This window comes from Pipistrellus hanaki (genome assembly GCF_964339955.1).
Source record: "Pipistrellus hanaki genome assembly, chromosome: 7".
NCBI classification, from domain to species: Eukaryota; Metazoa; Chordata; class Mammalia; order Chiroptera; family Vespertilionidae; genus Pipistrellus; species Pipistrellus hanaki.
This window is the reverse complement of record NC_140509.1, coordinates 22,104,634-22,357,902: the sequence shown is the minus strand read 5'-3', so window position 1 is coordinate 22,357,902 and position 253,269 is coordinate 22,104,634. Positions and strand designations below refer to the sequence as shown.

Here is a 253,269-nt window from a genome sequence, read left to right as displayed (position 1 = left end):
AGGTAGCATCAATCATTTTACTTAATGTTTTCAAACTACCTAGGAGGGATTGTTTTCTAAAATGTTGTCATCAGCAAGTAGAGTGAAAAATAAGAAGCATCCCTGTGCACCTAGCAGAAGCCCATAAAGAGGCAGAATTAAACAATGCGGGTAGAAGCAGGCCTGCCCACATGTGAACCGTGGGATATAGAGCCTTCTCTAAGTAAAGGAATTATCTACAGCATTTATTTATGTGACAAATGTGTTTGAACTAGACTTTAGACTCACTTGTTATGGGGGTGGTGAGTATCATAGTCTGCCCTTGAATCATGTCCTTCTGGTAGGTCGGGTGGAGAGGAAGGAGAGAATAGAGGGCAGTGTCTCTTCCTTGGTTGGTTCTATGTAGTCCTTGAGCTGCTGGTCCCTGTGTTTTATTTGGACTAACATTTACTAACCTGTGGTGAATCCTGTGTGGAAAAGCATCCAAATTCTAGTTCCCCATGAAGAACTTGCATATATTCTATTACATCTTCCAGCTCCGCACTTAGCTTCTGCCCTGAGCAGTCCACTCTGGAGTGTTTTGGAGACCTCATCAAGGGTTATAGGGCATCCACTTGACCCATGGCAAACTCACACATTCTTGATTTTTTTTCAAATAGTTTGTATACTGTTTCACTGCCGGCCAGTTTTAGCCCAGCTGTCTCACTCCAACTGTATTTTCCTCTCGTTCAAATAAGCTCTGTGAGCAAAATCCATAAGACCTCTGTGTAAGCAGATATCCAGTATGGAATGAGACGCCAGTCTCCCTTCACATAGGCATCTCCAATTCTCTGAGTGATTCTTTTATAGTCTCTCCCTCACTGTGTTGTGATAGATACCGATCCATCCCTGCGTGGAAAGAAGGGAAAAGACTTCACCAAGAACTACTGATGACTCCCGGGCAACAGGGAAGTCCCACTCAACATCCTATGTGATAGTGGTGGTGATAAAGCATAGAAATGGATAGATTAGAGATATTTAGGAGATCACATTTATAGGATGTGGTGAGTAGGTTGTTAGATTAGGTACAGGAAGGAATAAAGGAGAAAGAGATGAGAGATAACAGCAGAGTAGGATCAGGTTGAATCTTATACCACAGATTCAGTTTTTGATATGTTGAGTTCTAGATGATGGTGCAGACAGCCAGGCAGAAATGTCACATGGGCAATTAGTTACATGTACTCCAGGAGCCAGGTCTTGAAATATACAAATTTGTGAGTCATGTGAATGCGATATTCTAGGGAGACAGCTTGGGATGGAAAGATTAGGTGTCTAAGATTGGTCTTTGAGTAATTCTAACAGTAAGTGGTTGGGTGAATAGGAATAAGCATTCCAAGGAGACTGAGAAGAAGCAGCCATAGATGTAAAAGGAAAACCAGGAGATGGTTTCCAGGGTGGACAAGATGCGTAGGACAGAAGTGGTAGGATAAGAACTAAGTGGCAGAAGGGTGGTTTGAGATTATTCTGTTTGTATTGCTCCTGTCTATGATGAGGACATTAGCTAAATGGAAATGCAAATGGAAGCATAATGAAACTCTTGTGGATCTATTTGAGAGGTTCATTTTGTTAAATAAAAATGTATTTCAGCAATTTGCTTCCTATGTGTGTTGTAATCAATTCCAGAAAAGCTTCATCTATCATAAAGACACTGCTTTATGTATCACAAGGAAAACATTATAAACGAGGAGTCATCCCATAAAGGAATATAATTTCATTCTTTACAGGTTTTTTAAAGTATGTGTGTGTGTGAGAGAGAGAAAGAGAGTAATTCGTTTTCTAAAGCCAAAGTTGTCATTTGTTATTTCTTCTAAGATTTCTTGCACTATTGTTTATGCTGTGTGCTGGGTTAATGATCAAATATCAGGAAAATATTTAAATAACTGCCTGAATTGTATAAAGCTTATTATAAAGAGCATGTTCGGCAGCTGTTTTCTATTTCTCCTGATAAAAACAAGAATACAGCCTCATCGTAAGCCATAGAAACGTGGGTAACAACAAAAATAGAGTAGTTTCCTACAACAAAATGAACAATGGTGGGTTCCTGCAGTACAGAATAAAACGTGGCTTAAATGAATCATGATTTGGGTGTATTCTGGGGCATACTCTTCGCTTCCCTGGCTGGGGGCATTGCTACAAGTGAGACGTGCATTTGGAATGCACACAATTCTTCTCTCTAACTTAAGCAGCTTGTTCACCCTGAAGATGGCAAAGCTTCTACAAGTTGATGCCAATGTACTTTTTAAACCTTATCTCCCACCACTCCCCTGTTTCAATCCTTTGTTTCAGTAAAACTGCAACCTCCAAATACAGCCTTTGTTCCCCTCTGAATCTCCAGGATATCTGGCTCAGATGTGACTTCTGCTGAGGAACCTTTGAGACCAAATCCATAAAATGTATCACAAGGAAATCTTGCCTTCTTTCTGATTTTTAAAAAAATCTTTCTTGAAATATCAATTATTTATAATTTATTCATTCAATAAATACTTATTGGGTGTCTACTCTGTCAGATTTTATATTTGTGACAGGTGCTGGGGACAAAGTAGTTCTTAATTTTCTGAGGTTTGCGTTTTTGTGGCATTGTAATGGTTGAGACCATATGTTTGGGGGCCAGTTTTCCTTGGTTTGCATCCTGGCTATGTTTGTTTCTAGCTGTGTCATCTTGTTGACATTTTTATATTTCTGGGCGTGAGTGTCATCATCTGAAAACTGGAGATAAATCACAACTACCGAAAGAAATATTGTTGGTCTCAGTGTGCAGGCCACCCCAGATGCATGTCCTCACCTTGCTCTCTAGCTGGAGCTGTCCTGGTAACAGCTCGTCCTCTTCCCCTGGGCATTCCAGGCTGCTGCCACTACTGCAGACCCGGAGCCTGCAGTGGCTGCCCTGCCTTATTGTAGATGGGATGGACTTCTCAGAGACACAGTAGTTAGTCTCTCTCTCTCTCTCTCTCTCTCTCTCTCTCTCTCTCTCTCTCTCTCCTCTCTCTTTCTCTCCTTCTCTCTCTCTCTCTCTCTCTCTCTCTCTCTCTCTCTCTCTCTCTCTCTCTCTCTCTCTCTCTTCTCTCTCTCTCTCTCAATCCTTCTTGATTTCTTATGAGCACCCAGCTTGTCACAAAGCTATGGTCAGGGATATATCCCAGTCCCTAATATATGTTCTGCCTTTCCCTGCTTCATTGCCCTCTTCTTACCCTCCTGTCTCCCTGGATCACCCACTAATACAGGGCTAGCATATATGCTTTGGGTAAAGCTCAATTTTTTTTTTTTAAGGAAACTTGGGCTAAGATACCATTTAATTGGCCTATTGTGAGAATTAAATGGAAAGTGCTCAGAGAGTACCTGATGTAGAGTAGGTAACAAATGCTAGCTATCATTGCGGGAGAAAGTATATAGGAGAAGGATCTAGGTTGAACTAAGGAGGATTACTTAAAGATTCTCAAAAAAAAAAAAAATGCTGTCTGAGCCAAGACCTGAATGTTCAGTAGCCAAGCGTAGATTTGATAGTGGAGTACATTTGTGAGTATACCAAACAGAAGGATCATTACATTTGAAAGCCTGGGGATAAGAAAGAGCATAGATTTGAGGAATGGAGGCATTAATAGTTAAAACTCTTATCTGTTATATTTATTTGCAGCTACTCATATATATGCATTTAGCAGAAACAATAAAGTTTATCAAGTATTTCACTTTCTTTCCTCTACCTCCCAGTCCTCTTGTAATTCTGGATATTGAAATCAAGGAAGTGACATGTCACTGCTGGGTTGAGGACACTGTAAAGTCTATATTCTTCTTCTAGTGCAGTTACCAGAGACTACATGTTTCCGATGAATGGGATACAACATGGTAGAGCTGCTATCACTCAGTTCCCTAAGTGGAGCAGAGGCTCCAGCTAACCTGCCTGTACTGAGAGCAAGAAACACTCCTTTGTTGAGTTAAGCCCAGCAGAATTATAGGACTGCTTTGTTATTGAAGCTTGATTTAGCTCATCCTTACTAATACAATGATTAATCTTCCTGATTACAATATTAGCTTCTGGGTCAGGGTCATGTCTATGGGTGAGGCAAGCATGCAGGAGCTAGGGTGCAGAATTGAAGGAGGCACTCATTCTTAGGTTTGTGCAAATGAGTGATATTATGACCAAAGCAGAGTGAATGGGAGAAGAGTATTGGGAGATGAGATCAGAGAGGCTGAGGTTTCAAAGACCATCAGTGATCTTTGGAATTGTAGTGGAATTATAGTTAATTCCTGTTTTCTATAAAAAAGTGAAGGCAAGGACATTTCAAGAAAAAGAAAAAAAAGACAGAGGAATTTATTTATACACATAAAACTTGCTTTTACTATTTAGAGCAAATTTTACTCCAAAAAGGTTCTTCTTTGAGAAGAAAATTTCCTTCTACTTCTACTTTCTCAAAAATCCTCCTTGGAGTTTCCACATTGTCCGTAATAATATAGCACTGTCTCACAACTTCATGGAGGCTTCTTTGTGAGTGAAATTCATGGCTACGGAAGAACCCCTCTATCAGATTCAGAGTTATTTTTTGAGGGAAGAGAAACTAGAATTTAACTTAAGCCTAAATTCATGAGTAATAATTCTCCTGTTAAATCAGACTCATTATTCAGTTCCAACTCTCTTTCTCACTGTTGTTTAATTTGAAACCTGCTGAGTGTGTATGGTGGGATGGTAGTGGGTCAAATACAGATGTTAATATGAGAAAGTATGTATTTGCTCCTTGGTAATAAGACTTATTTGAAAATGACCAGAACAAATCCAGGATATCATGTTGTGGCTTGGAAATTGACAAATGCTGAACCGGCCATGTATTTCTTTGAGCTTTAGCTAAACGGGGTACATATTTGCAATCTGGAATTGGTTTTGTGACAGTAGCAGCAATATTCTAATTATGTACTTTCAGCCTAGCTATAGGAATTAGCTTTTGGGAGAAGTACAAGTTTTTCTAAGAAGCTATTAATTGAATTAAAGGTTAATGCATAACTCTCCCCGGTGGTGGGATATTTGAAAGATATTGCCAAAATAAAAACAATGAGATGCATTCAGAGAAGAGTATATTGGATGTACTAAATTCTTAGGAAAATAAATTTGGGATCATCTAATCTCACCACAGTTGGATGCATATGTTTTTATAGATACCATGTAATTTTAAAAAATGTCAGCTGTGTGTGTCTCATAATACTGAAAACATATGCTAATTTTTGGCAGCAGCCAAGGGAAGCTATGGTGATTTTAATGTGATTTTAATTTAAACACACAATTGCTGAGTGAACATTCAGCAATAATGGCCATGTACTAGAGTGAAAGCACCTGTGGCAGGGAGTCCATGAGACTGCTAGAAGAAAAAGCAGCAGGTGGCCGAAACCGATTTGGCTCAGTGGATAGAGTGTCGGCCTGAGGACTGAAAGGTCCCATGTTCGATTCCGGTCAAAGGCATGTACCTTGGTTGTGGGCACATCCCCAGTTGGGGGTGTACAGGAGGCAGCTGATCGATGATTCTCATAGATGTTTCTAACTCTCTGTCCCTCTCTCTTCCTCTCTGTAAAAAAATCAATAAAATATATTTTTTTAAAAAAAGCAGCAGGTGGAGAAGAAGGGAGCAGAAAGAACTCAGTTGTTAAGTAGAAATGCAAAGACAGTAATGATGAAGCATTACAGTGCATCCCAGGCCAGAAATGGTGTGATTCAGAGTCTGAGACCCTCATAGTTCAATGCAAAGCGATTCGAGGAACTCTAGAGTCTATTCTATCCAACTCAGCTATTTTTTTTTATTTTTTTATTTTATTTTTTTAAAATATATTTTATTGATTTTGTACAGAGAGGAAGGGAGAGAGATAGAAAGCTAGAAACATCGATGACTCCGATCAGCTGCCTCTTGCACACCCCCTACTGGGGATATGCCCGCAACCAAGGTACATGCCCTTGACTGGAATCGAACCCGGGTCCCTTCAGTCCCCAAGCCGACGCTCTATCCATTGAGCCAAACCGGTCTCGGCCCAACTCAGCTATTTTATTGGCCAGGCCAAGGTATTCCCAAGAGCCGTCCTTGGAAACACTGCCATCAGCTGTCTGCTGGATGTTTAAGTGTTTCTCTTCAAACAAAAGGCTGGAGGGAAGGGTGGAGAGGCAGAAAAATAAATTTAGAACACAATGACTTGCACACAGTTAAATTGGCATCTTTACTTTTGGACTTTGCAAAGCCTTTCATATGCTAATATGAATCTTGAGTCTCAAAAATGTATGCATTTTCGAATACAAGTACTATATGCTGCATCTCTCAAAATGATATGAACACAGATCTTGGTTCTCTCCTGCCCCCATGCAATATCTCATAGGGCAAGTGTTTGTGAAATATGCTTGGGAAATCCTGGCTTGGATGCTTGAAATGTAGTCATCAGCTAATTTTTCAATGGAGTTAAGATATTCAGATTCCAAACTTCCTGTTAAAATAAATATAAAGATATTTCTGAAGGTCTTACAGAGTCAGCCCACTATCCGGTATGTAACCCCAATAACAGGTGAGCTAGAGATGCTGGAATGTGAGCATCTGAGGTTAGATGGGTGCATCTGAGACACTCTGCTGGGTGCAGGTAGGGTGAAATAGTTGGAGGTGTTCCGATGCCAGCGTGGGGGAGTTAGGGCAGCACAAACTTGCCAAGTAGATAGAGAGAGGCTGAAGGGTGCACATGGCTGGGAGGGAAATGAAAAAGGAAGGAAGGCAGACTCTGACTTCGGTGCTAAGACCTAAGTTATTTAATTTTAAAAATAATATGCCCCTAAAAGTAAGTGAATTGTTATGTTTTAATAAAATGGTGTTGTTTAAAAGTTATTGCTAGAAAACAGTGTGCGCTTTGTCAAGAATTTCAGAAAGGCCAAAGTTTGAGTAATGTCTAAAGAATGAGAAAGAAATGAATCCTTTGAGCCAAAAAAAGTTCTCCTTGAAGTATCACTTTGAATCATAAAATAACATACGTATACCTTCTTGTTGAAAAGTCCAAAAGTATAAAAAAAAATAATAACCATATCATCTATAATTTCTCAACCTAGAAGTAACTACTATAAGTATTTTTGGCTTATTAGCTTCCAATCTCCCTCCTCTTCCTCTCCATCCTCTCTCTTTCCTCTCCCTCAGTTGTGTAATTTTGACTCATATTAAGTAATGAACATAAAAATTTATTAATGATGTTTGAATTTAAGCCAGGGGTTGTTAAATCTGGTATGTCACCTGTTTTTGTAAAACCCAGGACCTAAGAATGTTTTTTACATTTTTAAATTGTTGAAAGAATCAGAAGAATAACATTTCACAATATTTGAAAATTATATGCATTTACATTTCAGTCTCTTAATAAAGTTTTATTGGAACCTAGCCATGTTCACTGACTTACAGTTGTCTCTGCTGCTTTCCCACCACAATGACAGAGAAGTAGTTGTGTGTGAAGCCTAAAATATTTACTCTTCGAGCCTTTACAGAAAATGTGTGCTGACCTGTGAATTAACCAATCTGTCATTTGGGTCTCCTTTGGTTTTTATTCTTTTGCCTATTATATAAATGATGTTTCCTTGTAATTTTTGCACATACGTCTTTGCCTATTTTTCTGATTATTCTATTTGGGTAGTTTCCTAAAAATAGAATTACTATATCAAAAGATTTGGATATTTTAAGGCTCTTGATACGTAATATCAAATTTCTTTCCAGAAAGCTCTCAAACTAAATTCTACTCCCAATGAAACTGTTTGGGAGCTACAAAGATTTTCTTTTTTGCCAATATATTATCTATATCACCCTACCTTAATTACTTTAAAATTAATAACAAAACAGTGTTAATCAAGTCCTACCTTGATAGTAATGAGAATTTACTGAAGGAGTGCCACATGCTTTATAATTTTTCTCTTTCTTGTTAATGCAGCCCTGAATCTATGCAGCTTCTGCTCTCAACATATCCTGCTGTGAGACCTCATAGAACTTGCTTACTCCTAAGTCATTATAAATAGGAGTGTTTAATAAAGAAAAGTCTTGCTATATGATGGGGATATAAGGTTCATCAGAGTCTGCATCTGATTCTGTGTAATTCTGAGAGTGGGTGTCTTTTGCCTGTCCGCATGACTTTACTTGTATTTTGAATGATTGATGTTAGAGTGAACATTACACCTTCTAACTGAACCTGCCCACACTCATTACTCCTCCAGCTGAAGAATAGATTTGCCTCCTGAACAGAGAAGCAATGTTAGCTTCACTCCCACGTGGCACTAAAAGGATAGAGCTGTGCCCCTGAAAAGGACTGAGTAACACTTGTGTTAATGTTGGAGCAGTTGGAGCAGTGGGAGAATTGGTAGTTAGACTTCAAAATCTTGAGTCTAGATTTTACCCCTCCTTAATATGAAATCAATTTATATTATAAAGGATACAATTTGAATCTCTTTCTGTTTGATGCTTTACTTTTGACACTGCACAAAAATTATTCCTGATTCTGAATATTTGCTTGTCAGGTTTTCAAAAATCTAATTTGATACTGATTTTCATTTATTTAATTTTTTAAATTAAATTTATTGGGGTGATACTCATTAGTAAAGTTTTATAGATTTAAAGTGTACAATTCTGTGATACATCATTTGAATATTGCATTGTGTGTGCCCACTACCCAAATCAAATCAACTTTCATCTTCATATATTTGATCCCATTTACCATTGACTACCCTCTCACCCCCTTTCCTCTGGTAACCACCATATAATTGTCTGTGTCTGTGAGTTTTTACTTGTTTATTTTGCTTGTTTGTTCATTTGTTGCTTTCAGTTTTATATTCCACACATGAGTGAGATCATATGGTTTTTTACTTTTTCTGTCAGACTTATTTCACTTAGCATGGTATTCTCAAGGTCTATCCATGTTGTCACAAATGGCAGTATTTCATCTTTTCCTATGGCTGTGTAGTATTCCATTGTATGTGTGTACCATGTTTTCTTTATCCAATTATCTATCAAAGGACACTTTGGTTGTTCCCATGTCTTCACCACTGTGAATAATGCTGCAGTGAACATAGGAGTGCATATATCTTAATGAATGCATGTTTTCAAAAATTGCCATAGCCAATTTGTTCAGTGGGTAGAGAGTCAGCCCAAAGATTGAAGGGTGCCTGGTTCAATTCTGGTCAATGGCACATGCAGGAGGCAGCTGATCAGTGCTTCTCTCTCATCATGTTTCTATCCTCTCTCTCCCTCTCTGAAATCAATAAAAATATATTTAAAAAATTTTTTTTAAATAGGTACCCAGAAAGGGGTTGCTGGGTCATAAGGTAGCTCTATCATTAATTTTTTGAGGAACCACCATATCGTTTTTCCATAATCTGTACCAGTCTACATCCCCAGCAGCAGTGCACAAGGATTCCTTCTTCTCCATAACCTCTCCCAACACTTGTTATTACTTGTAAGTTGACACTAATTTAAAACTTTTCAATTTTTTTCTATTCATATGGAAAACACTTTTCAAGTAAAAAAGTTTTATTTTCTTTCTTTTTTTTCTTTACATAAAACAAATTTTTACTGAGAATAAAAATGCAGGAACACATTCTATTAGGATATGAAGGAAAATACAATGTTGTTTATGAGATGAGTACTCCCCATCTGTCCATATCCCTAATTCCACCAGAAATAAGGGGGCTGGATCTGAAGCCCTATAAGAGCATCATCATAGTAAAATTTCCCAGCTCCTGAAGAAGAATAGGATGAAGGTAACTAGGGCTAAACAGTGTAATGAGACTAACATTTGCCTTTAATTTTAGCCTGATCTCAGGCTAGTTGTCATTTAGAGAACCTCGTTCCTTTATTCCTATAAGGGTTAAAGTCTCTGCTAAAAATACTCTGGAGCTCCTTAGCTCTGTAGGGTAAAAAAAAAAAAATCTGAAATAGCCCAGCCAGCATAGCTCAGTGGTTGAGTGTTGACCTCTGAACCAGGGCACATGCCTGGGTTGTGGGCTTGATCCCCAGTGGGGGGTATACAGGAGGCAGCCAATCAAGATTATCTCTCATCACTGATGTTTCTATCCCCCTCTTCCTCTCTTTTCCTCTTTGAAGTCAATAAAAATATTTTTAAAAATCAGAAATATTCCAATGGAGACTCTAGAATTGTTTTCTTACCTCCACCTCCACAGAGGCTCCAGCAATGACTAGATGAGAACCTTTGGTGAAGTTCTTTCTTTCAGATGAGCCAAGCAGACCTCCTAGGCTTATCCAGTCCACATTTGGGAGAAACCAAGATAGTTTCTCCTGTACATTCTATGCCTCTCAGAGACCAGGTAGGATGACAGATCGGGCTGGGACCCCCCATTTTTTTTTTATCAGGTCCAATGTAGTGTTCTCAAACTCATGTTTGAAGGCATTATCAAACTCAGTCTCTCAAAGGGCTGAGGGAAAGCCACATCTCCTTGTACTGTACACATATCTAGCAGAGGACTCTGGCACAGGAGAGGGATGAATAACTTGGAACCTTGGAAAGTGTGCGTGCAGCCAGCCAAGGCGTTCATCCTGCCCACTGCTGCTCCAGGAGGCTTCCCAAGTAAGCTCTCAGCCAGGGAACAACTTTGGCAAAGCGGGAGGAGGAGGTGCTCTCCCTGTTTCCAACCACAGGACGTTATGCAGGCTCGTGGCATCATTTATGAAGGTATGTTTTGGAGATAGCATCTGATTTTTTTTTAAAAAAAGGTATGTATATTGTTAAGAAAAGATTAGCCTTACAGGGGTCTGTGCAGTTGGACTGTGGAAAAATCCATACAAACACTAAGTAGACATACACTCTCACTTTCAAGAATAATGATCAATTTAGAAGGTTAGGAAAGAAAGATTTTTTCTGCCCAGAATTGAAAAAGAAAGTGATGAATCTAAATTAGCTTGTTAAATTAACTTTGATTTATAGAACTTGGGAACTAGGATAAAAAGGAAGGTTGTAATGTATGATTGTAACTAAGATTTGACCATCCCCAAGAAGACCATGCACGTCAGAGCTGGAAAGGGACCATAGACATGATTTCATCCGTCATCTGGATTTTTTATATCTATGATGAAATATCTCTCAAATCTGGTCAAAATGACCTTTAAAAATATATTTGGAATTAAACAGAATTAAAATTTAAGGAAATGAGTGCTGAGTCATTTACCTGGCGGGGAATGTAGACTGGATAATAAAGGACTTATTATGACAGGGGGGAAAAATCTGGTGATTGCTAAAATGAATTGAGAACCCAAACAGCATAGGATTATTTTAAAGTAAGCAGCATACTTACTGAATGTCTTCTCCAAGAGGTCATCACTAATAATTGCCTGCATGAATTATTATTCTGAGACCTATGCAGAACTTGAAGACATCTCAGAAGAGCACTAAGATAATGATTGGAGGAAGAAAATAATGACTTTTAAGGCCAATTAAGAGAACTTAGTTTGTTACAATTTTTAGAAAGTATATATTAAGTAACTTTAAAACCTTAAAATATTTCTCATTTTTGCACACACCTATTTTGGATCTTGAAATAATTATTTTTATATATTGATATTTTAACTTCAAAGCCAATGGAATACTCTTTTTAAAAAAATCTACCCCAGCCTGTTACTAACCATTTCTATAAAGAATTCAGAGACTTGTAAAGTCCTTGTCAATAGGAAGCTATTTCCATTTTTTGTTTCTGGAGAAAATAATTCTTGCACATATGTGTATGCTATTCATTAAATGCTATCTATTATCATTAAGACACAATCATTAATTTCAGAGGTATTTCCTACTAAACAAACGCTATGGACTTTATGGCTAGATACACTAGTTTGGGGACTCCCTCTTTGAACAGACCAGAAAACCCACCCATACATTTATAACAGACATCTCCAATTTTCAACTGTAACTCAAAGGAAAGCCAGTCCTGAATATGTTGTTTCACTTTAGATGCAACATTTCAATAATAAGCAAATTCACCAACAAAGACTATATCTTTCTTTTACTTTTGAAGATGCCTGCACGTGAACGACTTCAACACTGAGGCCAACCACCTCTTGTCTTCCCTCTGCACTGGGCTAATCACAGTGAAGCATCTTTGAAGAGTTTCTGCAGGGAGACAGCCAACAAGAAATCATCTCTACAACTAATTAGAAAGAAGCAGTTTCTCATTGTTATGCTATGGTTTCACTGTAAGGGTGGTTGAATTTTCCATGAAGCCTTAAGATAAAAATATAAGAAACATGACCCAAAGCCTGGGGAATATTAATTCATTTAATGTTCTCTTGGCCAAAAAGACTTGGTATTCTGAAATTGAGGATGAAATAAACTATGAAATGGGAGAATTATCTTCAGACTCTCTCTGACTGCACTTTTGGGTATATTTGTATATCTATATATATTTTTGCATCTTTACCTGACAATTTGGGATGTCACATTTGGGTCTAAGAACATTCCCCCCCCCCCCAAAAAAAAAAAAAATATCTGAAGATCATCCAACCATATTAGTGTATGAGTCAAATTATCTTGGATTTTTGGACTCTAAAGAGGACTTATAAAAATGTTCATTATTGATGCCAAGCTCTGATATGAAGTATTGATATTTAGATTTAAAGCTATAAATTTAAGAAGAATTTGACACACAAAAGGATTTTATGTTGACATTTTTCTTAAGTCTTTTAGCGTTGGAATTGCTTTAGGGTGTTCAAGTTAGAGCTCTTCTTATTGAGAGCAATAGAAGTCCAATTCAAATTAGCTTTTTAAAAAAGTATCCATTGGCTCACAAAAGGGAAAAATCTAAAAATATGCTTAGTTTCAGCAATAGCTAGATGTATAGGGTGTTCCAAAAAAAAAAAAATGTATACACGCTATGTCTGTAGATTCTATTACCTTTTGAAAATGTGTTTTAATAAACACTGCCTTTATAATTATTCAAAGTGTGTATACATTTTTGGGATACCTGTAGATACTCAAAAGATGTCAGTTGATTGTTTTCTCATTCTGCAGTTCTGCTCTTGTCTGTATTGGCTTCATTCTCAGCCAGGGTCTCTCCTGGGAAGATCTAGGCTTACATAGTCCTTTCAGTTCAAAATTGAAGAAAAAAACAACCCAAAACCAACAAATAACCCTCTTTACCTACCTTCCAAAACCTCTAGCACATGTGTCATGTGTCATCCCTAAGCTAGTCTATGTGGATGATGTCCTCTGGGCTGTGACGTTTCTAGAAATACTAGCTCAAGGTCTTGTAGCTCAGTAGTGATAACCTGAGGTGTTTTCCAATTCAATTATTTTTAAGGTATGGCTATTATGTGATATCTCTTCTTGCATAGAATACAATTATTGTACATCAGGACATTTGGATTCATCCATCAAACTAGAGGTGTGTGTATGTAGGTGTTGGAAGCAGCAGGAGGTGGCTCCTATAGTTGGGTCTAAAAATGTCTTAAGGAAATGGGATAGCGTGTGTGTGTGTGTGTGTGGTTGTTCTGTTTTTGTTTTGCCCACCCAGAACTCATTTCTTCTTTTTATGGTACTAGCATCCTGATTTCCTTTGATAATTTCTTTCCCCCCCACTGCGGGCAATTTTAGCAGGCCACAGTTAGATGCCTTCCTCTGTTCATTATGTAGGCCAATGAAACTCACTATCCTTGAACACTGAGTAAATCAATATATGAATCGGTGGGGGGGGATAGATAATTTCTACCACTGATGGTATTCTTTTAAGATTGCTAAGTAATTCCTACTACCTCTGCAGCTTTACCTGGTTCCTCTTTGCCTAAGTGTGGCTTTCTAGCCCTTCTGTGAGCTACTCATAGATTTTCAAAGGATTCATTTTATGTGTAAATTAGAAACTATTTCTGTGCTTACAACCAAGGAGCCCTAATTGATAAAGAAATGAGAGCCATAGGTAGGATGCTTCAAGTCACAAAACCTAATGTGCAAAATTATCTCAGTGAGGGAGGCTGGAGGACAGAAAAGACATCTATCTGGGGCTGAGAAGTTGGCCATCATTATGATTCAATAGGGGAGAAGTTTGTTAAGCTCTAGCATGTAGTAACTCGGGGATTCAGATGATTGTAGTCTTTCAGACACAGAAAAAAAGTGACCCTGAATGCAATTCTAGAAAGAGCATTTGAGAACTGCCTGCCTTTGTGAATGGTACAGTATTTCAGGGTGGTGTGAGCTATTTATGAGGAAGAGCAGTGGGTTGTTTTATTCACAGCTATGCCCCAAAAGTCTAACCTGGTGCCTGGCATGTATCAGTGCATTTGATATCTATTCAGTGACATTATTCTCCCTTCATCTTGGCACATTAGGTTCATTCATTCATTCATTTAATAAATGTCTATTGTTCCCATCAGAATGTAATGGTGAGCAATACAAATATGGCACTTACTCTCACTGGTGCTGACTTCTGGTTGTAGCTGTTCATCCCAGTTGTGTTAGCTTGATTAAATATGCTTTAGTTGTTGAGAATTTGATACATAAAATGGGATACTATAGCAATAATATAGGCTTATTCTCCTAGAGAAGAGACAATTACTACCGTAAGCAGAAAAAGTAAACCCTGGAAAGCCAGAGCAGAAGGCATTGATAATGGAAAAATATGTCAATTACAGGCAATCTTGTTTAAAAATATGTTTTTATTGATTTTTAGAGAAAGAGTAAGGGAGAGGGAGAGAGAGATAGAAACATTAATGATGAGAGAAAATTATTGATTAGCTGCCTCCTGCACATCCCCTATTGGGGATTGAGCCTGCAACCCTGCCATGTGGCCTGACCAGGAATTGAACCATGACCTCTTGGTACAAGGGACGATTCTCAGTCCACTGAGTCACACCAGTGGGGCAGTTACAGGCAATCTTTTTGTAACAGCTGCTTCTGTATCAGCTGCATAGATTTGGATGGTGCCGAAATAAAACAAAGGGGACTGTAAAGGAAATGAGTATTTTTTTTGGTCTCTTCTGTACTAATATTTGAAGTCTATGACTTAGATCTCTGTTGCTGAGGAGGAAGAGGCAATATTTTGGATTTTGGTACAATTATGTTTTTCTAAGACAAAAATTGAGAAATTTTTCTTGCCAAGCATATATTTTTTCTAACTTTAAAAATTGAGGGTTTACATTGCAAGTCTTACTTAAATAAATAAAATTATATATTTCAGGTCTTTTATTGATTTATGTATTTTTATTACATTTATTGGGGTAACATTGATTCATAGAATCATATAGGTTTCAGGTGTAGATTTCTATGTTACAAGATCTGTAGATTGCACTGTGTGCTCACCACCAAAAGTCAAATCATCTTCCATCACCTTATATTAGAAGAGTTGGACTTAAGCTTACTGTGCTAATTTTTAATTGTTGTGTAACAAATTACTACAAACTCTGCAGTTTAAAACAACATAAATGGATTCTATAAGAAAATCTGGGGAAGAAGGGTCTGTGGCAGCAGAAGCTCAGTATGGATAGTGATTAGAGGACAAGGCGGTGAGGAGGTGGGGAGGAAGTGGCAGGTCCTGAGGGTGGAGAGATAAGCAAGGTAACAGCTGTGGAGAAAGGTTGAAGGGTTCAGAGCTTATTTTAGGAGTATTAGACAATCCTGTTGGTGCCTTGAGTCAGGACAGAGTTAGATTTGCTTTTGAGTGAGACTATAACAAAGTTCTGTCTTGAGCAATTGGATGAATGGTGGGTATTCGGCAAAGATAGGGAATGTAGAGAGGAGGAGCAGGTTGTTTTTCTGTTAGTTTGTGTTTATTTTGTATTGAGAGGAACAGAAAGATAAACTCAGTTCTGACCATATTTTATTTGAAGTGTATGTCATTCATATAAGTGAAGATGTCCAGCAAACAGTTAGGATACTGGCTGACATGTGGGGAAAGAAATCTGGTAGACATGCGAGTAGATGAAGGGCTCTTAACCTTTTTGCGGGTGGAATAGCAATAAGAAGGTCATGCTTTGATAGAAGAATCTGAAAAACATCTCCCCAGAAAAATTAACATATATGTATACAGAATACTGGATGAAAATTTTAGGGATCAACCAATTCCCTGATGGCTAACCATGGATCCCCTGTTAAGAACCCTCACTATCAAAGAAGCTATGGAAATGGGTAACATGGCTGAAGTAGAGTTCACTGGGAGAAGAGAAAGCTTAGGGCTGAGCACCTAGAGATAGAAGAAGAGGACCCCATAGCAGAGACAAATAAGCAGGTGAAAAGTTCATAAGGACAGGGAAAGAAAATATTTCAAGATGGATAGAATAGGGACCAACTAGGTCAAAAAACTACTGAGAGATTCAGAAAGGAAAGAACTGACAGGTAGTCTGTGCAACAGTCTTAACAAAAACTGTGACTGTAATAACATAGGGGGGAGCTTCTGTAAACTATAGATCGCTCGGCTCCATCATCATCCTTCTGAATCAGAATCTCATAAAGTACCACTGGCCCATTGAATATTGGAAATGGTTAGCAAACTTGGCTGGAGCAGTTTCAGGAAGTGGTAAGAAGACCAGTGTCTAATGAGTTGGGATAGGAGAGCCTGGAGTTCATTCAAATAAGGTATTTAAGAGGAAGAGTTTAAAGATATAAAAGATGATGGAACCACCAGTGGTGTGATTTCTAAGGAGCTGGAGGTGGGACAGAGAAAATGTGGGGGAGTCCTTTTCTATTTTAATAGATGCAAAACAGAAATAGTTGGGTGTAAATTTGGTTTTGGCAGGCTTTGGTTTCTCTGCCAAGCAGAAGAGGTCATTTGCTGAGAATTTGGAATGTATTCTCTTCATTAATAAAAGTATTGTTTGAAATTGTTATCCACATTTCACATCGGAAATTATTTTTATATGTTCATTGATATGACCCATGAGGGAACATATTTGCATAACAATGGGCTATAACAGGAATGTATAAATGAATGAAGAAATGTAGGAAATGATTATCATTCCTGTTGTTTATATCTGACCTTGAATTCAGTAGGATTGGATACTGAAGGAAGCCATTTCTTTATCAAGTGTCTCTCTTGGGGAGATAGTTATCCACTCATTCATTCCGCAGATATTTATTAAACACCTATTGGGTTCCAGATATTGCTTTAGATGCAGTGGATAAAGCTGGGTATAAAACCCATTCTCTGTTCTCATAGAGTTACTTTGAGATGGAATCAGAACAAAAGAGAAACAAAAAAATAATAAAATTTAGAAGAAGTGGGGTTAGGGGATGGGCATGATTGTGGGGGTTTCCATTTGAATGGGTTGTGCAAGAAGGACTCTCCGGAAGTGACACTTGAGACTTGAATGAGGAGAAGCAGGCATTCATGATACAGTCTGGAGCAGAGCTTGGGAAACAGAAGAAATAGCAGATGAGAGAACACACTGGTGTAGATAGGAAGGTCCACAGGCCATAGTGCAGGGAAGCGGACTGAGGAGTGGGGAGAGTGGCAGGTGAGGGCCAGAAAGCAATGGAGTGCTAGGCACAGGAATGTTTAGGAACTTCCTGACTGCTCTGTGAAGAATGGACTAAAAGGGGCAGAGCACAGAGCATCCTTTTATTGCCACAAGGATGCAGTGCCCTTGTTCCAGGACTTCCCTGCATCTCCTAAATCCTCGGAGGTAATTGCCTATCTGTCTGAGGGTGACTCCTCTCAGGTTTTCCGGCAGCTATTACCTTAGGTTAAAGGCAGGTACAGCAGTCCCTCTGCTGTTGGGCGGATTAGGGTGGTTCACAGAGGTGCCCTGGGGCCCTTCTCACAGGCCCAGGGAGGAAGGGCTACCCCCCCCCCCCCCATCCCCCAGCTTAGCGCGTGTCCTTTCAACTTCTCGGCTGCCTTATCTTTCCTGCTTCCCGCCCTGCCATCCTCCTGCTTCCTCCCAGGAGTACATTTTGTGGTCCCAGCAGGCTCTGAAGTCTGTTTCAATCAGGCTTCCACTAACAGCTCGCACTTGGAGATCCAGATCCAAAACCCACCCTCTGGCCTTCGCCCCGGAAAGGGGGCGGGTGGGGAGCCCGAACCTTATCTCCAGCGCTCCGCCTCCCCGGGGCTGAGAGCGAGCTCCCGAGCCGCGGGCTCTGCACTGGCGCCGCCGGGACACGGGCTCCGGCTCCGGACGGACCGAGGGCGGCAGACCCGCCGCAGCCCAGCTGTTCCCCGCGCTGGGGCTGCTCCCCGCCGGGACACCCTGTACCCCTGGTGCAGAGCGCAGCTGCCTGCGAGGGCAACCCCGGCTCCGGACAACGCGCCAGGTAAGGTGACCCCGCTTTCTCCTTTCTCCTGGCCGGAGTGACCCTTCGGGGGCCCCGGAGCTGGCCCCCCGGGGCTGCAGTGGGCATGCTGGGGGTGCTGAGGGTGCAGTGTTCTCCCGGCGCTGACCTGCCCGGTGAGCCGGGAGGTGGACTCCGCGCCCAGCTTGGAGGATGGTATGTCCGAGTTTGTCTTGCAAAGTGCCTTGGGTGTTCATGAATACAGAGATTCCCTGGGAGTCTATTTCTGCCTCCGTGTTTGGCCTCTGAGAATGAATAACATGCGGGGGTTTCCTTCCCTAAACTCACCTCTCTCTGCCTTTCTCTCCTTGGAAGGGGCTGTGGCATCCACACGCGGGGCCCCCCGGGGACGGGAAGCGGGGCGCGCAGGGCTGGGGGCTGCGTGGGGTGGGCCAGCAGTTCTTCATAGACTCGCCGGTTAATAAAATTCCGTGCTTGAGCAGCATCCCAGGCCAATGAAATCAGAATATCTGGGAGCCGGACTGTGGGCCTCCACATTTAGGAAACTGTTATCAGGTGATTCCCATGTGAAGTAGATTGGGAGCCAGTGAGTGGGAGCAGTGACTCTCAAGGTGTGGTCTCTGGCCCGCAGCTTCAGCTTCACCTGGGAACTCTTAGAAATGCAAAATCTTGGGCGGAGCTGACTCTGGGAGCAGGACCCAGCTCTCTGTGTCAGTGAGCCCTCCGGTGACGCTAGAGTTTGCGGGCTTGGAGAGCTTGGCTTGGATCTGAGCTAGGGTAAGGGCAAACACCTGCAAAGCCTGCGGGGTGTGGGAGGAAACAGACCATTTTTGGAAAATCTAAGTTACACTGTGGACTTTTGAGGATCCCACAAAGGACAGATGCTTGCCATCATCTGGAGCAACTTTTACATAGTATAATTAGCATATTTGCTTTAGAAGAGATTAGGAATTTTTTTTCCCAGAGTTGAAATGAAGCCAAAGAAGAAATGTATATGAGAGTCTTCTAGCTGTAATCACATGAATCTTTGGCCCCCCGATGACATGATCCCACATCAGTCCTGTCATCAGCACACATTACAGGACTCATATGCAGTCTCTTTTTAAAAAGCAATTGGAGGTTTCAGGGATTCGTGCCAATTCTCCAGAGTGAGAGGGAATTCAGCGTTACAGGTCTCTGGAATGTCTGAAGTGGCGCCCGCCCCCTCCTCCCCCTCCTTTTAATAGAGACCTGAGATTTAAAAATTTTGGCTAAAAAAAAAAAAAAAAAATTCAACTTTTTCTAAGTCATTAGGACAGAAATAAAAATGGCTTTGCAAATAAGCTTAAGTGGATTAGAAAATCTAACATTGGCTAAAGAAGCTAGAATAGGCATGACTCCAGTCCCAGCACGTGTGCTGGGGTGAACACAGTGCTAACTGTACCAAGACTTTCTGTGCAGAGAATGTTTACTTTCCAAGCTGCTGTCTGTGCCAAGTTATGATTGAGGTATATGAACGTGTTAAGGGACAGGCACTAAGCTTGTGTTGAGAAAACTGGGGAATGGAGGCAGTGGTTAGGAACAGGGGCCTTTGTCTGAGGCTCAAGCTGCAGGTCTGCTGCTCCATGCTCTTGGATGGTGGCATAAATTCACCAAGCCTCACTTTCCTCATCTGTAAAATGGGGACTGTAGTAGTATAATGCATACTTCAAAATTGTTGCCTGAGTTAAATGAAATAATTCTTCTAAAGTGTTTCACGGAGTAAATGAAATATTTGTTAGCTTAAAATATGCACATACCACACACAAACTGGAAGGAAAACAAAAACCTAATTCAAACACCATGATATAAAAAAGTATAGATACTGATAACATGGTCAGGTTTTGTATTTATTTACATGCCAACATCACCCTTTGAATTTAAAGTTTTTGCTTTTTACCTGAATGTGAACACATGGACATTCTCAATTTATCTTCAGAATTTTATTGAGTGTTTTATGTAGAACTTTCTAGAAAAAAATTTGAAGTAGCCTAGTTTCAAACAAACAGCCTTGTTTTTACCTACATTCTCTGTCTATAGTGAAAGATTTCAGCATGTGGTGGAGTTTATAATCTATTTACATTCACATTCAACTAGTCTTAAACTCATGCTATCCAGGATATTATTCTTTATAAAAGAAAATTTATATAGGAAGAGGGCATCATAAGTGGCATACCTTGGCCTCCAAGAGAACCAGTTGGGAAGTACTGTCTGATGTTTTTTAGGTTCTTGAGAGAATAAAATGAAACCTTTACCAGTTCCATTAAGGTTTGTTCAAGACAATAAAAGACAAAGCAAAATGAGGACACACTGCAAGGACAGCCCTAAATCGGCAAAAAGGGTAGTTGAGGTCATTTAATGGTCATTTTTCTTCTTAATTGCAGTAGTTTCAAAATGCATCAAATCATATATACTAAAAGCAATTTCTTACACATTATTTGATTGGACCTGATCCAAATGATTCTCTGAGGACCAAATGGTTCTACTGGGGGAAAAAAATTAATTCCAAAATGGATGCCAAATGATTCTGTACCTTGAAAGTAGTCTTGATTCTCTTTTAATTTCAATGATAAAATGACTATTAGATTTTTAGCTTGAGTACCTTTTTATGATTTATCTTGCATCTTTTTAAATTAAATTTATTGGGATGACACTGGTTAATAAAATTATATAGATTTCAAGTGTACAATTCTATAATGCATCATCTTTGTTGCATTGTGTGTGTTTTTTGTGTGTGTGTGTTTACCTCCCAAAGTCAAATCTCCTTCTGTCACCATATATTTCACCTCCTTTACCCTTTACTACCTCCCCCCTCTCCTTTTCTAATGGTAACCAGCATATTGCTGTCAGTATCTATGAAATTTTGTTCATCTAAAGTTTTATATCTTACATATGAGTGAAATCATATGATTCTTGACTTTTTCCATCTGACTTATTTCACTTAGCATGATATTTTGAAAATTCATCCATGTTGTCCTAAATGGCAGTATTTCATCTTTTCTTATGGCTGAGTAGTATGCTATTGTATGTATATACCGCATCTTTATCTAATCACCGATCAAAGGACACTTCTGTTGTTTCCATGACTTAACCACCATGGATAATGCTGCAGTGATCACAGTGGTACAGAGATCTTTTTGTGAATAAAGGCTTTCATATTTTTCAGGTAGACACCCAAAAAAAGGGTTGCCAGCTCATATGGTAACTTATTCTTAACTTTTTGAGGAACTGCCATACCGTTTTCCTTAGTGGCTGTACCAGTTTACATTCTCACCTGCAGTGAATGAGGTTTTCTGTTTATCCACAACCTCTCCAATACTTGTTATTACTTGTCTTGTTGATAATAGCTATTTTGACAGGTGTGAGGTGGTATCTCATTGTAGTTTTGATTTGCATTTCAAATGCAAAAGTTTATACCCTTCTTTCATGAAAGAAGTCAAACTTGCATGACTTCTAAAAGACTAAACATAATCCAAGTTCCAGTATATAAACATCGTAGTGACTCCTCCATTCAGAAAATCAGGATACTGTTGAAATTACAATTTAATGTTATTAAATTGAATAGAATTAGAATCTAATGTTATTAAATTAAATGTAATTACATTTTAATGAAAGTAGGGTTTTTTGTTTGGCTCACTGTGTATGAAATGAATAGCTGTGGGGATGAAAAGGGAAGATCAGAGGCACATCTCTTGATGGGAAAAATGAAGGCTTGTGGAAGCAAATTCAGATTCTCAGAACTCAAATTAGTGTTCTGGATAACTTAACTAAAGAGCTAAGAGAGTATGTGATGTTGCAATTCAGTGACAGGATGTGGCCAATTAGGAACGATCAATATTGCAATGCCCCGCAGTAGTTTTATAATTCTCCATAAGGCCTGGAGCAGAGATGATCATAAACATCTCTGTGTAATTGCACTTGATTTTCATAACCTGGCTCATTTAGAAAGGTTTTGATAAGAGTTACCTGGCATTCATTTGGGTTCATTTTGAGGACCTATTTGTTTTAAAGTGAATTGTTTTACTATTAAATCCAGTCTTGAAAGTCTTGTGAGTAAACACATCACAGAAAATGGGTACATGTTTTAATTTTGTCATTTATTATCTTTAGATTACACTGCTTAGCATGCAATAATAATTCTTTAGCTTGATTCATTATCATTCTTGTGAAAACAAAGTTGAAATGCTTATTTCTTGCAGGTGGTTTAATCTCACTCAAAGAGAACTAGCCATGGATGCTGAGTTTCTCAACTTTCTCCACCTCATGATTAAAGACATTCTTTTTCCTAGTTCTCTCTTTTTTTTTTAAATCTTTATTGTTGAAAGTATTACATATGTTCCCCATTTCACCCTAGCTAGTTTGGTTCAGTGAATAGAGTATTGGCTGTCAGACTGAAGGGTCCTGGCTTAGATTCCAGTCAAGGGCACATACATCAGTTGCAGGCTTTTCCCTGGGCCCTGGTTGGGGCCTGCACGGGAGGCAACCAATCAACATATCTCTCTCACATTGATGTTTCTCTCTCTTTGTCTCTCCCCATCCCTTTTACTCTCTCTAAAAATCAATGGAAAATATCCTTGGGTGAGGATTAACAACAAAAAAGACATACACTCTTCAGCCAGACTGCCTAGCCTTGCTCCTGACTCTGTCCTTTGAAATTGGACAAGTTACATACCGCCCCCCCGCCCCCCACACACACACCTTTTTTTTTTTTGCTTTGATTTCTAATTAGTAAAAATGGGGTCATAGTACCTACCTCAGAAGGATTGTTGTAAGGAGTTGACATATATGAGTTTTTCTTTAACAGTGTCTGGCTCATAGTAAATACTTGATAAGAATTTGCAATTCTTTTTTTTAATATATATTTTTTATTGATTTCGGAGAGGAATCAAGAGGGAGAGAGAAAAAAACATCATTGATGAGAGAGAATCATTGATCGGCTGCCTCCTGCATGTTCCCTACTGATCGAGCCCATAACCTGGGCATGTGGCCTTGATTGGAATTGAACTCTGGATCCTTCAGTCCGCAGGCCAACGTTCTATCCATCGAGTCAAACCAGCTAGGACAGAATTTGCAATTCTTTTACTGTGGACATTAATGAATAATTTAAGCCGTGGTTGGCAAACTGTGGCTCTTGAGCCACATACAGCTCTTTGGCCTCTTGAGTGTGGCTCTTTCACAAAATACCATGGTCTGGGCGAGTTTACTTTGAAGAACTGGTGTTAGAAGAAGTTTAAATTAAAAAAATTTGGCTTTCAAAAGAAATTTCAATTGTACTGTTGATATTTGGCTCCGTTGACTAATGAATTTGCCGACCACTGATTTAAGCTGAAGCTCTTCTTTTGTTTTTACCTAGGAAAACGACCCTAAAAAAGAAGTAGCCATTTACATGATCTTAATTTGATGGTTTTTTTTTTTTCTTCTGTTTTAGCTAGTGGGGGAATTTGTTTTCAGAATACATGAAGTACTTCAAGTTTCTCAGAAAATAATACAACATTTTGAACATCTGTAAAAATTCCCAGATATGAATGCTGCTGGCCAGAGACCACACGTTAAGAGTCACTGCTTTAAGTCAATGGTTCTCAAACTTGACTGCACTTTGGAATCACTTAAAAACAGCTGTTTAGAATGCTGATGCTCAACCTCATTAAAAATATTTTAATTTGTTTGGTTAATTTACTGTGGAAAGAAATAATGTAATTGTGTCCTTTATAAAGAGAGGTCTATTTGCTACATCCACGGGTTTCCCATGTACTCATAAACTTTTTATAACAGGGAGATTCGATTTTTGAATAATATAAATGAGGAAACAGGCTTGGAGGCATCATTCTTGGCTAAGGCTCATGATGGCCCTGAATAGCAGTTCAGGTTTCCTGTCTTCTTCTCAGCATTTTTTTTCATTCAATTACCTTCTGAAAAATCAGATCATGTAACAAGAGGCATATAATCTAGGAGAGGGTGTTTTTGGAACACTATAGGTCTTGTCCTATTTAACCCAGTTTGATTTCAGGGTTATTTATTCCAAAGATTTCCTTAATGAAAACCACTGAAAATAATATGTGTACAATGACAAGAAATCTGTAGGTATCTGTTGTGAAAAGGATAATCTTTTCCACTAGTTTATCTTTTCTAAGGATTTAATTTAGTCCTCCCACCCCCTTTTATTGTCTTTTTGACATTTTGGTTTTCACTAATGAAAAAACTCAGAAGATATGGTTGAAAATTTCAGGAAACATTGACAGTTTTCTCAAGTCCAAGTTTGGTGACCTTCTGGGAATGCTGCCAGGGGCTTGTGTTAGAGTCAGTGTTTAGTTTTTGTTTTGACTTGTCTTGTTTTGATCTAGGTCAATTTAGCCATGATTGCAGTGTTTCGTTACCCCTTAACTATTTGTTTTTACAGTGACTGGTGTTAAGAACAAAAGATTAAGGACCAAGAAAATTTCCTTTTTAAAATTTAAAGTAAAAAGACATTCTAGCTCTAACCTGTTTGGTTCAGTGGATAGATGTCTGCCTGAGGACTGAAAGGTCCCAGGTTTGATTCCATGTACCTTGGTTGTGGGCACATCCCCACTGGGAGGTGTGCAAGAGGCAGCTGATCAATGTTTCTGTCTCATTGATGTTTCTAACTATCCCTCTCCTTCCTCTCTGTAAAAAAGCAGTAAGATATATTAAAAAAAAAAAAAGACATTCTAATGAAGTTTGAACTCTATAGAAAGTTTGTTCCACTAAAATTATTCTTTGGAAATTGTTTCTTAATTTTTTAAAAATTGTGTAATGGGTAAATGAAAGCAAACTTTCAGAAAATATGTATTATATTTTTATGGTGACTTTTCAAATCCATAGGAGGTGCAATGATTGAAACAACTTATTGAAATATATACTTTTAAAAATTCTGAAACTTTTGTAGATGAATTTTGCTACTTTATTGGGAAGAGAGAGATTGATTCCACCTCATGGGATTTGAGTAGGCATGTGTTTTCCAGTTGTAACCTGAATAGATACAGCATTAAAGATAAAACAGGGAGAAATGTTCTTTGTAAGGACTCAACCATTCATCAGGTAGTGGTTAAGTGCCTACCAAATGCCTCGCTATCCTCAGAGGATTCAGAGAAGTTGCTAACTTCAGTTTAGTTAGTCTATTAATAGCCAATTGGAAATTTCTTTTAAATGGAAAATTCCCTTCAATTTATTATATAAAAATAACATTTTATAAATATCTTTAAGTGAAAAAACGTATAAGACAAAAAGTTTTCATTTAAATTTAGAAAAATCTATAAGCATAGCATGATGTATCACTTGGTTTCTCCTCAAACCATGTTTTTGTTTGTTAATCCTCACCTGAGGATATTTTTTCCATTGCTTTTCAGAGAGAGTAAACAGGAGGGAGGGGAGAGAGAGAGAGCGAGAGAGAGAGAGAGAGAGAGAGAGAGCGAGAGCGAGAGCGAGAGCGAGAGAGCGAGAGAGAGAGAGAGAATGATGTGAGAAAAACACAGGTTGCCTCCCACATATACCCTGACCAGAGGTGGAAAAGGAATCCGAACCCATGGGTAAGTGCCTTTGACTGGGAATCAAACCCTGGGCCCTTTGGTGCATAGGCTGTTGTTCTAATCACTGAGCACATCATCCAGGACTCAAACCATTTTTGATTTTCACTGGACCTAATGCCATGGGTCAATCTGTAGAAAGGGCTGGATGTGGTTTGAAGGTATATCTTAGCAAGAAGTGGAGAGGTTATCTCAATAGGCACCATTGAGAAGGTAAACATCCTAGGTCCTGAAAATGTAGAAACTCACCCTTCCCTTTCAGCAATCTGCCTTTTCATAATTTTACAGTGCCTTTACTTTTCACATTCTTATCAAATCATTAGTCACCTAGCACCTCTGGGTTAAGGTTTGATATGAGAGTGAAATAAAAGCTGTGGGGATCAGGGATAACATGGCAACTGTCTTAACCAGAAAGGTACTGGCAGAATCACCTTCATGGGTCTCTTTGGAATGAGGCGGGAGCAGGGATGAAAACAGCCGGTGGGATTCAGAGTTCTTGACGGCAAGGAAAGGCACATGGAGCCTATTATGAATTCCTGTCTATTTAGTGAAAGCAAACATGAGAGTGTGTAGTGAGTAATACAGTCCAAGTTACATGTCATTTCTCTGCCACCATTTAAATAACAGTACTAATATTTATAGGCTAACTACTAGATAAATAGATGCTCTCATTATTTCTAAGAAGGATCTGAATGAGAAAATGGAGAACCTGCTTTCTCATCCCAGCCTGCCACCAACTTATTGAAAAGTTAGTAGTTTAGAAAAGCCTATGGTAAGGGAGAGCTGGGTAGGTGTGACTGTAAAGTCTTCTTTCATTTTGCTGTTTGCATTTTTTTTTTCTTGGTCAAAAGCACCCTTTGAGAGTATCATGGACCATGTAAAGAATTGCAGCTTAGAGCATCCATACAGTTTAAGTCACTGTGGGGGGGGGGGGAGGGGTGTGCATCCGTTGGGAAGTCAATCTACTGAGAAATGGAGAATGCATTCCTAAAATGCCTTGTTAACATACTTCTTGAATGTGCACTGAAGATGGATGTTACTGTGCATGAGGAATAATGAAATAACAGATCTTTTTATTTCCAGAAAATTTTAATGATGGCTAAACAAATTTTTTCTTTGGCCTTCATTTGGGAATCCTATATAATAAAGATGTAATATGCAAATTGACCATCACTCCAACACACAAGATGGCCGCCCCTATGTGATCAAGGATGGCTGCCCCCATGTGGACACAAGATGGCCACCACAAGATAGCAGCAGGGGAGGGCAGTTGGGGGCAAACCAGGCCTGCCGGAGAGGGCAGTTGGGGGCGACCAAGCTGGCAAGGGAGGGAAGTCAGGGATGACCAGGACAGCATGGGAGGGCAGTTTGGGGTGACCAGGCCTTTAGGAGAGGGCAGTTAGGGGCAATTGGGCCATCAGGGGAGTAGTTAGACATCTATCAGACTGGCAGGAGAGTGGTTGGGGTAATCAGGTTGGTAGGCAGAAGTAGTTAGGGGCAGGCTGGTGAGCAGTTGGGAGCCAGCAGTCCTGTATTATGAGAAGGATGTCTGATTGGACCTAAATGGGCAGTTAGACATCCCCAAGGGGTCCCAGATTGGAAAGGTTGCAGGCTGGGATGAGGGACACCACTCTCCTTTTCCTCCGTGCATAAATTTCGTGCACCGGGCCTCTAGTCTATAATAACAAAAGCATAATATGCTAATTAGACCAGATGTCCTTCTGGACGTCCTTCCTCTGGACAAAGCTGCAGTGGGTGGGGGCCAGAGCCAAGGCCCTTGCATGAATTTCATGTATCAGGCCTCTATATATGAAAGGTTAATATGCTAAGTGTTCATCCGACTGGTCACTATGACACGCACTGACCACCATAAGGCAGACACTCAACACAGATGTGCACTGGCCATTTACAGAGAAAAATGCCTGTGGACCTGGCACCCACAGAGCAACACTCGGCTTCCCCCAAGTGGGACATAGGTCCTGCCACCACCCCAGAGCAACAGCCCACCAAATCACAGCCGACACTGCTGAGATCCCATGGTGCATAATGCAGCCCACAGCTCAGCACAGCCCAGCCTGGAAACCAGGGCTGTGGGCTCCAGGCAGCAACACCCAGCTTCATCTCCCTAACAACTGGCCTCCATGCAGTTTCTTTTTCTTTCTTTTTTTAAAAAAATATATATTTTGTTGATTTTTTTACATAGAGGAAGAGAGAGGGATAGAGTTAGAAACATCGATGTGGGAGAATCATCGATCAGCTGCCTCTTGCACACCTGCCACTGGGGATATGCCTGCAACCAAGGTACATGCCCTTGATCGGAATTGAACCTGGGACCCATCAGTCTGCAGGCTGACACTTTATCCACTGAGCCAAACTGGTTCTGGCTCCATGCAGTTTCTTCAGCATAGGAACAAAACTTGCTTTATAGCCAGGTGCGAATACTTTACACTTTAACCAAATGTTTGTGAAGCATTTTTCTGTGCCTTATCTCATTTGATTCTCGCAGAAGTCCTGGAGTAGGTAGATAGGAGACTAGTGGAATCCTATTTTCTTTTCATTAGCTGGAAAACAGAGATTTAGAAAGCTTAGAAATTTGACCCAACTGAAAATGGTGGACCTTGAAAATGATATCAGGTTTTCCACTGTGCAGAATATAGTCAAACACTGCTGCAGTTAAATATTTTACCCTTTGTTATCCCTGGATGATCTACAATAATAATCTGCTTTGTGTTGATATTTACTGCTATGTTGCTAACCATTATTTGAAAGAGAAGTTGGGGTGCTTCACTGGGCTGGAAGAAGTTTAGCTAAATCAGAAAGCAGGTCTAATTAAGCAAGTTTATTCTGTATCTATAAAAGGCTAAGTCAATTCTGTGTCCTAAAAATGAGCACGTTCATAAATTAAATGAAGAAATTTTGGATATACTCGATGGAGATTTTCACACCTATTTGAGTGATGGTTGATTCCATTGATTCAATGGATGATACTGAAAAGAAAATTTTTCCCATCAAATTTCTCAATAGTATTACTCCTTTAGGAATGCCATGTCAGAAATTAAAATTGAAAATAGGTGCAATCATCATGCTACTGAGAAATCTTAATAGTAAATGGTGTCATTGTAATGGTACTAGATTTATTATCACAAGATTGCAATCTAACATAATTGAGGCTGAAATATTAACCAGATCTGATTTGTCCCTGTCTGACACTGGCCTCCCATTTAAATGAATTTGAAGACAGTTTCCCAGGGTGACAGCATTTGCTATGACTATTAAATCACAAGGACAAACTCTAGACAGGGTAGGAATATTCCTACCTGAATCTGTTTTTGCACATGGTCAGTTATATGTTGCTTTCTCTCGAGTTTGAAGAGTGTGTGATGTTAAAGTTAAAGTTGTAAATACTTCATCACAAGGGAAATTAGTCAAGCACTCTGAAAGTGTTTAATGTGGTATACAGGGAAATATTAGAATAAGTTTAATCACTTTATCAGTCATTGTTTGAATCAATGTTGTTTTTATATCATGTTTTTGTTGCTTTCATATCATGTCTTTGCTGTTATATCATGTTATTGTTTATTTATTAATCAATTTATATATTATTTTCATGTACATTTTACTAATTTTCTTTCACCTCTGACACTTTTTTTTTTAATAGAGAAAGGGTGAATAGTGATATTAAAATATTCCTTCTAATTAATTTCTTTTCAATGTGCATGAATCTGTGCACTGGACCACTAGTTATATAAATAATGTTCATTGGCCTTTTCGACACTTGAAATTTTTTTTTTCTGATTCTGGATTATGGGCTTTGTGAAGGAAATCATGCTTATATGAATAATCAAATTATATTTTTAAGCTTTAAATTACATGTTTCTCAAAATGTTAACATTGTGTTTGGATGGCAGAATGATAAATATTTTCTACTTTCTTTTGTTTATTTTTGTTTGTTCTTAATCCTCACTCAAGGATATTTTTTCATTGATTTTTAGAGAAAGTCAAAGAGAGAAGGAAAAAGAGAAACATCGATGTGAGAAACACATTGGTTGGTTGCCTCCTGTACGTGACCTGATCAGGGCCCTGACTGGGGAGGAGCCTCCAACCAAGGTGCATGCCCTCAACTGGAATCAAACCCAGGACCCTTTGGTCTGTAGGCCAACGCTTTATCCACTGAGCCAAATGGTTAGGGTTATTTTTTTAATTTACATGTATTACTCCTTCAATGAAAATTTAGCATAACTACATGCTTTGTTGACAGAAACATTTGAAATTATAATTTTGAATTCCCATACAAATGAGAGATAATGATGTAACAATGTGATTAATTTATGTCCCTGTAACTTATAAAGCACATATTATGCCAGATGTGCTTTTTAAATATCAGACACACAGATAGTAACAATCTGGCTAAAATTACATGAGAAAAAAATTTTAAAAGCAGAATTGGTTTATTACCTCTTGTGAATGCCAAAAGAATATTATGTACTGTACTGTAAACATTGAGGCCATATAAGACAATAATTAAAATCATGGGTGTTGTGCAGTGGTGGCCCTGTCACTTAGGACCTATGTGACCTTGTGACCTTGTGCATGGCATCAAACCATTTAAAGCTTAATATCCCCATATGTTAACTGAGGAACATAGCACCTATTTCACAGTGTGGTCAGGAAAGTTAAATGAGATAATGCAAATAAACATGAGGAGCATAGAGCCTAGCCAAAAAAGTACTCAAATTAGCTTAAAATTGTTTTTTATTGTAAGTACAGTATTCTCTTTCTAAGTTTTCCCCATGGATGTCAGGGTTGGTTGTCATTCCACAACCCTATTCCATTGCTGCTTAGGGTAGAAGTTCTTGTGGTTGTTCCTATGTTAATTGTCTCATTACCTCTATTATTATTTGTGGCTGTGGTTAGATCTATGTTCTCCTAAGTTCAACATATATTATATATATCAGTAAGTTTTTACAAAGTATTTAGACTAAGCATGACTTCTACTCAGCCCAAAACAAAGCAAATCAAAAAGCCATGATGAAATGAATCTAACTGACAGATATCAGAACCCTGGAAAAAAAGCATGCATTTTAAAAAGTATGTTTTTATTGATTTCAGAGTGATGTAGAGGGAGAGAAACATCAATGATGAAAGAGAGTCATTGATTGGCTATACCCTGCATGCCCCATGTTGGGGATCGAGCCCACAACCTGGTCATGTGCCCTGACCAGGAATCACTGACCTCCTTGCTCAACCACTGAGCCATGACAGCTGGGCTGAATATTTTTTATCTCCAACTCCTTATAAATGATTTAATTAAATGAATGTTTGGACAGCTATCAATATAAGAGACTTAGGGTCATTTGTGCATTTGTGTTTTTATAACTGTGACTATAAGTATTTTTAATTTTTAGGTGGTAATTTCAGATTTGTCATTTTTGGCCAGACCTGTTACATTATTAAGTGCTAAGCCTGAGTCATGCAATGAGTTTGTGCATTTTAAGTGTTTCTACATCATCTTGGATATGGCTGTCCAGTTGAATTCCAAATTTTTCTTCTAGTAACTTGCCATGTGTTTTAGCTTTGGGCCTAAAGCAGCCTATGTAAGTCTAGAAAAGCAATTATAATTCCACATTTTCAAACTCGATTTGAATACTAATGACAAATTTAAAAATAAATGTGTGTATGTTTATTCCTTTTTCCAGTTTTATCCACAAAGATGAGTATTTATTATAAACTTAGCATAAAAAACAAATTTTCCTTTTCGTTTCTTTTATTGCCTTAGTAGTTTCAATCCTTAGGCAAGGCCACTCTATTTTATCTGAAGCTGTTTTCTTATCCAAAGCTATGTTTTCAAGGAACCCACTTATTCAGAGTTACAGTCTTGCCGAACTTCTTCAGAGTGTAAGACTTTGCTACTATTACTCTGTACTCTAGAGAATTTCAAATTGTGGCTTTAATTCCTTCAAAATCTTTCTGTTTTCTTAGGGTCGGCTATTGGTTCTAAGGTAAAGAGAATGGAAGAGGGCGTATTTTATTATCTGCAAAAGTTGTAAAAATGGGTTTCAGTTTCTCTAACCATTATTCTCATTAGAGAGTTTGGAAGTTTTAAGTGGAAAATTTCAGGAATTTTGATATATCAAGGGGGTAAAAGGGACACAGGAACTCCCAAGGAAGTCAATAATGTGTATTTCATCACTTTCACAGCAAGGATTTATTGGTGACTATAAAAACATTAAATAGGTGCTATATGCAAAAGACAAGAGATGTGATAAGCCAGAGTGTTTAATGTCAGTGGCTACCAGTGTGCCTAGTAGACTGAGGTTCCATGACTTCAGGTACTTGTCAGACAGATGGGAGGTGGACTATTTAAATATAATTTTGAGGAAGCAAAATAAGCCTCTGCAATTGATCTTCAAATGGTCGAATATTGGAGGTAGACGCTATGGAAGATATGGTCTGTTTCTTTCGTGATTTAATTCATAGAGGAGATGGGGCTTGAACCTGCTTGTTGGAGCATATTTCAGTTTGAACAAATGGTTCTGTTTAGATACACATTCTAGTCAACATACATCACTGGGCTGGAAATGATCCTACAAATAATTATTGTTCGCAATACAAATATTGTTTATACCACCAGTATTTGATGCCTTAACCTCTCTCTCTCTAGCATACCTAATGTGCAAATTCCCCAGTACCAGGAACATCCATTGATGGATGGGTCACTTTCAGTGTTAGGGACATCCCCATTTATTTAGAACTTCCCTCGAGTTAAACTGAAAACGTCCTCTCTGGAATTTCCAGGCATTGATCCTAATTCTGTACTCTGGGAGTGATGGGGACAAGTTAATTTCTTTTCCACATGGCAGTCTTGTGAATATCTGAAGACAAGTGAAACACCCTATTCTACAGCTGCTGCTCTTTTGCAGCAGTCTGGAGTTACATCTCCAATCTGGTCAGCCTTTCCGGGTCACACTGCATTTGATTCTCACTGACTATTGGTTGCTGAATAGAAAAGGTGCAGCCTGGTTCTTTTTCTCCCTCAGAGCCCAAGACCAAATGAATTGTTGGCAACCAGTTCGCACTAATGACTTCAGTTTACCACTGGCTAAGACCTTTCAGCCTACTCAGACCTCCTGCTAGTAAGCCAACTGATTCCTATTGGGCCTTCTACTAACCAGACTTTGGCTCCCAGGATTTTCCTGGGTTTCTTTTGAATTTTGTCTTCTTGCAGTTGGTCCATTATTTATCCAGGTGAGATCTTCTGAATCCAAAATCTTTCATTTAGTTTGAAATCTGTTTTAGCTTAGCTTTGAATGGAAATTGATTTGCAGCTCATCATTGCCCTTTCCCAAATTACAAATATCTAATTAAATGCCCAGGGACAATGGCAGAGTTCTAAAATATGTCAATAGATACTTCCTACTAGGTTGGCATAGGTATTACTCTTCATTGAGGAGCCATTTAATTAGTTTTATATTAAGCTTGCATTTATCTGTTTTCAGTGAGCGTGGTATTCTAATGTCAGCCTAGTATTCCATCAGAGAACTATAGGTCAATTCTATATGATTTATTCTTGGCCCTTAACAAGTGTTTTAGGTAGATTTCTTGTTTTAAGCAGCATATAGATGGATTTACACACACACACACACACACACACACAAATCTGAATTTCTGAATTCGAAGTAGCAAATTTAACCTGTTAAACTTGATTATAATTGCTAACATATTTGGACTCTTCTTTTTCATGCTACTGGGTTTTTATTTTTACCATGCTCTCTTGTTATTTATTACAATGATTGTTATTATTTTTTTAAAATTTTGTTTGGAATTAAGTTGGCTTCATTTTCTTCTCCTACCAGTCATCCCTGGAGGTTATATCCTTGTTTACCTAATAATGGTTACCATTATATTTCTACTAGAGGCCCGGTGCACAAAATTTGTGCACGGGGGATGGGAGGGAGTGTCTTTTAACCCAGCCTGGACCCTCTCCAATCTGGGACCCCCCAAGGGATGTTTGACTACCTGGGTGAGGGGCTGATGGCTGTTTGCAGGCTGGCCAAGCCCCCCAGTGGGGACTCTCATCCAATGGGGGTGTGGCCAGTCTGGGTGAAAGGCTAAGGGTTTTTTTCAGGCTGGCCACACCCCCCAGTGACCCCAGCTCCCAGCCCCTCCTTTTTTTCTTTCTTTTTTTTTTCAGTGCCTCCTTTAGCAGAGGCCAAGGGCTGGAAGCAGGTATCTGGGATTTATTTATCTTCTATAATTGAAACTTTGTAGCTTTGAGCAGAGGCCAGGGCTGGCCAAGGCTGGCCAGGTTGGGCGGGAAGTTTGGCTTCCTTCATCACCAGGGGCAACCCAAGCCTCCTGTTAGCTCCAATTCCATGGCTGCTGCCATCTTTATTGGGTTAATTTGCATACTTACTCCTGATTGGCTGGTGGGTGTAGTGGAGTGATCATTAATTTGCATGTTTCTTTTTTATTAGTGTAGATATCAGTTACAACTTGAGGTTTTCTAATAGCCAGTTAGAATTTTTCCACCACCTCTGAGATAATGTATTTACTCTCTTTACGTTATCTATTTCACCCTCACTGCCCTTTATCCCCCACTTCCTACCCTGCTCCCTGTTTGAAAACCTGTATTTTATTTCTAGAATGTTACTAATGTTTTAAAGTAACAATTTTAGACAGAAGTTTATTTTGGAGAAATGGTTAGAAGAGAGAGGCAAATTTTGTTCATTTAAAAATAATTCTCTACCTCACGAATAGCTTTGTTTGTTTATTGTCTGATAATTTACTGGAGAGAGTGAATAGATAGTCAATATTTGAGTTCTTTAATGTTCAGATGATCAAAATTTTCATAAATATTTCTTTGGTTAGGACAATATTTTCCTATAGAGCTTTGAAGATTTTGATCCATTCTGTTTAACCTCACTTCTGTGGTAATCTCTAGACAATCTGAATTTATTTCTCCCCATCCTCCTCCTCATTCCCCACAGAAACTTAGAATTTTTTTGCTTCCTCTTTTGAATTATGATTTTGCACCAATATGTATATAAAGAAGGTCTCTCCCCCCCTCCCCACATGTAATTAATTTGGTACTTATGAAACCATTTCAGTATGAAGATTCAAAAAAATTTTTTTTAATCCTCATCCAAAGACATGCTTAGAGAGAGGGATGGAGGGTGGGAGAGGTGGAGAGAGAGGGAGAGAGGGAATGATGGAGAGGGGGAGAGAGAAAAACATCTATGTGAGAAAGACACATTTATTCGCTGCATTTTGTACTTGCCTCAACCAAGGATGGAATCCACAACCCAGTATACCTGATCTGGAATCTAACTGGCAGCACTTCAGTGCATAGGATTATGCTTAACCAACTGAGCCCCTCTGGATGGAATGAAGATTCAAATATTTACTTAGCTCTGAAAGATTTTCATTATTTCTTTATATGTCCATTTTCCTTCTAAAATTCTTTTTTTTAATATTTTGGAAAATCTGTGTCCTTTTCCATTGTAATCTGGTAGAATTCTTCACCCCTCCCCCATCTAGCTACTTTTCAACTATTCTCACATACATCTCTGAATATATTAATTACATTTTAAGTTTTTCTTAACTCTTTCTCTGGATGTTCATTACATGTTTGTTGAGTTTATGGTCTTCCTGCATGATGCTGGTTTCCATTGAATATTTATGTTTGCAGTTTCATGTTTACTACTGTCTGGATTTTCTCCCTCTTTACTACAGTTTGCTCCTAAAGCTTGTGGAGTTGGACAGTGTCCTAGTTCATGTCTTGTTTTCTGGACGTGGTTGCTTCCAGTGTCTCTTGGGTTTTGCTAGTGAGAAGCCTCCCTGAGGCCTGCTTTCCCAAACTAGTCAAAGAGCCCATACTCACGGCTTCCCATGGGTACAATGGGGAAAAGTTGCATAATATCCAAGAGGCCGCTGTTCTTTCTCATTTGCACAAACTGCTTCCTGCTCAGCCCCAGAGGCATCTACCTCTGTCAGGATACTTTTCCTTCTCTGGTTCCTGAGAACCTCCTTTCTTCTATCGCTGAGTAATGCTGTTATGCCCTTGATCTTCCCAGCAGCATAGGTCATGGGGTTAATGAAGGGATTGCATTCAGTGTTAACCTGACAGCATTTTAAAGCACCTGTAATTGCAGAAAGGAATGGAAATCATTTTGCTGCCTGCTTGATTCTGCCATGAAGTGAACATTTGGGGCCAAGCAGTATGTAGTAGACCATCACAGTTGCTTCTTGATGGGCTGTTGGTACTGTGGTTCTAAGGGTCTTGTTTACAATTTCTTCTGAACACAATTGGATGATGTAGAAAAATAAGAGCAGCTCCATTTGCTTAAAGTCTGACATATTGTAATTCTGAGATGCACTTGGCACCTCTCCTAGAGAAATGTCAGTTTTCCAGCATGAATGAAACCAATCCAGTGCAGATGTTGCTGTTTGAGCTCATTAAATTTGAACATCTGTATAAGAGAATGCGACCAATAAACTTTGGAGTCAGCAGTGAAGCATAAGTTTCCCACCTCATGAGTTTTATACATTATAGATGTATTTGATGATAATAATAACACTAACTTGTTTGTATACCATAATCTCTTTTACGGCTACTTTCTGCAATAATTTAAAAAATATTATTATATAAATATTTAATGTCACGTTTGACAATTCATTCTTTTTATAATAATAGTCTCACATAGCGGGGATTTAACAATGTCTTTCTAAACATCCCACACTGTTCTCATTTGCTAAGGTGTAAACCAACATATATATAAACCAAGATGTTTTCTAGTTCTCTTGGGTTGGTTTTTCCCTCAGAAATCTTCATTATTTATTCAGCTTGAAGTACAGTGTTGTCAGTTTCCAGAATGCCAGGCAGAGCTTTATTCAAATGTAAGAATAAAACACATTCTAATGCCCAATTGTACACCCTCCCTCCACCATTTAAGAAAATCTCTATAAGATATCTCTCCTCGCCATTACAGATGATGGATAATCAGAACTTGATTGTGGTATTTATTTGCTAACTTTTGTGTGTGTGTTTTGAGGAGAACAATGTAAATAGTTTAAGCTCTCCATTTTAGAATTCAGAACCATATTGCAATCATTCAGCTGAATTTGTGTAGTAATTGTCATTTGTTTAAAAGGAAGAGCATTTTCAAGGAATTATTTTTTTGTCTGATACCTTAGTGATAAAAAATAAACACTGCTATCTTGTAATGATCAGAATAGTGTGCATGTCTTCGGAGCTCTTTGAATGAAACAGAAATGTTAATGATATGGTAATTTTGGTCACACAATGATAATTTGTAGAAAATTAATCATATATTAGATCTAGTAGATTCAATTTGAAATAATGGGAAGAAATTACCCTTTGTGTGTGGGGGGAGAGGGGTTGTTTTAAATGAATTAAATAGGTAAAATATTTCTGAGAATTGAATTGTAGTCAATTTGAAATAGAAGATATCCTACAACTCACTCATTCATCTCTTCACATCCTGGTTGTAAAGAGGAGATACTGAAGTCCAGCCAGGCTTGTTTTCTTGCCCAGATTCCTAGTGTCCCAGTGGCCTAGCTGGGTCTGGGACAGAGATGGACCAGCTGCCAGTTCAATCCTCTTTCCCCCACACCTACCTGAATAAGGCAAGGAAGGAACTGACTCTTGTGACTCATCACTTTTAAACAAGCTACTGTTACTGAACTGAATAGAATGCTTCCTTAATTAACAAATGCAGGATGTTCATTTTTCCATACCAGAGCTTCCTTTTAGATGGTAAAAAATTGCACACTAGTTTATTTTCGAGGATGTTCTTTTCATTTTCCATTCTTTTCAACAGTTAGTCATGTTTCATTTGGTTCCCTTGAATGTCAAGATGCTAGGTTATTTTCACAGTGATTCCTTTTCTCCTCAGAAAACCTCTCTGGCATACCTAGTGGAGCCATCTGGGAGCCAAAAGATGATTGTACCATTTTGAAGCATTTTGTTCTTTTCCTGGATGTTTAACTAGCATTTTCTGAGTAGGAACAAGAGGTTGGCTTTTGAACTGGCACTTCTCTGAAGGGTAGGTAGGGAAAACCATGGGGGAAGGATAGAAAACATGGAAATCGGTTGAAATGCTCACAGTTATGTAAGCACTTAAACATTTCACATAGATGATAGAAAGTAAGCATTAAGATGAATACATTTAAAAAATTGAAACTAAGTTGATAAATACTGTTTTCCCCCCATGAATAAGTATATAGAATGTGCATGTTTCAAATTTGTATTTTCTTAGTAGATGATAAAACAGAGAAAATTGAAAACTGGGAGTATTAAGTCTATATCAAGAAGTGAAGTTCAATAGGTATTTTGCAGTTTTGAAATATGCATTCTTCCCTTAAATATCAAAGAATCAAGTCAGAAATCATCCATGACAATGTATTTTATATATTAACAGAAATACAGAATAAAAAAAAAAATTAGCACTATTCATTTTGGTCAATGATGCTATTTAAGTTAATGTAAAAATTTGTGTATATTCCTAACCAATAAAATGAGGCTCTGTAGAATTGAGGAAAAGCTATTGAAGCTTAAATTTTTGTATGTATTTTAGATTAAATAAAAAATGAATTCAACTCAATACTTACAAGGTGCTAAAAATATGAATCACTTCATAATATTTCTTAATTGAGTTATTAAGAGAGCATTTCATTACATAAAGAGTAAAAATTGGACTCAGTCCTTAAAATTGATATCACCGAGGAAGCCCATATTTTCCTAAATGTTTTATGGTAGTTATAGGACACTGGAATAGAGGAGCCAATATCAACAGAAAATTATGTTTCTATATATCTGGCTTAGTTGGTGCTCTCTTAGAACAATTGCTTTCAAACCCCACAGGAAGACAGTTAACATTGTGACACCTCTGTATTTATTTGGTAATAGTGTCATGATCAATATCTACCTTTTCTGCATGATGTTCTGACATTTCCCGTTCCATGGAAAAACACTGGTCATGACTCACTAAATTGATTTTACAATCTACTGATGGGTCATGGTTTTGCGGTTTGAACAACACTGCCATAAAATTCCCTCCATAATTATTTTTGGAAGTAGTTATATGTGACTGTTGTTAGCTCTGTTTGCCAAGTATATTTCAGGTACATGATGGGCTTACATCTCCTAATTCCATAAGTTCAGTGAAAATTGACATAGGTCTGTTTCTGGACGGAGCATTTAATTTCTGTATGAGACCTTCTAAAGCTCTTTACCTCTGCCATGTGAGTGGCCATGCTCCTTGAAATGGGTCCCAAATAGAGGAATGTGGAGCAGAGCCCATAGACAGCCCATAGAAGACATAGAGTGTGAACACAAAATGAAACTTTGACTGGCTGGAGTGGCTTAGTGGTTGAGCATCAAACTATGAAGGGTTTGATTCCTGGTCAGGGCACATGCCCGGGTTGTGGGCTCGATCTCCAGTGTGGGGTGTGCAGGAGCCGATCGATGATTCTTTCATCATTGATGTTTCTATCTCTCTCTCCCTTCCTCTCTGAAATCAATAAAAATATATTTTAAATAAATTAAAAAGTAAAACCCTTCTTTTAAGGCACAATTTTAAAATTTGCTACTCTGCATACTCCAGTTTCTCCTGATTGGTAGAGAATTGTTCAATTATGTGTTCTGCTGGTGGTAGGAGAGAGAACCTTCTTTCGGAATATTAACTCTACCCAAAAATATGTACAAGTTTAAAAATAAGTTTGTTATTTCTGATTATTAAACAAGATATGCTCCTTATAGACACGTTTGGAAAATATGAGAACATATCATGAAAATAATTATATATTTGTAACACTGCTATTCAGAGGTAACAATTTTTGACATTCCTATGAAAACATATGTTTTAATCAATTATTTATAGTTTTGTGTTTTGCTTTATTTCTTACTGTTTTTTAATGTCATTGAATACCTTTGGAATACATGGATTTCATGCTCTGTGATGCTTCAGCATGTAGATGAACCAGCACTTACTTAGCTCTGCTTGTAATGTTAGATGTTTGTTTTGTTCAATACAATAGTTTTAATGGCCTGAAATCACAGCCCTTGGTGCTCAAAAGCAAATAATAAACCAGGGGAGGACCCCATCCTCTGACTCTGCTTAGCATCATCTGCATTTCCCCGTTGGCCCTTTCCTGGCAGAGAGGGCCAAGTAAACAATTCCATATGCACATATACCTCATGCAAAGCTTACACTCAATTTTCTAAAAACTAAGAAGCTTTGTATTTCCTCTTCTCATTCCCCAGCAAACAAAATTGGAATTCTTTCTCTTTTTTCCTTTCAGGAAAGGTCATTGCCATCTATTAGATGCACAAGCCAGAGGGAGGGCTGGGGTAATTCTCATTTCTCCCCTCCACACAGATATAATCAAACGTGGCTTCTCCTAACTCAGAAATCTCTCTCAACTCCATTCTCACTCCCACCTCGGGCTCTCACCATCCTTAGTATCTTCCCTGTGCATCATTCTCCAGACTTCTGCCATAGTGAGCTTTGCCATGAACCAGAATGCCATTCCCGGCTTCTGGTTCATATGTGGAGTCCTATATTGAGCTATAAAAAGAAAATCTATTCCTCTTCACTTGATTTAGAATGCCCTTCATGGTTTTTCTTTTTTTTCCTGACTACCCTCCCCATCACTGTCATTCTTTTACCTGACTGCCTGCTCTGGACTGAAATGTGTTAAAGTCCTATCCTATATAATCCTATATAATAAAGAGGTAATATTGAATTAACCCTCATGCTCTCACAAGATGGCTGCCTATGACCAGGCTGACAGGGGGGATAGTGAGGGATGACCAAATGATTGAACAGCAGGCTGCATGGGGCGACCAGGCTGGCAGGGGGGGATATTTGGGGGCAACCAGGCCAGCGGGGGGGGGGGGGGGAAGAGGGGCAGAAAGAGGCAACCAGGCCAGCGGGTGGGGAGGAGTTAGGGGTGAACAGGCCAGTGGGGAATGGTGCAATTGGGGGCGACCAGGCCAGCAGGGGAGCAGTTAGGGTCAACCAGGCCAGCGGAGGAGGGGTGCAGTTGGTAGCAACCGGGCTGGCAGGGAGTGCAATTAGGGTTTATCAGGCTGGCATGCAGAGGCAGTGAGGGTTGATCAGGCCAGTGGTGGGGGGCAGGGAGAGCAGTTAGGGGCGACCAAGCAGGCAGGCAGGTGAGCGATTAGGAGCCAGACATCCAGGATTGTGATCAGGCCTAAACTGCCAGTTGGACACCCCCAAGCATTCCCAGATTGGAGAGGATGCAGGCTGGGCTGAAGGGAGCACGAATTTTGTGCACTGGGCCTCTAGTCCAATATAATTCTATATAGTAAAGAGCTAATATGCAAATGGTTATCACACCCTCACGCTGTCATGCCCCATGGATCAGACACTCAACAATGGGGAGAGAGAAATGGGGACCAGTAAGACTGTAGCCCAGGAGAAGGACTAGCCACCCGCCCCACAGTCCCAGGTGCCAGCAGCTGCACCTGTGGCACAGGAGAGGGACAAGCCCCATGTCCCACAGTCCCAGGTGCCAGAGGCTGCACCTGCGCCTGCAGCCTGACTCCGGAGAGGGAAATGCTGCCTTCCCCATGGTCCCGGGTGCCTGCAGCTGTGGCCTGGGCAAAGCCACCCACTCATGGTCCCCTTTAGCTGTGGCTGGTCCAGGTAAAGCCAGCCTGGGTCCTGGGTGCCTGCGGCTGGCCAGAGGGAGAGAATCCTGGGTCCCAGGAATGGGGCGAGTCAGAGGTGATCAGGCCAGCAGGAGAGCAGTTAGGGGTGATCAGGCCAATAGGGGAGCAGTTAGGAGCTATCACACAGGCAGGCAGAGGTAGTTAGGTATGATCAAGCAGTCAGGCAGAGGGGTTTGGGGTGATCAGGCCAGTAGGTAAGCAAGTGGTTAGGAGCCAGTGGTCCTGGATTGGGAGAGTCAGTTAGACATCCCCCAAGGGGTCCCAGATTGGAGAGGGTGCAGGCCAAGCTGAGAGACTCCCTTCTCCACACACACTCCTGTGCACGAATTCTGTGCATTGGGCCTCTAGTGAGGAGATAATTAAGATTAAATGAGGATGGTGGGGCTTTGATACAGGATTAGGATTGGCTGTTCTTACAGGAATAGATACCAAGGAGCTTTCCCTCTCACCCCAGTGTGTGTCTGCACCTGCATGCACGTGTGCGCGTGCACACACACACACACACACACACACACACTTCTACACACACCCACAATTGGCATAGTGAGGACACAGCCAGCAAGATGGTGGCCTACCTGTAGAGAGATCAAAAACCATGCTGGCACCCTAATCTTGGACTACCAGCCCCCAGAACTGTGAGAAAATAAATGTCTGCTGTTTAAGCCCCCAGCCTATGATATTTTGTTATGGCATCCCTAGCTGAGACACTGCCCCTGACTCCCTACAGCTACTTCACTCCAGAAATCTTGACTTCAGAAATGCTGTTTCACTGAGAACATATTGCTCTTTAGTGTTTCCAGGCAAAAATCAGGTACCACATTATCTTCCTATCCTTAGGTCACCTACAAATCCCTGGTTTTTCTTCAAGTTACAGGTCAGACTTTGCGTTGTTTTGGAAAACTTTCCCATCTTCTCTCTGCCAGGTGGATTTAGGTATTCATCTCTCTGAGCATCGTGCAAAGTGCACTCACCTCCCTTAACATCGCCACTCTTCTGTGGTAAATGTGGATTGACATTTTCCACCAAACCCTGCATTTCTTAAGGTCATTACCTAGCTCTTTCATCTTGTATCCCCAATGCTTAGCACATGCACTGAAAAATAGTAGGTGGTCTTAAATGTTATTGAATGAATGAACAAGTAATAGTGGTAAAATAATTATTCGTGTATTAACTTTTATCTCTGAAAAATCTTTTTGTACTCTCTTACAATCCAAACAACCAAGTTTCATGTAGTCTTATCAAAACCAGCTGGGAGGACCGGATTTGAAATTAATTTACTCTGAAGTATAAATAACTGATAACTGTTTATGTCTCCCAAGGGCATTTCAATTTTAACAGGGATAGATTTCTTAATCTAAAGAAAGGAAGCTTTCTTGGAATTTCAGGCTTAATAATCATGTGGGATTGTTTTAATTGAGGGTAGTGGTAGGGCTTAAGTAGTTTTTTTTACTCTGCCTAAACATGAGAGCAGCACTCCAGTTACCTGCTGGCTCACAGAATGAACTGGTATGTCAAATTACACAGAAAATTCATTTTTGTTTCTATTGCACAGCATAGATCACATGAACTTCACATCTGGTAAACGTTTGGACATAAAATGTGCATCTGACAAAAATTGTGGTTTCCTGGGACATCCCAGTGACTCTGAGTCAAGGTCACAAAACCAGCATTGCAGAATTTTGGTAATCTGAAACTGTGCTCTACTTTTAGTTATTGAAAAAAATTACTCTTAGTTCCTTTGAAGACCCCCTGTATCATCATTGTAGGCTTGGAAAAGCAATTGATTCAACGTCCATTCAACTGTTGGTGGACTCCTTCTATGGAAGTCATCCAACAGGGATGAGAATCTTGTCATTCAAAAAAAAAAAATTCCATGCACAATGTTTCCCAATTTTTCTTAATGACCCCTTTCTATGTCTTATGGTCTCATCGAAAGTTTCATTCTCTTACTAACTTAAAATCCTGTCTAATTTAGTTTTGTCATTTTTATTCTACTCTTCATAGAGTGAGGAACATCTGATTTTCATATAAACTGCAATACTAAAGAAACCAAGCAGTAAATTGTCCCATAAAATCGAAGCAAATCAAAGAACACCATCACAAATACAATCCAAGTTAAATTAAGTTAGGAAAATGGTTTTTTCTGACCACAACGTGAACTCAAAGCAGACCTGCTAGTTAAGGGGGGTTAGAGGGAGGAGGCTGACAGTTTGGTATATTGTTTGTATTCCCAACATTTCCGATGAATTCTGCCCTGAAAACCCAGGTAACATTAATATAATGGATGAACTGGTTTATTCCATATTGTTTTAATTCAGAAAGCAGTTAAAATATCTCCTGGTAGCGATCTTTTTCTTTGAAAATTGTAAGGAGACTAGTTGGTCCAAAGGTTGTGGGTTATTGTTAAGCTGAAAATTGTAAGGAGAGAGACAGATACTTATCTCCTGAATTGTAGAATCATTTGGAAGATGGATCCATGTTAATTAAATGATGGAGGGACATTTGCTTTTAAAAAAAGTCACCTTTCTCTAGTTTCTGGAAAGGAATAATATGACATTCCTATCATTGAAGGTAAGGAAATCAAAGATTTTTAAATATATATATATATTTTATTGATTTTTTATGGAGAGTAAGGGAGAGGGATAGAGAGTTAGAAACATAGATGAGAGAAAAACCTCGGTCAGCTGCCTCCTTCACACTCCCTCACTGGGGATATGCCCACAGCCAAGGTACATGCCCTTGACCAGAATCGAACCTGGGACCTTTCAGTCCGCAGACCAATGCTCTATCCACTGAGCCAAACAGGTTTTGGCCAAAGAGTTTTATCTTGGAATAAAATTGACTGTAAAAGCCATTAGTTTGGAGGTTCATCTATGCCTGATAGTTTCAGTATTTTCCTATTAGTGAATGACTTAACCATTAGAAACATTTCTGATGTTGGGTTTAAAAAGTAGAATTTGATACATATGATTCTTTAAACAGTTTTGTTTAGTATTTGTTGATTCTTAGGAAGAGTATTTGAAATAAGGTGAAAAAAAGATTACAAAATAGAAGGCATAATACTAATTATAATTTAGTGATTTTCCAAATAAATGTTCTCTTATAGTTGGAGTCTTGCCTCTGAATTCTCTCGTAGCCAGAACTCAAGTAGTGAGGTTGCTGAACCCAGGTGCGGTCTAAGCACACTGGTCAGACACTTGGTGTCATTCCTACCACCTACAACATAACTACTATACAAATATACACCTAGGAAAGATAGGATACTCTCTTAAATAACTAATATATTTAAAAATTAAATGTCAGAAACATATTTAAAAATTTCAAAATTTTGCCCATGGTTCATGTCAGTGACACATCCCTGTGATTTGAAGTCTTTTTCTTTAAAATGCTGAAGTCCTCACTTGATATTTTTATGATGCAGATAATTTAATTTTCTTTTCACTGAGTATCTGAAAACAGCACCCCCACCGGATGGGACAAGCTGAAAACTCACACAAGTGGCAAACTTTAGGCAGCCCAATGCCAGGTCTTTGCTGTAGGTTTTGGTTGCTGACATTCTAGCAAGTACCGTCGATTCTCTCTGTACTTGAGCAAAAAACTTAGCTACTTAAAGCTCTTAAGCTTCGTTACTGATGAACCAGCAGTAAGCACTAAAAGTGAAATTCTGTAAAATGTTTCAGAAATTTTGAGTCATTTTATCAGAATTAGGTGTTCTGAATTGATGATCAGTTGATCAATTGCAACGATTTTCAATCTTTTTCATCTCATGGTGCACCTAAACTAATTACTAAAATCTTCTTCACACCAAAAAATATATTTTTTACCAATTTGAAAAAAATAGGTATAATTTTGATTCACTCACACCAGATGGCTATTGTTTGTTTTCACTGTTGTCATTTTTTAAATTTGACAACCTAAGGGAAAAGAGGTCAGTGCCCCTGACTAGAGTCAAGTATTGAATGTTTTAAAAATTCTTGGGGCACACTGGTTGAAATTTGCTGATCTAGTGGTTAGAAGTTTCTCAGTAGTTCAAGATCTCAAGATGATTTAATGAAATGACTATTTAGTACAGAGAACAATGTTTACTTTAAAAGAAGCCTTATTTTAACACATGATGTTAAAGAAAAATGGAATATTTTAAGGATTTTGTGGAGGAAAATTTAAATTGTGGCTTTGAAAGAGTCAATGGTGTTTAAACTAAGTTAGTGGTTAGAGTGATCACATTTTTTTTTTAATTTTAAAAAGAAAAAAACATTTTCTGTCTTTTTTTTTCTGGATTGGTTAGGATTTTTTTTTTTTTCTTTTCCTATATATTGATTGAAATATTTGCTTAATGTTGAAATTTATATTACATGATATCTTACTCAAAAGTCTTACTAGTCACCATTGTCAGTTGAAAAATCAATTAAAATAAAACAATTTAAATATAGCATATTAATTTAGTTCTTTTGAGTTGGAAACATTTTTGGTGATTGTCAAGAGGAGCCCTGGTGCATTTTGTTACTCTGACCATAGATAATGCTATCATATTCTTGAGCATCTTTGATTTAAAAGTAGTTTACTATAACTGCATTATGCAAGTATAGTTTTTCACTGTTTTTATATAGTTTTTGATAGTAATATGATTTTATTTTTACATGTGAAAAAACAATGTAATACTATACTTATCAGAAACCATATACTGGTGGCCTCCAAACATTTTTTTTAAATGGCATTGCTTGTTTAGTTTTTTTTCTTTTTTCCAGAAGATTTTAATGCATTTTGTTTGCCAACATATATAAAAAATGACATGAACCTCCTACCTAAATTCTTAGGAGAATTTTGTATATTTTTTATTTTAAAAATTGAATGATGTAGTTATTTGGGAAAGCAAATAAATTGGAATTTCTGCGAGGCATGTTGTGGAATGAAGAATATCACTTATCGCATCCAAATATAGCATGAATAAAAGATGAAGTAAGAAAGTACTGACCTTTTCCTTCAGATTGCCTCCATGCAGGACATTTTGACTCTTCAGTGGAAAGGGAGAGATAACATTAAGACAGTAAATAAATAAACAAAGGCTGTAGGGAAAACACACATTACTGTCCTCTCTACTTCTGATAGTGCTGTCAGTTGTTGACAGCCTTTCTTTAAATAAACACAACTCCTATATAGACTGATTTTCATGGAAGTAATATTAGTAGGATTACTGTTTACCTCAGAAGAAACTGGCACAAACATAGCTTTAGCCAGGGATCACAAAACATTTTTATTCTGAACAGACCACGGATATCCCTTCAAACCTATTTATCTTCTCAGAAACATTTAGTAAAAAAAATAAATATATGAATCACTTAGTACATGAGATATCTTATCTCTTGGTATGAGAACAAAGATGGAAAGGATGGAAAAAGTAATGGACATAGAATAGAATTAATCTACTCACTTTTGCCAAAATCATCATGTATTTAGGCTTAGTGTTTAGGAATCTGGGAGTTCTGATCTGTGTGAGCCACTTTGAAATTCTCCCTGAACATCCCCGGGAATGCTTCTTTTTGAAGAATATGTACTTAAATGGAATTAAACTATATCCAATTGACAATCACATGAAAATCCTCTAGGCTGAAAGCCAAAGAACATTTTGTACATGTTTATCCCCCCCTGAACTTTAAATGTAACTAGATGAAGTTTTTTAATACTATCCTACACAAGTGAATTAACTGAACAATTGTCTTTCAATGGGAAACCTGCATTTTGTCACAGAGATGGATGTCATACCTTAAAATTTACTCTGTAGAGAAGCTGTATCTTTTTTGTATTATATTCTTTCAGTGTATTAACACCCAGACTATATAACAATTTCATTATATGAATGAGATCTTAGAACTTTGTAGATGTGTGGATCAAGAAACATGGCACATATAACCACCATTATGTGAGTGAGTGAAGTATAATAAAAATCTTCATAGGCAACATTATTATAATATTTTACAATTAATTATCTGTGAAACCAGAATAAAATAGAAAGAAAACACTTTTATTTTTATTTTAAACACTTTCAATTTTAAAAGGACTCTGTTGTTCATGGCCAAAGAATAAAAAGCAAATGCAAGCCATGAAATTGAGTGTGGTAAGTTTTTTAAATTTGCTTTTAGATTATTTTTTAATGACTTGATCTATTTTAAGAACATTTGATTATGAAATAGAAGTAAAATCCTAGAAATACTAATAGTGGAAAAGTAGAGTTTATTTCAAGTCTTAAACAGAAAGGCTAACCAAACAAATTCAAGTCTGTTTAATATTTTAAACAAACTAATGCTTTTTATATTACTGCTTTATTTTTTGGGCAAAGGACTATGAACATGATGGTTGATTCCTACTATGAAATCTAAGACAAAGTTCAAGTGCAGTTTCACTCATTAAGGCCTTCTAATTGCCAATTCTTGCATAAGGCAACCTCTATTGATAATTCTGTGGTTTTCAATGGGGTTGATTTAACCCCCTGGCCATGACTGGGAACATTTTTATTCTCACGACTGGAAGGGTGTACTACTAGCATCTAGTGGGTGGAGGCCAGGGGTGCCACAAACATTCTAAAATTCACAGGACAGACCCCATGATAAATACTGGCCCCAAATGTCAATAGTTGAGAAAACTTGAACTAAATACACAATAGAGCATTTAATGCATAAAGAACTACAGAATATCAGTTAATGAAAAGTAGATTTTTGCCTCAAGATCAGCATTGAATTGTATGGTAGAAAGCAGGGCTCATATGACCTCAGAGTGACTTTGCTAAAATTTCTGACTCTGCTTTTGTGACAAATGTCTTTTAAATCTTTCAAACCTCACTCTGCTGTTGTCAAATAGAATTAGTAGCATAGTTGCTACTCAAAGCGCTTGTATGACTAAATGAAATAATGTATGTGATTCCTTAATCCATTGCCTGGTTCATATAGGATCTTAATAAAAGTTAACTATTATTCAGGGTATTATCAGGTAGAACCTTGTAGCAGTTAGAACAGTCTAAAGATTGATGATTTATTTGGGAGGTAATTAAATTTCCTGCTAATAAGTTGGAAGCAAAGTATGGACAACATCTTGTGTTCCTTCGAACTCTATTAATTGTTTAAATGGTATTCCATTTTTCTTAGTTATACAAAACCATTCCTAAATAAATCATAAAGTGGCTGATGGCTTTCCTCAAGTCTTTAGTAGCTACAAAATTTTAGGTTAGCTTGACATCAAATAAGCATAGATAACATTGATACATTCAGTACTATTAAGACATTAATACTAAGACATTGACTTTCACTTCTTTCATACACATTCCCTTAGTTCTCCCTGCTAAGCAGTGTTGGTTATTTGCTTGGATTCCCCCAGGCTGTTTTCTGAGTTTCTTTGTACATTTGTTACCGAAATCAAGGAGTGTTCTAGTTAGGAAGAGACATTATTGTTGTTATTAGGTAGTTTTACTTATTTGCAGCAAGTAAAGAAGACAGAGGATTCACATAGAAAGCTGTCTCCTGGAAGAGGGGCTTTGCCATTGCTCATATACACTGTTTGGTTAATTACATGTTGATTTCTTCTTTTCAGTTGGGTAAATATACCCAGCTGGATTTTGTTCAAGTTCATCTGGTTATAGCTGAGTCTGCAAAATATTGTGCTCCATTTTAGCATTTAGCAAGAGTTGCATTTAGAACGAATCACCCAGACCTTGAGACCGTGGTGTGCACATCCATTGTGTGCCCATTGCCTAGAACAGGTCATGGCTGGCTAGCTATGTATCATTCCATCTAACATGGCATTTATTGAGCAGTCCGTTATGCCAGGTACCCTCCAATGCACTGTACATATATTATATCTATTGATATATCATTTGCCAGACAGGCAATAAATGTTCATTGAATAAATAAATGAACAAATATGTTAACAGTAAAAGCAACATTAATTGAACTTCTATTATGTATTATGTGGTAATACTGTTATGGTTAAAAATAGAAATATATAAAATATATCTTCATCTTGCTCCTTAAAAGCTCTTAGTTTTGTTGGAGAAACATGATATATTTGGAATAAACTTCCTCTAAATAATGATTTAATTGGATTATACATCTTTATAATACTTCAATTTTTATCAGACAATAAATATCAGGTATTTAGTAAATAAAACACTCAATAAAAGTTTGTCCCTGCCCCCAATTGAACAAAATGCCATCCAGTGGATAGATCAGCAAACTTTTATTGCAAAAACAGTCAGCTGCTTGAAAAAAAATGCTATCTTAACTGTATAATAAAATGGAATTATTCTGCTGATCTCACAAAGGATAAATATGCTTCATTAAATAAATAGAAGCATATTTTTGCTAATTTTGCAATTTTTGCTAATTATTTTTTTATAAATTTATTTTGGAGCCCACAATTAAAGAATATGTATACCACTGAATATGATGTTTGCTTAATATAGGAAAATATTTGTAAGTTGCTTTGGAATATATAATTAGGACTCACCTTCTAAATATACAAACTTATTTTCTCTTGTACTTAATTTTCAGAGAGAAGTGACTATCTTATTTTTAAAATATGAAAGAGGTTCAGACAAAGCATCTGATAGTTTTTTTCATTGTTTAAAAATGAAAGCAGGTGTGGAAAAATCCAGCCTAGCCCTCATGTGTTAAGAAGTTTGGGCCTGAATAATAAGACACGAGTTAAGAAAATATAGTTGCTGAAACTGGTTTGGCTCAGCGGTAGAGCATCGGTCTGCAGACTGAAGGGTCCCAAGTTCGATTCCGGTCAGGGGCATGTACATTGGTTGCGGGCACATCCCCGGTAGGAGGTGTGCAAGAGGCAGCTGGTCGATGTTTCTCATAGGTTTCTAGCCCTCTATCTCTCTCCCTTCCTCTCTGTAAAAAATCAATAAAATATATATATTTTTAAAAAGTAAATATAGTTATCTGCAGGTGGTTAGGGGTGGGAATTGAACTGGAATCATCTTCTAATCAGAGACAGTGAATAATGCTGATTTAGCATCGGCTCCATGCACCATCGAGCCTCACATCTATGGGAGGTTGACCATAATCAGGAGGCTCCATTGATTCCAATGAGAAGGAGGCTCCATTGATGGTTCTGATGGGAATTGTTTGGATAACAGAGAACGGAGTAGGAGAAAGTATGGGATTCTCAGCACCTCTTTGAGTCATCCTAGTGTGGCTTGAGCTGTAAAAGACTTCTTTTGCCGGAAAGGGAATTCCTTGTTTGTGAACAGGAGATGGATATCCTTTTTCCTGTTTTTACATTTGGTTGTGCCACCTTTTGGCTCTACTTGGGTCAAAATTTCAAAGCTAAATTATGATACTTCTAAAAATAAGCTCTTCTCCAAAAATAATAATGTTGGTCTTCTGTGGAGTTGGATGGTACCTAGACTGGCTTGCTTGCTTGGTTGGAACATGACCACTAGTGTGGCAACGGGTCTCATGTGTCAGCTGACTTGACAGCGTTCCACAACCACATTCGTACGCTTTGTCCTAGCCGATCATTCCACTAATGTGTGCCTTCAAAAGAAGTCATCTCAGCCGAAGCCGGTTTGGCTCAGTGGTAGAGCGTCGGTCTGCGGACTGAAAGGTCCCAGGTTCGATTCCGGTCAGGGGCATGTACATTGGTTGCGGGCACATCCCCGGTAGGGGGTGTGCAAGAGGCAGCTGGTCGATGTTTCTCTCTCATCGATGTTTCTAGCTCTCTATCTCTCTCTCCCTTCCTCTCTGTAAAAAAATCAATAAAATATATTAAAAAAAAAAAAAGAAGTCATCTCAGAAAGTGTAGCCGGATTAGCAGAAGTCTACCACCATTGTTAAGACATAAAACTAAATATCTTACCTGTGGTGGGAGATTGCTTATAGCTTGTAAAGCATAGTGTGGCTTACAGAATTAGTGGTTTTGAATCCTGCCCTCCAGGAACTCACAGCAAGACAGGCAAGTAGGAGATATACTTCATGAGTGTATATTTGTTTACACTTATAGAAAAGTGATATTTGTTTAAAAATTTTAGATAATGCACTATGTGTATTCAGGAAAGTGATTCTTTTCAACTATAGTAATCACTTGTTTTTCCATATATATATATATATATATATATATATATTTTTTTTTTTTTTGCAAATTCTAGTGTTAAAAATTTAAAAAGGGAAGAAAAATATTATTTATTGAGTTTGTATAATGGGTGAGATACTTTATAAAGTGCTTTTATGCCATTTCAATTAGCATTCACAACAACCCTTCAAAATAGAGAGGATAGATTTATTTCTGATTGTAGAGAGGAGGACTGTAAGATTCAGGGAGATTAAGAAAAAACTGTGTTAAAGTCACACAATAAGTAGTAGATAAGAATTTAAATCTGTTTTAACTAAAAGCTTTTACTCTTTCAACTATGCCATGATTATGCGCAGGAAAATACAGAAGTGCCGAGATTTGGGCAAGTCTCCAAAAACGTTTCCATTTTGATCTGTAGGTAATTGTACTGCCAGATGAGGATGATGGACATTTCTGCAGATAGAGGGGGGACAAAAACTACACATGTAGTGTCAGTGGTAGCACCAGACTTTGAAAACTGGAAATCTAGAGCTACATAGGTGAGCATGAAGGAGGAGATAAAGTAGCCATCTAAACTCTCAGGGTTGGACATGTGTTTATGCCCAATAATTTACTGTAAAGAACCTCTGCTTAAGAACCTTAGAACCTTAAGCTGGTGGGAAACAAAGGGGACATTCAGCAAAGGGTGTGTGTGTGTGTGTGTGTGTGTGTGTGTGTGTGTTCATCCATCCCCCCATTTATTGAATTTCTCATAGATAAAAGCATTATGAAACACACAGGGGATATTCAAATCATATCCCTGTTCTCAAGAAACTCACATTTTGGTGTGTAAGGATGGATATGTATACAAACTATTATTATATCAGAGGTCCTTTGAGGTTTGATATGAGACTGAATCCTAATTCTCTGTGAGTGGGAAAGCTATCACCATGGAAAGTGCCACAAAGATCATGATGTTTAGCAGAGTGGACAGTGATGATTCTTGAATGGTAGGTGGGGACCACATCATGAAGGGCTTGTTTGAAAAAGAGCTAGAGCTGTGTTCTGAAGGCACTAGAAAGATTTTAAAGGATTTAAATTTAAAAAAATTAATTTGAGAATATTTTGAACACAAAATACTCATGAACTCATCACCCACATTTATTTGCTTCAGATAGTTCTTTCTATTTAAAGGTAATGAAGTTGGAGATAAACAGCTAAAGATCTCCTCCCATACCTTTCTTGATCTCTTCAATCCCAGAAATAAACCACTCATTGAAGGTTGCTATATATTATCCCAATGTGTACACTTGTACTTTACTGAATATGTATGTACTTTCATACAACATATATTGTTATTTTGTAAGTTTTAAAATTTATTTAGCCCTGACCAGTGTGGCTCAGTTGGTTGGGGAGTCATCTCATACACCAAAAGGTGATATAGGTTTGATTCCCCATCAGGGCACATACCCATGTTGCAGGTTCGATCCCAGGTCTGGGCATGTACAGGAGGCAACTGATCAATGTTTCTTTTTCTCTCCCTTCCTCTCTCTAAAAAGTAAAAAAAATTAAAATCAAAATTTATATAGATGATATCATACTGTCATTTCTTCCTGGAACTTACTGTTTGCACTTAACACTATATTGCTACACACAGCTCTAGAATATCTACTTTTACTGTTTGAAATAGCAAGGGTTTATTATTATTATTATTTTTTTATGGAGAATTAGGCTGTTTCTTTTTATTTTGGTTACACATACTGCTGCACTAATATATATATCTTCTTGATGTCTCCCCTGTACAAACGTATTTTTCAGAGTGTATTCCTTGAAATAGATTCATGAAATTGTAGCATATGCTTTTTATAGTCTTACTAAGCATTGTAAATTGCTCTTCAAAGTGGCTATACCAGTTTATTCTCTTTAGAAGTATGAATCTCTGTTTTTCTTTATCCTCTTTAACTTTTGTTGTTAACATTTTGGGGGTATGAATAGCATTTTACTTTAGTTTATATTTTCCTATTGTCAAGATTACTTATATTTTTATATTGAACATCTGGGATTTCTATAAATGTTTCTTGTTCAAAGTCTTTATCCATTGCCCTATAAGAATATTTATATTTTTTTCTAATAAAATATAGATAGGGTTTCTTTATATATTCAAGTCACCAATCTTTGGTAGAAATGTACATGGAAAATATTTTATTCCAGGTTAGTTTTATCTTTTAACTTTTTGATGTTCTTTGTTAGAGAAATATGAATATCTTCCTTCCAAATGTTAGAAAGATATTCTATATATCCTAATGGTTTTAACATTTTGCTTTATACATTTGGGACTTTGATCCATCTTTTGCATATGGTGTGAATAAGGGTACACTTTTATCTATATTTCCCCTTTCCTATATGATGAGCAATTACCACAGCACACACATTCAGTAGTTCAGTTCTGCAACTCATCTGTAATGTTGCCTCTCTTACAACCACTCCCATATATAGGTAGGTTTGTTTCTAGGATCTTTATACAAACTCACTGTTCTAGTCTAAACCTTTGTCAATACTAAATCTTTAAAATAAAGTTTTATATCTGGTAGTGTAAATCATTTCCTCCTACTTTTTCTTCTTCAAAATTGTCATGGCTAATTTCTTCCATTTGAAATTTTTGATCAACTTGACAAGTTACATTCTTATACTCAAAAATATAAAACAACTAGGCTTAGATGAGAATTGCATTTACTGCATACCTTATTTGAGAAGAAACCTTTTATCCTTATGATATTAAATTTTGCCATAAAACACATTTAATTTTCATAATTTATAACTTTTTTATACTTTAATTATAATGTGGTTTTATTCATCCTAGACATGCCCTTGTTTTTATTGCCATCTTGAATAGTATTTTCAAAAATACATTTAAAAACGTTTCTTCTAGAATAAGGGAATGTGATTTGATGTTTGAAACCTCTAGATAATTGCCACAAATAATTTATAATTTTATTACTTTCTCAAGCTTATGCCTCATTTGTGTTGTTTTATTTTCTTAGATAGAGGCATCTATTACAGTGCTAAATAGAAGTGGTGATTGCAGGCATTGTTGTATTATACTGGCTTTATTCAAAGAGAATTCTTCTAACATCTCATCACTAGTTATTATGTTTTCTAATTTTGGTTTTATTATTTTAAAGAACTTGCCTTTTTATTTTAAAATCATGAATGGCTGCTGCATATTTCAAAATAGTGAATGAGTGCTTAAGTGCTCAAATGTTCTTCTGCATCTATATCAGTAGTGTGGGTGGGTATCCTATCTAATAAAGAGGAAATATGTAAATTGACAGTCATGCTGTCAACAAAGATGGTGGCGCCCAGTCCTCTCAGCCTTCCCAGAGTCCCCCAGTCCCATGGCGGGTACCCGCTGAGAGCGGGCAGCATGAGCGGCCTGGTGAAATGCTTGCTTCGTTGCTGTGGTGATGAGGTAAGTGTTGCACCCTAGCCACAGAGGGCCTTGGGCAGTGGGCACGGAGTGGCTGGTAGGGGGGTGGGGACACTTGCATCACCCCCCTGGTGACAAGCCAAGTGTTCCATGTCTGGCTGAAGAAGGCCTCTGGCCAAGCTGGGCGCAAAATGCTTGCGTCATTGCAGGCTGGGCTGAGGGACCGTGTCCCTCCCCCATGCACAAATTTTATACACCAGGCCTCTCTTGGGATGAAAAAGTCTCAGCCTATGATAGCAGCAGTGGAGATAGAGCACATAGAACTTTGAGGATTTTGCTGTTAGTTGTGAGAAAAGACAGACAGAAAGTAGCTTTTGGAAGACAGAGTTCTGACTTAGGATAACAGTGTAAATGATAGAGTCATTACTTGAATACAGAATAAAAGAAAATAGCAATTTTTAGGAATAGATTTTTTGAGCTCACTTTTTAAGATTTGTTGAAACTGAGATGTATGTTGGTTGTTTAAATGTTGATGTTCAGCAAACTTTTAGATCTAATTATTTAAAAATGGACTCTGGAATGAAAAAGTTAAGTATGCTCTGGAGATAAAAATTTGCGGTTTGGTGGTTCCAAAGTGGATGCAGAGCAATGAAAGTTTGCAGAATAAGAAAAACAGAGACTCTGATTAAATCCCAGGAACCCGTATACATGAAGGACAGTAGGCGGGACTCTTAGGGAAGTCTGGAAATAAGTTACTCCAGGGGAGCGAGGTGTCAAGGAAGACTTAGGGGAAAAGTTTTCAGTTTTCAAAAGCCATCTATATGAACCCAGTTTGGGAAAGTTAAGAAAGATGGCCAGAAAGAGTTGACTTAATTTGGCAATTGGAAGACCCATGGTGCCTTTCACAGGAGCAGTTTCAGTGCTAAAGGCAGACGCTGGATTTCAGGGAGATGAAGCTTTAGCAGGAGGTGAGGAAATGGAGGAAGATAAGTGAAGGCCTCTCTCATGGAGCTTGGCCATGAAGGGAAAGAGCGAAAGGAAGTGCAAATAAAAGAGTCCAGGGAAGAATGATCCTTTACAAATTAGGTGTAAGTTTCTCACTTTGGGAATTGTCATATGGGTAAAGCATAGGAGGTTAAACTTTAGTTAAATGTGATGGTGAGATAGTTGCTGGATGTGTTGAAAAGCTAATCAAGCTTGTATGACTGGACAGTTTTAATTCAGAGTTGAATTTCAGATATATATTTGCCTGCCCTTTGGCTCTTCTTACTTGTGTCTGAAGGAACGAAGCCACACAAAAGAATTTCATATAAAGCAAATTTAAAGGCTGTTGCCAATCCCTGTATTATAGCAATGAGGTCCTTAATAAATATAAAACATGGCACAAAAATATTTTTAGATCATTAATAAAACAAAGATTTTTGTGTTTTATGTATGGCCTAACAACCATATGCCAATGATTAAATGGATCTCTAATGTGAAAAAAAACACACAAAATCCACAAAACTAAATTTAAAAAAAAGTAGCATTGCCTGTTTTGGAATAGGATGTTGAATCTATTTTAGTTATCATGATTCAGCAACAGCTATTAAACCCACAGGCTCTGTTGGTCTGTAACAGAGGAAGTTCTTATCCCTGTTCTTGCTCCAACATTAGAATCAGAGGACAACCATATTCTAGATTCTATTTATTTTGGCACAACTTAGTTCATTGGATTTGTTTCCAACTGAAATGATATCTTTGCCAGGTGAAGTTGGTAATGATTACAGAAATTTAAAAACATGTCTTTAATCCTGTGAGATGCTGTTCATGTATTTAGCTATCATTTGAAAATTACATCTGTGATAGAATGGGCAATTTTTTTAGGTTGCCAAATTAATTTTTATAATTGAAATTAGCCAAAATTGCCAACTTAAGTTGACCTGCAACAAACCAGTTCCGGGTTTCCATGGAAACATGATTTCATCCCATCTATGAAACCCCATTTTGTTTTTCCTTCTTTATCATGGAACTTGAACCTCTGCAATGTTTTTCCTGTGATTCTTGCTCCAAGAAAAAGAAAACAGGTTTCCAATTAGAAAAAAAATTCTCATTTTGCCCATTAAAGTTTAACTTCATGGGACATTTTCATTTAGAAAGATAAACCATGTTCACATTATAAAACCTTTCCTATTTAGGTATAACTATGCATTTTTTGTTATTTTTTCCTATGTATTTTTAAAATACTTTGGCCCCAATCTCCAGTCACAATTATTCCAAGTTATGTTAAAATTACTTCATACTTCTAATATTTTTATCACGTGGTGTTTAGCTAGTTTAGAAATCTTCAGCAAAAGAATTGTAAAGTTCTTCTTCATTTTTATTTTCTCACCATGCCTATCCCCAAGGCCTGACGCAAGTTGATTCTCAATAAATGTTTATTGAGTCAGTGATGCTACAAATATTTCAGTGCTTTCTGTGGGCTTAGCATCATTAAGGATTTGGTGGAATGCAAAAGGCATATTTTCTTGTTTGTAATTAGGGATCTGGGGAAGATAAAGAATGAAATGTAAGTGCTTGCTATTATTTCACCTCACATAAACAAGAGCTTTACTATCTCATTTAATCTTTAGATTAGTCCTGGAAGGGCTGTGGTATTATACTGATTTTTCAGATGAAGAAACTGGCTAGGCAAGGTTCCAGAACTTGCCCAGGCTAGTGATTGGTGGACCAGGGTTTGAATTCTAGACCTCCAAATACACTTACTAGATGGAGATACAATTCTTCTATACAGAAAACAGTTGGTGAAATAGCAAATGCTACTGATTGTGAGGAGTTCAGAAAAGGAAAGGTTATGTGGATGTGAGTACTCAAGGATGATGTAAATAAAAATGCCATTTACTAAGTGATGAACTCTACAGTATATCTAATCAGTACTATATATTTATATTTTATCCACTAGAATAAAATATCTTGATGCAGAGACTAGTTTCTTAAATGTCTATAAAATGGTATAATTATACTTTTGGATAAAACACATACAAAAGAATACATGTAAATTGATTTTACTGATTACCATAGATTCATAGAATGTCAGGCTGGCCAACCTTTCTATTTTTATAGAAAAGAAAACCAAGTCTCAGAGCATAGTCGCAGCTGATTTATTTTTTTTCTCTCTTGCTTACATTAATATGACAGCAGAGTCAGGCTTCCAACACCAAGTCTACTAATGTTCTTGAAGCCATATATAATGTTTTCACTTACTGATTTGTTGCAGATGGGTACACAACATTAACGGATAAAAATAATTCTATTAATTTTGAGTATCATTTATTTTCTTATGTCTCAATAAGCTATGATAAAATATCTTACTGTGGAAACCTTACATTTTACATCCTTGTACAAAATAGTCTTAGAAATTACTGAAATTTTTAATTACATCATTATATTCGATCATAATAATGTTTCGTGTCTGTCCTTTGCATATTTTTTGGTACCTTTTCCTTGGTGATGTTTTGTTTCTTTGACAATGTTTCCAAATGTCTTTCTCTAGGTATTCTCTTGTGTTCCATGTAAATGTAATGCATTTTTTATTTTCCATGATTAGCTGTTTTCCTTGAGAGGGAAAACTTATAATTTCAGAAAGAAAATCCTAATCATTTTTCTACTTAAATGCTAAGTTTTTATCTATGTGTCATTTTCCCAACAAACCTAAAATTTTCCCCATAAACCTAGAATACGCTAGTGTAGGAACCGTACTGCATGTTCTTTGAATCTCTTAATCTCATTTTGAATGATTGCACAGACATGCATATTCTTTTATTGCTTGAATATTTAGAAGCTGTTTTGGCCAGATAGGATTTTAAATCACTACACCAAACTATAGACAATCAAGTTATTGCATTTTAATTTGTTGACTTTAAAAAATGGTTTTAGAAAGAGGAAGGGAAAATGGAGAGGGGGAGGGAGAAAGAGAGAAGAGGTGAGAGACATCATTGATTGGCTGTCTCCCACATGTGTTCCTATTGGAGACCAAACCCGCAACCTGTGTATGTGCCCTGCCCAGGAACTAAATCCACACTGAACCCACCACCTTTTGGTGTACAGGACAACGCTCTAACCAACAATCAAGGTGGCATTAATTAATTACGTATTTTGACTGGCATGATTTGACCTATGAAATTTCAAAAGTTATAACTCCAGATCTTCTATTTTAATGATAACTAAACAAATCAAACTACGTATACATAGATGCATGAATTAATTCATAATTCTTTTACCAGTTTGCCAGAATTTTGCTCATCTCAATTCTATCTGTCCCAGTTGATGTTTCCCTCTACTAGTACTACTACCTTAATGCCAGAAACATAGACTATAATAGATGTGTGTGTGTGTGTGTGTGTGTGTGTGTGTGCGCGTGCGTGCGCATGTTCATAAAAACATGGAGATCAGAATTTCAGTTTTCCCACCTTTTCCTGTTTTACATTTGAGTTCAAAGACACAGGCTATAAATAAGCATGAGTGTTAGTGTCTCCTGAGAGGGCTATTTTGGTCTTCAATTATATTTGAAGGTTTTACAGTCAAGCAAACAACTAAATTTTGATAAATATCTTTCCTGAGAGTCCCTCATTTTGAAAACTTTTATTATGTTCTTGGTGCTCCTCCTCGAATTCCCATGCCTTTCTTGTTGACCCACTGGGAGATACATTAATTTCAAGGAGATGAGAAATTTGCTTTCATTTGTATGCACTGTTCTCAGAAATTTACTCACATGTACTTATTTTGATTTTAATAAAGTGCCAGAGAAAATAACAGTGGAATATGATAACCACATAAGGCAAGGAAATAGAAGAGATATGAAAATAAAAGGATAATAATGGATCAGTTTATCTCTCTTCCACTTCTCTGAGAATCGAATTCTTAAAGTTTATAGAGCTCTTTGATTTTGAAAACGGGACAGTCTACTTCATGTGAAAACCTGATGCACCCATGCTTAAAATCCTCCATTGAATTTAATTTTCATTTAGGGAAAACAAATCTAAATTTAATGTGCTACATGTGGTCCTTGCTCTCCTTTAGGCCCTCCCGTTCTTTCTCTCACTCCCACACTCATTCTTCCCTGATTTCCTTCTGTTTCTAGAACAAGTCAAATGTATTCTATCCCCGGGAGGGAAAGTTTGTCTTCGGTTCCTGGCCAACTTGGCTTTTTCATGTTACTGTGTTGTCAGCTCAAATAGTGCCTTTTCAAAGGCCTTCTCTGACCTCCAAATCCAAAGGAGGGAGCCCTTCCTTCCTCCTGGCCCCATGCAGTACGTTACTGTTTTCCTTTCTTCATATCACTTACCACTATCTGAAAATATCTCACTCAATTATTTAGTTTCTCAAACAAACTACAGGAAAGCAAATTCCTTATCCAGTTTGTTCACTTCCGAGTTCCCAGCATCTATGAGAGTGTCTGGCACAAAATAGGCACTTGGAAAATATTTGTTGTTGAGTGAATGTAGTGGAGGGAGTGCTGGAGGGAGGGTTTGTTTTAGGTCTGTTGTTTAGTAGAGGACACGTGACAGACAAGCCATATTACCCATTGGCCTGTTTGTCTCACACTTCTAAGATTAAAAGAGAGAATGTCGTCTCAAGCCAAAACTGGTTTGGCTCAGTGGATAGAGCGTCAGCCTGTGGACTGAAAGGTCCCAGGTTCGATTCCCATCAAGGGCATGTAACTTGGTTGTGGGCACATCCCCAGTAGGGGGTGTGCAAGAGACAGCTGATTGGTGATTCTCTCTCATTGATGTTTCTAACTCTATCCCTCTCTCTTCCTCTCTGTAAAAAAATCAATAAAATATATTTTAAAAAAAGAAAAAAGAATGTAATCACAAGCATTGTAAACTCTTAAAGTTTTCATTATTACACTAATCCTGTGAGGTTAGAGAATACAGATGCCTATTTCTTTGTTGAAGGTAAGATTACAGATCACACATTTCATCTCCTTTGTTTTTGAGCATTAGACCATATAAAAATGATATTGTTATAGTTAATGGAAGTGTTATATCTATGGTCAGGATTGCTTGTTGTATATTTAGTGTAGTACATGTCCCATAGTAACTGGTGTGCTCAGTTTAAATTTCTACGTAACTACATTCTGCTCTAAGTAATTTCATCTTTTTCCATTATCCCTTAAGATTTATTTTATGGCATTAAATGGTTAAATTTTCCTCCAAACAGCATTTTCAATGTTTAAAAGGAGCATATATTCTTACATTCTTTAGAGGCACCTTCACTAGCAGTGAGGCAGTGGTTATGGGCTTTTGCTGTATCAGTGCCACCTGGGAGCTTGTTAGGAATGAAAAATCTTGGGCTGTAAAAACACCTATGAATCAGAATCTGCATTTTAACAAGATCTCGAAATGTTTATATGCATGTTTGAGAAATGGGGATGCTTAAGGTCCCTGACTACTCTTTGAGTAGCATATCTTTAGAAGTTTTTGCTTGAAAAGATCCTTTGAGTTAACAGTGAGCCCCAGATGCACTATTTGGGGTTGCTAGCTTATTTATCTACCAGGGGAATAGGAACCATAGGCATCTTATCATTTTTGTATTGCCTCATAGCAGAATTTCTAGAACTTTGGTGTTCATTAGCATATGGGAAGTTTTTTTGTTTTTGTTTTTTTTTAGGTTTGGTCCCTTGCTCTATAATCTGAAGCTAGGACATTCATATGTTTAAAGAGCTCTCCAGATGATTGACGTACATGTTAAAACTTGATATGCCTCAGTTTATATCCATTATAAACACACACAATATATTTATATATAGCTATGAAACATATCAGTTACGTGTCAAGGGTTAAATAATGTGGCAATAACATGTGTTTCAAGCCCTTTTCATAGGATTACTTTATAGAATGTCAATCTAGAATACAATAAAATTAGATAATAAAGGTTAGCCCAAGAATTCTGAAGGATTTAGAAACTACTTAGAAATAAAGAAAATGTGCCCAGCCAGCTTGGCTCCATGGTTGAGTGTCCTCGACCTATGAACCAGGAGGTGACTGTTTGATTTCTGGTCAGGGCACAGGCCCTCGTTACTGGCTTGATCTCCAATAGGGGGCGTGCAGGAGGCAGCCAATCAATGATTTCCTCTCATCACTGATGCTTCTATCTCTCCTTTTTTCCTCTGTAAATTCAATAAAAATATATTTGAAAAAAGATAAACTTCAAAAGCTACAAAAAGGAATAAAGAGGATGTTTTTGGTAGAGGAGCAAAATAATTTTGAGGCCTTCGGGGAGGAAGGTAGTCAATACTCATCAGTACACATTGTTGACATAATACAGCACATCCTGGTGATGACTCACCACAAATGCCCTCGTTGACATTTTCCCACCTCTATAGCCCTTTGCCTGGAGGGGCCAGTCTAATTTGAAAAATGACGTTGGTAATATTGGATGGAATGCTTTGCATTAAGGTATAGCTTACACAACAAATGATATAGTTGTCAAGCCTTCATGTTAATAGTCTTAGACAAATTTATGTACCTGAATATCATCACTGCACATGTAGAATATGTCTGTCACCCAGCAAGTTTACCAGTGCCACTTCCCAGTTGACTCCCATCAAAGGCAAATTCTGTCTGATTTCTAACACCAGAGATTAGTTTTGTATTTTGGATCTTCATATAACTGGAATCATGCTCTCTCTCTATTTTTTTGTGTTTAGCTTATTTCATTAACTAGAACATATTTATAATCCATTATGTTGTTATATACAACATAACAGTAGTTTATTACCTTTTTTGTTACTATACATTATTCTATTATGTGAAGACACCTCATGACTTCTTGTTTATCTATTCTCCTGTTGGTTGCGTTTGACTTCTTTTTAGTTTGTATTATGAATGAAACTCCTGTCAACATCATTAAAGTCTTTTTCGTGGAGTCATAGTTTATGAGAAACTGAATCTAGCAGTTCTCTAACTTGATTATGAAACTGTTGTAATAATCTGGTTATTATTCAACAGGAAAGGAGTAAAGGGAAGACTAGGCAATATAGGCATGCCATTTACACAGTTTGCTAATTCAGTACTCTCCAAGCCTGTTCCCCGCTGATCAGTGGGGGAAGAGACTGAACAAAATGCACGTCCAGTGAGGTCTCAGTGACATGGGAAGGTGCCTACTTGTTTGCAGTCACGCCTGGGAGTGAGTCAGTGGCCAGGATAGGCATGGCCACTGCAAGGGCAAGAAACCTGAATATTTATATTTTTAGACAAAAGGTTAGAAGTTTGGCTCTTGGCTTTTGGCCCTTGGCCCTCGGCACTCGGCCCTCTGCCCTCTTTAGATTCCTGTTGCAAGGGGCACACTCCCCTGCATTTGCCATGGGCCATGCAGACTCCATACACCGGACTAATGGACTTTAACTAATGCTGAACTAGACCCGCTGCAACATGGAAAGAGCTCTGGACACTGGCCCTCCTTTTGGCTCTACTGGAACCCCAGCTGCACCTTTTTCAGGATGGGGTGAAGGGGCATGAGACTTTACAACCTGAGGAATGTAACTCCATGCAAATGAACCCTTTTACCACATCTCATTTCCCCATCAGGGCTTCTGAAAATGCTTATTTCAGCAGTACCCCATGAACCTCATGCCACTTGTGTCTGGGAAATCTGGCCCTCTGATTTCTCCAGTAACAGTTACCTCATTTTTTTTCTTCACATAGCCTCATAAACATTTGATATTGTCACTCTTTTAGTTTTAGCCTTTTAAGTGCGTGTGAAATGATATCATAGTGGATTTAACATACATTTTTCTGATGACTAATGATGAACACCATTTAATATGTTTATTGACATTTCTATATCTTATGTAATGTGCCTATTCAAGACTTATAGCCATTTTAAAAAATTGGATAGTCTTCCATTTTATTGTTGATTTGTAAAAAATACATTTCTATATATATTCTAGATATGAGTCTTAGTATTTTTATTCTGAATATTGGCTTGAACACTTAATAGTATCTTGAGGAACAGAAATGTTGATATCTAATTTATCCATATTTAAAATTGCTAGTTGTTTTAGTGTGTTGAGAAAATTTGCTTAATTCCAAGGTTGTGAAGAAATTCTCTTATGTGTTTTTCTAGAAGTTTTATAGTTTTAGCTCTTCCATTTATATCTGTGGTTCATCTAATTTTTGTACATGGAATGGGATGAGGTCAAGATTCATTTATTGAAAAGACTTTCCTTTTCTATTCAATTACTCTGTCACTGTTATTGAAGATTAATTAACCATTTGAGTGTGGGCTATTTCTGAACTCTATTGTATTCTATTCTATATGCTTATTCTTACACCAATAGCACACTTGATTAATGTACACTTATTGTAAGTCAAAATCATTTAGTGTCAATTATACAACATTGCTTTTTTTAGTCAAGATTGTTCTTTATTCAAGACTAGAGGCCCATGCACAAATTCATGCACCATTGGGGTCCCTTGGCCTGGCCTGAGAGATCAGGTCGAATCCGGCTCTTCGACATCTCCTGAAGGGTCCCGGATTGGTGATTGCCAGAGGGTGCAGGCCAGGCCCAGAGACTCCACCAGTGCATGATCAGGCCAGGGAGGGATGTGGGAGGTTGGTTATCCAGGGAGGGACTATGGGAGGGCTCCAGGGCTTGTCTGGCCCATCTCACTCAGTCCCGATAGCCTGGATCCCAAGCAGCAGATGGTCCTATTGGTCGAAGCATCTGCCCACTGGTGGTGAGTGTACGTCATAGTGATTGGTTGGCTGGTTGACTGTCTTCCCCCTGGTGGTCAGTGCATGCCATAGTGAGTGGTTGAGTGGCCTTAGCATATCATTAGCATATTATGCTTTGATTGGTTGAACAGACAATAAGACGACCGGACACTTAGCATATTACGCTTTTATTATATAGGATTGCTTTTTTTACTTAAATTTGTTTATCATAAAATTATTTGCATTTTATATAAATTTTATAATAAGTTTGTCAATTTCTTTAAAAATATGCTGGGGTTTTGTTGCGATTGTGTTGAATCTATAGGTCCATTAGAAGAGGATGGAAATAACCAATAGTGAGTCTTTTAATCCATGAATTAAGTCTCTCCATTTTTTTTTTCTTTCTTAATTGACCTCAATAATATACTGTATGTTCTAGTATAAAGATCTCTCACATTTTTTTTTCATTACTTTTTTTGCTAGGCTTACATATGATGCTTTTGATACTATTGAATATGATATTACATTTGCCCCCAATTTTGTTGCTAGTATATAGAGTCACTTAAAAAGAAAGTCATTAACCTCATGTCTTAAGACCTTGGTAAATTCTCTTATTTGTTCTAGTAGTGTTTTGGTAGATTTCCAAAAGTTTTCTATGTAGATACAGTCATGTTTTAGTTCTTCAAATTTTTTTTATTTTTCATTTTGCATATGACACTGGCTAGGACTCCCTGTACATTTTGAATATAACTGATGTGAGAGTATATCTTAACTTATTTTTTTATTTTTGAGGGAAAGCATTTAGTCTTTCATTATTCAATATTAACTGTAGATTTTCATAGCTAATTTAATTTTAAAAATAATTACTCATCAGTTTGAAATATTTTTAAAAATCTATGATTTTTATTAATGTATAGTTGACATATAATATTAATTTCAAGTATACAACATAGTTTTTAACATTTATACATTATGGTCACCACAAGAAGTTACCATACAAAGTTATAGCAATATTATTGGGTATATTCCCTATGCTGTACTAGTATATTACATCTGCATGACTTATTTATTTTATAATTGGAAATTTGTATCTATTATCCTTCATGTTTTCCATGTATCCTCCTCTCCATGCTCACTCCTATAAGCATCAGTTTGTTTTCTGCATCCATGAGTCAGTTTCTGGTTATTTATTTTATTTTTTTATATTCCACATATATGTGAAATCATATGTATTTTACCTTTCTTTGTCTGACCTGTTTTACTTAGCATAATATCCTCTAGGTCTATCCTTATCACAAATGGCAAGATTTTATACTTTTTTTATTGCTGAGTTATATTCCCTTGGGTATATACGTACACCAGATCTTCTTTATCCATTCATCTATTGATGAACATTTAGGTTGCTTCTATCTCTTGGCTATTGTAAGTATTGCTGCAATGAACACAGGAGTTCTTATATTTTTTAAAATTAATATTTTTATTTTCTCTGGATATATATCTAGAAGTGGAATGGCTAGGCTATGTGTGATAGTTCTACTTTTTATTTTTTGAGACATCTCCATACTATTTTTCATACTGTCTGCACTGATTTTCAATCCCAACAACAATACACAAGGGTTCCATTTTTGCACATCAATGCAAATGCTTGTCATTTGTTAATAATAGCCATTCTGACAAGTGTGAGGTGATATCTCATTGTGGTTGTGACTTGCATTTTCCTGGTGACTAGTGATGCTGAGCTTCTTTTCATATGTCTGTTGGCCATCTGTATATCTTCTTCGGAGAAATGCCTATTGAAGTTCTCTGCCCATTTTTTAATTAGATTGTTTGTTTTTTGATGTTGAGCTGTTTGAATTCTTTATATATTTTGAACATTAACCCCTTATTGGATATAACATTTGCAAATATAGTCTCCCATTCAGTAGGTTGTTCTTTTGTTATACTGATGGTTTCCTTCACTATAAAAAACACACAACTTTTTTAGTTTGATATAATCCCATTAGTTTATTTTTCCTTTCTTTGCCATTGCCTAGGGAGACATATTCAGAAAAATGATGCTAAGACCAATGTCAAAGAGTTTATTGCCTATGTTGTGTGTTTTTTTCTAGGAGTTTCATGATTTTAGGTCTTAAATTTAAGTCTTTAATCCATTTTGAGTTTATTTTTGTATCTGGCATAAGAATGTCATCCAGATTCACTTTTTTTGCATGTATCTGTCCAATTTTCCCAATGTCACTTAATAAAATATTCTGTCATTTTTAAAACTGTATACTCTTGCCTCCATTATGATAGACTAATTGGCCATATGTGTGGATTTATTTTTGGTCTTTCTATTTTGTTCCATGATTTGCGTCTGTTTTTGTGCCACTACCACACTGTTTTGATTACTAAAGACTCCACCAAAAAAACTATTAGAATGAATAAATGAATTCAGTAAAGTTGCAGAATAGAAAATTATTATACAGAAATCTGTTGCTCTTCTATATACTATTAAACTATCAGAAAGAGATATTAAGAAAATTCCATTTACAGTTACATCAAAAAAAAATAAAATACCTAGAAATAATTATTTTCAGAGTACAGGAAGTGTACGACCTGTACTCTGAAAATTATAAGACATTGATGAAAGAAATTGAAGATGACATAAATAAATGAAAGGATATACCATTGCCACAAAGTGGAAGGATTAATTTTGTTAAAATGTCCAAAGCACCCAAAACAATCTAAAGATTCAGTGTAATCGCTAATACTAATGGCATTTTTTACAAAACCAGAACAAATGATCCTAAAATTGAGATAGAACCACAAAAGAGCCTGACCAGCCAAAGCAATCTTAACAAAGAACAAAATGGGGGGTATATGCTCCCTGATTTCAAACTATATTTCAAAGCTTTTAATAATAGTTTTTTTCTTTTTAATTTTAATTCATGTATTATTTAGAAGTATATTACTAAATTTTCAAGTATTCTAAGATAATCTTCATTTTCTTTTCTAATTCAATATAATTTAGGCCAAACAACATAACTGTGTAATCTGAATTCTTTGGAATTTGAACTTTGTTTTTTACCCACCTTATGATCTATTTTGGTGACTATTTTATGTCCATTACAAAATAATGGATATTCTGCTGTTGTTAGGTGAAATGTTCTATATGTCAACTAGGTTAAAAGTGGCAGTTTTTCAAATATTTTCCATCATTACTAATTTTTTTCTAACTCAATAATTACTGTAAACTGATATCTCACATTGTGACTTGAGTTTGTCTTTTTCTTTTTTTAGCTTAATTTTTGTTTTGCTTCATGTATTTTGAAGCTTTATTATTAGACGTTTACACATTTAAGATTTTTTAGCTTTTTGATCTGTTGCCAATTTTATTACTGTGAAATTTCCATCCAAAATTCTGATTATTGTTCTCAATATGTAATGTGCCTTTTTTCCTCTGGTAGTTTTAAGGATTTTCTATTTTATTTCTATTTCCAACTGGTTATGATGTGCCTAAGTCTGACTTACTTTATATCTTGCTGGCATTTGTTGAACATCTTTGTTATGGTTGTTTGTAATGTTTGTCAATTTGGAAAATTCTGACCATTGTATTTTCAAGCATCTCTTCATTCACTTTCTCTTTTCCATCTCAAAAACAAATTACTTGAATGCTAAGCCAAGCTTTCTTGATATTTTCACATAGATTTCAGATGCTCTGTTCTTTTATCACTGGATCCCCACTCCTCCTTTGGGTTTCATTTGGGCTAATTTATATTATTGACTTATCCATAAGTTTACTGATATTTTCCTTATTTGTACACAATATATTTTTTATTGTAAGCATTGCAGCTTGTATATTTTTAATCCTCACCTGAGGATATTTTTCCATTGATTTTTAGGGAGAGTGGAAGTGAGTGGGAATGACAGAGAGAAACATTGGTGTGAGAGAAATATTGTACATCAATTGGTTGCCTCCTGCATGAGCCCCATTCAGGGCCTGGACTAGGGAGGAGCCTGTAACTTTGATCAGAATCGAACTCGGAACCCTTTGGTTCCACAGGCTGACGCTCTATCCACTGAACCAAACCAGCTAGGGCTCAGTTTGTATATTTAAAAAAATAATAATGTTTTTATTGATTTTCTTTTTTTAGAGAAAGAAAGGGAGAGAGGGAGGGAGGGAGGGAGGGAGGGAGGGAGGGAGGGAGGGAGAGAGAGAGAGAGAGAGAGAGAGAGAGAGAGAGAGAGGTGAGAAACATCAATTGATTGCCTTCCCCCAAGTACCCTGATCAGGAATGAAACCACAACCTTTTGGTGCATGGGATAACACCAAACCAACTGAGCCACTCCAGCCCGGACAGTTTGTATCTTTTTTAATAGTTTCTAGTGTTCTTCTAGTTTTTTTTCATATTTTTTCACAGTGTTGTTTATTTTATTTATTAGATATTATAAAAATTTATTATTGCTGTTGTATGACCCCTGTTTGACATATCTGATATTTAGATCATCTCTGGATCTGCTTATACAGAGTGTTTTTCTCCTGATCAGAAATCAAAAGATCCTCCGGAGATTTCTTTCAGCTTTTTAGTGTGGTTTACAGCTTTTTATTTCTGAGTTCTATTTTTTCTGTCCTTCCTTGGCTTCCTGCTATTTGAGATCTCTCTCTCACTGTAGTGAAGAACTAAGGTGCCTAGAGGGACTCACCTAAGCTATGCTGTGCCTCGCCCAGCCTTCAGTAGGCCAAGGATTTGTATTTGACATGTACCCTGGGTATCTAAACAGGGGAGGGTCTCTCTAGGCTGTTTCAACTGCTCTCATCTTTCTTTGTATTACTTGTGTCCTCCGTGTACTCATTTAAAACTCCTGGAGAAGAATTGCTGGATGGGGCATACTTGTTCTGTGGCTGGGCCCCCCAGGATGCTAATCTGTCTCACCAACTTTGACTGGTTTCTCCCATGCTGTGGCAGATTCCTATTCTTTTGTCCCTTTCTGCTAGGGACAAAACCAGCTCTGAATCTGTTGTTCCTCCTTAGAAAGGATTAATAAGTGTTGGAATTTGGTTAATTTAGGTTTCTTTAAATCCTGTCTTTTCTTCTGGGTTTAAAAATACTGTAGTGTTATAATTTATCTGGCATGTTCTCATTGTTGGGAGTGAAGGTCTTACAACTTTCCACATTCTAACCAGAAATGAAGTCTGTGGACTAACTTAAAAGATATATGAAAGTCAAATAACTGAGTGTTTATAAATCAAATAAAATATATATTTTATAATTACAGCCCACTTTTTAAAAATTAAACTTTATTACTTAGTTTTATCATATTAATATTTTACCACGTATCCTTTGAATATTTTTAAAACTCAAATCCACAATTAAAGAAGAATGTTTGCCACCATTGAGATAATAAAAAGAATGTGATAAGGCATTACAGGATATGCTCAAAGGAATTCTAGTAAATATTTTGGGCAAAGCCCAAAGTTTTAGAAAAGTTTATAATTTTTCAAGATAATTATGAATTAAAAGGTTTATCATGGCTCCTATTCATTGTGTGGCTATTTTAGACACACAAATTAATTTTAAGGACAGTAAAAACTAAATGTTCTCTGACTGGGTGTTACAATCTTAAATTAAACTTACAATGGCTGGGTATTTGTCTTTATTTTTAAAATATATTTAACTTTTCTTTTTTCTTTTTTTTTTTCTTAGGAATTTGAAAACAAAAATTTTAGAACAAAAACAGAAACATGGCTCTCCATATTGCATTTCTTTGGATAGTTTTGGTCCTGCAGCTTTGGAATTCTGTATTAGCTGAAGATGGAGAAATAAGATCAAGTAAGAATTAACCAGCATTGCCTCTTTTTGTTATCAACAAATTGTAGAAATCAAATAAAAGGAGCTCAAGCAATGGTTTTAAGGATCTTATTCCTAGTGTCTTTGGTGCTATAATTTCTTATAGTGAATGAATTGCTATGTTACACATTAACTGAGAGGAAAAGCTTCTAACAGACATAATTCTGGAAAAATGATATGGTAATTGTTTATTCTGTTAATGCCATAGGTTGAGAACTGCTAGCAGGGTCACCTAAGACCATTGGAAAACACAGATATTTACATAACGATTCATAACAGTAGCAAAATGACAGTGATGAAGTAGCAACGAAAATAATTTTATGGTTGGGGTCACCACATGAGGAACTGTATTAAAGGGATGCGGCATTAGAAAGGTTGAGAACCACTGTGTTAACCTATCCTAACAGACTTTGGAATACACAGTCTAGTGTAGAATTCATGAGCTTCTTGATATGAAGATAAAAAAATACCTACATATTAGGATGGTTATCAGGACCATCCTATGAGGTTAAATCATAATGAGGTAATCCATGTGAGATAATACATGTAAATGGCTTAGGACAGTGACATCTCAGTAAATGGAGACTATTCTGATGGCCTCTAGAAAAGCTTTCATTAGAGAAGAGAGCTCCATTAATGTAGTTCTGCTACCCAGGCCACCAGTACAGATACCATACTTCTTTTTAAGAGTTTGCTTTTTTTAATATCTTAAAACTTCTAAACATAAAGACCCTACTATAAATGAATTCTGGTTTCTCTAACAGTTAAATGAGGTGGTTTGACCAGTTCACTTATCTTAGCTTAAAATTTATTAAAATAACTAGAGGCCTGGTGCATGAAATTGGCACAATCAGGTCCCTAGGCCTGGCAGGCGAACAGGGCTGATCAGGGCCTTCTAGAATGGCTGAGGCCTCCCTTCCAGCATCCAGCTGCCAGCTGCTGGCCGGGGCCATCCTTCATTTCACTCTGTCCCCTGGTGGTCAGTCATGTCATAGCGAGTGATCGAACTCCCGGTCTCCTGGTCTAACTCATGAGAGGACAATTTGCATATTAGCCATATATATATATATATATATATATATATATATATATATATATATATATATATATATATATATATATATATATGTTTGCATAACAATTTTATAGTTTAATCCACTGAAGTACTCTACTTCGGTAGATACTCTTTTCTCTATTTTTTTTTTTAATCAGGAAAAGAGATTCACAAAATTTAAGAGGTTTACCTAGTATCACATAGCTTGCTAGAGCTGTAACTAGTACTTACATTATGCTTTTGATCTTCAGTCCATTCCTTTTCTATGACATCTTTGATTCATCTCCCTAAGGAGAAGGTGTCTTGGAGTGCTATTTTGTCTGGTGTTTATCAATGGTGATATTTTCTTTTTATACCCAGGGTCTTAGCTAACCTTACAGTTATGAAATATATACTTTATGGCTCTGGAAAGGGGTAAGGATTGCCAAGAATAACCCTGTTAAGCATTTATAACCACAGAATCAAGAGGCACACAAACACTGGCAGGTCCAGGCAGTAATGAATCTCATAGTATTTAGGAAGGGCAACATTGAAGAGCTCTACAAATACAACTTCCTGTCCTTCAAAACCTCAATAAAAGCATAACCTGAGACCCGTGTTCAAAAATAACAGAACAGAAGAGCTATTTCCCTTGGTTAGAAAAGTTGCCTCTGGACCAAGTTCCACTCTGCTGTCCCTTCCCTGAACTCTGGCAGCGGTCGCTGCGGCAGAGGTTGTTGAATGGTGTCGCTTGTACCCTTCTGCACTGCACCATCACCTTAGGAGTACCATCATAATCACACTTGTGTTTTTGAGACAAATCCATATTTTGGCAGATGTTTTTATTTTTAGTAATGTTTTGACTTTTATACATGTTCACCTGATCACAGTGTTTATTTAGATGGTTACCCTGATGAGTACATTGAGATAACTGTTAAACTGAGGACTCTTCATGTGAGCCTCCTCCTCATCATCTCAGATATGATATGTAAGTAGGAAAAGATAAGGAAAAGATTAAGAAAGGAGGGAGTGAGGAAGTGGAAGAGAGGAAGAGAGAGATTGACTGATAAAATACTCCAAACAAGATACAAAAATACTAATTGTCACTAAACAATTCTTAGCCAACACCGTTCTTTGCAATTATTTGAAAAGTATACAGAAAATAAATCATCCTTATTATAACTTTAAATTGGGCCTCTGATCACAATTTAAGAGAAACCATTAATATGAGTAAAAAGCACAAGACTTAAAATTTATTATCATGCTACCTTGGCTCATCCCATATTCTTCCAACTCATCAAATCCAGGGACATGGGATCCTTATCAGATGGGCCCTGAGCAGTAGTATTTTTGCTGCTTTGAATTCAGAAGTTAGAGAAGGAGAAGGCAAATATAGCAGTTCCATCCTGCGAATTCTGTTAGCCATTTCAAACTATTGGAGTTATCCACACAAACCTTGTCTTTTGGCTGTGTCTGCCTCTCATCTCTGGAACTTCACTCTTGCTGTTCCCTTTGATTAGAATGTCCTCCTCTTTACCTGGCCAAAACTCTCCTTTCAGATCTCAGGTTGCCTGCCGGCTTCCTGAACTTTCCACAATTAGGTTATACCCCTTTCCAAATGTTTTCATAACACTTTGTACTTTCCTTAAAGTACAACCAGTTATCTGTCTTACTGGACCGTGAGCTTTTTTTGAAATCTCTTATGTTATTTGAAGGCAGTACCTTGCATGATATCAGACACAGAGTAGGTGTTCAGTATACATAGACCAAATGAATGAGACAGGGTTAGAGGCATGTTGTGTGCTTTGGAAAAGAGAGTGAAGTTTTTTTTTTCTCGTTTTTTTTTTCTTTTTTCTACAAGTGCTTAGAACTTGTCCAGATATAAATTCCACCAGAGTTAGTTTTTTTCTCCAATAGAACTATAAGATGTGCAGATCACACGGTTTCCTGGTTTCTGGAAACAAGAATCTTTATGGAGAAAGAGCTTTATGACTTTGAATATAGATTCACTTGGCACAAGCCAATGTTTTGGCTACATTACTTGCTGAAGATGAGAGATGCTACCTTTACAAACTCATTTTGCGTGTAGTGCAAGAGTGATGGCTTTGGTGATCATGGTTCATTTTAACTTTTATGAACTATCAATATATTGAAGAAAACGGATCTTTTAGTGGTTGCTGAGTCCTAGAGTTGGAAGAAAGTTATTTTTTAATTTCTTTCTCCCTACTAATTGATATATATATATATATTTCAGGTAGCATTAAATGGAACATATTTCATTAATAAATTAAAACAATGTTGGTGTATAGCTGAAAAACAGGCATTTATTTATTTTCACTTATTCAATGGGGAAATAAAATAAAATGCTGCTTTATGATAGGTAACACTTGTACTACAAAGAAATATCTAGATATCATGTCCATATATAGCATGCATATTTTATTCCTTATTTTAAACCTGAATCATTAACTTTAAAAAGAAAATATCAACCAAAGCAATAGCCTTCGTTTACAAGGATTTTTCATGAGCTAAACAGTGTATGTTAATCTTCACAAAGCTGCTATAAATAATTACTATGATCTTTTAAAAAAATCAGCTTTATTTGGGTATAATTGGCATGTAACTTGTAAAATATTTAAAATATTCATTGTAGAGAATAGACATACACATAAATTGGGAAAGAATTCACTTTATCTGGTTAATTAAAAAATCATGCTTTTAAAACTTTCCACTTTTTGCTTTTTATATAAAAAATGCTAACTGCTCACTTTTTTTTAAAATTTATTTTATTTATTTATTTATTTATTTTACACTTAGGTTGTCGTACTGCTCCAACAGATTTAGTTTTCATCTTAGATGGTTCTTATAGTGTTGGCCCAGAAAACTTTGAAATAGTGAAAAAGTGGCTTGTCAACATCACAAAAAACTTTGACATAGGACCCAAGTTTATTCAGGTGGGAGTGGTCCAGTATAGTGACTACCCCGTTCTGGAGATTCCTCTTGGAAGACATGATTCTGGAGAGAATTTGGTGGCAGCAATGGAATCCATACATTACTTAGGAGGAAACACAAGGACTGGGAAGGCCATCCAGTTTGCACTTGATTACCTTTTTGCCAAGTCCTCACGATTTCTGACAAAGATCGCAGTAGTACTTACGGATGGTAAATCCCAAGATGAAGTCAAAGAAGCAGCAGAAGCAGCAAGAGACAATAAAATAACATTATTTGCCATCGGTGTTGGCTCAGAAACAGAAGATGCAGAACTTAGAGCCATTGCCAACAAGCCTTCATCAACGTATGTGTTTTATGTCGAAGACTATATTGTGATATCCAAAATAAGGGAGGTGATGAAGCAGAAGCTTTGTGAAGGTAAGCCTTAATATAATTTGGAAATAAAAAATACATTTTGGCATAGCTCATTTATTTATACTCGTATAGTCGTTTTTCTTTTTTAATTTAATTTTTTCTTTATTGATTAAGTTATTACAAATGTCCTTATTCCCCCATCATCCCCCTGCTCCACCTCCAGTTCTGCGCTCACCCTCACCTCCTGTTGTCTATTTCCATTGCTTATGCTTACATGCATGCATACAAGTCCTTTGGTTCATCTTTCCTCCTTACCATCACTCTCCTCTACCTTCCCTCTGAGGTTTGAACATCTGATCGATGCTTCTCTGTATCTAGATCTGTTTTTTGTTTATCAGTTTATGTTGTTCATTATAATCCATAAATGAGTAAGATCATGTAATATTTATCTTTCTCTGACTGGCTTATTTCACGTAGCATAATTCTCTCCAGCTCTATCCATGCTGTTGCAAATGGTAGGAATTCCTTCCTTTTATGACAGTGTAGTATTCATTGTATAGATGTTCCAAAGGTTTTTAATCCACTCATCTGCTGATGGGCACTTAGGCTGATTCCAAATCTTAACTATTGTAAATTGTGCTGCTATGAACATAGGGGTGTATATATTCTTTCTGATTGGTGTTTCTAGTTTATTGGGGTATATTCCTAGAAGTGGGATCACTGGGTCAAATGGGAGTTCCATTTTTAGTTTTTTGAGGAAACTCCATACTGTTCTCCACAGTGGCTGTACCAGTCTGCATTCCCACCAGCAGTGCAGAGCGTTCCTTTTTCTCCACATCCTCTTAGCACTTGTGATTTTTTTATTTGTGATGATAGCCATTCTGACAGGTGTGAGATGGTACCTCATTTTCGTTTTGATTTGCATCTCTTGGATGATTAGTGACTTTGAGGATGTTTTTATATGTCTCTTGACCTTCCTTATATCCTCTTTCAAAAAATACCTACTTTTCTGTTGTCCATTTTTGATTGGGGTTTTTTGCCTTCCTTTTGTTAAGTTGTATGAGTTACCTATAAATGTTGAAGATTAAACCCTTATCGGAGAGGAGGCCGGGCGCCAGCTGTGGGGATGTCGCCTTCCCTAGTCACTGCTGCTGCTACTGGCAGGTGAAGGTTGTGGGGCTAGGCGCTGGCTGATGTGGAGTGCCTTCTAGCCGCACTCCTGTGGTTCTCGAGGCCCGCCATGTTGGAGGAACTGGGAGTGGGTGGGGGCCTGGGATGCAGAAGAAGATGAGGCCAAGGCGAAGATAATCCAGTGCTGAAGCAAACCAAGTTGAGCATCATGAAAGGTGAGCAAGTAGAGGCTGAGCTAATTTTGCATGAGACGCTTCATCTTGCCATTCGGAGTGATAACAAGAAGGCCATCATTTACACTTATGATTTGATGGCCAACTTAGCATTTATACGAGGTCAGCTTGAAAATGCAGAAAAAATTTTTAAAGCAACAATGAGTTACCTGTTTGGAGGGGGCATGCAACAGGAAGACAATGCAATAATTGAAATTTCTCTGAAGTTAGCCAGTATCCATGCTGCTCAGAATCGACAGGAATTTGCTCTTGCTAGCTATGAATTCTGCATTTCAACTCTAGAGGACAAAATTAAAAGAGAAAAGGATTTAGCAGAACACATTTTGTCAGTGGAAGAGAAAGCCAACACCCACCTTCTCGGCATATGCTTAGATGCTTATGCTGGCTACTTACTGTTCTCCAAGCATCTATCACAGGCACAAAGAATGTATGAAACAGCTTTGCATATTTCTGAAGAAATACTAGGAAAAAAAGCTGCCTGTTTGTCTTCCTTGTATAGACCATTGTGCTAATGAGTGACCTGGCTACCACCCTGGATTCACAAGGCCACTTTGATGAGGCCTGTGCTTACATGCAGAGGGCGTTAGATCTGGCAAGACAAGTAGGACATCCTGAGCTGCATATGGTGCTCAGTGACCTGGCTGAAGTTCTGATGCACAGAGAACGATATGCACAAGCAGAAGAGATCTACCAGGAAGCACTGAAGCAAGCAGAGCTGAAAAGAGATGACGTTTCAATACAGCACATCAGGAAAGAATTGGCCGAGTTGTCTAGAAAAAGTAGATCTTTGACTTAATTTGATCAAGCTCTGAATAACTTTTTGTTGTAGAGAATTTTCCAGTACCAGTGGCACCCAAACCATGGCTTAAATGAGTGATTTTTAACCTGTGTGTTGCAAGATTTTTTTAAAAACATGCAATACCCGACTAGTAAGGGGCACTGACCTCTTTTCCCTTAGGTTCTCAAATAAAAAAATTACAACAGCCAACACAAAAAAATAAAAAAATAAACCCTATTGGAGGTATAATTGGCAAATATGTTCTCCTATGCAGTGGGATTTCTTGTTGTTTTGTTGATGGTTTCTTTTACTGTGCAAAAGCTTTTTATTTTGATGTAATCCCATTTGTTTATTTTATCTTTAGTTTCCATTGCCCTAGAAGCTGTGTCGGTAAAGATTTTGCTTCAGTATATATCTGAGATTTTTGTTGCCTGTGGATTCCTCTAATATTTTTATGGTTTCCCATCTTATGTTTAAGTCCTTTGTCAATTTTGAGTTTATTTTTGTGTATGGTGTAAGTTGGTATTCCAGTTTCAATTTTTTGGCATGTGTCTAACAGTTTCCCAGCACTGTTTATTGAAGAGACTGTCTTGACTCCATTGTATGTTCTTGCCCCCTTTGTCAAGTATTAATTGAGCATAGTGGTTTGAGTCAATTTCTGGATTCTCTATTCTTTTCCATTGGTCTATATATCTGTTCTTGTGCCAGTGCCAGGCAGTTTTGAGAACGGTGGCTTTGTAACACAGCTTGATATCTGATATTAAGATCCCTCTTACTTTGTTCTTCTTTCTCAGGATCACTTCAGCTTTTTGGGTCTTTTTTATTCCAGATGAATTTTTGGAGAGTTCTTTCTATTTCTGTGAAATATGCTGTTCTTATTTTACTGGGTGGTGCATTGAATCTATAGATTGTTTTGGGTAATATGGACATGATGTTGATTCTACAAATCCATAAACACGGTATGTTCTTCCATCTGTTTATGTCTTCCTCTATCTCTTTTTTCAGTGTCCTGTAGTTTTCTGAGTAGAGTGTTTTTTGTTTGTTTGTTTGTGTGTGTGTGTGTGTGTGTTTTTTACCTCCTTAGTTAGGTTTATTCCTAGGTATCTTAATTTTTTTGTGCAATGGTAAATGGGATTGTTTTTTTTAAATCTCTCTTTCTGTAAGTTCTATACACTATTGGTGTATAGAAATGCCATAGATTTCTTGAGATTAATTTTGTATCCTGCTACATTGCTGAATTCATTTATTAAGTCTAATAATTTTTGATGGAGTCTTTAGGGTTTTCTATGTACAGTATCAAGTCATCTGCGAATAAGGACAGTTTTACTTCTTCTTTTCCAATTTGGATGCCTTTTATTTCTTCTTCTTGTCTGATTGCTTTGGCTAGCACTTCCAGTACTATGTTGAACAGGAGTGTGAGAGTGGGCATCGCTGTCTTGTTCCTGTTCTTAAGGGAAATGGTTTTAGTTTTTGCCCATTGAGTAAGATGTGGGCTGTAGGTTTGACATATAAGGCTCTTATTATGTTGAGGTATGATCCTTCTATTCCCACTTTGCTGAGGTTTTTATCAGAAAAGGATGTTGGACTTTGTCAAATGCCTTTTCTGCATCAATTGATATGATTATGTGATTTTTGTCTCTCAATTTGTTTATGTGATGTATCACGTTTATTGATTTGTGGATATTGTACTAATCTTGCATCCCTGGAATAAATCCCACTTGGTCATGTTGTATGATCTTTCTAATGCAATGCTGAATCAGTTTGCTAGAATTTTGTTGAGGATTTTAACACTTATGTTCATCAGGGATATTGGCCTGTAATTCTCTGTCTTTATCTGGTTTTGGAATTACTATGATGCTGGCTTCATAGAATAAGCTTGGAAGTGTTCCTTTCTCTTGAATTTTTTTGGAATAAGTCTGAGAAAGATTGGCTTTAGTTCTTTGAATGTTTGGTAAAACTCCCATGTGAAGCCATCTGGTCTAGAGCCTTTGTTTGCTGGAAGCTTTTTGATTACTGTTTCAATTTCATCAGTAGTTATCAGCTTATTCAGGTTTTTTGAATCTTTCTGATTGAGTTTTGGAAGCTTGCATTTTTCTAGGAATGTGTCTATTTCATTGAGGTTGTCCAGTTTGTTGCAGTAAAGTTGTTTGTAGTATTTTTTACAATTCTTTGAGTATCAGTGGGGTCAGTTGTTACTTCACCTCTTTCATTTCTGATTTTGTTTATTTGGGTCCTCTGTTTCTTGGTAAGCCTGGTAGACATTGATTAATCTTGTTTATCCTTTCAAAGAATCAGCTCTTGGTTTTATTGATCTTTTGCATTGTTGTGTTTTGTTTTGTTTTGTTTTGTTTTTGTCTCTATGTCATTTATTTCTGCTCTGATCTTTATTATTTTCTTCCTTCTGGATACTGTTGGCTTTTCTTGTTGCTCTCTTTCTAATACAAGTTTCAAGGTTAATTTATTACCAGGTTTTGTTTGTTTGTTTGTTTGTTTGTTTTTTGTTAGGTAGGCCAGTAGAGCTATGAGCTTCCCTCTCAGGACTGCTTTCATTGTGTAATGAAACAATCCTATAGATTTTGGATTGTTGTGTTTTCATTGTCATTTGTTTCCAGGATGCTTTTTATTTCTTCTTTGATCTCTTTGGTAACCCAATCATTGTTTAATAGCGTGCTATTTAGCCTTCAAGTGTTTGATTCCCCCCCCCATTGTTTTTATTGTAGTTGATTTCTAGTTTTATGCTATTGTGATCTGAGAAAATGCTTATTATGATTTCTATCCTCTTGAATTTAAAGAGGCTTTGTCTGTGTCCTAATATGTGGTCTATCTTTGAAAATGTTCCATGTGTACTGGAGAAAAATATATATTCTGTAGCTTTGGGGTGAAATATTCTGAAAAGGTCAATTAAGACCATCTGATATAGTGATCATTTAGGATTTCTGTTTCTTTGCTAATTTTTTGCTTAGAGGATTTATCCAGTGGTGTCAGTGGTGTATTAAAGTCCTTTACTATGACTGTATTGCTATCGATCTATCCCTTGATTTCTTTCAGAAGTTGCTGTATGTATTTGGGTACTCCTTGATTGGGTGCTTATATGTTTACAAGAGTTATATCTTCTTGTTGAATTGCTCCATTTAGTATTATGTAGTGACCTTATCACTTGTGATGGCCCTTACTTTGAGGTCTATTTTGTCAGATATGAGTTTCACAACCCCAACTTTTTTCTCATTTCCATTTGCCTGAAAAAGTTTTTTTTCATTCTTTACTCTCAGTCTGTGTGAATCTTTTGTTCTGAAGTGGGTCTCTTGAAGACAGAAAATATATGGGTCATGTTTTCTTATCCATTCAGCTACCCTGTCTTTTGATTGGAACATTTCATCTATTTACGTTTAATGTTATTAATAAGTACTTGTTTTTGTCATTTTTATTTTTTTATTTTATTTTAAAAAATATATATTTTATTGACTTTTTACAGAGACAAAGGGAGAGAGATAGAGAGCTAGAAACATCGATGAGAGAGAAACATTGACCAGCTGCCTCTTGCACACCCCCTACCGGGGATGTGCCCCCAACAATGTACATGCCCTTGACCAGAATCAAACCTGGGACCTTTCAGTCCGCAGACCAACGCTCTACTGCTGAGCCAAACCGGTTTTGGCTGTTTTTGTCATTTTTATTCTTAATGTTTGTGTTTCTTCTTGCCTTTCTGTGTTCTCCTTTTACAACAGTCCCTTTAGAATTTCTTGGATTGCTGGCTTGGTGGTAATAAACTCTCTTAGCCCTTTTTTGTCTCTGAAGCTCCTGATTCCACCTTTATTTTTGAATGATAGCCTTGCTGGGTATAATATTCTTAGATACAGTCCCTTGCTTTGTATCACTTTGTATATTTTATTCCATTCCCTTCTGGCCTGGTATGTTTCTGTTGAGAAATCAGTTGATATTCTAATAGGAGATTCATTGTAGGTAACTTTCTTTCTCTCACTGGCTGCCTTTAAAATTGTTACTTTGTTGTTGGTGTTTGCCAATTTAATTATGATGTGTCTTGGTGTTGGTCTTTTGGGGTTCATCTTGTTTGGGACTCTATGTGCTTCTTGGACTTGTGTAGTGTTTTTTGTTTTGTTTTTGTTTTTTTTCCCATTATCAGGGAAGTTTTCTATCATAATTTCTTCAAGCAGGTTTTCTATTCTTTGCTTCTCTTCCTCTCCTTCTGGCAGGTATCCCAGAAGAGGGAATTCAGAGTTCCTACAGCCCTATTATGCAAATGTTGTTTCATTTTGTGTTGTCCCAAAGCTCCCTTAGGGCCTCCTCTTGCTTTTTAAATTTTCTTTCCAGTTGTTGCTGTGTTTTTGTGTTTTTTCCTACCTTGTCTTCTAATTCGCCAATGTAGTCCTCAGCTTCTTTTAGTCTACTGTTTAAGCCTCCCATTGTGTTCTTTATTGCACCTATTTCATTCTTCATTTCATCTTGGTTCCTTTTCATGTTGGTGACATTCTCATTCAGCTCCTTATAATTCTCATTGAGTTGTGTGTGTTTATCATTGAGTTGTGTGTATTTGTCACCCAGCTAGCACTTCTAATACTATGTTGAATAGAAGTGGAAAGAGTGGGCATTCTTATTTTGTTCCTGATCTTAGAGGAAGAGCTTTCAGTTTCTCACCTCTTGCTTTTAAAATATTTTCTTCAAGCAGGTTTTCAAAACATAACTTTAACAAATTATATTTGTTAGCTGTAGCTTTTCATATATGGCGTTTATTATGTTGAGGTAAATTATTTCTGTACTTATTTTGGTGAGTGTTTTTATCATGAAAGAATGTTGGATTTTGAGAAGTGCATTTTCTGCATCTATTAAGACAATTATTTAACTTTTATGCTTTATTCTGTTAATGTGGCATATCATATTAATTGATTTCATAGGTTGAATTATATTTGCATTCCAGGGATAAATTCCATTTGGTCACTTTGTGGGATACTTTTTGATATGCTGTTGAATTCAATTTATGTGGAGGATTTTTGTATCTATATTCATGAGGAATGTTGGCTTGTAGTTTTCTTTTTCTGTAGTGTCTTTTTTGGGGGGGAGGGGGTTGGTACCTGGGTGATGATGGCTTCATAAAAAAGTGTTTGAAAATATTCCCTCCTTTTCAGTTTTTTGTAAGTGTTTAAGAAGGATTAGCATAATTCTTCTTTAAATATTTAGTAGAATTTATCAGTGAAGACATCTGGTCCTGGGGTTTTTTTCTTTGCTGGGAGGTTTTTGATTACTGATTCAGTCTCCTTAATATCTGTGAAAGTTTTTTGTTTTTTAATGATTCAGTCTTGCTAAGTTATATATTTTAGGAATTCGTCTATTTCTTTTAGGTTATCAAATTTGTTAGTGTAATTATTGCAGTTTCTTATGATCCTTTTCATTTTTGTGGTATCAGTTGTAATCACCCCTCTTTCATTCCTAAGTTTTCCATTTGAATCTTCTTTCTTCCCTCCCTTAATCTAGCTAAAGTTTTGTCAGTTGATCTTTAAAAAAAACACACACAATTTTGTCTGTTTTACTATTCTCTATTTTATTTATTTTTACTCTAATCTTAATTGTTTTCTTCCTTGTGCTAATTTTGGGCTTTGTTCTTTTTCTAGTTCCTTGATGTGAAAAGTTGGGTTGTTTACTTGAGATGTTTACTTTTCAATATAGATTTTTATTGCTATAAATTTCCTTCTTAGTACTGCTTTTGCTGCATACCATAAGTTTTGTTATGTTTTAGTTTTACTCAAGATACTTTCTAATTTCTCTCTTAATTTTTTTGATTCAGTGATTATTCAAATAAGTGTTGTTAGTTTCCACATATTTTTGAATTTTCCTCCTAACATTTCTAGTTTCATTCTATTGTGGTTGGAGAATACACATGGTATCATTTCAATCTTCTTAAATATGTTGAGACTTGTGTTTTGACCTAACGTGTTTTTTTCTTGGAGAATGTTTTGTTTGTGCTTAAGAATGTGTACTTGCTGCTGTGTGGTGGTATGTTCCGCATATATCTGTTAGATTCATTTGATCTGCAGTGTTTTTCAAATCCTTTATTTCCTTTTTGATCTTCTGTCTGGATGTTCTACTTATTATTGAAAGTGAAGCATTTAAACCCCTTACTATTATTATGTTATTGTATATTTCCCCCCTCAGTTCTATCAGGTGTATATGTATCTTTAGAGTTATTATATATTTTACTTCTTGCTGGTGAATTGACCTTCTTATCATTATATAATGTCCTTCTTTGTCTCTTTCGACAGTTTTATCTCAAAGCCTGTTTTATCTAATATAAGTATATTTTTCCTATCCTTTTACTTTTTACATGTGTGTGTCCTTAATGATAAAGTACATGTCTTATAGATAGTATCTTATAGATAGTTGAATTTTGGTGTTTTTAAAAACCCATTTAGCCAGTCTGTATCTTTTTATTTGTGAGTTTAATTTATTTACACCTGAATTAATTACTGACAGGGAAATATTTCATATTGCTCTTTGTTATTTGCTGTCTTATAGCCTTTTTGCTGTTCTTTTCTCGTGATTATGTTTCATTGATTATTTTTGTAGTGACATGCTTTGATTTGTTTTTCACTTTCATTTGTATAGGTTTTTTTTCTTTGTGGTTTACATGGGGGTTACATTAAACATTATACTGTTATAAAAATCTGTTTTAAACTGATAATATCTTAACTTTAATCACATACAAATACTCTACATTGTTGCATCTACCTGCCCCTCTCACACTTTGTTAGTGATATCACAAACTACATAATCTTATATGTGTCTCCATTAACATTTTTACAGTTATAGCTATTGTTTTATTGTTTATACTTTTATCTTTTAATTTTTATATCAGAATTAAAAGTTATTTACATACCACCTTTATAGCATTTTAATATTCTGAATATATACCGTATTTCCTGGCGTATAAGATGACCCCTTAATTTTACAGTTAAAACATTTTACAGTTTAGGCCTATATTCGCTGTATAAGACTACCCCCAAGTTCAAAGAAAAGACTTACCTTGCAGTCAAGATCTGCAGGCAATTTTTGTGCAGTTTTGGTCTTTTGCCCTCGATTTTCGGTTGACTTTTTTTTGTTTCAAAAGTCGTATTATACGCCAGAAAATACGGTATGTTTATTTTTACCAGCAATTTTAATACTTTTCAGTGCTTTTCTATTGCTATTTAATATTCTTTCAGTTCAACTTTGTGTACTTCCTCAGCATTTCTTGTAAGACAAGTCTAGTGGTGATAAACTTCATTAGCTTTTTTAAATCTGGGAAAGTGTTACTTTCTTATTCATTTTTTGAAGGACACTTTTGCTAGTTTATACTATTTTGGTTGGTAGTTTTGTTGTTATTGCTTTGTTTTTGTTTTAGCACTTTGGATTTATCATCCCATTTTCTTGTGGCCTGCAAGGTTTCTACTGAGAAATCCACTGATATCCTTGTCATAAGGAGTAGCTTTCTCTTCATGCTTTTAAAATTCTCTATTTGTGTTTAGATGTCCATTTTCTTTCTCACACTTGAAAATTTGTGGCTATTATTTTTAAAATAAGCTTTATCTCTTTCTTCTTTTGTTACTCCCATCCTATGTATATTTGTCTAGCTGATGGTATCCCATAGAGTCTTTTAGGATTTTCTAAATTTTTCTCATTCTTTAAAAATGTTGTTCCTCTGCCTGGATAATTTCAATTGACCTGTCTTTAAGATTGCTGGTTCTTTTTTCTCTTTGATAAGTCTGTATTTAAACCCATGTAGTCAGTTTTTCCATTTGGTCATTGTGTTCTTCAGCTCCAACATTACTTTTGGTTCCTTTTTATATTTTCTGCCTCTTTGATTATATTTTTATTTTGCTCATACATTATTTTCTTAAATTTATAAAGCATTTTTTATGATGGCTATTGTGAATTCTTTGTCAGTAATAGACCTCCCTTCATTTAGAATTGGTATCTGGAGAGTTATTTTGTTCTTTCGAATGGGTCATGTTTCCCTGTTTCTTTGTCTATCTCATAGTCTTGTTTTGGGATCCACACATATGAAAAAAGTCACCTCTCCCAGCCTTTACCAACTAGCTTTGTACAGGGGAGTCTGACACCAATCTGTCTGGCTAGAAATTCTGTGGGCCTCTGAAACCTTTTTAAGGAGGTTTGGGGGGATGACATTTCGCTGGGCCTGTGTGAGTAATTTCTTAATTAAGGAGGCTTGCTGGTTTCTTTTTCAGGCGCTCATCTCTCACTCCCTTTGGTGTCTCTCTGCCACGCTTCAAGTTCTCTAGTTCTTTAGCCACAACTTCCCCACTTTTCCTTGTTCTCAGTGACCTCCAGGCAGCCACATATGCTGGTTTCCTGTCAACATTCTTAGGCAACACAAATATCATCCTGGCACCCTTTGAAAAGCTGGAATACTGGAGTCATGTTCCCCTCATTTCTCTTCCTGTGATGGTGAAGCCTCAAGTAGTATGTCTTCTCCTGTTCACGCTGAGCCATGCAGCCACAGCAGCCCACCCCTCACTCCTCTTTGTTCTCAGTAGCCCACAGGCATCCAGGTGATTCTGATTCCTTTATGTTTCAAGTGAGGTGAGGCAGATACCAGTCTCTTGGGCAGCCTTCTGAGAAGCTGGAAATTGGAAGCAAACTCTACTTCCTTCCCCCCCTTTCCCCTCCCCCTTCCTGGGAGATGTCACAAGCTAGGGCATTCTCTCTTGGCACCTATTTGTGTAGGCATTTGTTTGTGGCGTAAACTGAAATTATAACTGTGTAGTCAACCATTTGTGAACTTAAATCTTCCCTGTGTCCTTTATGCCCTTGCTCCTGAATGCACTATTTGTTTACCTAGATTATTCTATCTATCTATTGTAGGTGTTATAGCAAGTTCCCAACTGAGTTTCTCTTAGCACTTGCTTTTCCTGGTACTTAAAATTATAACTTTCAAGTTCCAGTTTTTATTTTTAGTTTCCATTCCCTTCTCTGAATGTGGTTGCATACTTACACATATATTTATTTTTTTTCTACGCAATGAGAATGTTAATTATTTGCCCATTTTATTTTCCCTTAAATTTATGCAAAAATTATTGGTTGGTAATCAAAATAGCATTTTTCTTTTCAGTTCCCATGAGTAAGGTAACTTGATATGATACGCCTTTCACTTTTCTGGGAAACTAGTGTCTCAAATGATGTGGAAATTTTTATATGGTTGAAATGCTATTATGCTGTCATACTGTAGAAATGTTGTAATATTTTCAGATTCTTCCAAGGCCCTCATATAACATACACATTGAGCATGACTGCTTATATTTTATAGTGCAGCTAACAGAACAAAACAAGAATAAACTTCACTAAGCATACCTTAAAGTAGTCACTTTCTTACATACTGATTTCAGAGAGGAAGGGAGAAGGAGAGGAATATAGAAACATCAATGATGAGAGAGAATCATTGATAGGCTGCCTCCTGCACTCCTCACACTGGGGATCGAGTCCGCAACCCAGGCATGTGCCCTGAGTGGGAATCGAACCATGACTTCCTGGTTCTTAGGTAGAAATTCAACCACTGAGCTAAGCAGACTGGGCTGTAAGGGTATCTTCTGGTTCTCCTTGTAGATGAGCAAATTGGGAAGAAGGTTATTCCTCCAAAAAATTATTTAAATACATTTTCCCTGAAGAGATGTGCCTTGTTAAACATGAGAACATGGCTATATTGTGGCTGTTAATTTATATCCCTGATTTCACAAACTGTCACACTGCTTTCTATACATTTTGGGGAATTATATTACAGTGCAAAGAATTTTATTATTGAAAATGATGGATGTAATGTGTGCTTTATGCCCTGTGCTCACATGCAATTATGGAGTTACAAAGCACTTTAGCCCACATCAACACATTTGATCCTCAGACAATATGTAATCATCACCTTGGAGGTGATTACATATTCTCACTTCACAGATTAGAATCCAGGGTTCATGAGAGTTTATGAGAGATGCTAAATCTCAAGTTCTTGTATTAAGTTTGAGCTCTTGGCCCAGCATCTTATAACTTCTCATTTATAAAGCAAAAGCAACTCAAAGGTGCAATTGAAATCTGAATATTCTTACGATGTAATGTTAAACACATTTTCTATTCAGCTGAACTTTTTCTTTTGCAGTTCTAAATCAAATGCATCTGAAGTGATTGTTTTGTATATCTGCCTCCTAAATAGTGCCTCATTGTGACAGGAAAATTTTAATTTTATGCATTGGTTTATGATTTAAACTGTATAATCAAATATCCTACTTCTCATGCTTTTGTATGGAGGGATTAGCTAGACCAGCTCTTTTTTATCTCTCTTCCTGCTTTCTTTCACTCTTTACCCTTGAATGAGAAAAAAAAGTTTTTGGATTAGTGAGTTTGATAAAAGTAATTGGTAGACCACAAGTGATCTTAGTGGGCAGAGCCTGCCCCTGAGGTGGGGTAGGAATAAATCAGCCTTGCATTACTGGGAAGGAGTTCCTCATGAAACTCATGGAATCACACCTCTAACCAACACCTTCTGTTTGCCTGATTTACCTCTCTCCTCATGAGTCACCTCCAAGCTTACCAGAGCAAGAAGGATGTGGTTGGGTTCCTTCAGAATTCACATCTTAAGACCTGAGAGAAAAAAATAAATACCTCTCTTCCCAGGGAAACATCCATCTGATTTTATTTATATCAATCCTTTATTTCCAATATTCTGTGGTGTAAGTTATGACTGTACATATTGGGCTAATGAAATTCATCTCATTACTTTTTATGGTGTTATAAATATGATGCCTTCTCCTTTCCCTAATGTTATGTAAGAGAGTGATCACTTTAAGGTATGTTTAGTGAACTTTATTCTTGTTTTGTTCTGTTAGCTGTGCTATAAAATATAAGCAGTCATGCTCAATGTATATGTTATATGAGGGCCTTGGAAGAATCTGAAAATATTACAACATTTCTACAGTAAAACAGCTTAACAGCATTTCAACCATATAAAAATTTCCACATCATTTGAGACCCTAGTTTCCCAGAGAAGTGAAAGGCATATCATATTTTATTACATAGATGACTGTATAGTACAAACTATAATTCTTCTTGTTAAGGAAATAGTTTTTACTTTTTTTATAAATGATTATTATAATATATAATGTAGTTAATCATAGAAGAGATAATAGGCCCGTTTTTAGAACTTTCATGAACAGAAAAAACAATTAAGTTTTTTCCAGAGTGACAGAACCAGTGATATTTCAACTGTAGAATTATAAACTGCTAGAACTGGAAAGGATATGTAGAACAATACTTTTTTTTTTTTTTTTTTTACCCCTCAATGCTAGGAATGCAAGAAAGGAATCTTAGAATTCATTTAGATCCAGGAAATTTCAGAGTTACCCAAGGTCATGTGACTAATTAATAGTAAATCCTGGATGAGAATCATAAGTCCTATTTCAGTATCCTTCTACTCCTCCAGGTATTAGGTTGTTCCATATTCAAAATACACAGTAACATAAACTTCAGCATAATGTTCAAAACAATCCATTAATAAATGTTCCTCTTGCATTTCTGTGTTAACGTTTATCCCCGTTTAATGGGAGAAGAGTCAGTTGAAACCTCACACTCAAATGCCAAGAAACTTTTCATGTTTTCTCAGAAAAATACACTTACATCCATTAATATATATTTGCATACCTATATATATTATACTTCTTATATTCTGTAATATCCCCCTATTAATTTTCTTTTCTTATTAAAGCATTCCATGCTTAATCAACATTTACTTCTTTTGCTTTTGATTTATAGAATCTGTCTGTCCAACACGAATTCCAGTGGCAGCTCGAGATGAGAAGGGGTTTGATATTCTTTTAGGCTTGGGTGTAAAGAAAAAGGTTAAGAAAAGAATCCAGCTTTCACCAACAAAGATAAAAGGATATGAAGTAACATCAAAAGTTGATTTATCAGAATTCACAAGGTAAATATGTGTTGATATATATTTTTTAATATGTCTATAGCTTTGTTGAGAATTCTTTAAGCTTATTCATGTTCTTTTTTCCCAGCAATGTTTTTCCAGAAGGACTTCCTCCATCATATGTATTTGTTTCCACTCAGCGATTTAAGGTCAAGAAAATGTGGGATTTATGGAGAATTTTAACCATTGATGGAAGGCCACAAATAGCTGTTACCTTAAATGGTGTGGATAAAACATTACTATTTACAACGACCAGCGTGGTTAATGGCTCACAAGTGGTCACCTTTGTTGACCCTCGAGTTAAGGTAAAGATGCCTGGATATGATTATGCTATTCATGAGGAAACACTGTTAGGTTAATGTGTATTGGGGGAAGAGAGCTATAATTTTAACATGACTGGAAAGATATCAACTTCAGATTTCAATGTTGCTTTATTGAAAAAAAAAAAAAAAGCAAAGAAAGGAAATTCTTTTTAAAAAAATATTTTTTATTGGTTTCAGAGAGGAAGGGATAGAAAGCTAGAAACATCAATGATGAGAGAGAATAATTGATTGGCTGCCTCCTGCACACCCCACACTGTGGATTGAGCCCACAACCTGGATATGTGCCCTGATCAATAATTGAACCGTGACCTCCTGGTTCATAAGTAAAAGATCAACCACTGAGCCATGCCATCTGGGCAGGAAAATTCTTTCTTAATCCATGTGGAATTTAGGGTGGGGGGAACTAACATTTTTTAATGTCTGCTACTAGGTACCGGGCACATTGAATTATAATATCCCCCCAAAGAAGAACCTGTTGTTCCCATTTTACAGACAAGGAACCAAGGTTCAAAAAAAGTAAATTCCTACTCAAAGTAACAGAGCTAGTTAAGTGGTGACAATAAAAAAATTGAATTCAGGTTTGGTTATTTTCAAGGTCTATGTTGGTCTGTTTTACATGGCCATTTCTCACAAGATATTGAAATAAAGACATTTGTTAGAACATTAAGTACGGGCAGAAAATGGATGCAGAATTCACACTAAATATAAAGATATTTTATTCCCCACGAAGGGATATATATATATATTTAATAAAACCGATAAACTAAAAATAAAAGTATATTTTCTAAGTCATGTGTTCTGAATACAGATGTGATGATAAAGGCAATAAAGTTTTGATATTTATTATAATTATGAAAGCTTAATGATGTAATATATAATTTAGGAAATGTACAAAGTCATATGTAAAATTATGCATTTATATAATTTCTTCATTTGGTAAATAGATTAAATTTGTAAAAATTGTTGTCTGCCATTTTCACTAAAGGCAATGTTCTAGGTTCTGTGAAAAAATGAAAAATAAATAAGACATTTTTCTTTCCTTCAAGGAGCTTGCTTATAATGAAAAATTTAAGGCTTCTGATATCTAATAGAAGTATAGCATAGTTAGCAGAGTGTGGAGGGAAAATTGGATTCTAATCCAAAATATGAGAAAGCCTTCATACATGATACGGTTTTTGGATTGACCTTGAAGCATGTTTGTAGAGGATTTTTATGGAGAGAGATAAGGACACATTAGGTCAGTGGTTCAGTATTGAATAGTCATGTGTTGTACAATTCAGAATTTTTATTTAGAGAATGGAAATTTGTATCCCTGTGTTTGGAGCATAAGATACATGAAAGAAGGGACTAGCAAGGTATGCGCTCAACTTGTGGGGACCTGGAAAGCCACACAAAGGGGTATGGACTTCATTCTGCGGATGACAGGACTCCATTAAGAGGTCTTGACCATAGATGTGTCACGGTGGAAGAAACTCTCCTCTCTCTTTTTTCTTTTTTCTTTTATAAGCAATACTTTAAAGTCTGTCTTGGAATTGTGTTAGATTCTGGGAATAAGAAAATAAGATCAGGCGTGTTCTGTGAGAGAGATTAATGGAGGTATGAAGGATAGCCTGGAGAGGGAAGGGTTTGAGATAGAGATATGTTTGAAAATTATTCAAATAAAGCAAGCTACTCATGAGCCTAACTCATGGCAGTGGGAATGGACATAAAGAAGTGAATTTCAATCATGTTTAGGAGACATATTTAGTAGAACTTTGCATCTATTTGTTATTGACACTGAAAGGAAAATGGAGGTAAAGAAACTTGTTTTGGTTTAGCAATTCAAGATACTATGATATAAGGGCAATAGGGATAAAAAGAAGGTTTGGGGGGTAGTTCAAGTTTGTTTTGTTAACATACTCTGTCAGGATGATTGTGGGACATCCTGGCAAATTATTCTAGCAGTATTGGAATTATAGGTACCATATGTTGATGTAAGTATGGGAATTAGTTCATAGAAGTAATAATTGACCTGTGAGAATGGATGAGATAGTCAAAGGGAAGAAAGAGTGAAAGATGTCAAGGACAGTCCTGTGGGGAATGTCTCATTAAAAGACAGGTTGTGTGCCGAAACCAGTTTGGCTTAGTGGATAGAGCGGACCTGCGGACTGAAAGGTCCCTGGTTCGATTCCAGACAAGAGCATATTCCTTGGTTGCGGGCACATCCCCAGTGGAGGGTGTGCAAGAGACAGCTGATTGATGATTCTCTCTCATTGATCTTTTTAACTCTTTATCCCTCTCTCTTCCTCTCTGAAAAAAATCAATAAAATATATATTTTTTAAAAAGGCAGGTTGTGGAAGAGGGGTCCTCAAAGAGTATAAGAATGAGCAATTGGAGAAGAAATGATGATAATCAAGTGGTTTGAGTCATGGAAGTTGAGTGAGAATATCAAAGAGGAGTAAAAAAGATGAGGAGTGAGAGAATCATTTGGATTCAGAGATTAGGACCTCATTTGTGACTTTGAGTGAGTTGTTTGACACAACTACTTGGGAATATGGAATAGAAACTCTGGGGATTAATAAAATAATTGATGAGTGGCATTTGAGACCCAGCTTGGGTTAGGAACAATTTGTACATAGTATAGCTAATTTTGTGTGGTGTGATTTATGGTTGACAGCAAAGGAATGAGCATGAAGAAAATAAAAGATTGTTAGGAATTTTACTTATGAATCTTCTATACTTTCTTCCTATAGACATTGTTTGATGAAGGCTGGCATCAAATCCGTCTCTTAGTAACAGAACAGGATGTAACTCTGTATATCGATGATCAACAAATTGAAAACAAACCCTTACATCCAGTTTTAGGGATCTTCATCAGTGGCCAAACCCAAATTGGAAAATACTCTGGGAAAGAAGAAACTGTTCAGGTGGATAAATAATTACTTGCTTTTTGCATTTTATAAAATGGAGCTTTGCTGTCCTTCCTGATAGTATTTATCACATTTAACTTAATTGTGAATTTCTTTAAGATACTTAAAAAATGTGGTTAGTTCAATAGTGAAATTGTGTGTTTTTGTGTAAGTATGAAAAAGCAAAATTAGACTTATTTTATTTTATAAGAATACTTAGAAAAATATTCCTCTGGGTTCAGGGTAGAATTCTTATTATCATGAAACATTAATTTCATGTATACTATCCCAGGAGAGGCATAGATTAAATAATGAATTTGGAAAAGGCAATGTGATTAGAGTTGTAAGTAGCGTTATAAACATTTCTTTACCCCTGTGAGGATAAAATTAAATTAATGCATGTCAGGGTTTTTCATGAACAAAACTAACTTTTTCAATATCTCTTTAACATGGACTATCTATGTGTAGGTTGAGAAGTGTGCATATAAAAGTCATTTCCTGTAAAAACCTCTATTTGAAAAGTCAGGCTTTCCCACTCCTTTTATTAAGGGAAGGCTGCACATTTAAATGTGTGATTGCACATGTGGTCTCTATATATTAATGTTACATGTCCATTTATAGTAAGTATTTAAATAGTAACAGGTGTTGGGCGTACTCATCACATAATATTCCATGCCAGAAACTAAATCTCTGAGACTAAAGATGGTTTTGGAGCCACCCTTTTGAACTGTCCTAGAAAGTTCTCTCTAGACTAGGTTTTAATCAGGGGTACTAAAAAGCTCCACTGGGTTCCTGAAGGAAATCAGAGATTTATTTTTGGTGCTAGGGTTTGCATCACATCTTTAATACTATGTGCTAGGTATTCAACATTTATTATTTTCATTTTTTTTAGTTGAATGCTGTGATTTAAACTTTCTATGATTGCTAACTATATTGGCTGTTTCTGTGTATCTGAGTTGTTCTTATAAAACAATTAGCTTGGCCTCAACTTTTACTTGATTGGGTTTATGTTCCTAGTTTGATGTCCAAAAGTTGCGAATCTACTGTGACCCAGAACAGAACAACCGGGAGACAGCATGCGAGATTCCCGGATTTGTAAGTAGGATGGATTATTTTTTCCAAGTGTTGCTTTAGTACTTTCAAAGACATAAATAAAAAGCAGATAATATGTGAGTTTTAATTTAATGTATAGAGTTAATTTTTTTCAATTGTCAAATAAAGTTATATTGATGAAAACATATTTTGAAGCTCATAATTGAAATAAAATTTTAATATTTCACTGTGTAAGTATGAATGAAAGACCACAAGAAACTGTTTTTTCCACATCATGTCTGGTTGTGACTATCCTAATATTCATGAGAAGCAGGAGTAGACTTGCTCTAGAAAATTATAGGATATTTTGTCTGAATATCTTGTGTGAAATACATTTCTGTTCTTAATTAAATTTATAATTAGCATATTATGCATTATAGTTCTGGAGCAGGAAATGATTCATTTTCCTGATCACCAGCACGTTTTCTCAAACAATAGTATAGCTCTCAAAACATGTAGTTTTATTTTTATTGTTGTTACCTACCTAAGATTTTCTTTTATTTGGCTATTTTTATTAATGTGTTAAGAAAGAAAAGATTATAAGCTAAAATGTTACAAAGTCTGATTATATATACAAAGGCATATAATCAATCTATTTTCCTTTAGGCAAAATATGGTATGCAGTATTTCTGCTATTGCAAATAATGTATAATGTAGTAAAACTTTTTGACAATGTGGGTTCCCAGTGATATTTGAGCCCTATTTGAGCTCTTTTAGTTTATATAGTCATGCTGTCATAATCTCCTTCTTTTCTATTAAACTGAATAACTTATGAATCCACGTGTTCCAAAGTCTTGGGGACATTAAGCAAGATAATTAATGGCTCTACAATAAACTCAAAGATGGAACCTTTTATAAATGATTCATTATGGGCATTCTAGATAGGTAATTGCTTAAACAATATACCTTTTAGATACTTATAATTTAGAATATACATCTTTACTAAACATATTGTTGTTGCATTTTGACAGTCCATTGTACATACTTTATTTATTGATTTATGCATCATTGTAATAACCATTACCATTTCCCTTCCATATAATAAATGGCAGATTTTGAATTCTCACATTCAGTTTTTTTTTGTGTGTGTGTGTGTGTGTGTGCATTTTTGTCTCCTTCCTTCCTCTTAGCCGTGATTTGGTGTAACTTGTTTGCTTTTTGTACCTTTATTCCCACCTTCTCATTTTCTGATATAATGTTGTATTATTTGGAAAGATTATTAACCGGTCTCAAATTGTGACTTATTCGGTAAGAAATATGCTGTTTAGGGAGAAGGTCCCCTGGAGTGCATGAAATTTAATTCATGCTCTTTAGGACTGGTTAGATATGTTTTGGCTTTTTTCTCTTGTTCTTAAAGGATTTCCAGTAAGTTCAAGAAAGCATATAAATTCCACATTTCCACATTGATGTATTTTTGTTTCTGCGTGGTCATTATATTAAGCAGCTTTGGCATTTTAATGTTCTCCTACTCTTTATTATTGTTAATTTTCTTTGTTTATCCTACTATAAATGTAATAATTGCATGTAGATATAAGTAATTTTTTAGGATAGTTGCAAATAAATATTTTAGCTCTTGCTGGTTTTGGTGCTTCAGTCTTCTTTAACCTGGACCATCAAATATCTTAAAATTAGGAAGATAATTTAGAACTTAATTAAAAACATATTTTCAAACACATTTGTTACTGTTTTTCTTTCAGAATGGTGAGGTAAGCCTGGATTCTATTGTTTTTCCTTAAGGTAATATTTGCATTGTGGGAGTGTTTAGCTTCCTTCCATCAACTGTAAGTATTTTAGATACATTACACCTACTTTTTAAATGTAGTTTGAATGTATTTAGTATTCATACCTTTTTGTGATTGGGAATTTCTTATTAGGTTAGGCCTGTGGTCCGCGAACTGCGACTCACAAGCCACATGCGGCTCTTTGGCCCCTTGAGTGTGGTTCTTCCACAAAATACCACTACCTGGGCAAGTCTATTTTGAAGAAGTGGCGTTAGAAGAAGTTTAAGTTTAAAAAATTTGGCTCTCAGAAGACATTTCAATCGTTGTACTGTTGATATTTGGCTCTGTTGATTAATGAGTTTGCCGACCACTGGGTTAGGCTAAATAAAATATACACATACATACGTACATATATATATATATATATATATATATATATATATATATATATATATATGCATCTTCCCATGTTTATTTCACTTTTTGTCTTCGTAGTGTCTCAATGGTCCCAGTGATGTAGGTTCAACCTCAGCTCCCTGTGTTTGTCCTCCGGGAAAACCAGGACTACAAGGCCCCAAAGTGAGTAATACCAAAAATGCTATTTTATTTATTAAAATACTCAAATAAGAGCTTCCAAATTTAAAGCTTCCACAAAATTCCAAATCACCAATGACCCTGTTGTGAAATTTTCACTAATGATTTAGAACAGTTTAAAACCCGAGTGTTTGTGACCTTTTAAAAAGCGTATTCTGGTCCATATTTGTCTTTAAACCTAAAACTGATACCACTAGCCCGCAGTAGAGTGAGGGAGCAATATTAGTTAGTTTGCTTGTTTATCTGTTTGCTCCCTCTCTGTCCCCCTCCCCCAACACTGCTGCTAGATCCCAGAAAGGTTCTTACAACTTGGTAAAAAATTAAGAAAGGGACCTTAAGATATGCTTGAAATTCTTAAGTGTCTAAGATCTTAATTTTTCAAAATGATTTTCCAACAGAAAAATGGAGAAAAATTTAAAATTGATTTTAACGTTGTGTTGGATGTCTAATTCTAAAAATGGAGGCATGTATTTATTTCACCTAATCATGTAATAATTACATTGGGGAAGTATGTTTGCAGCCGTGAAGTACATACTATTTTATAACCAGTTTATTTTTTACATTGCAAAATACTTTGATATGTTCCTATGTAATTAAATATGAATGACTAAGTTTTTAAGTTAATACTGCTATAGCATCAGAGACATAGCCTAAGATACTGAGAATGGTCTGTTCACTATAATGTTTTTAATACTATTTTAAAAATCACCTAATAAAAATAATGTAACTTGAAAGCAAGTATGACTCACTAGGGAGAAAATGTTTTGTGTATTGATCATCTATTATTTGAGATGATTATAAATTTTTTTAATTAAATATGAATTATTTATATTTAGATGGAATTTTCTCTTTTTGAAAATATATTTTTATTGATTTTAGAGAGGAAGAGAGAGAGAGCTAGAAACATCTATGATGAGAAGGAGTCATTGATTGGCTACCTCCTGCACGCCCCTTACTGGGTATCAAGCCCACAACCCAGGCATGTGCCCTTAACTGGAGTCAACTGATCCTTCCTCCGATGGTCAAATGCTCTATCCACTGAGCCAAATGACTAGAGCTAGATGGAATTTTCTTAGTATTTCAATCACCATGACTAAAAAAAAAATCTTAGCTTCTGGATTGCTGATCTAAGATAATTTAATTCTTCTGATCTTTTATACATATTTCTCCCATTCATTTTCATATAATAGTTCATGAAATACTTCAAGCATAGCTGTTAAAAACCATAAAGAAATGAAATTTAAGAAATAAAAGTTTACATTCAATATTTCATGTAAAGTGAATCTATTTGGTTTGGAATTTGACTTCAGTATATTATAATTAATTTACCATACTACTGTAAACTATTTTTAGATTGCTTTTCAGGAAGTTAACCAAAGAATTCTTTAGTTCAATTAACTCCGTTATTTAGGATGCCTTGACATTAATGAGAATTACCTATAAATGTTCCAAGGAGACTATACCTATAAGATAGCTTGCTGTGACCTACCAACAAACTTTGTTTTAAAACATATTTACAATACTGAAATGTTATATATAAAAATGATTTGATCTGGAGGAGATACCATGTGGAAACCAGAGTTCCATGTTGCCTATTCTGTAAAAGCCCAGAGTGCTTTCCTCACTCTTAATGATTCTGGTCCCCCCAGGGTCTCTAAAGGACTGTCTACTTTTGAGAAGGAATCAGATGCTTTTGAAGTTTTCTGCTTCTTCATTACTGGTTCATTAGAGATCTTGTAGTGTCACTGTTTGTTATTCACCTATGTTTCTATAGCAGAGTTTTAGAGCACCTTTGTCTTATCTGATATCCAGTATTTCTAGGTTTCACGTGTTCCTCATTTTCGTTCTCTTTTCTTAGTCATAATGTAACCCCATTGCCACCTATTACTTCAAGTGAAATTGCAGTTTTCCACCAATCTTCAAGTTGGCGTGCCTTCTTGATCTGCTTCCCATTTTCTTCAGAAAGTCTGGCTGGAAGAGAGGAACACACACACACTTCTCCATCCTTTTAAGGCTCTTTCCTCTGGAAGTGGTTCCTTAGCCACATCAGGGACCTGTATGTGAAAAACAGAATCCCTAGCAACACTCTGAGTTTCATGCACTTCCTGTAGAGAATTTGTATCTTGGAAAATTGATAGGGTTTTATTTAGATCAACAAAACTGGAATTAATTGAGATGAAGTAATTTTACTATAGATCAAATTGAGACTTTTTGGCTATCTTTGTTTGATGCTCCCTGAAAGCTTTGCAGATGTCTATCAACCAAAGTTACCTGTGAAAAAGAAATCTAGTCTTTTTATTAACCAGAAATACAGTTCTAGAAGGTGAGAGTTGAACTATGCGAGTGAAACAGAAGAGAAAGTGTCATATGGGTAGGTGGGTAAGTGCTTATTCTAAGATAATGTCATCTGTTATAAATTCTTGAGCTTTCCAAAAAACATGACAATCCTATTAAAAAAACAAAACAAAAAACAGGTCAAATAAACTATGATAGCACACACTTAGACTTATCATGGCATTATAACTCTTCAATAAGCAAAGAAAAAATATATCTGTTATTGTACTATGAATGCCTTGAACATAGCTTGTTCACTTTGTATCCTTAGTGTCAAACCTAGGAAATAAGTAAATTAATAAATTAATCTGTTGGAGTAATTTTTATATGTAAGTCATTCACAATGAAGGCAAATACAAACTAAATTCTCCTTTGGAATTCTATCTAACCCAGTGTTTAATAGTGATATTTTTTAATGTAATGAATTAGGAAATCATTGAAATAATAATATTTACCCCTCCTCCTTACTACCTTATCTGGAACGCCCTTATTCTGTATGAAAAGTCCAGCAATCTCCAGTTGACAAACAACTCCCTTTTGAAAGACCTTACCATGCAGTTGGCAGCCCCTTCCATCACTTTCAGTAGACATAGGGACATTTGTGGGGACACACTTTACATTTGATCTAACCTTAAATGTTAGATGTATTCGTTCAGAAGTGAAAAGAAAGCTTTTTTTCTTTTCCTTTTTCAGAAAGGAACAATTTCTTAATAAGTTCTCTGCTCTGAAATGCCACTCTCTCTCCAGCTGTATTCCTGCTGCTGCCCTTTGTTTCACCCTCATAATCCTACATCAAAGTGATTCACTTGGACTTTCAAAGTATCCTGTCTGAATGCAAAAAGCCTTTGGAAAATTTCAGGGGTCACTAGGCACCTACATTTTTATGTTAATTTCCCTAGGCTCAGTAGATTCCTTTTCACCTAACAAAGTGGGTGTTTGAGTTTTGTGGGAGGGAAGAGGCTGCTTTGGAGAGTGGAACAGGTCTCAGGTCTGATACTCCTGTGGAGACCAAGACTAGAATGAAGGCACAAAGATTTTGAGAAAATGGATTGTTAACATGGGATTTGGTTCTGCATGAAGAGTTCCAAAGACATTTGTTTTAGATGAGTAACTTAAAATATTAGCTTGCTTTTGCAAGCACAGCGATTTTTCATTTTAATTATTCATAATTATACTGCTTGAGAAGCCACGTTCAGAGATGGTTTAACTCAGTCCATGACATTTCCACTCCCGTCGACAACTCAAAAATCCTGTGGCACAAATTCAATTCAATATAAGTAAGTTTTGCTTTTCAGCTGGATACATATTTTTAAAAATTCAAAATATGCAAGTGTTTCAACTAAATTAGGAGAAAGTGATTGAGAATTTATCACAATTGTACCATAAGTTATATGTCTAATTTAATGCATTTGGAAATCTTTTTCCATGTTCAATTTGCTAGCAATCCCCATGTCTGGTTCTGATTAGTTTTTGAATTTTAATGTAGGCAGGCAGAGTAGTTTGTAGACACAGGGACTCTGGAGCAGAATTGGATGATTTCAAATTCCATCTTCACTACTGCTACGTGGCCTTCAGCCAGCTACCTAACCTCCTCAGGCCTCAGTTTTTCTACATGTAAAATGGGAATAATATTACTTGCTTTGTGGTGTTATTATGGGAAGTCATTTAATGTATGTAAATCTTTAAAAGCAGTCCCTAGCATACAGTGAACAACCGATAAAGTTTGGGTGTCAACTTCTATTACAGTAATATAATGGAATTTTTATTCTAATTGGCCTTCTCTCCAAAATCTGTTAGGGTTTTACTTTATTCTTTCAATTTTATGGAAACAACATCGAACCTACCCGAGTTTCTGCAAATAAGTCAGTAGGGTAGTGGTCAAAACAACCATTAAACTCTATCAGTAATAATAAAACCTGCAAAAGAGATTACTTTCTGTTTGTAGAGCCGTTGACCAGTGTTACGGTCCTTATGAAATCACATTGGATTTATCTTGTGGGTGATTTTTTTCCCCTTGGAAACTTGGTTTTGATTCATTTAAAAGGTTACTGTTAAGTGTGTTTTGTGCTTCTGTGTAGCATAGAAACAAATTCTGTTTCTTCTTGTGCCAAAGTTTTATTTCAGGTTCATCATAGGAGAGGTTAAACCTTCTCAGAGTCTTCCCATGTCCTAGATTTTGTGCATAATTAATATTCTGCACATAAAGAGGTCATTCACAGGAGATTTGATTTGAAATAAATCAATCAGCAAATAGTTATTGAATATCTACTTGATACACAGCATTGAAAAAAAAGTAGAAAATATGGACCATGTTTCAAGGAATATAAATCCAATTGATAAGTGAAGAAGACTAATCAAGTAAAAAATGAGAAAAACTCCAGTTATAAATAAGTGATCAGTGACACAGGAGCTGCTATATCATTTCAGTGGGAAAAGATATCAGGAGAAAATGGAGTTACAAGGAAGGTGCAGTGATAGAACATTTTGGCATAATGACTCTTACATAGAAAGGGAAGAAAATTGTCTTCCCGGGAGAAAAGAACGGTGGAATTTATCGAAAGGCAGTGAGTCCAACATGAGCATGGATAGAGAAGGATGGCAGGGAAGCTAGAGATTAATGGGGATCCCCTGAAAATAAGGAAAGAAACATTCTAGCACTCCTAGAGAGTCAAAATGTTGCTCTTTAGTGCCCAGCTAACACTAGAATCCTTGGATCCGAATTATAAATTATGCCTTCTTAGCAAGATATTAAACGTTTCAGCATTATTTTCCTCTCTAGATTTACAGCGATTCTCTCTTTTAAAAAGTTACATTTTCCTTTTTTTCAACCGTTCCTTATGCTGAGCCTCTTGGATGACTCCTAAGTGAAGAGCCCATCCCTTCTTCATTGGCCCCTTAATCGAGTTCACACAGTTCTTTCCATTTTTCTGTTTAGTTTCAGGAACAAATCTCCCTAGCCAGTAGCCTGAAGTAGTATTTCCAACCAGTAAAGCTGACTCTGTGGAAGTACCCTTAGTTAATATATAATCACTGGGATTCTGTGTGATTTCTTGCTGAAAATAGTGCAGAATTATTGAGTTGAGAATCAGTTGTCTCTGTGTAGGAATTTATTGGTTCTGATGGCCAAGACTTCGTGGTTTTTTGGCAAGATGTCCCAATGTGTACCTCAAGAACTCAGTAATAGGTGAATATGATATTACTAGAGACCTGGTGCACGAATTCATGCACTGGTGGTGTCCCTTGGCCTGGCCTATGATCAGGGCTGATGGGGCCTGGGCCTGGCAGGCCAGGGGGAGGGGCCATGGGAGGTTTGCCTGCTTCGAGAGGTTGGCAGTGGGAGCGCACTGACCACCAGGGGGCAACTCCTGCATTGAGCATCTGCTCCCTGGTGGTCAGTGCCCATCATAGCAACCGGCTGACTGGTTGTTCAGACGTTTGGTTGTTCGGTTGCTTAGACTTTTTTATATATATAGATTCGTGAAGTATTTCTTAGAGTGGAATTATAAAACACCCTCACCTCAAAAAAAAAATGTTCCTTTCCTTGTTTCCTTGTTTTGTTTTAAGGGTGGTGACCCTCTGAATGCTCAGTACTGGCCATTGCACAACAGTCTAAAGTTCCATAGAATGTTCCTGGGTTCGTTGCCATGTTGTACAGAATAATGTTCTTTGAAGATCTCTGGTTTGTGAGAGCAAAGGTCATTTCTTCATTTCTTAGGTATTACGTGTGCTAAAAGACTAAGGGGTTGTTTGGCTTGGGCCTCATTCACTCTCATAAAAATATTCAAGTTTTAGAATTTTAGCATGTTCAATGACATTTTAAATATAGGCAAAGAGACACATTGACTGGATTGAAAGAAATGACTGTTGTGCAGCTTTACATGTGAGTCCCATATGTAAGATCACATAGCTTTGTACTGTTTTTTCTTAATAAATAATTATGAGTTGACTTATTGTATCATAGGTCAGTAATATCTGTAGTATAACATGTAGAATAGAATTAAGTCTGTAGACAGTGAGTGAAATATTACTCTCTTTGAAACTGTATTTGCTATGATACTTAATCATTTTTTTTTAGAATTCTAAAAGTGTACCCTGTTATAAATATTAATATTTTACATCAGGGAAACATACTTTACTTGTTATACCTGGTAGTTGCACACAAATAAGTTTTACATACTAAAAAACCTTTATTTGTTAAGCTAGGCAGTTAGAATATGGTATCATTTTTTTCTAATCCCCATTTTAGGAATTCTGTTTACTTGTTTTTAACATACAGATAACTGCCTTTAATGGAATTGGCTCTGAACCTTGATAGGCTCTGAACCTTGATAGGCTCTGACTGCACCAATATAGTTGGTTGTTTTGTATTGAGAAAGTTTTTTGTTTTTTTCCTCTCTAGGGTGACCCTGGACAGCCTGGGAACCCTGGCTACCCTGGACAGCCTGGTCAAGATGGTAAGCCTGTGAGTACTGAAAGCTTAGTCATCTCCAGTCCTGGGATTATAGTGTCAAAGATAAAATTTCACCTGGCAAAGTTAAATAGGTAAGGGAGACTGTATTTAAGACTATTGGAATAGAGGAGATTCGATCGAACTCCGATTAGCTGAAACAAAAAGGGTGGATTTTTGAGTACTGGAGTAAGCTAGTGGAAAAATACTGGAGGACTCTGAAGGGGGAGGTTGATCAGTGGGACAGAGCAACTTGAGTTATCCTGAGCTTGGTAGACATTTTCCTTGGTAAGTAAGCCACCTGCCATCTGTATTTGCTAAGTGGCACCCATGGAAGTTAGGGTACTGGCCTCCCACAGAGACTGATAGATGCAGACACTTATCTTTTTTAAAGACTACATTGCAAAGGGATGATCCCTGAGAAAGATCTTCCTTGCTAGTTGAAAAGTTAGTGAGAAGGTTTAAAAATATTTACAACTCAAAGGGGCAGATAAAGAATTTACAATTATAAATTTTCTAAAGTAAATTTCTAGAAAGGGAGGTCCAGGCCTAGGGTCAAGAAGAAGTCAGTATAAAGTTTAGTCAAGCTGAGGGGAGCATCCAGGCTGACTTGGTCAATAATATTAACATTCTAGTAATTCTTTAGGTATTATACTTCAAAATTGCATACATGTCTGCAACATTTAAAAACTTGTTCAGTGAATTCTTAGTATCAATATTTAGTTATTTTCAGAAATCCTTTTATATTTTCCCTTCACATCTATGGAAATTCCCAAGGGTTGACCTATATAGAGATAATTTGTGTCAAGCTCAGACTTGTCAAAAAGACATGTTTATTTGGGAATAGTAGAGGAACTGTAATTCAGGACACACAAATCGTACCAAACTATAGGTGAGTCTCCTGAGGGTTTGATATCTGTGAAGAAGGAATATAAAGAGGGGAGAGTTCAGTTAAAATCATGAACAAATGGAGATTAGTGTTGAAAATTCCCCACGCAGGCAAAAACCAGTCTTCATACAAGCAAAGCTCTATTCAGCCAGTTTTTGTTCTTGCCTCTGGGAACCATGAGCAAAATTTTCCAAGGTTGATATGAGGCAACCCCTGATCAAGTTTTTATCATTTAAGAAAGTTCTAACATTCTCAGTTTTCTGTAAATCAGGCATTTATGGGAAATCATTTTTTGGAGCTGGGTGACTGGGGCTGAGGAGTTGGGTAATGGGGCAATGAGGCTCAACTAACTCATAGGGATTCGTTCTAAATATCCTAATGGTAATCTCAGGGGATTTTGAGAAGGAAAGTGACTTGATCTGACTTTTTAGAAAGAGAAATATACAGGATGGCACAAAAGTAGGCTTACAGTTGTGAGTATGTGAAACAGTTTATTCTTGAATTATTATTTATTTATTATTTTTCATATGAACAATTGTAAACTTACTTTTGCCACATCCTGTTAATATGGGGCAAGAGTGGAAGCAGCAGACCAGATAGGAGGTTATTTAAGTATCCTGAGACGTCAGAGTGGCTTGGACTAGGGTGATGTGGTGGTGGAGAAGAGATGTTGTCAGATTCTAAAGACAAAATGGTGACAGTGACTATAGATGCTCCTTCTGAGGGCTATACTGAGGAATAGAAATGGAGTAATAGCAGGGGAAGTCTTTGGGATAAAAGGAAAGTTTTCTTTTTAATTCTCACTCAAGGATATTTTTCATTGATTTTTAGAAAAAGTAAAAAGGGAGGGTGGGGGGAAGAGAGAGAGAGAGAGAGAGAGAGAGAGAGAGAGAGAGAGAGAGAGAGAGAGAGGTGAGAGAGACACATTGATTGATTGCCTCCCACAGGGCCCAACCCAGTTGGGGTTCCAGCCTGCAGCCAACCAAGGTATGTACCCTTGACTGGAACTTTAACAAAAAACCCTTGGTTTGTGGGTTGAAGCTCTAACCACTAAGCAAACCAGCTAGGGCCAAAGTAAGGTTTTTAAAAAGATGGGAGATATTATAGCATTTTTATGATGAAAAAAAATGAGGTGGGAGGGGGGAAAATGATGATTTTGGATATTTGAGATCTCTGCAGAAAGAAAATCCTTTGGAAAGAATTGGTTCCAGTTCTTCCTGGATAAAAATATGGACAGGAGAACCAAGCCAATAAGTACAGAAATAGTGAGGTGGTGTAGTTCAGAAAATAGGGTGACATGCATCCGACTGCTTCTATTTTGAATAGAATGAAATGAGTAGTTTCCAAACCCAACATGTCCCTTTTACCTTTATCCTTAACTACTCTCATCTCCAGCATTAGCCTGGCAGTGTCTCTTATAATCCATTCTGAGAGTCACGTGAATCTGTTGCATTCCATCCCTGCAACTCCTAATCCCACCAAAGACGCTGCCTAAGGCCCTGTGTGGGCTCTGACACGATCACAATGGATGAGCTGAGTTTTATAAATGAGCCTGCCTTTGGCTGGAGACCCCTTCCCCAGGACGTACACTTTCTGTCCCTGGCAGCTGCATGCTGTGCCAACTCCAAAGCAGATACACTTCCCAGGCTGAGGTCTCATCTGCTGGCACCTCACAACAACCCAACACTGCTAACTCATTTAGGCTTTTATTTTCCCCAGTGGTGAAAAATCCTGGGCAGTATTTGGAGATGAGTAGGAAGCAGGCCTTTCACAGGCTATCAGTTCTAGTTTGCTTCATTATTTTTTTTCTCTTTATTTAATATCTTGCCATGAATGAAAGCACTGGAAAATTGTTGCAATTAGCTTGATGCAATAATCATGGATATTGCTGAGTCTTATTTAAGCTATCATAGACATATTGTCTCATTACCTTCAATACATACACATGTTTTCGTGTATGTGTATGTGATTTTATGTATAGACTAGAGGCCCGATGCACGAAATTCATGCAAGAGTAGACCTTCCTTCCCCCGGCTGCCTGTACCAGCTTCCCTCTGGCACCTGGGACCCAGGCTTCCCTCCGGCCCTAGCTTCGTCTGGAAGGACATCCGGAATGATGTCTGGTCTAATTAACATATCACCCTTTTATTATTATAGATATAGATGTAGCTATGTAGTATTTGGTATTAGATGTTAGGAAATAATGCACGTTAGATGCTGTTAGATGATATCAGATGATATCTGATGCTAAAGAAAGAACTAACTAACTGTGATAGATAGAATAATGGTAATGTTCTGATCTTAAAAGACCTGCTAATACTATGCCTTGCATGGCAAAAGGGATTTGCATGCATTATTAAATTAAGCATCTAAACATGCAGACATCATCCTGGTTTATCTGAGTGGCCCAGTGTAATCACAAGGTTCCTTATAAGTGGGAGGCAGTAGTACCCGAGTCAGAGAATGGAACGTGCGGATGGAAGCAGAGATCAAAGTGAGGCAGCTCTAGAAATTGGGAAAGGGAAAGAACAGGTTCTCCCCTAGAACCTCTGGAAGGAATGCAGCCCCTGACACTATGAGTTTAGCTTCCTAAGAACCAATTTTGGACTTCTGATCTGCAGAACTGTAAGTCTGTATTGTTTTAAGCCACTATGTTTGGGGTGATTTGGTGTAGCAGCAAGAGAAAACTGATACACTAACCCAAATTCTGTTTACCCAGAGGCATGACTTTTTTCTTAAATACCCCCTAGTCCCCCAGTTTCTTTCTCTCTGCAGGAGATAGGAGATTGGGTGGCCAAGCAGGAAGAGAAAGTGGGCCTGGGAGCCAGAACAGCTGAGGGTCATTAGCGTGTGTCCAGGCCCAGCGCGCAGCGGGAGTGGGAAGGTGTGGGTGGAGCCTCTGGCTGGCGATTGAAGCCATCTGGACCAAGGAAACTTGGAACAATTCGAAGGGAATTCTGCTTTGTTTGGATTTAGTTCTGTGCAACCCCCCTCAATAAGCAATTTGACTCTCTTTCTCATTATAACCAGGCCAAGTCAACCAAAGCTTTAAATAGTAAATTATTCCACTCTGGAGAAATACTAATTTTCATAAGGAAAATGCCTTCAACAAAAATTAAAGAGCTATTTTCAAATCCTTCCACTTGTTTCTCATTTCTCCATCAGTTCAATAACTACGATCAGCACAGTGTCTGAGCATATTTTATTCTTTTTATCATTATAAAAAGAGAGACAAGGAAATATCTGTCCTGCTATCAGTGGTCCACAAACTCATTAGTTAACAGAGCCAAATATCAACAGTACAACAATTGAAATTTCTTTTGACAGCCAAATTTTTTAAAATTAAACTTCTTCTAACACCACTTCTTCAAAATAGACTCACCCAGGCCGTGGTATTTTGTGGAAGAGCCACACTCGAAGGGCCAAAGAGCTGCATGTGGCTTGCGAGCCCAGTTTGCCGACCACGGTGCTAGGTAATCAGAGTAGAACAACACTCGGTCAGTTTTGCTCAGTAGGTAGAGCGGTGGCCTACGACCAAAGGGTCCCAGTCAAGGGTCCATACCTTGTTGCAGGCTCCTCCTTAGTCTTGGCCCTGGACAGGGTTGTATAGGAGGCAACCAGTCCATGTGTTTCTCTCATATCAATGTTTCTCTCTGTATTTCCCTCTCTCTTCTATTCTCTCTAAAAGATCAGTGGAAAATATCCTCGGGTGAGGATTTTAAAAAAATAAAAGACACAACACTGATTTTTTTTTTTTTTTTTTTAGAAGGAAGCCATATGTGGAAACATAATAGGACTATTTTAAGATTTTGTAGAAGTTGATATTTTTACAATGCTCACTTTTGTCTGTTTTCCGTCATTATTAATTATTCTTTATGAAGTAAAGTACTTTACTGAAATCAAAGCCTTAGCTGGTAGGCGGAGAGATCTGCGGCTGTTTTGCCCTCTGCTTTGCTTTTAAACATTGCTTTGCTACTGAGAGCTCCCTGTTTCTTAATCTGGAAAATGGGTACATAACGCAGAGGAGGTCCAGGTTCTCTCCAGACTGATTTTCTAAGATTCCATTAAGGGCACCAAATTTTCTAAGAAAGGTAAGCTGGGCAAAGCTACAGAATTCTGGAACTGATTGTTCTTATCATTGGCCTTAAAAAGTGACTCAGGACCAATAGACTTAAGAATAGGTCACACTTAGAAATGCAGTGCCCCCGCCCATATTCCTGCCTTCCTCAGTGTGCCCCAGAGTGGTCTATAGATTCCAAAGCTGGCCAGCTTACTATGGAGGGTTAAACCTTACAGAAGTGGTAGTCGGCACAGATGGGGAATTTCAGAGTTACATGACTTTATCAAACAATGAATAAAAAAAATAGGGGTAGGGATGGGGCTAGTAGGGGATGAAGCTGTATAAGTAGGAGGAAGAAAGAAGACATGGAGTTCAGTTCTTTGGGCCATTGTGATGACTTTGGCTTTCAGTTGGGGTGAACTCAAGAGTCATTGCAGGGTCCTGAGTCAAAGATCGATGTGATAAAACTTATTTCAAAGAGCAATTACTTTAACTATTGAGTTGAGAATAAATTTTAGGGTGATAAGGGCAAAAGCAATGAGATCAGTCAGGAGGCTCTTGAAATAGCCCAGGAGGGAGATGATGGGGACCAGTTGGTAATAGTGAGGTGAAGAGAACTACTACGCACAGTCTGGGGCTATTTTGAATTTAGAGCTGACAGGATTTGCTGATGTATTGGATGTAAATTTTGGAGAAAAGTCAAAGGAAACTCCAATGAGATGTAGAAGGATGAGATAGAGAAAACTAGGCAAGAGAAATCAGGAGTTTGGTTTGGATATATTAATTTTTTTATGTTAAATAGTCAGTAGAAATTTTTAGTGGTACTTGAATATTGAAGTCTGACATTTGGTGAGTTCCCTTTTTGTGAAGTGTTTTTCATTTTTTTAAAACCAATTTTATAGTATTTTATATATCAATTAAAGAGAACTTATGCATGAAGAGAATTCATCCTTTTATCTATCAATCTATTGTAAATATTGCTTCTATTTCTTTGGCTTATAATTATGTTTTTACTTTTTTTAAAAAATGTAATATTTTCCCACAAATATTTTTCTCTTGTAGTTTCTTCCAGTGTTTTTGTTTTGGGGAGTTCAAGATACTTAATATTCATTTTCTTTTTTATGGTTTATAAGAATTTTAAATTCTTGATTTTATTTTTGGGATTGGCTTTGGTGTTTGGGATGATATGAAGGTCCAAAAAAATATTGACAAACTTGGAGAATGACTATTTTAGCACAGTGAAATTGAACTGGAGTAAACATATGGCTCTTATTTGTCTGGGAGATGTTATTTAAATTTAACCTTGGTGAAAAGGGATCAACATATGTGATGGGGATGCCTAAAAGGATGATGTAACTTTTGGCATCATTAGTAAACATATAATGTCTATATTAAGAAAGATGTCAGTCTTGCTTTTGGATTTGGTTTAGGCTACTACACTTTAGGGATGTGTAGGGTCTGGATTTCATTCAGAAAAGAGTAACTGGGAGATAATAGAACTCAGAAAACAACTATGGGGGGAGGATTTACTGAACTTCAGGTATAATCCAAACAAGAGATGCTGTTTTAAAATCCTCAAGAATGATGGTAGAGAATCAGAGGAAAGGGGGGCAGGGGAGACTAGTACTGGGCTTGAGAGTATGCTTGACAGGGAGTGAATAATTAGTAGTAGAACAATAGGGCCCACGAGACAAGATTTTTATGCTTGTCTCTTTCCAGGCTCTTAACTGAAAATGTGCCAGTTGTGGACTCCACAGTTTAAGAGCTGTGGGAAGTTTAAGGCTGAGAGCCATGAAGATTAAAGACCTGGAAACTGGAATACATTAGGACAAAAGCCAAAGCCATGCTATTATTTGGCTTGGAAAGGAGAATCACAAGAGGAAGCTTAATTATGAAGTGTATAAAAAACATCCTCTGAGAAAGAGAAGTTACTACCTGGACTCTCACTTCACCTCAATTTGTGTTCCTTAGCAAAAGTGTTTATTATCTCCGGGTCTCCCACTCCTATAAAGCGCTCGCGCACACACACACACACACACACACACACACACCCTCATGAGAGTCACACTCATAAACTAAAAGATGGGCCATTTGCCTCGAATGAACTATTCTACACTTGGGCAGTTTATCTTCCTTTTCTGTAATAAAATCTTATTTCTTTCTTAAAGCTTTCCTGGACGACACTTAGTTGCTAGCTAAGTCATTGTTCTCCAGCACTCCCCTTATATAAATCTCATATAAGGATCTTTCCAAATTTATCGCATATGCTTCTTAAATAGATTACTTATATTTTATATGTTATAGATAGTGTAGATAATAATTATGTATACATAGACATCATATATATATGTCATTTGTGTATTTAATTAAATTATTCAAGGAATTGTTTGATTCCACATCTAGTATTTATGATTTTAAAGATAAATTTATGTGTATAGTGTGCCTTCCTTTTATTGTAATCTCTATGAATGCAGGGTTGTTTCTATGATTTTAAAAAAATATATATATTTTATTGATTTTTTTACAGAGAGGAAGAGAGAGGGATAGAGAGTTAGAAACATCGATGAAAGAGAAACATCAATCAGATGCCTCCTGCACACTGGGGATGTGCTGACAACCAAGGTACAATACATGCCCTTGACCAGAATTGAACCTGGGACCTTTCAGTCTGTAGGCCGATGCTCTATCCACTGAGCCATACCGGTCTCGACTCTATGATTATTTTTATAGCCCTCAGCATTAGTGACAAGCTAGATTCAATAAATACCGGAGGGGGCAAAAGTAGTTTTATAGTCATGAGTACATAAAACAAAAAATTTATTCTTACATTATTATTTATTAATTATTGTATTATTTATTTGTGTTACCATTGTAAACCTACTTTTGCCCTCCATTATTTCTATGTCTGTTTGCTTATTTTTTATATTCTTTCATTCATCCAGTCATATACATAATATTTGTTGGGTATGCCACTGTTTCTGGCACTTTTCTAGGCTAAGGAAATGTAGCAGCATACAAAATAGACAAAACTCCTGCTTTATTGAAGCTCACATCCCACTGGGGAGAAACAGATAATACATTCACAATAATAACTTAAAAATAAGTAATATCAGATGATGGTAAGTACTATGGGGAAATTATTGCAGAGCAGCAAAAGAGGAAATGGGATTAGTTATTAGTTACCTCCTTTTGAATATAAAGCATAATTAATAGAAATTTAGGTTGAGAAGTAAGAATTATGGAAAATGGTATCTCTTATATTAAAAAGTTGTGTATTTTTCTTTTGAAATAAACTTAGAATGCATTCTTCTTTTGAAATAAGCTTGATATAACTTTAAGTGTAAAATTCCTTGGGGAACAACTTAATTTATCTAAATTTAATTAAATTCTGTGAATCTAAGAACTGACCTATATCTGCAGAGATTATTTGCCAAAAGTAGACAGTGTTATTCTTTCATGAGCCTAGCTCAAAGCTAATTATTAATGAAAAGTGGCTGATGTTGCTATGAATTTATCACCCATTCACCAGGGAAGGAGGATTAGATTTTGATTAAATTTCATTTATAGTAGATGTAGTTTGCTTTAATTTAAAGTAACAATTCTGTTCTTCTTCCCTCACAGAAGCATAGAGTTTCTCATTGTCAAATATAAATCATTTGTCTTAGCTCATAAAAATATTTTTAACATTTTGTATTCCTATTTTGCAATTAATTAAACTATATTTTCCCCCAGAGTCCTTCCCTCAATCAGTGATGTGGATTAGCCATCCACTGCACAAGCCTGAATGCTGGGCATCATTCCACATTTCCAAATTCCTTACCTTCTGTCACCCATCATCAGGTTAGACTACTCCTTGAATGGATTCAGATTCTCCCTACCATTATCTCTTCCCTTCAGAGCCTCCCCTATGATCTTCATATGTACTTTTTCTTGCTCCCTTTAATATGTCCTTCACAGTGTGAAAGTGACTTCTTTAAAGTTCAAGTCTGATTGTGTGATACCTGATTTAATGGCTTGGATTAAGATCAAAGTCCTTCATTAGACCCACAAGCTGTGTACATAACCTCCATTCTGTCATTCCAGTCTGTGTGCAGTATGTTTACATACATCTCTTCTTTCATCTTCAGGGAAAGGGCTTATCCTATCATGCCACCTAGCACATTGAAGGGCTTTCTCTTACGTGTTGTGCTTTCCTTAGTGTTCCTTTGAGCTCAGTTCTTCAGAAAGCTTCCCTTGATTGTCTACTTTATTGTTAATCCTTACCCACTGATATTTTTCCATTGATTCTCTGAGATAGTGGGAAGGATGGGGGGGAAACAAAGAAAGAGAAACATTGATGTGAGAGAGACACATCAATTGGTTGCCTCCTGCATGCGGGGATCTAGTCTGCAACTGCAGTACATGCCCTTGACTGGAATTGAACCCAGGACCCTTCATTCTGTGGGCCAATGCTCTATCCACTGAGCCAAATAGGCTAGGGCTTGACTGTCTCCTCTTCATCTCCCATAGCATCACAGTTCTTTCTTAGAACTTAGCTCAGGTGTAATTTTATATACCTTCATGTGATCTGTTAGTCAAGTAATACAAGTTAAATAGTTTACATATTTGATGAATAGTTGGGTTACATGGTAAGCTAGTTTCTGTATTAAATATATATGTTAATATATACATATATTCCTATAAATTTATATATATATCCATATATTCCTATAAATTTATATATATATATATATAAAGATTCATGAATATTCTTCAAATTTAGTTGTATAGAGCTATAAAGTCCACCAATGAGTAGAAGATTCCACAGTGAACATTAAAAGTAGACACTTGATTTTGGTTACCTAGTTACCCTGGCTGTGTACCTAAGAGTATCTGTTGGAATTTTGGAAAACTTTGAAGAAAATTGTGAAATAGAATAAACTTTAAATTACATTCATACATTTTAAAAAATAAGTGATATTCCAAATAATTTCTTTGGATTTTTATTCTCATTTTTAAGTTTAGAGTATTTAAAGGAAATCTTCTCACTACTTAAAATACTATATATTTATATTGGCAGATTATTTTGTAGTATGATTAGAATTGTGCTCACTAGCCATTTTGACCCTAACACATTTGATGATTTTATTACCAATTTCCATTTTAAAACTATATATCTTTCCTGGAGCATGGCAACTATGAATCATGGAAGAAAAGTAAATTGACTTTGTATACTTCAACCCTACAATTTGGCAGTGAGAATATTTTTTTCCTATAAAATGACTCATCTACAGAGAAACTTTTTCTGAACATGGGAAAAACTTAAATACTGTCAGAAATCTTGCAGATGGGGTAGTGTGGATATTTGGATCTACTAATAATTGCAAAATGGTAAAATTAATGTTGACAAGTATTAAGCAGTCAAAGATCATGTGAAAGTTCCAGTGTACAACATAGAAACTTGTGTATTTGAGAAAATAAAAGCTCAGCAAACTATATGAAAAGCTTATAATTTTTCCTGTTTCAGGGCATTTTTTGTTTGATTGTTTTAGTGTGCCCTGCTATGAGTCAACGTTTTATTTTTTGCTCATCTTGGAAATTGTTCTCTGTTATGATATTTCTCCCTGTTAACCTTTATTTTCCTGGTTTTTAGTCCAAACTTTTTTTTTCTGAATTTAATCTAATTTTTTCTGGTGTTTTGCCCTGGGATTTCCCCACCTTGGATGTGGTTTTGTTTTTTTATTTTATTACCAATCATGCTTCCTGTAGTTTCTAAAACAATCTTTGAATTTCTTTATACAACTTAAGTTTTTAAGACCTTGTCTCCTTGTAAGTTAAGAAAAAATGAACGACAGTAGCTTGGTTCTCGTATTTTGGGAAGTAGATACTATTCCTTTATTGTAGTTCTTCCAAAATCAAAACCAAGAGAGCCATTGTAAAATACACTGAGGCCTTGCTCACATGTTCAGGATTAGATATGTACGAATGTTGCAAAATGGTTAAATCATGATGATGACTGGACCTGCCATTCCCCATGCGTTAATGGTGGCTATTAAGGCTACAGAATAACATTCTCCATAAGCGTTCTCATAGGATTATACAATAATCATTGATTCTAAGAAAAGGAAGAAATATTTATTGAGATCCTAACATCTGCCAGACATTTTCACCCATAACACCATGTTTCTTTTTTCAATAAAGTAGATATTAGTATCTTGATTTATGGTAAAAAACTGAGGTTTAACTGGGCAATGTGACTTTGCCAAAATCCTGTAGAAAGGGAGAAGTAAAAATTCAACCCAAGGTCTTTTCCAATTATAAAATTCATTGTCTTTCCACTTCATTGTGTTGTCCCTGGATCTGGGGATTTGATTTCTCTGTCTGAGGTCACATTATGAGTCAGAGGTGAGCTGGAAACACATTCTGGGTCATTTTCATGTTACTTTAATCCACTGAAATGTCATGTGTTCTCTCTATAAAAATGCATTAACTTCTTCGAAGAGAAGAGATAGCATAAGTTTTTGATCTTCTCCAAAAGATTAACTTTCTGAAAAAAGTAATAAAGCAGATATGACATTTGGCTTAACATTTGAAAAAAATGTGAGAGAAAATAATTCAGTAAATGTAAACTGTGAAGATGACAAATCATTTTGATAAATATTGATAGCTAATCTCCATGGTAACTTTTCTTTTAGAGAATTTTATGAATATGTCTTTTCTCTAGGTGCTCACTTAACCTGCTGTGCTTTGGTATCCTCATTTTAAAATGGAGATAAGGCTACATTAAAGGGTGATTGTGAAGATTAAGTGAATTTATTAGTTTGGAACATGACAAGTTGTATGTAAATCATTGCTATTATTATTTTTCCCAATGACAACAGCCTATTGCAAGTTATGTCAGACTGTCCAGAGAGTGCATGCAAGATATTGAAGAATCTGAAGGATAGACCCGGTGGAGGCATTCATAAGTAACCTAGTTCTATTTTGGCTTGTACCAACAGTGATAGAATTGAAATTCAATTCCTGGCCTTTCTGATTCTAAAGTGGTGAGGGAAGGAGATTCAGTGATAGCCAGAGTGGTACAGATATACAGCTGAGCAAACCCTGTGTAGGTTGACTTCTTTCTTTTGACTGATCCTGAGAACATGAAGCACACGGCATTACTAAAGTATCAATTTGCTATTGGAAAGAGCACAAACATAATATGGTTCCTCAGGGGAAGAGAGATTTCACTCTTATGTGCCTTGTGGATGATTTGAAGGTGACTTCTTCCAATGTTTGATAAACAGAAAATGTGCCAGATGCTCTATTTCATGCTGGAAATACAGAAATGAGTTAGATTTGGTTCCTCTTCTCAAGGGGACACAGAGACAGTGCCCACCCAGAGAGCGTATGGCAGGTTTGAGAATCGCTGGTTGTTTTGAATGGAGTATGGAAGGTTGCTGATGATTCTCACTCACTGGTGAAATAAAATGTTTAAGGATCGGGCAAAGGGAGTTGAGAGAAATCCAACTGACTAAATCATAATGATATACTCTGTGGAATCTGAATGGGGTGTGATGGGAAGGATGATGGTTAGTGATAGAAATGATGGAGTCATCATCATTCAGGGAGTAACTGAGGCCATTTTACAAAATAAGAAATGCAAGTGCATATAAAAAGAGAAAAACTATAATCTGTGACTGATCTTTTGGAGACAACCACTATTGTTGTTGTTAGAGCTAGCAAAGAGTAGTAAAAGAAATATTTGGAAATGGTAGTTATGATGTCTCTAAAATTGCAGCTGAAAAGATATTGACAAGTAATTGGGTGACTACAAAGACCAGAGCAGATATCTATGAGGAGCTACATGAAAAGAAAGCTTTTGGGTTTAAGAATGAAAATGTGATTGAAACATGAATGAGATCTGTGTTAATACTATTGACAAAAGAAAGCTGTGTCCAAACAGTAAGATCTGAGAAAGATGGAATATGAATACAGTGGGAGAAACGGGAATCTAAATAAGGCAGGTAAATGTGTTTTCAGTGGTCCAGGTCAACCTGATATTGACCTTGAGAACCTAGAGAAATGTTCAAGGCCTGCAAGTTCATTTGGGAGTTTAGTCCCCATGTACTAAGTGAAGAATGAAGAGTTCCCCCTGTCTGAAAAATATGTGATGTTTTACCAAGGGTCCAGTTTCTGGAGGGATGTGTAAGAAGTACAGATGAAAGTGGACCATGGCCTCTGCAGACAGCTCAGCCTTGGGAGGTGGGGGACACTTGTCACAGCCATATTCTTGGGGTTAACATAGCAGCTTTCTAAAATGAGCATCCCAAAGGCTGTTACAGACTTAGTCATCAAGGTTTAGTTTATTCTAGGGATTAGCTCGGATTCGGGAAGTTTAAAAATGTATTGCATTTGTTTAATCCTCCAGTTTTAGGTGTTTTCTCCTGAATGTGTTGAATATGTGTCTAATGTGCAGCACATTTGTTTAGAGGATGTGAACTTTGGCTTTATATTCTGATCCCAAAGGCTTCCTTTTGATTGAAGCGTTTCTGAGTGTTTTTATTAATCTTGAGATATTTAAGACCTTTTTACCCTAAAAGCTGAAGGATATGAATTCCTTATTAAGCATTTGACACTTTATTATTTTGATTTCTTAACTAAGTGAAGTCTTAGGTGTGAGGAACTTGAGACAGGCGTGAATCCTGAAATGGAGGGCTGCTCTTTGGGAATGGGTAGAATGTTAATTATTTACTCTTCACTTTTCTTTAGGGATATCAAGGAATCTCAGGATCCCCAGGTGTTCCAGGATCCCCAGGAATACAAGTATGTGATCTGTTTATGCATATTTTAGAAATACTATTTCTAGTGAGCCATAAAACCATAACTGACGGAATTTTATTTTGTGGTTAATTTAGGGACCCCGAGGACTACCAGGTTACAAAGGAGAACCAGGGAGAGATGGTGAAAAGGTAAACACATCAATACACAAATATGCCCAGTTGTTTTAGTCACTCAGAGAAGATAAGGATGTTGTTACCTATGATGACTCCCATTCAATAGTGTTCCCCTTGGTGAATCCAAGATTTGTGGCTTCAGTAATTTGTCAGTGGCCATTGGCTAATGAAGCTTTTATTACTGCCCAGTAGGTTTGGCTCAGTGGTTGAGCACTGACCTATGAACCAGGAGGTCACAGTCAATTCTAGGTCAGGCCACATGCCCAGATTGCAGGCTTGATTCTCAGTTAGAGGCCATACAGGAGGCAGCTGATCAATGATTCTTTCTCTTATCATTGATGTTTCTCTCTCTCTCCCTTTCCCTCTGAAATCAATAAACTATATTTTAAAAAAATTTTAAGCTTTTATTACTAGATGAAAGTGGTTTTTACTTGATGACCACTGTCAAATGGAACAGTTATTGGCATTACCCTGATTCCATATTTTCTCCTGTGGGGGCGGGAGCAAGCTACTCTCTTAGAAGGGAGAAATTATATGAATGTAATGTGTTCCCTGTTAGCCACAGATAGTTCAATATCCACATGTCCATCTCCATAATAGGTACCTGTCTGGCAGGTGGCCTATTGGCTTAACTTTACTGAACTTCTCAAGCTTCAGTGGGTACAGACAACATTAGAACTGCTGACTTTCCTTGAAGTACATGCTCTTTAAATATATTCAATAAGTTAATACATCCCCATGGATTTAGTCAAGGCCTATTGGCTCTGATAGCTGGTCCACATCCAAGATGCCTATTTGTATTTGCTCATATCCCCATGTTGATTTGTTAGCTTAATTCCTAAAACACAATTTTATTTCTAAGTTCTTTGTTTGCCCCTGGAAAAAACCTGCATTAATTTTCTAACTACGATCTTTGCAAAATTATTATCTTTTTAAAATAATGTGTGCAGCATCCAAATGTGAGAAACCCTGATGCAAACTATATCTATTTTATGTTTCTATGGTTGTTCTTACTGGATGGATCTCTGGCAGATCTCCTGATGGATTTGCCACTTTCAAGCTGTTTGATCTTGGGCACGTTATTTAATAATGTCTTTGACTCTTTCTTCATTTATGCACTGGAGATTTCTTTATAGGCTTTTGTGAAGACTTAAGTGAGATAATGTATAAAGAATACTTAGGATGGCTCCTGGTACAGGTTTCTTCTTAAATAAATGCTTGTTGTTTTGTTCTGCTTTATTCATCAAGCAGCTTGGTTCAGCTGAGATGCGGCATGGCATGGGCTGGCGTGTCATGGGCAGACATGGGTTAGAGTGGTCACCAGGGGAAACAGGAGGGTTAGTAACTACAAAAGAAACAGAAGATGGAATACACCAGGGCAGCTTTATATTACGGGGAGAGTTACAGGAGGTATAGCAGCAGCAATAATTGATATAATTCATGAGAAGCAGTATACACTCCTCTTGTTTACTGAGTGGCCTTGGGCCTCTATGGATATTTTTAGCCACTTAACAATCTCTGCCCATTTTGTTTTTTACTTTTATAAAATATATTTTTATTGATTTCAGAGAGGAAGGGGAAGAAAAAGAGAGAGAACAAGATCAATGATGAGAGATAATTATTTATCGGCTGCCTCCCCCACTGGGGATTGAGCTCACAACCTGGGCATGTGCCCTTGACTGGAATCAAACCCGGGACCCTTCAGTCCACAGGCTGATGCTCTATCCACTGGGCCAAACCAGCTAGGGCTCTCTGCCTATTTTAAGTTACGGAGGTGCATCTTAGGAGATGACAAGGGACAGGCCAGGCTCACAGGAATGAGAGATGTCTGATATTTCCCAGGTCTTTCTGTATCCCGAGAGACAGCTGGTGCTTCTCCAGGTGAATGGGGAATTCCTCTGGGAAGGTCAGGAGGGTACCTGTTCTGAGAAGAACTTCAGTATAAGATCATAGCTGTTTCATTGACATTCTTACAAATAGCCTGGGCATTTGGGAGATGCATAAATATATGCATATATGAATGAATAAATGTATTTATTTTTCCTTTTACCTGGGTTTTAGAGATAAAATATATTGGGTCGGCAACTAAGTAATTGCGGATTTTTTAAAGAAAATCAAAGACAATTTTTTCATGGAACTAAATAACTTTATTCTGTAAAGTATTGCCCATTTTGATCAATGACCTTTTGCCATCTTTCAGGCAGCATCATAATCCCACGTTCAAAAAACTTCTGGTTTTTATTAGCAAAAAACTGAATCAGGTACGATTTGACATCATCATCATTATTGAAATTTTTACCATTCAAGGAGTTTTGTAAAGATCGAAACAAAAAGTAATCAGATGGTGCAAGGTCAGGACTATATGGTGGATGTGGCAAAACATCCCAACCAAGCTCCATTAATTTTTGCCGAGTGACCAAGGATGTGTGTGGCCTTGCATTGTCCTGATGGAATACAACACCTTTTCGATTTGTCAATTCGGGCCGCTTTTCTTCAACTGCATTGTTTAATTTCGTTAGTTGTTCAATGTAGACATCAGAATTGATCGTTCGGTTGGGTGGTAAGAGTTCAAAGTAGACAATTCCTTTGTAATCCCACCAAACTGATAACAAAACCTTCTTTTGATGAATATCAGCTTTTGATGTTGTTTGAGTTGGTTCACCTGGCCTGCTCCACGATCTTTTCCGCTTGATATTGTTGTAAACAACCCATTTTTCATCGCCAGTTATCAGTCGTTTTAAAAATGGATCATTTTCATTACGTTTCTTTAGCAAATCGCAGCTGCTAATGCGTTGCGTTAACTGTGATTCTTTCAGTTCGTGAGGAACCCATGTATCGAGTTTTTGAACATAGCCAAGTTGTTTTAAGTGATTTTCAATGCATGTATGTGATACATGAAGCTTCTCTGCAATCTCACGTGTTGTACTGTGACAGTCCAAATTGATTATTGCTTTGATTAAGGCGTCATCAACTTCAACTGGACGACCAGAGCGTTTTTCATCTTTGAGTGAAAAATCACCAGAACGAAATTTGGCAAACCAATTTTGACACTGCCGTTCTTTTAAGGCTTCGTCACCATAAACAGCACATAACTTTTTATGAGCTTGCTATGCGTTTTTCCCTTTGCGGAAATAAAAAAGCAAAATATGACGAAAATGTTCCTTTTGATTTTCCATTTTTCAACGAACGCCAAACAAAAACTACAAAACAGATCAAAAAACTTTTTTTACTGATTAACAGCTGAATAGCCAACTATCAAATAACAAAATGTGTTTTACATTTGTACTACGTCTGCAAACCTAAAAATTCAACTGAAGCCATATGTGTGTGAAACCCGCAATTACTTAGCTGCCGACCCAATAGAATGGAAGCTTTGTATTCATCTTTAAAGAATTGAAGTGAGTTTCCTTGGGAAGAGATGTGCCTTTAAAAAAAAAATAAAGGTAAAAAGCAGTATAAATAAAAGAAGGAATAAAGGTAATTTAATTAATCAAATCTCTTGACTGCTCTATAGTTTAGGGCTATTGTGCTGTCTTTAAAATAGATGGATGTGGATTTTACATAGCCATACTTTTTATTGAGTTCGATAACTAAGATGTATGTTTATGCAGAGGTCTCTGTTTTCAATCCAGTTATGATTTCATCCAGAATTGATTGTTTTCTGAAAGTCATTGTTTGGGCATAAATCTGACTTGACACGGTCATCGGGGCCTAACATCCCTTCATGCCGCCATTTAAATTCTGCCTCCCATTCCCTGTGGCTTCAGAGGATTCTTTATCTCAACTTAAAGTCATTTAGTAAGTTACTTAAAGACTTCTCCTTGTGTGTGTGTGTGTGGTTTTTTTCTCTCTCCATAATACATTTCCTTGACTTTCAGAAATAGGACTGTTAAGATCATACCTCTGAGGTGGCCTTGACTTGTGGCAGGGCAAGATGTTTCTTCCAGGCGTTATATGATGGCTTTGGGGAGATTGTTTCACACAATCCTGTTCTCCATTAGGAAAACTTCCCAGCACACTTTCCATTGTGGATTTTTTTCTGAAAACCCCCATAACAGGAATTCTCATTTACAATAATTAAGATTACATGTACTTTCTCACTTGCTTTAACATGTTCCTCACATATCAGACAAATTGAATGTATACAGATTTTTGCAGGATATTTTTTCCTCTGAGTTTACAAATTAAAAGGAACACGTAATCCACCAAATGGTCTTCAATTGGTAACTCATTTTATAACATGCTTTAAAGCTATTTTCTGGAACCTAAGTACGTCAAAACACTTCCTCGTCCTTAAGGAAACCTAACATATTTAAGTTGTATGGATATATATATATATGCACACACACACACACACATTTAAATTTATTTTGGGTTATATTGGATAACTGCTCTCTATTTATGGCTTTTTGGAAAGTGTATGAAACTTTTAAAAAAAATATATTTTATTGATTTTACACAGAGAGGAAGGGAGAGGGATAGAGAGCTAGAAACTTCGATGAGAGAGAAACATCGACCAGCTGCCTCCTGCACACCCCCTACTGGGGATGTGCCTGCAACCAATGTACATGCCCTTGACGGGTATCGAACCTGGGACCTTTCAGTCCCCAGACCGACACTCTATCCACTGAGCCAAACTGGTTTTGGCAGTGTATGAAACTTTTTATGGCTAATTCAGTTCTGGAAACACAGGACATATTAATAATTTCTTTTTTTTAACCTTGGTTTTTCTAGGTAGGATTATACAGTATACTAATTATATCAAAGTTATCATTATGGAACAAATTATACATTTTGTTTAATTTCTTTGTTAGAGCACTTAACATTTAAATGGTTCCTTCAAGACCTCATCACTACCAAAGAATCTTGTGATGAGTGAGACTTTCCCACTTAAATAAGTCTCTTATGTGCATTATCTGGGCTTCTAAAGTCAAACAATAAGTGGTGCTATCATGGTTTCTATTATAAATTCAGTCATGATCAAAGAATTCCAATATATATCTTGAGAGAACAAAGGATTGAGGTGTTAGGAAATGATATATTAAACTTAGTATGCTAGTAGTTCTACTTCTTATAGTGTCTCTGAAGCAAAACAAAAAAGTTTAAAATATTAAAGCAAAGCCATTGGTGCCATAGGAGGGAAAAATAGAACTGGTTTAGCAAAGTTGCCACTTTTTTCTTTTTCTTTCTCCAAAATAGAGAGTAATCTACCTGTGTAGTTTTCTGAAAGCATCACAGCACAAACAGTGGTGTGTGTGTGTGTGTGTGTGTGTGTGTGTGTGTGTGTGTGTGTTGAAGGGGGGAAGGGGAGGGAGATTTAAAGCAGTTACAGGTTACAGGCTGAGCTCTGAATTTAGTCTACTTAATCACCCAGTCATACTTCTTAATCTCTGTAAACCTGGTTTTCAAAATCTAGAAAGTGGGGGCCATGATATTATTTTATAGCCTGTTTGAAGATTAAATGAGACCAAGCATGTGCTTGGTCAATATTAAATGATATAGATTTTGTGATGTGATAATTATGATTTGCTTATTGGAGCAACTATCATGCTGATTACATAAGGCAAATGTTTTGGAAATACCTTTAATTTATTTTTTATCTTTTATCTTTTATCTGCATGTTAAAGTGCCCATGTGAAGCAGACAGAAATTTTCTAAACTCCGTTCTTCTGCATATATCCTCTTACCTCTATAGATACCTATATTTTGCCTCTCTCTTTTTAATCTGAATGAACAATCCATATATAATACCTACCTTCCTTTTGTGCTCGGGATCCCATCCTTTTCCATTAATTTGTGTTACTAACTAGCCCTTCTTCTGTGTCAGTAATGTTTATCTTTTCTGGTTAAATTATCCCAATAGACCAAAATGACCATCTCAAACCAATCACATAGCCTCCTTCATTTACTACTACATTTCTCATTCCCACTCCAGTGTAAGCATGCCTTTACTCACTTGCACTTTTTCACTTTCTTTCCCACTTAAAACACCAGTAGGATTTCTATCCCAACTGTCTGCTGCATATTTAGATCACTAATGTCTTCCATCTTTGAAATCCATTAGTCAGTGATTTCCAATAATCTCTGCTTATCGGCAGTATTTGAGACATACAACAAGATATTGAATATTTCCTTCTTCTTTGAATGAATTGACTAATTTCTTCTTATTGGAATGATTTCTTCTCCTGACTTCTGGAATGTCACTGGTTCCTATCCTTTCTCTTGCCTTACTGGTTACTTTTTCACAATGAATTTCTTATCATCTCTTCCACTTTCCATTCTCTAAATGTTGGGGTGATGAAATAACCTGTCTATATTAATAATAAAGGAATATGCAAATTGTCTGAGATGCCATCACATAACGACCAATCAGAATGGGGGCAGGGCCACAGTGGAAAGTTCTCAGCACCTGGACCAGGGATCTGAAGGGCACAGAGAGGAAGGGAGAGCAAATAGGCAGTTAGGGGGATCAGGTCAGGAGAGGAGAGCAGATAGGCAGTTAGGGGAATCAGGCCAGGAGGGGAGGGCAGTTAGGGGGATCAGGTTGACAGGGGAGAGCAGTTAGGCAGTTAGGGGGATCAGGCCAGGAGGGGAGAGCAGTTAGGGGCACCAGGCAGGCAGGCAGGTGAGCAGTTAGGAGCCAGTGGTTCCGAATTGTGAGAGGGATCCATTTATCTTAAGAGAGTAAAGATTGGAGAGGGTGCAGATTGGGCTGAGGGACCCATCTCTCCCCTAGGCACGAATTTTGTGCACTGGGCCTCTAGTAGGAATGTAAACTTATATAGCAAATCTATAAATGTACTATTGGTGATAAGTATAGTAATGATTAATGTGTTGATATAATTAATGTTATAATTGATATGCTAAATAATCAAAATATTATTAAATGAAGGCATATACACATATATACGTACTATGCTTTCTAATACAACATTTTGCTTTATCTGAATCCAGAGAATCCATGGAATTATTGTTATAACCCGGACTTTCTGAAAAACTTTCTTTACTCTTTACTGAAGAGGCTTTACCACATTTCCTTCTTTGCTACATTCTTTCCTCAGAGGCTCTTCCAAAGCAGCACTAGCTGTGCCTCCCTACATAGTCTCTGAAGTCAGGGTGGGAGTCCCTCCTATACAGAAGCGTTGATCTGGGTGTGCTCAGGTTTTCACTACTTTGTTGGGTACTTTTCTGACCTCTCAACCTTTTGATTTTAAGGCTCTAAAATGGATTCAGCATCTCAGTTTATTATGAAGAACCAGTAATTTCATGTCCTGCCTCTTTTATTGGCTGCTATGCCTCTTTCTGTCCTATTTAACTTTCCTCTACTGGCATCATTGGGAAACTTACAACTTCTATTGAATTTTTACAGTGTTATTCATATTTTCTTGGTTCTAAACTTGACTTCTCGTCTTCACTTTGGGCATACTCAGTTCTATGGTCACTGATAAACTATGGCAGTGACCCTGTAGTGGGAGCTCGGGAATCTACTTTGTTTATAGGCCCGAGTAGTCCAACGGTGATCACCAATCCCCAGGGAAATACCCATCCTTGTGTTAGAGAATATTTGAGTACATTTGGTCAGTTCCCAGTAAGTCATTATTGCATGAGCCTGAGTAAGACAGCATTTCTTCTTAACTGAGAGGAGAAAAAAACACCCAAAATGAGTAAAGCTTTTGATGTACTGGGTGCTTTTGGAGGCTTTTCCTGTTGTGTATACATTTTTCTGTTTTATTTTTAGACATATTTTGCATCAGTTTTAGCCATATTTTTTTTTACTACATGAAATCCTCAACAAAAGTCATATGCAGTTAGTAAACTAAGTCATGCTATCCCTATTTTTACATTAATTGTGAAGTAAGTCTTTCCTATTTTACAATCTAGAAAACTGAGAGGTGAAAAACTTAAATCATTTGTCTGAAATTATTCAAGGATCAAGGTGTTGAGATAAAATGTCTTGCTTTCAAAGTGGCCCTCTTTTCACCATTTTCCCTGCTTTGGCCGGAGCAGTTTGTAGCAGTGCGGTTCGCTCCACTTTCCCGCTGTTACCTGCACTGTGAGTAGAATCCCTGAATGGCTGGCAGTAGCTAAGAAGATAGGAGGAGGAGCCTGGATGAGTGAGTTTAGGTTGTGCAGATTGTGCCATGAGACAGGTTTCATTGTCTACATCTCTCTTAAGGGATGAGGGATACTTCACTCTAGGCCACAGATCACTAGACTTTAAATAGCACACACTTTGCAGTAAAAGACTTTTGGGCATGTAGCCCCAGATACATATATATATGAGTTACATGCCTATGCTACTGTACAAAGCATATGTCCTTTAAAAACAAATAAATACATTGAGAAACCTTAAGAGAATAAGAGGTTTAAAAATATTACTTTTCATATTCTCTTACTACTGAAATAAATAATCTGGACCAGACTTTAGAAACTGTGGTGGTGAAACAATTTATGAGATGGACAGTCTCTTCATATCATAAAAGCTATGGAAATGAAATCATCTTACTATAAATTTTGGATTCTCTTTGATTCTAATCTCTTGTAAATTTGGATGAAAACAAGAGTATGAATCCTCAGAACACTGGCTTTATTAAAATTTTCTTGGAGGACTTGACTGTTTACCATATTTTAGAAAATGAAAATATTTTGTATATTCAGCAAATTGCCATTAATCACAAGCAAGGCATCAGCTAGGATAGAGTAGGTTATGTTGCAATAACAAACAAATCCCAAATGTCTATGGCTTAAAATAAAAATAAAAATAAAAGAAGTTTATTATTCATCAAACTGCATATTACCGGTAATTAGCAGCAGTGAGGGTTCCCCCATTGTCCTCATATGGAGGCTCAGGGTAATAGAAGTTTCACCATTTGAATTATAAGTATAGTAGCAGGTACAATGGAGATTCAAACAGTGGCTCTTAAACCGCTCCCATTCATCTTTGATTAACCATAACAAAAATTTTGTAAATCATACCAATTTCAAGAGTCAGGAGAGTGGGATTCCTTCCTGTACTTGGGGGTAGAGAGAATCTGGATATTGATAAAAGGTGGTCATATCTACTAAAAAAATAGGAGTGAATCATTAACAAGGTTGGGATTATAAAGCACAGAACACATACAACGTAACTATTTTAATGCAGTCAGTGTTAAGTGCCAAAGAAGGGAGTTGAATAAAATTTTCCAGTTTGGAGGAAAGTTGAAATTTCAAAAAGACTTACTGGAAGAAACTGTATACAGAAAGTTAAGCACAGCTACACTCTATAGGAAGTGTTTTTATCCAATTTAAGAAATCTCTAACGTAGGGACTCTGTAGTTCTTTATTAATTATCCCGTGTGTGTGTGTGTGTGTGTGTGTGTGTGTGTGTGTGTGTGTGTGTGTTTTCAACAAGACAGTAATAAACATCTTTTATGTATATTTCTCAGTAAGTGTTTCTGATTATATTCATAGGGAAATTTCTCAGATATGAATTGATTATAGGATCATAAGGTTAAATTCCTAATTAAACTTTGCCACCATTCTCTATTTACTATCCAGAAAGTTTGTATTCCTCTAACACAGTGGTTCTCAATCTTTCTAATGCCGCGACCCTTTAATACAGTTCCTCATGTTGTGGTAGCCCCCAACCATAAAATTATTTTTGTTGCTACTTCATAACTGTAATCTTGCTACTGTTGATGAATCATAATGGAAATATCTGTGTTTTCCAATGGTCTTAGGCTCTACAACAGCGGTTCTCAACTGACCCACAGGTTGAGAACCACTGGCAGGATCACCTAAGACCACTGGGAAAACTTGTTAGAGTCTAACAAGTATGTGAAAATATCTTTTGTCGTATTCTTATCAGCACTGAGTTTCCTTAAAGTTTCTAATTTCACCACTATCAATGGAAAATGGCACTGATTTAAATTGCATTTATTTATTAGTAAGTAGAGTACTGTGTCATGTGATTTTTAAATATTTTGTTATTTCTCTGTAACTCACTTTTTATTCATATCCCCTCCCCCCTTACTGGGCTGGTCATCTTTTCAGAAATAGATTTTATATGCATTTCACAAATTGTGTGAAATATTTTTGCTGGTTTATATTATGTGTTTTGACTTGTTTTTAAATTTTTTAGCCCAATAGAAAATTTAAATGTTTGCATAAATACTAGTATAGTTATTTTTCTTTTTATTTATTTTGTCTGTTTTTGTATAGGAAGGTTTTACATTTTTAACATAATTACCCATGATTTTAATTTAGAATCTTATTATTTTATATTTTAACATTTAAATTTTTATATTTGCAGCAAAGTTCATGAGCATTCATATTTCCCCCCTCTATTTTCCTAAATGGTTAGCCAGTTGTCTTAACAATGTATATGGAATATCACTTTTTACCTCCATTTATTTGAAAAACTATTATCACTGAATTTCCATTTCAATTGGAGTCTGGTGTTTGGGCTTTTCATTGTGTTTCACTCATCTGTCTATATCTTCTCTAGTGCCAAGTTGTTTTAAATTATTGTTACTTCATAATGTGATTTAATATTGGCAGGGCCAGTCCTTCGACAATTAATTTTCCTGGCTGTTCTTGCAGGCTCATTTTTCCAGATAAAGTTCAGTATCTTCTTTATTTTTTTAGAAGTTCTTATTCATATTTTAATTAGCATTTATTTGAATTTATGAATAAATTTTATAAGCATTGATGTAATCTCAATACTGAGTTTTCCTGTTCAAAATTATGATTTATCTTTTTATTCTTGACTCTCAATGGAATAATATTAATGTTTTCTTATATTGGTTCTCAACATTACCTAAGTTTTATATCAAGGGACTTTTACCTCTTTTTTTTTTCTACTAAAAATGGGATTTTTACTTAAATATATTTTCATATTGATTGTTATATATATAAAATACTGCCTTTATTAATTTTTAAACAACAATTAACTATTTTTCTTTATCTTTTTGTAGGATATTAGACATAAATCTATTATCAATAAAGATATTTTTTTCTTTTAATAAAATTTTTACCTCCTTTCTATATTTTGTCAAAATTCATGGGCTAGTGAAAACTGGCTATAAGAACATTAAAAATAGTGGTGAGACTATGCAACTTTACTTTTTAACTTACAAATAGTCACAGTCACTTTTAGTCCATGTTTGTGGCTTTTTAGATAGTGTAACTCTATCAATGGAATGCATATATTTGTAATTTTGTACCTTTGATCTTTTATTCCAGCCAGTACCAACATCTACAATCCTGTTTTGCCCTAGCTGGTTTGGCTCAGTGGATAGAGCGCCAGCCTGAGGACTGAAGTGTCCTGGGTTTGATTCTGGTCAAGGGCATATGCCTCAGTTGCAGGCTTAATTCTTACCCATGAGGGAGGCAACCAATTGATGTGTCCCTCTCACATCGATGTTTCTCTCTTTCTGTCTCTCCCCCTCCCTTCTACTCTCTCTAAAAATCAATGGAAAAATATTCTCAGGTAAGGATTAAAAGACAAAAAACAACAACAATAAAAAACAACACAAACATATAATCCTGTATTAGCTGTGGTCCTCTCTACATTAATTATTAATAATTAATGATAGGAGACTTGAATTTATCAGACATTCCCTATATTCTTTGCTTCTTTAAAAAATGTATAGATATTTATTCACTTCAGAGAGAGGGGAGATAGAAATCGAAACATCAATGATGAGAATCATTGACTGGCTGCCTCCTGCACACCACACACTGGGGATTGATCCTGAAATGTGGGTATATGCCCTTGACTGGAATCAAACCTATGACCCTTCAGTCCACAGGCCTACACTCCATCCGCTGAGCCAAACCTTCTAGGACCATCCTTAGCTTTTTTTTTTTCTTTTCTTTTTCTCTTTCTAGGCATTATGTGCAGCTTGAAAGGACTTATTAGTGGATCCACCTTAATTGATTTGGAAAATTTAAGAATGTTACTTATACTCATACCCTTGATTTGGTCCTTCACAGAGGCTGAGTTTTAATTGAACTTTTTTATCTCTTAGAAATGAATAAAAAGTTGCATCTTCTAATCCCAGTACTTTTAGATGTGACCTATTTTACTTACTACTTGCAAACTGGCCAATTTTTTTTCATCTCTTATAGTACCTTGTTAAAGTAAGCCAATACCAGTCAGTTAATGATACTAACATTGTTTTCTCAGTTCTTTACTCTAGTTACAAGTTCATTTGATGCATTATTTGCCTTTGCAAGTTATTATAAGAAAATTTTAAATATTCACCATAGCATTACATGAATAAATATTTTTCCAACCTCCAATAACTGTTTTTCACTGCTCAGTCCATAACCCCATATAAACAGTGCCATATATATATTTTAATATTGAAGTTTTGGAAGCCTCCTCTTTCTACTATACCAGTTTTTTATATTAAGGTAATTTAAGCTAAGCTGTACTGCAGTAACAGATGACCCAATGACTCAGTGGCCAACACAAGAACATTTATTTGTCTTTCACGTTACATGTTCATTGTGGATAAACTTTGGCTTCACTTTACCTCTTTTGCTACTAATTACCTTTAAATCTTGACCAGAACTTGGCTGAGTATAATGTGTTTGGATCACACTTTCTCGTGTTTTATATTTTGTAGATACTATCTCAATATTCCTAACCATTTTGTTCATTAAGTTTCTCTGCTACCCTTTCTCTCCCCAGACCCCTAAACTGCTGGATGTTAATGTGGCTGCCATGCCTTTTTATTTTACTTAACAATCTTGCTTATGTACATGAAGGTACATATTTTATATTGCGTTAAGCAAGTCCTGTCCATTGTTCTTGTGCATCTGGTTAACACACCTTTGGAATGCCGGAGTGACCCTCCTTTTTAGACCCCTGGGTGTCATGACCACCCTTACAGGAACACATGGTATTATTAACTAACTTGTTCCTTGCTTTTTTCCAACTTTATGCAATCTTCCTTACTTTATCTCCTAATTCCAAATGTACAAAAGAAATTGCAAAACTATCATTTTTTGGAGCATTTGAGATCTTGATTCCTGGTGTGTTGACAACTTGGGTTAAATAAAACCATAAAAATATTTCTTATGTTGACAAACTCTAGAATGTATGTGCTTTTAATGGGTCTTTTCTCCTTCTGCTAGACAAATACATACATACTCCAAATTGTTTTTAATCTCTGGTGAAAAACTAGTCAAGGGTGAACTCGCTCTTTCTATCCCTTTCTCTCTCTAAAATAAATAAATAAATAAATAATAATGAAACAGATTTTTAAAAATTCTATTCCTGTTTATACTGAAAAAAATCAATCCCTCCCCAAACTTCAAAATGCAGTGGCATCAATGAGAAAAATGTTTTTTATATAATTCATTGTCTAAGAATTCATTCAGGGGGCTCATGTTTTCCCCTCTTTTTGTTCTAATCTCTCTTAGAGTGTTTTCTTCTACATAGTCAAGGCTATATCACTAGTCGTTATCATATAGCATTCTGATCTGATGGGAAGAATGAAAGAAAAGTCATAGCAATAGTTTCCTTTTAATCAATAATGTGGAAGTTGTATATCATAGTGCTATACACATTCTATTAGCAAGAATTTACTCACATGGCTATGGCTAACTGTAAAGGAGATTGGGAAATATAGTCTTTAGTTGGGCAGCTGTGTTCCCAGATACAAATATATTTTATAGAGGCCTGATGCATGAATTCGTGCATGGGTGGGGTCTGTCTGGCCCGCCCTGACCAAGGTGAGGGGACCAATCGAGTATGAGATCCACCGCGGATTGGGACTATAGGCAGTTGGCTGGCCAGCCCTGCCCCCTGATCAAACACCCAGTTAAGGGGACAATTTGCATATTAGACTTTTATTACATAGGATGGTAAAAGGTGAATAGATTTGTTATTTAAGAAACATCCAAACCTGTAGCAAATTTTTATAACAATTTATTTGAACCAAACTGATGACATATGCCAAAGAACAAGATCTCAAATGCTCCCTTCTATAACAGTTTTACAGCTTCTTTTATGCATTTGAAATTAAGAAGGGAACATAAGGAAGATTGCATGTAGGTGGGAGAAATCAAGGTGGGGATTGGATTACAGGATAAATGAACATTAATCTTTCAAAGATAGAGGACTTTAATGTAGATATACATTTAACTGTTCACAGTTTTATTTTCAATAGATTTTGAAAAGAATAATGTTGAAGAAATATATGCTGATACTTTTTAAGCTGAAATGTATTTTCTTTCATTAATTTCAGTTTTATTTTCAGGGTGACCGTGGACTTCCTGGTTTTCCTGGGCTTCATGGAATGCCAGGATCAAAGGTGGAGGAATCTGGTCTTTTTAAATTCAGCAATGCCATATATTGTTTCAGATTTCAAGCTTTATATCACAAATGTGTTATAAATAGTAAATGTTCATATGTAAAGCATTTATTTATATGTTAAAATAAATGATTAAGCTAAGATTAATATAGTTACATAAGGCTTTTCCAACATTCTTTAAAATTTCCAGTCATAAATATTGAAGTGTTTAAAATTTATGAGCTTTATTATATAGAAATTCTCTTAACTATAAGTCCTACACTGTAGGCACTGTTATAGTATGAACTGTCCTTATTTTGCCTTTTTTTAATGATTTTCTTTGCAGGACTCTTTTTTTTTTTTAATTTCTTTATTGATGATGGTGTCACATAATTGTCCTCATCCCCCCCTTCCCATCTCAAACCCCTCCCCTTGTATGCCCACTCCCTGTTGTCCATGACCACTGGTTAGGCTTATATGCATGCACATAAGTCCTTTGGTTAATATCTCCCCTTTGCCCCTTACCCTGCCATTTTTTTTTTTAATAAAGCTTTGAGACTACAACTTTTGTAAGCAAAGTTTAAAATATTTTATTTCTATTTTATTTTGATGTTGGCATATTAAATCCTTTTGTTTATGATTGGTATTGCTTTTTCTTTAATCTCTGAGGAAAATATTCATAGATCTCTAAAATTCAATATTTGTATTTTGTCTTTTAGGGTGAAATGGGCCCCAAAGGAGATAAAGGATCACCTGGATTTTATGGCAAAAAGGTAAGAATGGATCACAAAACAAAGTATCCATTTTGAACTTTCAATGTAATGGAAATAGAAAACTTGAATTTGGTCCAAGCCCACCATTATAGCAATTAGTTTTATTCCTGTTGCTCAGGGGATTTATTAAAACAATGAGAAAATAAAATAATGACTGGTGATTACTTTGCATGATATTCTATGAGAATACATTGTCTTATTGATCATTTTGAATTTTTAAAATAAAAATTCCTTGGGAGTGGTAGCTGCATGTCCATTGACAATTGATTTATGGGCCTTCCTATTTCTTCACATTGAAGGAAGATTATATTTTTTGTATATATTTAAAATACTCCTTGCTGTCCTACCAGTGTGGCTCATTGGTTGATCACTGACCTATGAACCAGGATGTCATGATTTGTTTCCCGGTCAGGGCACATTACCTGGTTGCAGGCTCATTCCCCAGTGTGGGTCCTACAGGAGGCAGCCAATCAATGAGTTTCTCTCATCATTGATCTATCTATCTCTCCTCCCTTCCTCTCTGAAATCAATAAAAATATATTTAAAAATAAATAAAATACTCATTGCCTTTTTAATTTTTCCAAGATGTAGCTTCTGTGTTTCGATGCTTATAATAATTCTGCATCCATCAATATTTTCAATATCTTATGTTTTGTCCACTAGCCTGATAAAATAATGCTCCACCAATAAGCTGCAAAGCTAACACAAATGGTAGTTCTATGAATTCTGTCACTCCATAATGAGGTGAACTTACTTTCCTACTTAAGTTTGAGTTGGAAGTTTAAGAGAGTATTGTAAGGATTGTTTTTTAAGTGTTCTCTTTTTAATGCAGGGTGCAAAAGGTGAAAAGGGTAATGCTGGTTTTCCTGGCCTTCCTGGACGTGCTGTGAGTCTGACAGAAAAAGTTTTTGCATATTTTGCTTTGAATAAAAATTATCTGTTAGTATATTTCTTTAAAAATTATTGCAAAATATATTAAAATAAATGTATTTATTTTTTAGGGAGAACCAGGACGACATGGAAAGGATGGATTAATGGGTAGTCCTGGTTATAAGGTATTTACACAAAGACAAAACAACTTACGTAATTTATGAATGTACATTAGAAAAATGTACCAATATTTGACTTCTTCTCATGTGACACTGGTGTAAACCTTAATGAGCCAAAAGTTATTTTACTGTGATTTAAAAATGATACTACATTACTTTTGACTCTATAGTGAATTCTTATTGTTAGAAATAAAATTTCAGGGTATTAAAATGTTGACATCTTTGAAAAGCCATTCTGATGGGTTTGTTTGGTTGCTTAGAGGCTTAAGTTTTTAGCTCTGTCTCCTAATAGTTTCAGGTTTCAGAACAATGGAATGTTTTTTAGTATATTTTCAGTTATGCAATCATCACTAGAGTCTAATTTTGAAATATTTTCATCACCTCAAAAAGAAATCCTATACCCATTAGCAGTCACTCCCTATTTCTCCCCAAGCTATTATTCCTCCATTTCCAGGCCTATGCAACCTCTAACCTACTTTCTGTCTGCCTGGATTTGCCTATTTTGAAGTCTTCAGCCCATTGGATAAATCCCACCCACATTATTAAGGGTTATCTGTTTTACTTAAAGTTTACTGATTTAAACATTAATCCTATCTTTAAAAACTCCTTCAGAGAACTATCTAGACTGGTATTTGACCAAATTTCTGGGCACTATTGCCTATTTACATAATATTAATACATATATTTTGTTAACACATAAAATTACCTATCACAGATTACCTGACTTTTTACTCTTTTAAAATATATATATATTTTATTGATATTTTTACAGAGAGGAAGGGAGAGGGATAGAGAGTTAGAAACATTGATGAGGGAGAAACATCGATCAGCTGCCTCTTGCACACCTCACACTGGGGATGTGTCCCCTTGACTGGATCGAACCTGGGACCCTTCAGTCCGCAGGCTGATGCTCTATCCACTGAGCCAAACCAGTTAGAGCGACTTTTTACTCTTTAAATCTAAAGGTGAACCCTTTTATTATTGTATCAATATTAAAGAGATTGTCTGAATGTTATCTTTATGATTACATTCAGAATAAATGTTTTGGCAATACAATAGAAGTGATGATTTATGCTTTCTATTACATTCCAGTAGAAGGCACATAATATCTGTCCTATTATTGGTAATACTAAATTTGATCACACGGTTAGAAAAGGGAAAATAGTCGTCTATGTGTTTGTCTTTATTTTATCCATAGTATATTTCTAATTTATCTAGGTCCTATTTAAATGTCTCTAAAATTTTAATAGTTTCCTTTATAAAGATATTGTATATATTTTGTTAGTTTCCCCAAGTGTATAATATTGTTGATGGTATTGTAAATAGTGTAATTTTTATAGCTTTATTGAAATACAATTTATATATAAATAAAATTTACTCATTTTGTGTAACTACCACCAAATTTAAGGTTTTAGAATTTTTGTAACCCCAAAGAGTTCTCTTATTCTCCTTGGCAGTTAATTACTAACCCTACCCTTTGGAACTAGGCAACTACTGCTCTGCTTTCTGTCACTATTTATACTACTCATATAATTTCAATGAGATGTAATCATGCAGTATTTACTCATTTGGATATATGACATTTATTATTTTCATTCATCAATTGATGAACATTTGACTTGCTTCCTATATTTGATGGTTAAGAATAATGTTGATATGAGTATTCTTTTTAAAAAATATATATTTTATTGATTTTTCACAGAGAGGAAGAGAGAGGGATAGAGAGTTAGAAACGTCGATGAGAGAGAATCATCGACCAGCTGCCTCTTGCACACCCCCTACTGGAGATGTGCCCACAACCAAGGTACATGCCCTTGACCGGAATCGAATCCGGGACCTTTCAGTCCTTAGGCCAACGCTCTATCCACTGAGCCAAACCGGTGCCGGCGATATGAGTATTCTTATAGACACCTGAGTTGGGTATATTTTAATTTGGGGATGGAATATTGATACCTAGAATAGCTGGGTTGTATGTCTGGGGCAGGGTGGTGTCCTATTGGTATGATGATATCCTATTAGTGCCATCTTTTGTTTCATGAAGGTGTTTTTTGTTATGTTATTTGTTGCATAGATATTTATAACTGTTACATCTTCATGTTTAATTATGACTTTAGCATTTTAAAATTACATTTTCTGTCTCCATTATTAATTTTTAGCTTGAATTTGACACTGAATTATAACAAGATTGCATTTCTCTTTTCTGATCATCTTTATTTGCTTACTAGACCTTTACCTATCCTATCGTGTTAGCATTAGCTCTCGAATCACTTTATTTTAGTTCTCATGTCCAGCATAAAGTTGATCTCTGCTTTTTCAAAGCAATTTGAAATATTTTTCTTTTAGGACATTAATTGAATCTATTTTTATTCCCAGGCTAATAGAATTGGGCTTTGTCGTAATACTTATGTTAGAATTTTGTTATACTTAGTACATTCATTATCTTATATTTATTATGCTTCTTTCTCCATCTGTTCTGTTGTTTTCTTAGAGACTTATGAAGATTAATATGTTTTATTTTCTGATTGTCTTCCTTCCCCTGCTAAGTTTTATTGAGGTTTTTGACATACAGAACTATGTAAGTTTAAGGTGTACAGCATAATGATTTGATTTACATATTTTGTGAATGATCACCACAATAAGGCTAGTTAACATTCAATCATATAGATACAAAAAATATAAAGAAAAATTTTTTTCTTGTGATGAGAACTTTTAGAATTTATTGTCTTAATAACTTTCAAATATACCATATAGCAGTACTAACTATGCATGGTCTTTATATTAATGCCCTTTGTAGTCTATAAACACTTCAGAATCCCCTTAGTCTCCCTTTACCTTACTTAGGCATCTAATCTTTGTTTTGTTTTGTTAACTTTAAATGATAACCATATTATCTATGTTATAATTAATGAACTTACTCTACTTTCCCCTTTCTGTTCTCCTTATTTGCTTAATTATATCACTTATACTTTTTCAGATCATATAATACTTAGAAACTATTTTTCTAGTCTTTGCTCACCTTTCTTTCAGATCAGCAGTTAAATATATTTAGTGTTCATCACCAATTCCTTGACCAATATTTCATCATCATAACTTAAGTCTGATGAAAATTCTTCTTTTTGACTGTATTCGTTTTATAGGTCTTGTAAATACAGTATTCTCTAAATTCTTATATTGTAACATATTCTTCTATATTCTTATTACTTGAATGACAACTTTGCCATCTATTATAAAACCCTTATCTCACCTTTTTCCCTTGAATTTCTTGGAAATATTGCTCTGCTACTGTCATGTAGATTTCTGATGCCAGTCTAAACGTCTTTCCTTTGTAAGTGGCTTTGTGTTTTTGTACGGAAGTTCAGAGAGTTTTTAATTTTAATGTTTTTTATTTTTAACTTAATGTTTAAAGTCCAATAGCATAATAATTTATGTATCAGAATTAAGAATTTCAGGTATTCCAAAATACTTTTAATAAGTAGATTCAGTGTTTTCATTCTGGAATGTTCTCTTGCATTTTATATTTAAATAGAACCTTTTTTTTTTTTTTTTTTTTACATTGCTTTGGTTGATTAGGTGTGTTGAGACTTCTTTGGTTGTCTTCTGTTTCTTTCAGTTTCTCATTCTTTTTATCTTTTTTAAATTTTGATTTTTATGGGCTAAGTTTAGTTTCCCCTTGATGCCTTATTTTTAAAAAATTCTCACCTAAGGATATGTTTTTAGAGAGAGAGGAAGTGGGAGGAGAGAGAAATATCAATCATTTGTCTCCTGTACATGCCCTGATCTGGGATCAACCTTCTGCCTAGGTATGTGCCCTGACCCGGAATCAAACCCACAACCTTTTTGGTATATGCGACGATGCTCCAACCAACTGAGCCACCCAGCTGAGACTCCTCGGTGCCTTTTTAAATTTAAAATTAAATCTATTTCCCTTTGGTTTCTAGTCATATATATCCAAGATGATTTTGTCTTTTCAATTTATTTCTTGAATTAATTTAATTATTTTATATATTCCTTTTTTAACATCTGAAAATGCTTTTATAATGTTAATCTAGGCTGCAGCACTTTTTTACAATTTTCTTCTGCTTTATGTTTATTTTTATGTGAGGGGAACTTACTGAAAAGTTTTGATTTTCATTTTATATTTTCTCTTTCAGTAGTTTTGTTTGGGTACTGTCTGCCAATTATTTGCAGTTTGAAATGTCATATATATTTAGACTTACAATAGGAGGCAGGATGTAAAAGTTTGAGTGGCTTGCTAGGCTTCTTAGAGTATCTCCTTCTTTATGTATAGTGAAGTTATAAATTACTTTAAACAATGAAATTGTTTACTGGAAAGTGTTTACTGTATCTTCTGTTGAGTGGGTGGAGAGGTAAGAAGTATAATATGTTCATTTAAGATTCTTGTGGCACATCCAAGAGTAGAAGGCCAGCAAGTAGTTCGATCTAGGTTAGAACTCCATCTCATTCAGAATGGGAAGTGAATGGGATATTGAACAGAGCTGGAAGATTATCTTGGATTGTAGGAGAGACAGTGATTTCACTGTAAAAAATGCAAATGCAGGTAAATGTATTGGTTTGGTGGCAAGATGTTTGACTTGTTTTCTAAAAAAAAAAAAAAAAAAAAAAGTGGAGTTGCCACCTGTTGAGAGATGGGAAAGAAAGGCAATTTTTGTTGATTGGATAACTTTTATATATTTGTGTGGAAACTATGGCAGAGAGGAGATCAAGAAAATAAATATAGAAGCTGCACTGAAGTCTAGTTGAAGCTGGGAGTTAGCATCTGAGTGACTATTGTACTATTTTGTCCCTCCCACGTCTATACTCAGAAGCCCAATAGTGGGTCTGAAGAAGCTTTCAGTTTGATTTCAGTCAGGCCTGGTGTTTGCATAAGCAAGTGAAGCATTTGAACAGTGAAGTAAAGAGGTAAGAATTTAATTAGGGAGCCATTGAAATACTGAAACACGGTGTTTAATCTGGATTTGAAAAGGAGCAAACACAGAAAAGGACAGATTATAATTAAGGATATAGTTTATTGGATATTTACTACATGCCTGGCTCTTTCCCCAGAATTTTATATGCATTTACTCATTAATATCAGAAATCATTATGAATTGTAAGTGAAAAATTTTTACCCTTTTACAGTTGAGGAAACTAAAGAATGGAGAGATTAGATAATTTGTACATCATTTTATAGCCATAATTTAATAACTAATGAAAATTTCTCTCACCAAATTGTGTGTTTTTTTTTTAAATTATAGCCACATAACATTTTCCAAATATAGGGAATGATTAAATTATTGATTTTACCGGTTTTATGCATTTTAGATAAATTAAAATATTGACCTTATTTTAAAAATACTAATTTTACCTAAATTATATTGCCAAACCACAGGAGTACAAATATAAAACATTTAAATCCTAAAATGAATCATAAAAGTAATGGACTGTGAAAACCCCAACCATTTTGGTGGCAGTGGAGTAGCTAACTTTTATGGACCTTCCCTTCTGTGCTTAGAGCTATGCAAGGCACTTTTGCAAAAATTCTTATTTTTTTAAGATACATTTTTTATTGATTTTTAGAGAGCTGGGGGTAGAGAGAGAAAAACATCTATGAGAGAGCTACCTCCTGCACGCCCTCCACTGGGAATCAAGCCTGCAGCCAGGCATGTGCCCTGACTGAGAATCAAGCCAGTGACCTCTCAGTGCCCAGGACAATGCCCAACCAATTGAACAACACCAGCCAGGGCAAGACTCTAATTTTTTAATTAATGAAAAGACCTATGAAATTGGGAATGCTAATGTTATTTAGACATTATTGAGATCAGATTAAGAGAGTTTAAAGAATTGACTGGAAAGTGCAGTCAGTTGCATGGCAGAACTAGAATCCCAGGGCTAGTTTCTGTGATCCTGTCCATGCATTATGCTGCCTGAACTTCATGTCTGTTAATTTGGTCAGCCAGGAGATGCTTCCAAGCCTTATAGTTTCAGAATAACCTCTGGCATGCTAGAGATTTGTTTACATATAAAGAATAAACCATGCAGCAAAATCAAAGTCAAAATATAGTTTAATAGCAAAGTAAGGATATTCCTTAAAATTAAATTATATCATAATGGTCACACATCTTTCACCTGATTTTAAAGTTTGCCATGGTCACAAACTAAATTACTTTCCATCCTTTTATTTTTGTGTGAGTAAGGACCATGGCATGAAAGGTGATACCCATCCAATGCATGTTTTATATGTCTGTTTTGGTTAAATTGCCTTCTTAAAAATAGCTGGTTTGTGGTGGAATAAATCATCTTTGACATTAGCTGTAGAAATTGGGTTGAGGAATAATGTGTAATGTGACATTTTTGCAATTATTTCTTTTTATCAAGAAAGAAGTTAATAAGATAGCAAAATGATAACTTAGAGATAAAGGCATGCTCTGTGCCATTTTCCACCAGCCAAACAAATTGGTGTGCAGGTATGCACTTCTCCAGATCATGAAAGTAATAAAGTGATCAGGCTAACTTCTGGTTACAAAACTGAATTTTACAGGTTAGTTGTATACTGCATTTGATTATGTTAAGGAAAATGGCTAATCAGGAATCATTATTTTATCTCCCAATGGAACATGATTAAGAAAATGAAGAGAACACTCCTAGGTAAAGATTATTGACTCTCATCATAACTAACTTGCATACTCTTCCAACTACAAATGCTATAGCTCTCCACAAAAGTTTTTTTTTTTTCCATTTTATTTACCCATTTGAAATTTAGCATTTAAGAATAAATAGGCCATTCCCTCTTCCTTGAGATACCTCAGTGTTTGTAAAGAAGGGGACATTCAGTCATATATAGCCTTACATTCTGTTCAACACTATTCTAAATATTGTGGGTGATTAAGGAAATCTCATTGTTTTCTGCCTTTAAAGAATGTGCAAGTCAAGAAAATAACTCCTACACAAATAAGACACCTGTTCAACAACCTGGCCATTGTAAATTCAGTGCCAAGTGTAAAGCTGTGTAACGTCATTGTAGATCACAGATAAAGTGACTTGTAAGAGCAGAAAGTGTGTGTAAGTCTCTCTCTTGAGATCTAGGCTAGGGCAGTGGTTCTCAGAGTGCGGTCCCAAGACCAGCAAGTAACAACACCTCCTGGGAACCTGTTAGAAATGCAAGTTTTTGGGATCCACTCCAGACCTATAGAATCAGAAACTCTGGGATCTGCAGACTAACAAACCCTCCAGGTGGTTCTGATGAAGCTAAAGTTTGAGAATCACTGCTGTAGATTATAAAGTATGCAACTCTTGGGAGGCAAGGTCAAATTAGATCTAATAGGCTGATCAATTTTAAAGTGAAAATAAAAATAAATATTAAAAGGATTGATGTAAACTTTGGTCACATTTACTTGAAAGATAAGAGTACTGTCCTAGTCTACACAGTACATAATTTTTTATAACTTAACCACCCACTGTCATGTATAGATTTACTATTTATATAGTCACTTTATGAATCGCAGAGTTATTTGATTCCAGGAAAAGTTAATATCAATCATCTAGGAGTAATTTCTATTTTTCTGTTTTGCTTTAATATGTAATATAATGCATACAGTTATTTCACAAGCATGATGAAAATGGAATTCTTTATTTCCTCTTACTGCTCACAGGGAGAAGCAGGCCCTCCAGGTGCTCCGGGGCAGGATGGACCGCGGGGAGAGCCTGTGAGTACCTTTTCAACTCAGTTCTAAGGGATGAGGCTCTTTCCCTGTCTTGAAGTCTACCGACTATTTAAATTCTCCTCCCAAGTGCCCTATCCTTCTTTAGTGACTTCCAGATTTGGATGTTGTCAAAGCTCTTTGTGGAACACTTTTAAAGAGGGAAATATTTAATCCTCTTTCACACTCTTGGGAGAATTTTGCCAGCAGGAAATTTATGTGCGGTATGAATCACAAGCAGTCGTGACCACACAGAGTGATTAGCACAACAGCATGGTCTGTTGGTGAGCCGTTAGTCAATGTCACTTTGCCACTTGCTCATTGTCTTGTGGCATGCTTTCTAGGATCATATGTTCAATAAGAATCAAGATTAAGAAACATAGGATTGAAAAAGTATTGAGCCTGAATCCGAGATACATGTATGTGTAGCAAGTGTGCCATATGACTCAACTTATGATGAGTTTTAGAAATACAGTTTTTTTCCACTTTTTATTCCACAGCTCCAGGCCAACTTGGCCAACATTTAAATGCCAGCTGATTTTCTCTTATTTGTCAAAATTACCGATCTTCAGGGAATTTGCACTTAGTTTTGGGAGGAGTTGATTCAAGAAATGAAATAATAGACTGTCTATTGTAGTTTATCACAGTGTTCAGTCAAGGGTTCAGAATGTAATATTGGACATCAGAGGAAAAGAGGGATCACTGAAGCTTCTTCAATGGGGTGAAGGATTAACTACTCTTAGAATCATTCAATTAAATATTCCTTGAATTCTCATATTGTGCATTTTGATGCACTGGGGCAAGTTTCTCTACATAGCAAGAGCTTATAATCTACTTTGGAGGATAGCAAAAAATGGATGCAAATAATTACCAACCTGAGTCAGATTATAGTAAATTCCAAATATGGATTTAACTTGGCATATGAAGGCCAGGGCTTGAAGATAGTCTCTGCCACCTTCCAGCTTTGTGAGTTTGATGTGAAGTCACTTCACATCACTGCAAACCTTTCTCCTCCTCAAAAAGTGTACTTTCTCATATTGCCTGATTTATAGATTTCTTATGAGGCTTACATAGGAAATGTAAAAGAAAAATTGTGAAACCATTGCACAAATGCATGTGTTCATTCAAGATGCTGAAGGAGTATAGGAAGGGAACCTTAATTCATGAAGTGATTGAAAAGTTTTTACCAAGAATTTAGGGCCAGATTTAGTCACAAACGGGTGACTGGGAAAGAAAGGAAGACACAAGGAAGAACTAATACGAGTTCTTCCTTGTGTCTTCCTACACAGGTAGGTTGGTTCCAGGTGTCCCCATGAAATGATGAAATGATCTTAAAGAGCTTCTGTGAAGGGTCCTTACTGGGAAGTGGGAAGTAAAGCTAGGAAGGTGATTAGGATCGTAGTATGGAGATCCTGGAAAGCAAACTTTATCCACTTCCCTTGAAAATGGTGTAAAACAAAAAGAATAACATGATAAAAAAAAAAAAAAGTAATGCTTTAGAGGCAGTTATGAGATACTGGTATATGCAGAATGAACAAAAGGAATAAGGATTGTAATTACCTGGCTATTTTGACCGACCAGTCATAGGCAAATAAGGCCTCAACTAGGCTTTTAATGAAATGGAGAGGATTCAGTAGGGATAGTGTGAGTTCAGTATGTCTGACCCATCATTATTATTAAAGTATAACTCTAGGACTGGTAACTGGATATGAGACTAGCTATATTTATATTTTTGTTTTCAGAGAAAAATATAAGGTGTGTGTGTGTGTGTGTGTGTGTGTGTGTGTGTGTGTGCGCGCATGCTCATGCTTGTGTGAGTGAAGATAAAAAGGAGGTGGGGAAGGGAAGACAGATGAGTGAGAAGGTGAAAGAGAGGAGAGAAGAGACAATGGACATCAGAGACAGATTATCATCATCATCAATAATGTTCGAGTCAGTTATTTATAAGCCTTAGTGATTCCTTCTCCAAAGCAACGTGACAGCGTAGATGGTCAGCGAGTCTAAGTAAACGAAAATGCCATGTGAGCAGAATATATTTACTTTGAAATTAGCACTGCTGTGTTCCTGTTAATAAAACCAAACTAAGAAGAAAATGAGTAGAAAATGAGGAGCTCTTGAGGGGGATGTTTTCCTCTCCTAAGGCTGCTGTTCCTTACTGTCAGCCAGGAGCAGGCACCAGTTTATGTTTTCTCCTGCCCTGCCTAGTCCTGCTTTATTCAAGATCTGCCCCACTTGGAGCTTCTGCCCTAGCATACATTTTTTTATACCAGGCAGCATGATCCTTCAGATTTCAACCCAACATTTGGTGCATTCCTGGAATGTGTAAGGCATTGGGTTTAGTAAGGAGAGAAACACAGGACTGCCCCACAAAAACTCACAGCCTCCTAGTGGAGATAGACAGTAAAAGGATAACATAACAAAACCTAAATTATAAAGTTCTTAAAAAAATGACAAGCAAGGAGAGGGGCAGGGAATGATGGCAGTGGGGTAGTGGAAGTTATTTAGATGTAATCTCTCCTCCTTAACCAAACCAGATAGAAAACTGGGAGTGACCAAGTGAGACTCTTCATTCCTTTCCCACTCGATCAGGAGAGGCAAGAAGGATCCCTTATCCCTTTTCTCCCACTTCTCTCTCTTCCCTGGTAAATGGTGGGATGACATTTCAGGCATCCTATGCCAGGAGACCTACTCTTTTATGAAAATAATGAATAGATTGACCTCTAAAGTTTGCTCATATTACTTGGATACAATTCTTCTGGTCTTTATTCTCTTCCAGTTAAGAACAATTAACATTATGAACTATTCTGTTATTTTGACAATGAATGAAAATATGGTTAGAAATATCATCCTGTGAAGAATGATTCTTACCCTTTGTGGAGAAGCTTTGAAAATGAGGAAAAATGAAAGTTTATTTATTTGGTGACACCAAGAAATGAAGACTCTTCTGTTGCATGTGGGTGCTGGTCTTAAGTATTATAATGAAAGATTTAACCCCACTAAAAAGGACATGTTCAGTGTATTATTTGTTCTGTAATGTGGAAGCCAAAAAAATTAATGGAGCTTATGTTGAAAGGACAGGAGCTCTTAGAAAAAATGCTTTAAAGCTGATCAAACACAGCTTATAGCAGCAGGATGATGATTCATCCATGTAAGAAGATTGGTAAATATGAACTAACTCCTTGAATTCAACTTGAGGACAAAGGCTGTATTTTACTGGAAATGATTATACCATTTTAAAACACAATTACATTCACTTGCCTCTGCTTTGCATTTTAAAGGCTAGTGTTGTTGGTCCTAATAGTAATTCAGTCCTAAAAGTAACTTGCTTTCTAAGTAGCAAATTATACCCACTTAACTTCTGCTGGATTTATAGAATTGGTTTCAACCATCAAAGGATTATAGCATTTCAGTCATTCATCCAGTAAGTATTTGCTGAGTATCTGCTTTGTGCCAGACATCATACTGGTGGAGGAGAATGGGAGTATTAATGTGACAGCCCTGCCCTTAAGCAGTCAGATGAGCCACTAGATCACAATATAGTATAAATGTTATGGAGCTGGGAACAGGGGTCTTGCAAATTTGTAGAAGACATGTATAACACTAAATGAATTGGGGGATGCTACTGAAAGAAATGCATTATTTTCTAAATAATAGCATTATGGAGATATAGTTCATTTATTTAAAGAGTATAGGGATGCATTTTTAGAAATACACATTTTTATTGATTTCAGAGAGAAAGGGAGAGATTAAAACATTAATGATGAGAGAGAATCATTGATAGGCTGCCTTCTGCATGCCCTCTATAGGGGATTGTGCTGTAACCTTGGCATATGACAGGGAATCAAACCGTGACCTCCTAGTTCATAGGTCAACACTCAACCGCTGAACCACACTGCTGGGCTAGATATTCATTCTTAAACAAGATGCTCTCTTGGCAGAATTCTCAAATATAAATGGAAGTTGGCTGGTTCTTTGGGGTGGCAAGATAGTTATCTGTAACATGTTCCAAAACATAGAAGTAAAAGATATCACGATACTTGGGAAAAAGCTGCTAAGGATACATAGAGGGGATGGTATAAAAATACAAGATGAGGTTGTAGGGGTTAGGTAGACTACAAATCAAGACGGGCCTTATCTGCATGTGCTATTTGAATTTAAATCTGAGAGTGGTGTGGCCATGCAGAATTTTTAGGTAGAGGAGTAAGATGATCAGATTTAGAATGTTTTAGAAAGATTACAATGACAACAGAATAGAGAAAGCATAGAAGGTGAGCCAAGATCAAGGACGGAGCCTAGGAGCTAAGCTCTGTCACCTCCAGTATCAACTAAGGCAAGAACATTCAGAGTTGGAATGGGGAGCTCAGGATTATTGAAATGAACTAAGTGGTACCAATAGGGTTCAGGGATCAATTGCATGTGGTTAAGATGAAAAAGGATGACTTTCAGAATCTTATCACATAGATGGAGGCACAAGACAAAGCAACAAACTGGAAATAGAGCAAGCAGAATCACTTTTGGCTAGGGGAGGTGATCCTAGTATGTTTTTAAATGAAAGATATCTAGATAACAATGAGGGCATTTAAACAGGAGAACTAAGCTTTGGATGGTTAAAATAGACATGTAAAAATGGGGACTGCTACCATTCCAGTAAGAAATAGTCAGATTCAAGTAAAATTTAAAAGAATTACTGTGAATACGAGGTATAGTAGATTGAAAAAATGCTTTGCTTCCCCAGAAAGATATTGGACCCTATTATAATTTGGAAATCTATAAAAGTTGTCTTCTTTGAATAAAGGGTCTTCGCAAATATGATTAAAGATCTTTGAAGGGGAAATTATCCTGGATTATCTGGGTGGGCCTGATCCAATCAGTTGAAAGACATTAAGAGCAAACTGAAGTTTCTCAGAGGGGACAAAGAGATCATAGTAGTTGAGATTGGGATGATGAGGCCACAAGTCAAGGAATGTTGGCAGTTACCAAAAGATGGAAGTTGTGAGGAATGGATTCTCCCCTAGAGCCTCTGGGGTAATACAACCCTGTCTAGACCTTGCCTTCAGACTTCTGGCCTCTAGAACTATGAGAGAATAAAGTCCTGCTGTTTTAAGCTAAGTTTGTGGTAATTTTTTATAGCAGCCAAAGGAAACCAGTACACTGGGCTTTTCATCTATTCTAATCCTTAGCAATTATTTATGTAATGAACCTATGTAAAAAGGCATGTGAGTACATACTGCTACATGTCTCAAACTCTTGATAATTCATATATTAATAAAAAACATTTGAACTTAAAGAATATAGATAAAGAAACCAAGATGGCGGCATAGGATAGACACCCGAATGCAGCCTACCACAACAAATTTGAATTTAGAACTGAAAACAGGGGAGAAACATCGCCCTGAAGCGCAGGACAGCTGGCTGAGAGGAGGCTCTACCATCTGGGAAGGAGAGGGAAGGCACACTGAGCCTCAGAAACTGTGAAGGTACTGAGAACTGTGTGCGCGTAAAGGCAGCTGCCTGACTGCGCTGCTGGCTTGCTTGCGGAGCGTGGAGAGAGCGGGCCGAGTTCGCTACAGGCTTACTCCCTGCGCACAGAGAGGGCGGACAGCTAACGCGCGGCTGGCTTTCTGGTTTGGGATGGAAACAGAACCACCCTATTGCTCTGATAGATGGCCCCAGACAGGGAGAGGCCAGACTGTCAGGCAATGGGCAGAGATCTCTCGGAGGTATGTGAAGCCAGTGGCCATTACTGCGGGACTCAAAAATCAGACCCTTGGAGGGAGGAGCTGAATAAAGCTTGTCTGCACCACCCGAGACTCCGCCCCATCCAAGTGGAGCACAGAAGCCCTTCCAGTGGCTAGCCTTCTCGTTCACCGCGAATAGGACTCTCCGAGGGAGGGACAGACAGGAATCTAAAGCTTGTCTGCACCTATACCAAAGAGGTGAGCACGCCTGCAACCAATAGTGCAGGATTCAACAAAGCTTGTCTGTGCCACCCCGAGACTCTGCCCCATACAAGCGAATACAGAAACCCTCCTAGCTGAGACACTTCTGATCCTCATAGCCAATTGACTTGGAGATCAACGCTTCCCAGTGATACCAACAACAACAAGGCTTAACAACAAGACTGCACACACAGCCCACAAAGAGCTACACCAAGATTGTCTACCTCAGGTAACTGGGAAGCTGATCCACTGAACCATATAGGACACCTTAGCACACAAAGCCATCCTACCAACTCAGGGAAGCTGTGAAAATGCTGAGACAAGAAAACAGATCACAAACAAAAGAAATGGAGGACAAGAAGCAACTGGATATAGAGTTCAAAACCACGTTTATAAGGTTTTTTAAGAATTTCTTAGAAAAGGCCGATAAAATAAACGAGACCTATGAGGATATGAAAAGGGATCAACTAGAAATAAAGAATACATTGTCTGAAGTAAAAAATATTATAGAGAGTCCTAAAAACAGAATGGAAGATCGTAAGAATTAAGTCAAAGATTTGGAACACAAAGAGCCAGAGGACACTGCTCCACAGAAGCAAGAAGATAAGAGAATCCAGAAAGTTGAAGATAGTGTAAGAAACCTCTGGGACAATTTCAAATGAACTAGCATCAGAATTATGGGAGTCCCAGAAGAAGAGAGAGAGCAAAATACCGAGAACATACTGGAAAAAATAGTGACAGAAAACTTCCCCTACCTGGGGAAAGAAATAGACTTTCAAGTCCAGGAAGCCCGCAGAACCCCAAGCAAAAGGAATCCAAAGAGGACCACACCAAGACACATCATAATTAAAATTCCAAGAGCAAAAGACAAAGAGAGAATATTAAAAGCAACAAGAGAAAAGCAGGTAGTAACCTATAAAGGAGCACCCATACGTTTGTCAGCTGATTTCTCAACAGAAACCATGCAGGCCAGATGGGAATGGCAAGAAATATTCAAGGTGATGAATAGCAAGAACCTACAGCCAAAAGTACTCTACCCAGCAAAGCTATTACTCAGAATCGAAGGCCAGATAAAGAGCTTCACAAATAAAAAAAAAAGCTAAAGGAGTTTATCACCGCCAAACCAGAATTATATGAATTGCTGAAGGGGGTTCTTTAGGAAGAGGAAGAAGATAAAGATAAAAATTATGATCAACAAATACGTAACTATCAACAAGTGAAACTATAAGCCAAGGGAATTAAAAAACCTGATGAACAATATTAACTGGTGAATATAATAAAATCAGAGGTATGGAAGGGGAGTGGACTGACAATTCTCGGGGAGAAGAGGAGTGGGGGTGCGGGAAGAGCCTGAACAAAAACTGTGCACCTATGGATGAGGACAATGGGGAATGGGGAAAGGGCAGAGGATGGGGTGGGAACCTGGTGGAGAGGAGCAATTGGTGGGGGAGGGAAAGAGGAACATTTGTAATAATCTGAACAATAAAGATTTATTAAAAAAAAAAAAAGAAAATAGATAAGTAGGTCTCAACAACAATTTGGTTAAAAGCAGGGCTCCTCAGTCATCAATATTTTCTGTATATTCAATTTTTTTAAACTCTCATTTGTTTCTAAAAACTTATTTTTAATCCACTTATTTTTTCTACATTTTTGCATTCTGTTTTTTTGCTTTGAGTTCACATGGCTTTATATTACAAAGTTGGAAAGATTGAAATGTCTGGTGCATATGTATAATGTATATAAGCCACAGTTTAAAAATATAATTCAATATGAATATCTATACCTAATTAGACTGGACATCTTTCCAAACAAAGCCATGGTGGCAGGGCCAAAGCAGAGGCAGTCAGGGGTGATCAGGCCTGCAGAGGAGAGCCATTAGGGGTGATCAGGCAGGCAGGCAGAGAGGTTAGGAGTGATCAGGCAGGCAGAAAGAGGCGGTTAGGGGGGATCAGGCTGGCAGGCAGATGATTGGTTAGGAGCCAAGGGTCCCAGATTTCGAGAGGGTGCAGGCCAGGCTAAGGGACTCCCCCCGCACCCCCCCATACATGAATTTTGTGCACCAGGCCTCTAGTGTATGCATAAGAAAGAATCTGCATGTCAAACATGGTATAATCACACTTCTGTTACTTTGCCTCTGTCTTCCCCCAGGTTGGGCTTCTGATGTTTGTTATGTTCTATTTTTTGCTTGTCCGACTTTTATTTCCCCCTGTGAGCATGCTTTTGAAATAGATTCTGAAAAAATTAAGGCTTGGATTTTGAGTGATTTACACTATCTTTCTCTTTAAAAGATGTTTAGTTTGTCAGGTTACATTTTCATGCCAGGGGATGAAGGATAAAATAGATTATTTTGAAGAATCCTCAATTGTTGGATCTAGGTTTTCCTAACTTCTCACAAATTTACTAGATTTTACCTAAGGTGGGTCGGGGGCAGGGCTGTCCAGGGCAGCAGCACACTGAATTTAGCAGCAGCTATAAAATGATAACTGGAAATACTAACTTTTGGTCAAATCACCTTTTTAAGCCCAATTATCACATTGGTCAGTCTTCTGCATCGGCCAGTTGTTGCTGACCAGATTACCTGCAGTAGCAGTGTTTCCACTGCCTCTGTGTCATGGCTATTCTTGTCCTGACCCTCAGTCCTGATAACATCTCCTATTGAGGGTAACTTTTTCCTCGGGCACTCTGAGCCTTTAGCTTGTTAGAGCACAGAGAGCCTATGGTTCATGATGAAGATGTGTAGGCAGGACTAGGGTTCCACTGTTTGAGCCAAGATCCCTGGAGCTCCATGACTGAAGAGGAGAGAATATGCCACATTTTCTGGATCTATGGAGGTGAGCATAGGATATCTTACGTCTTTTTTTTTTTTTTTTTTTTTTTTTTTGGTCTTTTTGTTTTTTTTGGGGGGGTGGGGGGGCGAGGAGGGAAATGTTTGCTTTATCATTTTTCCAGAAATAAAGACGTGGAGGTCATTGTACTGTATTTGCGGACATTGGCTCTGGAGGCGTTTGTTGTTTCCTTTCCTCATGCCTTTTAAATTCTTGCTAAACCACATGTTATGCTTGTGTTAATGGTGTAATGTGAACTGCTGATCCCTGCCAAATCATCATGTACTTAAGAGACAAGTAGGCCTTTTGTTTAACCACCTTTTCTGTGGTGTGATTACTTGACGTGTCATTGTTATGCATAAATACCAAAGGCAAGCATGAAATCCCTGGGAAAAGTTCATGTTGAACTGGTGGTTTCCTGTGTGGAATAATCCACTTTATTATACTAGAAAAGTGGAGGTGTCTTTGATTGCCCACTTGACTGTGTTTCTTATTTAGATTGAGAAGGTAAGAGGGGAAAAACCTCACTAGTTCTGTCCTTGTTCTGATTTGATTTGCAATTGTAGGGCAAGCTTTTTAAAGTCTTTTGTGCTAATTTGTAACACTCCCCTCCCCCCCACACTCCTCTTGCAGGCACCAGGAGTGGCACATCCTTGGTATGTGTTGAGTGGAACCACCTTAGCCTGGTATCTGCTAAGAATTTCAAATGACACTTTTAGGGTGAAGGCGACCCACATTGAACAGATTAGGAAATTCAGTAGTCTTTATTATTGTGATGATTTTCTCATAATTCCAGGTTTAGGTTTTAAAACTTAATTGAGAATAACTCTTTGAATGAATGTTGAAGTATGTTTATTCTAAATTTAAAAATGTAAATGAGGCCAAAACCAGTTTGGCTCAGTGGTAGAGCATCGGTCTGTGGACTGAAAGGTCCCGGGTTCGATTCTGGTCAAGGGCATGTGCCTTGGTTGCGGGCACATCCCCGGTAAGGGGTGTGCAAGAGGCAGCTGGTCGATGTTTCTCTCTCATCGACATTTCAAGCTCTCTATCTCTCTCCCTTCTTCTCTGTAAAAAAATCAATTAAAAAAATGTAAATGAGTATCTACAAGAGTGACTAAATTTACAACTAACACATCTACTTTTTTTTTTTTTTTTTTTTTTTTGGTCTCCCAAAATATGGCATTTGGCATTGTAATGACTGGAAATATAATACATTTTCTTTAACCTTACAAAGCAAATGTTAGCTAATTATCTGTGTAAATTTATTAATAAAGTCCCACCATGTATAATCATAGATCTATTTTATTCTTTCCAATTACAAATGACTTCATTGGCATAGTAAAACCAGACCACCAATCAACCAACTTTATAAACTGACATTGCGGATTTTAAGTGTAAAAAATCTGTGCCTATCATCTTGATCATTTTTGTTGGTGTTGTTTTGAAGAAATTTTTTATAACCTGGTCATTGTAAGATCACTGATAAATATTAAAATATACTTACTTGAGTCCTCCTCTTTTTTGTCCATTTCTTTGTAATTGAAGAGGCTTTATTGAACCCTGAAATGACAAGAGGAATAAGTACAATTGAACATAAAAAATAATGTTTGATTAACTCTCCAAATGGGTAACATAACCTCTGAGTAAACATGTCCTTTAGTCATATGAGGACCAGAGGCATTTTTGTATTAAAAACCTTTGATATCTAAGAGGTACTCAGTAATATTCTTGAATAATTCAAATGCATTCTCCATTTTCAAAGCATGGAAAATACAGAATTAACAAAATAGTGTTGCTCAAGACAGAGCATATTTATTTTAATACTGGTTTCATGACCCATATAATTTGCCATATGAGCAGATGAAATGAAAATGTCTACTTTCAATGACTGTGGAAACATTCATATTTTTAATGTAATCTATAGTGCACACTTTGGTAACCAGGTCATTTTATTCTAAAGGTCTTTTTCTTGTGTTTTATCTTTTAATAAATATATTCAAAGTGCTTGAGTGTGGTTACCACTTCAAGCACTAGGCCAATGTATGATGCCTCTGAGAATTAACATCAGAAAATGATTTATGTTCTGGATGTGTTTAAGGGATGTTAAAATGGAGGGAGAATAGCTGAGAAAGAGCACTTGAAAAATATTCTTTTTGTTTATATTAATGTCCATTTTTATTTTTGGTAATAAGTTAATCAATTGCCAGTAGTTCTAGGTACTGAAATGATTTTTTTTTTAATTTTGAATACTGAACAGGATTGTTCCATTGTTTGAAATAGACATGCCTAGTTAATAGTTATCTGTTTATACTCTGTTTTAATTTTAGTTCTTTAAAAGATTGTGGCTTTGAAATGCTTTTGGCATGGATAAATGCTTTGTCGGTTGTGTAAAAAACCAAGTTGTGTTGTTAACTAAAGAGACAAATATTTACAAATATATTCCAGAAGTCATGTGCTACTCTAATGGTTCACCATTAATTTAATCTGATGAAAAATATCAACACATGATATTAGAATGTAAATTTCTTTTTATGTTATTAACACTTAGGAACTAGGCTTTTTCAATGAATATCTTTTTCTTGCTAAAAAAAAAGTATGATAAGCTAATATTAAAATTAAATTGGTTTAATTTTTAGAACCATGATTTCTTGGTTCTAAAAACTATGAATAATTTTTTTTGTGTGATAAAATTTTCTTCTGTCTACATAAAAAAGAAGCCAGTTAATTGATGGATTAGGCAAAACAAAGAATTTCTGAAAATATATTTTAAAAATTTAATGTTAGTCATACAAAATGGGAAACCTCCACTAGAGAGCCTTAGAATTGTTGTGGAATCTTATTGAGATGCATAGTCAGGTACTAATATTTGCTGATCAGTTATAGAATGTACAACATTGCACTGGGTGGTTTCAGATGGAACACTTGCTTTTCAGTGAGGGAAAGAGAAAATTCATTCAAGATACATAAAAATCTTGTAGAAGTTTAAAACTATTATAAGACATTAAATTAAAATGAAGTTAATCATGAAGGGCAAAGAATTAAAAATATTGATCCAGGAGTCAAAGATTGGTGGAAAATAAAATATATAATTTTTAAGCAGAGAGACATAAAATGGATGGTATGAAAATTTAATTGGCAGATAATAAATCAAAATTAAAAACTCTTTGATGAGTTTCTTAATCATCCCAAATACAGATAGTTTTTAAGAGTGTTTTTTTTTTTTTTTTCATGAAGAACACTTTTTTCAATTGTGATCCACCAATTCCCTAAATTGAAATAATCAGAGGTACCATTTAAAACTGAGTTTTCTGGGCCTGACCCCATCCTAATAAATCAGAACCAGGAGCTGAAGCCCAAGAAATAATATTTAAAGAATTATTTATTTGTTTGTTTATTTTTAAAAAAGGGGAGAGAGAGAGAGAGAGAGAGAGAGAGAGAGAGAGAGAGAGAGAGAGAGAGAGGTAAGGAGACAATGATTTGTAGTTTCACTTATTTATGCATTCATTAGTTGGTTCTTGTATATGCCCTGACCAGGGATGGAACCCCCAACCTTGGCATATGGAAAAGATGCTCTAACCAAATGAGTGACCTGGCCTGGGCTCAAGAAATGGTATTTAAAATATATATATATTTCTTTATTGACTTCAGAGAGGAAGGGAGAGGGAGAGAGAGATAAAAATACAAGTGATGAGAGAGAATCATTGATCGACTGCCTCCTTCATGCTCCAGACTGGGGATCAAGCCACAACCTGTGTATTTGCCCTGACTGGGAATCGAACTATAACCTCCTGGTTCATAGGTGAACCCTCAACCATTGAGCTATGCTGGCAGAGCAAAATGGTATTTTTAATCAATGCTTTATGTGAATCTGATGTAAAATTTGACAGCTAGTGACATAGAGGCTATAGAACAGGTTGCTCAAAACAGAGGAATATGAAAGTAGAAAGATGGTACCCAACCAAGAAAAACAATTTTAGTGAAATATTAAAGGGAAAATGAAATTGTGACCTTATCCTTCTAAGCTGTATGCATTTTAATAGATTCATCTGCCTAAATAAGCTTCAGTATTTTCATGAATAATAATGTGAAATTATATTTCCAAAAGGATTCAGTTCCCTTTTATATTTAAAATACTTTCTTATTTTTGACACAATCACAGAAACAATAATATATTGTAAGACAAAGATACATACTAGTATACTACTACCCTGTTTCCCTGAAAATAAGACAGTGTCTCATATTAATAAGACAAAGATGCGCTAGGTCTTATTTTCAGGGGATGTCTTATTTTTCCATGCACTAGGTCTTATTTTCAGAGGATATCTTATTTTCGGGGAAACACGGTAGTAGATGCAATTGAATAAGACTAAATTTCTTTATAAAAGAGGTAAATCCTCACAAAGATAGGAATTTGATCATTTAAATTTATTCTATTTTCAATTTTACATGAAATTTTTAGGTGATTAATTTTCCTAGAAGTTTAAAAATTTGAGTGCTATAAATTATTATAGTATCATATATAATAAAGGGTAATATGCAAATTGACCCCAACAGCAGAATGACTGGTCGCTATGATGTGCACTGACCACCAGGGGGCAGACACTCGACACAGGAGCTGCCCCCTTGGTGGTCAGTGCACCCCCACAGGGGAAGGGAGCTCTGCTCAGCCACAAGCTTGGCTGATGGCTGCCAGTGCAGCAGCTGTGGTGGGAGCCTCTCCCGCCACCTTCGCAGTGTAAGGATGCCCAACTGTGGCTTAGGTCTGATACCCATAGAGAGTGGGCCTAAGCCATCAGGCAGACATCTCTTGAGGTCTCCTGGTCTGCCAGAGGGATGTCTGACTGCAAACTTAGGTCTGATCCCCCAAGTGGAGATTTCCCAAGGGCTCCTGGACTGCAAGAGGGCATAGACTGGGAAGAGGGATCTCCTCCTGAGTGTACAAATTTTTGTGTACCAGGCCTCTAGTTTAATAATAAAACTATTTTTAATTCTAGATATGCTGTATTAGCATTTTTAATTTAGAAAAGTTAATTTCTGTTACTGTGGAGAAGTGGGCAAATGCTCCCTGGTTAGGCTAATCTTGTCCAATGCCAAAGTTGTAGCTCTTTTGTAAAAAGATTTAGAAACACAGCATTGTCCTTCCCTCAGAGATATTGGTGCCCTGTCTAAGTTTATCCTTAGCAACATGTAAAAAATTATCTACAGGAATAATCTACCAAGTCATGAAAACTGAGCCAATGCATTGTTATCTGAGGTCACAATGATGAGTCATGTTAAGATTCTTCCAGAATTGATCTTTGCATTCTCTTGTTTTAGCTTTTTTTCTTTAATCCAATGATAGCCATCTTTTTTATTTTTGCCAACCAATTTTTAACAGTAGTTTCTTTAATGATGTAAATGTAAAGAAAAAAAAAAATCTTAGATTATTTTTCTGAGAATTTTTTGAAATGAAAAAACTTTATGGACTAAATTTTTATTGAACATTTTAATTGTTTTTTTATTATTTATATTTATTCTATTCATTGTTTATATTTGTTATTACATATTTATTTAATTCTTTTAAATAGGCAAAATATAAAGAACATATGTGATTAATTTTAAAGTCTGTTAGCTAAATCCCATTCCCACCTCTGAGATAATAGCTGCTATTCACTCAATGAGATCCTTTTCAGACTTTTTCTTTTCATATAAAAATATATAAATAATACATATACATATTTTACAATAAAAATTATGTCCATTGAAACTTTACCTTTATAATATGGATGTTTACCAGATCAGGTTATAAGAGAGAATACAGAATCTATTTATAGATTGTATGTATTTTATTTAATCTCTCCTATTGAAGTTACTTATATTCACACATACTTATGAACTATTTTTCAGAGAGGATGTATTACTGTAAGTGGAATTTCTACTTCAGATCTGCCTATGTTTTATTCCTAAGCTTAAATAGGAATTTTAAGTCTGGTGTTTATTAATTAATTGGTTTCCCAAGGATTCAGATCCAGTTTTACCAAGTTCTAGTCCTGGGTTATTAAAAGGTTATTAATAATGCATGATAAGTTTTATAAAATATATCTTTAATATCTTTTGAAGTGATTTTGTATTGTTTTTCCTCTATTAATATAGTAATTTACATAAACATAACCCATTATATGGGTATATTTCTTAATGTCACTCATTGCATCCTGAAACAAGCCCTACTTAGTCATGCTCAGTTTGTTCTATGCACTGATATATTGGATTTCCTAACATAATAGTGAAGTTTCATTTGTAGTAATAATATAGATCAGTTTGTAGATTTCTTTCTTAGGAATTATTCTTGACTGGTTTTGTAATTAGGCTTACTTGAATTTAGACGATCTCCATTTTTTTAATGGCCTGGGGAAGTTTAAGTGACATAGAAACTATCTGGTCCTGGGATAATAGGTATATTTCTAAGGTAGACAAAATAATGACTTCCCCAACCCCAGAAAGATGCCTGCATCTTAATCCCCAGAACCTGGGAATAGGTTAATTTTCATGGTAAAGATATTTTACATATAGGATTGATGTTAATGACCTTGAGATTATTGTGGATTATCTAGGTGGCCCAACCTAATAAAAAAATAATTAAATGTGAAAAAGGATGGGTAAAAATATTCAACTGGAAAAGATCTGATTGGCCACTGCTGATGTTAAAGATAAAGGAAGGGATCCATGAGCAAAGGAATGTGATTTCATCTGGAAACTGGGAATGGTCCTCAGTTTACAGCCAGCAAGAAACTGGAAACATGGGTACTACAATAGCAAGGAATTCAATTTTCCCAATAACCTGCATGAGAAGGAAAAGGATTCCCCCCTAGAGACTTCAGAAAGGAATCAGCTCCTTGCCAACTCCTTGAATTTAACTCAGTGAAACCCATGCTGGACTTCTGCCTATAGGACTGTGAATGAATAAAATTTATTGTGTTAAGTCACTAAGTGTGTGGTGATTTGTTATAGGTCAAGAGAAAGCTAATACAATTCCCTTTAATTTTTTCTTTTAGTAAATATTTATTAGTGTATCATCTCATTATTTTCAATAGAAAAAATGGGGATATACTAGTACATTGTATGAACATAACAAAACTCACAATGGGCTGAGTTACACAATAAGTTCAATAATTTAGGTGTAAAATTATATATGTAATATTTCAAAAATGAGGTTATCAACAAAAGATACTTAGGAAGTTATAATTTCCAAATAGTTATTTGCTTTTTATCATATAAATGAATTAAGGTTAAAATTCATTTTCTTCAAATTGCCTTCAACCTTTGATTTGATGTTTTAAAATATTTTATTTGTTGACTTATATATTACTTTTTTAAAATTTAAAAATCTGTATTGTTGAAAGTTTACATATGTCCCCATTTTCCACCATTGACCCCTGCCCCACCCTATTGTCTGAGTCCATGGGTTATACATATGCATACAAGTTCTTTGGTTGATCTCTTCCCACCCACCCACCCACTCAGGCCTTCACTCTTGAGATTTGACAGTCTCTTCCATTCTTCTCTATCTCTGGATCTATTTTGTTCATTAGATTCCACATATGAATGAGATCATGTGATACTTGTCTTTCTCTGACTGGCTTATTTCATTTAGCATAATACTGTCCAGCTCCTTCTATTCTGTCCCAAAGGGTAAGAGATCCTTCTTTTTGACTGCTGTATCGTATTCAATTGTGAAATGTACCACAGATTTTTATCCTCTCATCTATTGATGGCTATGTAAATTATGCTGCTATGAACATAGGGTTGCATACATTCTTTCTGATTGGTGTTTCGGGATTCTTAGCATATATTCCTAGAAGTGAGATCACTGTCAAATGACAGTTCCATATTTAATTTTTTTGAGGAAATTCCATACTGTTTTCCATATGGTTGCACCAGTCAACATTTGTATTGCTTTTAAAAATATTTATTATAATTTTCAGATTTCTCTGGAAAATGGTATACAGCTTTACTGAGTCAGCTATAAATAAATGTCTTTGAAAAATCCATGTCCCATTTTCTCCTGAATGAGAAGTTCACCACAATTTGTCTTGAGTTATACTATGGCATTCTATGTGCCCAAAATAGTATGAGCGGCACTTTTTAGGTTTTCAGAGGATCGGAGCTTAGTTTAGAACAGTGTTTCCCAAACTTCTCTCATGATGAGAATCACCTGGTGGAGTTGTTAAAATACAGATTCCTGAATCCCAACTAAGACAGAGGACTAAGTTAAGTAAAATTTTACCTATATGTTCCCCAAAATTCCAGTTTAGCACTTCTTAGTTGGGATTCAGGAATCTGTATTTTAACAACTCCACCAGGTGATTCTCATCATGAGAGAAGTTTGGGAAACACTGGTTTAGAACAACGCTGGTATTACTTGGGAACTTTTCTTTGAAATGGAATTGTTTTTCAGGTTTACATATGTGTGTATGTACATGTTCCTTTTAACTCGCTAATGTGTTTCACATGCATGGTTTTACTTGCTGATGTCCAGGGGTAGGTTATTTTTCTGTAGTTGAAGGGAGGGGTCAGGACGATTCTAAGGTTTCTGTGATGTGGCAGTGTGGACGTTTCTCAGGTATTTCATTCTGGTCCTCCTCCACCTCCTCTGGGTTTTCAGGTATGTAATTTTAATTTAATAAATATTTGCCTTTTTAAATCTTGTCCTAAAAAATAATACATTTGCAAATCATATAGCATATCTTCTTGGCTTTAATACTATATAAATGCCTTTAGATTAGGGTGAGAAATGCCAGTAACATGAAGCGACTTTGCAAAGGGCTCACCAATAGCTGTTCCTTTCTGTGGCATCTCTTGTCTCTTTATGTAACTTATTATGACAGATGGGTGGCATTACCTATTGTACATAAGTATGAGGAGCCCACAAGTATTTACCAAAGAATAGTCTATTGAAATTATTTGGGTAATTTGGATCCAATCCCATGTGGGTTCTGGTTTGTAGGCTAGGGAGAAAAAATTCATCCATTGTTACTTAGATTTCTGTTTCTCCCCTTAAAGATCAAAAGAAATAGTAAAACTGCATTGAAATATTAAAGAGGGTAGTAAAACCAGTAATTTCCGTATTAAGAGTTCATTGCAAGTACTTTTGTATATTGGTTTCTTTAAGGTTTGACAGCTATGACTGTGACTTACTTCAGAGTTATCTTACCACAGAGCAATCTTTTGTACATCGTTCATAACGATCTGTCAGTCTGGAATTTAAAAACAGTGGATTGAAAAATGTTGTTGAGTTCACCTGTAAATATATTTGAAACTTTTGGTCATATTTTTCTGGGAGGAAAAGTGTGTTGAAATAGAAATGTTTTTAATAGTGATGAAATATAATTATAGTTCTGCATAAAGAGAGAGAGAGAGAGAGAGAGAGAGAGAGAGAGAGAGAGAGAGAGAGAGAGAGAGAGAGAGAGAGAGAGAGAGAGAGAGAGAGAGAGAGAGAGAGAGAGAGAGAGAGAGAGAGAGAGAGAGAGAGAGAGAGAGAGAGAGAGAGAGAGAGAGTAACTGTAGTATTTTTCTATATAATCAGAATCAGCCAAACATGAAAAGGCAAAGGTAATGAATGAGGGCTATGCCAGCATGTTGCCGCCCCCTAGTGGGAAGCCATAGATTGCCAGAGTCATCTTAGAAACAATGGCAACTTTTGGAAATGAGCATAGGAAAAGTCAAGTGGAAAGGCAAAACAGACTTCCTCAAAATAGAGGGGGAAGAAGACAAACTTTGAGATGCTGAAAAGAGTGGACTCGTTTATTTTGTAACTTTAAAAGGTCAGGGAGGAGCTGTGAAAAGATAGTCATGAAAATCCAATCATTATCATGCCACCATTGAGCTAAGCCTTGTGAAAGTTCATTGATATAATGTACAAACTCCATGAATTAGGTACTGTTATTTTCCCCTGTTTGTTACACAGCAATGGTTTAATGATTACAGAGAAGCTTCTAGAACATTTATTTTATACCCACATTTTTCCAGCACATTATACATGAATTTCTAGCTGACTCTCTCCTCTTCCTCAAAACCCAAACTGAAATCACATAAGTAGACAAAATAGATCTCTTTACTCTTACCAAATAGAAGACTTGTTTCTGTCTTTGCTTATACATTTCACAGTTGTCTGAACCCAGACCACACAGGTGAAAGGGAAATATAAAGATTTAGCTTGGAAAAACATTTGCTCTATAAAGTAGTTATTACTAAATACTTTTGGATCAACAAACTGGTAACTTTTAAATGGTTTTGAATGATATTTCTGCTAATTAAAATTGGCAAAGTTTAGTCTGTTTCAATAAATGCACTGGGAGCCCGGGAAAATATTATCTAGGAGAATTTTATTAACTAATAAAGCTCTGAATGATTTCAGCTCTTTCGGTTAACCTCTCTCTCAATAGTCTTTTACTCCATGCACACTCATGATATTATATTAGTTTGGCCAAAATTTGCTTTAATAAATTAATTTTACATTTTGTTTTTAATATTACATAGTTTTATATATTTTTTACTTGTTACTTACTTAATATTTAAAAATTCTTGGTATAAGTGGAATAGAGGATATAACTTCTTTTCACATCTATGAAATGTATTTTAATGTTCACTAATTTTAGAGGAAACACAATAGTTGAAAAACAACCTTTTTTTTCCAACCTGAAATTCTCCCCAAATATTTTCAATATCTGATATGTTGAGATAATGCAAGATTTGTGGCTATGTCTTAAGGTAAACCACGCTCAGTCTTAGAATTACTCAGATAGAAGGGTGTCATATCAGATCCAGGGGGTAAATGGGTTCTCAAGAATTTCTGGGAGGTGGAAGCCAGCTTGCTACTCTGGAATGCCTGGGCATAAGTCTGTCTCCCACCAAAGTGAAGGTGAAAACTTTGCTGCCTCCTGAGTTGGTTTTAGAAACAAGACTAGAGTCAGGATATCTATAACGATTTCCTATTGCTATCATAGATTATGAAGGGCATAGAGACTTGAGTAGTGATGAAACCCTAAATAATAAAGGACTACTCCGTGCAGCAAAATTCAGCTTTTCAGGTTTGCTTGTATCATGGGCAATTACATGACCCCTTTAGGGATTCTTGGGGCCAAGGGACATTTGCACAACTGTATCAGCATAGAATAATGTGTGGCCATCTTGATACAATTTTATAAGATTTTATTTAAATTCAGAACTTGATCTTAACTGATTGTGTGTGTGTGTGTGTGTGTGTGTGTGTGTGTGTGTTTGAGATTTGGTTGCAAATGCCATCATTTTAAATGGGGCCTTTATCCTGAGCAATATTGATCTTGATTTCTTTGAGAATATAAATTTTCTGTATATAAGAATACAATTTACATTATTCTATGTTCATTATACTTAAAACTCAGTTTGCTTTATGTTTTAAAATATTTATAGAATATTTTTGTTTTCATATTTTATAATGTTATATTTTTATATTTTATAATGTTACATTGAGATTTAATATTATTTTATATTATATCTAGTTAGTACATTTATAAATGCTTATGTTTTCAAGTATATACTTCAAACACCTGTAGATAGCCATTGCCTACATGCATTTTAAAAATATATATATTTTATTGATTTTTTACAGAGAGAAAGGGAGTGGGATAGAGCAGTGTTTTTCAACCTTTTTTGGGCAAAGGCACACTTGTTTCATGAAAAATATCACGAGGCACACCACCATTAGAAAATGTTAAAAAATTTAACTCTGTGCCTATATTGACTAAATATATATAAAGTAATTCTCTTGAATAGGAATCAAATAAACACAAAGAAAGTATTTTATAATTACTTTATTATGAAATATTAAGTAAACAAAATAGTGAAAAATTATAAAATTCTTGTCTTGTCTGCACCTACGGCACACCAGGCAACATCTCGCGGCACACTAATGTGCCGCGGAACAGCGGTTGAAAAACGCTGGGATAGAGAGTTAGAAACATCAATGAGAGAAACATCAATCAACTGCCTCCTGCACACTCCCCTACTGGGGATGTGCCTGCAAGCAAGGTACCCTTGAGTTCGCAGGCTGACGCTCTACCCACTGAGCAAAACCAGTTAGGGCTCTTACATGCATTTTTAGATAAAATGTCCTTATTTTATCATTTACGTTTGTCTGAAGGAAGAACCAAGGTTAATATCCTCAGAGATTTTTGAAAGCTTTTATTTTAAAGTTTTAGTATCAGTAGATGTTCATATAGTATCAACTCTCATAAATTTCCTGTTTTCCAAATTGGATTATTATAAGTGGAAGTGTTGTACTGTAAATTGATATACTTGAAATTATGCATTATTTATAAGTTAAAAATCCAATTATGACACAATCAACAAAAATTTTATTTAAAAATATAATTTATTTCTTTTTAGGGAATCCCAGGATTTCCTGGAAACCAAGGATTAATGGGACAAAAGGTGAGTAATGATGAAAGTTGAAAGATTTGGGCATGGCTCAGCTTATTGAAAGGGCAATGTATCTTCACCAAGAATACTTTTTTACTACATTCATGGCAGGTCAATTTTTCAAATATGATATAATTTCAGAAGCTATTATTTTACAAATTAGTTTTTATTTTTATTTTATCCAAATAATATTAATTTGCATTTACATACTTGCTTTCTATTTTACTAGGTTACTTTTCTATCTTGTGCTCTAAGTAGTAATTTTACTATTTCCTGAACTATACCTTTAGAAGTTCTTTTAGTACAGATATCTTGATAACAAATGTTCAGTTTTTATTTAACTAAAAATATCTTTATTTTACTCTTGTATTTGAGACATAATTTTGTAGAGCATACAATTCAAGATTGATGATTATTTTCTCTTAACACATTGAGACATTTCTTCTATTGTCTCTTGGCTTCGGTTACTATGAAAAATCTGCTTTGATTCTGATGACCATTGATTTGTGTCTGTCCCTTTCTTTTGGATTTTTTTAAGTTATTCTCTTGTTTTTAGTGTTGTTGAAACTCACTGTGGTGTACCTAGATAAATATTTCTCTTTATTCATTTTGGTGGGAATTCAATTTGCTTCCTGGCTCTGTGGAATCATTTCTATTAACTATAAAACATCAACCATTACCTCCATATTACTACTATTTCATTCTCTCTGTTGCATCTTTCTGGAATTCTTATGAGATATATTTATCCCTTCTTATTTTGTCCTCTATATGCCTAAATAATTTTTTTTTATATTCTTTATTCTGTCTTACATTCTGGTTAAATTTTTTGGACATATTTTCCAGTGTATTTTTTCCTTTACTGTTTCTAATGTATTTAAATTAATTGTTTTTTTGTGTGTTTTTTTAAAATCCTCACCTGAGGATATCTTTTCCATTGATTTTTTTAGAGAGTGGAAGGAAAGTAGAGTGGGGTGGGATGGGGGGAGAGAGATCAATGTGAGAGAGATACATGGATTGGTTGCTTCCTGCATCGACCCCAACTGGTCCCCACATATGTGTCCTTGACCAGGATTCAGATCCAAGACACTTAGGTGTGCAGGCCAACACTCCAACTGCTGAGCCACACTGGCCAGGGCAAGTTCTAATTTTTAATGTCTTTTTATTCATAAAAAATTTCTTATTCTGTTTTCAGTCCTACTAATCCTCCTGGGTTTTTTTATTTAAATTTTTAAATATTTCATATACAGTTTTAAATTCTGCTTCTGTAGTTTGTGGGTATTCCTGTTTAATCTCAGTCTGTGGCTTGCTCTCTCTTTCTTGTTGATTGTGAGCTCATTGCTCATGTTAGTTGGTGGGAGTCCTGTCAGCCTAATTGGAGATGGAGAGCTGACTTCTATTGGTAGCATGGACACCATTTCAACCTCCTTTGAAAGTTCTGCCTCTATAGATGGCTGGTCCAGCAGTCAGTTTCATGAGCTCAGCATATACTTAGACTAACCCAATCCTTTGACTCCTACACAGCTCCGAATCTGCATAATCATAAACTCAACCCAGAGTATATTTTATTAAAACAAGGGATCTTTGAAGTCCTCCACTACTTCTTATAAGACCGGCATTTCCTCACAGAGAATGCTCTTTCTGTTTTTTGTTTTTGTTCTGGATTCAGAGAATCCCTTGGAGCACCCAATGAGCCACAATTCCATAAGTTTAAATCTGAATGCTATTATTCCATATTAGATTTTTTTTTATTAGTTTGTTTTTACTACCATAGATCTTAAACCCTGATAAGTAAAAAAAAAAAAAAAAAAAAAAAATTTCTTTATTATCCCTCCCCACTGTTGTCTCACCTTTTTGTGAACTGCTAGGTCTTCTTTGAAAGACTGGCAAGTGTCATACCTGATTTCCTAATGCAAATATTTGACTTTGTAAGTCCACAGACCCCAGGCCCACTTCTTTAAGGTGTTCAGTTCCTGAGTTTTCAGCTTTGCCTTACTCTGTTCTTATACCGTGTTTCCCCGAAAATAAGACATCCTCAGAAAATAAGACCTACTGACAGGTTTCCTTCTGAGTGAAATATAAGGCATCCCCCCGAAAATAAGGCCCCCCTACGCTAAAACATGAGAAATTTGGTCCACTGATTCTGAAAGAAATGGAATCACAAGAAATTCACCAGGAAATTCAGGAATTGGATTGTTATGATGGTGTTCCAGAAGATGATGACATGATTGTCATTGAATAAATGAGTAAATTCTTGATACTGTAGGATTCACAGTTTGTCTGGTTTGTGTTGACAACTACCGTACTACCGTACCGTATAGAGGTAATAAAGTTCCTTTATTTTCATTTAACAATAAATGTATACCATATTCTTCTTCATGGAAAAATAAGACATCCCCTGAAAATAAGACCTAGCGCATCTTTGGGAGCAAAAATTAATATAAGACACTGTCTTATTTTCGGGGAAACAGAGTAGTACAGGAAGGGAAAACAGACCACACTGGGCTGATTGGTATTGCATTTTCATTTTGTAGTGCTTGGGTCGAAAACTTCTGGAAATGAGTTGATAATTTCCAATTTTAAATTTGATCTGTATTTGATTTTTAGGGAGAAATTGGGCCTCCAGGACCATTAGGAAAAAAAGGAGCTCCGGGGATACCTGTATGTTAATGTCACTATTATCAGGTGTTTGAAATATTGTTGCTGTGTACCAGGAGTTGGTATTCTGGAGTTCAAAAAACTGAATGGGGTCCAGCAATGAGATACTTAGTGTTCACCAATTCCATCCATTTGTATGAAAGAGATAATGTTTATGTCCATTTTTAAAGAAAATCTTCAGGTTCTCAAAAATTTGACCACCAAAATAGAGATTAGAAACCTTACTATAGATAAACCAGAAAATAAATTTCTAATATTTTATTATCTGTGCTGTTAATCAGTATATTTTACTTTTTATAATAACAATCACATCCTAAATTGACAGCAGAACATAGCATTGATGACATGGTATTTTTAATATGGCCATATGGAGATTATAGTATTTTCTGATGATATTAATTGAATTTTTATTTTGCTCATCACATTTCCTTTGCCACATTTAAGAGAAAGCAGATATTTTTAGTATACATGATGGTATTTAAAGTATAACAAAAACTGAATCAAGTCCTTTTGCTAGAGTGGTTATTATTGTCTTATGAATTATATGGTTACCTAAAAATATGGCCATTTTGTAATTTGAAGAGAGATTATTATATTCAAAGAATTTATTAGATTGTAACTCTTTCAAAATATTGTTCAAGAAAATAGAAATTGTAAATAATGTTGATCAAGGTAACATCTATGTAGAAACCTAATTCTACTCCCTCATGATAGAAGGAAGAATGAATATAGAGAAAAAAAAAATAAACTTTTTCTTACATCTGTCTTTTTATCAGCCATTCAGTAACTTGTGCTATTGTAGATTCTCTGAGCAAAAATATACAAGGGCTCTGCTAGCTTTCATTCTATCTTGTATAGGTTGCTTATTTACGTTATTAGCCTTTATTTGGATGTGTGTAAGGAAATTTTCCAAATACCGTAAGTGCATCAATTGTTATGAGAATGTGTGGCTTGGAAATGCATTTAAATTTTTAAAATGTTTTTCTCTATATTTCTCTTGAATTCCCACCTAAAATTGTAGGGTTTAATCGGAAGCGATGGCTCACCAGGTCAGCCTGGAACTCCAGGATCTAAGGTAAATATTGGACAATTAATAAGATTGAGAACTGTCAAGTGACCGTTTATGTACTTCAGTAAAAGTTTTAACTACATTTTATTTTGAATGTGGTTTTAGTTCTAGAAACAATCACTTGTAGGAATAAAATCTTAGGCAAAAACTATGCATATAGAACAGACTAAAGTAAAGCAAAGTCTGGTTTAAAGCTGGGAAGGTTCTAGACTCCCTCACTACTCAGCTTCCTCCTCCCTTAATGGCATCTCAGAGGGCACTGAGGAACACCCACTGACCTAGAGCATTAATGATCACCAGTTTTCCAGTCCTCTCTGTGGTATTTTTATTTAGTGGAATGTATATAGAATTTTTATTCGTGAAATGTGAAATGCCTTCTAGTGAGTTTTATTAGGTATTTCTTCCCTAAGGACTATGGGTAAGATAGTATATTATCTTTACTTTTTGAATTTAAAAAAGTAAGGCAACTTTGATAAAAATATTTAGGATGTCAGGTTAGGTATTCTCATGGTAGAAATGAAATTCTTGTAATACCATGCTATGACCATTTGCTAGTGTATAGAATCCTGTGCTGAAAAAACTATTTTTTGTTGTTACTTTTTTTTTTAGAGGATGGAACTAAATATGTCCTGGCTAGATTCAGGAAGCTATTTTCAACTATTTAATGAGTATATTCTAGGAAAAATCTTTCAAAAGGAAATTATATAATTGCTGTTTTGGAGGAATTCAATGTTTAACTAGACTCTTCCTCCCCCACAGGGAATAGAACCTGGCATACTAAATGAGTAGATGATCTAATGTACTATGAGTTTCTGAAGCATTACAAAAGAGAGGATAAAATGTCATGGGAATCTAGTGATTAGGGAAAAGTAGCTGTCCTTTCACCAGTGTGGACCCATGTGGATTCTTGGAGTATTGTGGGTCCAAGCAGCAGGTGTGCAGAGTTGCTGCAAAACCTTTGAGTAACTTGGCTTGCCAAGTAGAGGTTCTCCATACCTTCTCAAGGTCATTTTCTTAAGAAGATGTGGAGTTGTATACTCTAAGTATCTGAGATACAATGACTCTCCTATCATATTTTGGATTCTCTAAATTTTGAGAATACAATCTAAGATTTCATCAGATTTTTATTGTTGATACTACTACAGATGTCCCCCATTCATAGCTTTTTAAAATTAGCCACTTCACATTATTGGCTTCTACTTAGCTGATGGTCAATGAAATCTACTGGCTTTTTCCTAGAAGATATTTGTGGCATTTCTTGATGTCGCTGATTTGGCTAAGGAGTCAAGTGGTTGTTTCCAATATCACACAATTTGTTATTTTTACATGAATTACTATAAAGTTTAATTTCTTTCATCTTGAACTTGAGCAATTATTTTTAATAATTTTATTAAAAATGGACCCAGGGCCGAGACCGGTTTGGCTCAATGGATAGAGCGTCGGCTTGGAGACTGAAGGGTCCCGGGTTCGATTCCGGTCAAGGGCATGTACCTTGGTTGCGGGCATATCCCCAGTGGGGGATGTGCAAGAGGCAGCTGATCGATGACTCTCTCTCATAGATGTTTCTATCTCTCTATCTCTCTCCCTTCCTCTCTGTACAAAAATCAATAAAATATTTTTTTTTAAAAAATGGACCCAGGATGTTAAGATTATATATATTAACACAATCTTTTCAACAAAACATTTTAAGTTCTTTTTATGTTGTATATTAATTAGCTCAAGTTTTGGAAACCTTTTCTGCAAAGGGACAGATTGTACTTTAGTCTTGGAGGACCACATAGTCTTTGTTACAACTACTCATCCCTTCTATTTTATTGCAAAAACACCCATGGGCAAACACAAACCATGTGGGATATGCATGTGTTTCCCTAAAACTTCATTTATAGAAACATGTTTTGGTGCTTGCCTCAGCAGCACATGCACTAAAATTGGAGCGATACAGAGAAGGTTAGCATGGCCCCTGCCCAAGGATGACTCACAAGTCTGTGAAGCATTCATATTAAAAACAAACAACAAACAGAAAAACACACAAAAAGAACATGCTTTGGGCTAGGTTTAACCCACAGGTCATAGTTTACTGACCTCTCTATTAGCTTATCTCTGCCAGTTTTGTCAAGTATATGTATGTGGACTATGCCTTCAATATCATTGGCTAGAGTGGGACAAAAAGCTATCTTAGAAGGGCAGGGGTGAGGTTGACACTCTGTGGGAGATCTGCAGAACACTTCCAATTTAGATTACAATACCTCTTTTTGAAATAGCTGTTTAACCATTATAGGTAAGTTTACTTTACCTCACTACATTCCGGTTTTCAAAGACATCATTTGACTGATATGAGGACACATTAACATAATCAAGCCATGTAACTTTTGGCAAGGCTTCTGACATCCTTGATTTCCAGCTTAATCACTTGTAACATTAGAAATGTTAAGGAGCTATTGTTCCATGGCTCAACGCTGCTGTTATGTGCTACATGCTTTAATTAAACCCATGTATCAGGTTCACATGTTTCTCAGCAAGAGCACTTTCCCAAAGCTGACCATGAAGCTGGTCCCCTTAGAAGTGAGTCCAGCTTGGCTACGGATGATCACCACCTGCTCCTTTCAGGTGTCACACGGACCTGTTTAACTAGGGCTTTTGCCAGATGCTGACTGGATTGTGATTTCAGGTATTATTGTGTATTTGCAAACCAGAACAACCATTGACAATTTCTCCTTATTAGCCAGCAGGCCTTTTCTCTCTTTTATATCCAATCATCTTGTCCCATCTTACATTCTTTGCTGTCAATTCAGTCTTGCTCGCCAAGTTTCTGTTAGAAAGGACTGTGCTGGAATTTTAAAAAAGAGCACAAACTAAACATTTTCTGATCTGTATTTCTTCAAAAAAGCCACTGTACATTGGAAGCTAGGTTTCTTTCCTTCAGGTGCATCCTGAAGGTGAGCCATAGTGAGAAAGGAAAACAGCAAAGGAAAGATCTTCAACTTAGAGGTTGAAATATGTGGTGTTGAGACCTAGCTAATTAGCTCTGGTCCCTAAATATTTTAATCTCTCTCCTTATACTTGGACATGCTAGTATGAAAAATACATACTTTTAGAGAGCTTTTATAAATGTGAGAACTCACTTTCTTGCGTAAAAGAGTTTTTCTTCATAAGTAGGCTCAATGTATAGAGTCCATGTTTCAAACAAGTGGAAAGTTGAAAATACAGAAATTATTTTATTTTATTTTGTTCATTATCACTGTGGTTGGTAGTGATATTCCTCCATTGAGTTTTAGAAGAGTGGAAGAGAGAAAGAGGAGAGAGAGAGAGAGAGAGAGAGAGAGAGAGAGAGAGAGAGAGAGAGAGAGAGAGAGAGAGAGAGAGGGAGAGAGAGAGGAGGTGAGAGAGAAAGAGAAAGAGAAAGAGAAAGAGAAAGAGAAAGAGAAAGAGAAAGAGAAAGAGAAAGAGAAAGATGTGAGAGAAACACATCGATTGGTTGCCTCCTACATGAGCCCCTACCAGGGCAAGGCATTGAGATTGCAACCATAATATGTGTCCCTGACCAGAATTGAATCCTGGACCCTTAAGTCTGCAGTGTGATGCTCTATCCATTGAGCAAAACTGGCTAAGGCTAATTTTAAATGTACTTCCATAAATGTCTATATCTGATAAATTATGACTCATTTTTTTTTAATTCAAATGTTTTGATTCATTGACAGGGAAATAAAGGTGAACCTGGACTGCAAGGGATGCCTGGGGTTTCTGGGCTCAAGGTAACTATGATTTGATGCACTTGGAAATATTTTCAAAGAATTATAAGTTGCCCTCTTTAGTTGATATTAACATTTAGTTGGTATCTCTTAAGAAAAGTTATCTGAAATTAGGATTTCCTTTGTCACAAAATTAAGGTATATGAAAGGAAATGACCAACATGGACCAATTCACTTGTGTTTTTTGGACACTTTCTCATAGTTTGGGTAATAAATGCATGAAATGTGCTTTGACTTGATTTTTCTTGAAATTGTAAAAGTTGTATGCTAACATGAAAGTTCTCTCTGGTCTAGAGAATACCACTCTCTCACATGGGTGGAAACAGGAGTACTAGGTGGCTCCCATAAGTGGCGCTGTTCCTTTGTTTGCTGAAGGACGGGACTTTATTTTCAAAGTGGGGACCCAGGGCTGCTATTAACCAGTTTCCCTCAAACCAGACTTATGTTTATTTCATGAGATTTTCAGTTCCCTTCAGCTTTTAAAAATCTAGAGTAATATTGAGCAGCTTAGGAGCAGACAGAATGAGCAAAAAAAAAATAAAACTTAGTTTCTACAGAAGTGTTTTAGGATAAAGTTTTGGACTGATGGTCAAACACAAAACAAAACACTAAAAACCATGAAGCATTCAGGATCGTGTCCTGTCTCTTAGTTTTAACACAAAGATTGTTGATACATCTTCACTCTATGCTTTCTGAGAACCTCCTATTTAAAAGTTTTAAGATACTGGGTCCAGTTTCATTATGTGAGGCCCCAGGGACCAGAGTAAAGGCAGTAGTAGCAGCAGCACAGACACAGCAGGTGCTGGGATTCTGCCTTCCGGTCATGCTGGCAGGCAGGGTCCTCACTGTTCTGCCTCCAGATGCTGGAGCAGATGCAACGGAGCTTCAGGGATGAAAAGGATCGGATCATTACATTCATCCACAATGACACTTGTCGGGGCAGGGCCAACAGAGCCAGGCTCCCACGGGAGTGATAGCAGAGGCAACAGTTGCTGCCACCCCCTGAGCCTCCCCCAGCACCAGTGACTGAGCCTCTCGCTTGGATGGAGCCTGTTGTGTGTTCCCTCTCCAGACTCCCCAGCATTCCAAACCCCTACACACGTGCAATAAAGTGATTCTCAGCACTCAAGAAAAAAAAGAGAATAACCTCTATGAGATGATGAAGAGTAGACAATTTGAGTTAAGATAACTCAGGGATATTCTGAAACAGCTCAAGAATTTGCTTCTAAGAAAATAATATTCCATATGTATAGAGAGAAACTACAAATGTGCACCCAATTTAACTACAAAGATGTTCACCTCAATATTGTTTATAACAATAAAATTTTGAAAAAATGTTTAATACTATGGGAGTTTTAGTCAATAAAATATATGTATGTATGTTTGTGAAAGGTTGAGAGAAAATAGATAACAAAAATAGTGGGTAATGAGATGTTCAGTACTTTTTATTTCTGTTGATTTAAACCAGTTTTGAAACAATTAGGTAAATTTTTTAAAGTAGAAATATGAGAAAAAGTTTCAAGGAGGAAGAAAAAGTGGCTAGTAAATGGGAAAAGAAAGATACCTATGTTTATTATTTTCACTATTTTATTATTTACTTTTTAATGTTCTGAAATACAATAAAAGTACTAAATATTCATAAAAATTTTATGGTATGTTATCAGAAATTCTTAACTATGGAAAAATATATAAGAGGTTTATTTAAAGAATAAACTTGTTATTCTTTATTATTCCTATAGCAATAACTCTAAATGTCAACCAGTTTTTTTAGCAGCAATTTAAAATGTGAGGTATATGTAGAAATGAAAACAGCGGTATATTTCATGAGCACTAGGTCTGTGATCTTCCTGTAATGTCTGTGTTCCTTAGGGAGAGCCAGGAGCAGTGGGCCCCCCGGGAGAACCAGGATACCTGGGCTTACCTGGAATCCAAGGGAAAACGGTAAGCATTGTTAGGAGATATAATTCACTTTTCATGAGCCGCTAACATGTAAGCTTTCCTTGGGTGAAAATTGGATAGTAGGACTGATTATACTTTTAGTGATAAGCTGTCCTGTATAATGTGTTTAAGCTCATGCTATGAGCTGTGGTGTCTTTCATGTCCCTATGTGGGTATTATCTTCTAGATGAGGGCCTGGGAAGAGGCTTTCAGATCAGAAAATATGAACATACAATTAAATACTATTCTATAAATTTAGACTGATTTGCAATCAATCCAGGTGAGTCAAGAATGTTTCAGGAAAAGTATTCAACATCAGGCACGCTTACCAAAATATGAATTGCTCTTACTGAAACTGGGGCAAAAGTCTGAAAGGATAAAAATTACAATTAGATGTTTGACCATAAAGTTCCTATCTATTAACACTTCTACTACAGAGAATAAATTCTATTAAATTTATGTAAGGAGTTTAAAATACAAGTTGTATATGCTCATATAAAGTTCTCTCTCTTCTTTTTCAAGGAACCATGAGTTGTATCGTTTGTATGAAGGTTTTAAGCAACAAGTAACTGCCCATTTGTCAAAAAGTCTATACACTCTAAATATATGCATTTCAGGTTAAAAGCTGATATGCTTGCTTTTATTTTGGAAAGGATACAAGCTCTTAGGTTTTCCTCTTCATATCTTTTGCTGTTTCGGCTTTTCTGCCATTTTGGTTTTCTATCCCTCATGTATTATCTAGTTGGCCCCTAAATTATTATGCCCAGTATGATCCTTGACCTTTTGGTTCTGATGAGCATTAGGCAGCACTTGCTGACATAGGAATGAGCTTCATCACAGCAATTAAGTGTTAGATCCTTAGTGAATATTAAATCTTCTGTGAATACATAGTTAGATTTAGAGCAGTTCCTTGTTCAGAAATTTGCCATATAAAAGAAAATCTGCATTCTGCTTGCTGTAAACACAAAAACTGTATTTTTTTTTTGTGAAAAGAAATTTGGAAACTGTCCAAGTTCAACTTTGGGAGAGCGGTCACCTTTCCTGATCTGTGGGTTCATTATCAATATGAACAAGGACCTTGAACTAGTTGGTCTTCTAACTGAGAAATTCTAGCAAGCTTATTATTATGGAATTTAATCCCCCCAACTTCATTTTGAAGCATGTCTTTAAAAATATCATTTCAACATTATATTTTATTTCATTGTTTCCTTTAACATTGTGGTAAATGAACTTAATGGAAGATTTTTCAGTTTGATTTCTTAAAATAACATTTGCCAAAATAAGTCCTATTTTCCTTGTTTAACTTCAGATTATGATCAATATAGAAATGTTTTCTTCTTGTTGTAAAATAGAAATAGTAGTAAATTTTCTTTTGACTGTAAAAGCACAAGAAAATGTTCATTTAGAACATCATTTTGACAGGATGTGATTTTATTCTCTTCCCAAATGTTGTGTTGGAGTCAGCTTCTGTATATAAGGCATTTGTGGAACTTGTATGAGATCATATATTTTTCTTTGCTTGAGACATAATATGCTACTGTGATACATATAAAATTGCCTTTTTGCAGGGGGACAAAGGAAATCAAGGTGAAAAAGGCATTCAGGTATATTGTTGGCTTTTTTTTTTTTTTTTTTTTTTGCTTGGCTATAAAATAAGGTCTTTATTCTTTTAATGCTTTGGTTGCTTTTCCAGTTCCTTTGTCTTTTACCATCAATATCTAATTGCTAAATTCCAATTTTTATATGTGATTGTGTCATAAGTGTGCAAGCTAATTAATAACATTTGTTAAATTTTAAAGGGCCAAAAGGGAGAAAATGGAAGACCAGGGATTCCAGGGCAACAGGTACATATTTTTTTTCTTTGATGGAAAATGAAATAAGAATTAATATAATTGGGCAGTGCTGAGTGAGGATTACTTTCATTAAAAATAGGGGGGAAAGGTCAATGTAGTATGAATTCTAATCATACAAGGATGAAAATGCTAGATGCTGGTGGAATACTGGTTTGCTTTTAATTATTTTACATTCACTTTCTTATCTCGTTTCTATTGGTGGCTCTGAAACTTGCTTTTCAGTGCTTTTTCATGGCCGCTTACCTGACTGAAGGTAGACAATGCCACCTGTTTTAGGAGCATTTATTGGCCAAAGGCAGCTGTACAACAACAGCATCTCCATACCTACTGTTCAATCTTGATTTTCTTCTTGCAATATAAACAGTTGAGGCCATATGTAGTGGAGGAATGTACTTGTTTTCCTCTAGTTTGTTCAGAAATATAAATTACTACACCAGAGACTTATTAAAATCTTATTTTGAGGGACAGTGTTATGAAACAGATACATAATAAGATTGTTTTTGCTTCTTCCCTGACTAAATTCTCCTCATTAATTAGTGTTTTAATGAGATTACCATCTGCCACATAAGTTCAGTTGGAGCCAAACTGAACCAAAAGAGCATAAAAGTGATGAATACTTACTTACATAGCACGTTTCCTGCTGCATCGCCTATACTTCAGCTCAGTTCCAACTTGGTCCACATTTAAAGGACACACATTGTTATGGAATAAAAAATTTATGGAATTGGCGCAGAAGAGACAGTTGGACACTCTGAGGTTTCAGGAAAAGCCTTTATTCAAAGCACTTGTTCAGGGGACTCTAAGGTCTGGAATTAAGTAAGGGGCAATGACTTCAGGATGCATTAGGGACATTGATTAACTTAGATACAGAGTCTGGCTGCTAGTCTCCTATATTCTTTCACAAATGGAGTTAATTATTGACTAGCAACAGAGTGCAGTAGAAAGCAGATTACTGGAACAAATTCAGACTGCCAGCCCCCAAAATGTCTTATGCTCCCCATCACCATAGGGTGGTCACTTTTGTGTGTGGGAAGGAGAAAGATTCAGTAATTACACCAGATCTGGAGACACGTGGATAATACTCTACAGGGGTTTCTGTGTCCCTCTCTTGGAGAAATCCAAAAGTCCATGTGGAGAGTATTTAAAAGCATATGGCCCCAAGGTTGTCTGTAATATGGGCTGGAAGGTGAGTGCAAGATATTAAGGAGAGTTGAGAATTTAGGAGCTAACAATAAGCACCAAGGTATCTAAGAGGAGAAATAGATTGAGTTTCCCATGGTACCACAATGTTAATGAAAAATGTCTCTTAATTTTTGTGATCCTCCACTTGATTCACATTCACTTGATGACACTACCAAACCTGTCCCTGTTTCCCTCCCTGGCCACATAGACCAATTCCCTCAGTTTCACTAAGTTAAACATACACTATTGAAACAGGAATTTTGGGGAGTAAAAAAGACAGGTTTTAGGAAATTTGAGACATTTTGGAAATTAAGGGAATAGGAAAACAATAAGGAAGGAGGGGGAAGAACCTCATATGGGACATTTGAGCCCAGGAGTTACTATAGTAACCAGTCTAAGGGAACAGTGACTAACCAGGATCTGCAGCCTTTATAAGCCATGGGACAAAGAACTCAGTGGGACCCTTTCCCCCTCCTCACATGGGAGTCCGTTATGTGGGACTCTTCTCCTTCCCTACGTGGGAGTCTGTACTTGTTCTTTAATAAATTTCCACCTTTACTGTACCATCTTCTGTCTGTGGATTCATTCTTTGACTCCAAAGGACAAAGAGTCCAGGTGCAAGTCCAAAAATTCCATTTCACTATCTATCAACAGTCTCCCTAGAGGAGAAGGTTCTTCATCCATTCAGCCTCCCTAACCCAGGCCTTTCACCAGAAGTTGATACTCACAATAACTCTCTAAACAGAAGGATACTTCCTTTGGAGTTTGAGCTCACACATAGCTAGCTCACTGGTTTGCTTTTCTCTCACTTCTCAAAGAAAATAGCAAGTCTGCTCCCTAAGGTAGGATTTGGATATCCTAGGCAGCTTCTGCCCTTCAGTGAAAGCTGCATTTCCCACCCCCAGGAACTGAGCTCATGTGGAGGACCCTGGGGCCAGAACACTTGCTGCTTTTTAGCAGCTGGATACTGTGCCCAAACTCTTTAAGTCAACTAAGTCTGAGTGACCTGCCATCCTACTAAGTCCTGTGCATGTGTCTTGACCTTCCTGTTATGAATAGAATTCAAGTGTGTCTTGACCTTCCTGTTATGAATAGAATTCAAGTGAATGTTTCTCTCATGAAATCATCTTAGTGATTCTCAGATGATAGCTGTTTTCGGTTTCAGCTCTAATTCAGCTTTAGTCCTGAGAACTTATTATTTTATCTTTCCTCTTGCACTGAATCCGGTTATAGTATTATGTCTGGTAGGGAATACTGCTGCATTTCTTCAGAATCCTCAATATTTAATGAATGGCCTTACAGAGAGAGTTTACTCACTAAGATTTTTATATTTTAAATTACTCTTTAATTTGAGAATCTACCTTTCTCTGTGCCATACACTGATTTTACCTAATTTTTATTTCCTTTTGCCTAATTTTAATATCCATATTTAGGGAACTGAGAAATAAATCAAAACAAATTCTCAAATTCAAAATTCATTGGGTGGAATGTTCTACACTACGTTTTATATTGAATTGAAGAACATCAATTTTCAATTTTAAAGTTGAATAATGAAGTACTACTTGTGTCTGTGAAAACCATACCCTTGTTTTAAACTGATATTGGTGATTTTAAAACCTTGAAAGTATGATGAATTTCAAAAATGGAAAAATTTAATGCCTTCCCTGAAAGTTCTTATTATCTATATTATATCACTGGAATGAGTATGCGATAAAGAGGGGTGAAAATAATTCAATATAGTATTCCATTACATGTATCCAGTGATTTACCAGCTGTGAGTGGCTTAGGCACAGGACAAATAGGCATTTTCATCCCTATTAATCACTGTTACTGATATATTTGCTTTAATTTGTCTTTGATCAGTAGCATGCACTAAAGTATATTTAAGAGCATATAGAGAAAAATGTAATACTCTAAATTACAAAATAAAAGAATAAATATATTTTATCTTTCCTTATTTGAATTTTAATTTTCATTAAAATAGTAATATATTTTAAGTTCAGCATAAAATTTATTATTGTTATTTTAAATTTAAGTATAATTCAGATAGAATCCTATTCTAACCTTATATTTGGCCTGCAGCATATAAAATATTCATATCTAACAATGAAACAGTTATGTAAATGAACATTTTCATATATTCAGTTAGCATATTGCCTAGTCATTAGTCTCCTTTAAAAAGGCAAAGATCTCTTATATGTGTAAATCTGTCACTAATTGTATCAATATTTTTCAAACTAAAATTTAAATTTGATTAACTGTGTGATAAATGGTGCTGGTACTATAGCTTACACATTTATTACAGTTTCCCCCCCTGTTAATTTTTAAAGGGAATTCAAGGTCCTCATGGTGCAAAAGGAGAGGTATGTTTCTTCACCTGTTACGCTCCTTCTACAGTCCTCATTGCTTGGTTTTTCCCTGCTTTATAAATCTAGTAATACAGAAAATGTATTTTATGTTCATTGATTCCTAAATAGTGACTTTCAGGATCTGTAGATTCATTCAGTTAGGCATGGAATGTTATGCATTTGACAATATTGTTGGTTCTTTCTTTAGACTGGGTGCTAAATTTTTTTCTGCCTATTTTTCAGTGAATAATATTTTGTGTTTTCCTATTTGTCTGTCTTACTAAATTTAAACTCCTTGAGAATAGGGCTGTGTCGCATTCATTTATCTCTGGCACTATTTATTGCCTACTGAAGAAATAGTAGATAGGGGATGGATGGATAAATGGCCATTGGATATGATATAAAATGTCCCTCCTGGTCATTAACTGTGTCTTACTATATAACATATATATACAATATATACTATATATATATATATATATATATATATATATATATATATGTTTTATGTTTATATCCATGTCCTTAAGGATTTTCAAGATGCAATTATACCTCCTGAAATACTTAAAGAGAACTCTTGAGAATTTCTTTTGCTTTTAGAAAGGTGAAAAGGGAGAACCTGGTGTCAGAGGTGCCACTGGACCAAAAGGAGAATCTGGGATGGATGGCCTGATGGGGCCTGCGGGTCCCCAAGGACAACCTGGAGAAACGGGTCCTCAGGGACCTCCAGGATTGGATGGGAAGCCTGTATGTATTCTTCTTTCTTTCATAGTTTTCACTGCTTTTTACTTGGTATATTCATGTTATAATCTCTAATGATTTGATGCAGGGGAGAGAATATTCAGAACAGTTTATTCGACAAATTTGCACTGATGTATTAAGAGGTAAGTCTCAAAGAGTTTTTAATAACTGTTTTCAAATTACAAAAGTAAAAGCAATTCTTTGTAGAAATTATAAAATACATGAGTAGGATAAAGAAGAAATAAAGAACATTTATAAACCCTTGTCTGTTTTTATTCTAGATGAGTATTTTTATAATATAGATGAAATACTATATATACTATTTTTTTAATATATATTTTATTGATTTTGTACAGAGAGGAAGGGAGAGAGAGAGTTAGAAACATCGATGAGAGAGAATCATCGATCAGCTGCCTCTTGCACACCCCCCACTGGGGATATGCCCGCAACCAAGGTACATGCCCTTGACCGGAATCGAACCCGGGACCCTTCAGTCCCCAAGCCGACGCTCTATCCATTGAGCCAAACCGGTCCTGGCAAATACTATATATACTATTTTTAATAAACAAATTTTTATTATTTCACCATTAATAAAATGTTTGACATAATTATGACGATTTAATTTATAAATATGGATGTCTGTAATTTATCAAATTTTTCTTCAGGACACTTTCACTCTTTCCCTCGAATTTTAAGCAAACTATACAATTGTACAGAACAATGAGTAATTGCATAAATTTCTAGAAGTGAAATTATTGGGCAAGAGATATCTGTAAAGTTTTAAAAATTATTAGAGATACTGCTAATTACCACTCACATTTAAGCATATGGGGGTGGGGTTCTTTGTTTTCAAGCCCAGCTACCCATCTTACTTCAGAGTGGAAGAATTCAAAATTGTGATCATTGCCAGTCCCAACATGGCTCCCCTGGAGTCCCTGGGCCGCCTGGCCCTGTAGGCCCAGAAGGTCCCCGAGGATTTCCTGGTTTGCCAGGAAGAGATGGTGTTCCTGGACTCATGGGTGCTCCTGGACGCCCAGGTGCCAGAGGATTAAAAGGTACTTATGTGCATAAGCGAGTGAACAAGAAAGGTATTTTCCTTTTTGTATCCATACCTATTGGAGTAGAAAATAATTCATCTTTGTTTTCATGATGACAAAAAAAAAAAAAGTTATGTTAATCCCTTAGTCTTTCTGTAATTTGTCAACTGAGTGAAAGAATGCTTATTCTATCAATATTTTCTTGAAGCAACATTTTCAAGTATAAGTAGATAGTTCAGAGTTAGGGAGCATGCAAAATAACAAATTAGAAAATGTTGACAATGCACTTAGAAATTTTATTTGAATCTAATAAGGTCTTTAAGTAGAAAATCCAAGGTGCCATTTCCTTTATTTCAACTTTGATAATTTCTGTTATCAAAGATTACCCAATTAATTTTTCTATTATAGGAAAAATTATGTTTTCCAACCAAACTTCCTAATAACCCACAACTTCTCTTTGTCTTTGAATGTTTATGTGAAATGTGTATTGCTAATTCTTCTCTTTTAATTTAATTTTGAACAATATAGATGTTTCATTAAAATAATAAGAGAACAGTATGACTAATAGAAATGATCCCAAATCATTTTCCTTTTTAATATTTAATCTAGTGGCCTGTTGCACAAAATTTGTACACATTAAAAGGGAATTAATTAGAGGAAATAATTTAATATTGCTATTTGCCCTTTCTCTATAATAGACGTGTCAGAGATGAAAGAAAATTATAAAATGTATATGAAAACCTTCCTACTGTCAGAGTATGGGGCGCACCATGGGACCCAGAGTCCAGTCCCTGCCCACCCACATGCAATCCTGGAGGTCCCTCAGCCTGGTGCTGGGGCAGAAGGAGCAGCCTGAGGTACCCTAGCCCAACACCAAGACAGGAAGTGCACCTTCAGGTCCCCCTTCAAGCCCCACCAGGTGGGGCGCATGGCCTCAGGTTCCCTGGCCTGGCACCAGGGTGGAGGGCACAGCCTGAGGTCCCCCAGCCAATACCAGGGCTGAGGCATGGCCTGAGGTCTCCTGTCAAGCCCCATGGGAGTAGGGGAGGGCATAGCCTCACGTCCCTGTTGATTCTCCTTAAGACTCCTTATGGGAACTTGGCTTTAGCTGTGGGTGCAGCCATCTTTGTGACGGAATGATGGCTAATTTGTATGTTCCCTCTTTATTATATAGGATAGCTGAACCACTGATAGTTTGCCACCTATTTAATATTACTAACTGGAAACAGAATTTTTGAAGCAGAAATTTCTGAAACTATTTTTAAAATAAGCATTTTTCTTTCCATGTGTGCATCAAGAGCTTGGAAAGAAACAATCTAGGAGGCAGTGATTTTATAGGAAAAAAATAGCTTACTCCAATCTCTGACACTGCAGGCCTCCCAGGAAGAAATGGGGCAAAAGGGAACCAAGGGTTTGGGTACCCTGGAGACCAAGGGCTTCCTGGTCCACCAGGTAAGAACTGGTATATGATCATAAGTGTTGCTGCATACTTGGCTTTAAGAAAATCTTCACAAATCTAAGTCAAATAATTTGAAACCAAGGCTCTTAAATCGCCCTCTGCTAGCTGTGTTATTTAATGTTGCTATGCCTCAGTTTCCTCATTTGTAAAATGGTGATGACATGTCATCTGCATCATGACATTTTTGGAAGATTAAATGAGTTAATGCATGTAGTGCTTGCAGAACAGTACGTGACATAATTATGTTTTCAATAAATGTGTGTTATTATTGTTTTAGACGATGTTATTACCTCATAAGGCTTTGGGTGGATCAAATAATTTAATAAGTTTGGACAACCCACAAATTAAAATATTAAAATGTTAGTTCGGTATCTTAATTATTAATAGTAGCATTATTGTTATATTAATACTAGAGGCCCAGTGCACAAAATTTGTGCACAGAGGGGGGTTCCCTCAGCCCAATCTTCACCCTCTCCAATCCAGGACATCTTGGGGGACATCCCTCTCACAATCCGGGATCACTGGCTCCCAACTACTCACCTGCCTGCCTGCATGATCACCACTAACTACCCTCCCCCCCCCCCCCCCCGCCCCACACTGCCAGCCTGATAACCCCTAACCACCTCTGCTTATTGGCATGATCACCCCTAACTGCCCCCCCCCCCCCCCCGTCAGCCTGGTCACCCCCAACTGCCCCTGCACTGGCTTGGTTAACCCTTACTGCCCCCTTGTCAACCTGGTTGCCCCCATCTGCCCCCCACCCCCACCGGCCTGGTTGCCCCCAAGCTTCCCTCTCTGCCAGCCTGGTTGCTCCTAACTGTCCCCCCCCCCCCCACTGCTGGCCTGGTTGCCCCTCACTCCCCTCTCCACCCCCCCCCCCCCCCGCTGACCTGGTTGCCCCACATAGCCTGCTGTTCAGTCGTTTGGTTGTCCCTCACTAACCCCCCTACTGGCCTGTTGCCCCATGCAGCCTGCTGTTTGGTCATTCCTCCGGTAGTTTCGGTCATGATAGCCCGTGGCTTTTTATATATTAGGATAGATTGGCTTAGTTTTACAAAAATTATTGATTACTTTTGTATGGTCCTTTATAAAGTGGAAGGTATGTATAATTAACAAATTATACCTCCTCTTTTCACATTAGTGCAAATATTTATAATTTTCAAGGAAATTTTTTCAGTTTAAATATTGTACAAGACCAGATATATATCACCATGAAAAAACAAACTCCTCTGTTCATATGTTGCTAATGTCCCATCTTAGGTCCAGAGGGCCCTCCTGGAATAAGCAAAGAAGGTCCCCCAGGAGACCCTGGTCTCCCTGGAAAAGATGGAGATCATGGAAAACCTGGCGTCCAAGGGCAACCAGGCCCCCCTGGCATCTGCGATCCATCACTATGTTTCAGTGTAATTGTCGGAAGAGATCCATTTAGAAAAGGACCAAACTATTAAGGTCTAATGCCTCATTCAGCGACCTAGGCATGGTGCTTTTCTTCTGTGGTCTTTTGCATCTCAGGAAGATAACAACAATAATCCCTTGAAAAGAAACTAAAGTACCTCGGTGTTTTTATTATTATTTTTTCCTTAAGGCAGTGGTCAGCAAACTGCCGCTCGAGAGCCACATGCGACCGACACCCCCACTTCTCCAAAATAGACTCATCCAGGTCTAAAACCGACTTCTGTGCATGGGCCACGAAGTTTCAATCGCACTGTACGTATATGCCCGCACGTGGTATTTTGTGAAAGAGCCACACTCGAGGGGCCAAAGAGCTGCATGTGGCTCATGAGCCGTGGTTTGCCAACCACTGCCTTAAGGAAATATATATAAAAGGTCACATATACTGATCTTAAAGGATCCTCAGTAATTTGGAGCCTTTAGATTAGTAGCATTAATCAAATCTCAAGGGTTTCTTGTAAGTCCGTTTGTTTTCATCAAAGTTGAATATGAAAACCACCATTGCCTGTTAGCCAGTGCATGTCAGTCACTGTGAAACATTTCACATGCAACCTCCATGCAGCAGAATATTTGAGTTCCATTTCATGTCTGTGTGAATTTCATGCTTCATATCTCATAACTCATGCTTCTTCATTAGAAAAAACATGTTTCTGGTCATTGGAAATAAGATCAGGGCTGATATTCAGCTGGGACCGACCTTATTGCCATACCAGTCATTTACTGCAGTGTCTGTGCTGATTGGATGGGGCAGTGGACTGCTGGTTGCTCAACATCCTGAGTATTACATGTGAATAAGATTAATGTGTTTCTTATTTCACTTGAAAATTATCAAATTTGATTAATGACTCTGCTGAGAAAGTATCAATTACACAGGGAATGGTGAAAGTTATGTAACATTCAAATACATGTTTTTTAAAGTGCAATTTTACCTGGTCAGTATATTCAAAACATGCAGAAATTCAGAAATAGTAAAAAGACTTTCTTCTTCATACTTGCTGGGTAATTGATATGTTTGTTGTATGCCTTCATGTTTCATTGCACTTATATGTGTACGTTTATATATGTTAACGTTCATTGTAGCAAAGCCAATGGGAGTAAATGCTGTGGATGAAAGGAAATTCCGCAGTCCCTAGTATGTCTTGATGTTTTTAGTAGACTTTAAAATATTATGAATAGTCTTTGGGTACTGTACTTAATGCTTTTGTAAGGAACATAATTTGAGATCTTTTATCTTTATTATGCTTTAAATTTTGTTACATGCTTATTATTCAAAGTACAATAAAGTTTTTACAGTCCTAATTGCAGTGTCTTTTTGTATTGTACTATAATTTACTTTTTCTTTTCTTTTTCTTTTTATTAAATTCATTGGGGTGGCACTAGTTAGCAAAGTTATATAGGTTTCAGGTACACAGTTCTGCAACACACCATCTGTACTCTACATTATGTGTTCACCACTCCACGTCAAGTCTCTGTCCATCAACATTTACCCACTCATACCCTCCCTATTTCCTCCATCCCTTCCCCTGCTTCTCTCAGTCACCCTACTGTTGTCTGTGTCCATGAGTTTTTCCTTTTTTTGCTCAATTTCTTCAACTCTCCCCACCCAAAAGTTGCTACCATTTCTTAATTCATTCAACCAATATTAACCACGGGACCATTAGGTGTCAGTTACTGTGATAGGGATACAATAGCAATACTGTAGAGTCTGGCCTGAGAGAACTTATATCTAACTAGGGGTTCAGTGCACAAATCTGTGCATCTTGAAAGAACTGTGGGATGGGAGCCTGCAGTGGCACAGGGGCGGGTCTCGGCCCATCCTCTGTACCCCATATGGCCCCTCCCACTAAAGTCCCCAGGCCCCTGTCTGCTGGAAGCCCCACTCCTCCTGCCATGGCTTCCACACCCTGACAGTGCTGACCCTGCCTGCACCCGCTGACAGCGCCAAGCAATCGGGGCCAGCACAGTGGGTGCAAACACTGGGCAAAACCACAGCATGCATGGGAGCAAAGAATTTTCAGTAACCACCTGCTCCACCATCCCACCTGCTGCCAGTGCCTGCCATAGTTCATGCATGCCCCCTAGTGGTCAATAGAAATTGGTTGTTAGGTTGTTCCACCGTTTGGTCTATTTGAATATTAGGGATATATGTATGTCAGAGGTAAGGAAATGAGTGGTTCCTGTACATTCATTCTAAGAAAGGAGAAAATTATATAGAAATGTATAGGATGATGCAATGGACTGAATTCAAATGTTGAGTTCATAACCTCCATGTGACCATATTTGCAGATAGGAGGTAATTAAGGTTATGAGGTTATAAGAGTAGGGTCCTAATCTGATAGGATTGGTGACCTTATAAGAGGAAGAAAAAGAGATTCTCTCTTGCTTTACACACACACACACACACACACACACACACCACAAACATGCCTGCACACATGTTAGGCCATCTGAGCACATAAGGATGAGCTTGAGATAGAGCTGGCAATCATTCTTTGACTCCCCAGTAGAGAGCAGCAAAATATATAAAAGTAATATATGTTTTATTATATTTATTTCATATCTATCTTATTATATTTATCATATGAACTATGATATTTAGCCAGGACATTTGTTTTCTGTTTTCTAAGTATGATTAGATTTATATCCTTAAAGTTTATTCCAAAGGAGAAAAAAATGTACTGTTTTCATGAGTTGAAACCAGTTAATGAAGCCATTTATATTGTGATGTCTTGACTTTCTGCTTTAACCTTTATATGATGCAGTTTATCTAAGAGCTCTGGTTAGGAGCTTTTATTAATTATTCAAAGTGATAAATTTATTGTCAAAACAGGTTTGAAGCGCACTCCTGGTATTCCTCAGTTACTGATGTGGTCCATTGGCTGGTATTGTATTATATTGTATTGTATTGTATGTTTTTTAAAATATATTTTTATTGATTTCAGAGAGGAAGGAAGAGGGAGAGAGAGAAACATTAATGATGAGAATCATTCATTGACTGCCTCCTGCAAGCCTTCACTGGGGATTGAGCTCACAATCCAGGCATGTGCCCTGACCAGGAATCAAACCATGACCTCCTGGTTTATAGGTCATTGCTCAACCACTGGGCCATACTGGCTGGGCAGCTGGTATTTTAGCTGTGTTGTACTTAAAGAAGGCAGAAAGTTGTTCTTATCATTACCTAGAGATTACAATGAATAGTCAATCTACATATCCTATAATCCTGGAATAGTACACTGTATAAAATTTCAACACAAGAAATTAGCAGCTCTGTGGTTAAAGCATTGAGAACCTAAACTGTGAGAGCTTTGGGGCATAATGAGGAGCATGAAGGGAAACTCAAATTAGGAGTCTGTAGTTTTAAGGGAAAAGACCAGAAGTCAACCCATACTTTAGTTAAACTGAGCTGCAAAGCTTTCTCTGGAATGTTTTAACAAAACTTTATCTTAAAAGCTATTGATACATAGAAAAGTTTATTTTGTTCCAAGTAACGTATCTGAAATAAGAAATATTCAGAAACATTACTGTTTTTTTCTCACTAAAGTATTTATGGGTTCTGCCTTCCCTAAAGTAGGTTTTCACAGAATAATTTTGAGTAAATAGATAGATTTCAAAGTCCCATACTGATAAAAGAGAATGACAACTTGAAACAACTGACTGGAGTATCATTCTGAATCACCAGAGAGCTGAGAAAAAGTGACTGCATTTTTCTATCATGACCAGTTCAGATGACATTTGAAAAGTGTCTAGAGCACTTACAGAGTGAAATTTTGAAGTAATAAATTATTTTTTTTTAAAAAAGGCAAACAGCCCTGACCGGTTTCACTCACTGGTTAGAACTCTGACCCACAGACCACGGGGGTGGTTTTTATTCTGGACAGAGGCATGTACCTGGGTTGCAGGTTTGATCCCCAACCCTGGTAGGGGCAGATGCAGGCACCAACCAATCTATGTGTCTCTCTTACATTGGTGTTTCTCTCCCACTCCCACTCTCTCTAAAATTCAATGGGAAAAAAAAAAATCCTCTGGTGAGGATTAACAACAACAATTTTTTTTTTTTTTTTTTTAAGTAAAGAAAGGTCTGTTACATGTGTGACCTTGGATAAATCAGATAACTTTCCTGAATTTATTTTTATTATTTTTAATCTCTAAAACAAAGGGTACTGTGTTTTTCAACTCTGTCTGTACATTAGAATCACCTAAGAAGATTTAAAGAAATTTCTTTTCTTGGGATCCACCAGAGATTCTGGTGTAACTGATTTGTCTTTTAGGCAGAGGAAACTGCTGGGAAGCAAGAGATTACTGCTCTGTGGAAGTGAAAGTAATTCTATACTTATTTATAGAAAGCTGGTTGTAGAGGGTAGCTGAAGATAAGGGTAGACAGTTGGAAAAGGGATGGAGGGGGAGGAGGGAGATATCAAAGAATCTTGCCAGATTTTAAGGAGGAAGTAGCATGAAGAGATTTGCACTGAAGGATGATCTTTCTGGTTGATGTAAGATGAAACCAATAATGATCGCCTGGACGAAAAAGGGGCTCTAATAAATTTGACAATCTCAGTGACCAAAAGTATCCTCACAGGGTGAGCTGAGCATCCAATTCTTAGCTAGGCAGGTCAGGGTGGTAGTATGTCCCAGGCCTATATGAGGTCTATCTTTGCCTTAAGCGAGCCTTGTCCATTGTTCTTACATAGGTTTAGATGACTTTGAGATACCAGAAGTCCAAACCCCTCAGAGGTGTAATCACCCTCAAGGGAGCACATAATCTTGTTAACCCAGTCACAAAGATTTCTCCGTCTTGCTTTCATGTTGTCTTTCTTACATTTCCTCTTAATTCTTTTGTATAAAAGAGACTACAAAATTGTCATTCTCCTGAGCATTTGAGATCTTGCTCCTGGCATGTTGTTAATTTGGCTCAAACGCTAATAAAAATTCTGTACAGGTTTGGACATTAGGATGACAGTTGGAAGTGGATAAGCTAATTAAATGCCCTTGCAGTAGCACTGAGGATGAAGGTGAAGATAAAAGAGGATAAAATTGCAGAAGGGATAGAAAAAAAAAGAGAGACCATCACTTTATTAGCTCTACTCTGGACAAAAGGGCCCACATGTTAACCTGACAAGCTCAGGGAAGGCCTGCATTAGCAGGCAGTCTTGCAAACTCAAAGACCTAAAGTAACCAGGAATGAAGGTCTGCAATTAAACTTTAACTAAAAGCAGTTATGGTGGGTCATCACTTCCTAGGCCAGTATCTTCCTTGACAAGGTCAACCTTTACCTTAACTGAGCCTCTCTTTTTGTATCTGTGATAACATATCTTTGAAATGTCTGGGTAATTTGTAACTTCCCTTTTTCCAGACCCCTCAGGCCACAATCAAATGTCCTGGGGGCCAAGACTGGAGACCATAAATTCCTTCATTGTTATTGTTATCCTGTTAATTGTTGACTATTAACTATCCCGCCCCCACTCCTGTACCTGTCTATCATTTTACTTTGTATCCAATCCCAGAGGTTTTCTTCTTTGCTTTCAAGGAACCCACCTCTGTCTCCTCCTTTGATTGCAGTGTATAAAAATAGATGGAAAACCTCCATTCTCTGGAGCAGTATCCCAACCCCTTGAGAATCTGCTTCCTGATAATAGTTGACAGTTTGGCTCAAATATTATAAACTCACAAAAAGTATTTACAGGTTTGAATGGTTTTATATGAACACTACTAAAATCATGGATAATTTCCAGATGTGCCCACACCATCCTCAGTGACTTTGGGAAGGTGAGTTAACTGTGATAGTGTGAGATAAGGCACAACCAAAATTTGTACATACACCCAGGATGTACTTGTAAAAACGAAATAGTTAAATTGAGCAAAATTAGATTCTAATCTTGAGGCATTTATATAGATTACAAAGCATTGAAACCACCTCAGTCTCATGGAACTCCTTGTTTAATTTAACATTGGTTTACCCCACAAGGCTCCTAGAGAAATTTCCTTCTCTGGTGCTATAATAAATATTTCTGGTTCCAGAGATTTTAAAAAAAAATGTATTTTAAAAGTAGCTCTAAATGACCAGTGAAGAAGTGATAGAAACTAAGAAAATCTGAAGTATTAAAGGTTTTTCAGAAATGCTTTTTCTGAAAATGTATTTCCTTTTCTTAAGACTCATTGAAGTCTCGTTTGATAATTCATTAGACAAACTGAGTCTTAGAGGATTGCTCAGCACTTTGGGGTGGGCGGGGGTGGGGGAGGAAGAATTGTTTCATCCTTCACAACTAGGGGCAACAGGGAAAGGGTGAAGCTTGCTTGCAGGAAGGGACTCAGACTTCAATTATTCAGAAAGAAACCAGTGAGAACAGAGAATGGTAGTGATTGAGGCTGGGCTGGCATTACAATGGAGAATATGTTTTTATCATATCGCATGTATTTAAAAGGTGAACCTACTTATGTCCACATAAGTGAAAAGATCGAATGTAATTAATATACCCTCATGTTATGCTTCTATAATTTTGAGTCCAGGGAAACAAAGGGTCTAGTTTTGTTTGTTTTTGTTTGTTTGTTTTTTAAAGGGTAATAGGAGTAAGGAGCAGAGTGTAATGTCAGGTAATTGCTTTTATAACAAGTTTTATGGGTTCACTTACCATTTTTAGATGCAAAATGTTAATGCTGATTAGCATTTTGCTTATGCAAATGAGTAATGCAGAAGAAAAAGGAAGTCTGTGGTTAAAGATGGCATTTGCTGAGGACAAAAGGAAAGAATGTTAAGAACCACGTAGACATTTTCTGATAAAATTTAAGAAACGTGGTAAGATTCTTGACTTCTAATGTATCTGCCCAAGGATACCTTTGGTAATAATATATTTAACTCCATTTAAGAAAATGTACTTTTCTTTATTAGCGTCTTTAAGTATCAGGTTTTCACTTAACTAACACACGCTTCTTTACAGCTTGTCAAGAAAGGAGAAGTGGGAAAGATCATTTTAAGCCTCCATAGGAATGTGAGGCACCCAGGTAGGAAAAAGTGGGGGAAAGAAAGTTGGTTCTGATTAGTTTCATGCCACATGATACCATGGTTTTGCCGTTCAGATTAAGGCAAGCTAGTTAAAACGTTAGAGGCATTAGCTCACCTAGGAAATGATTGCTATCTGAAATAACACACAGGGAGTAAAAGGTGAATGCTGCTGTATGTCCCCCTGAATCGTTAATGGCCCCAGGAAGGTTTTAGAATCTTAGGGGCCAAAGAAGTCACAGGGACCTGATAAGTCATATTATTTTCATTTTATAAATGAAAACACTGAGTTTCATTTGTCTAATGAATCCAAGATTGCCACCCTCCAAATTCATGTTTTCAGCCTTGATAGAAACTAAATTGTGCTCTCCTTGTTGCAAAACAGTGTATAATTGGCCATTGGAAGTCACCTAATATTTCTATATCTTGTGTTCATCAGGCAGAACTTTTCACTGCCTTGCAGTTTATCTAGTTCAGTAGAAAGACGTCACATTACGTGTGTGTGTGTTTTTTGCTTTTTTGTTTTTGTTTTTTGTTTTGTTATTGTTGTTGTTTTGTACACCAGAATGTCATTTGCAGGTTTTATTCAGAGAGAATATCCCAGGTCAATTTTGGTACTTCTGTCCCAAGTGTTCCCCTAACAGCCTATGCATTCACCCATGATGGCCTTTTTGTTTTTAATCCTGTTTTGCGATTTTTAAAAAATTTTTTTTTTATTTATTTATTTATTTATTTATTTATTTATTTATTTATTTATTTATTTATTGTCACTCTCCCTCATGCGTCTGTGAGCTAGTTAAGGGCAAGCTTCATGCAGTGTTTGAAAACACATTTTCAAGTATACCTCTTGACCAGCTTTGATTTGAAATTCTTTTTGAATTGTATTTTTTGGTATAATGAATATAAGGAGGAGGGTATGAGTGGTGCCAATAAGCCTAGGATGTTGGCAAGCTGAGTAAAATTCTTATCAGAGTACCAGGGAACGCAGAAAGTCTTGATACCTATTAGCTATCATTTGATAACTTTCTGATAATTGGCTTTTCTGTGAAACTTCACCAATGATGAGAAGAAAGGCAGAAGGAAACCAGGAAGGTCTGTAGCAGACGGGTTTTGGACAGAGATGCCAACATTTCCTAGCTGTGTGGCCTTGAACTTAGTTGTGATAGCACCCGTATTCTTACCTCTGAGGAGAATGGCAATACTACCTCAGAGGATTGTTTTTAACTGTGATAATTCATTTTAAAATACAGAGCACATGAGAGGTGAGCTGTTGTGATTGCCAGTGGAGTCCAGGTCTTAGGTTAGCCCCATCTTGTCAGTTGTGGCTAATTGCTGAAGTATTGGGACAAGTTTGACCCATACAATCAATGATCAAATCTCATCTCAGACTTTGACCCTAACTCTTTCTCTAGCCTGCCTCTTTCTCTAATGAAGCCTGTTTATTAGGATATCCTGCTATTATTTAACTGGATAAATAAAGCAGAATTCTGTATGTGCAACCTTGCTACTTGAGTGCCATCGGTATCTTTGTATCAAGATCAGCTAGGGAACCCGTCTCCTCTTGCACTAACTAAACAGACTTCCTTCAAAGGAGCTTCAGAGGACATGATTGGCTGAGATGACAGGAAGTGTTGCAGTTCCTCTGCTCCCTGATATATGGGCTATGTGCATAAATAAATATTTAATACATCTATTTGACTTTTGTGGAATCACTAAGATTGTGTAGAATCAAGCCTCATTGTTGCTAAGAATTGCGACTTATTGTGATTTTTTAGTACGTTTAAGGGTACATTTGTTAGGTAACTCCTTGGAGGTAAAAGAAAGTATTTATTTTCTTTTGTGTTTATTGCAAAAGTATAATTTTTATTATTTGAATGAAACTTACTGTATCTATATAACAAATGGTGTGTGCAAACATTTTTTTTCACTTTAAAATTTGTGAAAAACAAAAGGCACTGTAATATCTTTGTTAGTATACCCCAATCACATATTATTTTACAGTAAACTAGAGATCCGATGCACAAAATTCATGCAAGAGTAGGCCTTCCTTCCCCTAGCTGCCGGTGCTGGCTTCCCTCTGGCACCCAGGACCAGGCTTCTCTCACAGTCCCAGCTTTGTTTTACTTTTATTATTATAGATTATTATATGGTGAAATAAGGCTTTGAATAATATTAAGCATTCAAGCTATTTTAATGCCTTGAAAACATTGAACACTAAATATAATACTAGTTAGTTTGGGGAAAACTGGGGGCGGGGGGAAGTAATAGAAAAAATGCATATTTTCCATGGGAAATCAAAATTTACACTTATTTTTTCTAATATTCTACTATTTTAATATTGGTGCTTTCTAAAAACATGACCACATTTTCTAATTTTTAGTGAAATAATATGGATTTTTGGTGCCAAATTCTCTATTTCACAAGACTAACTGTTGATGAAATTCGACATGTTTGTTCAATATTAGAGATTTTGGTCTTTAGGCATGGAAATTAAAGAAAAGTATTCAACCACATAACTTTTTATGCCTACTATCATCTAATTTCCAAGGAAGCAGGCAAGGAAACATTCTTTCCCAAATATGTATTTACATGAAAATCTGTCTAAATGCTTATGAAATGAAATTTGTACAAAATGTTACTCAGGGAAAAGGAAATTCTGAGGACAAGAATAATTCCGATGGTTTTGTACTTCTGATTACATAAAATATACTTCAACTAAAAATATAAAATGTATCCAAATAAATCAGGTAAATATTTTCCTGCTCTCCTCATTTCACAATTTCAAAATAGCCTGATATTTATATGCATTATATTTCTCTTATCTCTCCTTTCCTTTTTGCTTATATAAAGCCCAAAATACAAACAAAAACTTGATTTTATTTACTGCATATATTTAATAAATATAATTAGTTACCTTGAAAATGTTGTTGAAGCATAATTAAAATATAATAAAATGCGTTTATTTTTAAGTGTGTATTTTGATGGGTTATGACAAATGTATGTGCCTGTGAAACGGCCACCACAATTAAGATACAGATGATTTCTATGATACCCCAAAAGTTTTCTTGTGCCTTTCCTCAGATAATTTATCCCTCTTCCAGCGCCAGGTAACTCCCCATCTGCCTTCTGTCACTATGGATTAGAATTTTCTTTTCTAGAGTCCCATATAAATGAAATCATACTTATGTAATCTTTTGTTTCTGGCTTCTTTCATTCAGGGTAATGTTTTTGAGATTCATCCATGATGCTGTGTTTACCAATGATTTATTCTTTTTGTTGCTGAATAGTATATTTCAAGTTGATTATTCATTTACCTGTTTGTGGAAAGTTGGGTTGTGGCCAGTGTGAAACTATTCTGGAAACAGTCTCATACTTCTGTGAACACTCATCTATAAGTCTGTATGGAGATGTTTTCATTTCTCTTGGGTATCAGAAGTAGAGTTACTGGATTGTGCTTTAAGTGTATTCTTAGCTTTGTAAGCAGCTGTATTTTCTGGATATCAGTTCTTTGATATATTTTAATATTTACTTCAAGTCTGTGGCTTGCATACATATTTTCTTATAGTTCTTTAAAAAGAAGTTTAAATTTTTATGAAGTACAGTTTTATCTATTTTTTAGTGTCTATAGTTTGTGTTCCATCTAAGAAAAATTTATCTAACTGAGAGCATGAAGACTTTCTCCCTTTCTTTCCTGCCAAAATCAAAGTAATAAAATTTTCTGCAGTGATGGAAAACTTCTATATCTGCACTGTAGCCATTACTCAGATAAGGCGAATGAGCATTTAAAATGTGCCTAAATTTAAATTTTAATAGGCATATGTTTCTAGTAATGATTGCATTGGGCAACATAAGACTAGAAGTATTTAGACTTCTAGCTTTTATGTTCAGGTAGGTCTGTGATCAAATTATTTCTTAATTTTATTTTTCAATTTCAGTTTACATTCAATAATATTTTATATTAATTTCAGGTTTACAGCATAGTGGTTAGACTGATACTGATCTTTTACAAAGTGTTTCCTCCATATTTCCAGTGACTAATTTTGATTTAAGTTTTGTGTTAGTGTGACTGAGGGTTAAGCTATCTTTTTCCATAATGGGGCTATAAAACACTGTTGAAAAAACTATAATTTCCCCATTGGATCACTTTGGTAAAATAAGTGACCATAAGTATAGAGCAAGTTTTTGTTCTATTGATATATATGTTTATTCTTATGCCAGTACCATACCACCTTGATTACTTTAATTTTAGAGTGAGACTTCCAACTTTTTATTTTCCAAAGTTGTTTTGCCCATTTTAATGCCTTTGCATTTCTATAAAATTTTATTTTTTAATATATTTTTATTGATTTTAGAGAGGAAAGGAGAGGGGGAGAGAGATAGAAACATCAATAATGAGAATCATTGGTCAGCTACCTCCTACATGGCCCTTACTGGGGATGTAGCCCATAACCCAGACATATGCCCTTGACTGGAATCAAACCCAAGACCTTTCAGTCTGCAGGTCAATGCTCTATCTACTGAGCCAAATCAGCTAGGGCATTTCTATAAAATTTTAGAAAAATTTGTCCATTTCTACCAAAAAAAAAAGCCTGCTGAAATTTTTATCGAGACTATAACTCTATTGGTCACTTTGAGGAAAATTGAGATTTAAAAATTATTTAATCTTTTCATGGAATATTTTGGTTCTTATCTATTTTGGTTCTTCTAGAAATAGTTTGTAGTTTTCACAGGTCTTGTATACATTATTTATTCTTAAGTAATTCATGTTTTTGGATGATTCTTATAAATGCAATGCTCTAAACTTTAACTTTTATTTGTTCCTTGCTAAAATAGTTTATGAAAATACTACTGATTTTTAAAATATTTATTTGGTTATTTTTGTATACTGATCTTTTATGCTGGGACCTTGCTAAATGTGCTTATTATTAATTCAAGTAGATTTTTTTGTGGTAGTTTTGTTAGAATTTCAAAGAACCAGATATAGGTTACAAAAATTTCCTTTTCCTTTTTTCATTTTCTATTTGACTAATTTCTGCTTTTATCTTTAGTTTTTCCTTCTCTGACCTACTTTGGATTTAATTTGTTCTTTGTTTTCTAGTTTTTAAAAAATATATATATTTTATTTATTTTTACAGAGAGGAAGAGAGAGGGATAGACAGTTAGAAACATCGATGGAAGAGAATCATTGATCAGCTGCCTCTTACATACCCCCTACTGGGGATGTGCCCGCAACCAATGTACATGCCCTTGACCGGAATAGAACCTGGGACCTTTCAGTCTGCAGGCCGATGCCCTATCCACTGAGCCAAACCGGTTTTGGCTGTTTTCTAGCTTTTAAAGTAAACATTGACTTTAGACCTTCCTTATTTTCTAATATAAACATTTAAAGCTACCATTTTCCTTCTAAGCATTGCTTTAGCTACATCTTAAAACTCTGGTATTCTGAATTTAATTTTAATTAAGTTAAAAATATTTTCTAATTCCTCTTCTGATTCCTTTTTGTTAGATGCATCATTTAAAACTATTATTTAATTCCCATACATTTGGATACTTTTCAGATTTATTTCTTGTTGATTTCTAATTTAATTTTCTTTTAAGGAAAAAAGTATCAAATTTCAAAATTTTTGTATTGAATTTATTGGAGTGACATTAGATAATAAAACTGTATAGGTTTTAAGAGTACAATTCTATAATACATCATCTGCATATTGTATCGTGTGTTCACCACCCAAAGTCAAGTCTCCTTCCATAACCATTTAACCTCCTTTCACTTTTTTTTGCCTTCCCCACCCCCTTTCTGTCTGGTAATCACGATACTGTTGTCTGTTTTGTTTCTTTCTTTTTTTTTTTTAATTATTATTATTATTATTATTTTTTTAAATCAATCTTTATTGTTCATATTATTACAAAGGTTCCTCATTTCTTCCCCCCTCCACCAGGTTCCCAACCCACCCTCTGCCCTCTCCCCACTTCCCATTGTCCTCATCCATAGGTGCACAGTTTATTTTCAGTCTCTTCCCTCATTCACCACTCCCTTTTCCCCTGTCAGTCCACTCCCCTCCCGTATCTCTGATTATATTATAATCAACAGTTAGCATTGTTCATCAGGTTTTTTAATTTCCTTGTTTTTTTTTAAATTAATAAACTTTTATATTTTTAAGAATAAATTTTAAAATCTAATCATTTTAAACCTTGTTTTTTCTGCCCTAGGAACTGAGAAGCAAGCTTGTTTACATGTAAACTTGCCTTTAGGCTATCAAAAGGCGTAGCCATTCAAATGTAAATGGACACATTGTTTGAAGATAGCTGCTGGTTGGAATTGGATTACCTGTTCTGGGTGGGAAGGGCTCCTCCTCACCAATGACAAGAATCCTTGTTCTGAAATATACTTTGTCTGAAATTAATATAGACACCCAGCACTATTTTGAAAAGAACTTGCATGATAATACAGACATACCTCATTTTATTGGGATTCAGTTTCTTGTACTTCACAAGGTGTTGTATTTTTTATAAACTGAAGGCAAGATCTTCCACCAGCAAAATGATTGCCGCTTGCTCTGTTGCAATGCTCACTTTACTGTGGCTGTCTGGAGCTGAACCTGCAGTATCTCAGAGGTATGTCTGCACTTCCTTCATCTTTTGACTTTTACCTTATCTGCATTTTTACATCAGAAGTGTAAAGATATCTTACAAGCATGGTTGGATCTTGCTTCTTATCCAGACTTTATCCTGGAAATTCTGTTTTGAATTTCAGTTTTTAGACCAACAGTGAAAAAACTTTTCTGTAACAAGGCTGGAGAGTACATTTTTTTTTTTTTTTTTAATCTTTGAAGGCCACACCGTCTCTCTTTGCATCCACTCAACTTTATCATTATAATGTCAAAGTATACATAGACATTGCATAAACTCACATGGATGGCTGTGTTCCAATAAAGCTCATTTACAAAAGCAGCTGGTTGGATGGACATGGCCTAAAGGCCATAGTTTGTAGACATGTGGTTTGGACCATTTAAATTACAGTTCTTATTAACCTGGTTTGGGGCTATCTGCTTTCAGTTCGTTCCATCTATTCTTTATTGTTTTTCTTTATTCTTGTTTTCTAATGGATTTAGTATGTTTTAGTATTCCATTTTATTTCCATTATTTAGTTACTAGCTATACTCTTACCTTTTATTATTTCTGGAGTTTACAACACAGACTTGTCCAAATTTCTCTTAGGTTAAATCACAGAAAAGCCTAGTTTCTATATCATGGTTATTTCATACAGACTGCATTTGTTCTGTATATATATTATCTTTTAAAAATATGAATTATTTTAAAATTTTATTTAAAAGAAGGAAAAGACCAAATAAATTCATTTTATAGATATTTGACTGTAGACAAATTAGAAAGTAGATGTTAGGTGGGAAAAATACAACAGCTAGCAGCAAGCTTACAGCTTGAAAATATATTATTGAATATATAGCAAACACAGTTGATCTTAAAGAAAAACTTATACAAAGCAAAGCAGCAGTAGAAAAGCAATGAAAAACGTATTCTTTAAATGACTAGCAGATTGTATTAGTAAGAGCTAGAGAAACCCACAAAGTACAAGGCTGTTGCAATCCCAAGTCAAAGAAACAGAACAATCTAAGAAATCTTGCAAGCATCACGAAAACTTTCCCTATATGTATATCAAAGTGTGAAATCTGGTACCAAAACCAATAAGACTCCTTGATGATCATGTCTGTAAAATGAACAAAGAAAAAGGCAATAGCAGATAGACTCAGTTGCCACTTGGTGTCTGACTTTTTGAACAACATGGAGGAAAGATCTCTGAGCCGCTTCTGCAATGATCTCTGGATTTCTTGTGTAAGCAGGTGACAGCCCCACACCAAATGAGCAGCCTGGATGCTGAATTTCAAATGCCCTCTTTCCCTTGAGTCTGCCTTCTCCTCCAGCCCAGACTCTGGCTCAGCCTCTCCAAGCCACAGCATTTCTCCTTCTCACAGACTCTGTTCCTGTTCCCAGCAAAGATCATCTCATATAAAAATAGGTGATTTTTAAGCTGAATGAAAAAACAAACATAGTATCACATACATAACAGGTTATATGAGTCATTTTTCCCAACATGATGGTGCATGAATGAAACAATATTTCAAAGAAAGGTTGAAATTTTGAAAGGGATGTTGGAATAGTCAGATACAGTCATCTTCCTCCACAGTGACCTTTAGGCCCACTTCTGAGAGAACTGTAGGACAGCCAACTGTTTTCCTAGAGCTATTTTGAGAAAAATAGACGACAGAGAAGAGGGGAGAAAAGATTACTTGTGAAGAGAAAAGTGGAGAGAATCACATTTACATAGAAGTGTTGTCAAAAGTCAAGTGAAGCATCATCCTATTTGGGGATATCCTTAAAGAGCACAGGAGTTGGGTGAACTTTGAATGAGGACATTGGGTGTCTCTAAAGTTGCTGTAATCACCGCAGCACTGTATTTCAATCAGTGTGTGGAGAGAGTGGTGAAACCCACTTGGGTGTGGCTGTGACTGGAAAGAATGACTCTGGTCCACTGTGGAGAGCCATGGCTCCTTCAGTATGTACAACCACCAAGCACATCATGTGTTGAAAACTCAATCTTTTGAGCGTTAGAATACAATTGCTTTATTTTAAATTCAAAGTGCCTGTCTGTAGTTTCTGGAAAGGAAATGAAAGGAGTACATTATAAAACACGTACATTTCTTGATAACAGCCTGTCAAAAAGATGGTTTGTTTAGAAAGAAAATGTTATTGGTATCTTTAGAGAAGTCTCGCTTTACAACCCTATGAACTAAATAGAACAAATATATATATATATATTTAATTTTATTTCAGAGGAGCATGCAGAAGCAAAGAAATTCTGACTTTCCTAATATCTAATATCTAGTTAAAATTAGAGAATATGCCAGAACTTTAAGCTCTAAATTCCCAGTGCAATATATTTTCTTTTCAACTCTGCTGCCTCACTCTGCCTATGTCAAAATACCTTTAACATATCCTGCTTAAACCTATGTGGACACTGTAATCTAAGGTACTGTAAATAAACATTTTAATTGCCCTTGGATAGCTGCGGCACCTATGATAGAAACTAGATTTGAACAATAAGAATTTAATATGTTTCTTTTAATGAATTGATATCCATGTTGATTTCTTGAAATATCATGTTTCTTTTTCTTTTTCTATTTTTGGTTAATCTTCACCTGAACATATTTTTTTTCCATTGGTTTTTAGAGAGAGTTAAAGGGAGGAGGAGAGGAAGAGAATGAGAAACATCGATGTGACCGGTGATCGAGACTGCAACTGAGGTATGTGCCCTTGACCGGAATCAAACCCTTTAGTCTGAGGGCTGAGGCTCTAACCATTGAGAAAACCAGCTAGGGCTCATGTTTCTTAATTGAAATTTTTATTATATGGTTCTTAATATGAGGACTAACGCATATTTGATTATTTTTTTAATTGTCATATTTTTGACAATGTTGTCCATTTGTATAAACTTTGAGGTTATTTACTCTGAGGATTACAAATATATATTTTTACTTAGATTTTTAATATATGAGAACCTTAGTACATCTTCTGCATTTCAATAAATACTCTGAATAATCATGACATTGAAAGAAGATCATATCTGAAACTAATTTTACTTCGGCTTCTGCTTTTACAGAACATGCATGCACAGTTCCTCAGAATTGTATATAATTTCTCAAGTTTTTTAAACAAAATTAAAAGATACTGTGAATAGAGCTGGGAGGCTAGAATAAAAGGTAAAAAGGTAATTATTTATTCTTTAACCTTGCTTGAACCTTTATACAAATATACCAACTTAAACAAGGTATCTTTAATAAACTGGGAAATGTAAATATTGACTGGTATATGTTACTGTGAACAGTACTACTAGTTCTGTAAATATTGTAAATTAGATTTGATGGTGGAATAACATCTGTGATTCAAAAAATATACTTTTTAAAAGATGCAGACTAAAGTATTTATAGATAATATAAAAAAGGATCACAGTAATCATAAGTATTAATGTTGAACAATAGATATGTAATGAAGTCTTTGTATTATTCTCTCTAATTTTGTGTGTTCAAAATTTCCCTAATACAAATATTTTTTATAAAGCTATAAAGGAGGTTATGTAGGAGGTAATCCAAGACCAAACAGGGAGATGAGGGGAGGCCTCACAGAAAGGTGAGATTAGAGCAGAAATGTGAAGGAGAGAACTAGTGGACCTCTAAGGATTTCTGGTCGTTTGCCCATTTTCTACTGGTTTTCCTTCCTTTTTTTCTTATTGGCTTGGAGAGGTTCTTTATATATTTTGGGATATGAACTCTGTTGGATATGGTCCCGCATGCATTTTCTCCTCTAGCCTATTAACTTTGTGATACTGTCTACTCCTATTGTACCTCTTTCCAGCTATTGGACTTCTTGTTCCTTGAATATGATAGGCTCACTCTCACCTCAAGGCTCTGCACTAGCTCCTACTTCTGCCTGGCATATTTTCCAAGAGAGCCACATAGATCTTTCCTTGACTCCAAGCCCAACAACCAGTTCATCATGCTACAGTGCATCTCAGGCAGCCATGTCTGCTGAAGAGGGCACCACATTGGCAGCTACTGGGTTTTTTGAAGCACCTGTCAAGAGTAACACCACCAAGCAAACCCTGATGGGGAAACAGGTAGCTGTGAAGAACATTGACAAGACTCAACGGAACCTAACCTTCAGAAACTATCTCATGAAGTAAGAATAATGAAGGCTCTGAATGGCCCCAATATAGTGAAATTCTTTGAAGTGAAAGAGACTGAGGAAACACTCCACTTTGTCATGGAGTATGCTGATGGAAGAGAGGTGTTTAAGTACCTACTGACTCATGGCAATAGGAGAGAAAAAGAGATCTGAGCAGAAATCTACCATATTGTCTACTGTGCAGTATTAGCATGAGAAGTGTGTTGTTCACACAGACTCAAAGGCAGTACAATTGCTCTTGGATGCTGACCTGGACATGAAGATTGCAGGTTTTGTTTTCAGCAAGAAATTCACCTTTGACAAGAAGTTGAACACCTTCTGTGGCTGACTTTCTTAGGCTTCCCCAGAACTCATCCAAGGCTAAAGGTAGGAGGCAACCCTGAGGTAGACGTGTGAACCTTGGGGGTCCATCCTATATACGCTGCTCCTAAGATTCCTATCTTTTTATGGGTAGAATTTTGAGAAGCTGCAGGAGCCAATATATGACTGCAAAATACCATATTCGATTTTACATGTCCATGCAGTAAGAAAATGTGCTCAAGAAGTTTCTCATTCTCAGTTCCAGCAAGAAAGACATTTTAGAGAAAATCATGGAAAATCCATGGATGAATGCTGAAGCCTTACATGGAGCCACTCCTGAGTATAAGCAGCCGGGTAAGACCGAGCTGATGAATTCCATAGATTATACATCAAAAAGATCCAGAAGCACGAGAAGCTGATGGTTACTTTTCTACTCCCAGGCTATAAGAGATCTGAGCTGGGGACTACACTGTTACCCTGAAGCCCTAGCCTTCAGCTGATCTGACCAATATCAACATTCTTTCCCATCCTATAAGGTACAGCAGAGCATCTCTGACAACCCCAAACAGCAGAGTTTCAGCCAGCCTGCCATTATCACTTCTAATTACTACTCTAAGAGTATTCCCTATATTAACACACAAAAAGCAGGGACTGAAGAGTACCAGAAATCAGGGAGAAAGCCAGGAGAACTTACAGTTTGCCGGCCAGCCCCCTATCCAGCTTGAAGAAGATCACCCCTGTTCTTTCCAGGAACAGTGACCTCTCCACTAACTCAAAAGAGGAATTCCCTGCTTTAGGAGAGGCTAGCCTTGGCCAGCCTCCAGCCAGAATGATAATGCAGCCTAACCATGCCAGGTCTGAGGCCTCCATGACTTCTGCTTCCCCACATTAACCCAGGCCCAGCTCGATTCTCCTAGGGATCCCAGTCCGCCTCTAAAGCCTAGGGGGCCCCCTGGGCTGTGGACTGCTGCAGAGATTAACTGTAAGGTGCTGCAGTCCCCTCTCCCCCCGCCCCCAGGTGTTGCTGTGTCCTCCCTTTCCCCCCACAACATCAGAAGCAGCAATAGGACCCCAGACCGAACCAACTCCTCCATGGAAACTCTGTCTATGCAGGACATCTGGGCCAGGTAACACTATCTGCAGGATTTTCCATGGGTTGTGGCCCCAGCCTTTTCCTCTGTCTATTACCAGGACCAGCAAGGGGCCACTGGGAGCTTCTTCAACAAGCACAGCTTCAACGTTAAATGCAAAAATCTGTGTTTCAGTTTGTAAGAAGGAATCTGAATAAACCTGAAAGCAAAGATGGAGTGAAGACACTCCAACCTCATGTGGTAAGCAGTGGAGACAGTGATTTAGTAAAAGGAAGGAGGGAAGGAGAGAAGGAAGGAAGGACGAAAGGAGGAAGATAAAAGAAAAAAGAATTTCTAGAGAGAGCTGTATTCACTACACTTCACATGAAATAAGTAGACCACCATTTCTTGGAGCCCAAGGAGATGATGTGGGAGGTTGACCAGGTGCAGGAAGCTGAACCAGAAATGCATGCGGCTGCACATGCACTTTGTGTAGGGCTAGTAGAACCTCGTGCAGCAGAAGACAGAGGTATGCCAACTCCCAGGGATGTGGCTTAAGCTGGTTCAGTGTAAGCGAGTATCATCAGGTATCTCAAGGTCCTCCAAAAGAACAGAGAACTTAAGCTTTGTAAGGCTGCCAGGGGCCACCTGGTCTGAGAGATGAGAAGAGGGGCTGGATGGCTCTAGGTGTCTACTGGACACTCGGCCCCTGCCTACCTGGGTGCAACCACAGAGTCCACACAGGTGTATTTCCCCTGGGGCATTTCCTCCATTGCCTTTCTCCCTCTTTTCAACTGTGTTTATCCAGGAGGGGAAATGGCTCTTGTGACAAAACGATCCATCTAGTCATTGCCGGAGGAAAGATTCTCCCATATTCTCCCAAGAAAGGCACAGGGATAAGAAACATCTTCATCAGGTTGCAGCATCCGGGCTTCACCATTCACCACTCGCCTGCTCAGCTGCTCTTCACTGAAGATCCTCTGGCTTGGAAGGATGAGATGAAGATCATGTCAGTCTTTGAAGATGCATTCTGAATTTACATTTTAATCCAAAATGTTAAACCCCAACTTGCAAGGATTTTGAGTAGCCATCTGTGTCTAAGGTTTGCTCTGCTCATGACAAAATCATCTACTTCCCTCCCCCCCACTTAACAATCCTTTAGGATCTTATATTAGAAACCACAAAAACACTTTAAGCTAATTCTATATCTTATTCAAGAAGCCAATAAACACTGAGAAGCCAGGGGCATGAAATGTTCCATCTCCCATTTCATTCTAGAAAGCTTTTGTGCTGAGATCAAGCCCTTTGTGTCCCTGAATGAATTTTTAACCTCATTTACCACTTTTAATAATAGCTACTTGAGGGTAAAGTGTTGTGAAAGGGGATTGTTCCCATGAAATGGAGTGATAAGTAGGTAAAGTGGAAGAAATTCTGTGTTTGGTTCTGGTTAAGTTCCCTTCTGCCGTGAGAGTCAGCGGCCACCAAAATGCAATGAGATGCAACAATTCCTTCACTGGAAAATAATTTGTCCCAGTTTACTTAGCTATTCCTTTCTCTGATCTCTCTTTAAAAGTGGAGCAGGGAGCCATTTGAAGAGATATAATCATTTCTATATCTAAAGGCATTTAGGGTGATAGGGATCCATTACCAGATGCTTTATTGAAAGTTAGACCTAAAGGTTGCGTCAATAGGAAAAAAAAAAAAAAAAAAAAAAGAAAGAAAAAAAAAATATATATATATATATAATTAATTAATTTATTTTTACTGATTTCAGAGAGAGGGAGTGAGAGGAAGATAGAAACAATAGTGAGAGAGAATCATTGATCTGCTGCCTCCTGCACATCAACCACTAGGGACTGAGGTAGCTATGCCTGGTCATGTGATCTGACCAGGAATCAAACCGTGACCTCCTGATTCATGGGTTGACACTCAACCATTGAGCCACCTAGCTGGGCAGGATGCTTTGCTTTTGGATATGTTTCTAATATCAGCCTTCCTATAAAAGCCATCAGATTTCTGTTTCTCATCTGCCAAGTTTTCCTGTGTGAATTTTTGATCCTTGATATTTGGTTAAATACTTTCATAAACTATACAAGCTTAACAAACTGCTGTTGTTCAGTGTTTTAAAATTGATTATCATTTTATAAATGGTCATCTCTGTGTCATATCAACTATTGAACTACATGTTATGCTTCCCATAAATAACATGTCTTTTTGTACCATAGTTCTTTCTATATTATAATATGCTTACTAAGTGCATTTTTTGTTGTTTAATACTAACTAGCAATAGAAATAATGCTCATAAAGTGGAAGCTTGTTTTGCACTGAGGAGGAAACCTCTGCGGTCAATGTTCTCAGTAGGGAGCTTGCTGAAGTACCTCTTGTGCTCCAGGGACTTGTGCTGAATAGAAAACCCCAGAGAGAGATTTTAAAAAGCACAGTTGCAGTTGGCATTATCCAGTCAACATCTGGTCATGAAATTTAGAGATGCTCATTCTCATGTGTGAAATTTAGTTGCAAAAATCTTCAGGCTTAACATCATTGATAAATTGGGTGGCCTCCCATTTTTTATTATTCTTCTCAATGGGGGAATCTAAAGACATCCAAAGGATTTTCTGCCCAAAAGCGCTTGTTGAAAAAGACATAATTTCATTTTGGCTTTTCTAGTATTAAGACTACCTCGTATTATGTGTACATACCCCTCCTGCCTTAGGCTCAAAAGTTATTATACTATCACGAATGAATGAAAAAGAAATAACTAGGAATCAGAAACTTAAGTTCTGGCTTTAATTTTCCAATTTTGTGACTATAGACAAGTTGAATATAAAATAAGTCTAGTGCTAGTTTTGAAGATTAAATTAAAATAAAACTACATCAAGGGCTTAGTACAGTAACTAGTTGCTTAATAAATACAATTAGTCTTAGTGCTGACTATATTTCAAGCTATTCTTGCAGCGCTGCATGGCCATGTGACTAAGTTCTGCCCAAAGGAATGGAATCAGAAATGATATGGGCTAGTCATAGGCTATGCTCATAAAGAGAGAGAACCTGCCCTCTCTTATCTCCTTCCTTTATACTGCTTCTTGGGTTGTGGACATGGTAACAAGTCCTCTTAGACCACATAGATAAGTACCATTTGCTAGCAATGGTCAGACCGACAAGATGATTTGGTGAAGCAGATTCTTCATACCAACCTTGGATCATTCATGACTAGACTGTTATAAGACAGAGAAATACATTTCTAGCTTAGTTAGGAATCTGCTACATAGTACAGATATATATTCTATCTAATAAACATCAAGTTAACTATCAGAGTATTTGACTTACCAATAAACTAATAATACTAATTATTTTATGCGAACAATACTACTTTTTTACATGAAGTATAATAATAGATGTGCACATTTTTAAATACAAATATTTTTATTTAGTTTGCATACGTATAACATTAAAGACATGTTCTGTGTCTAATGCCACACCTATTCACATATTATCAAACCACATACACACATCATATAATACACATGTATACATTAAAATGAAAAATAGCTCATAAATAGCCTAATTTCTCCATTTGATATAATACATTCCATTTAAGATAAAGGGTGAAATTAACTTAAATTGTTAAAAATTATAAACATTACTTGGGTATTACCTTATTACAGGAAACTGATGTTTGAAAACTTCATTAGAATTAGAGAATGTTTTAGCCAAGTTTATATTATGCTATTTTCTAATAGTGTAATGCCTTTTGGCCACATAATGTAGAATTGGCATCTTACCAATTTTTCAGCCCATAGTTCTTGAATTAAAAAAAAAAAAAAAAGATCAGACATCCTTGAGAAAGTACACTTCAGTACCATCACAAGAGGGAGGCAGAGAGGGATGCCTTGGAAGGAGAAATCAGATTCAGAGCAGAGAAAGAGCTAATCATGAGCCAGAGAATGCAGGTGGCCTCTGGGAGCTGAGAGGGACCACGGAGAAAAGCCAGAAAGGAAAAGGGGACCTCCGTCCAACAGATGTACGGAACAAAATCCTGCCAACCATCAGGGTGAACCTGAAAGCAACATTTTGATTTTGGCCTTCTGCAATGCATCAGAATTCTCACCTAATAAACTGTGAGATAAATGGGCCTTGTGTTAAGGGTAATTTGTTATATCAGCAAAAGAAAACTGATACCAATACTCAGAATATCTTATGTTTCATCAGTCATAGTGGGCTTAAGGGGAGTTGAGATTGTGTGATAAATTGGATTTTGGCTCAGGACCATGTCAGTGGGCCTATCAGATGTGGAAACACAGCCTTTTATCATTCATCCTAATATATATATAAGAAGGGGGAGAGAGGGAGAGAAATATATAGAAACAGCAACACTGTGAGAGAGTGCCTCCTACTGTGGACTGAACCTGCAATCCAGGCATGAACCCTGATCGGGAATTGAGCATCACAGGTTAATGCTCAACTACTGAGCTACACTGGCTGAGCCCATTTCTTAAGTATATTATTGGATTAGAGATACTACCCAATGCCATGAAGGCTGTTATGGTATAAGAGTCAAATGTTAGATACTGAAGTCCTAAGCTAGTTCCCCAAAATATAAACTAAAAAAAATACTACATCTGCAGGGAATCATGGAAGTTATTTCCACTCTAAAAAAAAAAAAAAAAAAAAACTCAAAAGATGCAAGTGTGGTTCTCTCTATACTGCAGGCTCATTTACCTCATCTGTACTGCTTGGCCTTGGAGAATAAAGATTTTGAATGTAACTTTAATCAAGAGGTGATTCCACTGAAAATGTAGATTTTTACCAGAGCAAATCTATACAGGCTCTGGTACTCAGTATGAAGCTGTCGTCCTGGAAAGCAGATCCCCTCCCCCACATTTTAATAATTGGATCTGAAATATGGTTTCCACCCTGCAGAGACAGCAGTACACCTCGGGGTCAATAGGAATAGTACCTGCTAGCATGATTCGCAGATATCATTGTTATCACCCAGCTTCTTAGCTCTAATTTCAGGAGAACACTTAAACCAGAGGGGCCAAGGGTGATATATGAACCCTTGGTAAGGAACCCTCTGACTGAACTATACTCTATTCCACCATCATGTTTTATATTGTATAGCAGCTGGGTTGGCGATGTTTACCTGGCCGATGTGAAGTAGTGTTTGGCACATATCCACATTAGTTGGTGTAAAAACCTTTTCTAGGTCTAAATATATGACATTAGGCTGTAAGGGTGGCATGTGAGCTTCCAAAAAGTTTGACATAGTTTTCAATTAGGGTTTTCACCTGCAATTATTCCCCTCCCCCCCTTTTTAGGAGAACATGGAAACTCATACCAAAATCTGTTCAAAATAATATTGCCAGTCTCCACAATATTCTGATTGTGATATTCTGATTACGATATTCTGACTACACCAGCTTCTTCCTCTAGCCAGATAAGTTAAACCTTATCTACATAAGTATATGTTATTTTATTTTTCTATGTCATGTTTATATCTGTATCATCATCATCTGTCTGAAATAACTAGTCATATTTGCTAGTATGGTGATTTTAGAGCTCAGCATGGATATCCCTTCATAAAAGCAGACCAGCTACTTCCACAGCTAAGTGCCTCAGTTCCTAGCAGCGCTGAACCCTGAGATCACTGCCTCTTCTTCTTCCCTGCCCCTCCCCTCTGTGCCCTGTGCTCCCAAAGTGCAGTTGCATACACACTGTGGGGAACTGGCAGCCGACAGATGGCAGGTTGAGTATAATGGAAACAGCTTCTCGCATGGACAGGAAAGCACTTTGTTGGTCCTTACAGGAACATAGACTTGGATTTTGATAGTTTTGATACACCATACTTCAGGAAGTTTTCTCCCATCGGATCCATTCATGCAGACTTTGGATTCAGAAGTGAGCCATGCAAGGCGGAGGCTACATGTGGAGGAAGTGGTCTGGGAGCAGGTGCTGTCCAGATCCTCCTTCAAGACAGAGGCACTCATTTTGAATTTGTTCGCGCTGGTGCTGATAACTCTCAGCTCAGAGGACTTGCCCTTGCAGAGTAGCTGAAGAAAACCTTTTCCCCAGAGACAGCTTGAATCCAATGACTGCTCAATTCTAGGGGTCCAACCTATTGGTCTAAATCTGCGCCAACTTTACATGTCTGGGTCACTCTAAGGGGTCCTTGTTATAATTTCATGACCATTTAGTTTCTCCCTCCACCTCTAGGTGTTGTTCCTGAGAGTATTTCCCAATAAACATCAAGCATAGAAATCTCAGTCTCGTGAGCCGTTTCCTCAATAACCTGACCTAAGGCATCTGTTTAGTACAGTGTTTGGGGGGAAGTAGTGTTGGAGTTTATAGCGTCTAGTCCCAGGCACTTGGGATTTTAATATTCATCTTTATTAATTTTATTCTGAATGTGTGCATGAGGTGTTCTGGATCAGAGACAGATTTTGCATTTATTACCTTACAATTAATAAGTATGTAATTTCCCTCTCACCTCAGTCCTGACCCTTGAGGTGATGTGATGAAAGCCAGATGGAAAAGTCTACATAAGTAGCTGGACACTCCACTGATGAGGAGAAGAGAAAAGTGGCTTCTCTTCTCATATAGAGAAGAAAGAGACAGCTGCCTCCTCTTTCCCCTCCTGAGAGGAGAACCTTTGCTCTATGGAGAAGGGATGGAAAGGATCCTGGGCTCTCACTAATGTTTGGAATATATGTACCTCTCTCCAGGGGCCACAGCCTCACGGGTCTCTGGCTTTTCATAACTACAGATTTCTCCGAGATCCTGGGCCTCATTTTCTCTTGAAATAGAAACATACTTTCAGAGTTCAGTGAATTGTTCTCGATTGTTCTCACCATCTTATCCCAGGAAACCAAGTTTTCAGAAAAAATTATTCAGAAAGCTCAAATAGTGCAGAAACACAAAAATATTTGTTTCTATATCCCATAGCATCACAGTTCCTGCTTAGAAGAGTTGTTTTGTTAAAAATATTATATTTGATGTGGTTTCTGGCACTGACTTTTTGAGAATCTGGCAGATTTTAAACTAGCCAAAGTAGATTCTTTTGCATTTGTAACTAAGATTCTTAGTTGATGAAGATACCATTTACATAATATTATAAATCATGCAAATGAATATTTATGTATATATTATTTAATGAAACATTTATTAAAACTATAAAAACAGGTTTAGGACAAATACATAACAAATTGAAGATTACCCAACATTTTCTTCAGAGGTTGAAGAAAGATGAATTTTAATTAATAGAGTACAAAGGAAGCATAACCATATTGGTAATATTTTATATATTATGAGTAAAGGGTATAAGGATAGTTATTATTTTTTATTATATACTAGAGGCCTGGTGCACAAAATTTGTGGCCCCGGCGCTCACGCTCTCTCTCTCTGTCTCTCTCTCTCTCTCTCTCTCTCTCTATATATATATATATATATAATTATATAAAAATATAATTTTTTCCTCTCTCATAGAAGCATCCTTAGAGAAATAGCCCAGGTTGCTGGGGTTTCTCTGCTTCATACTGTCATTCAGAGACCCAGATCTCTTTCTTCCATCTTCCCACAAAGTGTTGTCCTTATCTGGATGGTATAAACTGGCTTACAGGTGTGTGTGCCATCTCACAAAGGGAGAAAAGATCACAAATGTCCAAGGTTAAGATAAGACTGAAACCTACAACCAAGATTAACTAGCAAAGCTGTCATTTAGAATTGATGGCGATATAAAGAACTTTCCAGATAAGACAAAGCTAAAGGAGTTCATCACCATAAAAACCAGTATTACATGAAATGTTAAAGGATCTTATAGAATAAGAATAAGAATAAGGATAATATGAACATAAAATGGCCATACATACGTATCTATCAATAATTGAATCTACAAACAAAACAAACATGCAGAACAGAAACAGATTCATTGATACAGAGAACTTTTTGCTGGTTAGCCAGATGGGAGAGGGATTGGGAGAGGGCGAAAATAGTGAAGGGATTAGGAAGTACAAATTGCTTGTTACAGAATAGTAATGGGGATGTAAAGTATAGTATAGGGAATATAGTCAGTAATATTCTAATAACTAGGCATGGTGCTGGATGGGTGTAGGACTTATTGTGGTGCTTGGTTATTAAGTTATATAATGTCTGGTCACTGGAGTATATGTAAACTGTAATTGAAAATAAAAATTATTTAAAAAAAAAAAGACAAGACCTAGACCAGGTGGCTCATGTCATCCCTGCTCACTCTGCAGTAGAGAAAACAGATGCTGAGGGTCAGACTAGGCTGCAGGAGTGGCTGGGAAGTATCTTCCAGCTACAACTTGCTTGCTGTGATTTTGATAAAAATGTCAGTCTTTTCCAAGGGACTTTATGAAAACTGGCACAAAGAATGATTTCATAAGACATAAATATCTATGCACAATTTTCTTCACTGCTCACAAAGCTATAAATATTATCGGTTATTATATAATCTAACTTCAGAGGTAAAATTCTGCATCTTCAGGTCAGAATAACCACAGAGAATATTCGTTGTTTGGCTTTTAATGGCTTCAAGGATTTTACATGAGAAACAACCTATTTAAGACTAAAGAGGGAAGTTATTAAGAGCTTTTATAACTCTTGCCATTATTAACCAATATTCATCCGAGAAAACTTAGTTGTCTGCTGCACCAGTCTCTCTACTCTCTATTTGGCTTGGTTTTAAAATGCACCTTCAAACTGCCTTCTCATCGTAAAGAATTAAGAGAAGGGAAATATTTCCTATGTGTGTGTTAGAACTTGTGAAGATCCTCTCCAAATTAGAAAGAGGTTACCTTGGCAACAGTGGGTTTGTTATTTTCTCAAACTAATTAATCCTGATTCCTGCCCATGCTTCAATAAAAGCAGTGGTTTGGTGATGCAGAGCTTCAGCCATTTTAGAAATTAGGTTTATGCATTCAATATAGATTTTTTTATTACAATATTTTGGCTTTTCTCTGTGAATATTAAAAAAAAAAGTTTTGAATAAAACAGTTTTCAGATAGAAAAATGTGGTTATTTCCCCATATTCTTTTTAGCTATAAAAGAACCAGAAAAAAAAAAAGAGGTCAAAGTAATAGAGATAATCAACCCCCCTTCCTATTCTACTGGTAGTAAGCTTCAATAGGTTAGACTTGGAGTTACAATTTTAGGTTTGGGTTAAAACAGATCAATAGATATCAAGAACTTAGTTTTAATTTAAAGCATTTTATATTAAAAAAGACTTGCCATAGTCACTACAGAATCTTTCACATCTTGATGACATCTTGTTTCTTTTTTCTTTTTTTTTTTTTTTGAGTTGGATGTAAAATACTGATGGCTTTGTTTTTTAAGAATCAACTGTTGTTGCTTAGGAGGGATGGGTGTGGGATGGAGGGCATCAATGGGAACAACAAACAAACAAAGGGGATATCTGTAATACTTTCAACAATAAAGATAAATTTAAAAAAATAACATCAGCCAAAACCTGTTTGGCTCAGTGGATAGAGCGTTGGTCTGCGGACTGAAAGGCCCCAGGTTTGATTCCGGTCAAAGGCATATACATTGGTTGCAGGCACATCCCCGCTAAGGGTGTGCAGGAGGCAGCTTGTCGATGTTTCTCTCTCATCGACGTTTCTAGCTCTCTATCCCTCTCCCTTCCTCTCTGTGGAAAATCAAAAAAATATATTAAAAAAAATAACATCATAACCATTGGAAAAAAATCATCTATTGTTAATAGTGCCTTCCATATGTGGTATGTGAGGCTGTGGCTCAGCTGGTTGGGCATTGTCCCATGCACCAAAGGATTGCCAACTCGATTCCTGGTCAGGGCACATGCCTGAGTTGTAGATTCAAGCCCTGGTCAGAGTGTGTGCAGAAGGCAGCCCATTGATGTTTCTCTGTCACATCAATGTTTCTCTCTTTCCCTCTCCTCTCCTCTCTCTCTAAAAATCAATATATATATATATATATATATATATATATATATATATATATATATATATATATATATTTAAATAGTTGAGGGAGAGGGTAGACTTCTCTTGAGCAGATTTCTAATCAGTGTTTCATGTGGTTGATGTCATGAAACTTCTTTGTGGCATTATTCTAGATGCTGGTGTGAAATCAATGAACAATTTCTTCTTCAAACATTGAGACATTTTGTTTTAGTAGCTCCATCTGTGGAGTATAATTGTAATGTTACCCCACCAGTAAGTACAACTGCTGGTAGGCTCTTGAATCAGATTTTATGACAATCCAGAATTATGTCTTTTCATGCAATTGTTTCACAAAAAGCATCAAGTTATGCATTTACAATGTTTTCATGTTAACAATAATTTATTCCTAAAATGCATGAGTATACTATGCACAGATTTAATATAGTTGGGTATAATATAGTCCAACTCTTGTTTTACAAATAATAAAGCTAAAAAAAAAAAAAAAAAGACTTTGGGGAAAATCAGTTAGCTAATTGACTGTTGGCAATATTGCTTAGATCAGGAATGCCACTAGGTCACCACTCCCTCCCTCCCCCCGCAAATGCACTTCTCTCACTTTGTAAAATAATCTTTATTGTTGAGAGTATTACAGGTGCCCCCTCCTCCCGGACCCCCAATTGCCCTTTTCCACCCAGTTCCTGCCCAACCCCAGGCCTTTACCACCCTATTGTCTGTGTACATAGGTAATGCATATATGCATATGTTTTTTTGGTTAATCTCTTTCCACTCTCCTACCCCCCTTCCTTCTGAGATTCATTAGTCTACTCCATGTTTCCATGCCCCTCTAACTCTATTTTATTCATCAGTTTATTTTATTTTATTTTTTTAATTTTGTTTATTAGATTTCTTATTTGTTTATTTTGATGTTTAGATGCAATTGTTGATAAATATGTATTTATTGCCATTTCATTGTCCATTCTTCTTCTTCCTCTCCTTCTTCTTCTTCTTCTTCTTCTTCTTCTTCTTCTTCTTCTTCTTCTTCTTCTTCTTCTTCTTCCTCCTCCTTTTCCTCCTCCTCCCCCTCCCCCTCCTCCTCTTCCTCCTCCTCCTCCTCCTCCTCCTCCTCCTCCTCCTCCTCCTCCTCCTCCTTTTCCTCTTCCTCTTCCATTTCTTAAAGAATACCCTTCAACATTTCATGTAATACTGGTTTGGTGGTGAATTCCTTTAGATTTTTCTTGTCTGTGAAGCTCTTTATCTGACTTTCAATTCTGAGTGATAGCTTTGTTGGGTAGAGTAATCTTGGTTGTAGGTCCTTGCTATTCATCACTTTGAATATTTCTTGCCACTCCCTTCTGGCCTACAAAATTTCTGTTGAGTAATCAGCTGACGGTAGTGTTGACACCACTTGTAGGTAACTAACTGCTTTTAGAATTTTTTTGTCTTCAACTCTTGGCATTTTAATTATGATGTGTTCCATTGTTTACCTATGCTACCATCTTGGTTCTCCAGACACACTTCTTTTCATACACATCTATGGTAGAATTGTTACTTAGTATTATTTTTTTCCTGCTGAATCTAGCTATGGTTCATAACTCATCCTCAACAAAGTGTTCAAGGTAAGTCTTATTAGTTAGAATTGATACTTGAATTGAAGCTATTTGCCAGTTCTAGCCTAATTCTTTGTGTCTTGAAGTCTAGTCTAGTCCATTGTCTTTATATTTACTCTACTCTAATTTTCATTGTTATACAATGATTTAGACATTTTATTTCAGTGCAGACTCTGAATTTTTATATAAATTAAACTACTTTTGTGAATGGTTGGCTAAATTTAGTTAGCCAACCTTTTACATTTTCCTGCTTCACAGTTCTGCCTCACAATTTTTATACTTCAATTATTTTGCTCTTGCATTATTTTAACAATGGATACCTTAAATAAGTGGACATCCTAAAACCTTTACCTTCAGGTAAAATGCATTTGCAGAAACATTAGATATTGATGATTAAAATACATACACAGCTATACACTATAGGAAAATGTTCCTGAACTTAATAATTGTTTAATATCTCCTATTTTCAAAATGATTGCATAATTTTATTCTTTTTCAGAATATACTAACAGAGACATTAACAAATGACGGCTAAGGTAATGGTTATTGAACAACAACAAAAACATGTGGCAAACTAAACAGGACCTGACTAAGACAGAATATTGGGCTAAATTCTACCATAAATTCGCACATGAGACTGTCTGTAAGGCATCCTCTCAGCAACAAAAGGCACAATTTAGATTTTGCTGGTTATGTCTGGGTACAGCCTGAGGGCTGAAAAAAAGAAGGGGTTGGATCAATCCAGAGTTCCACTATTGTTCTTTGCTATGTTTTTGGGAGACTTTTAAATTGAATTAGAATTCAAGAAAAGAGACCACACAGAAAAACAATCCTCTTGAATCTTATTTCAACTTTATAAGTCAGTTTCTCCATCTCTTGCGATAATGCATTCATATTAAAGACCAGGAAAGTGGCTATTCAAATTTCCATGCTCTCACCACCCAGCAGGGAATGCCATGCTAATCAGATTCCAGTCTCCAGTCAGAGTGACTGCTGCCTCCTGGTGCCTTGAGTTAACATTGATATTTTGTGTATCATTTTATGCCTAACTATGAACCAAAAAGTACTGCTGCTTTTAGAAAGGCAACTGCTATTTATTGAAGTCTTCATTGTGTTGGTGATTTGTTTGTGTTAGTAACTGTGTTGATGGATGATACAAAATTAACTATAAATCATAATTAATAATTCAAGTTTATATCTTTGTGTTATGCCAAAATATAGGTTTCTATTTTTTTTTTTTTTTTTTTTAGTTTTTCTTGAATCCATGCATCTCTTTCTTTTAATTTGGTTATTTATAATGTTCAATGTAGCTGGGTTTCCAAGAAGTTAAAAGGTAGAAAGGGTCTTCCATCTTGTTTCCTAGTGCTGCCCTCTTCTGGAGGAGAATGGAGTGGCAGCTGAATAGATGGGTTTTCTCTCTTTTTTTAAAAGGGAGGTTAGGAATACATTCAGTTTAATCTGTTTTACATATAGATAAGCAGGTTTTTAAAAATTAAATTTTATCCTTTATTTTTCATTTTCTGAAAAAAAGAAGGTACCTCTGCATTTTTCATATTATTCTCTCAAAATAATAAATTATTTTAATCATCCTATACTTCCAGCTTAAACTCCTATCACTGATTAGTTTCTTCAACCACAGTCCCAGGATTAGGTCTGCATATTCTGTATCCTCAAATTCCATAGTCACCAATGAAAATTGTTGACTAAAAAAAAAAATTAAAAAAAATCATTGTCCATAATTTAACTCAACTCTTAATATAACATATTTTCTGAAATTATCTCACATCTGAGTTATGACTTAAAAGATTGTATAGATAAATTGCATCTAGTTTTTTTTGTGTGTCTGATTCTTTAGGAGATTCTTAGAAACCCACTCACTTTGCCATTGATAGAAATACGGTTTATTGAATTGTACCCTCAGCAATAGGAGTATGATTTTTCAACTTTTTTTTTTCCTTCTAGAATGGCAGTAAGAATGTGATTTACCTTTACTCCATTCTTTATTTCTAACTGTTAAATTCTTGGGAGACATTCTGAATGGCCCGGTTTAGGTGAGAAGACTACCTATGGATTAATTAATAATTTGGCCAGAGTACCTGATTTCTTAGCCCAAATATAACTCCTGAAAACTCACATTCTCAGACCACCCCTCCTCATAATACTAGTTATCAATTATTTTGTGGTGTAAAGCAACATGCATTCATACCGTACAGTTTCAATGTGTCAAGAGTCTCAGCACAGCTTTGCTGGGTCCTCTGCTTCAGAGTCTCCCAAGGCTTGACTAACAAAGAACCTAAATCCAAGTGCAGAAACTGCTAGAATTCTGTTTCTTAAGGACTGTTGGATTGGAGGACTCAGTTCCTACCCAGCCGTTGGTTCCGTGTTGCCACATGTCTTTATCCAACATGGCATCTTGCTTTATCTAGTCCCATTTGTTTATTTTCTTCTTTGTTTCCTTTGCCCTGTGAGATGTATCTGTAAACATATTGCTATGAGAGATGTCTGAAATTTTGCTGCCTATAATTTATTCTAAGATTTTTATGGTTTTGTGACTTACATTTAAGTCATTTGTCCATTTTGAGTTTACTCCTGTCTATGGTGTAAGTTGGTTGTCTAGTTTCATTTTTTTTTGTTTTGCAGATAGATACCTGTTCAATTTTTCCAGCACCATTTATTGAACTTTGAAATTCTTATCTTTTCTCCCACTTTTTCCCTGTGCTCTACCAATCTTAGTATCTGACAAATCCTAGGACATGCGTATGTTTGGAAACATTTTAAAAAAAGTTTTAAAATGATATCATTAAATTCCCACCATTAAAACCTCAACCATCCAAAGAATGTCTAGCCTTAAACAACTTAATTTCATATTGTGACCACTAAGATGAACTAGTTGTCAGAACATACCCTTTGATAGTGAATTGCACTAAATTACCCATACAGGACTGTTAGCTGTATGCTGCTTGATTACTGAAAGCAGCCTTCTAAAGATGAATGTTTTGATTTAAAGAAGGAAAAGAGTCTTGGATTCCTTGGATCACTCTGGAAGAGTTAGAAGGGTCCTTGTACATTATATATACCAATCTCATTTATTCATTTTTTAGTATTTTTTTCTTCATCATATTTTGTAACTGATCAGAATCCTTTTTTTTAATTTCCCTTTGTCAAAAGATACATTGGGCCCTGACCTGTTTGGCTCAGTGGATAGAGCTTCAGCCTGAAGACTGAAGGGTCCCAGGTTTGATTCAAGGACAGGTACCTTGGTTGCGGGCACATACCCAGTAGGGAGTGTGCAGGAGGTAGCTGGTCAATGTTTCTCTCTCATCAATGTTTCTAACTCTCTATGTAAAAAAGTCAAATATTTTATATATATATATATATATATATATATATATATATATATATATATATATATATGTATGACATTGGGAGTCATAGCCTGCACATTCTTACTCCAAAGCCCAGAGTCTTTATTTCATACAAAGTTTACATCTTATCCCCCCCTAAGTCCCTCTGACTTTACCTTACAGTTCATCTAAGCCATACACTATTCCCACATTATAAAATTTTTCTATTTCAAGTTTAGAGTTCATCAACCTATGATAGTGATCTATGTAAGGTTTGGGAAGATTTGGTGCAACACATCATTTCTCTTATACATTTTCTTCATTTTTTTTTCTTTGTTACTTTCATGTGAAGAGTCTGAATGTGAAGAGAAATTATGAATGGATAAGTGAAAGAAAATTCCTCCCTCTTTTTTTTCTCTCCCTCGTTCCTCCCCCTCTTTCTCCATTCTTTTCTCTTTTCTTTTGCCCTCCCAGCTTTTCTTCAATTTCTTCCTCCACCGTCCATGATATATGGTGATATTTTGGTCATGACTACATTCCAGGTAGAATACATACATTTTGAACAACAACAACAACAACAACAAACCCACAAAAAAACAAAACAAACAAAAAAACCTCTCAGTTTCTATCAAAAAAATATATTAAAAAGTTGAAATACAAAAACTTGTGGCCTTTCTTTCTTTTTTATATAAACATTTATGTCACCTAGGAATGTTTCATAGCTGCTGCATAGTGTAGAAGCAGAAAAGAGAGAAAGGAAAGGACAGAGAAGAATGACTTCATAATTAGCCCGAGGTTATAGGCTTTCTGAGTGTGAATTGCATAGGGAGCAGTGTTTTCAGTCAAGTGAAAACTGACTTGGAAATGGAGTAAGCTACACATTTTAGGTCTCTAAAGAACTTTGATTTGTTTACTTACACTATTTAAAGATGATCACTCTCTGGGTGAGCCAAGTTGAGGCCAAAAGAACAAGGCTCCACTGGCTCTCCTGAAAGGATTGAGATTTATTTCTCTGGAGTGGCCTGATTGATGAGTACTGATTGATTCTAACAAATCATCCTGCTTTCCTTTAGAGATTAATATGTTACAATATAACACCCAAAGAAAACTGGAGGAATTAGTAGTGATAGATTTTGAGAACCATCTTACCATAAAATAAATGGAAAGCATGGGGCCCAGTATATGTATAGCTAGCTAGACAGAGAATTGTGTGAGAATACCTAAAGGAATAATTTTGAGACCTAGGCCAGGGTGTTGAAGAATGAAAGCATCTCCATGTCACATAGATTTATGAGATACCACCAGAGGAGTTACATTTAGGATAAACAATCTATGTTGTATAGCTTTCCATTTTTACTGTTGGGATTTATATACACCAATTTCATGATTCATTCCCTTTATTGATAATTCAGTAAATATTTATTGTGTGCTAAATTAATGTCAGGTGCTTAGGATAGAAAAATTTGTAAGTCTGGCATCCTGTTGCAAGAAATTTACAGACCATTGAGACTATAAGTCTTTGAAAAAACTTGCTCCCCCTTTTAATTTCTCCCCCTTAATGGGAGAAATTGAGGAAAATAATGATGAAAGAATATTTAATGATATTTTGGAAGTAAAAGTGATATCTGGAGAATAATTCATTCATTGATCATATTTAAGTTTCTTTTTTCAAAATATATTTTTATTGATTTCAGTGAGGAAGGAAGAAGGAGAGAGAGATAGAAACATCAATGATGAGAGCGAATCATTGATCAGCTGCCTCCTGCATGCCCCACACTGGAGATTGAGACCACAACCTGGGCATGTGCCCTGACCAGGAATCGAACTGTGACCTCCTGGTTCATAGGTTGATGTCAACCCCTGAGCTACTCTGGTCAGGCATATTTGATTTTCTTAACATCATGCAGTTCTATACTTGTATGTTGGAGCCAGGTTCCTCCCATTTGCCCCTCGAGATCTACTCCCAACAGCACATGGTTTCTTGATTTCCGGCTTCTTCAAGTTCAACTTGACCAATGGGAAGCCCCAGCAGAGCAGAGGAGGCGGGAGAAGAAGGTCAGTGCATTGATCTTTTCCCCTTTGGTGATCATCTTAAGATGTTGGTGTCCTTTCAGCAAACGTTCCTGCTCTTCTCCAGGAAGATTTCTCTCTAAGACTTTCTGACTCTGGGCTCCATTCGCTGTTCTCTTTCCAGCTCCTGCATATGAAGCGCTGCCATTTCTGAGGGCCGTAGTATTCCTGAGGTTCCCCTACACTCTGCCTGTGATTTTGAAAATAGTTTCTTTGTGAATAAGTGCTCTTAGACTTTTCTATTTTGAATGTGGGACTCTGATTACTACTGAATATTGAGTCATCTTATTGTGTCATAATTATATATGTGTCCTGTCTTATCCTAAAAATACCACAAGAAAATTTGTGTATATTTTTATTGTTTGTAAATACAATATTATAACCTTTAAGCTATCTGAATCTAACTAAATATTATAAACATGAAAATAATATTTTTTTCTAAACCATTACTACTCTCACCTATTTTCATATGCTATATAATGACTACAGGTATGAACAACAGAAAATACAGAGCTCACATGCAGAAGGAGATGGATAAAATTATGCCCTAAAGAGAAATAATGTACTCTTTGGCCTTTCTTTGGTATTTCTTTTTCTTGATTTACTTGCTTTTCCATCCCTCAAAACAGAAATGAAACAATAGTACTTTTGTTTCTTATTTCAATATTATTATGGTCTTCTCTGACTTTTAATGGAGCATGTGTAGTTTCAGTCTGACAAATCTGGCAAGATTTCTTAAAAGAAAGAGAAGTAACACTGACCAACAGGTGTTTTACTATTCTCATAGGCCCTATGAAATGACTGAGTTAAAAGTTCAAATAAAATTTAGTGAACTTGCTTCAGTCAAAGGAACATTTTTGTTAAGATGTATCAACTAATATTTCTGAAAATGAAGTATAAGTCATAGTAGATTAAATGATTTTTTTAATTCTCAAGTATTACAAATGTTTAATAAATTTATATTTACTAGATTTTTTTACAATCTGATTAGAGTTTGTAGTCAACAGAATGAGAATATATTCTGGTTTTCTCAAAATACTAGTATGAGATTTCAACTTTATAAAATGTAAAATAATGTGACTAAGATTTCTTCTGGCCCCAAAGTTATATAACATCAAAGTTACATAATCAAAGGTTCTTAAACTATAGAATATATAGTCTCCAATCCTTGGGTAGCCTACAGGGATTCACAAGGCTTAGAATATTATATGAAAAATATTCATTTTTGTTACATATTTCTATTTTCCTGGGAAAACGTCATAAGAATTTAAAGGAGTTTTAGAGTTACTCATTTAAATTTTATTGACATGGTAGATTTTGCTAATGTCAAAAATATTAAGGAACCTTACATATAGGGGATGGGCATGTGAGTAATTTTGATCAATAAAATGTGGGGAGCAACATGAGTGCCCTATATGAGCAGAAGCTAGAAAACATTTCCAGTTCTAGCACTTTCTCATTTACTTCTGCCATCAAACTAGATACATCTTGGATGGAGGGGCCTCTCTCAGCCCGAGTCCTTTAATAGAGCAATATGTGGACTTTTGAGATTTGTTTCTGCAGCGAAAATTACCCTAAGCTGACTGATACATAAGATGATCAATGGTCAATGTTCACATTCTTTCTAGAGTGGACTAAATCAAAATGTCTGTGTCTGATTAAATAATCAATCAGTTCAATTTGCATTTGTTACTTCCCATTCTGTTCCACAAGGCCTGGCATGTCATCATCTACAATTACCTCCGCATGAGGATTTCCCACTTCAAGAATTGTTCATGAATACCTTCTTGTTAAAATCAGTTCATGAACTTTGCTTCCAGCTTAGGAGTAACAGGAAGCATATTTGCTTTCCCTGCTGAAGCAATAGCAAGAAAAATACTGGCAAAACAAAGGAAAGAGTTTTCAAAATCCTGGATATTAGGCAACAAAAACAGTGGTCTCTGAGAGACAACAGATGAGGTGAGTCCAATTTGATAAAAATATTTCAATTGATTTGTTAAACTATTATTTGAAGTTTTAAATTAGTTTAAGTGACAAAATAGTAAGTTTAAACCCCCAAACAATTTTTACTTTAATATTGAATGTATTCTCATTGCTTGGCTAGCCTCATCAACAGAAACTAGGAAGTGATTTAAATATGTGTTGGTTGAATACTAAAGTAACTGAAGTCTTTATGCAGCCAAACAATTTGCATTTAGTTGAACTATAGAAAATTTTTACATTCTATGGCAATTAAACAGCTTCTGAGTGTGTGATCTTAAAGGATTTTAACTCAAAACCCCCTCATCTGAAATAGGTTCCACATGAGCTGGCTTGCAAAATCCAGCTAGTTTCTTGTTGCTATGAGCATTGCATTTGGAAACTCACATTTTCTCCTAATATTAAATAACAATCTTGCTATTAAAAGTATAAGGATAGCAGAAACTCCTTCATTGAAATGAAAGGTTTTATAATTCTTGGATTATACTAGTATTAGGAAATGATACTCATAGTTTTCTACAAGGATATATTTAAGAGTATTTTTTTGGAGCCTCTATAATACTCATGACATTGAGCCTTATAGATTTTCAAAACCCCATGAACTGATGCTATTCCCCGAACCCTCACCCCTCAGGCTTCCTCCGCACTCTAGATGCAGAAATTAAATCTCAGGGGAGTTAAGACATTTGCCCAGGATCTCACAGCTGTGAAGCAGGGATGGGTTTTGAAGCTGTGAGAAAGGTCCTGATTCAGGGTTATCTTTTTGCATCTAGGTTAAGCACCAGGCTGCCCTTCTTTCTGGCCAAAAGAGACAATTATAGACAAAAAGCTTTCTTGTTCTGTAGCATCTTCCTTTCTTTATTGTTTATATTAGTTGGAATTTTTAACTAGAAAATCGCAGTAGAAAATACATGTTTTGAATATGCGAAGTTGCTCTCAAAAATGAAAATTATGTGTATATATAAGTTTCAAAATGTAGTTTGCAAAATTATTTATTTTTTAAAATGTTGAGCTTTATTTTGGGATAGGAAGATCTATATAATGCAAGAGAGAAATCTGTACAGAGCAAGAGAGAAATAGGGAACAAGACACTACGTTCTATTTCCAGGGTTGCCTTAGTCTCTCTAAGGCTTGGAGCAAGGTGCTTAATTTAGCCATGCTTTCGTTTCTGCATTTTCAAAATGTTGATTTTGGAAATCCCTCCCAATCAGAAAATTCTCTACTGTCATGAAATAACCTAAGGTAGCTTTGCGAAGGAATGAAATATCACTGTGAACAAATGTCAAATGTTATACCTTTCAAACAATTACCATATCATAGTGATATCTGAGAAAAACAATATGCAAAATTTACAATTTTCACTTTAAATTGAAACTCTTTCCTACCCCTAAATATAATTTTCAGAGCTAATAAATTCTATATATTGTAATATATGAAAATGCTATGATAGATAAATTCAATTTTAAACATTTTGCTTTTTGTTAAGAACAGATACTTATATGTACATTCACAGACAATAAATGTTAGTTAGAAATATTAGTCAGACACAGACATTTTCTGTATACATTCATATTCATTTTTATCTAAAAGATGACAAAGAGAAGTATCCACACGTCCACTGTATTAGCCGACCTAAAATTCAGTTGGGTGCTGGAAATGAGTCAGGATTCACTTCTCTGCTTTCAAGATTTTTAGCATCTCATTCAGATCCCAAGAAACCATGTAAGTTATGTAGTTGCAACTAAAATCTCAATATAAAGCCAATTCTCTTGGAAGATTAGAATAAATTTACCCACTGGGGAAGAAAGGTGAAAAAGAAGTCCCTCTCTGTTAGCCTGGACTCCAAGGGATCTACTTTTTTTCTTTAATATTTCCTTTTGAGTGTCAGAATACTTCCTCCTGATTTTATCACTTATTTTTATTAGTTTCTTATTCCAGAAGGTGAGAAGTATTATACTATGGAAAGAGAGTGGACAGGAAGGGGTAAGGTGAATAGTAATAAGGTAAGGGACTGTGTTAGATTCCATTTCATTTTGTACTCTCTGTATGATCTTAGCCAAGGCAAGTTACTCAATTTCCTCTTCTGTAAATAGGATAATAATACTAACTCATAGATTAATTAATATATGTAAAGTACTTAGAACAGTGCCTGGCATAATATAAATGTTAGCTACAAATATTAACACACTATTGCTTTATAAACATTTATAAATAAGCCCCACTTGATCACAGTGTATGATCATTTTAATGTATTGCTGGATTTGGTTTGCTAATATTTTTTAAGTCTTTTGCATCTATTTTCATCAGGGAAGATAATATATTGAAAATATTTTAAAATGTACTAATATTACAAAACATTTTTTGCTTTTAGAAGTAGAGTTTTGCCTTTGCTTTTCAATGTTTTGCTTGTGGTGAAGAATGTCTTCTTACTGGCATTAGTAAATATCTTAAGGCACAAAGTACCCTAAGGACAAGGATTTAAAGTCATATTGAATTATTCCTCTTGTGTGGTCTGCAGGCTGCAGTCCTCCTCGTTCGTCCACCATGCTTTGTGGCACCAGACCCAGCTCGCCGTCCAGGCCCACCCACTGCACCTGAGGGCCCCTCAGGGGGCTGGTGAGGGTGAGGGCCATGCCCAAGAACAGGTGCAGGTCCAGCAGGTTGGGGACCTCACCTGAGGCCACCAAGGAGTAGGCTGTACCACTTGGCCAGCTCGGCCACACCCATGCAGTGCAGGAGGAGCTTGCCCTCCCTGGGAAGCTGAGCTGATGAAGTCTAGCAGTGGGTGTCCAGGCCTCGGGCCGCCAGGTCCTCAGGAGGAGGTGGAGCACCAGCTGACCATGGGTGAGCTTGGCCAGGCTGATCTTGCGGGCTGTCTGGTCCAGGGTACTGTAGATGTGGGTGCAGCTCACCCCTGGAGTGGCCTCGGCCCGCAGAGACCAAGGTTGGGGGATGTGGGGGGGTGGAAAGCAGATGCTCATCACCTGGGGGAGGCATTGGAGGAGGAGTGGCTGGGGGAGGGACTGATCAGCAGATCCGGCCTGTTGGCCGCCACAGTGCCTCATAGCATCCGATATAGTTATGCTGTTGGGTTGGTTGGTTGGTTTATTAACCTTTTATTATATAGGATTAGCATATCCTGTTACAGCAGTAAAAAGAGAATTTGTGACTTTGAACTCTCAGAGCAGACATTTATTTTAGAGTTTTAATTCCCATGTGGACACTGAAATTTGTATTAAGCATTAGAAGATCTTCGTGATTTTCTGCAGAATCAGTTTCTTAATGCTGAGCCATGAATATCAGCATTTAATTGTTTATTTCAGTGTTTAATTGTTGGCTGGACAGTATTTCTGTGTTTAACTGTTGGTTGAGCACAGTGGTTAAGATGTTTTACAAAGAATTTAAAAAACATTGAAGACTTCTTTTACTGCTATTGTGCTATTGGACCTTGATTTTGAAACGTGTTTGTCTTTTAAAAATAACAACACTTATGTTTATTGTCCAAATCTTATTTGAAATTAGAGTTTAATAAAAGTTTTAAACCTTTGAGAGAGTCATAAAAGATATAATAAAACTTATGAAACTGTGTTAGGGATCAATATAAACTCTTTATAGCTAATGTTATTTCCAATTATTTCCTTTTGCAGAAAATATCTGCTGGTGAGCAGATGTTGTGCCGTCATTGGCCTCTGTCATTTAATAATCGCTTGCTCCGAAAGAAGTTAAATCTCTTACAGAAAAACAAGGCTGCCTTAATTTTCTTAAAGTGAATGCTCCATTCTCTGGAAGTGATGGGTTCAGTCCATGTATTTGAGCAGTTGTCCATACTGAGTGATTATGTATATGTGATAGAGCAGAAGTATCTTATTACCCAAGATCTAAAGAAATATTTGGGAATGAGATATATCTGATACTTGTGTAATTTCATTGGGTGTCCTGTTCATGAAAATAATTGAAATACCTGATATTTATTTTGATGAATCAAGACTCTTAAATGGTTTTAAAAAATAGTGAAAGGACAGCAGTCAGAATCTAGTGAGAAAATAGTTCTTACTTCTTTCCTGAATAAATTGTAGGCCAGTGTTACAACAAAACCTACTGGGACTTAGGAGGGAGTCATTAATCCTTCAGACTAGGATGTCATCGTGTTTAGAGAACACCTCATGTGCATGAAACCATTTAAAATTTTTCTGATTATAAAAGAATTTCAGAGATTTTTTCCCCCCACTATGTGAGCAAGTAGTAACTTAATGATGACACTCCTGGGAGTCCATTTGAATTCACTCATCACTCAACAAGTTCCAAAGAACCTTTATAGTCTTGTTTGATCAATCCTAAAAGGTCAAAGTCAATCACATCCAGCTCAATACATCATGTGAACTGTGTATAGGAATTCATTCCATAGAGCAGGCCTCCTCAAAATGCTTGCCTTAAGCCCATACATACCAAGGAGGTTGTGACCACTGTTGATATGGTAGTGAAGAGTTAAAACAGAAAAGTTGGCTATTTGAGTAGACATTTTATTTTTCATATCACCAAAAGTCAGATGCTTTGTTTTCTCATGGGAAATGGCTTTAGAAAATCTCTCCCCTGGGAATGACTTTGGAATTCGCACACCACGGCTAATACAGAATGCCTTGGATAGTATTGGGGATATTTTTAACACATGACAGGAGTCATGCTGTGGGAATTCTAAAATGCGAATGAGTAATTCTCTCAGCAATCATATCTTAAATAATAAAAATAGGTAATGTCCATTCTTTCCATCTACTCTTGGGTTTTCATAAATCTAAAAATGCTGTTTTACCTTGGGAAATAAAAATTCATCATCAACATTTATGAAAATAAATTTGATGCAAAAATGTTTGATTTGAGCAAATTAGATGAAATCAGATCTTGGTGTAGAAAAATAAGTTCCCTTCTTTTCTCACTATCCAATTCCCAAATCAGTAAGAGTAGAAAGAAAGGAATTAAACATATAAGAGGTGTTACGCAAATGCCAAGATACCAAAAAATAAAAATAAAAATAAATCCAATATTCACTCTTTTTAAAATAGCAAATTTGTTACTTATTTTCTGGTTTAAAAGGCAATACAAGTTTGGGGTTGACAATTTAGAAAATATAGTAAAAGACAAAGAAGAAACAAAAACATCTGATTTAAACCATCAGTCAGAGAAAACTACTTTTAACAAATTAATGTACAATTTTGCAGATATTTGTGCATGCAGGCATAGCAAAATGTTGGTTCTTTGCTGACATTTGTGTGTGCATGCATCTGAGAGTGTTCAGATGCATGCACACACAAATATTCTTTTTAATGTTATTTATTCATTTAATTTTAGGAGATCAGGAATCCTGGTCTATTTTGTTCACTGATGTAGCCCAGTGCTTGGGACATGGTAAGCTATCAATACTTATTTGTTGAACTTACCCATGCAGTATGACTTTTATTCACATGTCAGTAAATATTTTTTGAGCCCTACTGGTGTGGCTTAGCCATTGAGCATTGACCCAGAAACCAAACAGTTGTTGGTTTGATTTCTAGTCAGGTCACAACCTGGGGCTGTGAGTTTGATCCCAGTAGGGGCATGCACAGGAGGCAGCTGATCAATGATGTTTCTCTCTAATCGATGTTTTTATCTCTATATCCCTCTTCTTTCCTCTCTCTCTAAAAATTAACAAAACCATATTTAAAAAATATTCTTTGAAAACATGATGCTTAGTCCATTGAACGGTATTTTGTAATCTGTGTAACAAACATACTATTGCTGGGAATTAAGATTATTAATTAAGATTATTTCAAACTTTTTTTTTTTTGCATAAAATTACCAAAACATCTCTGTGCACAATTCCTTTTTTTGTACAACTTTGATTACTGGAAATAAATTAAAAAGCTAAAATTGTTTGAAATTCCCTATCTTTTTTTTTTTTAAATAAATCTTTATTGTTCATATTATTACAAATGTTCCTCTTTTTTTTCCTCCCCCTCCATTGCTCTCCTCCACCAAGTTCCCACCCCACCCTCTGCCCTTTCCCCACCCCCCATTGTCCTCATCCATAGGTGCACAGTTCATGTTCAGTCTCTTCCCACATCCCCCTCTCCCTTTTTCCCCAAGAATCGTCAGTTCACTCCCCTTCCATAGCTCTGATTCTATTATATTCAACAGTTAATATTGTTCATCAGATATTTTTTTAATTTTCTTGGTTTTTAAATTCACTTGTTGATAGTTACTTATTTGTTGTTCATAATTTTTATCTTTATTTACTTTCTCTTCTATGGAAGAGAAAGGCTTCTATGGAAGTTTAATTTATCCCTTTCCTTCTTGGAAATAGTAATCTCTACTTCTTTTGATGGACCTCCTCTCTGAAACTTCCATCCAGATGGTTTTAGAGGGAATAGATAGGTGGACCCATAACTTAACTCAGGCCATTAAGGTGAGAAATACTTACTTTTTCCGAATGAGTGGGGAAATTATTCTCTGGACTTTTTGATGGGAAGGAGGAAGGCTACCAACCACCATGGGAACAGCTGACAGTCTTGAGCTATGTGGGGAATAAATTTTAGGTACCATGGACACTATAGCAAGCAGAGAAGAGAGACAGAAATAACCTAGATTATTACACACCGGGGCCAAACTTCACTTAAAGCTTGACCTAACTTTGAACTTTTCAGATTTTAGAGCTAAAAAGTTTCCTCTTTTCCTAGGGTGAGGTAAGTTTCTATTAGCAGTATATAAATATCCTAATATGATAAATATTCTTTGCAGCGTGCAAAAGGATAATTTTCCAAAATCTACTCAACATTAGTTATCATTATAAATTGGCTAATATCAGTAAATACATTACTAGCATACCTCATTTTTGCTTCTTCAATTGTTAGTGAAGTTGAACATTTTGCATATGATCATCTGCACAATTTTCCTTCTTTTATGGTTCTAGTTCCTTTTGGGATATTTCAACTACTTGGGTTCCATGAGATGTGTCAGTATCCTCTTATTTGTTTTTACATAACCTTTATTTTGGAAAAATTTTAGATCTGCACAAAAGTTGCAAAGCCTTTGCAGAGATTTCCTCTATGCCATTCACTCTCCTTCCCCTAACATCAACATCCCACATAACAAGGGTGTGTTTGTCAGACTAGGAAATAAACATTGGTATTAAACTAAACTACAGGCTCTTTTTGGGTTTCAACAGTTATTCCATAATTGTCCTTTTTCTGTTCCAGGATCCAATCAAAGTTATATTTAAAACAATTTTCCTTGTTCGTGAATTCTTTTTTAAAATAGTCACATTATTCAACTCATTTTCACTTGCCTAAATCAATCATAATTTACAAAGTGCTAATGTATTCTTAACTTTAAGAAAATTTGAGAAAGAACTCCATATGAGAGGTAATACTTCATTAATTTTGTTTTAACTGTCATACTGCTAAGCAAGTATCCAGAATAATTCGCAGAACATTGACAGAGTAAGTGGGCTAATTCTATGTTGCAGGTACAAGATGGATAAGATAATCTCTGAAGTCTCCTCCAAGCTTGCACTCGCTTTGGAATGAGAAGGACTGAACTTCAAATACTAGAACATGTACCAGCTGTGTACAATGCTGGGTAAGTCACCTAAAACTTGTCTTGCTGTTTCTTGATTGCTGAGTTAGGGGAGGTGTGTGTATGTGTCAGGAAAAAAATTGCATGCTTTTGGTGGTGTGGGTTTTTGGTCAGCTTAGACTTTCCTAGTTAGGTGGTGTTCCAAAAATATAATTAGAATAATGCAGTTTTTTCATTAGCATTTATTTTAAGTGACAGCCATAACTGAATATAAAATATATTTTGGATGTTATTTATTTCTTTTCTGGATAATGTTTATGTTTCTTCTTAAAATTTTAATATATAAAACTGAATTTAATCCCTCACTATTTAATTACTTACGTATATCCTTCATGATTCCAATAGAGGTTTAATGCTGGTTCCTGCTGCTGTAATCTTCCTCAAGTGTACCCATTACACACACACACACACACACACACACACACACATAAATTGGCTAATACGTGTGCATATACGAAAGTTCATGATTTCTAGTAGAAAGTCAGTTTGGAAATTACTGGTTATAGGTAGAGTTGAGAGTTGTATGTAATAGCTTCTGGTAATAGTACATATTTAATATATAGGATGTCCCAAAAATGTATATACATACTCTGAATAATTATAAAGGCAATGTTTATTAAAATACATTTCGTTTTCAAAATTGAGCTATCAGCTGTCAGGTAACTAATAGTGTTTGGAATAGCTTTAAGATGTTGGTCTCAAGACTTCTTTTCTCTTATAAGGTGGAATAGCATATGCCAATGCAAGACAAATTTTTTAATTACTATAGGTACCATCATTTCATACCATAGTTCATAGGGTGGTGATCAATCAAGTCAAAGGACCAATCTGCATTTGCTGTGATCTTCCCGTCCCCCTTCCTACCTCTGACTGCTATGAAGTGGGCATCCACTGGCTATCAGATCCTATGCAAGGCACTGATAATATCAGGTGAGAAAAAATGGTAATATTTTCTGCCTTCATGTAGCTTGCAGATAATAGGGGGAAGTCAGCATGAATCACAGAATCACATGTGCATCTGATCATAGCACCATGAAGGAGCCATTCCAGCTTCTCTAAAGCTTCCCTAAGATTTGACTTCCTAAGAGGCAGGTTGTGGCCAGGGGTGGCAGATGGTCTTCCTGAGGAAGTTGACATTAGCAGGAGACCAGAAGTATGAATGGGAAGTATTATGGGATGTGAAATGGAATAAGGTGGGCATCGAGGGGAGTGGGGAGTGTTGTGTAGAAATTTCCACGCAGGGAGTAGCTCTGAGGAGTGAAGGAGGCATGCTCTAGGATCTTATAGTGAGCCAGTGGATGCAGGTAGAGAGAGGAAGAGAGGGAGGTAGAGGAAGCTTTCTTTGGGGAGGGAAAAGTAGATAAGAGACAGCTCTGGGTGTTGGTGCTGAGGAAGTGGGGGTGGAAGCATGTGGATGTAGAGGGGGTTGACTATGGGAACTCTACTTTTCAGTTTTGCCTAAGACCAGCCTTGCCCTTATATTTATGAGATTTTGGTACTGAACATTTTATATATCCTCCTAAAATACATAACCTCAGTCTCTTCATGAGGAAAACATCAGAAAAAAACAAACTGAGTGACATTCTGAAACATAACTGACAAATATTACAACTGTCGAAGTCATAAAAAACAAGAATAGTCTGAGAAAGTGTCAGAGCCAAGAGGAGCTTAATGGGACATTACAAATGAATGTAAAATGGTACGCTGGATGGAATGCTGGAACAGAAAAATGACATTATGTGAGGCCAATTATCGCACTACCTGGGGCTTATAATTTACTGTTTGTGAGCTCCTTAAGGGCAGGAACCTGTATCTCATTCCTCTCTCTTTTTCCAATGTCAGACACAATGAGTGAGACACTCTAAAATAGTTTTGTTGAATGACTAACTCAACAAGTACTGGTAATTTCTTTAGGATGTCTTAAATCAAGAGTGCTATAAAAATACAAATAGCCCTAACAAATTTGGCTCAGTGGATGGAACGTTGGCCTGTGGACTGAAGGGTTCGATTCCGGTCAAGGGCATTTACCTTGGTTTCAGGCACATCTCTAATAGGGGGTGTCCAGTGGCAGCTGATTGATGTTTCTCTCTCATTGATGTTTCTAATTCTCTATCCCTATCCCTTCCTCTCTATAAAAAAATAAGTAAAATATATTTAAAAAAAATACAAATAAATACTTCTAATAACATATTCCCTGTTCACAATGACATACTACAATGAAAAGATTTGGATGCAGCAGAAACAGATGGTTCAGTTAAGATATCAGATAGGTCATGTGGTATCCTGAAGTTGGTGTCATGGTGGATTTTGGCCTTTCTTCCAAAATGAAATAAGCAGAAGTCGGTGGAGAATAAACCACCTTCTTCCCCTCCCCCAGGTGGAAATTGAGAAGGAGGGTGTTTGGTAAAGAAGTTTATCAAGCACTTGCTAGAAAATTGTCTCCAAACTTTTTTTAATAAGGGATCTACCCTTGAGAAGTACTGCTGCTCTGTTTAATAATGTGCCTCATTATATGAGGAGGCAGAGGTCCTTCCCAAATTAAGAAACTATCTTGTGCTTCTTTAAGGATTAAAGCTAGATAAACAAAACTGGCCGACAATTTGTTTTTGCCCCGAAGAGCTATATCCTTTGTTCAAAAGATTTTCCTACAGCATGGAACCAAACAGAGAATCCTAAGGGCTCTGTGAGACTTGGACACCAGATAGTCTTTGAACCTAGTGGACACCGAGGGCCATGTTTCTCGCCACTTATATTGCTGAAGCACTCTTCCTGTCCTTCCAATGTTACATGGATTACATGAATCAGAGTTATGGCACTGTGCTTGCATGATGGAAGTAGGTAGGGAGAGATGTTGGATGTTGTAAATAGACAATTAGATGTCTCAAAAAATAGAATGGAGAGTTCTCACAGTGGAATTAAGAAGGAATTATTTGGGTGTTACACAGATGCACACACACAAAATTAAACCAAACCAAACCAACAAACAAAAAACCCAAGATTGGGCAGGGTTTTATTTTGTAGGATTCTCAATCCCTTGGAATCTAAAAGTATATAGCAGGTTCTTGAACAACATCATTCCATTCAATGTTGTTTTGTTATAACATTGAGAGAGAGGAAAAAGAGAGAGAGAGAGAGAGAGAGAGAGAGAGAGAGAGAGAGAGAGAGAGAAGAAATAGAGAGAGAGAGAGAGAGAGAGAGAGAGAGAGAGAGAGAGAGAGAGAGAGAGAAGAGAATTTACTCCTGATGGAGGCCGCTTTCTGTGTGACAGTAATCTTACTTGTCTTTATTAATCTTTCTTAAATGTATATGTAGCTCACATTTATTTCAATGTTTAATATTAGAAGTGTTTTGGATCTTTATTTAGATGTTTGTTCGGATTTGTGACCAGAAAATGCCACAGAAATTTAACTATTTGTTATATCAATTAGCTTATGATAAAATTAGAACCTATTTAATATTAAGTGAGAATATATAGAATTTAGTTCATTGTTTTGTTTCCTCTTGGACTCACATAAAGACAAGGTAACTCCTCAGGGGTTAGGGTGGGTGTGAGAGAAATGAGGAGAACAGTAGGAAGCAGGGATGAGGAGTGTGCTGTATAATCTGGAGGAAGGTGACTCTGAAATGAGGTAGAAAGTGATGTTTGAATTAGGCCAATAATAAATCCATTAAAGTCCAAGTTGGCATATATAGATAACAAGCCTTCATTACTTACAAATGTAAGCATAAGAAGAGAAATTAGCCCTAGTTGGTTTGGCTCAGCAGATAGAGCATCAGCCTGCAAACTGAAAAGTCCCAGGTTCAATTCCATTCAAGGGCACATACCTGGATTGTGGGCTCAATCCCCAGTGGGGGACTTGCAGGAGGCAGCCTATCCATGATTCTCTCTCATCATGGATGTTTCTGTCTCTCTCTCCCTTTTCCTTCTTCTCTGAAATCAATAAAAATATATATATTTTTTTTAAAGAAGAGAAATTAAAGCCAAGGTGAGCATGCCAAAGGAAAGGAAAAAAGAAAAAAAAAGAAAAAGAAAGAAAGAAACAATAAGAACAACAACAGAACTTTGTCCAGCCTTCATTTCTTTGGACTTCTTTAAGGATTCTTCTACTAGCTCTGATTCCGCATTACCAAATGTACATAGCAACTTACTACTTACTGGTTAGAACACTATGTTGTGTAAATTGGTTAATAAATGAGACATTGTTGAATGAATTTTTATTTCAAGAAAATGATCAGTGATGATGAATAAAAGCAGTACTTTTGCATTAATCTTCATAGAAGAGAACTAACACCTTATGGACAGGAAATAGTTCATTTACTTAATATTTGACTTCTAATTGGCACCATTTGACAAAATCCAGCACCTATTTTTGATAAAAACTCTCAGTCAAAGGGAAATAGAGGGATTATATCTTTACATAATAAAGTTCATATATGACAAACCCTCAGCCAATATCATGTCAATGGTAAAAACTAAAAGCTTTTCTCTAAAATCAGGAACAAGACAAGGATGTGCACTCTCACCACTCTTATTCAATATAGTTCTATGAAACCTTTTGTAGGCCAAAATGATGTAAAGCAAAGAAACAATTATCACTAATTTATATGGGAAAATTTTGATCATTCCCAGACCCCCAAGATAACCTACCAAATCATACCAAGTAGCACATGAAACGTACAATAACACTAACAATAGCAAAAGCTGGAATGCACAAAATAAATCAAAATAAAACACAGGTGCTCGAAGACACAGTGCAAAGCTCTGGTGGCTTCATGCTGACATGCTGAGTGTAGTTTTCAGGGAGGAGCTTAGAGGGGCCACTCTGTCTGCTTGGGGTGTACATCGCCTCTATAATGTATCTTTTCCTTTAAAAAAAAATGCTGAATGCTATTTTTGGTTTTCATCTTTGTTTTTGTTTAAGTGAAAATCCTCCTCAGATTTCTTTTAATTAGTGAAAGCAGGTACTAATGTAGGTATTTTGTAAAAGGCAAGTGGCAAAATTCCAACTTTGAAAAGTGGGAGATACCTGTATTACACAGGTCCTCAAACACAATTGTTCGTCATAGAATTTATCATTGCTACACCATGTTCTCAAACACGTTCCCCTTCTTGAATTTCTAATTTCATTTGATGAATTTCTTATTCAATTATTTCTTCAAGCCTGAAAGCCAGGGAGATTACTCACTCCTTTTCACCTTCTATATCCACCTTGTCACCAAGTTATGTTGTTTCTAATTTCTATATCTTTACCTCTGTATTTTAAAAATTATACAATTAATATAAAATTATTGTTAAAAATTATGTACTCCAGAAATATAAGGAAGAGTTAAAATTCTTTTTCAGTTTCCCTGTTCCTAAAACCCAGCCTCTACATGGAAACTCTATCCATATTCCAAAGAGCTTTCCATCAGCTAGCCTTTGGGTCTTGGGCTTTCCACAGCCATAGCACGATCTACTCTGGGTAAGATGGGCTCAGAGAACTAGACTACCTAAGCATGGAACATGGATTCTACTGAGTTTGTGTGTGAGATAACCAGAGTGTGATGTAAAAGAGTGATCCTAGGCTTCAGGTGGCCACGTTGCATTGACCATAAGAGGAACGGCAACACTAGCCTGATGGAGAGGTGGTGTGGCTATCGCAGGCCAAGATAGGGCCTTCTGAAGGTCAGGGTCCAGGGAGGGAGCCCGGCTTTCCTAAGGTTAGTCCTAGTTTCTAATGTAGCACCAGGTTTCATTAGTATTGATTCAGAAATTAAATAGGACTGAGACTATAGATGTTTTGATTTTTTTTCTTCTTCATCAAGTATTTGAGTTGTTACCCTAAACTGAATCCCATGCATGTACTGAGGAAAAAACTGGTGAATAAGACCCAGTATAGATGCATCTTCCAATTTCATGTAGGTCTCTAGCAATGTGGGTAACTTAGTGGTGATTATCTGTCTATAAATATTCTAAATGAATATTATATTGATACCAGAGTAAACTCTAAAAATTACATTAGAGTTAAAAGTAAACTATAATCTATTGTCATTCTTACATAAATGTGATCTTTTATGCAAGAAGTGAGCCTGGGCTTCATTACTGGAGTCCATTACTTATAGTGCACTGCCCTCTGGTGGTTAAAATACAATTGGTTTTTCCTTTCCTTTTTATTTTTTTATTTTTTTTAAGTTTACTCCAAGGCTTCCTAGAGAGGAAAGATCCTGGGTCTTTGCTAATGAGTTTTTGGCATTCTAAATTTTCCCATTCATATTTATTTTTTCCATTTTGTTATTGTTTTCTTGGGGAAAAATTCCATTGTTTTTGAAGTTATATAGAACATTTATACATATTTGTGTATCAGTTCGTAGGTATATACATACTTGAGAAATCATTTATTTGGAGAAGTATATAGTTATACCCCGTCTACATGTGTTTCTGCATTTCAAACATGTGCTTCCCATTCTGAGACCTAGTGAGCCAACCATATTCCTCTAGGAATCAGTAAGTAAAAATGTCAGAAAGCTTCACAGCATGCATGTTGATTGATTGAACTACAGTAAATTCTCTTAGTTTCCCCCCCTGTTATTTCTGGTTAAAATGTATGGGAAAGAAAGATGCCTTCCCCAGGAGTTCTGCTGTGTATCTACCTTCACTAAGCACCACATTTAAGTGAATTCTCAGAGGAGTCTTGTTGCTTTATTGCAGAGAAATTCTTTCTACTCAAGATAAAGGACCATTATTAGAAACTGTGAGTTGTTTTGATATCTCACCTTAATACATCTATTTTTTTCCTGTCGATGATAGAAAAATAGGGCCCTTTTGAGGCACAATCTTGTAATATTTTTAAACATTTTAGATATATAATACACTATGACCAGTAAATTCTGCTTTTAGGGTTCTGACCTATAAGAATATGAACATGTTGAGTAGCTAGAGGTATAATCAAGAATTTTCATTTCAGTATTTTTGTGATAGCAAAGAAAAAAAAGGGATGGGGAGAAAATAAATATAAGTGCCTATCAATAGGTGAGTAGATAAATATATTTTGCTATATCACAATGTGGAAGACAATGCAAATCTTAAAATGGGAATTAAAACGCTATATATGAACTGACTTGAAAAGCTATTCATACTATGTTGTAAAGTGAAAAAGGGGATTTAAAAAATAATATGCATCTACTAAAAATCTACTCGACCTAATAAACAAGTTTAGCAAGATTGAAGGATATAAGATCAATGTACAAAAAGTAGTTGCATCTCTAGTCAGTATCAATGAGTAATTTGAAAATGAATTTAATATAATTCAATTACAGTAGAGCAAAAAAGAATAAAATTACTTGAGCACCAATGTATTCAAAAAAGTTCAAGACTAGTGCCTGACCAACCTAGATGAGGGGGTGAGGGCCATTTTCAGGCTGGCCAAGCCCCCAAGTTGGTACCCTCACCCCATGGGAGTGTGGCCAGCCTGGGTGAGGAGCTGAGGGCTATTTTCAGGCTGGCCATGCCCCCTGGCGATCCAGGCTCCTAGCTCCTCCTTTTATTCTTTTTATTTTATTTTACTTTATTTTTTTTCAGCTCCTTCTCGAGCAGAGGCAAGAGCCAGAAGCTTCCATATCTTGGCTATTTTAAATAATGCTGCAATGAACATAAGGATGCATATGTCTTTTTAAATTAGAGTTTTATGTTTCTTCAAATATATGTTCAGAAATGGAATTGTGGGGTTCTTCTTTGTCTCTTGTTACAGCCTTTGCTTTAAAGTCTATTTTGTCTGATATAAATATTGCCACCCCAGCATTTTATTTTTTGTTTCCATTGCATGCAATATCCTTTTTCATTTCTTTACTTTCTGAAGTGAGTTTCTTAATAGGCAGCTTATTTCTTCAGCTATCCTATATCTTCTGATTGAAGCATTTAATATATTTACATTTAAAGTAAAAATTCATAGGTATGTAGTTATTGTAATTTTATTATTCATGTATATTTTTTCTTATTCTTCTTAAATAAGTCCCTTTAACATTTCTTTTTTTAAAAATATATTTTATTGATTTTTCACAGAGAGGAAGAGAGAGGGATAGAGAGTTAGAAACATTGATGAGAGAGAATCATCAATCAGCTGCCTCTTGCACACCCCCCACTGGGGATGTGCCCGCAACCAAGGTACATGCCCTTGCCCAGAATCGAACCCGGGACCTTTCAGTCTGCAGGCCGACGCTCTATCCACTGAGCCAAACCGGTCCCGGCCCTTTAACATTTCTTATAATATTGGTTTAGTAGTGATGAACTCCTTGTTTTTTTGTTTTTTTTTTTCTTGTCTGATAAACTTTTTATCTGACCTTTGATTCTAAATGATAGCCTTGATGGGTAGAATAATCTTGTTTATAGGTCCTTGCTTTTTATTACATTGAATATTAAAAAAAATATATACATATATATTTTATTGATTTTCCACAGAGAGGAAGGGAAAGGGGTAGAGAGCTAGAAATGTTGATGAGAGAGAAACATCGACCAGCTGCCTCCTGCACACCCCCTAATGGGGATGTGCCAGCAACCAATGTACATTCTCTTGACCGGAATCGAACCTGGGACCCTTCAGTCTGCAGACCGACGCTCTATCCACTGAGCCAAACTGGTTTCAGCTACATTGAATATTTTATGCCAATCCTTCCTGGCCTGCAAAGTTTCTGTTGAGAAGTCAGCTGACAGCCTTATGGCAGCTCCCTTGTAGGTAATTAACTGCTTTTCTCTTGTTGATTTTAAGATTCTTTCTTTGTCTTTAACCTTCATCGTTTTAATTATGATGTGTTTTGGTGTGGACTTCTTTGAATTTACCTTCTTTGGGATTCTGTGTTTCCTGGACTTTTGTGTCTATTCTCTTTGCTAGGTTTGGGAAGTTTTCTGTCATTATTTATTTAAATAGGTTCTCAATCCCTTGTTCTCTATCTTCTGGTACCCCAATGATGCAAATACTGGTTTGGTTGATATTGCCCCAGAGGCCCCTGAAACTATCCTTATTTTTTAAAATTATTTTTGCTGTTCTAATTGCCTGCTTTCTGCTACCTTGTCTTCCAAATTTCTAATTTGATCCTCTACTTCATCTAATCTGTTGATTCCCTCTAGTGTAGTGGTCGGCAAACTCATTAGTCAACAGAGGGGTAAACCATGGCTCTTGATCCGCATGTGGCTCCAGAGCTGCAGTTTGCTGGCCACTGCTCTAGTGTATTCTTCATTTTCATTATTGTATTTCTCTTTTCTGACTGGTTCTTTTTTATGATTTTCTCTCTCCTTTTTTAGTGTTTTCTATGTCTTTGTTAAAGTTTTAACATCCTTATAACTAATGTTTTGAGCTCTGTATCCAATATATTGCTTGTCTTCATTTTGTTAGTTCATTTTCTGGAGTTTTGTCCTGTTTTTTCATTTGAGACATGTTTATTCCTCTTCTCATTTTGGCTGCCTCCCTGTGTTTGTTTCTGTATCTCCCAGTATTGGTAGAGGGGCTTTATATAGTAGATGTCCTGTAGGGCCAGTGGTATAGTCTTTCTGGTTACCTCAGCCAGAAGGTGCTCCAGGAGGGTCTCTTGTGTTGGGTGTTTGTACTCTTCTGTTGTATTTGAGTCTTGATTGCTGATGGCATGTCAATGGAAAATACTGACCCTTACGCTGATTGGCTGTGAAGACCTGCCATGACTGTAGTGGAGGGTCTGTCTGCAGGGGCTAACACCACAGAGCAGGATTTGTTTTAGCAAGGCTCTGGTGCTTGCTGAGTTTGCCTTTTTGGTGTGTTGTTTGTGTAGGTGGTTGGTGGTGCTCTGATGTAATCTTAAGCAGACCGCAAGATGTATTGGTTCTGGAGTCTCTTCAGAGGACTGTAATGCAGGCCCAAATTAGCCATAGACTGCTCTGCCTGGGGCCATGTAGTATGAACTACAAAATGATCTATAGATGGTTACTGCTTGTGCTGGGCTTGGAGGTACCTGGAAGAAGCCAACCTATGAATCAAGGCTGGCTGCCACTAATGTCAGGGTTGGGCAACTTAGTCAGAAGTAGTGGGTGTATGGTGTTTGTATGGAGGTTGTGAACCATTGTAAGATTTTAGAAAAATCTGCAGCATGAGCCAAAACCAGTCATCTGTATATAAAAATCACTGGAAATAGCTTGAATGGCCGCAAAGGTTGGGTCAGCTTGGGTCTCAAGGAAATACTAGGGTGGAGGGAACAGTGTTAGATAGATTAATATAGACTAAGATATGGTACCCACCTGCACTCACAGGGGGAGGGCTCAGCAAATAAATAATGGCTTCTTCCAGCACTTCTGTCTGGGAGACAGCTTCTCCTCTGGTTGTCGTCATGAAGCCAGACAATTCAGTTCTTCACCATATGGCCCTGGCACTACCTACTGCTCCAGTACCTAAGCTCAGAGCAAGTGAGTCCCTCAGCAAGTAAGTCCATGGATATATTCTATTCTCTCTCTCTCTCTCTCTCTCTCTCTCTCTCTCTCTCTCTCTCTCTCTTCTCTCTAGTTAGTGGTTTTCTATATAACAACAGCTGTGTGTTACGTTTGAAAAGAAATGCTATTTTACACATTATAAAAATTCGATGTCAATAAAAATATTTAGTATTCTGGAATTAAAATTTAATAAAACATGAGAACCAATATATTTTTCATATGCTTCTATATATTTTAAAAGTTATTTCCATTATTTTAGGCATTTTTTATGCATATATTTATTCATTATATGTTTTATTGAGTTGTTACTAAGTTCCAGACACTTTACTGGGTGTTTTGGAGGATGACTAGGATATATTCTCTGCCTTCACATACTCATGTTCTAACTAAAAAGACAATTTTATAAATAAGTAATTATGGTAGAAAGTGAAATAAAAAATTACATACAAAATGTGACAGCAAAGAAATAATAGAAAATGACATGGACAGGAAAATGTAATTGATTGCAATATGTAAAAAGGAAAAGCACTAAATCATTTTATTAATCTATTAATAAAAATAGATTTTTTTATTGCAGCAAGAACCTTGAGATCATTAGTGAAATATCATAAAACTGCAAATTACTTCAACTTGGATCTTAAAATGACAACACATTTTAAAAGGGAGATGCACCATTAGAAAGTTACACACATTTAAATTCTATTTTAAAAATCCAATGCTGTGCCATCATAAGGAAAAGCAATGTTAATACTTTCTGTTTTCTCTTTTATCCCCTCATATTTTAAAACGATCGCCTTAAAGTGAATGAACATGGAAGTTGACTTTGAAGAATATTAGATGCACTTCACATTTTACAGGTAACTCATTAAAACACCTTGTGTCACACAATTGCCTGTATTTGTCTATCTTTCAACCTCCTTCTACTGTCACCCAAAATAGAGGTGTGTAAATAGCTTGTAGCAGGGTCCTGGTTCATGTCTGACGGGAAGTTCTTTAGCATTTTGAGTTATAATTATTTGTATATATGTGTTAGTTCCTTGTCCAGATTATAAACTCTGCCCATTTCTAATTGCATCTGCAACAGAGTCCAGTATAGTTGCTTATACAAACAGGTGCTCAGCAGTTATAGCATGCATAAATGATCTGCTACCAATCCAGGAAACAAACTACTAGAATTTACATTTTCCTCACTGACAAACTTTGATTTAGAGAATGTTTCTTTTAAATCCTTGGGAAAAGTTAATCAGAATCTAAATCTACCATGTCACTTCCTTTATACAGTCCAGTGCAACTATTCTTCTGGGTCCATAAAAGTGTCTGGGACATTTGCCAGGATATATTACTTTAAAACTTAGTTTCAGCACTTTAGAAATTGTTTTCCTTTTTTAATTCTTTCCCAATAATTATGATTTCCTGCCATCAGGTAGCACCAACAATTATAGTGCCTTAAAAAAGGTGTTCTAAAAATGAAATAATCAAATAAGATTAAATAATAATAAAAAGATACATAATTAAAGATATTTGAAAAGACAGTGGAACAATTTTAGATTGTTCACTTTCCACATTTCATCAAGTCTAAGAAGCCTTTAATTTTAATTGACATCATTCTTTTATGTATAAATAAGAAGGAAAAGACTTTAGAAATTACCCATCTAGTTAAGTATCACATTGATTATTTCTCATATTTTTTCTTTATTTGAGTATTTAATGTATAACATAGTGAGTATAGATAGTTGATAACACTGTATTTATTATATGATTAAATTTGATGAGTACAGAACTTGTCTTCTCACCAATTTTTAAAAAATGTATAATTTTTTAAAAAGTTCTTTTGTTATTATTAGACAGATATTTATACTTTGCTCTGTTTCCATGCCTTTGTGGGTGTATAGTAACTTATTCTTTTTAATATATTTTATTGATTTTTTTTTACAGAGAGGAAGGAAGAGGGATAGAGAATCAGAAACATCAATGAGAGGGAAACATTGATCAGCTGCTTCCTGTATGTCCCCTAATGGGGATTTGCCCTCAACCAAGGTACATGCCCTTGACCGGAATCGAACCTGGGACCTTTCAGTTCACAGGCCGATGCTCTATCCACTGAGCCAAACTGGTTCGGATGTGTATGGTAACTTTTTATTCAAAGCTGAATCATAACATAATCTTTCTGAGGACATTGTGTGGCAATTAGACTTCATATGAGTATTCAAAATCCTCAAAATTATTAAAATTATGACAAAATAAATAGCTACTACAAGTTTGTACATGCTTTAGTATCAGAATAACCTCAATTTTAAGATTATTGGTGGTGATTTCCGAGATCATTTACTATTTGTGAACAAATTTGAACTTAGGATCAATGAAATCAGTAACTTTAACTTTACCTGTGTTAATTCAACTTGAATTTTTAGTTCATAATCAAAAGCCCTTCTCTGAATTTTGGGTTCCCTTTCCCTCTCACTGTCTATTTTTACAGTCCTTTTGGGATTTTTTATTTCCAACCTAATCAAAAGAGGTGCTTAATTTTTCTCTCCCAGTACTGCTGAACAACTTGGAAAAAATTACAAGACAGCCTCTAGTCCTAAATATTTCTTCCAGCTCATGAGACTATAGAAGAGATAAAGAGATAAGCCCACAGAACACTGAGCTTTGAAGTTCTACGACTAGATTCTTTACAATCAGAGGAAGTAATTTCCAGTTTTTTTCTTTAAAAGAGTAAAACATGTACCTCAGCCCCCAAATCATCCTCTGTTGTAATTATATGTTACCTCTCATGTCTTACCAAAGTTCTGAAATGAAATTTACCTCTGGGACTTTTCTTCCTCAGCAGGCTGGGGAGCATGGCCACCATCTTTCTCATTTGTTTGAAGGTTTATTGGAATCTCAAAATAATTCCCTTAGGAGATTCCACTTTCTTTAATCATGGATCAAATGATTTCAGTTTTAGCATCAACATCAAGATTGGAGAAAGGTTACATACTGTTGAAAGCTCTTTCTGGGAAAGGCATTTAAAACTCAACTGAATAGCCTAAGCTGAATATCTTACACTTAAAGAATTATTTTTATTCTAGTCTCCTAATGCACTGTGTGCTCGCTCTTAGAATTTGATAGCAATTACTATTCATTCAGTTGTTCAAGCCAGAAACCAAAAACATTCAAAGACTTGCCTCATCAAAGCCCCCATTCTGTCTTTAATTATTTGCTTGTCTTTCTTTGTTATGGATTGAATATTTAATCCCCTCAAAATTCATAAGTTGAAATTTTAACCTCCCAGTGTGATGGCATCCCAAGGTGGGGCCTTTGGGAGGAGATTAAGTTATGAGAGCGAAGCCCTCATGAATGGGGTAAGGGCTCTTACAAAAGAGACTCCAGAGAACTCTCTCTTTTCCTTTGCCATGTGTGGATACAAGGAGAAAACGGCCACATGAAATCCAGAAGAGGGGCCTTACCAGACCTGACAATGCCGATCTTGGACATCTACCCTCCATAACTGTAAGGAAAAAAAAATTATGTTGTTAAAAACCATCCAGCCTATATAATTTTGTTATAGCAGCTTTAATGGACTAAGACACCTGCTCTAGACCTTAAACTCTGATGTGATAGAGACTATGATTATTCCATTTATATATGCAACTGAAGTTCCGGGTGTATAGAATATATATATATATAAAATTAAAATGCAAATGGAAATCAACTTACTTTGTGTCTTGAGAGAATGAACTGACTTAATAGTTAAGGACTGATATTAGAAGGGAGCTTGGACTTTAAGCTCCTTGATTTTAACTAGATTTTGTTTTGTGCTTATTTTGTATCTTAATAGGATTCCTACACTACTCATAGATACAGAGAATTTTAGAATTAAAAGGAAACTCAGAGATCAGTTCAGCCTCATACCAACCCAAAGAAGGCATCTATTTTCTGAAAATTTAAAAGTCAAGAACACTGAGACAATTGGTTCAGCATTAGAGCTGACTTAGGTTTCCTTTGTGTCTCCCCAGTTGGTGGGAAAGAGTCAAGTGTTGCTAACAGAATATCTTTATAAATAAATTATCAGTTGTTGGACAGTACTTGCTCTCTGATAGAAAGCTAACAAAAAAAATATTGGCTTAAACTTTGTCAGGCAAAGTTAATATATTATGAACATTTTGACATTGAAATTCAAAGATTTTCTAAGACTAGGTTTCTTTGGAGTATAGCAAGCACTTTTGAGGATATCAAAAGATATAATAGATGAAGTGGGAGGAAAAAAGTTATGGGAAGTTAAGTCTTTCATTTGTTACTTTTGACAAGCTAAACCCACGTAATAAGAGGCAAGGTAGTATTCTAATAAAGCATGCCTCACTGCATATAATTGAGTTAATGTGTTCTCATCTCTAGCACATCAAGCTGCCAAGAATTTTAATAATCACAGTGCACAGGAGGATTAGGGAAGCTCTATACTCTTAAGTTGGTTAATGAAGTAAAGTGTTATGAGATATGTTTTCTCAGATGGGAAAAAAACCTAGCAGAACTGACTTTGGTTTGGATATGGTATCCATTTGCTTCTTATTTTAAAATAAATCTTCTAGGAAGACTTCTTGCATTCCTCTAGACCTCTTTTTTTCTTTTTTTTTTCTTTTTCTTTTTCTTTGCTGGCATCAATAGTTCTCTGAAATTTTCCTTATTAGTAAAAAAAAAATAAAAAAAAATATTTTGGAGCAAAAGGGACTGAGGAGTATTCTACAATTGATGGACTCCTTTGTGTCAGATGTGTTAAGTACTTAGACTTTACAACAACCCAGTTAGATAGTTGTATTATTTCCATTTTAGAGACAAAGAGTACGCAGCTCACAAATGGTAGTATTTTGCCCAAAGTCAATTGGAAACCAGGATACTAAAGAAGTCAGTCTCAACTTCAAGTTGACTTTCTTTTTATTCTCTTTTTGTCACTTCTTACTCTTCCCATAAAGAAAAAGTGTTCTAATTCAGATTTTGGTTTGGTCTATAGAAAATAGTATCTGCAGTATATAATAACATAAAATAAGCCTTTTGTACTATTACAAATATCATTTTCCATCACAGCAGTAATTAGAAACAACATTGATCACATGAAAAGCATTCTTACTATTTGCCCCAGAATTGCAATCAACTGTAGCTATATCCTAAAGTAATAGCAAAATTTAGAAAGTGGTTAACTAATTACATGCTGTTATTAAAGTATTTTTTGAAGATTAAATCCAGAGAAACTCTATGTCCATAAATGTGAACAACTGGGAATTCCAAAGGAATCCCAGTTGGATTTTAATATACTTTATGTGCTTGTACTTTACAATTACCCTATTTTGCAAAAAAAGAAAATAAGTAAAAAGTGAAGAAGAAAAGTAATCTACTTTACTTCTACCTCTTCCCTACTTTTTATTTAATCCATTGGAACAGTCATTCTACCAGCAAAAATTTCTCTGGTCTTCGGCAAATCAGTCAGTTTCATAGCTAGAGAACATATGGTGTAGTTTATGTATTCATTGTATTATTATATAGCTCACTATCACTTGACCAGAATGGAACTTATTCTTCCTCATCTAGGACATCAAATGGCTAATACTACTATGATTTAACTCCAGAGAAAGTTAATAAAAAAAAGTTATCACAAAACTGATGATAAAGGCCTATATACTTAATGTTAAATTTAAAACCATCTTTCTAAGACTAGGGACCTATTAATAATATGTGCTAATCCATAATTTTCACATTTTTTTGGTATTTAATCTAAATACTTAGATTAAACAGACAAGTGTTTAATCTAAGTATTTATTAATTGCTTTCTAATTGCTATTTTTATAGTAATGTTTAAAATTATCCAATATAATAGATAGTGAAGCAATTTATACAATTTGGATTTTACTCTAATTTTTTTAAAAAATATATTTTTATTGATTTTTTACAGAGAAGAAGAGAGAAGGATAGAGAGTTAGAAACATCGATGAGAGAGAATCATTGATCAGCTGCCTTTTGCACACCCCCTACTGGGGATGTGCTGGCAACTAAGGTGCATGCCCTTGATCCGGGACCTTTCAGTCCGCAGACCGACGCTCTATCCACTGAGCCAAACCGGTTTCAGCGGGTTTTACTCTAATTTTAAGAGAACTTCTTCTAAATTAAAATTGGCATATTTTCATCCTGAATTCCTTCAGGTCAACATTCTTATATAAATTGTAGGAAATCCTATTTTAAGGCAACAAAAAGAAATCAACCATAATAATGGCTCATTCTTAAATAATACTCATATGAATTGACATGAATATATGATAAATATCCATTTTCTCAAGACAATTGCTAACATATGGTCCCTTGATTTTTTATTTAGCAAAGTAAGAAAATACCATTACACTAAGAAAAGGAATCAGAACATAGCTTTTGATAATTTAATTAAATATCACTCTTCATCATTTTTAGTCTTTCACTTACACAATATAAACCTCTACACACTTCACTATAATCAATTTTAGAAAACAGTTTAAAAAATTTTCTCCAGTATCCTAAAACTTTAGGGCTGATGCTTAAAGTTATCTTCTACATTCCATAAAATTATTTTTTAGTTAGTTCTTTTTATTCAACATAGCCACGAGTAAAGAGGCTTTATATTAGCTACATATAACAAAACAAAACAAACAAACAAAAAAAAAACCACAAGAAAAAAAGTGAATAAAATTGCTTGTGGCTCAACAGAGATATTATATTGTATCCATAAAGATTTGAAAATTTGCATATGTTAAATAGAACAAAGCTGCAAATATGTCTCCTTATAGAACTGGCTTAAATTTTAGGTTGTAGAATTCTTTAATGAAGTCTGTTTCAAATGCCCTAATTTTGGGTGGCACATGATATTCTAAAAGTAAAAGTAGTTTGGGAAAGTTTTCAGATCACTAGCTGTAAGGAAAATAAAACCTCTGCTTTGGGCATAATTGTGTCCTTTTAATCAATATAGTAATTTAGGTATTAGAAGGGGTTAATGGTGATTACATTCTCTGTTCCAAATTTGGAACCAATTAAGAGATAGGCACAAGAGTCAGACAGAAGGAGGCTAAAATAGTAGCTTCCAGTTCGGTTCAGTTGGTTGGGTGTTATCTCATTCACCAAAGGGTTGCTGGTTCAATTCCTGGTCAGGGCACATGCCCAGGTTGTGGGCTCCATCCCTAGTGGGGAGGCAGCTGATTGATGGTCCACTTTCACATCGATGTTTCTCTCCTTCTCCCTTCCTCTTTCTCTCAAAATTGATTTAAAAATTAGTTTTATTTTTTTTATTTTTTTATTTATTTTTTTTAATATATTTTATTGATTTTTTTTTTTAGAGGAGATTAAACTGGATGAGAAGATGTGGTACAGGTGTGTGACCACACCAAAAGACAACATAAATCCAAAGCATATTCCTGTAATGATATTTTCTGAAATGTATCTTCCTGATGAGTTCAGCTATTTTAACCTGGTGTTTTGCCTCTAATGAATCCAGTGAGATTGTACATGAATAGTGCTCCTTCCCATAGAATATATCTTCACATAAACATTTTTCCTTTTTCTCTCAGGATGTATGATCACTTGTGTCACTTTTTACTTATTTATTTATTTTTTTTACTTTTCCTTTCCACCCTTTTTCTCTCTTAAGGAAAGTAATTATTCACTTGGGACTATAAAATAAAACCCAGACAGGAAAGAAACATTCCATGAAGCCTAAGCAAACATGGAAATTGGAAACCAGAGTGGCCTTTATTCAAGAAAAGATAGAGCACCCATCCCTGGTGAGGGTGTCGGGACAGAAGTGGCTTTGTGGGGAGTTTTGGAAGAGATGGAGGGAAGAATATGTGCTCACCTGACAATCGTGGCTCCTCATTCCTGGAATGTACAATGCCTGGCTAGTAAAAAATAAGTTCTGTTCAAGGGGGCAAACATAGTGATCAGGGAAAAATTAACTCCAGAGTAAATTTCATTACAATGGTCCAACAGGGAGCCGAAACCGGTTTGGCTCAGTGGTAGAGCATCGGTCTGCGGACTGAAAGGTCCCTGGTTCGATTCCGGTCAAGGGCATGTACCTTGGTTGCGGGCACATCCCCGGTAGGGGATGTGCAAGAGGCAACTGGTCGATGTTTCTCTCTCATCGACGTTTCTAGCTCTCTATCTCTCTCCCTTCCTCTGTAAAAATTCAATAAAATATATTTTTTTAAAAAACAAACAAAAAAACAAAGGTCCAACAGGGAGATACGTCAGGTCACTGGTAAGGTGTACAAACTTATTCAAATAATTAATGTGATTCCCTAGATCATAAGTATTCTCATAATAATCTTAGGGTACATGTCATTTAGACTCAGAAAAAAAAAAGAGAATTGCTAAAATGAGGGTTTTTTTTTATTATTGGGGGGGGGGGGGGGAGACAAATTTTATAATTTTGGAGTTTCCAGAAGAAGAAAATCATAAGAGCCTCTCTGGATTTGGGCCCAGAACAGTGTACTTTTGTCCCATTCATGCCTTTATTTCCCTGCATCTGTGTGGACCCTCATTCACAGCATCATGTTCAGAGAAGATACATCTATCTAGAGTTCCCAACTTTCTCAGTTAGTCTGGGAGTTTCCTGGGATGTGGGACTTTGAGTGCTAAAATCTGGGCAGTCTGAGCAAATCAGAGCAAGTTGGTCTTTCTACTCCATTTTCAGCAGGAGATTAGATATTTGGTCATTCACACAGAATGGACAAATAAACACTTTAGCCACTCTGCATCCATGAAGTAGCCCTAGTGTTCAGATGGGAGAAGATATTTTTCTTTAACTCTCAGCCAGTCCCTCAGTACCAGAAGGAGGTAGGTCTGAAAATTTCAGACAACTTCTTGACACATCTCTTTGATCAAGAGGTAATTAGATCTTTCTCCACTCACAGGGAAAGGGAGAAATAAGTCATCTTGCTCACATCTCAATAATGATTTGCACTGGAGCTCAGATCAAAGACAGATATATTGCAAGAACATAGCTGCCGTGTTAGAACCAGGTGGGTGATTATCAGAAGCACAAGTTTATTTCAGGCGTTTCTCCTTGGTAGAGTTTAGAAGACAAAGTTGTTGGATTATGACAGGCATAGGTAATGTAATCCACCAGCTTGGGCAACAGAGCCGATTTGTCTTTTGGACATGTTTCTGTGGAGGGATTTGTAAACCAGATATTTTTGGAATTAGTTTTACATTTGTGAATCTTTGGAGCATTGCATTGAGTTCTGCTTCAGGAAGGAGCCTGTGTATTCTCTATGTCAAAGCTCTTTCTTCAGCAGAAATATTGAGCCAGTTGTCATGGACTTTCTGATTAATAATAACTTGGTATGTTATAGCATCTCCTTCTATTCTGACATTTGCAGTTCATTTGTTGAATGTTGGATTAGCCTGCACTCCTTCACATCTGTCAACTTCTGCTTGTTTCCCTTTAGCTCACGATTTTTCTGGGTAAACTTCTGTTGTAGGATTATATGTTGACTGATGGAGCTCCTTAAGGTCTCTACTTTGAGCTGAGGGTTTTTCCTTGACTATCCATTGGAATTTTGGCCAGTTTCAGTGGAGAGGGGTCATAGATCACTGTCTTTATTTGTTTTTCCTATTTTCAACTAATTTTTCAGTTTGGATTGGAATATTGTCTGTATTATCTTCAACTTTTGTTAATGTGTTTTCCAGAGAGAAGGGAGAAAGAAAGGGAAGAAGAATAGACGAGAGAGAGGGAGAGGAAGGGGAGAAAAAGAGAGAAAGGGGGAGGGGAAAAGAGAGAGGGAGAAAAATAAAGAAAGGAGGAAGAAGGATGGAAGAAGGAAGGCAGTGAATAAAGGTATAAAAGGAAAAAAGAAAGAAGGGAAGGAGAAAAACAATGTTACTATCAAGCTGGTTCCTTCTTCAAAGAATGTGAGAAGCCCCGAATGAAAGTTTGCAGGACTTTATAATTTTGGTAAAGAAATGAATCTATCCAGGATGTTCTTTGGACTTCATGGACAGACTATTTATTAATTAATTCCCATAGTATCTATTTTATGGTGTGGATAGCTTAAAATCTACATTTTATCATATTTCTCAAGTATGATCAGGTTGCTAGTGAACTCAATCAAAGTACTAATTAAATAACATGTTTGCTGTTGAGCCATCTAGTTATGAAAATTACAAAACAAGGTAATTTAAAAAACAGTTTTATAATCTAATTAAAATAGATCAAATGCCACTGTACCTCAAGTTACTGTGATAATTATAGTTGGGGAAAAGATAGCAATTAGAGTAAGATGTTTCAATAGGAGATATAAATGTTAAATATAACTAATTAATTATTAGGTAATATTATTCTGGAAAAGTTTTTACAATAGAAAGATGAGTATATATAAAATGTATATTCTAATTGGTATCTTGCCTAAAAAAGTGATTTTTCCCCCTAGAAAGTTTAATTTAATTTGGTCTATAATTACATGCTTTTAATTATGAATTTTCTTACTATTGGCAAATTTTACTAAACTTGCTTGCATTATTCATGATTATTATTAAGGTTCATGATCTTTAAGAATAAAAATTTGAAAATGTTAAAAAATAAACCAGTTTTTAAAGTCTGTAAAGCATCCTAAATATAAAAATACAGTTATTATTTTCTATCAAGTTCACAATTTTAATGAGTTTAAAATAAAACTGTATTAACTTGGATAGAACTGGAGAGCATTATGCTAACTGAAATAAGCCAGTCAGAGAAAGATAAATATCACATGATCTCACTCATTTATGGAATATAATGAACAACATAAACTGATTAACAGAAACAGATCCAGAGACAGAGAAACATCAATCAGACCATCAAACCTCAGAGGGAAGGAAGGGGAAGGTGCATATAAGCCTAACTGATGGACACAGACAACAGGGGCGTGAGGGCATGAGTGGGGTGGGTGGGGCAATGAGGGACTAAGGACGCATATGTAACACCTTAATCAATAAAGAAATTTTAAAAAACGATATTAACTTATATTTTAGCTCTTATTACAAAAAATATTTAGAAGCCTACAAGAAGTTAAAAAAACTTGTGAAAATGTGAATTACAGCAGAGAGGAAAACAATCTGTTCTATTTATCATTTAAAGTTGATGATTTCATTTTTATAAATGTGTATGCTTTCTTTTTCTTCCTTATCTCCTATCAGATACAACAACTTCACAGTAATGCTTTAGATATAAAACTTGAGGACACTTAACCTCTAGTTAATTATTATGTTGCACAGTTAACAAGGACAGCCACTTAACTTCTTTGGCCTTTTTTCTTCTTCTTTAAAATGCAAGATAAAACCCCTCCAGTGTATGGAATCTTTGGCTGAAATGTGATTTGAAATAAAATGGTTTCTCTGTTTACTTAATTTGACACTCCTCAGCCTAAGAATAAGACTCTCAACTTCTGCTTATTATAAAAGACTTTATGGAATGAAGGGTCTCTCTTCTCAGAGTGCAATTCCTGGGTACCCGGAGCCCCACTTCCTGAGCACAGAGCCTTGTCATGAGAAGCACGTGATGTAGACTCCTATTACCCCTGTTCTGAGATATTTGCAGAAGGAATGATTAAGTCATCTCTTGTGGGAGATTTCTGCCTTAAACATCTTTGTCTTCCTAATCAAAGATTGAAGAATCCGTGAAAGTGAAATTAATGACAGTTACTAATGTGATTTGTCCAAATCCTTGGCTTCTGATGGCTGTGCTTTTGTTTCCCTGTCACTGGTTAAACTTTGAGACCTATTCCTTCCGGGCGCAAATCTCGTGTGATTAATGTGCTTGGTGAGAGTCATTTAATAAATATATAAATCAAGTCACTTTGTTGAAAAATATCTATTCATCATTTACAGGGATCAAGCTGTGGTTTCCTTTGCATCTACCTGTGGGAATGATACAGCCCAGTTGTTTCAGAGTTCCCCTCCCAACTGTTAAGGGAGCAGAATTGACCCTTCCTTGGCACAGTGGAACTTAGAGAAATTAGGAGGGTTAGTAGTGGTTGCTATGTGGCATTTTGGATTCTGAACTGGAGGATGATCAACAGGTGTGAACTGGTCTGCATCTGGCATTGACAATTCATAACTTTAAAAGGGCAACCTTACTTTGGCGAGGCTACTGAGAACTATGAAGGAGAAAAAACATAGGAAATTCTTGATAAAATGCAACAATCTTAACAACATAAGACTAATCAGTCACTGAATATGCTAATAAAATGTATGTTTCAAATGAAACATCAGCATTTTTCTCTTCAGGTAGAATGGATGGTTTGCGAGCTGCATTACCATCACTGTCAGGGCTATTCAGGAGTATTTGCTCATGCAGTTAGACCGGTGCATGAAATAAATGGCAGGAATGCAAATCTTCAGCCTTTGCAGATGCTATCATTGCATATCTGGAAACATGAGAACATGTTTTCTGAACTAAAAAAAATATTAAAAATTATTAGATAATTGAGTAGATTATTTAGAAAACAAATAAAAGAACATCATACAATAGTAACTAGATAGAAAATATAATGGAGTAAATGATTGTCATTATAAAAACATAATTTTCTTACAAATAAATTTAACAGTTATTAAGTATTACTAATATAGAGATGACTGTAAAACTCTGAGGAAGGAAATAAAAAAGACTCAAATGAAAGCCAAGACAAAGAAATACTGCCTTGTTCCTTGACAAGAATATTTAGTAGTATAAAGTTAGTAACATTCTCTTAATATATGTTCACTTAATCTTTATAATGAAGTACAAATAAAAATGAAAGGGATTATTTAGTTATAAATAATAGTAAAATTTATTTGAAAATACATTAATGTGTAAAAATACACAGGACAATTTTTAAGAGGGTTATAAACAAAACTAGCCCCTACTTGCTGTTAACTTTCTATATAATAAAAGCCTACGTGACCATTACGGTGGAATGACCAGAATGACTGGCTGCATGATATTCAACGCAGGGGGAGCACCACTCAGCCAGAAGCTGGGCTCATGGCTGGCAAGTGCAGTGGGGGCAGTGGGAGCCTCTCCTGTATCCGTGGCAGCACTAAGGAGCAGCAAGCAACTGGACTGTAAAGAGTGAGGGGTCTTGGACTGCGAGAGTGATGTCTGACTGCTGTCTTAGGCTTGCTCCCTGTGGGTACAGGCCTAAGCCGGCAGGCAGACATCCCTCAAGGGGTCCCAGACTGCAGGAGAGCGCAGGCCGGGCTGAGGGACCCCCACCCCAGAGCATGAATTTTGTGCACTGGACCTCTAATATTTTATAATGTAACAGAAGCTAAAGCTGTGTTGTACTGGAATATGATTAAACAGATAGATTAAAGGGAAATGAACAGAGTTCAGAAATACTCAAAAGCTTGTTTCCAGATCAGAATGGATTAATGATAAGAATTAGAACAGATTCTATCACTCACTTGATACTACTTACTATACTCATTTTTAAAATATATTTTATTGAATTTTTTTTACAGAGAGGAGAGAGGGATAGAGAGTTAGAAACATCGATGAGAGAGAATCATCGATCAGCTGCCTCTTGCACACCCCCTACTGGGGATGTGCCTGTAACCAACGTAAATGCCCTTGACCGGAATCAAACCCAGGACCTTTCAGTTCGCAGGCCGATGCTCTATCCACTGAGCCAAACTGGTTTTGGCTATACTCACTTTTTAAAGGTTTCAATATATTTTAATTTTCTAAATATGCTATCCTATATAATAAAAAAACTAATATGAATGGCAGAACAACTGGCCACTATGAAACACACTGACCACTAGGAGGCAGACGCTCAATGCAGGAGCACTCTCACAGGAGGAGTGCTGCTCAGCTAGAAGCTGGGCTCACAGCTGGAGAGCCAGAGTGGTGGCAGGAATCTCTCCCACAGCAGCGCTAGGGATGTCTGAGTGCTGGACATTCCCTGAGGGCTTCCGGACTGGGAGAGGGCTCAGACCAGGCTGAGGGATCTTCGCGCCCCCCCCGACCCCCCCAGTGCACAAATCTAGTGCACTGGGCCTCTAGTATTTAAATGAGCTGCAGAGGGCTTAAATGACAAAATGACTTTGAAACAATTCTGTATGACAGCAACTGGGATGGTTACTCATCATTCCACTCTTTTGGGGTGACTCTGACAACAGAGGAGACAGGTCCCATTTAATTCCAATCTTGGTGGTTGTAAATATTCATGCTATGACAGAAAGAGGTTCTACTGGCTAGAACAGCATTATCCTATTTGTCATGAAAATCTGGAGATTGTTTTCTGTGGTTCTGTCTTGCCCTAATTTGCTAAATGCTTCTTCTCTTGAGACTGAATATATTTCTAGGCAAGGGAGACAGCATGAAGGTGTAATGGGATTGCAGCTAACTGTAGCTGCTGGTCTATTTCCTTGAGAGACCTGGTAGGATCTCTAAAGCTCAGACGCTCTCTTCCAAATGTTCAAGATTCAGACTCATTTCTGGAGGCTGGAAGTCCAAGATCATAGTTGAGTGAGGGATGTCTTCCAAATTGCAGACTTCTTATTGTACCCCCACATGCTGGAAGGAGTTACTATCCTTATTGCAGCAGAATAATCTGGTTCCAGGTCTGCCAAAATAGTGCTGACCAGGAACATGCAAGGAGAAGCAACAACTATGATCTAGGAGAGCCTGCAAGATATGTCACTGCTACCACATACATGAAAGCACAGCGTGGTCCCGGTGAAGTTATGCTTAGAAAGGCATTGATAGGAAAGATGCCAAAAAAGCAAAAGAACTGGTTACATAGCATAATAGTAATACAAATGAGTTAATCATTTCTGCAGTACCTTATTATTCTTTCTTTTTCTTCAAAATTTGTAAAACTATTTTCAATATTTTGTTCAAAAAGAGGTATGTCTTGCACTGTGTCCATTGGTGGGAAGGGAAGGTCTAGTTGTCCCATCAGGGTTCAGGTCCTTTAAATTAGGTGATAAAGGGAAGAGCTGCTACCCAGACTTCTATTATTCCTTTTTTATAGATACTTTCTTCCTTTTACCAAATCTAAATGTTTCCCTTGCTCCTTCTCTCCTTTTCACTCCTTTTTTTGTCCTATTGGGGCTTTTCTCTCATTATCATCAAATTTTCATGTATTTTTTAAAGAATCATAATAATTTATGTCACTTGTCTTGAGGACTATTTTCTTTAAGAAAAATCTAATTTATCTACAGGTTGTATCTCTAAACTGGTGTCCTTAGTATTAATTATATACCATCTAGGCAAAAAATGTACAGGGATAATTCTTGGTGTTTAAAATTAATTGAAAAGCACTGAATTTTTATGCCACTTGGTTTTACATCATTTGTCAATTAATCAGATTATGTGAACTGGACCAAAGTCAGGTTCCCTGTGCTACACACAAGCTGTGAGAAGTAGTGAGCCATTGGCACTCTGTCTACAGAGGATGAGCAGTATGGTTTCAGTAGGATTTTTCCGTTCTTCACCCTCCATTTCTTATAATAAATTATCAGTTTTAAGTTTGCCCTACTCAGGATCTTAGAGCCTTCTTCCCTCCTTTTCCTCCCTCCTCTAATGTATCCTCTTCTTAATTCATTTTATTTTATTTTATTATTTCTTTAAATAAATTTTTATTGTTCATATTATTACAAATGTCCTCCCCCTTCCATTGAATCCTCCACCAGGTTCCCACCCCACCCTCTGCCCTTTCCCCACCCTCCATTGTCCTCATCCATAGGTGCACAGTTTATGTTCAGTCTCTTCCTGCACGCCCCACGCCCCCTTTCCCCAAGAATCATAAGTTCACTCCCCTTCCATACCTCTGATTTTATTATATTCAACAGTTAATATTGTTCATCAGATTTTTTTTTTTAATTTCCTTGATTTTTAGATTCACTTGTTGATAGTTACGTATTTGTTGTTCATAATTTTTATCTTTATTTACTTTCTCTTTGAAAAGAACCCCCTTCAGCAATTCATATAATTCTGGTTTGGTGGTGATGAACTCCTTTAGCTTTTTTTTATTGGTGAAGCTCTTTATCTGGCCTTTGATTCTGAGTGATAGCTTTGCTGGGTAGATTATCGTTGGCTCTAGGTTCTTACTATTCATCACCTTGAATATTTCTTGCCATTCCGTCTGGCCTGCATGGTTTCTGTTGAGAAATCAGCTGACAATCGTATAGGTGCTCCTTTATAGGTAACTACCTGCTTTGCTCTTGCTGCTTTTAGTATTCTCTCTTTGTCTTTTGCTCTTGGAATATTAATTATGATTTGTCTTGGTGTGGTCCTCTTTGGATTCCTTTTGTTTGGAGTTCTGTGCACTTCCTGGACTTGTAAGTCTAATTCTTTCACCAGGTGGGGGAAGTTTTCCATCACTATTTCTTTCAGTATGTTTTTGATATCTTGCTCTCTCTCATCTTCTGGGACCCCCCTAATTCTGATGTTGGTTTGCTTGAAGTTGTCCCAGAGTTTTCTTACATTACCTTCAACTTTCTGGATTCTCTTGCCTTTTTGCTTCTGCGGAGGAGTG

At 36.4% G+C, this 253,269-nt stretch overlaps 1 protein-coding gene and 1 pseudogene across 4 annotated transcripts; both read left to right on the top strand.

Moving 5' to 3' along the window:
* The first annotated feature begins 17,864 nt into the window (after nt 1–17,864).
* COL21A1 (collagen type XXI alpha 1 chain) lies at nt 17,865–181,989 on the top strand. 3 transcript variants are annotated; one of them, XM_084889133.1, is made up of 30 exons: nt 17,865–18,234; nt 70,348–70,473; nt 74,342–74,893; nt 88,772–88,940; nt 89,026–89,242; nt 91,994–92,167; nt 93,167–93,244; nt 94,939–94,947; nt 95,458–95,541; nt 102,290–102,352; nt 116,020–116,073; nt 116,166–116,219; nt 130,457–130,510; nt 131,209–131,262; nt 132,095–132,148; nt 132,264–132,317; nt 139,961–140,014; nt 161,175–161,219; nt 163,812–163,865; nt 164,884–164,937; nt 168,630–168,683; nt 170,550–170,621; nt 172,187–172,222; nt 172,418–172,462; nt 175,984–176,016; nt 176,602–176,748; nt 176,831–176,885; nt 177,597–177,797; nt 179,154–179,231; nt 180,499–181,989. In XM_084889133.1, the coding sequence occupies exons 2-30, from the start codon at nt 70,386–70,388 to the stop codon at nt 180,684–180,686; spliced, it is 2,874 nt and encodes a 957-aa protein (XP_084745259.1). In that variant the 5' UTR covers nt 17,865–18,234; nt 70,348–70,385; the 3' UTR covers nt 180,687–181,989. The 3 variants fall into 3 exon arrangements, with proteins under 3 accessions (XP_084745259.1, XP_084745258.1, XP_084745260.1); XM_084889132.1 differs by lacking the exons at nt 17,865–18,234; nt 70,348–70,473; nt 74,342–74,893; ... (3 more) ...; nt 93,167–93,244; nt 94,939–94,947 and having other exon boundaries at nt 95,505–95,541; nt 102,290–102,344; XM_084889134.1 differs by lacking the exons at nt 17,865–18,234; nt 70,348–70,473; nt 74,342–74,893; ... (11 more) ...; nt 132,095–132,148; nt 132,264–132,317 and having other exon boundaries at nt 139,985–140,014; nt 175,984–176,014.
* On the top strand, nt 76,041–77,043 carry LOC311625263 (tetratricopeptide repeat protein 19, mitochondrial-like; annotated as a pseudogene). The gene has a single exon. The product of its transcript is annotated as a tetratricopeptide repeat protein 19, mitochondrial-like (transcript).
* Nucleotides 181,990–253,269: the final 71,280 nt, after the last annotated feature.

Bases quoted from the DNA above. Each gene is read 5' to 3' on its own strand.
- COL21A1 (XM_084889133.1), top strand. From the start codon at position 70,386: ATGGCTCTCCATATTGCATTTCTTTGGATAGTTTTGGTCCTGCAGCTT. The intron at 131,263-132,094 runs GTAAGAATGGAT...TTTTTAATGCAG, and splicing joins CTGGATTTTATGGCAAAAAG to GGTGCAAAAGGTGAAAAGGG. The intron at 132,149-132,263 runs GTGAGTCTGACA...TTTATTTTTTAG, and splicing joins CTGGCCTTCCTGGACGTGCT to GGAGAACCAGGACGACATGG.